Genomic DNA, 288,358 nt, shown 5'->3' with positions numbered 1-288,358 from the left:
TGGCTGGGCTTGTTGTTTTCTCTTTTGAAGCTTATTGTTTATTCAGTCTCTTAGGTAGGAGCCTATTCAGATTGTCTAATTCTTTTATTGTATCTTTCAGGAAATTGGTCCATTTCTTCTAAGTTATCAAATTTGTGGGCATAGAGTCGTTCATACTATTCTCTGATTATCTGCTGGACCTTAATGATATTCTTTGTTTCATTTCTAATTCTAGTGATTTGTGTCCTCTCTTATTCTTATTTAGCTTACCTAGAAGATTTTTAATTTTATTGATCTTTTTAAAGAGTCAGGTTTTGATTTTGTATTGGTTACCTATTTTCAGTTTCATGAATTTCTGCTCTTTTTTTCTTTTGTTAACTTTATATTTAATTTATTCTTCTTTTGAAGTTTCCTAGGATGGGAACTTATATTATTGATTTTAGATCTTCCTTTTTTCCTGGTATAGGAATTCAGCACTGTATATTTCCCTCTAAGTATTGTATCACTGTGTCTGACACATTTTGATAAGTTGTGTTTTTACTTTCATTTGGTTCAAAATATTTAAAAATTTTTCTTCATATTCCTTTTTACCCATGTATTGTTTAGAAGTGTGTTGTTTAATCTCCATGTTTTGTAGGATTTTCTAACTATCTTTCTGTTATTGATTTCTAGTTTAATTGACTTGTGATCTGAGAACAGACATTGCATGATTTCTTTTACTTTGTAAAGGTATGTTTTATGTCACAAAATGTGGTTTACCTTGGTTAGTGTTTCATGTGAGTTTGGGCAATCTACTGTTGTTTGGTGAAGTAATTGATAGATATCAGTTATATCCAGTTGATGGATAGTATTGAGTTCATGTATGTTCCTAATGATTTTTTGGTTGATGGTTCTCTCCAGTTCTGATTAGGATATCGAAGTCTCCAACCACATTAGTGGATTTATTTAATTCCCCTTGCCAGTTCTGTTAGTATTGCTTCCTATAACTTGATGTTCTGTATTTAGGTACATATATATTAAGGATTGTTATGTCTCATTGGAGAAGTGACCTATTTATCATTATGAAATATACTTTTTATCTTTGATAACTTTCTTTACTTTGAGATCTGCTCTTTCTGAAACTGATGTAGCTACTCTTTTGATTAGTGTTGGCATGGTATATTTTTCTCTATCTACTTAAAAATTTTTTTTTTTGGTGGTACCTGGGATTGAACCCAGGATGTCATGCATGTTAGGAAAGTATTCTACTATTGAGCTGCATCCTCATCCCTTTTTGGTTTGAGATTGGGCCTCCCTACCTGGCTTAGGCTGGCTTTGAACTTGTAATCTTCCTGGCTAAGCCTCCTGAGTCACTGAAATTACAGGCATGAGCCACCATCTTCATCTACTTTTAATTTATGTATTTGTATTTAAAGTGAGTTTGTTATAGACAACATTGTGATTGGGTCTTGCTTTTGTTTTTAAGTGTGCCAATCGTTTAATCCAGTTCTTGGTAGGAAATTTAAAACTCCAATTTGTGAGTATAAATTTTATTTGTTAGAGTGAAAACATATAGCCTTAGAGCCAAAGAGTAGCTTTGATTTTTGGTAAAATTTGTGAGTCTTCAGCTTTCTGATTAACCTTGCACTGCTATAAAGCTCATATTTCTCTTTCTCTGTGTTCAAAGACCTCACCTTCCTGGCATCTCAGCTTCTATAAATGCTGCTTCTTGAAGTAAGCATCGGTGAAACGTTTTGGTATTTACATGTTACTGATGTCATTTTTTGTGGAGGTGGCAATGACAAATTTCTGTTGTATTCTATGCAGAGGAATTCAATTGAGAGAGAGAGGTACAGTTACAAGTAGCAACTCACAGCTCAACTGCTCAGGAAAACCACTGTCCTGTCTCTGTGGCCCCAGCAGGATGCACCCGGTAGTGATGTGAGCTTCTAGTTTTCTCATGTGCTGACTGAAGGGGTTTTGGCTTTGGCCCAATAGCTTTGGAGGCACACCTTCAGAAGGCTAATATGAAGGCATTTTGCAAAGCTTCATCACCTAGGTATTGCCATCCTTGTCACCACCAACTGGTTTTGTGACAGAGAAATTTCTCCTTTTTCTGGATTTAAGCAGTTGAGTGCTTCCTTTTGTAGATGTCCTTTCTGGAATACTTAGCACATTGGGAATATCTGGCAATTCCTCTAAAGACAAGGTTTCAGCTGCCGTGCGGCTTCCCATTCTTGTCATTTTAGCCTGGAGGTCACCCTTTTTAACCTTGCCACTGGCATTGACCTTCTTGGCTTGAGGTTTCTTCTCTTTAGTATCCAGATTTTCAGCTTTTTCACTCTACATCTTGCAAGATGGGAAAAAATGGGTGTCGTGTTTTTGATCTATTCTGAAAAGTTCTGTGTTTTAATTGGTGCATGTAGATTACTGATGTTCAAAGTAATTATTTATGTAGTTGAATTAATATCTACTATATTTGTTACTTTCTGCTTGTCCTTGTTTTTTGTTCCTATTTTTGCCTTCCATTCTTGGTGTTTTAGATTAAGCATACTATGAGATTCTGTTTTCTCTCCCGTCTTTCAGTTATACTTCTTGTTTTTTTTTTAAACTTTCCTTATTCTAGTTTTTTTTTTTTTTTTACTTTCCTTGTCCTAGAGTTTGCCATATACATCTGCAACAAATCCAAACCCACATACAAATAACTGCCTACCACTTCATGAGTAGCTAATGAAACAAAATGACCCATTTCTTCCCTCCCACCCTTTCTCATTGCTGTAAATCATTTCAATTTTTACATATGCATACATAAGAATACCTAATCAAATACTTTGTTGCTATTATTTTGAACCAACTTTTTTCTCTTAGATCAATTAAGTATGAAAAATTTTATTTTACCTTCATCTCGTCCTTCTCAGATGCTCTACTATCTTTACATATATCTAAGTTTCTGATCTATGTCATTTTTCTTTTCTCCAAAGAACTGCTTTAACAGTTCTTGCAAGGCAGATCTATTAGCAGTTAATTCCCTCAATTTTTGTACATTTGAAAAGTCTTTATATCCTTCAGTTTTGAAGCTTAATTTCACAGAGTATAGAATTCTAGGCTGGTGGGGTCCCCCCCACTTTTCTTTAAGCTTTCTGTTCCAATCTCTTCTTGCTTATTTAGTTTCTTAGATGTCAAGTACAATTCTTATCTCTGTTACTCTATGAGTAAGGTGTTTGTTCCTTCTGACTTTTGGAATTTTTCTTTGTTTTTCTGTAGTTTCTGCCTCAGTGTAGTTTTTCTTGGCATTTATTCTGTTTCTTTTCTTTGAGCTTCCTGGATGTGTAGTTTCATATCTGTCATTAACTTGAAGACATTCTGTCATCATTATTTTTTTTTTCAGATATTCCTTCCCATCCTTTGTATATTTATTCTCTTTCTGGTATTCTCATTGTATATTATACTTTTTGCATTTGTCCCACAGTCTTTAGATCATCTTTGTTTTTCTTTTGTCTTTTTTTTGCTTTCCACTTTGGGAAGTTTCTATTGTTATATCCTTAACCTCAGGGATTCTCTCCTCATCTGTATCCAGTCTACTAATAAGTCCATCAAAGATATTCTTTATTTCTGCTACAGTGGTTTTGATCCTGGCCTTCCTCTTTAGTTCTTGCTTATATTTTCCATGTTTTGCTTACATTATCCATCTATTTTCATATGGTATCTATTTTATCCCTTATAGGCCTTAGCACATTAATCATATTTATTTTAATTCCTGTTCTAATAATTCAACATCTCTGCTTTGTCTGGTCTGATGTTTCTTCAACTTATGTCCATGTTCCTTCAAATTGTCTTTTCATATGCCTTAGAATTTTTTCCTGATAGCTAGACATGAGGTACCAGATGAAAGGAATTGCTGTAAATAAATCTTCAGTTATGTGGTGGTAAGGTGTTGGGAAGGGTTCTGTAGTCCTGTGATTAGGTCTGTCTTTTATTGAGTCTATGCCTCTGTTCTATGAACTTCAAAGTGTCTTTACTTCTTCTCCTTAAAGGGGCCAGGATAGTTGGAGTAGGGTAAGACCACCACTCCCCCAGGTCAGTTAGGCTCCAATAAAACCTCAGCACGTTTGTTACAGTGTATCTCCTGAGGATGATATTTGTTAAGAACACTAGAGTGCTCTAGTATTTTTCAGAACCCTTACTTTACTCTTTCTCTGTGAGAGGTACAAGGGGATTTTTCTAATATTTTCTGTGAGAACAAAAGTGTGTGTAGAGGGTCCTCCTATGATTGGGTCAACCAAAGAGCCGTCCCCACTGAGCCTCCAGCAATTCATGAATTACAGTTCAGACTTTCCTACCCCAGTTCTGTTTCATCCTGCAGTTTCCTTAGAGTTTTTGCTCTGGTAAACCATTCTCCCTGTATTCACTTGTCTGTTTTTCCAATTTTGCTGCAGCAGTTTGCCCCATGTTCTCACCTCCCCTTAAGGATCCAAGAAGAGTTGCTGATTTTTCAATTTGTTCACCTTTTTGCTTCTTGAATTGGGGTGACAAATTACAAACTCATTATATGTAGAACTGGAAATTGGAAGTCCCGTTTACTAACTTTTAATTTTTCTTCTTAGAGTAAACCATGAGTCTATATGATAGTCTCTAACCTGGCCCCTGATACCTCTTTGCTCTTCATCCCTTACACCCTCTCGCTTGCCTGTTTCCTGTCTGACATAGTGGTCTTTCTCATAGGTGCCTGGTTGTGGGCTGAGTTTGTATTGGTGTTCCTTCTGGTTACAACGATCTTTCCCAATATTCGCAAGACTTTCTTCCTCATCTCCCTAAAGCCCCTGCTCAAATAGTCCCCAACCACCTTTGTAAAATTATCCCCAATCAGCTTGCACTCACGATGCATTTACCATTATTTTTTGTTATTTCTGAGATGCTATACAATATATTTGTTTATTATGCCAGTTGTTTATTTCTGCTACCCAAACATAAGCTCCATGAGAGTAGGGGTGTTCGCCTTTTCATTTATTAACATGCCCCACATTCCTGCATCTGTTTGTAGCCCACTGTAGTTGATCATGAATTATAAATACTTGATGAACATACAGATGAATGTGCGTGCTCATACTTGTGTTTCTTTTTCTTTTTTTAGTTGTAGATGGACATAATACCTTTATTTTTTTTTTTAATGTGGTGCTGAGAATCAAACTCAGTGCCTCACACGTGCTAACCAAGCGCTCTGCCACTGAGTCACACTCCAGCCCTATGCTTGTGTTTCTTTATGTCTTTTTCTACTAGGAATCTCCCATTCAGTGTTTCCCTTCTTGTTTTCCTATTATGCACACCTCCTCCAAATAATTATTCTACTCTTTAAAAACCTTGTTTTAGAACGGTTACATATTCTAATAAAATCATTTTATTTGTCCTGATTCTGAGATTAGTATATATAATTGGCATCACCCTTAAAACCAAGGGAAACTGTGTGAAGCATAGCCACAGTTCAGAGGCTGTAAAAGAGTGAAATCTATAGGTTTCAGAATTCTTTTTATAGTTTCTTTAGGTAAAATAATACAACAGTTTATAGTCTCTATTTTAGGGGGAACTTCTCGACACTTTGTTGCCTAAGAATAACTTGGGGGAGCTGTTAAACATGTTGGCTACACGAAAATGGGAAGTTATACTCCATGTATGTATGATATGTCAAAATACATTCTACTGTCATATATAGCTAAAAAGAACAAAAATTTTTTAAAAAATTAAAAAAATCATTGACTAATTAAAAATGCAAATTCCTCCTTTTCAACCCCTAAAGTTCTCTGCAGTGGGACCCAGAGTCTGCATTTTCAGTAAATGCATGGGGTTTCTGGAATAGGAGATCCATGAATATATAAGAAGCATTCCTGTAGACCCTGATATGCTTAGGATTAAAAGCAGGTATATGCAAGAAGTTTTCTTGTATGTGTTCAGAATATGGTAGAAAACCAGAAAGGAATACCTATGTTTGTTCATGTGTGACAAAGACCAATTATGGACTTTCCATGTCTTTAAGGGATCCTGAATTTTCAGCTTTTTTTTTTTTTTTTTTTTTTTAAATAAAACAGCTTGGAATTTCCAATGCAGAGAGTTTGCTACATTATAGAACAGTCCACTCACTATTGTATAACTGTGACCGTTATAAAGTTCTTAATTTTATTGAGACATATTTTTGTGTAATTTTTATCTATTGGTCCTAGTTGAATTCTGTACAACCACACAGAACATATAAATGTAATTCATATTAAAATATAAAGAATTATAACCCATTAACTTGGCCAGAGATGTTTTAAAATACAAATTCATCCTAATTTGTGAAATTTTATTCACCAAGGGAGATGGACATACAGCTTTGTTCATTCAGACTGTTTTTCATTCTGCATCCAGAATCAGCTCTCCTACCCTTTTCCTGATCTGTCCCAGTTTCGTTCTTTGTTTCTGTCTCTGTGCCTTTTACTTTTCTCAGTACAGGTTTGTCCGGCTATTGACAGAAAAGTGGCAAACATGGTTCCAGGCTTGTTCTCTTATTCTGGTACATCCAGTCGTACTAGAGTGTCCTCTTTCCTCCTAATGATAGGTTTGTTTTGATATCTGGAGTTTTAATGAATATAAAATGAGGATGATATTCAGTGTCCAGTGAGACAGAGAGGTCTTCCATCCTGCATCTCAATTTTTCCTTAGAGTAAAATTGCCTCCCTATTCCTAAAGTAGAAGTTCCTTCACTGAGGGTTTAACTGGTGATAATTCTTTAGTATTATTGTCACTTTGGTTCTGTTGAGGGGGAGGATGTGATTTTGTTCCTCTTGAATCATAATTGTCATGACTGACACCCCTGAAAGGTTGAGAAGAGAAAAGCTTTACAGATTTACTTAATCAAATTTTTATGTACTATGGATCCTTCAGAAATGAAGACTCAAAGACCTAGGGAAACTGTTTTTGTGCTTAAGTTTGAGGAAGAATAGACAGTCTTGTGGAACTGTGATTGGACAAAGGGGTTTGAAGTAGTAGTGATAGACCCCGGAAACTCAGTGAGGCCTATCTCTTCAGGTTCTTCTTGGTCCCTCTGTGTAGCTTTCTTTCCTCCTGGGTATGGGGCAGGACCCTCTTGGTGTAAGGGTGGAAAAGGGACACAATGATCTATCTAGGTTTTGTAGCTTGATTTGGAGGAGGAGGAGAATGGGAGAAGATCAGAGACCTTGCTCCTGAGGCCAGTTTCCTTTAGTTCGGAACACTGAGCATGTCATGGTGCTATACACTGAGGTGTCATGTTCATGAGCCCCGAGAGTTCTCAAAAGTTCATCTGCCTGAATTTAGAGTTCTCTGTTAGTAGTTATTCTCTCTAGTTTAACATGTTCTACTTGGACTTGCATCATAGCTATTGAGCATCCAGCTCTTGCTCTTACTGATATTCCTATGTGTGAAATGTTCTTTTTTCTCTTACCATTTTAAGATCGCTTGTTTTTAGGGTTTGTTATTTCACTGTGATGTGTTTTGGTATTACATTTTAAAAAATCTGCTTTGGGTATGAAGTTTTCAATCTGAGAATTAGTGCCCTCACAACCTGTTTGCACATTGGTTCTGCATTCTCTCTCTCTCCTCTTCCTCTGGAATTCTGAATTGTAGGCTAGATACTGTTACTCTGTGATCTTGTTTCATAAGTTCTGATATTTCCCAGTTTTTAATTTCTTCATGCTGCTTTCTGTGTAGTTTTCTTGAAATCTTTCCCCATTATTATCTCTTCATCTTTATATAGTTTGCAGTGTAACTTATTTACTAAATTTATGCTTTTAATTATAGTTCTTGTTTTTAGAAGTTCCATTTGTTCATTTGAAATTGGATCATTTTGAGAATCTCGTTGCTTAGTCAAACTTTTATTACCGTCTTTTATTTATTAAAAATACCTATTTTTTTTTACTCTTTTTTTATTGTAAACAAATGGGATACATGTTGTTTCTCTGTTTGTACATGGCATAAAGTCATACCATTTGTGTAATCATAAATTTACATAGGGTAATGTTGTTTGCTTCATTGTTATTTTTTCCCTTCCCCCCACCCCTCCAACCCCTCTTTTCCCTCTATACAGTCCTTCCCTCCTCCATTCTTGCCCCGCTCCCTAACCCTAACTCTAACCCTAACACTAACCCCTCCCAACCCCCATTATGTGTCATCATCCACTTATTAGTAATATCATTCATCCTTTGGCTTTTTGAGATTGGCTTATCTCACTTAGCATGATATTCTCCAATTTCATCCATTTGCGTGCAAATGCCATAATTTTATCATTCTTTATGGCTGAGTAATATTCCATTGTATATATATACCACAGCTTCTTTATCCACTCATCAATTGAAGGGCATCTAGGTTGGTTCCACAGTCTGGCTATTGTGAATTGAGCAGCTATGAACACTGATGTGGCTGTATCTCTGTAGTATGCTGATTTTAAGTCCTTTGGGTATAGGCCAAGGAGTGGGATAGCTGGGTCAAATGGAGGGTCCATTCCAAGTTTTCTAAGGAATCTCCACAATGCTTTCCAGAGTGGCTGCACTAATTTGCATCCCCACCAGCAACATATGAGTGTACCTTTTTCCCCACATCCTCGTCAACACCTGTTGTTGCTTGTATTCTTGATAATTGCCATTCTAATTGGGGTGAGATGGAATCTTAGTGTAGTTTTGATTTGCATTTGTCTTATTACTAGAGATGTTGAACATTTTTCCATATGTTTGTTGATTGCTTGTAGATGATCTTCTGTGAAGTGTCTATTCATTTCCTTAGCCCATTTGTTGATTGGATTATTTGCATTCTTGGTGTAGAGTTTTTTGAGTTCTTTATAGATTCTGGAGTTTAGTGCTCTATCCGAAGTATGATTGGCAAAGATATTCTCCCACTCTGTAGGCTCTCTCTTCACATTGCTGATAGTTTCCTTTGCTGAGAGAAAGCTTTTTAGTTTGAATCTATCCCAGTTATTGATTCTTGCTTTTATTTCTTGTGCTATGGGAGTCCTGTTAAGGAAGTCTGGTCCTAAGCCGACATGTTGAAGATCTGGACCTACTTTTTCTTCTACAATCTGCAGGGTCTCTGGTCTGATTGTGAGGCCCTTAATCCATTTTGAGTTCAGTTTCATGCATGGTGAGAGATATGAGTTTAGTTTCATTCTGTTGCATATGGATTTCCAATTCTCCCAGCACCATTTGTTGAAGAGGCTATCTTTTCTCCATTGCATATTTTTGGCACCTTTGTCTAGTATGAGAAAATTGTATTTATTTGGGTTTGTGTCCGTGTCCTCTATTCTGTACCATTGATCTACCTTTCTATTTTGGTACCAATACCATGCCGTTTTTGTTACTATTGCTTTGTAGTACAGTTGAAGATCTGGTATTGTGATACCCCCTGCTTCACTCTTTCTGCTAAGGATTGCTTTAGCTATTCTGGGTTTCTTATTCTTCTAGATGAATTTCATAATTGCTTGCTCTATTTCTGTAAGGTACATCATTGGGATTTTAATTGGAATACTCCAACAAAATAGAAAATTTCAAAGACATCAACAGGTTTCTAGAGACATATGAATTGCCTAAACTGAACGAGGAGGACATACACAATTTAAATAGAACAATTTCAAGTAATGAAATAGAAGAAGTCATCAAAAGCCTACCAACAAAGAAAAGTCCGGGACCAGATGGGTTCTCAGCCGAGTTCTACAAAACCTTTAAAGAAGAGCTCATTCCAATACTTCTCAAAGTATTCCATAAAATAGAAGAGGAGGGAACCCTCCCAAACTCATTCTATGAAGCCAATATCACCCTGATACCTAAACTAGACAGAGACACATCGAGGAAAGAAAATTTCAGACCAATATCCTTAATGAATATCGACACAAAAATTCTCAACAAAATTTTAGCAAATCGCATACAAAAACATATTAAAAAGATAGTGCACCATGATCAAGTGGGTTTCATCCCAGGGATGCAAGGTTGGTTCAACATCAGGAAATCAATAAATGTAATTCACCCTATCAATAGACTTAAAGTCCAGAATCACATGATTATTTCAATAGATGCAGAAAAAGCATTTGATAAAATACAGCACCCCTTCATGCTCAAAACACTAGAAAAAATAGGGATAGTGGGAACATTCCTTAACATTGTAAAGGCCATTTATGCTATGCCCATGGCTAATATCATTCTAAATGGTGAAAAACTGAAAGCATTCCCCCTAAAAACTGGAACAAGGCAAGGATGCCCTCTTTCACCACTTCTATTCAATATCGTCCTTGAAACTCTATCCAGAGCAATTAGACAGACCAAAGAAATTAAAGGGATACGAATAGGAAAAGAAGAACTCAAACTATTCCTATTTGGTGATGATATGATTATATACTTAGAGGAACCAGGAAATTCTACCAGAAAACTTTTAGAACTCATAAGTGAATTCAGTAAAGTAGTGGGATATAAGATTAATGCACATAAATCTAATGCATTTTTATACATAAGTGATGAATCTTTGGAAAGAATAATTAGGAAAACTACCCCATTCACAACAGCCTCGAAAAAAATAAAATACTTGGGAATCAATCTCGCAAAAGAGGTGAAAGACCTCTATAATGAGAACTACAGAACACTAAAGAAAGAAATTAAAGAAAACCTTAGAAGATGGAAAGATCTCCCATGTTCTTGGATGGGAAGAATTAATATTGTCAAAATGGCCATACTACCAAAAGTGCTATATAGATTCAATGCAATTCCAATTAAAATCCCAATAACATACCTATTTTATATTTGATAATTCCAGTATATTCTGATCTTATTTTGTAATTTGTTTTTAACATCTATTGACTTTTCTCAAAGTGGCTTCTTTCTTGTATGTTTAAATTGTGAGTCAAAGTTTCTTAGACTTTACAAGAATTCTTTGAAACCTGTTCTTATTTTTCCTATAATGTTTTGGTTTATTTTTTAAATTTGAGGGTAGTTACTGCTGGTTGATGCGTAGAGTATAAAAATACCATGCAAGATACCTTAGTTCATCCTTCTAATAAGTCGGTTGACCTGGTCATTTCCGTTGGTAGCATCTCCACCTTCTATAAAATGGTTGGTCTTTTTCTTCGTCCCACCTCATGGAGAAGACAGTTGGAAGGGTCACAGGAAGTTGTTTGCTTTTTAGAAGCATTTTCCAACAGTATAAATCTCATGAATCGGATCCTTCATACATATGATGCCATGTTTGCCAAGAGATCGAGCGGTTGAAGTGTGGCTAACTTGTCGTACAGTCAAGGCAATAGCTTCTTATTGATTTTGCCACGACCACGCTTGTAGGTTAGTTTGTTCCTGACTTCAGGTTGTGGTATTCCCATGCCACATATGGTTCCACAATCTTCAGCATGCTAATTGAAGCTTGGTTGATCTTAACAAAGGTGCCATTGAAGATCTGGTAAAGGTGAAGAAGCTGGAACACCCATGAACATTTGGGCTCACACTATTGATACGCTGATCCTGAAGACAAATGCCAGTTTGGGTTCTTCAGGTACACAGAAGTTGCCATCTTTTCTTGACATCCTAGCCACTAGAATCTCAGTTCTGTACATCTGCCTATATTCCTTGTGGTGGTGCATAGCTTTTTCATACATACTCTTGCTTCCTCCTCAGTTTTCCAAGCATGTTGAAGAGCACGGGCACACTTCATTCTCAGGTGTTTTATCTTCAGCTCTGTGAAAATTTCTTTGCCATTTCAATAGAGTTTCTAGTATAGTAGACATCTAATTTTTCTTCTTTTCTGTACCTTCTATGGTTCTATCCAGAAAAGAGATAAAGTCTGGTTTTAAAACATTCCTCTACCTTTACAAGGTATATAAGGTTCTTACAAACCAGGATTCTTTGTAATGAAAATTTAAGCTTGGAATATGTGGATAGTGGAAATTCTGGCCCCAAATATGCAAGTTGGTAGGTTTATGATTAGGAATTCTTAGGAAAGATTCCCTTTTGTTCCTTCTCCTTCAGTATTCAAAGTCAAAGACAAGGGATACAAATATTCTCACCATTTGCTTTTTTCTCCCTCATTCATGAGAATAACGCTTATTAGGAAGTTCTGGCTTTATGCAGAATCTCAGATTGATCTTTTACTGATATCAATCAGTATTTTTCCCCCTCAGTTCTGGACAAAAATCACCAAAAGGCAAAGCACAGCTCTTTTTTATGTTAGCAGCTTATTTTGGTGTTACTAGCTCTCAGCTCTTAATGTTACTGGCTCATTCAGTAGTTTTTAAAAAATTGTCTTAATTTGTTCTTTTTAGTTATACATGATAGTAGAGTCTATTTTGACATATTTATACTAACATCAAGTGTATTTTATTCTAATTAGGATGCCAGTCTTGTGGATGTACATGATGTTGAGATTCACTATGGTGTATTCATTATATGTACATAGGAAAGTTATGTCTGATTCATTCCACTGTCAAGAGTTCTTTTGCTCAATTTGAGATAGAAATCACAAAGATGCAAGCAGTACCATCTGAACAAGGCTTTATTGGGGCTTGGTACTTGTGCTCTAGCACAAGGGGCATAGCACATGGGGTATGGTCCTGGGACTACTTGCTGAGGACTATATAAACAAAAAGAGTGGGCTCATTCAGGTGCACCGTCAGCTGTTGCACATGATCTCAGGATTTCTGTACACAAGATCTTTGCTCTCCGTGGTAACTGGGTTTGCACTTGATATGGCAAACCCTAGGGGTACTGGGCTTACAAAAGATATAGGTACTCACTACTGCCACCCTGCTGAGGTCATATATCAGTCAAGGTGAGGCTTGTGGGTGGAGTCAGCAGTTCCTGAACCTGGTCATTGATGGATTTTTTTTTTTAAGCACCTTGAAGTTTCAGTCTCTACTTTACATCAGCTCCCATTCTTCATCTCCAGCTTATTAAAACCCTCGTGATTTATGTAATGGTGTGCTTTCAAGGCCCTTCTTTCTTGGATTTACAGTTTCTCCTACTTTCTGTTCTCCAGGGATTTCTTGTTAGTTTACTCATGTACTTAAAATATTTTTAAAATAAAATTTGATTCATTATTTTTAGACATTATATACTGTAGGTCTCTATAAATGTGTGGTCTGTCGGGTTGCCAGAAATGGCATTCTTGAGTGGCTTGTTTTATTCATTCATTCATTCTCTCATGTGCAGAAGTGAAACCTTGGAAAAGAATTGGGAACTATCATCATCTTTAATAATTATGGCAAGAGTCTTCCTCTAGAGTTGTACTTGGTTTGAGGTGGCTAATCAAGTATGTTGTAGCTGAAGGAAATACTGGGTCTCGACTGGACAGAGATTTAGCTAATGTCTACAAGTGTAAAGAAATTATGAAAATAATAGCTGTTTGATTAATATCAGTACTATTAGAGATTTGTTCTTCAGTATTGCTATCCTGCAAGCAGTTATAACTTCAAATGTGTCAAATTCCTGCCTCTTTTTCTTTTTCTTTTCTTTTTTTTTTTTTTTTTTTTTTTTTGCCATGCTGGGGATTGAACCAAGCACTCTACCAACTGAATTATATCCCCAGTCCCTCAAATTACTAACTCTAACCTCACTGCTATGGTTTGGATGTGAAGTGTACCCCAACAGCTCACGTGTGAGACAATGTAAGAAAGTTCAGAGGAGAAATGATTGGGTTTTGAGAGTCTTAGCCTAATCAGTGAACTAATCCCTGATGCGATTGACTGAGTGGTAACTGGAGGCAGGTTGGGTGTGGCTGGAGGAGGTGGGAATTGGGCGTGGCTATGAGGGCTGGCAGTGCAGTCTCTCTGCTCCCTAATGATTCAGCTGCTCCCCTCTGCTGTGCTCTTCCACAATGATGTCCTGCTTCACCTGGAGCCCTGAGGAATGGAGCCAGCCTTCTATGAACTAAGACCTCTAAAACCCTGAGCCCTCAAATAAACCTTTCCTCCCTTCCAGTTGTGCTGGTCAGGTCATTTTGTCACAGCAGCCAAAAAAGCTGACTAAAACACCCCACCTTCTTCCTTATCTGATTTATTTCACTTAATACCTCATTTGTTACTTAAAACAGTAAAGCACTAACAGTAAGGTTTCTGCTGGGTGAGTTCTTGGGTAATTTCCTCTGTTTTCCCTGAGGTAAGCTACAAAATTGACTTTATCAGGCACTTTATTTAGTCAGTGTTTCATTGCCACTGCTTATTAAACCAAGTGGGCAGGACTTTAGGATCATGCTTTATCTAATTGGAGAACAGTGAGAACTGATTACTGTCAACTTTTTTTGTCTATTAATATGAGATATTGGGATGGGGAGAACAGGCAGCTGAAACAATTTATGATTCTTTTGGTAGCAATATTATAAAGGAGATTAAAATATAAAAAGCAATTAATCTCACTATTCAGAAATAATCATTATTAATATTTTTATCTACTTTCATATTTTTAAATGTTGGAATTATAGTGTATATTTAGCTTTGTTTTATAACTTGCTTTTATTACTTATTATTTGCCCAAGCTTCCCCATTTTATTGAATATTCTTTCAGAACATTCTCTTTTTGTGGTTCTAGGCAGAGGACCCAGGGCTTTGTGCATGCTGGGCAAGCAATCTACCACTGAACTACATACCCAGTTTGCCTTTAGAGCTTTTAAGTAGCTGTATAATATACTCCCCTATGACTGAATCATAATTTATCAGACAATTTCCCTATTGTCAGGCTTTTGGATTGTTTCTAACTCTCCTTTTATAAATAAAGCTATAGTTAGCATTGCTGGCATACTCCTATTTGTGAATATCTTCAATTATCTCCTTGGGATATTTTTAAAAACCAGCTATTCATGGGACATGGGTATAAATATTTCTGTGGATCTTGATATATAATGCCAAATTGTGCTTCAGGATTTTTATATGTGCTTGTTTATACTTCTATCCATTCAGCAGAATATTCGTTTTATTACATCTTTTCCAAAATGTAGTGGTACTTCTATAGTAATAATTTTAAAAGTAATCAGGTTAAATTTGCACTCCTTTGATTACTAATGAGGTTGCATTTTATGTTTACTTTCTTTTTGTATTTAATAATCTGCATGTTAAGGTGTTTCTAAAAATGCATTTCCCTCCAATAACATATTTATCTATTCCTTATTAATTTTTTATGTGTTATATTTATTGCTTATTATTTAGATTTTGCCTTTCAATCTTGGTTGTGAAATACTTTGTGTCATCAAAGTACTAAACTTTCATGTAATCATTTACCTTTTCATGGGGCTGGAGTCGTGGATCAGTGGTAGAGTGTTTGCCTAGCATGTGTGAAGCACTGGGTTGGATCCTCAGCACCCCATAAAAATCTAAAAAAATAAAATAAATAAAGGTATCGTGTCCATCTACAGCTAAAAAGTTTAAAGAAAAACCAGCTTTTCATTGTGATTTCTCTTCCTTCATCTCTTTGAAATGTTTATTAATAGTCTATGTAATTTGCCTACTCCTACTGGTTTTTTTTTTTTTTTTAACATTGGAATTTATCCATTTGGAATTTATTCTACTGAGATACAGGAATTTCACACCCCCCCCACCCAATTTAAAGAACTGTCACAGTATCGTTTATTTGATAGTCCTTTCTATTTCCACTGACTTGAGTTTATCTTGGTCAATGATTTAATCTAATTTTCATATATTACCATCATTGTGGATATACTATATATTCCAGATTTTGGTATTGTTAGAATTTACAATTTTCTATCTCATGATTTTGAAATAATATATCATTGTCTTGCTTTTTTTTTTTTTTTTTTTGGATTGGTGCTGGGGATTGAACCCAGGGCATGGCACATGCTAGGCAAGAGCTCTAACCACTGAGCCCACACCCCAGCCCTTTGTACTTCTTGAATACTAGTGAGGTTGAACATCTTTTCATGTTTATTGGCTACTCCTGTTTTCTTTGTATTACCTGTTCAGATCTTCTGTCCATTTTTGTATTAGCTTGTATTTGTATGGATTTTTATATATTCTGGGTAGCAATTTTACTTTAGTTATTATAACTATTTTTTCCTAGTTTGTGATTTCCTTTTGATCTTGTTAAATTTCAAAATAATTGCATTTGTCAGTCCTTTATAGTTTGTGTGTTTTCTAGTTTTCTGATTGCTTGTTTTTGTACTGGGGATGGGACTTCCAGGGGTGCTTTATCATATATCCCCAGTTGTTTTTTATTTTTTATTTTGAGACAGGTCTTGCTGAGTTACATGGGCAGACCTTGAACTTGCAATCCTCCTGCTTCAGTTTCTCAAGTCACTGCAGGAACAAAAGAGTGTATCACTGTACCTGGCTAGTCTTATTAATGATGAGTAATTATTGAACATCTACTGTACTCCGGGCACTGTTTGAGGAATTTGGGATATACCATAAACAAAACACAAAACTTCTAGAGTTCACATTCAAGAAGCTTTTACCCTGGAGTTTATAAAAATATTCACCTTTTTTCTCCTAAACATGTATAAGTTTTACTGTTTTACTTTTAGGTCACTAAGGTACATTGGATTTATTTTTGTATATAGTATGAAGTAAGAAATCTAGTTTTATTTTTCTATGTGAGTTTTTAGTTAACCCAGCACTATTTATTTCTCCACTATTTAGTAGTGTTACCTCTGTTGGGTATCAAGTTTCTAGATTTGTATGGGTTTGTTTTTGTGCCTGTTTTGTATGTTGGTGTATTGTATCTGTACCACATTCTTGATCACTGTAGTATTGTAGTAAGCCTTGATATCATAGGTCTCCCTATCTTATTTTTCCTCAGAATTCTTTGATCTGTTCTTAGTCTTCATTTTCCATTTGTATTTTAGAATCAGTCATACTTTGGTTATGCCTGACTTCCTTTCAGGGCTGCTCTTTGCTGAGTTGGGGGAAAATCCTGTTTCATTAATGGTGTTGTCATCTTTAATAGTGCTGACCTTTGAACTTCTGTCGCTCCTGCCTGCCTGTTGTCCTCTCTCCCTCCCTTCTTCTCCCTTTCCGTGTCTTGCCTTCTCATATTTCTGTCCTCCTTTCTTTTCCTATGGTCATTCTAAAAAGTTATTTTAAAATGTGGGCTTTTTTTTTTTTTTAACTTTAAAAAGTAGTATATGGGGCCTGGGGTTGTAGCTCAGTGGTACAGCACTTGCCTAACATGTGTGAGACACTGGGTTGGAATCTCAGCATCCCATATAAATAAAAAATAAAGGTCCATTGACAACTAAAAAATATATTTTAAAAAAGTATATGAGGTGCATGTTGAGAGAGAAAAACACTAGAGAAGTATAATAAAACAAGAAGTGAACATCTCTGATAATTGTTTGCTGGGTTTTCCAGATATTTTCTGATTATGTATAAATCTGTGTTTATTTTTAAAAAGATCATGTGCATACTTCTCTGTAGTTTGCTTTGTTTCATTTAGTATTTAAAAAGTCATTCTTCTATAGCTCTTATTCTTCTCAATGTCTGTACTACATATATAATAATTCAATAGTTTCCCAATTTATTATATATATAATATAATTTATTAATTTATTTCCCAATCTCTATACTTCAGGTATATATCATAATTTGATAATTCCCCATGGGGTCATAGATATCTGTGTACTTTTTGGTCTTGCAGCTGCTTTCAAATGCAGCTCATCTTTGTTGGCAAAGTGGGGGTTCAGCATTTATTTTTTGATTCCCTGTGCTTTCCCCCTTATTCTTCTCATGGGGTCTTAGGGCAGTTCTATCAAGATGTCTCCTATAAACTTTCCAAGACACTGGCATGTAGCTTTCTGAAAAGGAAAGAGTTGACTGCAAACCTCAGTATCATTTCTTAAAAAGATTAGATCTATATTAACCCAGGCAGACCCCAAACTCCTGGGCTAAAGTGATCTTGCCTCAGCCTCCTGAGTAGCTAGGACCACAGGTATTCACCACCTTACCCTGCACTCAGTATTATTCTTTAGTTTGAAGCTGTCTGTGTTTTACTATAAAGAAATCCTTGAAAGATTTTTTTATCATGTGGTGTCCTGGAGGAGAGCGTGTGTGGTGCAGTGTTAAATGAAGCAGGAAAATTGTAGAATTGAGAAATGAATGAGTTTGAGAAGATGGAGAACTTAAGCAGGTCTTTGCTATACACTCAAGGCTGAAAGGACAGGGGACAAAAGAGAGGCAGGTCTTGGGATTTTGCTTTTCTATTAGTATTATAACTTTTGAAGGAAGTTTAAGTTGGATCTCTGGCTTATGTGATTTGTCCTTTTCTCAATCTTCCTAGCCTCCACCAGGCAGTGTGAAAATGCCTAATGTACCCAATACACAGCCAGCAATAATGAAACCAACAGAGGAACATCCAGCTTATACACAGATTGCAAAGGTTAGTTTATGATAACTGTGTGAATTTACAGTAGAAATTATAGTATCAATAACATTTGTTTCAGAGCAAAGTAAACTTTTTGTACTGTTAACTCCTATTTTTTTATTATTTTTTTATTTTTACAGACTGTATTTTGATTCATTGTACACACATGGGGTACATCATTTCGTTTCTATGGTTGTGCACGATGTAGATTCATACCATTCATGTAATATTCATGTAATTATACATGTACATAGGGTAACGATGTCTGTCTCATTCCACCATCTTTCATACCCCTACCCCGCCCCCCTCTCATTTATTTTAATTCTTTTGAGACTGGATTAGCCATCTTGTCACTGTAAGTACTCCCTCTTCCTCAGCTTCAAGCATTTGCTTTATTCCATTACTAGGGATTATTAGCATATCATCATGGTGTACAATTTGTATAGTGAAATTTTTCTTGCCTTTGGTCTCAATTTTTAATACATTAAAATTGTTGCTGGGCTGGAGTTGTAGCTCAGTGGTGGGTGCTTGCCTAGCACGTGTGAGGCACTGGGTTCAATCCCCAGCACCACATATAAATAAATAAGGAAAATAAAGGTATTGTGTCCTCTACAACTAAAAATATAAAAAAAATTGTTGCCATTATGGTATCAATGATAGTATAATAGATATTATTGAGATGGAGAGTTATAATGGCTTAGCAGGGGCCAGCTGGAGAGGTGGAAGATAGCAAAAGTCCTAGAAATATGGAGGTGAATAAGTTGCCAGGCATCACCCACAAGCAGATGGAGGTGACAAACTTGTTAAGCATATTGTTCTTTCACCTCAGTCTTATGATATTTAAGATATTATAAAATATTTCTACATTACTAAGAACCTTATATGTCATTTAACCTAGTTTATCAGAGCCAAATCAATTGCCTTTTTTTTTCCTGTTTGTCAGATTTCTTTAGTTGTTCCCCTTTGCCTCTGTTCTCACTTTCATTTAAGCACAAAAGTCACCTTAATTTCATTTTTCAGATTACTTGAAGAGTGACTACTCTTTTTGAGAGGGTTTTTTCCTGTCCTATGGACTCAACATTCCCAAAGAGAATTTTCATAACCCAAAGAACAGAATGGGCCACAGATCCCCATAGTATTTTCTAAAACTGTAATCTTTTATTAAAGATTATGATTGTATTTTTGAAGCACATTTGAATTAGTTTTTTTTTTTCTTTTATAGTTAATCGGGGGGCACTTTATCTCTGAGATACTTTTCCAGCCTTTTTTTTTTTTTTTTGGTTGAATTAGATTTCTATGATGATAGAGAGAAGGAGCTAGCCTGTAAATGTTAGAATATTTTATACTTCTGATAATCTATTCACATATTGATAATTTTTCTTTAGGAACATGCCTTGGCTCAAGCTGAACTTCTTAAGCGCCAAGAAGAATTAGAAAGAAAAGCTGCAGAATTAGATCGTCGAGAACGAGAAATGCAAAACCTCAGTCAACATGGTAGTATGCAGAGAAGTTTGAAATAAAAATGTCTATCTCAGCTCTAGGTCATTTGGTTTGTTGATAGGATCCTGCCCTATTTTCCTATTCTAGCAAGGAGATCAGACACAGCAGATTTGCCTACTTGATACTCTGCAGCTCTCTGACCTGAGCTAATTTGCATAGTCTTTTGATAGATTAGAACAAAGTTGGCCTCATCACAGAGAAAGTGAATGCAAATCTGATACCTTTGGTTCATTCTCAGCCCAGGAGTCTTTGATTCTGCTCTTGGGCTCTCTGGGTCTATTGAACCTTGTAAGTACATTTGAGTGTGCCCCACATTTAATTCTTACCTGATATATTCAAACCAATTTCAAAATATCTGCCCCAATTCTCACAAGTACACATCTTTGTCAAAATATGTTTCTAGCGACCCCAGGAAACCCAGGGTATTTATATGATGCCAAAGAAATAAATTTGCTGTGACATCTCTTCAGGCTGTGACTACCAAAATCATTTGAAGGGAGTGTCTTAGGGAAAGCTAGCAGTCTCTGGACAAGAAGGGATAGGGAGCTGGGAAAGTCATTGTTAGGATGCCTGATGGGAATGGAATAACCAAGACTAGGACAACAGTGATGAACAGAATTATTTCTTCCTTATCTTACAATGTGTAGATCTAGGGCCTCATGAAGACACATTTATCCTGGGCCATCTTCTAACTTGCAACATCAGAGATGGCATCAATAGAAGGAGAAACGAAAGGTTTAATGGGATCAATGTTTCTAAAATATCTTTGACTAAAATCAGTCCTGTTTTCTTAGCACTGACTATAAAATTATTTCTGAGAGAGGTTTTAGTAAGGGTAGTAAGTAACAAAGAGTAAGAGGTAAAGAGATTTGCAGTATGTTAGTTCTTTTTCATCTATTAGTTCATGTTAGATCCTCAGTACAATCCTGTGAAGTAGCACGGTTGTTCTCATTTTACACAGATGAAGAAACTAAGACTTCAAGAGGTTAAGGTGCCTAAACCGGCCTAGCCAGTAAATGGTGAGGCACTTGTGGTTCCCAAGTCTCTGATCTTCACTGTCACTCTCTGCTACTTCTCAGATAGTATGAGTCTGTTATGAGAAATCTGAACTGTATGAAACTCGAATGGTATAATAACTGTAACTCAGGGAACACCTTTGGGAAAATCAGAAATAGGTCATGTTTTTTCCCACTATGAAAATGTTCCTGGTCTATGGATGTCTATATGAATTAATTTTTTGAAAAGTTATGGGATATACTATTTAAAATTGGAGAGTGGTCTTTTGTTGATTATTTTTTACCTTCTACTTTTATGTTTGACTTCCTGCTTTTTAATTTTTTCCCTGCCATTTCTCAAATCTTATTTTTAATCTAATTTCTTTATATAGACACATTTTCGCTCCTCATAGTTCAAATTTGTTTTTATCTAGGTTTTTGAAGGTGGTATAATTTTCCCACTTCTTTCTTTGATTTTTCATGTTTTCTCACTCTTTTGTGGTTTTGCTCACATATGTATTTTGGGTGGTGTTATTTTATCCAGAGTGAGATTTCCAAATTTGATTCTTTGATATTAATTTCTTACAGTTAACAGTAGATAACTTGAGATTCAGAAGCTGGTCTTTCTTCTCTACAAGGGTTAGGAATTTTAGCAGAATTATAATGAAGGATTTAAGATGCTAAGGATGAAACTGAAGTCAAAAAACTGGCTGGCCTTCCCATGCATGATAGCCAGATTTTAGGGCAGAGTCAGTGTGTATATATCTATGTTCTTTTTTGTGTCTGGTTTCTCCTGAGCATAAATGGTACATGCTAAACATGATATGATGTGACACTGAAAAATTATTTTACCATCTATTATTTTCAAAAATGATATTCTGAAGAAAATTTTAGAAATATAAAACTTGGCTTTCAAAGTTGTAGGAATGTAAAGGTAGTTTTACCTTTGAAAATATATGTTAATAGGTTTCTTTATTATGAAACAAATAAGAATGGAACATATTTGATATAAGTAACTTTCTGTTTTCAATTTACAGGCAGAAAAAATAATTGGCCACCTCTTCCTGATAATTTTCCTGTGGGACCTTGTTTCTATCAGGATTTTTCTGTAGACATTCCTGTAGAATTTCAAAAGACAGTAAAACTTATGTACTACTTGTGGATGTGTGAGTATAAAACAAATTTTTTTATTTGTTTAAAGTTAATATTTTTGTTATTAAAATCTATCATATCAGAATTGATACATTGAGAATAGGATAGTAGACTGGTCTTTTTCTATAGATAGATCTTAATAATCATAATTTTCAGAGTAAAATATCATATTTATATACTTAAAAATTGTACTGTATGTGGCAATATGAGCACTGCTGAGGATAACCTATAAACTGAGAACTGGCTTTTGAGGAAAGGTTACCTTCTCTAGCACATGGATGGGATTTTGTAATAATCCTTTTTCCTTCATGGAAAGAATCATAGACATGATTTGCTTTGAAAAAATTATGCATACTATTTTTATGCAGAGGAAGACGATTTAAATTCTTTTAAAAGTAGGCATCATAGCTACTTTTTCAAAGGGACATAAAATACTGTAATATTATAAAACATAATTTAAAAAATAGCTCTGAACAGTTTACTTTTCATTTTCAAGTAGTGTGACTGCTTTTATTCTTGAAAGTACTTAAGCAATCCAGTTCATCTTATTGAATAGAACAGTAGAGCAGACGTTTAGGGCTCCGAAGCTCACGTTGCTCGGAGTGTAATTACAACTCATGGAATACTAAAATAAAGTGTCAAGCTGTGAACAGTTTTGCTGTATGTACACAGACTTCCCACTTACTCTCTGTTTCATTTTTATTGCAAACAGTAGTCTCAACCTCACTTGATATCATTATGTCAGTAGGGAAGCTAGCAGTTGTGACTTCTCACCTGCATAACATTGGGGTGATGGGTACATTCTCAAAGGAGATTTGTATTTTTATTTCATGATTAGTGAGACTTTTTTGCCATCCTAAATAGATTAGATAATCTTCAAATTCTTTTTAGGTGCATTCTTCACATAGGTGAAGTCATTTTGGAATATGATAAGCAGTTCCTTCTGGATAATCCTTTTTTTAATTCTTAGTTTCTTGTTGAGATTTTGTTCTTTCTCTAATATCTTTTGCTGAACCACCAATATTGCTATTATGTTTTTTTAAAATTAAAGGTGTGATTTCATATACATATATACACAGCTAATCAACTCATTTTATTTAATCAATATATATCTCTATATTATAGCTGCATTTATATCTTCTGCCTGTATTTTTTTCTAATGGCCAGAAATTGGCCTAGCATTTTGTAAGCTCTTTGACTTAACAAAAAGATTTTTTTTTTTTTTTTTTTTTTGGTGAAGGTTGATAGAAGTCTGAAGAAAATTATGCAAGGTATTTAATGACTAGAGATTGAGTGGGGAAGATGGTTAATTTTAACTGAATAGTTGACTACCAGTACTGATGGTTTCAATGCTGATAGATGTGTTTTGTCTTCAAAATATAAAATGTACTGAGTCTCTCATATAAATAATGTAATTGAGTATAGTTTCCCTCAATTCTGTTCAGTTGGTAGATCTGTTGTTAACTGGTATTTGAGAGGACTCAAAAATTCCAGCTGGGAGTCTGTTTTGAAGATGCATTACTTGGAACAAAATCATGTTTAATGCCAGCTTAATACTATGCCTAAATTTTATAGAATTTAGGCTGTTTCAGGAAGTTATTTTCAAGAAGTATCTATTATTGATTTGGGGGTTGACTAATGCTTCTACTGTAATAATAATAATTATAATGAGAACTAACATTTGTGGATTTACTTTGTGCCAATTATAGTACTAATCTCTTATATACATTATCTTCTTAAACCCTAACCACATTGTAAGGCAGGCACTATGTTATTTTTTTTGTTTGTTTCCTGGTGCTGGGGATCAAACCCAGGGCCCTGTGCTTGCAAGGCAAGCACTCTACCGACCAAGCTATGCCCCCAGCCCGTTATTTGGTTTTTTAAGTAGGGAAATTAAGCTTAGAGAATTTGAGTCACTTGTCCAGCATTACACAAGTAATGCTGGAGTTGGATAGTCAGACTGGTGCCCAGAGTCTAAATTTCCGTTATATCACTTGCAAGTACTAAAATAAAGAAATAATATACATTTAAAAATAAATATCGTGGTGGCATATATTGTAATCCCAGCGGCGCAGGAGGCTGAGAAAGGACGATTGTGAGTTCAAAGCCAGCCTCAGCAAAAGTGAGTCGCCACGCAACTCAGTGAGACCCTGTCTCTTAATAAAATAAAAAATAGGGCTGGGGATGTGGCTCAGTGATTGAATGCCCCTGAGTTCAATCCTTGGTTATCCCCCAACCCCCCCAAAATGAGTATAATTAAGATAGGTCTTCAAAGGTACCTGACCTAGGCAAGTAATTTACCCTGTACATGAACTAAATCAACTAGGAATATCACTGAGCTGAGTATGGTGGTGGCTCATGCCTATAATCCCAGCTACCCCTGAGGCTGGGGAGGAGAATAGCAAGGTCAAATCCAGATTGGGCAATTTGGTGAGACCCTATCTCAAAATAAATAAAAGGAATGGGGATGTATTTCAACAGAGTGCTTGCCTAGCATGTGTGAAGCCCTGGTTTGGATCCCCAGTAGTATTTCCCACCCCCACCCCCTAAAAAAAGAAATATCACGGGCCTGGGGATATATAGCTGATATATAGCTCAGTTGGTAGAGTGATTGCCTGTCAAGCACAAGGCCCTGGGTTCAATCCCCAGCACCGCCAAAAAAAAAAAAACTCCGTGAAATTAATCTTAACCCTTAAGTGTTTTTCTTTTTTTTAATTAAACAAAGAAAAGAGAAAAACAGGCCAGCTGTATTCAAGACCATGTAGCAAAGAAGGTAATATGCTATGTTAGATGTCTATACTGTAATTCAGAATTTACCAAGAAGAATATTGTGATAGTTGCAAATTTAGGTCCACTAATACTAGATTTGACTGCCTAATAAAGCAAGTTAAATTTTAAGTAAAAGAGAGTTATTCAACTTACAAATCATATAAATAAAACAGCCTAAAGATTTCTTTAATGTTCTACCTACATTTGTGAGTCAATCAGCATAGATTTATTGCTCCCTTAAATTGGATTGAAATTAACAACATAGATCATGCCTTTCACATTACATTGCCTTTCTTATATATTTTCTGATCTCTGTAAAAGTGGACAGATCGTTCAGTAAATAGACATTTTAGTCTTTACTGGGATACAAGTAAATACGTATTGATCATGGTTGTTGGTTACTAGGAAAATGTTTAGAAAAAATTTTCTGTAAATCACACAAAAAATAAATTGATATTTTATCTATACTTGGAAGAATTTTAGTAGTCTTTAAAACATGCATATACATATATTTTCTTTAAATGGATTAGCAGATAAACTTTTAAAAATTATTCTTGTGAAGATTGAAAATTAGAATATTCTTAACATTTGAAACTTTTTTAGGTGGGTAGACATTATTTAATACTACAGAATAATAATTTAATATTTCACAGAATTTTGAATTATATTTTTAAACCCTTATAATTACCTTTATTCTGAGGAAAAGAATTTTTAATAAATTTATTGGTAAGTTAACTTTCATGAGAATTAAAAATCTAATGGGAATAGAGTATTGGTAAGAGTTTCATTTGTGTGATAGCAGAGAATGAAATTTTGAAACTGGAAGAGCTCCTGCTATTTCTTTAATTGAGAAACTAAAGCTCACAAAGGTTAACTGCTTGTCTTAATATCAAATGGGTATAACCTAGGGGTCTTCACTGTTCCTCTGGAGTTCTTTCACTTGAGGGTTTTATGTATCTAGTGATTAGATGAGAGCAAATTTAGAGCATCCTGGGATGTGTGGTTTTATCCTGTTGCATTAATTACTGATTTTTTTCATAAAGATCTTAAAATTTATTTTTAATGAATGTTGTTTTGGTATTAGATTTAGTAAGGTTTTCATTTGTTAATTTTTATTCAAGTCATAATTTGGCATATTTTTATTGATAATTTAAATTTTATAGTATTTTAGTTTTCATGAGAATTTATTTCTATAATTTGACCTGTGAATAAATTTTTAAAGAATCCTTCAATAAATGAATTTTTGGTTATGGGGATTAAACCCAGGAATTTCTTACCCCTGAGCTACATTCCCAGCCCTTTTCAAAAAAATTATTTGTTTTGAGACAGGATCTTACTAAGTTGCTAAGGGCCTTCCTAAATTACTGAAGCTGTCCTTGAAATTTCAATCCTCCTGCCTTAGTCTGCTGAGACTTTGGGATTACAGGCATGCACCACCAAACCAGGCTTACTTTTTTATTTTGAGACAAGTTCTCTATAAGTTTGCTGATGCCAGCCTAGAATTTGTGATCCCTCTGCCCCAGTCTCCTAAGTCACGAGGCAAGCGTCCCCATGCCTGGCTTAAAGAATGCTTTAAAAAATTATTAATTGTAATGGGCAAATGTGGTTCTTGGGATCATAGTGCAGTGAGATGTTATTCAGATTTTTTGTTTTTAATCTGTTAGAGAAAGTCTTTATTAACAGCATTGGAAGAGCTTGCCAAGGTCTGTGTGTATTAACCCAGGGAAAGGCCTGCCTTAGCAGCCAAAATGCATCATGTTGTGTGTGCAGATTGGGGTCCTGGGGTGGGGTAGTATTAATAACTTTAATCCTCTACTATAAAAGGTTTTTTTTAGGACTAAAAAAATGGACAACTCTCTGAAGATGAATTAATAATCCTTATACATCAATTATGATGTCCCTGGAAATTTCTACTCTGTTTTTATTTTTAGAACCCTTTTTAGTCTGTAGCTCCATTATCTAAAAATATAGTTGCGAGTACAGGATCTCTCTCCTCCTGAGTCCTGGCTTTTTCCTCAGCAGGCATCACTTTTCATTCTTGGGCCTTGGATGCAGAGGCACACCACGTGATTGCTTCAGAGGAAACCCTTATGTGGTGCTTTTTTGGTTAGAAGTGTAATTTCCTATCCTAATAGGATAGGCCAACAGAATTTTTTCAACAGTGCATATATTAGGACTCACTTCCCTGTGTGTACTCTGTTTTTAAATCAAGCGTGTATGAAACAGTGTTTTGAAAAATAGTAAATGGAAACATGGGATAGAATACATTTGCTCTTAGAAAGTTTTTTTTTTTTCATTTACAATTTTTTGTTGAATGAATTAATAAATTGAATGTAAACATTTCTTTTCTATTTTGTTTTCTGATTCCACAGTCCACGCTGTAACACTGTTTCTAAATATCTTCGGATGCTTGGCTTGGTTTTTTGTTGATTCTGCAAGAGGGGTTGATTTTGGATTGAGTATCCTGTGGTTCTTGCTTTTTACTCCTTGTTCATTTGTCTGTTGGTACAGACCACTTTACGGAGCTTTCAGGTAAAATGTTGTGCACTTTGAAATATGCTCTTTAAAACCTGTAAAGTAAATAATTTGTAGTATACCTTAAAGGGAGAATCTTATACCATTAAGGTTTTTAATTATTTTATAACCTTCTGAAAGTTCTAACATGGTATGCTTTTATATTCATTGAATCATAAAGTTAATAAAATTTCATTATTTTCTCCCCCTTGCAAAAAAAGACCAAATATGAAAATTGATGAAGGAAAAATAAACTGTTTCAGATCTTAATATATGTAAAATATTCTATTCCATATTATTTAGTTGACTTGAAGAAAATTTGTTTTTCACCCTCCTTCCCCCATGTTTCTGCAATCACAAAATTACAATTGGTGATTACAGTCTTAATTTTTAAATGAACATAGATAAGGTAATATACGTTATGTGGTGTTTTCACCCAGCAACTTGGAATTATTTTCTGTGTAAATTTGTTTTGGTTTTTCCAAAGGCAGTGACATTTTATAAACTTTAGGCTATAGGATGAAGTATAATATTTTGTATAGCGTATTTTAGCAATGGTTAGGATTAAAATTTCCTAAGTACATGTTCTGTGGGATATTAATAGGTTGGGGGGAAAGGAGTTTATTAGTTTAATAGGTTTGAGAGTAGCTGGTTAATAAATTGAACAAGTTCCTTTATTTCAGAATTTCTTGGACTACTTAAGTGCTTGGTGTGCTTTGTGACTTGACCATGAAACCATTATTTTTCTGTGGAGTAGAATTTTTGGCTTTAAGAAGTAAGCACTGGACTTGGGAGACTGCAGCAGGAAAATTGGGAGTTCAAGGCCAGTCTGAGCAACTTGGCGAGAACCTGTGTCAAAATAAAATAAATAAAAGGGCTGGAATGAAACTCAGTGGTAGAATGCTTGCCTGGCATGCACAAACCCTGGGTTTAGTCCTGAGTACTGGGAGAAAAAAATAAAATGGAACTAGGAGCAGTGGCTCACCCCTGTAGTTCCAGTTACTCAGGAGGCTAAAGTGGGCAGATTCCTTGAGCCCAGGAGTTCAAGGCCAGCCTGGGCAACATAGCCAAGACCCTATATTAAAGACAGAAAGAGGAGAGAGGGAGAAAGAGAGAAACCTAACCTAGATGTGACCTAGGTGTCTAAAGTGATGCAGGAGAGTCGGGGGCAGATAGAAAAGAAAGAAAGAAAGAAGGAGAACATTAAGAAATTTGGAGAAATAAAGGTACCAAACAACAGGAAAGTAAATTGTTGGTTAGAAATAAAGGGAAGGGAAAAGAAGAATCTTTGAACATATCCTTTGAATATATTGGAATATGGGAGACTGGTTGACAAGAAATGGGGAGAAATTCCTCCCTAGCTGAGGGTTGAAGAAGAATGATGAGAACCTATTTACTCCTTGTACCATCTGGGAAGAATGTTATTGCTACCTTTTTCCTTGTTACGTAAGTCTGCATTATAAGGCCTTTTTTTTCCCAACATCTAAGGTTGCTTACCTCCATGTTACCAGTATATTATCTATAATGATGCTGGTGGGTGGAAGGAGGAATATCTTTATGAGAATTTTCTTTAATGATCTGAGATTAGAGACTTTGGATGATAAACCTTCTATAATTATGTAGCCAAAATAAACTCTAAAAGACAACTGTCTACCTTTATTACTTGAAGTCATGTGTTACCTTTTTTCCTTTGTCAGTTAAAATTAAAATGTTTTATGGAATATTTTTAATTATGGTATTAGCAATCCCTAGGCTATATTGTTAGGGGCAGCTCAGCCTTTTAGAGTATATCATGAATATATTATCTGGGTTTCACTGCGCAGAGTAGAACTGAAAAAAATTTTTGGAGGAAGTTGAATTAAAGTACTTTATATCATTAGTGTACCTTATCAGTGTATAAATTCAGCCTTTCCTTTTACTGATATACTCAAGAACTTTGTCCTCCATAAGGTAATCCCATTGCATAAATCTGAATGAGAATTACATACAGAAGTTTCGAGTGTATTCTTTTAAAAGCTAAGTTTACTAATTATGAATTAAGCATGCCATTGTATTTTGTCACTTGTGTATTTTAAAAAATTATAGTTTTGTGGGCTGGGGTTGTAGCTCAGTGGTAGAAGCATTTGCCTTGCAAGCATGAGGTGCTGGGTTTGATCCTCAGCACCACATAAATAAATAAAATAAAGGTAGTGTGTCCATCTACAACTAAAAATTTAAAAAAATTTTCAAAAAAATTAGTTTTGTTTTTCATAAATCACTAATCATTATGCAAATACTTCAACATATTTGGTGGTTATTAATGAGAGGGTATTATTGTTGAAAAAGTATAACTTCTGGAAGCAGACTGAGAAAGATATAGGATCCTGGCTTCCCCACTTCAAAATCTGTGTTCTATGTTGTTATGGTCAAATGTGTAAAACCTTTTAGAACCTCAATTTATTAGTGTAAATGGGATAATATCTGCAGAGTTGCTAAGAGGATTAGGGATAATATAGGCAAAAGATTTTGATCAACAAAAGGTAGCTGGAATTTTCTACTTTTTATCATTTCTTTTTGACAAATGGATTGCAGTAGCTGTGCATTATATTTTGCTTCTTTTAATCCATTGTGCTCTTGTGCTCCAGTCTAAGCAAAGAGGAAGTATACTTTATAATGAGGTGTTCATTGTATCGCTAAATAAAAATGAACTTTAATAATTCTAGTGTGATAATCTAGTCTTTCAATTGAAGATTTTTTTACTATATTTAATGTAATTACATATATACTCATGGATTTAAATCTATTTGTCATATTTACTCTTTACTATAAAACTTATCTTTTATATTCAGTTTCTTTTAGATTAATAAAATTTTATTCTATTTTTATATATTCTTCATCTGTTTCTCTTATTTATTTTGTTACAGGTCTGTTAGCATTGAATTCTATCAGTTTTTGTTTGATGGAAACTTTGTCATTTCATGCTCATTTTTTAAGTTTAATGATATAAACTCTTTGTTGCAGTGAGTTCCTTATAGCACTCTAAGGATGCTATTCATTGTTTTCCACCTTTCATTGTTTCAGTTGAGAAGTCAGTTGTAAGTCTTAGACTTGCTCTTTAAAGGAAATGTCTTTCACTTTAGGATATTATAAAGATTTTATGCTTGTGGTTTTCAGTGATTTTCTTTGTATTCCTACTTCTTGGAGTTTGTGGAGATTCTTTAATTTGTGAATTAATGTTTTTTAAACTGTTTGGAAAATGATTGACATTATTTCTTTTAATATTGCTTTTGTATCTCTTGTAGGCAAAAAATTTCTTTGTATATACACTTCAGTATCTGGATCTCTCTGTGGGTCTGTCTGTACTGCCTATCTGTACTGTCTTTGTTTTCAATCATATGTTGCTGCCTCTTAGCATACTTACCAAATCTTCATTAGATCTGGAAACTGTGAGTAAAAACTCGTAGAGGCTTCTGATGATGTTCATTTGTTTCAGAGAGGATTCACCTGCTGCCTTGCTTATCTTCTAGCAGACAAAAGCTAAGTTGCAACTTAAGATTTGAGTTGCCATTTTAATCTCTAGCTCTATACTATTTTATATTCTTACTGGAAATGTCTGAAGGTTTCAATTTCTCTACACTCTCACTAACACATTTTGTCTTTTGTCTTTTTTAATTACATTCTAGTGGGGGTATGGTAGTATCCCAAATTAGAACCTTTGTGGTTCTAATTTGCATATGTCTAGTTACTTATGATGTTGAGTACCTTTGTACATGCTTATTAGCCATATGTGTATCATCTCTGGTGAAATATCTGTTTCTTGTTCATTTTTTAGTCAGGTTATTGATTTTTTACTTTTAATTTTTGTATTATATATTTTGTAACAAGAGTTATATATTTTTATATATTTTGGATACAAGCCCTTTATATGATTTACATATATTTTCTCTCAGTCTTTGGCTTCTTAGTGATGCCCTATAAAGCACTAAAATGTTTAATTTTTAATATAGTATGACTTATCTTTTTTAAACAAAATGTCTTGTTCTATTAGTGTCACAACTAAGAATAGCTTCCTTGGCTTGGGGTCTTGCTTTGTTGTTCAGGCTGGCCTCAGACTGCTGGGCTCAGGCAATCCTCCTGCCTCAGCTTTGGGGGTAGCTGAGATTACAGGTGTGTACCACTATGCCCTGCTATGATTTACTTCTGGATGTTTATTAGTTTATCTCTTATATTAGGTCTGTTATACATTTTGAATTTTTGTTTATTGCTTATATGGGTTAATTTGTGTTTACATTGTGTAAGGGTCTAAATTCATCTCTCTGTTATGGATATTCATATATCCTAACACTGTGTGTTAAAGAGATAATCTTAATAAGTTACTTTTGTACTTTTATTGAAAAAACACTTGCCCCCATATATGTATGGGTCTGTTTATGGCTTTTCCTCATTGATTCATGTGTATACCTTTGTTGAATATCTATTAATCATAATATAAGGATGTATTTTGGATACCATTTTCATCAGTTAAACAATATGCTTATATTTATACCAATAGCCCTTTCTTGATTAATGTTGCTTCATGGTAAGCCTGTCTTCCATCTTCTCTTTGTTTCTATAATTGTTTTGACCCTTCAAGTTCCTTTGCATGTTGTTTTAAATTTTAAAATAAGCCTGTTATTTCTTTAAAAAATATCCTGCTGTGATTTGATAGTGATTAAGTTAATTTGTAGGTCAGTTTGACAAGATAGATATTTAACAATGACTTTATAATCCATGAATATGGCTATCTTCATTTAATTTAGATATTTATGATTTTCTTCAGCTTCAATTGAAATTTACATATCATTTGTTAAGCTTATTCCTCAGTTCTTTATCTTTTTAATGTTATTTTGGGTGTAATTATTTTCTTAATTTCCTCTTTGTATTGTTTGTTGTTAGTAATAAGAAATAAAATTTGTCTTTGGTATATTAATCTTGTATCCTTCCATTTTGCTAAACTCAATTAATTTTAGTTGTCTTGTGCATGCACATACATGCTCAGATTCCTTAGGATTCTTTATGTATAGGTAATGTCATCTGTGTATAAAATTTTTTGTTTATTCTTTAATTTACTTTAATTAAGTTAAAGTAGATTAATCTACTTATCTTTAATTAATCTACTTTTCTTCTTTCTTCCTTTTGCTTTATAACTGGCTACAATTTTTAGAATAGTAGAAAAGAAGCAAAAAAGTGTGATATCCATATCTTTTTCCTGATATTAAGGGGGAAATTCACCATTAACTATGATATTAGATGTAGATTTTTTGGTAGATGCTCTTCTGTTTCCAGTTTGTTGAAAAATTTTATAGTGAATGATGTTGGATTTTCCAGATGCTTTCTGAGTCTGTCAAGATGATCAGGTGATGTAGGAAATTGTAGCAGTCTGTGGACTTAGGTTCGTAAGCTCTGGGAAAATTAATTGTATCATTTATTTGATTATCACTTTCTGGTTTCTTTCTACTTTTTTTTATTAAACTACTATTAATAAGATATTGGAACTCTTGAGAAATCTAATGTTCCTATTTTTCTGGTATTTTTCATTTTTTTTTTCCTATTTAATAGGAAATTTCCTGAATTTAGTTTCTAAGCATCAGAATGACATCAGCCTTTTTAATAGTAACAACTGAAAGCTGGAACACAATGGAGCAGTGCTTTCAATCCAAAAGAAATACAAATTCTAACCTAGAATTTGATGCTCAAAACTATCAAAATTAAGTGTAATGGTAAAGATATTGTAGATTTCAAAAAGTTTATCTTTTCCTGTATCATTTCTTAGGAAACTACTAGAGTAGAAGATGAGCTCATCTTCCACCAAAAAGAGGAATAACCAAGAAACAGGAAAACACAGGATCCAGAAATAGGAGTTCTAACCAAAGAGAGTGGTCCCCTTCATTCTCAGGATAATGTTGATGGAGGTCTTGAGATGGCAAGTGGGCAGCCAGTCTAGGATTCCAGCAGTTCAGATCTGAGCATGTCGGAAGATTTTAAGAGAAACAACTTCAGGAAGATGAAATTGATAAAAATCCAAATTAATTTGAATGTATTAAGAAGACATTTACACAAACTAACTTAGTGGTTAGTTACTAATAGGTATATATAAAAATATCAACAAAAGACAATTGCCAAATGTGGAGAACTTCAAATGGTTATGCAGAATAGGAAACCTGGTGATGTAGGGTCCTTCATGTCTCAGCTGTGAATAATAAGACAGAGTCATAATAAGTAAGCAGTGCTGTTAATCTAACGAAAACTATACCAATGTGACTTTTGGGAAGATGAGGAAAACAGCAAGTGTGCATGATAGAGTAGAAGTGGGGAAGAATGTAAATGAAAGCCAAGTTCTCATTTTCTGCAATAGTAAGTCACTAGTTAATGTTCAAATGAAAAATCAAGAAGTATAAGCATGCCACTCAGGGATGTGGTATCAATTAAAAATCATCAATTAAAATTTAAATGTGGTTATTTCTGGGGAATGGCAGTTGGGATGGAAGAGCTGGAAGGAGAGCTAGAAGACTTCTGTTTTTCAAAACTGCAGTGTAGAAATGACTCTTTCAAATATTACACACACAATTTTATAAAAGATCTGTTATTGAAATATTGTCTGAGATTGCATACACATACATATATACTGAGAAACAAATAGGAGGTTCTTTCCATGTAGGTAGGACCTTCAACTGGCCTTCACTAAATGGGGTAATATTATGGAACTGCTTCATCAGTATGATCCCTGTGTGACTAGGTCTTGCATGTTGGAGTGGTTTATTTTCCTCAGAAACAAATATTTCAGATTGATGTTTTCTACTCCCCCACGTGAAATTAATTTAGCTGCTTGTTTTCTTGGAGGTTAGCATCAAGGCAGAAGACTGGAATCATCTAAATATTCAGAGTATGAATGTTCATTTATTTTCTGTTTTTGATATGCTTGTTCATGGCTTGTTCTGCTGCTGTTTCAGAATCCCTTTGGTTCAATTTATCCAGAAAGCACACAACCAATCTTCTTACAAGAGGGTAGAGAGAAGGATCTGGACGTCAGACTGCTTCTTAGTCTTTCAGCTAGTCCTCCTGTCTTTACCCATGCCTGCCTTTGCCTTGCAAAATAACTTGTGTGTCTATAGTTTTTGAACTGTTCTAAGGTTTAGGGAGTTTCTAAGGCTAGGAAATTCAAGTTTAGTTCTTCATTTCCTCCATTGCTGACTTGGGTTTCAGTTTTTGTTATAAATTCAGCTCCTTTGCAGTTTACAAAATTCTGTTGTTATCATCTTCCCTTTTGTCCTTATGGTCGTTTAGTTTCTTGTTTCTTTAAAAAAAATTTTGTTTTGGTAGCCCTGGGGTGGAAGCCAGTGACTCATGTATGCTAAGGGCTGCTTTGGTTTTTTTAACTAAAAAACACGACATGTGATTCCATGTCTCTGTGCCATCTAGACTTGGCAGTTATCCCAAGACCAGAGGTGAGATGGATTTACTCCTCTACTGGCCATTTCTATCACTCGCTTGGGAGCTGGGTCTTAATCACTGAGCTGCCACAATCCTAAAATTCTTCCAGGTTTGGGCTGATAAACACTCAGCTGTCACACTGAGTCCTAAACCCCAGGGCACTTGTCCACCAGCCACTCCATCAGATATGAAGATAGACTTTCTCTTCAAGGATGCAGGAAGTACAGGGAAAGATGCACTGAGGCCTGTGCATTAGGCATTTTTGTGATACCTTTAGCAAAGAAAGGGCATCACTTTTTACTATGGTCTGAATGTTTTTTCTCTCAAAACTCTTTGCTGAAATCTGAACCCCCAAGGTGATGATATGAAGTGAGGCCCTGGAGGTTATTAGGTCATGTGTGTGGAGCCACATGAATGGAATTATTGTCCTTTGTGTAAATAATAGCCCCCAAAGAACCTCTCATCTCACCCAGTGAGGGCACAGACAGATGGTTCACTGCCTTAATTTGAGGAAGCTGCTATAACAAATTATATGAGACTGAGTGGTTTATAAGGCACAGACACTTATTTTTTACAGCGTAGAAGATCAAGACACCAAGAGATTCAGTGTCTGCTGAGGACATGCCTAATGGAAGGGAGCTTCTTGCTGTGTTCTCAAGTGGCAAAAGTGGACAGCTCCACTGTGGGGCCTTGTTCATAAAGGCACTAATTCCGCTGATGAATGCTCCAGCTTCATGAACTCATCAACTGCCCGAGGACCCACTTCTTAGTACCTCACCTTGGTAGGGAGAGGATAAACCTAAGTATTTGAGGGGACACACACCTTCAAATTAGAGCTATCTATGAAGAAGCAGCTCCTCGCAGACACTATATATGCTGGAGACTTGATCTTGGACATCCTAGCTTCCAGAAGTACACAAATGAAATTCTGCTGTTTATAAGGTACATAGTCTTTCTGGTATTTCATTGGAGCAGCCCAAAATGACTATAATGTATTTCAAATGAGAATTCTGCCCCCCACAACACCCCACCAAAAAAAAAAAAGAAGAAGAAAGAAAGAAAGAAAAACACAGTTACTTACTGTTATCATTGTGGTACTTTGAGAGGAAGAAGAGTAAACTTGTATGTTTAAACCTATTATGTTTCAGTGGAGATCCAGGTATACTTCTTAAGACAGGCTATCTCTGAGCAGCAGAAAGCATTTTTGGTTTCTTTAAAACATACTTCATACCAATGGGAATATTTGGCATTTCCAATGGAAATTAGAAGCTAAATATAAATGAACGATCATGGCATTTTATCTTGAAAAACAGTTCAAACCAAAAATCAATTTAATTTTTTCCATAAAAGTACTTAATTGATTTTGATTATAAACATAAAAAATATTCAGAGTTTTGGAATAAAAAGTTTCATTCTTCAGTATAAATTAGACAGTCTTTGGAATGAGTTTAATGAAAATTAAAATGGTATCTTATAATTTACTCTTTTCATTCCCTATATGGATGAAAAGATATATTTTCTTTTTAGATTTCAAAATGAAATCTAAAACTCTTTCTAAGGAAAAACAATGTTCTTTCTACCCCCACAAGAAGAATCTAATGCTTATATTCTCCTATGTGTGTATATGAATATATAGTATTTTAGAGTCTGTAAGTCACTATAAGTCACGTTCAGTACTTTATATTGTTTAATCTTTACAACCTTTTTTTGGTGTGCTTAGCCACTGAGCCACCCTTTTTATTTTTTATTTTGAGACACAGTCTCTCTAAGTTGCTTAGAGCCCAAGACTGGCTTTGAACTTGCAATCCTCCTGCCTTAGCCTCCAGAGTCCCTGGGATGTGCCACCCAACCCAGTTCTTTACAGTCTTTTGAGGAGATCATCCAGAGCTGGGTTTTAACCATTACTAGTTGAGAGCTATGTGTTTCTTCATACTTTATTACATTTATGGTTGCTTTTTGTTTGTTTGTTTTGCAGTGGGTCCAGGTTTTTCTTCTAAGATTTAACTTTAGAAGATTTACTAGTGATGTTTACTTCTCAAATAGTTATTTAGCCAAAGTAGTTAGTGTTCACTACAAAGTTTTGTGCCAGCACAGTGTTGACAATGTAGAGAAGAAAAATGATCTGTTAACTTTGTATGTAGGTTATTTCATAAAAGTTTTTCTAAGTTTGACCTAAGGACCGTTGGGGGTATTTCCTTTAGGGAGCTTAAGACTCCCCTTTTCTAACTATTTTTCTTTGGGAAGATGTTTTCTTTATTCTCAACCAAAACAATAATATAACAGATTGAATGCAAAAGCAGATAAAAGAAGCCATATAGATACAGCAGGGCTAGGAATTTTAAAACTCTGAAACTAAACCTGCATACACAAGAAAGAATGCATACTCTGCTGTTGGTTATGTAATGTACCTTTTTATTCCTGGTGATAATGCTTTTTTCCGGAATCTACTTTATCTGATATTGCTACAGTAATGCCAGCTTTCTTTTGATTCATCTTTGCATAGTTGAACTTGTTCTGTCCTTTTACTTTTAACCCATCAAGGTCTCTACTAGAAAGTAACTCCTTTGGATTAGCATATTTGGGTCTTGCTTTTGCCTCCAAGTTGGCAGTCTCATTTGATTACAGATAGCCCCAGACTTACAGTGGTTTGACTTGAGATTTTTTTGTTTTTGTTTTTACTTTTCGATGATGTGAAAGTGATATGCATTTAGGAGAAAGTGTACTTTGAATTTTCGATCTTTTCTGAACTAGTGAAATATGGTGCAATATTCTTTTGTGATACTGGGCAGATCAAAGGACCATAACTCCTAGTCAGCGTGTATGTGATTGTGAGGGTAAATACAGTGTATTGTGAAGTTTGGTAGGTTAGGATATTAGGTGCATTTTTACTTATCTGCAGTGTGTTTATGCCATTTTATTTAATATAATTAATAATCAGATTGGATTAAAATCTGCCCTTTAATTAACTGTTTTATATTTGAAAGAAACAGCTATTCATTCTTTGCTATCCTTTTGCCTTCCTTTGGATCAGTAAGTTGTTAATGATTCTGTGTTCTTCTGAATTTCTTCATTATATATGCCTGTTCAGATCTTTTTTTTCCTTTGATGCCCTCTTTTTTTATAATATGCATCTTTAATCATGGTCTTTATTCATATAGTAGTATTTCCTTTCATGCATACTGTCGAGTACCTCCCAACATGATGATTTTGCTTCTTCCCCAAATTCTTCATGTAATTTTGTTCTGTATTTTTGTATATTCCAAGAAACAGTACATTGCTACTGCTTTTGCTTTAATCAGTCATTGTTTCTAGAAGAATTAAAATTAAGGAAAAATGAATTTTACATTGACCTTTATTAATGCCATTTCAACAACTTTTCATTTGTGTGAGTATATAGTCTTTTTTTATTATATAATTGTTTTGCTGGAAGAATTTCCTTTAATATTTCCTATAGTACAGGCCTTCTGATAATACTGGTAATATTCTGAGGGTTTTTTTTTTTTTGTCTGAAAAAGTCTTTATTTTTCATCATTTTTGAATGATGAATACTCAAATTCTGGGTTTTCAGGGTTATTTTTTGAGTTGTTTTTCATTCTTTCAATACTTTAAACACACCATTTTGATGTGTTCTACCTGGTGAGAAGTCTGCTATAATTATCTTAGTTTTTCTGCATGTAACATGTCATATCATCTCTGGCTGCCTTCACAATCTTTTCCTTATTTCTAATGTTGGACTTTTTGAATATGATTTTCCACAGTGAATGTGGTGTGTGTCATGTGTATGTGTGTGTTTTGGTGTTCATTCTTTTAGTGTTCTCTAAGGTTCTAAGATCTTAAATTTGGAATCATTGCTTAATTTTGGAAAATTCTCAGTCGTTGTCTCTTCAGATATTATCTTTCTATAATTTTTTGCATATATGTCAGACTGTTCGATGTTACCCTACGACACTTGAATTCTCTGTCCCCCCTTTTTTATCTTTACATTTCAGTTTGTGTGATTTCTATTTTCAAATTCACTGATTCTTGCCACCTTTAGCTGTGTTGAGTGTACTGATGAGCTTCTCACAGGTGTTCTCCTTGCTATTATGGCATTTTTCATTTCTACCATTTCCTTTTGTTTATTTCTTTAGCTTATGTGTATGTTGAGATCCACCCCCATGCATGTTGTTCACTTTTTTGGTTAGCATTTTGAACCTTTTAATTATACTTATTTTAAATTCCCGCTGATAGGGCCAACTTCTGAGTTATGTGTGAGTCTGTTTTTCTTGATTGTTTTGTCTCTTGAAAATATTTTTCCCTTGTTTCTTTTTATGCCTGATGATTTCTTGTTGAAAGCTGAACATATTGAAAACAACAGACTGAGATAAATAGGAAAAGGCTGTGCCTTTTTCTGTTGGGCTGGGCTTCTAGTTAATGGGTGTGGGTGGGTGGATAGGTTTCAAGCAGTAGTACAGTCAGGAACTGATCTGCGTTTGGGTGTTTGGTTGCCCTCAGTACTCCACAGACTTCAGAGTCCTTTTGTGTTATTTATGTATAAGGTGAGGCCTGGTTCTCCAAAGACTTTTTTTTCCTTTTACTTTTTTTTTAAATGTCTGCTCCCATTAACTTGGTCTTCCCTTTGTGCCTGTGGGTCTCATTTTACATTTCCTCTCTTCCTCAAGGAGTATCTGCTGTTGCTTGTAACTTTCTAAGTTGTCAGCCTAGTTAGAAAGGGGGTTGAGAAGAGAAGGAGGTTCTTGTTCTGGTTCAGCCTCAGCTTTATTGTTGTTGTTTTTGCTGTGCTGGAGACTGAACCCAGGGCCTTGTGCTTTCGAGGCAAGCACTCTACCAACTGAGCTATATCCCCAGCCCTCAGCCTCAGTTTTAAAGGCCATGTCTCTGGAGTGTGGTGACCCAGCCCCTCTTTTTTTTTTTTTTTTGATCTTAAAGAAGTTTTAAAAGCATTTTGATTTTCTTTTCACCATTTTTAATTTTTTGATCTTATTTTTTCCCACATTTTTAATTGATGCATTATAGTTATACATAGTCATGTGATTTGTTGTTTACATATTCATTCATGCACAAAATATAACAATAAAATTTGGTCAGTATCACTCCCCAGCACTTCTCTCCTCCCTCCCTGCCCCCCACCTTTATCTATAATTTTAAAAAAAATGTTTCATGCACTATTCTTTTTAAACATAAAACCTATTTGTGAAGACATTTTACTGTACTGTCTGGGATCATTTATACTTCAGAGTAAATCAGTACTGTCAGATATTTCCCTCTTAAAGACTAGCTGAGATGCAGAAGGAGATGCTAGTAGAACTGTTACAATATTTGAGATTTTTCAGTAAGTATAAAAATAATGTTAGGTACATGAATCAGTTTTAAAAATTTTTTTGATGAGTCAATTCTAGATTTTGTGTGTTCTGCTGGCTAGTCATTTTGCACATATCTGATGTTAAAAGCAACTATGAATAAGCACTAGTATTACACTAAAACAGTGAAAGTAGTTATGAAAAAAACATATGTAGGTATAGCTAAGACTAGTTTAGGGGTAGAACAGAGGTACATGAAATACTATTTTATGTATGTAAATTCAAGTAACATTTATATTAAAATACTATATAGTTCATATTAAACCAAAATATATTAATATGCTTATGTATTTATATTGTATCATACAATAGGTATAGATGACTTTAGGATTATTTCTCTTTTGTCTACTAGCATGTCATTCAGCTAGTATCACAATGAAAGCAGGTTATGTTTAGTTTTTGAAACAGTAAACAAGAAGAAACTATATATTGCATATGGTTAGAAGAGGATACCAGGAGGGTTTTGTCCATTTATTTCTTCAGTTCAGTCTGAGATGGATGTAAAGTTGATTTAGATGAACATAACATAAATAGAGGATTATGATCCTTCTAGTCATTCAAGATGCATTGATATTGGTAATCAAGTTCAAGTTTTAGTTTATTCAATGAAAGTTACTTGTTTTGGGCAATATTCCAGGAGGTATATTGTTTTTCTCTAGGACATTTTACTTTAAGAAGCAATACGTATTTACTAATTCCACCCACAGTAAGTTTAAGATAGTTTATTTAGAATTTGAGGATACATTAACACAGAAAGACTTTAGGGATATTGCAACGCAGATGATTAAATTGGGAACTTGTAGTATAAGTGTGATAGGATGATAAAGTAAGAGAATTGATATTAAGCTGTCCTTTGTGACATAAGAAAAAGAAAGACATGTTGAATAACTTCCTGATTTAATATTCTAGATGTGTTGAAACCCAAAGTCTGTTTAGTGTTCTTTATTGAAATAGATGGCATATTGGTATAAAAATGTTTGAGTTTTCTGGTTTATAAGAGCATAGCCTGTTTAACATCCTGAAAACAGTTTAATTTGACCCAGGATCTAATCAATATTGACTTCTGTTTTCCTTTAAATTATTAGTTTTGTTGTTCAAAGGTAATTAAATATGGTTATACACTGGTTTATGCATTCTACATTGAATGATAATACAATCATGAGATTTTAGTTGTCTCAAGAAAATCTTTGACCAATCAAGTACTAGTTTTGTGAAATTTCAGTGTTTATTTTAGTTTTATTTATTTAGTGATACTGGGGATTGAACCCTAATGGGAGGGTGGGGATGGTGCTCTGATACCAAGCTACATCCCCAGCCCATTTTATTTTTATTAATTTATTTTAATAAATTAAAAAATATTTCATTTAGTTGTCGATGGACCTTTATTTCATTTATTTATTTATACGTGGTGCCGAGGATTGAGCCCAGTGCCTCACACATGCCCGGCAAGCGCTCTACCACTGAGCCACAACCCCAGCCCCAGCCCTTTTTATTTTTTAAAACAGGGTCTCACTAAGTTACTGAGGCTGGTTTCCAACTTGTGATCCTCCTGCCTCAGCCTCCAGAGTTGCTAGGACTGCAGGTGTGTGCCATCATGCCCAGTTAGTCTTTTTCCCCCCATTAGCTGCAAAATATTGTTTTGTCTATTGTGTCTTTTGTGACTTTAAAAGATAATTTTCAGTAAATGAAATCATTGCAATGAAAAGAACTTTTATCATATCCCTTTATATAAGAAACACTACATTGAGTATATGGGGTTAATTTATTTTAGTTAGTGATATTCTATTGATTGATAATTAAATTTCTTATAGAAGATGGAATTGAAATAGTATCTTAGAGATAATTTTACCACATGGTTAAAAACATTAGCTGTAGATATGCAGACAAGTCTCACTGTTTTTTGTTAACAGCTATGTTTTTGGATTATTTAATCTCTTTTTTTTTTTATTGTAAACAAATGTGATACATGTTGTTTCTCTGTTTGTACATGGCGTAAGGCATACCATTTGTGTAATCATAAATTTACATAGAGTAATGTTGTTTGATTCATTCTGTTATTTTTTTCCCTTCCCCCCACCCCTCCCACCCCTCTTTACCCTCTATACAGTACTTCCTTCCTCCATACTTGCCCCCCTCCCTAACCCTAACTCTAACCATAACACTAACCCTTCCCTCCCCCCCATTATGTGTCATCCTCCACTTATTAGCGATATCATTCATCCTTTGGCTTTTTGAGATTGGCTTATCTCACTTAGCATGATATTCTCCAATTTCATCCATTTGCCTGCAAATGCCATAATTTTATCATTCTTTATGGCTGAGTAATATTTCATTGTATATATATACCACAGTTTCTTTATCCACTCATCAATTGAAGGGCATCTAGGTTGGTTCCACAGTCTGGCTATTGTGAATTGAGCAGCTATGAACATTGATGTGGCTGTGTCTCTGTAGTATGCTGATTTTAAGTCCTTTGGGTATAGGCCAAGGAGTGGGATAGCTGGGTCAAATGGAGGGTCCATTCCAAGTTTTCTAAGGAATCTCCACACTGCTTTCCAGAGTGGCTGCACTAATTTGCAGCCCCACCAGCAATGTATGAGTGTACCTTTCTCCCCACATCCTCGCCAACACCTGTTGTTGCTCGTATTCTTGATAATCGCCATTCTAATTGGGGTGAGATGGAATCTTAGGGTGGTTTTGATTTGCATTTCTCTTATTACTAGAGATGTTGAACATTTTTCCATATGCTTGTTGATTGCTTGTAGATCTTCTTCTGTGAAGTGTCTATTCATTTACTTAGCCCATTTGTCGACTGGATTATTTGAATTCTTGGAGTAAAGTTTTTTGAGTTCTTTATAGATTCTGGAGATTAGTGCTCTATCTGAAGTATGATTGGCAAAGATATTCTCCCATTCTGTAGGCTCTTTCTTCGCATTGCTGATAGTTTCCTTTGCTGAGAGAAAGCTTTTTAGTTTGAATCTATCCCAGTGGTTGATTCTAGCTTTTATTCTTGTGCTATGGGAGTCCTGTTAAGGAAGTCTGATCCTAGACCAACAAGGTGAAGATTTGGACCTACTTTTTCTTCTATAATCTGCAGGGTCTCTGGTCTGATTCCGAGGTCCTTAATCCATTTTGAGTTTAGTTTCGTGCATGGTGAGAGATATGGGTTTAGTTTCATTCTGTTGCATATGGATTTCCAATTCTCCCAGCACCATTTGTTGAAGAGGCTATCTTTTCTCCATTGCATATTTTTGGCACCTTTGTCTAGTATGAGAAAATTGTATTTATTTGGGTTTGTATCCATATCCTCTATTCTGTACCATTGATCTACCTTTCTATTTTGGTACCAATACCATGCCATTTTTGTTACTATTGCTTTGTAGTAGAGTTGAAGATCTGGTATTGCAATACCCCCTGTTTCACTCTTCCTGCTAAGTATTGCTTTAGCTATTCTGGGTTTCTTATTCTTCCAGATGAATTTCATAATTGCTTGCTCTATTTCTGTAAGGTACATCATTGGGATTTTAATTGGAATTGCATTGAATTTGTATAGCACTTTAGGTAGTATGGCCATTTTGATAATATTAATTCTTCCTATCCAAGAACATGGAAGATCTTTCCATCTTCTAAGGTGTTCTTTAATTTCTTTCTTTAGTGTTGTATAGTTCTCATTGTAGAGGTCTTTCACCTCTTTTGTGAGATTGATTCCCAAGTATTTTATTTTTTTTGAGGCTATTGTGAATGGGGTAGTTTTCCTAATTTCTCTTTCTGAAGATTCATCACTTATGTATAAAAATGCGTTGGATTTATGGGCATTGATCTTGTAACCTGCTACTTTACTGAATTCACTTATGAGTTCTAAGAGTTTTCTGGTGGAATTTCCAGGTTCCTCTAAATATATAATCATGTCATCAGCGAACAGGGATAGTTTGAGTTCTTCTTTCCCAATTCGTATCCCTTTAATCTCTTTGGTTTGTCTAATTGCTCTGGCCAGAGTCTCAAGAACGATGTTGAATAGAAGTGGTGAAAGAGGGCATCCCTGCCTTGTTCCAGTTTTTAGGGGGAATGCTTTCAGTTTTTCACCATTTAGAATGATATTAGCCATGGGCTTAGCATAAATGGCCTTTACAATGTTAAGGAATGTTCCCACTATCCCTATTTTTTCTAGTGTTTTGAGCATGAAGGGGTGCTGTATTTTATCAAATGCTTTTTCTGCATCTGTTGAAATAATCATGTGATTCTGGACTTTAAGTCTATTGATAGGGTGAATTACATTTATTGATTTCCTGATGTTGAACCAACCTTGCATCCCTGGGATGAAACCCACTTGATCATGGTGCACTATCTTTTTAATATGTTTTTGTATGCGATTTGCTAAAATTTTGTTGAGAATTTTTGCGTCGATGTTCATTAAGGATATTGGTCTGAAATTTTCTTTCCTTGATGAGTCTCTGTCTGGTTTAGGTATCAGGGTGATATTGGCTTCATAGAATGAGTTTGGGAGGGTTCCCTCCTCTTCTACTTTATGGAATACTTTGAGAAGTATTGGAATGAGCTCTTCTTTAGAGGTTTTGTAGAACTCCGCTGAGAACCCATCTGGTCCCGGACTTTTCTTTGTTGGTAGGCTTTTGATGACCTCTTCTATTTCTTTACTTGAAATTGGTCTATTTAAATTGTGTATGTCCTCCTCGTTCAGTTTAGGCAATTCATATGTCTCTAGAAACCTGTTGATGTCTTCGAGGTTTTCTGTTTTGTTGGAGTATAGATTTTCAAAATAGCTTCTAATTATGTTTTGTATTTCAATCCTGTCTGTTGTGATATTTCCTTGTTCATTCCGAATTTTAGTGATTTTGGTTTTCTCTCGTCTTCTCTTTGTTAGTGTGGCTAAAGGTTTATCAATTTTGCTTATTTTTTCCAAGAACCAACTATTTATTTTGTCAATTTTTTGTATTGTTTCTTTTGTTTCAATTTCATTGATTTCAGCTCCGAGTTTAACTATTTCCTGTCTTCTACTACTTTTGGTGCTGGTCTGTTCTTCTTTTCTAGGGCTTTGAGCTGTAGTGTTAGGTCGTTTATTTGTTGAGTTTTACTTCTTTTATTAAATGCGCTCTATGAAATAAATTTCCCTCTAAGTACTGCTTTCATAGTGTCCCAGAGATTTTGATATGATGTTTCTTTGTTCTCATTCACCTCTAAGAATTTTTTAATTTCCTTCCTAATATCTTCTGTTATCCATTCATCATATAATAGCATATTGTTTAATCTCCAGATGTTGGAATAGTTTCTGTGTTTTACTCTTTCATTTATTTCTAACTTCAATCCCTTATGATCTGATAGAATACATGCTAGTGTCTCTATCTTCTTGTATTTGCTAACATTAGCTTTGTGGCATAATATATGGTCTATTTTAGAGAAGGATCCATGTGCTGCTGAGAAGAAAGTGTATTCGCTCTTGGTTGGATGGTATATTCTATAAATGTCCGTTAAGTCTAAATTATTGATTGTGTCATTGAGATCTATGGTTTCTTTGTTCAATTTTTGTCTGGTATATCTGTCCAGTGGTGAGAGAGGCGTATTAAAATCACCTAGTATTATTGTGTTATGGTCTATTTGGTTTCTGAAATTGAGAAGGATTTGTTTAACATACATGGATGAGCCACTGTTTGGGGCATAGATGTTTATGATTGTTATATCTTGCTGATTTATGCTTCCCTTAAGCAGTATGAAATGACCTTCTTTATCCCTTCTGACTAAGTTTGGCTTGAAGTCCACATTATCGGAAATGAGGATGGATACTCCAGCTTTTTTGCTGAGTCCATGTGCATGGTATGTTTTTCCCCATCCTTTCACCTTTAGTCTATGGATATCTTTTTCTATGAGGTGAGTCTCTTGCAGGCAACATATTGTTGGATCTTTCTTTTTAATCCAATCTGCCAGTCTATGTCTTTTGATTGATGAATTCAGGCCATTAACATTCAGGGTTATTATAGAGATATGATTTGATTTCCCGGTCATTTGGTTCATTTTTTAAATTTTATTTATTTATTTGTTTGACACAACTTGTTTCCTCCTTTATTTGACAATTCCTTTAGGATAATTCCTCCCTTTGCTGATTTGCTTCTTTGTTTTTTATCTCTTCCTCATGGAATATTTTGCTGAGAATGTTCTGTAATGCTGGCTTTCTTTTTGTAAATTCTTTTAGCTTTTGTTTATCATGGAAGGATTTTATTTCATCGTCAAATTTGAAGGTAAGTTTTGCTGGGTATAAGATTCTTGGTTGGCATCCATTTTCTTTCAGGGCTTGAAAAAATGTTGTTCCAGGCCCTTCTAGCTTTTAGGGTCTGGATTGAAAAATCTGCTGATATCCGTACTGGTTTCCCCCTGAATGTAATTTGGTTCTTTTCTCTCACAGCCTTTAAAATTCTGTCTTTATTTTGTATGTTCGGTATTTTCATTATAATGTGCCTTGGTGTGGGTCTGTTGTAATTTTGTGTATTTGGAGTCCTATAAGCCTCTTGAACTTGATTTTCCATTTCATTCTTCAGATTTGGGAAATTTTCTGATATTATTTCATTGAATAGGTTGTTCATTCCTTTGGCTTGTTTCTCTAGGCCTTCCTCAATCCCAATAATTCTTAAATTTGGCCTTTTCATGATATCCCATAGTTCTTGTAGATTCTGTTCATGATTTCTTACCATCTTCTCTGTTTGTTCAACTTTGTTTTCAAGGTTAAATATTTTGTCTTCAATGTCTGAGGTTCTGTCTTCCAGGTGTTCTATCCTATTGGATATGCTTTCTATGGAGTTCTTAATTTGGTTTATTGTTTCCTTCATGTCAAGGATTTCTGTTTGGTTTTTTTTCAATATCTCTAACTCTTTATTGAAATGATCTTTTGCTTCCTGTATTTGCTCTTTTAACTGTCGATTGGTGCGATCATTCAATGCCTGCATTTGCTCTTTCATCTCATCATTCAGTGTGTGCATTTGCTCTTTCATCTCATCGTTTGCTTCTCTGATCATTTTAATTATGTACATTCTGAACTCCTTTTCTGTCATTTCTTCTGCCATGCTGTCACTGGGTTTTATTGATGTAACATCTAGATTTGTTTGCAGCATTTTCTTTCCTTGTTTTCTCATATTGTTCAGGTATCAGAGGACTGCTGAGATATTGCAGATTTCCTCTATTGACTTACAATGTCCCTGACGATTTCTATATATATCTCCCCTTAGCCTTCAGTAGGCTGAAGTCTTGGAGGAAGTTGATAATGCGGTGCTCCACAAGGAAGCTGCCTCTCTAGGAGTGGTGGCCTTCAGGTGGGGTATAATCCCTGCTAGTGGGCAGAGGTGCCTCCACTTGTTGACCAATGGTCATCCAAAGGGGACCTAGGCTGTGGGCTGAGGCAAGGCCTGTTTGGGCCTGAGTCTCTGGTTTTACCGTCCTTGTGGGGAAACCTCACCCAGCAGGGAAGACTCACCCAGTGGGGAGGTCTCGCTGGTCAGTTCCCTCCTAGAGGTTCCTCTCAATTTACAGCTACCGCCTGGGCTGGGCTGCCTTCCTCTGCAAAGTTCCCAGGGGCCCGGCCCTACCTCCTGGGCCTGGGAGCCTCACCCTTTGCAGATGACTCTCCTTAGGCTGCCCTTCCTCAGAGAATCTGCCCGCAGGCCTGGAACCTTCGCTCCGCCCTAAGCCTGTCTCTGTGCGGCTCTTCCACCAAGAAGCCTCCTAGATCCTGGGACCCTGCTCTGCACCTAATCGCCTGGCTATGCGGCCCCTCCTCTGAGCAGCCACCTGGGGCCCCGTACAATCGCTCTGAATCCCAGAGACCCGCCACACGCCTCTTCCTCCAGACAGCCGCCCAGTATTCTGGTGGGGTCACTAGGAGTCCAAGGAACTCACTGCGTGCCTCCACCTCCACCAACCACCCGTAGCCCTGGGCAATCAATCACTCCGAGTCGAAGTGACCCTCCCCGTTCCTCCTCCTTCTCCAGATAACCCCCGGGGTGTTCAGGAGCGGTCGCTCTGAGTGGCTCTGAGTCCACGTGACCCGCAGCACGGGTCCTCTGGGCAACCGCCCGGAGCTCTGGTGCGGCCACTCAAGACCAAGCGTCCCACCACGCTTCTCCTCCAGGCAGCCCCCCTGTGTTCAGGAGCTGTCACTTTAAGTCCAAACAACTCACCACTCGCCTTCTCCTCTGAGCAGCCGCCTGGAGGGCTAATGCAGTCACTGCGAGTCCACACGACCCGCCGTGCTCCTCCTCCTCCTCCTCCTCCTCCTCCTCCGGGCAGGCCCCGGGGTTCAGAAGTGGTCTGAGTCCAAACAGCTCGCCACGCAGCCCCTTCTCTGGCAACCGCCTGTAGCTCTGGTGTAGTCACCCCGAATCCAAGCAGCCGCGCTCCTCTTCCTCCTCCTCGTCCTCAGGGCAGGCCCCGGTGTTCAGAAGCGTAGTTCTGAGTCCAAACAGCTCGCCGCGCAGCTTCTCCTCTGACAACCGCCTGTAGCTCTGCTGCAGTCACTCCAAATCCAAGTGGCCACGCTCCTCCTCCTCCTCCTCAGGGCAGGCCCCGGTGTCCTGAGTCCACACAGCTCTCCTCGCCACTCTTCCCCTGGGCAGCCGCCGGAGCCCCAGTGGTTGCTCCGAGTCCCAGCGCTGTGCCGAGTGGCCTCCTTTACGGCGCTCCCAGCTGTCTGAGTTCACTGCTCCAGCGGGGGGAGGGGCGTCTCGCCGGCAGTTCTACTTCACAAAGTTTCCTGCGTTCCGGGACCACCGTCCCATCCGGGATGCCTCCCCAGGGGGTGAGAGTCACCTGGCTGCTTTGAGTTGGTCCCAAGCGTCTCAATATCTCCTCTTTTGAATCCTGAGTCCTGGAGCAACATGAAATGCAGCCACCCTCTAGGCCGCCATCTTGAAACCCTATTTAATCTCTTTACATGGAGTAAAATGGAATTGGTACTAGTCCCTACCTCATGGGGTGTTTTAAGGACTCAAGGGATGATGCTTTGTGTTTATCATGGTCTCTGGCACATAATGATCAAAACATGTTAGCTGTTTTTTAAAATAGTCAAGTATAGAGGATATAGAGTTTGAGCCCAGGTTGTGGTCTAGGTTCAGGATTGTTCAGGTTGAAAATTTTATTAGGTCTCCCGGCTTTTGGCAGAACACAGATGGGAAGAAGACAGAGTTCAGGATCTTTTCCATCCTGTTTTTATCTGGGCTGAGGTAGTGAGTGGTTCTTACAGTTTTAAAGCCATAGACTGCACTGTAAATCTTTGAATTCTCTTCCTTGAAAAAAAATTTGCAAATTTGTTGCATGATTTGACAGGGCTCATGGTACTACCTTTTCAAGTCTGTTTTTGGAATCCCTCTTCTAGAGAAAGAACTGATTTCAACAGTTATTAGAGGGAAAGTGGGTCTGATTTAGAGAATCTTGGATTCCAAGATTCCAAGTACCTAAAACAAGTAAAGCAGCTGTACTTCCTAGGTTTCTTTTTATTCTAATGCCTTTGCATCATCAAAGATTTCATATGTTACTTGGTTCTAGTAGTAGAGATTAAGTTGTCCATGTTCCGTAAACTTTCAAGATCTTATCAGCGACCTAATCTCACATCTGGGAGCAAAACAGTTTATTTTGGTGCAGAATTTTATTAGTGTGATTAGTGGTACTAACAAGGAACAACTAGTAGTTTTTTCCTATGTGCTATGCATCTTTACATGTATCATTTTTGGGGAACAAAATGAGGTTCTACTATCATTCCATTTGTAAATGAAAACAGCTTAGGCTTAGCATTTTGCCTGAAGTTAGAGTTTTGAGTGGGTTGGATTCAAACCCAATATCACTCACTGAAACTGTATTCTCTTAACCACTGTGTTGAGCTGCCAAAGGCAAAGGTGATAGTATTTTTGTTAGCTTATGCTCCCTTAAAATAGTTAATGTATAGAGTTTCTATTAGTTCTTTTAAAATCATGAAATACTTTGTCCCTCCCTGCTCCCCCAAACCATAGTTATAATTAATCTCTCTGATATTGTTTGGCTTATGAAATTTATATGATCTTGTAAAGATCATATAAATCTATCATCTGAGATTTATTGTGATAATTTAGGGAAGAAATTTTCTGTAAGCCTGTGCTTCAACTTTGCAGAACACATTAAATCCAAACCACTGGTTTATTTAAAATTCAGTTTTCTAATAGGCTTTGATCTGAAAAAGCCAGGATGTAAGTAGTGGGAAGCCTTTATTCATTCATTCATTCATTCATTCATTCGGACCAGGAAATATATTAGTAGGTGGATTTATTAAGAATGAATATTCATGATGCCACAAATACTTCATTATAAACTGAGGCAGATTACAATTTAAAGCAACTAACTTTAATTAACTTATATTGTTGTTCTAACTATGGTTTTACTTTTTCCCCCGTGATGGTTAAGTAGCTCCGTGGTAGAGCACTTACCTGGCAAGTGCAAGGGCCTGAGTTGCATCCCCAGGGGGGGAAAAAAAAAAGGCTAAGTACAAGGTGGATTGTTTAAATAATAGCCCAGAGATTGACTTCCTAATCTCTTCCTGTCTGCAAACCCACTGCTTTTAGTGATGAAGGCCAGTTGTAGTCCTTCTACCCCCAATTATGATTTTTCTTCTGGTCCTTTTCTGGTCCTAGTTCAGTTCAGACCTCCTGGGGGTCTACAGAATTCCTCATCTTTACCTGCCTTTCCCCTAAGCATCTTGAATGAACTTAATCCTCCTGTGATGGTAGTATCGCTTTAGTTTGTTAATCTACACTTTGTACAGAGTTCGGTATATTGGGAATTATAGTTAATATGCCTCATAGCAGTGTGACTAACTCAGGTTTATAATAAATTTTCATAGGCATCAAATTTACTTTTTAAGTATTACTTTGATATAAATAATTATATTTTCAATGATTGTTGTCTAGTTAGAAAACCAAGGCAACTTTTTGAAAAAGTTGACTGATTTTTGCCTTTGCAATACTTTGGGCATATCAGGTACAGGAAGGTTTTACTCTTTCTTAAAAACGAGTCCATACAGTTAAGTGCTAGAATACAGTTTTGTATTTTTTTAGAGAACTTTGAAGTATTTAAAAATAAATATTCATATGGTCACTGTACAATGGAATGAATTTTATTGTCACATTATTAGAAACAGAAAGTTTGTTAGACAAATAAGGTAAATACACTATTGAGAAAGTTATTTATGGGTGGGGGTATAATTTGGGGAGGCCCTGGGTTTGATCTCCAGTATCACAGAGGGAAAAAGAAAAAGAAGAAACCTATATAGCTTTCTTGAACAATAAAAGTAGACAAAATGGGGTTCAAAATTTTTTGAGGTTTCCAATTTATCAGTTTTACATGCTACCTATACATTCATGTGTACTCACCGTACATACAAAAGAGAAAGGGAAGCCATTTGTATTTGGGAACAATATTTTAGAAGCAATTTTTTAGTAGTACTGCTTAACTTTTTAAAAAACATACTTGGTACCCTTCAAAAAATTTCTTAACTAAAAGTTATAATGAAATAGTTTCAACTTCTAAAATTTATCTCTGAATTTGGAAGTAAAAGATCCCTCTTGGGTAACTGAAATAATTATGAAGCCTTTAGAGATTAATCAGAGAACCATATAATATTGTTCTTCCGGTTTCTTGATACACAAATAATAAAAGTAAAATATTTAACAAGAAATAAGAAAATATTAAGTTGTATTCTTATGTTCTGCTAATGATTAGGGAAATAGGAATGTTTCAAAAGTGACTTCTTCAAAAGAGTAAAAAAAAAAATTGATTACTAAGTTAGTGATATTTTGATTACTTAGTGAGCCCAGAGAGATGAGACACACATGGAGTTTCTATTTGTGGTTTATTGTTTTCGTTGGCAATTTTCCTAATCTATATATCATTAATTAATACTAACTTTGCTGTAACATATTACTGATAGAATTATTATCAATGACCATTTGATTTAAATGACTAAAGTAGAAAACGTTATTATCAAAGCATTAAACATTATTCTTTTGTACCTTTGAATAGTGGCTCATGAACAGGGAAGACTCAAAATGAGTACAGATCATCAAATACTAAACAGATTTTAAAAGGCTTAAGCTGGAACAATTTGAACAACAGATAAATAATGATAGTATCTGATTTTAACCCAAAGAATAAAATATATATGTATGGAGTTCATGCTATGAAATAAATGATTAATAAATAGGTTGGGGAGAAGGAACAGAAGAATTTCAAATTCTAAATTTGGGCTTTATTCCCTTTAGAGAGTGAAGCCTGATTGTCCCATCCTTGGGTGTGGGTCATCTGAAAGGGCGGGTGCATGTCTGCCAGGCAGAAAAGAGAACTGTGTTGGCCATTCCAGGCAGAGTATTTAAATAAAGGTACTGAGGTAGCAAGACTTGTCCTTCTGGTAAGAGGAGCTGGAACAGAGGCTGTAGGTATGTTTTATGAAGAGGTATATATACTGTCACATTATTTGGACTTTATCCTGTGATAGATAATTCCCAAACATTAGAAGATATAAGAATCGCTTCAGGTGCTTTCCTGTCAACACAGTTGGACATAGAGGAGATGGGTACAGAAAAGCAAAACAACAACAACAAAAAAAAACCTGAGACACAGTCTAGATCAGAGAAGCGACAGAAATAGAAGTGAGTAAAATTACACAAGCCAGGGGCTAAGAGCGAGGATTTTCAGTGTTGAAAGCATAACAAAGTAGAGACTGAGAAATTTGATTTGGAAATTCATGGATATCTCATGACTTTGAAGAGTTAATAGTGGAATATGTGTAGAGAAGCCAGGTTACAGAGGATTAAAAAGCCAATTAGAGGAGAAAGTTTGAGGAAATCATTGGTATATTGTTCCTTCAAGACTTTTGTCACTGAGGGGAAGGAGGAAGTTAGAGGTGGAAGTTTTGGGGGAAGACTGAGTTAAAGGAGGGCTCTTTGAAAAAACTTTGTGTATATGCTCTGAAGGGAAGAACCCAGTGGAAGAGGCAAAGTCTCCTCAGGGCAGACAATAAGTAACTGGTGGAGTGGAGCTCTTGGGAGGCACTGAGAGGACAGGCTAAAGGTTTCTTACGCTAGTGTTAGCTTTGCGGGTACAGACACTGCCTCTTCACAGAGAAGCAGGAAGGACCTTATCTGTGAAGTAGGAAGGTGTGGGAATTTATTCCAGTGACCTCTGTTTTCCTCTTTGATGAACAGTTAATGCTGAAATTAAGTGAAACATTGAGGGCCAGGAATAATCACTGTGATGAACAGAAATAGGAAAACTTAAGGATAATTTAAAATGTTGCCAAACTGACAACCCACAGTGTATTAAAAGGATACTATGTGATGATCAAGTGGGTGAAGCTTCTTCCAAGAATTTAAAGTTGGTTTAACATTAGAAAATTAAGTAGCCACAATTCATCATATCACATGGTCTAAAAAACATATGTTTATCTTGATGCATAGGGCAAAATCCAACATCCTTTTAGGTTAAATACAACATCCTTTCTTGAGCCAACTTGGAATAAAAAGGGACTTTCTTAACCCAATAAAGGCATCTATAAAAACTACCTTGGATCAGGAATGATAAGGACATTGTTTTAGTCAGAATTGTGACCAAAAACCCTGACAAGGACAACATAGGGGAGGAAAAGTTTATTTGGCTCACAGTTTAAGAGTCTCAGTCCATAGCTCTGGGCCTGAGGAGAGGCAGAACACCACAGTGGAAGGACATGGAGGAGGAAAGCAGCTGAGGACATGGCGATAGGAAGCAGAGAACTCTGCTCACCAGGAATAAAACATAGACTCCGACAGCACACCCCCAGTGAGCTACCTCCTCCAGCCACACCCTGCCGGCCTCCTGTTACCACCCAGTTAATCCATCGAAGGACTAGGTTAAAACCCTCATAACCCACTCACTTTATGTCTGACTGTTCTTGCATTGTTTCACACATGAGCTTTTGGGGGATGTCACATATCCAAACTGTAACAGACATTCATTCAGTCAGCACTTCTATTCAATATTGTATTGCAAGTTCTGGCCAGCATAATCAGGCAAGGAAAAGAAAAAAAAGGTATCCAGGTTAGAAAGGAAGAACTATCTTTATTCATAGATGCATGGTCATTTATGTAGAAAATATAAACAGATTCCAGCAGGCTCTTTTCAGGAAATAAGGCATGGTGATTCTAAAAGGCAAATGTAAAACATGTAAGTCTTAAAATAGAACAACTGCAAAGGAACAATAAAGTCGATTAACTAAGTCCCTAATTTGAAGACTTTGAAGCTTGGAATGCTTCAGTAATCAAAATAGTATAATGTTGACATAAAGGTAGACAAAGAGAACAATGGCCCAGAATAGAGTGTCCAGAAATGAACATAGATCCACCCATAGATGAATGATTTTTGAGAAAGATAAAAAAACCAAAGCAGTACCAAGAAGTCATAGTTAAGAAATGATGCTGGCTGAGCACAGTGGTGCATGCCTATAATCCCAGAGGCTCTGGAGGCTGAGTGAGGCAGGAGGATCCAAGTTCAAAACCAGCTACAGCAATTTAGCAAGGCCCTAACCAACTTAGTGAGACCTGTCTCAAGATGAAAAATTTTATAACAAGGATTGGGGATGTGGCTTAGTGGTTAAGCACCCCTGGGTCCAATTTCTGGTACCAATAAAATTAAATTAAATTTAAAAAAGTATTTCAATTCATACCTTGTGTTATATTTTTTTAAAATTAATTCAAAACAGTATAGACTAAAATGTAAAGCTGAATAAATTCAAACTTCTAGAAGAGAACAATTATTTCCTTAGCTTTGGCACAGATTCTTTAGAATACAATAAGAAAAGCAAGATCTATAAAATAATGAATAGGTAAAGTGAAATTCAGAAAAGGCAAAACTTCTTTTCAAAAGGAGTTATTAAGATGTTCTTCTCTTTAAAAACACATATTTACATACACACATATACATAAATTGAAAAGACAAAATCATAAGCTGGGGAGAAAATATCTGCCAATCATATATTTAGTAAAGAATTTGTATATCTAGAATCTATATTAGAAAAACTCTAAAAACTCAAGGATAAGGGGAAGAATACATTTAAAACATCAGAAAAAGAGATTTTAATAAATAACTCACCAAAGAAGATCTATGGATGACATGCAAGGATACTTAACAGTGTTACTCATTAGGAAAATAAAAATTAAAACCAAATAAGGGGTCTGGGATTGTAGTTCAGTGGGAGAGCTCTTGTCTTGAATGTGTGAGGCACTGGGTTTGATTCTCAGCACCACATATAAATAAATAAAATAAAGGTCCATTGACAAATTAAAAAAAGTTTAAAAAACAAATAAGATACTACTATACACATATTGGAATAGCTAGCATTACAAAGACTGACATTACCAAGTGTTAGTAAGATGTGGAGGAGCTGGAATACTCCTACCCTGCCTGTGGGAATGTAAAATGGAACAACCCCTTTATAAAACAATTTTGCAGTTTCTTAAAAATTTAACAAACACTTCTGTGTTTCCACCTTTCCACCTGTTGGTACTTACCCAAGAGAAAGGAAACATATGTTCATATGAAGTCTTATATAGTAGTGTTCATAGTAACTTTAGTAGTTAAACAAAACTAAACAACTTAAATGTTCATCAATAGTGAATGGATAAACAGAGGCATATCTATGAAATGGAACATTATTCAGCAATGAAAAGATATGAATTTCTGATACATGCCACAGCATGGTTGAATCTTAATTCTAATAGTGCTGAGTGAAAGAATCCAGACCAGAAAGAGGGTTATACTCTACCATCCCCTGTATATAAAGCTCTGAAATAGGTAAAATATGATGACAGAAAGCTGCTGGTAAAGTAGGGAAGAGAGAAAAGGGAAGAATTATCCAGGGGTACAGAAAACAGTATATGCTCATAGTATTGAGAGGGGAAAGTCCAGGCATGTACATACTTCAACATGTATATAGTGAATACATTTCAATACTTATTAAATTGTGTATTTTAAATATTTGTAGTTTATTGTATAGTATAATTCTGTGAAGTTTATTTAAAAAAGGAAAGTTGAATAAGGGGGGCTAGGGAAAAATAGAAGTACTTTAAACAGAGGTGAGTTAAGGGAGGGGAGGGGATATGAGGGCAGGAAGGATAGTAGAATAAATTGGACATTATTCCCCTATGTGCATATGTGATTACACAACCTTAATGACTCTACATCATGTACAAGCAGAACGGGAAGTTATACTCCATTTATGTATGATGTGTCAAAATGCATTCTACTGTCATGTAGAACTAACTAGAACAAATAAAAACAAAGAAAAGCAGATTTGTCAAGATGGATTGTGGTGCAGTTAGAAATTGAAAGGACAATGAGATTGGAATAATATTGAATATTTACATGAAAGGGTCAAATAAATTATAATAATATTTCTATTTTAATTTTAAGCCTAGGGTAGTCGCCACTTTTTTGTAAGGTTTGCATGCCAGTCTGCATGTGAATGTAAAATTCATGAGAAAAATGACCTTTTCCCTCTTTTTCCTCTCCTTCTCTCTCTCTTTTTTCAAAGGAGTGACAGTTCTTTCAGATTCTTTGTATTCTTCTTCGTCTATATTTGTCAGTTTGCTGTGCATGTACTCCAGGCTGCAGGATTTCATAATTGGGGCAATTGGTAAGTTTATTTATTTTATTAGTTTTAAGTTGTTAATCTAACATTTGTTTATAATTTTTCGTATCCTAATGTGGTTTACACAGAAAAGTCAGATTAGCCAAAGCAAACAAATAAGATAAATGGCAAGGAACACAATTTTAAAATGTCCCAAGACACATAACCTTTGGACAAACCACTCTCTCTGAAAATTATGTTCCCATTTTATAAAATAGCATATTCTCTCTTGTTAATAAAATGTGCATGTAATACTTCTTTATAGCCACACTCATAGAGGTCCTGTTCCCAATCCTTCATTAACCCCTAGCAACCACTAATCTGTTTGTCATTTTGGTTAGTCTGTCATTTTATTGTTTTTTAAAGGGAATCATACAGTGTACAACTGTTGGCTTTTACACCCAGCATAATCCTCTGGAGAGTCATCCAAGTTGTTATGTGTATATTAGCTTCTTGCTTTTTATTCTTGAGTGGTATTCCATGGTATGGATGTACCACAGTTTGTTTAACCATTCACCAGTTGAGGAATATCTGGATTGTTTCCAGTTTGAAGCTATTATCAATAAAGCTGCTGTGAGCATTCATGAGCAGTTTTTTGTGTGAACGTAAATTTTCATTCCTCTGGGATGAGAGTATAATCAGTTGGGTTGTAGAGAAGTTGCATGTGCTTTTTTGTTTGTTTGTTTGTTTTTTAAAGAAAGTGACAAACTGTTTTCCAGAATGACTGTACAATTTTAAAATCCCACCAACAGTTATGAGTGATTCAGCCTCCACATCATTTGGTGTTGCCACTATCTTTTATGTTAGCCGTCCTGATAGATGTGTCATGATATCTCATTGTGGTTTGAATTTGCATTACCCTAATGACTAATGAAATTGAACATCTTTTCATTCGTTTATTTGCCATCTTTATGTCCTCTTAGTGAATTGTCTCATCATGCATTTTGCCTATTTTCTAAATAATTTTTTTCGTATTGTTGAACTTTTAAAGTTATTTTTGTATTTTCGAAGCTAATCCTGTGTTGAATATGTGGTTTGCAAATATTTCCTTCCATAATTTGGCAGAATTTAAAATGGGCATCTAAAAATGGCAATGAACTCATAAGCTTAAACAATGCCATAATGTGGTAGTAAACACTTGAGGCTCAGGGGTTTCATTTGCTTATGAGTTCAGACTATGCTATTTATTAGCACTGTGAACTTGGGCACTGAGCATCTCTGTGACCCAGTTTCTCATCTGCAAAATAGAGCGTAAAAATAGCACCTCTCTTATGAGATGATGATCTTGTCAGAATTAAATGAGCTAATACGTATAAAGAATTTGAACATTGCTTGCCTCGTAAGTGCTGAACGTAGGTTAGTTATTATATTACATTAAAGACGTCTGCATGAACTTATTTGCCTAACTACACCTTTCTCTTTGTTGTTTTGTAGTGGTTGGATTTCATCCCTTACTGGTCTCAACCAGAACATTCCTGTTGGGATCATGATGATAGTCATAGCAGCTCTCTTCACAGCATCAGCAGTCATCTCACTCGTCATGTTCAAAAAAGTAAGTGTGGCTTTCGGGCTGTCATTTTCCTAGTGAGCCTGATGGGAAGTTCTCGTTCTCCCGTTTTGCTATTCAGTGTAACCTCAAGCTGTTTTGTTGTTCTTGTGCAAGTTTGCTGCTGAGAAGTACCTTTTACAATGAAAAGTTATGCATAGAACATATTTTAGAAAATTGTGTCATGTTTGCATCTTCCAGATAAAAAAAGGATACAGATTGTACATCCCTAATCCTAAATCTAAAATGCTTCAAAATGTGAAACTTTTGACCATTTTCACAATGCCCCAAGTAGAAAATTCCACACCTGACCTCACATGACAGGTTGTTGTTGAATGCAGACACATTATAAATATTGTATAAGTTTGCCCTCAGGCTATACCCTCAGGTATAGGATATGTATGAAAAATAAATAAAGTTCATGTATAAACCTGGCTTTATCCCCAGGATACCTCATTATGTATTTGCAGGTATTTTGAAATCTGAAGCACTCTTGGTCCCAAGCATTTAGAATAAGGATACTCAACCTCTATTTTTAAGACCTGTTAGCTGAAGACTGCTTTCATGAATTGGAGAGTCAACCAAATTTTAAAACTTTTTATCTTTTACATACTCTAATTTCTGTTTTGAAGATGAAGCCTATTTGCCTTCTTAATAGGTAGAAGTAAAATTGTGTGGCATGTGTATTTTATCCATATTTAAAATTAAAGATACTAAATTATTTAAGAGTATCAAATGAGCTGGTGATAGTCTAAAAGCTGGGTTATGATATGAATTTTGTTTTAATAACTACCTAATTATCTTAACTATACTTCTTCCTATAGAATTCCCAAGTTTGTTTTTACTGCCTTAAAAAACAATCATTATAGGGTGCAAGATAAGTCAGTATTTTTCTTTGTTTATTTAGTTTCATTGGATATATATTTGATATTCCCCATGTGTTCAAGCATGATATAGAGACCCTGGAATTAACACTTTTGTTTAAAAATGATAGGGACTATTTGGTGAGTCTTACTTTAAAGAAAAAGTTCTTACTTTTTTTGGTAAATTTTTACTGTCTAGTATCTTGAGAATAAATAGTAATGCATATAAAAGCAATTCTGTCGTATATTTAACACTACTTTGCACTCTTGAAATACTTTACTTATGCATTTGACTTTTCTCCTTCTCAAACCCTTATGAAGCCTGGGCTATTCTTCCTGTAAATATTTTGAGACTTTTTTCCCCCCACTTTTACTTTTTGCATTAAACACATATACCATTGCAACTCAGCTTGCTAAGTTACTAAATCCTATAGCACCCCCCTTTCATATTTGCTTCTCCTTGACCACTACAGCTTTCTGTACCACAGGGGGCCCCTCTTCCTAGGCCTTTGTATTTGTATTCTACTGCTGCTGCTCTTTCTCCCCTGTTTCTTTATCCCACTTATAATTAAAGGTCTTAGATGCAGCCAGCTGTCTGCACTTTGTGCTGTAAACTCTTTTTCATCCTCCATCATTGCTTCTGTGTCCTTTCTACCCGGAGGATCTTGGGTTTGGAGGAGGTGATCCTTCTGCATCTCAGCTGCTCCTTTCTATCTCCGCTGACTGGTGTCATCTTCTCACAGGGATGCATCATAAATGCTTCCCTCTCTTCTCAGCACTGGCTCTCCTTCCAGATGTTCTGATTCATCTTCAAGAAATATTTATTAAGATCACATATTGTGCGATTCTCTTTAAATAAAATGCCTTAAATAGTTACGTCCACAGAGACAGAAAGTAGATCAGTGCTTGGTTGCCTGTGGGTAGGGTGTGACTTCTAATGGTTATGAAATGTCTTGGGGTGATGAAAATGTTCTAAAATTAAGTTGTGTATTATAGTCACAACTTTATGAATATACTAAAACTGTTGAGTTGTACATTTTGGGGTTGGGTACTAGGGATTGAAACCAGAGGCACTCCATCACTGAGCCACATCCCCAGCCCTTTTTAATATTTTATTTAGAGACAGGGTCTCACTGAGTTGCTTAGGGCCTCACCAAGTTGATGAGGCCGACTTTGAACTCACAATCCTCCTGCCTCTGCCTCCCTAGCCGCTGGGATTACAGGTATGCACCACCACACCCAGCCAAGTTGCACATTTTATTTTATTTTTTTAAATTTTAATTTATTTTTATTGTAAACAAATGGGATACATGTTGTTTCTGTTTGTACATGGAGTAACAGCATACCATTTGTGTAATCATACATTTACATAGGGTAATGATGTTTGATTCATTCTGTTATTTTTTCCTTCCCCCCTACCCCTCCCACCCCTCTTTTCCCTCTATAGAGTTCCTCCTTCCTCCAGTCTTACTCCCCTCCCACCCCCCTTTATGTGTCATCATCCACTTATCAGCAAGATCGTTTGTCCTTTGTTTTATTGAGATTGGCTTATCTCACTTAGCATGATATTCTCCAATTTCATCCATTTGCCTGCAAATGCCATAATATTATTATTCTTTATGGCTGAGTAATACTCCCTTGTATATATATATACCACAGTTTCTTTATCCATTCATCAATTGAAGGACATCTAGGTTGATTCCACAATCTGGATATTGTGAATTGAGCAGCTGTGAACATTGATGTGGCTGTATCTCTGTAGTATGCTGATTTTAAGTCCTTTGGGTACAGGCCAAGGAGTAGGATAGCTGGGTCAAATGATGGGTCCATTCCAAGTGTTCCTTTTTTTTTTTAATTTTATTGTAAACAAATGGGATACATGTTGTTTCTCTGTTTGTACATGGTGCAAAGGCATAACATTTGTGTAATCATAAATTTACATAGAGCAATGTGGTTTGATTCATTCTGTTATTTTTTCCCTTCCCCCCACCCCTCCCACCCCTCTTTACCCTCTATACAGTAGTTCCTTCCTCCATACTTGCCCCCCTCCCTAACCCTAACTCTAACCATAACACTAACCCTTCCCTCCCCCCCATTATGTGTCATCCTCCACTTATTAGCGATATCATTCGTCCTTTGGCTTTTTGAGATTGGCTTATCTCACTTAGCATGATATTCTCCAATTTCATCCATTTGCCTGCAAATGCCATAATTTTATCATTCTTTATGGCTGAGTAATATTCCATTGTATATATATACCACAGTTTCTTTATCCACTCATCAATTGAAGGGCATCTAGGTTGGTTCCACAGTCTGGCTATTGTAAACTGAGCAGCTATGAACATTGATGTGGCTGTATCTCTGTAGTATGCTGATTTTAAGTCCTTTGGGTATAGGCCAAGGAGTGGGATAGCTGGGTCAAATGGTAGGTCCATTCCAAGTTTTCTAAGGAATCTACACTGCTTTCCATAGTGGCTGCACTAATTTGCAGCCCCACCAGCAATGTATAAGCATACCTTTCTCCCCACATCCTCGCCAATACCTGTTGTTGCTTGTATTCTTGATAATCGCCATTCTAATTGGGGTGAGATGGAATCTTAGGGTGGGTTTGATTTGCATTTCTCTTATTACTAGAGATGTTGAACATTTTTCCATATGTTTGTTGATTGCTTGTAGATCTTCTTCTGTGAAGTGTCTATTCATTTCCTTAGCCCATTTGTTGACTGGATTATTTGAATTCTTGGAGTAGAGTTTTTTGAGTTCTTTATAGATTCTGGAGATTAGTGCTCTATCTGAAGTATGATTGGCAAAGATATTCTCCCACTCTGTAGGCTCTCTCTTCGCATTGCTGATAGTTTCCTTTGCTGAGAGAAAGCTTTTTAGTTTGAATCTATCCCAGTTATTGATTATTGCTTTTATTTCTCGTGCTATGGGAGTCCTGTTAAGGAAGTCTGATCCTAAGCCAACATGTTGAAGATCTGGACCTACTTTTTCTTCTATAATTTGCAGGGTCTCTGGTCTGATTCCGAGGTCTTTAATCCATTTTGAGTTTAGTTTCGTGCATGGTGAGAGATATGGGTTTAGTTTCATTCTGTTGCATATGGATTTGCAATTCTCCCAGCACCATTTGTTGAAGAGGCTATCTTTTCTCCATTGCATATTTTTGGCCCCTTTGTCTAGTATGAGAAAATTGTATTTATTTGGGTTTGTGTCCGTGTCCTCTATTCTGTACTATTGATCTACCTTTCTATTTTGGTGCCAATACCATGCTGTTTTTGTTACTATTGCTTTGAGTAGAGTTGAAGATCTGATATTGCAATACCCCCTGTTTCACTCTTCCTGCTAAGTATTGCTTTAGCTATTCTGGGTTTCTTATTCTTCCAGATGAATTTCATAATTGCTTGCTCTATTTCTGTAAGGTACGTCATTGGGATTTTAATTGGAATTGCATTGAATCCATATAGTACTTTAGGTAGTATGGCCATTTTGACAATATTAATTCTTCCTATCCAAGAACATGGGAGATCTTTCCATCTTCTAAGGTGTTCTTTAATTTCTTTCTTTAGTGTTCTGCAGTTCTCATTGTAGAGGTCTTTCACCTCTTTTCACCTCTTTTGTGAGATGATTCCCAAGTATTTTATTTTTTTCGAGGCTATTGTGAATGGGGTAGTTTTCCTAATTTCTCTTTCTGAGGATTCATCACTTATGTATAAAAATGCTTTGGATTTATGAGCATTGATCTTGTAACCTGCCACTTTACTGAATTCACTTATGAGTTCTAAGAGTTTTCTGGTGGAATTTCCAGGTTCCTCTAAATATATAATCATGTCATCAGTGAACAGGGATAGTTTGAGTTCTTCTTTTTCCAATTCGTATCCCTTTAATTTCTTTGGTTTGTCTAATTGCTCTGGCCAGAGTCTCCAGAACGATGTTGAATAGAAGTGGTGAAAGAGGGCATCCCTGCCTTGTTCCAGTTTTTAGGGGGAATGCTTTCAGTTTTTCACCATTTAGAATGACATTGGCCATGGGCTTAGCGTAGATGTCCTTTACAATGTTAAGGAATGTTCCCACTATCCCTATTTTTTCTAGTGTTTTGAGCATGAAGGGGTGCTGTATTTTATCAAATGCTTTTTCTGCATCTATTGAAACAATCATGTGATTCTTGACTTTAAGTCTATTGATAGGGTGAATTATGTTTATTGATTTCCTGATGTTGAAACCCACTTGATCATGGTGCACTATCTTTTTAATATGTTTTTGTATGCGATTTGCTAAAATTTTGTTGAGAATTTTTGCATCGATGTTCATTAAGGATATTGGTCTGAAATTTTCTTTCCTTGATGAGTCTCTGTCTGGTTTAGGTATCAGGGTGATATTGGCTTCATAGAATGAGTTTGGGAGGGTTCCCTCCTCTTCTATTCATGGAATACTTTGAGAAGTATTGGAATGAGCTCTTCTTTAAAGGTTTTTGTAGAACTCGGCTGAGAACCCATCTGGTCCCGGACTTTTCTTTGTTGGTAGGCTTTTGATGACTTCTTCTATTTCAGTACTTGAAATTGGTCTATTTAAATTGTGTATGTCCTCCTCGTTCAGTTTAGGCAATTATATGTCTCTAGAAACCTGTTGATGTCTTCGAGGTTTTCTGTTTTGTTGGAGTATAGATTTTCAAAATAGGTTCTAATTATGTTTTGTATTTCAATCCTGTCTGTTGTGATATTTCCTTGTTCATCCGAATTTTAGTGATTTTGGTTTTCTCTCGTCTTCTCTTTGTTAGTGTGGCTAAAGGTTTAATCAATTTTGTTTATTTTTTCCAAGAACCAACTATTTATTTTGTCAATTTTTTGTATTGTTTCTTTTGTTTCAATTCATGATTTCAGCTCCGAGTTAACTATTTCCTGTCTTCTACTACTTTTGGTGCTGGTCTGTTCTTCTTTTCTAGGGCTTTGAGCTGTAGTGTTAGGTCGTTTATTTGTTGAGTTTTACTTCTTTTATTAAATGCGCTCCGTGAAATAAATTTCCCTCTAAGTACTGCTTTCATAGTGTCCCAGAGATTTTGATATGATGTTTCTTTGTTCTCATTTACCTCTAAGAATTTTTTAATTTCCTTCCTAATATCTTCTGTTATCCATTCATCATATAATAACATATTGTTTAATCTCCAGATGTTGGAATAGTTTCTGTGTTTTACTCTTTCATTTATTTCTAACTTCAATCCCTTATGATCTGATAGAATACATGCTAGTGTCTCTATCTTCTTGTATTTGCTAACATTAGCTTTGTGGCATAATATATGGTCTATTTTAGAGAAGGATCCATGTGCTGCTGAGAAGAAAGTGTATTCGCTCTTGGTTGGATGGTATAGTCTATAAATGTCCGTTAAGTCTAAATTATTGATTGTGTTATTGAGATCTATGGTTTTTTGTTCAATTTTTGTCTGGAAGATCTGTCCAGTGGTGAGAGAGGCATGTTAAAATCACTTAGTATTATTGTGTTATGGTCTATTTGGTTTCCGAAATTGAGAAGGATTTGTTTGACATACATGGATGAGCCACTGTTTGGGGCATAGATGTTTATGATTGTTATATCTTGCTGATTTATGCTTCCCTTAAGCAGTATGAAATGACCTTCTTTATCCCTTCTGACTAACTTTGGCTTGAAGTCCACATTATCAGAAATGAGGATGGATACTCCAGCTTTTTTGCTGAGTCCATGTGCATGGTATGTTTTTCCCCATCCTTTCACCTTTAGTCTGTGGGTATCTTTTTCTATGAGGTGAGTCTCTTGTAGGCAACATATTGTTGGATCTTTCTTTTTAATCCAATCTGCCAGTCTGTGTCTTTTGATTGATGAGTTCAGGCCATTAACATTCAGGGTTATTATTGAGATATGATTTGATTTCCCGGTCATTTGTTTCATTTTTTAAATTTTATTTATTTATTTATTTGACACGACTTGTTTCCTCCTTTATTTGACAATTCCTTTAGGATAATTCCTCCCTTTGCTGATTTGCTTCTTTGTTTTTCATCTCTTCCTCATGGAATATTTTGCTGAGAATGTTCTGTAATGCTGGCTTTCTTTTTTTTTTTTTTTTTTTTTTTACTGTAAACAAATGGGATACATGTTGTTTCTCTGTTTGTACATGGCGTAAAGGCATACCATTTGTGTAATCATCAATTTACATAGAGTAATGTTGTTTGATTCACTCCGTTATTTCTTCCCTTCCCCCCACCCCTCCCACCCCTCTTTACCCTCTATACAGTAGTTCCTTCCTCCATACTTGCCCCCCTCCCTAACCCTAACTCTAATCCTAACACTAACCCTTCCCTCCCCCCCATTATGTGTCATCCTCCACTTATTAGCGATATCATTCGTCCTTTGGCTTTTTGAGATTGGCTTATCTCACTTAGCATGATATTCTCCAATTTCATCCATTTGCCTTCAAATGCCATAATTTTATCATTCTTTATGGCTGAGTGATATTCCATTGTATATATCCATTGTATATATATACCATAGTTTCTTTATCCACTCATCAATTGAAGGGCATCTAGGTTGGTTCCACAGTCTGGCTATTGTGAATTGAGCAGCTATGAACATTGATGTGGCTGTATCTCTGTAGTATGCAGATTTTAAGTCCTTTGGGTATAGGCCAAGGAGTGGAATAGCTGGGTCAAATGGAGGGTCCATTCCAAGTTTTCTAAGGAATCTCCACACTGCTTTCCAGAGAGGCTGCACTAATTTGCAGCCCCACCAGCAGTGTATGAGGGTACCTTTCTCCCCACATCCTCGCCAACACCTGTTGTTGCTCGTATTTTTGATAATCGCCATTCTAATTGGGGTGAGATGGAATCTTAGGGTGGTTTTGATTTACATTTCTCTTATTACTAGAGATGTTGAACATTTTTCCATATGTTTGTTGATTGCTTGTAGATCTTCTTCTGTGAGGTGTCTATTCATTTTTTTAGCCCATTTGTCGACTGGATTATTTGAATTCTTGGAGTAGAGTTTTTTGAGTTCTTTATAGATTCTGGAGATTAGTGCTCTATCTGAAGTATGATTGGCAAAGATATTCTCCCACTCTGTAGGCTCTTTCTTCGCATTGCTGATAGTTTCCTTTGCTGAGAGAAAGCTTTTTAGTTTGAATCTATCCCAGTGGTTGATTCTAGCTTTTATTTCTTGTGCTATGGGAGTCCTGTTAAGGAAGTCTGGTCCTAGACCAACAAGGTGAAGATTTGGACCTACTTTTTCTTCTATAATCTGCAGGGTCTCTGGTCTGATTCCGAGGTCCTTAATCCATTTTGAGTTTAGTTTCGTGCATGGTGAGAGATATGGGTTTAGTTTCATTCTGTTGCATATGGATTTGCAATTCTCCCAGCACCATTTGTTGAAGAGGCTATCTTTTCTCCATTGCATATTTTTGGCCCCTTTGTCTAGTATGAGAAAATTGTATTTATTTGGGTTTGTGTCCGTGTCCTCTATTCTGTACCATTGATCTACCGTTCTATTTTGGTACCAATACCATGCCGTTTTTGTTACTATTGCTTTGTAGTAGAGTTGAAGATCTGGTATTGCAATACCCCCTGTTTCACTCTTCCTGCTAAGGATTGCTTTAGCTATTCTGGGTTTCTTATTCTTCCAGATGAATTTCATAATTGCTTGCTCTGTTTCTGTAAGGTACACAATTGGGATTTTAATTGGAATTGCATTGAATTTGTATAGCACTTTAGGTAGTATGGCCATTTTGACAATATTAATTCTTCCTATCCAAGAACATGGAAGATCTTTCCATCTTCTAAGGTGTTCTTTAATTTCTTTCTTTAGTGTTGTATAGTTCTCGTTGTAGAGGTCTTTCACCTCTTTTGTGAGATTGATTCCCAAGTATTTTATTTTTTTCGAGGCTATTGTGAATGGGGTAATTTTCCTAATTTCTCTTTCTGAAGATTCATCACTTATGTATAAAAATGCGTTGGATTTATGGGCATTGATCTTGTAACCTGCTACTTTACTGAAATCACTTATGAGTTCTAAGAGTTTTCTGGTGGAATTTCCAGGTTCCTCTAAATATATAATCATGTCATCAGCGAACAGGGATAGTTTGAGTTCTTCTTTTCCAATTCGTATCCCTTTAATTTCTTTGGTTTGTCTAATTGCTCTGGCCAGAGTCTCCAGAACGATGTTGAATAGAAGTGGTGAAAGAGGGCATCCCTGCCTTGTTCCAGTTTTTAGGGGGAATGCTTTCAGTTTTTGACCATTTAGAATGACATTGGCCATGGGCTTAGCATAGAGGACTTTACAATGTTAAGGAATGTTCCCACTATCCCTATTTTTTCTAGTGTTTTGAGCATGAAGGGGTGCTGTATTTTATCAAATGCTTTTTCTGCATCTATTGAAATAATCATGTGATTCTTGACTTTAAGTCTATTAATATGGTGAATTATGTTTATTGATTTCCTGATGTTGAACCAACCTTGCATCCCTGGAATGAAACCCACTTGATCATGGTGCACTATCTTTTTAATATGTTTTTGTATGCGATTTGCTAAAATTTTGTTGAGAATTTTTGCGTCGATGTTCATTAAGGATATTGGTCTGAAATTTTCTTTCCTTGATGAGTCTCTGTCTGGTTTAGGTATCAGGGTGATATTGGCTTCATAGAATGAGTTTGGGAGGATTCCCTCCTCTTCTATTTTATGGAATACTTTGAGAAGTATTGGAATGAGCTCTTCTTTAAAGGGTTTGTAGAACTCGGCTGAGAACCCATCTGGTCCCGGACTTTTCTTTGTTGGTAGGCTTTTGATGACTTCTTCTATTTCAGTACTTGAAATTGGTCTATTTAAATTGTGTATGTCCTCCTCGTTCAGTTTAGGCAATTCATATGTCTCTAGAAACCTGTTGATGTCTTCGAAATTTTCTATTTTGTTGGAGTATAGATTTTCAAAATAGGTTCTAATTATGTTTTGTATTTCAATCCTGTCTGTTGTGATATTTCCTTGTTCATTCCAAATTTTAGTGATTTTGGTTTTCTCTCGTCTTCTCTTTGTTAGTGTGGCTAAAGGTTATCAATTTGTTTATTTTTTCGAAGAACCAACTATTTATTTTGTCAATTTTTTGTATTGTTTCTTTTGTTTCAATTTCATTGATTTCAGCTCTGAGTTTAACTATTTCCTGTCTTCTACTACTTTTGGTGCTGTTTTGTTCTTCTTTTTCTAGGGCTTTGAGCTGTAGTGTTAGGTTGTTTATTTGTTGAGTTTTACTTCTTTTATTAAATGCGCTCCATGAAATAAATTTCCCTCTAAGTACTGCTTTCATAGTGTCCCAGAGATTTTGATATGATGTTTCTTTGTTCTCATTTACCTCTAAGAATTTTTTAATTTCCTTCCTAATATCTTCTGTTATCCATTCGTCATATAATAGCATATTGTTTAATCTCCAGATGTTGGAATAGTTTCTGTGTTTTACTCTTTCATTTATTTCTAACTTCAATCCATTATGATCTGATAGAATACATGCTAGTGTCTCTATCTTCTTGTATTTGCTAACATTAGCTTTGTGGCATAATATATGGTCTATTTTAGAGAAGGATCCATGTGCTGCTGAGAAGAAAGTGTATTCACTCTTGGTTGGATGGTATATTCTATAAATGTCCGTTAAGTCTAAATTATTGATTGTGTTATTGAGATCTATGGTTTCTTTGTTCAATTTTTGTCTGGAAGATCTGTCCAGTGGTGAGAGAGGCGTGTTAAAATCACCTAGTATTATTGTGTTGTGGTCTATTTGGTTTCTGAAATTGAGAAGGATTTGTTTGACATACATGGATGAGCCATTGTTTGGGGCATAGATGTTTATGATTGTTATATCTTGCTGATTTATGCTTCCCTTAAGCAGTATGAAATGACCTTCTTTATCCCTTCTGACTAAGTTTGGCTTGGAGTCCACCTTATCGGAAATGAGGATGGATACTCCAGCTTTTTTGCTGAGTCCATGTGCATGGTATGTTTTTCCCCATCCTTTCACCTTTAGTCTATGGGTATCTTTTTCTATGAGGTGAGTCTCTTGCAGGCAACATATTGTTGGATCTTTCTTTTTAATCCAGTCTTCCAGTCTGTGTCTTTTGATTGATGAGTTCAGGCCATTAACATTCAGGGTTATTATAGAGAAATGATTTCGTTTCCCGGTCATTTGGTTCATTTTTAAAATTTTGTTTATTTATTTGTTTGACACAACTTGTTTCCTCCTTTATTTGACGATTCCTTTAGGATAATTCCTCCCTTTGCTGATTTGCTTCTTTGTTTTTCATCTCTTCCTCATGGAATATTTTGTTGAGAATGTTCTGTAATGCTGGCTTTCTTTTTGTAAATTCTTTTAGCTTTTGTTTATCACGGAAGGATTTTATTTCATCGTCAAATTTGAAGGTAAGTTTTGCTGGGTATAAGATTCTTGGTTGGCATCCATTTTCTTTCAGGGCTTGAAAAATGTTGTTCCAGGCCCTTCTAGCTTTTAGGGTCTGGATTGAAAAATCTGCTGATATCCGTATTGGTTTCCCCCTGAATGTAATTCAGTTCTTTTCTCTCACAGCCTTTAAAATTCTGTCTTTATTTTGTATGTTAGGTATTTTCATAATAATGTGCCTTGGTGTGGGTCTGTTGTAATTTTGTGTATTTGGAGTCCTATAAGCCTCTTGAACTTGATTTTCCATTTCATTCTTCAGATTTGGGAAATTTTCTGATATTATTTCATTGAATAGGTTGTTCATTCCTTTGGCTTGTTTCTCTAGGCCTTCCTCAATCCCAATAATTCTTAAATTTGGCCTTTTCATGATATCCCATAGTTCTTGTAGATTCTGTTCATGATTTCTTACCATCTTCTCTGTTTGTTCAACTTTGTTTTCAAGGTTAAATATTTTGTCTTCAATGTCTGAGGTTCTGTCTTCCAGGTGTTCTATCCTACTGGATATGCTTTCTATGGAGTTCTTAATTTGGTTTATTGTTTCCTTCATGTCCAGGATTTCTGTTTTTTTTTTTCCAATATCTCTAACTCTTTATTGAAATGATCTTTTGCTTCCTGTATTTGCTCTTTTAACTGTCAATTGGTGCGATCATTCAGGGCCTGCATTTGCTCTTTCATCTCATCATTGAGTGCGTGCATTTGCTCTTTCATCTCATCGTTTGCTTCCCTGATCATTTTAATTATGTACATTCTGAACTCCTTTTCTGTCATTTCTTCTGCCATGCTGTCACTGGGTTTTATTGATGTAACATCTAGATTCGTTTGCAGCATTTTTTTTCCTTGTTTTCTCATATTGTTCAGGTATCAGTGGACCGCTGGGGTATTGCAGATTTCCTCTATTGACTTACAATGTCCCTGAAGATTTCTATATATATCCCCTCTTAGCCTTCAGTAGGCTGAAGTCTTGGAGGAAGTTGATAATGCGGTGCTCCACAAGGAAGCTGCCTCTCTAGGAGTGGTGGCCTTCAGGTGGGGTATAATCCCTGCTAGTTGGCAGAGGTGCCTCCACTTGTTGACCAATGGTCATCCAAAGGGGAACTAGGCTGCGGGCTGAGGCAAGGCCTATTTGGGCCTGAGTCTCTGGTTTTACCGTCCTTGTGGGAAACCTTACCCGGCAGGGAAGACTCACCCGGTGGGGAGGTCTCGCTGGTCAGTTCCTTCCTAGAGGTTCCCCTCAATTTACAGCTACCGCCTGGGCTGGGCTGCCTTCCTCTGCAAAGTTCCCAGGGGCCAGGCCCTACCTCCTGGGCCTGGGAGTCTCACCCTTTGCAGACGAGTCTCCTTATGCTGCCCCTCCTCAGAGAATCTGCCCACAGTCCTGGAACCTTCGCTCCGCCCCTAAGCGTGTCTCTGTGGGGCTCTTCCACCAAGAAGCCTCCTAGATCCTGGGACCCTGCTCCTCGCCTAATTGCCTGGCTGTGCGGCCCCTCCTCTGAGCAGCCACCTGGGGCCCCGTACAATCGCTCTGAGTTCCAGAGACCCGCCACCTGCCTCTTCTTCCAGACAGCTGCCCAGTATTCCGGTGCGGTCACTAGTAGTCCAAGCAACTCACTGCGTGCCTCCTCCTCCCACCAACCACCCGTAGCCCGGGGCAATCAATCACTCCAAGTCGAAGTGACCCTCCCCGTTCCTCCTCCTTCTCCAGATAATCCCCCGGGTGTTCAGGAGCGGTCACTCTGAGTGGCTCTGAATCCTCTGGGCAACCGCCCGGAGCTCTGGTGCGGCCACTCGAGACCAAGTGACCCACCGTGCTCCTCCTCCAGGCAGCCCCCTGTGTTCAGGAGCGGTCGCTTTAAGTCCAAACAACTCACCACTCGCCTTCTCCTCTGAGCAGCTGCCTGGAGCTCCAATGCTGTCACTGCGAGTCCAAACGACCCGCCGCGCTCCTCCTCCTCCTCTTCCTACTCCTCTGGGCAGGCCCCGGTGTTCAGAAGTGGTCTGAGTCCAAATAGCTCGCCACGCAGCCCCTCCTTTGGCAACCGCCTGTAGCTCTGGTGCAGTCGCTCTGAATCCAAGCGGCCGCGATCCTCCTCCTCCTCCTCAGGGCAGGCCCCGGTGTTCTGAGTCCACACAGCTCTCCTCGCCGCTCCTCCCCTGGGTAGCCGCTGGAGCCCCAGTGGTTGCTCCGAGTCCCAGCGCTGTGCTGAGCGGCCTCCCTAGATGCCCTGTCAACAACAGAAGTATTGAATTGTACAAAGCTGGAAAAGTCCTTCCGCGTGAGGGCAGCCGGCAGAAAACAATCTGCGCACATTCCATTCCAAGTTTTCTAAGGAAGCTTCACACTGCTTTCCAGAGTGGCTGCACTAATTTGCATCCCCACCAGCAATGTATGAGTGTACCTTTTTCCCCACATCCTCACCAACACCTATTGTTGCTTGTGTTCTTGATAATTGCCATTCTCATTGAGGTGAGATGGAATCTTAGGGTAGATTTGATTTGCATTTCTCTTATTACTAGAGATGTTGAACATTTTTGCATGTATCTGTTGATTGTGTGTACATCTTTTATGAAGTGTCTGTTCATTTCCTTAGCCCATTTGTTGATTGGGTTATTTGTATTCTTGATGTAGAGTTTTTTGAGTTCTTTATAGATTCTGGAAATTAGTGCTCTATCTGAAGTATGAGTGGCAAAGATTTTCTCCCACTCTGTAGGCTCTCTTTTCGCATTGCTGATAGTTTCCTTTGCTGAGAGAAAGCTTTTTAGTTTGAATCTATCCCAGTTATTGATTCTTGCTTTTATTTCTTGAAGTTGTACTTTTTAAAATGGTGAATTGTATAGTACAATTTTATCTCAATGAAGTTCTTTTTTAAAAAAGAAATTATTTATTGAGTACCTACCAAAGCATTTTTTAATGATTTTGTGTAGTACTGTGACTGCTTCTGTCAATGCTTCCATTACCTTTTTTATTTCAGGTTTTTTTTTTTTTTGGTCACTTTCTTGGATACCTTCAGAACATTTTTTATAGGTCACTCACACTCTGCCCACTTCTTTCAGTCCGTTTTATTTGTAGTTATTGTATTAGCCAGCATTCTGTAGATTTTTGATGTGGACTTGGGGTTGGGAATGGGATTGTGGTGGTGGCGATGTTTCACGATCCTGGATCCACATTTTCTTCTCTAGTCAAACTGTACTGTTCACGTTCCTCAGATCCATCCCATACTCCCCTTCCTCCCCATTGCCATTCAACTTACTTCTTAACTAATACTTCATCTTCTCTGCTCTTCAAAGACCAGCTAGTGTTCTTTTGAGACTCACTCAGGTTATGCTTGCTCCACAGAATCTTACTCATTACTCCTGTCTTAGGGATAACCCAAGTCTCCATTTTCTTGGGGAAACTTTTCTGTGTATTGCTCACTCTGGGATCTGAACATCAGCCAGTTTTTAATGCCCGGTAAAGCTTGTATTCTGGGTACCCAGTTGATAAACCCCTCCAGGGAGAGCCTGTCTTTTAGCATTGGAATTAAAGGAGGAGAGCAAGAGCTTTGCTTTGGAACCACACAGCTCAGGTTGAAATTCAGATACCTTCACTTAGCAGCTGTGTGACCTGAGACCGGAGTTTACAGCCACTCAGGTTCAGTGTCCTCACTTGCACTGCACGCTGCCAGAAAACAGTGACTTGGTCTCTATGCTTTCAGCTCGTATTCCTCACACCTGAAACAGTGACAGGCAGTGATTAGCATGTGACAGGCATTCAAATATTTATTGAATGAAAGAAGAAGTGGGAATAACTACTTTTATAGGGTTCTTGTGAGAATGAAATGAAATAATGAATGTAAATTGCATAGCACAGTGTCTCCACAGTTACCATTAATTTTCCTTTTTGATCTTCTTGACTCATGCTTTACCCTTTTATATTCAGGTTCTGGTTTAGGATTTCTTTGTTTAGTAGGGCTGCTTGGTCAGTGTTCCATCCGAGAAACAGAGCAGAATGAAGGGAGTTATTGCAAGTAGTCGGCTTCCTTAATTGTGAGGGTTGGTTAGGTGAGTCCGGGAAGAGAAACAAACGAATGGCACCACCATCCAGTGATTTAATGGCCATCACATAGGTAGGAGAGGGAGCAGAGGAGCACCGAGCCAAATTTTGGAGGTCTGCTTAAGTAATTAAGTCCATTTTTTTGTTGCTGTTGTTTGAAATGAGATCTCACTGTGCTGCCCAGGCTGGCCTTGAACTCTTGGGTGCAAGCCATCCTCCTGCCTCAGCCTCCTGATTACAGGGCATGTGCCACTGCACCCAGCTCTGCAGTCTGTTTAAGTATTGTCTCAGCTGAGGTACGATGATGACTATCCATGATTGTAATTATCTAAGTAAAGGACTAAAGATAAGAGGGTAAGTAGGTACCAGACAGTGGGCATACTAGTTCATATCTAGTCACAGGATATAACATGGCAAATCAAAGGACGTAGAAGTATCTCAGAATGGATGTAAAAGGAAGTTTTACATGATGCATGGCATGAGGCAAGGAGGAATGTGGGGTGTTGGTGGAGGGTGGGGGGATGAGATTGAAGATATAAGTGCAGTTCTGTTCTGCAGAGTCTTATATACTAGGAAACCTTGTCAAGAAGTTTGCATTGTCTCCAAAAAGTAGTGGTGAACCACACACTAGGGAGGAGAGTAACTGAGTTGGTCTAATTTGAGTTTTAGAAGGATTATTCTGAAATAGATTTGGGATTTGGGGAGCAGGATTATAGTACTTGGAAAAACCAAGGCTGGGAGACGGCTAGGCAGCTAGATAGTAATGACGCTGAACTGAACTAAATATAGTCAATAGAAAGTGAGCAGGTAATGATTGTTTGTTCAAGTTGTGCGCATAAGTAGTGGACAAAGGAAGACTCAAGGATGACCCCCAGGTTTTCAGATGATGGGCCATTCAGGAAGAGAGGGTATAAGAACAGGTTTGAACATCAAGGTGGAGTGTAAAATACTAGTGTGACATTCAAGTCTAAGTATTTGGTAGGCTTTGGGACATAAAGTAAGGAGCAAAGGAAAAAAACTTTGGACTGGATTTTTGGACTGGGAAGTATCAGCTTCTCAGGTAAGTGAAGCCTAGAAAGAGTGCATGGAGCGAGAAGAGGGCCACGGGGGGATGTCGGCCAACAGGGGACTGCTCTGGGACGTGTGGAGAGAATTTCAACTAGCAGTGGTGGCAGGGGAAAGATGTCGCACAGACAATCCGCAGACTCAGCATGGAGGAAGTGTTCATGCCGCAGCTGCTGTGTCACGCCTACTGAGTGCAGTGCTCCGAACTCTATCCTGGGGTTCCCCTCTCCCCCACTTTCCAGGCACACCATTTCTCAGGATCTAAACCATGGAAGGGGTAGTTGTAGAGCTGTGCTTATATTCATATGCCAGGCATTCAAAAATATGACTTTCTCAAATAAAAGTGTTGATATGGGAATTACATTACACACTCTGATATTTTGGTGGATTTTTTTTTTAACCTCAGAGTTAAAGAAGTTACCAGCTACCTCTTTCTATATGTGCACTGTCTGTTGGTGCTGTACCAATCTTTGAGCTTCCCTGGATCTCATATTCTTTACCTGTGAAACAAGGAGTTTAGATGAGATGATTTTCTGTTTGATCTATGAAGAACAAGAAATGGGAATGATATAAGCTAAGTATCATCTGAGGCAGCTTTAGTGTTTTAATGACAGCATTTCTCTTACTATGATAGAAATTGAGATCCAAGAAAAACAATTGATTTCTTCTTTTCTCTTCCATAATTGCTCAAAATTGGTTATTTAATAACAATCAAAAATCTTATGGGGGCATATAGCATAGTTTGTAACCACTAGGGGTCATTTTCTTCATGAATAGTTAATGCCCTCGAAAAGTTACCTGTGCACACTATTTTGGTTCTAGAATTCTTGGGTTTTATAAGCCTATTTCTTTCTCCAGCCCCAACTAAATATGCTCTGTGGTATATTTTTTTTAATGGAAAGGAAAGCAATATTGAGAATTTTGTTGTTATTCTAAGTTTTGCATAATTGGAATAGGTTATCATTGTTACATAGAGGGCCTAGCATGTCTGTATTTTTTCCCCAGTGTCATCTTATAATTCAAATTTCAAGTACTGAAAGAATATAAGCCTCTTGAACATCTTCATAGATAAGGAAACAGTTCAACCCTTATTTTGCACAAATAGATTTCTTCTGTTTTTCTCTTAGATTATTTCTAAATTGTCTTTTTTTTAAAGGCCCGATTTCTATAGTAAACTATTGGAAAGAATTGGATAATAGTTTGGGGCCAAAGGAGAAGATAGTGTAAATGGGTCCTCCAACAATAAATAAATGCATCATGGGAGACTATCAGGGCAATCAAAAAAATTTCTTTTAACTAGTAAAAGAAACATGGGAGTGATTAATAGATACAAAATAATTTGTATTCTTTTGGAATATGACTTTGATTTTCTTTCCCATGAAATTTTAAAACATTTATGAATTTTCATGTCCACATTAATAAAAGTTTTTAATGATTTTTTTGCATTGCAAAGAATTTTAGGTAAATATTATTTCACTTCTCTAATAATCAGATTTGTTAAGTGCTTTTAAATTTGGTTTTTTTCATTTACTTAAATGTGTATTCAGCAGATTTTCTTTTAATATGTGTAGGAGTGTGGAATTAGGCATATGATCCAGAATAATGACAATAAAGACTCACTCATTAAAATTGGTGTTTCACATAGGTAAATGCTTTGTGGAGATATTCTGTTAGAATGACAGTCTTCTTAGATTAAAAGGGACTGTTACTTTCTTTGAAAGCATTGTGCTAGAAGCTCGTCCTCACCCAACTTCTTTTAGTTTATTCTGGACCTGTGATAGAAGCTAATAATTTTACTGTTTTTCTAGAGTCACATACAGAATGCTACTCTTCTCTCTCTCTCTCTTTCTCTCTCTCTCTCTCTCTCTCTCTCTCTCTCTCTCTCTCTCTCTCTCTCTCTCAGAATGATGCAGCATTATAGCCTTTCCTGATTAGGAATCAATTCCAGATGATTCACATTGCCCACCACTAAAATGCTAATCCAGATATTTATTTTCATCTAGAGGACACAGAGTAGGTGGAATAATACTTTTTGAATTCATAGGAAATAAAATGGCCCTCCTGAGCACTTTGTTTTTATACTATCCTCAGTTGGAGTCCTTACTATGTTTACCTTTAACTCCCCAACTTTTTATTTTGCTATGCTGGTGATAGAACCCAGAACCTCAAATATGCTAGGCAAGTGCTCTACCCCTGAGCAACACCCCAGCACATAATTTTTATTTTCTTATCTTTTTGAGTAAATTGTTGATATGGACTCTAAGTTAATATGTTACTATGCATTATCTTTACTTAGACATCTTCAAATTTGACATTTTGCTGCGTATTTATATGCTGTCACATGATACTTTCATCTACATCATCTTTAGGTATACATTTTAAACAACTCTATTGAAACATAAATCACATATCATGCAATTCACACATTTAAAGTGTGCAGTTCAGTGGTTTTGATATATTACATTTTAAAAATCATGGAAAAATATATATAACATAAAATTGCCATTTGATGTTCAATATCTCTAGCAATTAGAGAAACACAAATTAAAACTACACTGAGGTTCCATCTCACTCCAGTTAGAGTGGCAATTATCAAGAATTGCAAGTAACAATAAGTGTTGGTGAGGATGTGGGGAAAAAGGCGCACTCATACATTGCTGGTGGGACTGCAAATGGGTGCAACCACTCTGAAGAGCAGTATGGAGATTCCTCAGAAAACTTGGAATGGAACCACCATTTGAACCAGTTATACTCCTTGGTTTAAACCCAAAGGACTTAAAATCAGCATAGTACAGTGATGTAATCACATCAGTGTTTATAGCAGCTCAATTCACAATAGCCGAGTTATGGAACCAACCTAGGCACCCTTCTACAGATTAATGGATTATTAAAACACACACACACACACACACACACACACACACACACACACACACACACACAGTGGAATATTACTCAGCCATAAAGAAGAATGAAATTATGGCATTTGCCAGTAAATGGATGGAACTGGAGACTAACATGCTAAGTGAAATAAGCCAATTCCAAAACACCAAAACCCGAATGTTCGCCCTGGTATATGGATGTTAACCCCCAACAAGGGAGGGTGGGGAGAGGAAGAATAGAAATTCATTGGATTAGACAAAAGAGACTGAAGGGAAGGGATAGAGGATGGGAATGGGTGAGACAGTAGAATGAATGGGACATAGCTTTCCTTTGCTCATATATGAATACATGGCCAGTATAACTCCACAACATGTATGACCACAAGAATGGGATCCTAATTAGAATAAGTTATACTCCATGTATGTATAATATGTCAAAATACACTCTACTGTCATGTATATCTAAAAAGAAAGAAAAAAAATTGCCACTCGAATCATTTTAAGAGTACAATTCAATGGCAATTGCAGTATTGTACAACTATCACCACTGTCTATTTGCATATTTTTCATTACTCCAAATGGAAACTGCAATCATTAGCAATTATTCTGTCCTCCCTATTTTCAGCTCCTTATAACCTCTAATATATTTCCTACCTCTGTGAATTGTGTGTTCTAGATATTTCACATAAGTGGAATCATACAATTTTTTGTACTTAATGTATTTCATTTAGTAAAATGTTTTCAAGGTTAATCCATGTTGTAACCTTGAATAATTGCATACTGAATATTTTTCCATTATATGTATATACACCACATTGTTTATTCATCTGTGGGATATGTGGGATACTTTTTTTATTTGGTGGTGCTGGGGATCAAAGGGCCTTTCCAATGCTAGTCAAGTGCTCTACACTGAGCCACATCCCAGCCCAGATACTTGGGTTTTCCTACCATTGGCGTCTATGAATAATGCAACTTCCATTTGAGTCCTCGCTTTCACTTCTTTTGGATATATACCTAGAAGTGGAATTATTACATGGTGGTAACATGGTCTGTTCAGGTGTTTGAAGAACCTCCAAACTCTTTTCTGCAGTGCCTACCCATTTTGTATTCTAGTCAGCAGTTTTTCTACATCCTTGTCAACACTTGTTATTTTCTGCTTTTCCTAGTAGGAAAAAGTATGTTTACTTTTAGAACATTTAGTTTCTGAGGTAACTGCAAACTAAGCATTTTACCTTATAACACAGGTAGTCTGTTAGAGCTGTATCACCCCTGTTTGATAAATTTTATTTTTAATAGTGAGGCCAATCAGTGGCTTATGCTGCAAGTTACCATGCTGTGTCTTATAGGGGGTGTATCAGCAAATAAAAAATAACCCTTTGCCCTCAGATAACTAAAAATATGTGAGTATAAGACACGTAGTGTACCTTCCCTAAGATGCACATAGGGTTGGAAGTGCTCACAGAAGGGAGAGCACGGTAACTCAGGCACAGCGGAGGAGCAGCAGTCCTGAGATCTCAAAGGAGAAGTGGGGCTTCAACCAGGTGAAACCGAGTTATCAAAAGAATATCTGACCCGTGTCTATGGGCAGGAGAGTCCAGAGAGGGTTTCTAGAAAATGTTTAATTGAAAAAATTTACACTTAGAGATCCATGTACTTTTTAAAAACTCAAAACAAGAATGAAAAAAATATTTTAAAAGCTCACTTTATTTTCCTAACTTTTATAAAAGTTAAAATAACTTTGATATGACAGGAATCTTATATTAATAGAAATGTGATTTTTTTTTTTTTTTTTTTACTAGGGATTGAACCTGGTGCACTCAACCACTGAGCCACATCCCCAGCCCTTTTTTGTATTTTATTTACAGACAGGGTCTCTCTGAGATGCTTAGGGCCTCACTAAACTGCTGAGGCTGACTTTGAACTCATGTGCTTCCTTGAGCCACTGGGATTACAAGTGTGTACCACTGTGCCTGGCTAAATGTCATTTCTTAAAAATGACATTTAACGGAGACATATATTTGGGTTATTTCACATAAGGCCCTAGTTCTGTACTTTGTGCAGTGTACAGATTTTTGTTGCCATACACAGCCACATTGAGCACACAGGTGCATGAACAGAAACAGGATTCTCTTCTGTATGTGCATCTACATTTGGCTGTGATACTTTTGCAGATAGTTTAAAATTAATTTATGGGGCTAGAGTTGTGGCTCAGTGGTAGAGTGTTTGCCTCGCATATGTGAAGCACTGAGTTTGATTCTCAGCACCACATATAAATAAATGAATGAATAAAGGTTCATCAATGACTAAAAATATTTTTTAAAATCTATATTAGTTAACCTATTTATGTATATATTCTGATTTGATCCATAGGTAAACTCTGAGGAGCAGATAGGATAACACATATTATTGTTTTATGGGATGTAAAGGTAAAATTTCAAATGTTGACCAGTCAGCTAGAAATTAGAATTAGTAGATACCAAATCTAGTTTCCTTCCTGTGATAGTTAAATAACTAAATATTTAGGTCAATACATTTCTCATAAATAGAAAAGATTGCAAGTATTTAGGTTGTTTGTTTTATTTTTTGTTATTGAGCTTGAACCCAGGGGCACTTTACCACTGAGCTACATCCTTACTCTGTTTGTTTTTTAGTTTGAGACAGATTCTCTCTCAGTAGCTAAGACTGGACTCAAACTTGTGGTCTTTCTGCTCAGCCCCACAAGTTCTGGGATTACAGGTGTGTACCGCTGTGCCCACCTCATTTTTGAAAAATCACAGTCCTTTAGCCAGGCATGGTGGTGTATACCTGTAATCCCAGTGACTCAGGAGGCTGAGCAGAAGGGGTGTAAGTTCAAGGCCCAGCTGGAAACTTAGCAAGACCCTGCCTCAAAATAAAAACTAAAAAGTGCTGGGGGTATAGCTCAGTAGGAGAGTCCCAGGATTCAATCCTCTGTACTGAAAAATGAAATGAAATGAAATAAAAATTAAAGTCCTATAACGTTAAGGCTTTGTCCCTGATTTCCTAAGGAATGTGAATCATCCCTATATATCCATCTGAAAAATAGGAGGAAAATAAGCCTTTCCAGGTGTTGATGGTCATGACTGGCCCTGGAATAAAGAAGTCACCTTTTTACATGAATATAATGGATTTATATCTATTTGAGCATTATACACAACACATATGTGGCCTTTTCCTCTAGGTGGCTCTCTGGGTCTATGTGGATATAGACTCTTGAGAAGTATGTGGTGTTACTACCTTTCTTTTCCCTCTCTGCTCTGCCAGACTATGGGTTACATTTTAAATAATTAAAATCTGATGCCTGTGAACACATAACATCAGCTGATTGATTTAATACAAGTTTGAGAAAGGAAATAATGACAAAGCAAATTAGAAGTAACATTTATTTGTTACATGTTCACAGACTTGGGGAAAGAGGGTAAGAGGCCAGTGAACTTGTACTTATATTACACTGTGGTTGGGTTTAGTATGTCAACAAGGCTTATTAAATTTCTTTAATACATGTATTTTCTAGGATCCACTGTGATCTGTTTCTCCCACATAGGAGTAGTAATTTATCTGTATCTTTAATTTTCCATGGAAAACTTGGTTTGAAAAGGAAATGCAAGTAATTCCTTCTAAACTTAGGATAGTGCTAAAGTACTAGAGAAAAGGCATTGTAGCGTTTACCAGTGTATATGTATTTGTTGGTACTCTCTCTCTCTCCCTGACTGTTTGATCCTTCGATCCATAATAACATGGCATTCACTTTCACCACTGAATCACAAGTACTTGGTGCTGTCTGTGTTTTTGTTTTTGCTTTTATGTTTTTGTACTGGGGATTGAACCCAGAGGCACTTTATCATTGAGTCACATCCCCAGCCCTTTATATTTTTTATTTTGAGACAGGGTCTTGCTAAGTTGCTTAGCGCCTTGCTAAGTTGCTGAGTCTGGCTTTGAACTTGTGATCCTCCTGCCTGAGCCTCCTGAGTCTCTGGGATTATAGGCATGCGCCACCATGCCTGGCTATCTATGTATTTTTATCTTTTACCCAGACAGATTTACATTCTTTAACATGGTTTCTTCCCTTGGTATTAGTAAGAAGAACCTGGCTGTTATTTCCATTTCTCTTCTAGTCATTCCTCCTTATTTTGGATGTGTTTTAAATACTTTTTGGATGTTTTTTAAATCTTACTAGGTTTCTGTATTTGTCTTTCTTTTCTTTCTACTTTGTGTTCTCTAAAGATAGTTTCATGTAGGCCAGGATTTCGGCTACCATTTATATGGTTCCTTAGTTCCTTCGGGCTACTCTAACAACAACAAAAAAATTCTCACTTTTCTGGAGGCTGGGAAATATAAGATCAAGGTACAGTAGAGGAGATTCAGTGTCTGGTTGAGGCCTGCTTCCTGGTTCGTAAATCACCCTCTTCCATGTCTTTATGTGGTGGAGGGACAGAAGAACTCTCAGGGTCTTTTTTATAGAGCACTAATTCCATTCATGAGGGCTTTACCTTCATGACCTAATCATCACCCAAACACCTACTACCTTCTGCTACCATCCTATTGGGGACTGGGATTTCAGTATAAGAATTCAGAAAGAGAGAACACAGATCTTCAGTTCATAATATATGCCAGTGGTTTCCAAGTTCATATCCTTAGTCCATTCCTCTCCTGAGCTCCAAACCTAATCTTCACTCGCCTGCTGTAGTAGGCCTAAAGTAGGCATTCAGTAGACACTAGACACTTGTGGAATGAATGAATATTTAGAATTTATCATTTTCCTTCCCCCAAATCAACCTATCCTCTCTGAGCTCTAAATTCTTGAAACTACTTCCTGGTATCTATGGTTGACTTGAGCGGTCTTGGATTTATTCTACTTTTTCTTATTCTGCATCCACTTGGGTGTACTTAGCCATTCCCTAAAACCTGCTTTGACTACATTTTGGGGAGCCTTCTTATTTAGGTCCAATCACAGTGCAGTTTAATTACTGGTTCACTTATTGCTCACCCCCAGAGATTTTAGGCATGTAATGAATGCTTTTTAAAATTTACTTTATTAGTTTCTTTTTCAGATTTGTGTTAAGTGGTTCATGATATGTACTGATGGGCTTTGTAGTTTGATCATGCAGCTTAAAACATATTATGATAAGAAAGTTTTGAACCCTGCTCATGAAAATAAACTCCAAGATTTTAGTAATGGATCAGTATGGACAGACAATTCCCCAGAGTGTTTCTTCATAAATCTTTAGGACTTGACCATACACAAAATGTTCAGTGATACAGAGTGGATAGCATCAGTGTGTTTATAGTGCTTTGTTCACTAAATGATAAAATGGTATCATTAGATTATAATAGTGCTGTGTATGTGACCAAAATAGGAATAGATAAGGTATTGTTCTCTTAACATCATCTGGGGTAGTAAATTAAGGTCAGATTGTCTCTTGTTATGTTGAAACCATTCTGTTCCGATGTTGTTAATATCTTAATTAACCAGTACAAAGGAAAACATAGCTTTTGTTCTTGGTTAAGAAATTGTTCTTTAAATTATTTTTGGTTCAAATTGGCATCATCATGTCTTCTGCTTGGGGGAAAAAAATTGAAAATCCTGTATTAGGAAAAAATTTAAATATTCACGCCAGCATTGTTCCTGACCTTAGGAATCCTGACTAGAATCTAGTCCTTTATCTCTGAATAACATTGAGATTAATTTAAGGCTGCTGGAAATGTGTAGATTGCTGCTTATCTTCTCCACTTTTTTGTGCCTCCGTAGGTACATGGACTGTATCGCACAACAGGTGCTAGTTTTGAGAAGGCCCAACAAGAGTTTGCAACAGGTGTGATGTCCAACAAAACTGTCCAGACCGCAGCTGCAAACGCAGCTTCCACCGCAGCAACGAGCGCAGCTCAGAATGCCTTCAAGGGTAACCAGATTTAGAGAACCTCCCACAATACACTGTTACCTTTTGACTGTACTTTTCTCTCCAGCTACTGTATTTACAAATATTTTTATGTTGGAAACACACAATACACACAGCATGGATAGCTCCCGTTCACACGTGCATGGGCTAAAATCAGAAAAACGTCCTTGTCTTATTACTTTACCTAATAGTTTCTTAATATTTCAATGCCCCTTGCAGAAAAAAAAAATTACATGCTAAATAAATATTCTCCATATTTTTTGGGGGATGATGTTCAGCAAATTATTTCAGTGGTGACACACTGAAATTAATATGGTACTTACGATGAAAAAAGCACTTAGCACTAATTGTAGTTCTTTCAAGAATCTTTAGAGATAAGGATTACACCTCAGTATAGTAAAGCAATGTTTTGTTCTTTTTCCCCTATTTATATTGAAAGAAGCAGGCCAGCAGAGACTTACGGATTTTTAAATTGGCTTGCTCGTTACTAGTTTCAGTCACCAGTGAAGAGCCTGTGTGCTTTGTGGTAGATAATGTATTTTATCTTCCTTTTATTTTATTTTTTGAGAGTAGTTGATATTTTGATAACAGTCTCTTATCTTGCATGGGTACTATGTTTCTTAAATTAAAAGAATTAGTATTTTGGGTTCTGTACTGCTTATAGTTGTAGAAGCAAAGGTTGTTTATGGGATAATAGAAATGATTTTCTGTAATAGTTTCTTTTACATAAAAATTTATTGGGAATATGAGACTTTAAAATAATATGCAGTGCATTATCCAAAAAAGAAGGTAGTTAATGCAATAGAATGTAGTGACAATAATTCCTTTTATTTTATCTTTTAATTTTCAGTGTTCATATAGTAAAGTTTTACTGTATGGAGACTTCAGTACATTCTTGTGGCTACTCTTTTTAATTGGACTGAGATTGTGTTTGGCAGCTTATTTTTGGGGGGTGTGTGTGTGTGTGTGTGTGTATGATTTTTGACAGAGGTATTAAAAGGCTAGCCTAACCCTTGTCTAAAAAGAACATACAGTATTTAAGGGATTTTTCTTTTAGCCTCTTATTTCTAGTGGCATTAAAAATAAAAAGACCCTAGCCTTTCTAATATACTTGAATCCCTAAATCACCTAAGTCTTTCACTTTTTGAGACAGACTGAATTCATTTAAAAATTTCAGCAATAGAAAAAAAACAAAACATTGCACCAAGCAAGTAAATACAAATACAGTTAATGCATTAATTGTGAGCATAATCACATTTAAATTGTTACTATGCAGCATAGAACTTCATTCTTATGGTATTACATGGGTTCAAACTTTGAATCATTTTTAATACAGATTAAATGAATCAAAAACATTTGTAAGTGATGCTACTGTGTTTTGAAAGTCTTCAGCTAATTTTAGATTCTAGAATGACAGGTATTGATTTATTTAACTTGATTTTAAGTAAGGATGGCCTATTGGACTATGTTATTTGAAACAGAAAATTCCCCGCTTTTTTTTTAAAAAAAAGCATATATGGTTAAGTCACATTTATTCTTTTCCTAAATCTGGAATTAAAGTAATTTCCTGCTGGGGATGGGATGCCAAGTTCTTACTATTTATGAAGAAACTCTGTGTGATACTAGGTAATGCAGATACATCCAGATGGTGTTTACATTTGATTTATTTGGTACTTTATTGAGTAATAATATAGTTGGAAGATATTTCTTCTATTCTGAAGAAAATGAGATTCAGAGTATGAATTTAAAGCTGTTTTTATAAGTATTTCTGATCAATGAGAATCTTCACCTACATTTTCAGCCAACTCAGCAGTTCTATTTTTTTAGAGCCTATAATCTTAGTGAAAATGTTTCATCAGTGTGCTTTTATTGAGGGTGGATTTTACGGATGTTCAAAACACTAACCACAGAATACAAGAGCACTTAGAGCCACCATTAGCTTATATCGCAAGTCCATTTTTGTTTGTCTCTGAACTACAAATAAAAGTCGTCAGATAATTTTGGAAAATAGTTATGCTTCCCTTCTGAATTGGAATGTTTCTCTTATGTAGAAATCCCCAGGTCACATTATTAAATGACAAAGAATAATTATAACCCACAATATCGTTTTGTGAGTAAGTGGAGGAAATCCTATTTTAAAGCCACTTTTGGGGTTAATACAAGTTCAACAGAGAAAACTATGGTTTTGAAAACACTGCATTAAGATGATGGCAGTGCCTACAGTTTGATCAGGTATGAAACAGCTTTAAATTCTTATATTCAAGATTCTGTTAATAATCAGTAAACAATTCCATTTTCACTCAGCAAAAGATTGGCATTTATTAGTGTTTTATATTTAATGCTAAAAATTGCCAAGTATCCCAGTCCTAAAATTGTCTTCACATAGTAGGCACCCAGGTCATTTTTCAGTTTGCAATATTAAATCATGGCTGTTTTATTTCAAACTAAAGTTTAAACACTGGAAAAATCATTGCTCAGTGACTTGTAATTTGGAACTTGGACTCTTTGTCTAGGGACGTGAGTATATTTTGTCAGGTAGTAATACTGCGCTGCCATCATGGTGACTGTCATGGTTCTGTATAAATGCCCTTCATCTGTCCCTCTAATGTTGCATGTTTTAAGTGGTTTGGAAGTTTTGTATATTTATTGTATTAACGCAGAGTGTCATAAAATAAAATACTGTTTACTGGATGTTTGTTTGCATAATTTAAACACTATATTAGCAATTCAAAGGCAGAAATTATAGGTTTAATGTATATAGAAATTTCACTTTTGACTTTTAAAAATCTGTATATAATTTTTCATGTGCTAAACAGAATAATATAAAAGATTTAGTTAAAAATTGTTAGCATAAAATGCCATTTTTTTCCTGTTGCATTAGACCTTTGTTTTTTAGTTGTCAATGTAACTTTGTTTTATTTATTAATACATGGTGCTGAGAATTGAACCCAGTGCCTCACACATGCTAGGGAAGCACTCTACCACTGAGCCACAACCCCAGCCCTGCATTAGACCTTTATAGGTAGTAGAACATGAGCTTTACTTTAATACTAAATATTTTGACCACTGTAAGGTCAAAATATACAGACTATCTAGAAGTTAGATGCAAAATGGAAATCTAATTTGTGGCCCACATTTTTCGTTATGAGTTAAATGGGTGCCTCTGTACCAGTACTATATTGCTTTAATTGTGTTCTGTTTTCTAAAATTGCTATTTTATGTACTGATCAAAATACCTATATGTGTATTGGGTTTTTCACTTGGTTAGCTAAAGAAGATGTAAAAGTATTATCTAAACTCATGTTCATGGTGTATCTGATTTTGAGAAATACATGCTGAATTAAAATAGGAATAGTGCTTTTTATTTTCTGAGTGTTATCTAAAAATGAATTTCGATTTTCACAATTTACTAGAAAAATATCTTATTCTGTAATTCATGTTGAGATAATATAGGGTTTGAATTTTAAGGGGATTTATAGTGTTAGGTTAGTTGTTTCTGTAAATCATCTATAATAACATAATAATGCTTCTATACTCATTGCTGTATCTTTTTCTGAAAACACTGACATTAACATCTAATTCTTTATATTTTTTGTTCAAAGCTGTGTTTAGCATAACTTTATCTAAAGAACTGATTATATTTTGGGCATTTTACCCCTGCTATGTATAGCTTAGAATTACTATGGCTATCATAAGCCATTTCACCATATCTTCATTTTTTTCCTTAAGAAAATGGTCATAGTGGTACATGGCTATAATCCCAGCAGCTCAGGGGGCTGAGGCAGAAGGACTGCAAATTCCAGGCCAACCTCAGCAACTTAGTGAGGTCCTAAGTAACTTGGTGAGACTCTGACTCAAAATAAAAAATAAAAAGCACTGGGGATGTGGCTTCATGGTTAAGCACAACTAGGTTCAGTCCCCAGTTTAAAAAAAAAAAAAAAAAAAATATATATATATATTCTGAGGAATTTGTTGAGTTAATGTGATTAAGACCTTTAGAGGTGAAATAAAAATGGTTAATTGAGGGTGGTCAAAAATAGCAAAAGTCTCACTTTGATAGATTTTTTTTCAAGTACTATAGTATAAATAAATGCATTTAAAGTATAGTAGAATAAATATTTAAAACCTTAGAGTTGTTTAAAATACTTTCTTATTAAAATACAAAGCTATATCCCAGTGGTCAAGTATTATGGAAAATGAAGCATTTCCCCTAAAATTTTAGGGCACATTTTAGAAAACAGCACACTTGTTTTATTGGTGGGTGTTTTTAAACTATAAGGCTCTGTCTTAGTATATCAAGAACTAGAAAGATCTATAGACACTTTTAAGCCAGGCATTGCCCCAATCTACCCTGTATATGTAGATAAATTAGGAAAAGATTGTTCTCTAATTTTCCCACACTTTCCATGGATTTTACACTTATAATTTAACTTTGTGGTTTAGGTAAGACAGTAAAAATGTCATTAGCACTGTTCAATGGCAAAAAAACACAGGAGCCACTGTGTGGCAACGCGGTAAGTGTTAAAACTGTGTTTCTTCAAATCTTGATTTATTTTTTAGCTCAAAGCTGTCTGCCCTCAACAAGGCTGATAGTATGGTTAAAACACTCCTAACACTAAACCCAATTCATCTTTTCTCTAGTAGGGACAAAAAATAGTTAATTTCCTTCTACCTAGTGATTTTTCATACATTGCTACTATTGTATATTTCTATAAGATTACTCTGAATATTATCTTCTCTACATTCAAACAGTACTTTGTAGAATCATAGCATGCAAGTTTTATTTTTGAACTTGTCATTTATTTTCAGTACTTATTTGGATGTAATCCTGGAAAAACTCTTCAATTTTTTAACTTTTGTGGGTTGGTGACTCTCAAGATAAATGATGAGCCAAGCATGTAGTGCACACCTGTAATCTCAGTGGCTCCGGAGGCTGAGGCAGGAGGATCACAGGTTCAAAGCCAGTCTCAACAATTTAGTGAGGCTGTAAGCAACCTAGTGAGACCATGTCTTAAAATAAAAAATAAAAAGGACTGGGGATGTGGCTCAATGGTTAAGCGCCCTTGGGGGTTCAATCCCTGGTACCAAAAAAAACTGTATGTATGTATATGTGTGTATACACACACACACACACACACACACACACATACATATATATACATATATATATACACATATATACATATACAGGTATATACATACATATATATATACATATATATACATAATTAAATGTATGGGTTACTCTTGGTGATCTGTAGCAATCTTCAGGTGTTGAACTGGGGGGGGGGGTTAAACACCAAAACCCACTCCCACTGTTGTTTATCTGGTGATCACAGTGGTTCTCACATTATTCTAGTCTCTCATTACAAATCTGGCTCACTAGACATATGCATGCTTCAGATATTTTTTCTAGCATGAAGGCAAATGTTTTTTCTAGCATAAAGACAATGCATACCTGTTGTAGAACAATTGAAAAACGCACAGAGTGGTGAGAAAATAAAAATGAGTCCTTATTTCTGTCACTCAGGGACACCACTGCTAATGTTCTGTTGTATGTTCTTCCATTCTTTTTCTGTGAATATGTTTTCTTAAAATTTTGTCTTTCCCCTTGCTTAATATTATGTAATCATAATGACCTGATAGTCATAAAAGTTAACTTTTAAAATTTAATCAATTACTATTCATTTCAGTATAAATTATGGAAAATAGAAGCAAAAGAAGATAAAATTGCTTGAGTTTTACCCTCATGAATAGCTTCTATTGAAGTCTGGTTTATACTTTTCTGTTAATTTTTTTAGGAAGACAACTTTCTTTCTAAAAGTAAGAAATGTGATTGCCCTGTACTCCCAAGTAGCCGATCCTGCAGGGCTGTTCATCTGGCTTTCACCAGCGCCCTTTCTTTGGGCTCCTGAAGATGGCATTGGTACTGGATGTTGCCCAGCTGTGGAGTTCTCATACCTGCCTCATCACACTTTCATTCTGAATGCAGATGTGTCCAGTCTATACTGTTTCAGAACTGGACCATATGGGGAGCCATACTCTTTCATAAAGAAGGAACCACCCAGAAAGCTGCTCTGCAGTGAGAATGAAGAGTGACTCAGACCTGCAAGGGGACAAGGGAGAGTAGTTTCCCATTTCTGATAGGAAGTCCTACTGTTCATCTTCCTCTCATCCCATTATTGTATTATCCCATTGACCTCCTTCCTCTCTCACCTGTCTTGAGTTGTTTTCCTATTAGTTTCAGCTACAGGGTCTGAGTTAACACAATGGTTTGTTACCTTTTTTCAGCCACTATGTATAATGAATATCTTTTCATTTTTTCTGAGTAATTTCCATAACATTTAGGAACTATATAGCTATCATAAAACCTTGTTACATTACATTCTAAGTTTTAAAAAAAATTGTAAGTGAATTTTAAAGGAATATATTGTTGCTAAGTTTTAGGGCCCAGGCTTTTGTTCTTTCCTTAGGAAAACTCACTGTATCAAGGTATGTATATTTTTAAACACCTTTGACGAGCATTGCCAAATTGCTCTCTAGAAAAATTCTATCAATCTATGCCTCCATCAGCTGTGTCCAAAAGGGTCTCTTTCTCTACAACCTAGCTAATGTTGGATGTTCTTATCCAAAAAGCCTCTTTTGCCAGTAAGTTTTAAAAGTTTTTTTTTTTTTAGTCATAGATAGACACAATGCCTCTATTTTATTTAGTTATTTTTATGTGGTGCTTACAGTGGAACCCAGTGCCTCACACATGCCAGGCCAGTGCTCTACCACTGAGCCACAACCCTAGCCCTTCCAGTAAGTTTTAACCAATAATCAGGAGGTCTGTTTTCTGAACATTCTGGTTTCCCATGCTGTGATCTCACCAAATGCTACCTGTTTGCTTTGGTTCTGCTAAGTAGGAGTAACTGTATATTCTGCTTTGACAGAGACATCTTCTACTTTGTGTAAAGCTCTAAGGTAAAGATGATTAGTTGAACCCTTTAATATAACAGGATGGGAAAAGAAATGGTGGCCTCAGGTAGTCAGGCCACTGAATGTCTCCAGGTAAACAAGTTATGTTACCCTTCACAAAATGTAATTTCTTAAAGTAACTCAAAATGATATTAGTCTGGGCAGACAGGATTCTTTGAATTTTCTTCTAATAATGATGACTTACTATATATTAGAGACTACACTAAATGCTTTGCATACATTACAATCCTCTCACCAAATCTATGATGTAATTTCTATAATTGGTCATTTTCATAGAGGACCAGGAGATTATCTCAAGGTCACTCAGTGAGTGACTGTGGTGAGGGGCTAGGTAAGGGCAGCTGGAACAACCAGACCCCCTGACTCCTTCCAAGTGGGGACTGCTTCTGTTCCTCAGTGCCACTTTTCTCCAATTCTCTGTGTTCCCTCCCATCCTTCCACATTTCCAGTAATCTGTGCCCATTCTTTAGGGACAAAAGATACTAGGGAAAAAATTACAGCATGTTGTTGTTGAAGTCTCCAGACCAAAGGCTAGCCCTCTGGTCTGTAGGTGAGTCCCTGGTTCCTGCTCTTCAAGTGTTTGTATACTAAATGGTCTCTAATATTTTCATTTGGAGAAACTTTAATAGTGAACAAATCCTTAATTATTAGGTTAAATATGCTTCCTTTGTGATCATGTAGGTGCTAATCCTGGATGAGAGATTATTTATACTAAAAAAATAATAAAAACTATGAAAGCCTATCACTTCTTTTGCCAATGTCAAGTAGCTGATTACTTTTAGTGTCCATTGTCGGGATTGAGCCGAATCATCACTGATGAATTGAAAGCTATGTTGTTATCTTCAAAAGTACGAGGACATACTAGGTTATGCTCTGAGGGGAAGGAAAGAGCGGTGTTTTCCTCAGTTGTGATGTGATGGTGTGGCCTTTTTGAAGTTACATTTGAAGTCTTCATTTGCCACACGAAGGTACTGGTCTTTCCCAGGAGTGTGTAATTGGCTGCTTGTCCTGCTCATTCTGGGTAGAAGAAATGTAACTTGGCAGCTTGATGTTAAACCTGTGTTTGAACTTTGGCTTTGCTTCTTATTAGCTTTCTTACCTGGGGCAAGCGACTTAACTAATGTCAGTTAAATGACAGGCACTTATCTCTAAAATGAGGATTTTCTACCTTCTAGGGTTTGATGAATTATAGCAAGTGTTTACCATAACACCTGCAGGCAGAAAGTGCACAACAACCAAAGCACACTATCGTTTCTCCACCCGTCTTGATGAATCCCCAATCCCTGTCCCTGAGTGGGTCTTCTCTCCAGTCTATTCCCCACTCACACAAGACTTCTCCAGGGGCAGCCTGCAGGGACCCTCCCCAATGCTTCATTATCCCTGATCCTTCTGGATCCTTCCACTTAGAGTCTACATTAAACCCCTGACAGTCATCCTAGACTCTCTCCCCCCTCCCCCCTCCTCCCTGCTTCTGATTGGTCCCTAGGCTGTCCATTCTTCCGCTCTAACATCTCTAATTCATCCTTTGATTGTCACTGCCTTAATTGGCTTGCTGCCCCGTAAATAAATTATAGGTGTCTCCCCCAAACATGGGCACTGTAGGGACTGCTTACCTGTAGATGTTAGATTTTTGTGGGATGTTTGACCATACAAAGCCAAAGAGTTGATAATTAATAGCTACATGTTATTTGATTGACTTTTCTTTCCCGTATGGTTTTGGTTTTTCTACTTCCTCTATTTGTGTCTTTATCTGTATCCTGTGTACCTAAGCAAAATTAGCAGTTCACATCTTGAAGACTTATTTTGCAGAACTCCTTGGGGTAAGGAGAGGAAGCTGCAAGGAAGGAGATAGCAGGGGCAGCAATGGGAGGCCTCACCAATGACTAAGCGGCTGCAATGAGACCTGGGAAATTGTAATTATTGGGTTTTTCTGCTTTGAAGAGTAGTACTGTGTTTTTTTTCGATGCCTTTATCCTTTACTGTTTGAGTTGAAAAGGTATTGATTTATTTGAAACTGCTTAAATAAGGCCTGCATAAAAGAACTGTCCAGGTTAATACTGTTCTTAAATGTTTTTTGTTAGGCAAAGAATTTAAGGGGATCTAAGAGTAAGTTGAATGTGTGTTCCAAGAAGATCTGTCATAGAAATTTGAGTAGCAAAATTGCTGGGTAAAAACTAAGGATGGAAAGAAAGCATGTGGGAGGATTCCCCAGCCTCTGCTGAAATTTAAGCCAGGGTCATTTCTCTTGAGGATTAACTTTTGAGAAAGCTTCAGCTAATTCCCAGTTTTGCTTGCGTTATTCAGATCATGATTTTGTTTGGAAAACTTTTTCTTTATTGAGGAGGATGACTTTGCCAGCTTCTAATTATGATTTCTATTAGAAACCTGGCACTTGTCATGTATGTTTAGAAACCAAAGCATAAATGTATTTTCAGCTGTCACAGGCCGTAGGCCAGGGTAAGAAATAGCCATTTGTGTTTATTCTATCAGACAGTAAGTGCTTCATGTGGGATATGGAGAGCTGAATATGTTTATGAAAAGGGTATTTAGTATCATCATTGAATTTATAAATTAGAAATCAAAATGTTCTGGGTTTTTGGGTGAGGCCTCTTATATGCAGGATTACCTTTGGGAAATGTGGATTTAGAATAACTCTATAGGATTGGTACTTTTGGTGGAAGAGGAGAATGTGTCTTTCAGTTAACTTTTTCCCTGTCACAAATGTAAAGAAATATTTGGAAGCATTTTTCTATCTCATAGCTTTAAGATGTTGGTGTAGTACATGAGATGTTTTTTCCTATTTAAAATTATGTTGATGCTTCTCCAGGGAAGAATTATATACTTATCTTGAAGTTAAAGATAGCCTGTGGTAGGGATATTAGTAATAGAATAGTTGAAAATACCTGAATGTCTTTTTTCCTATCAGAAATATTACAATATGTTTAAAATAAAGTTTGACTAGTAGGTACTGTCTTGATCAAATTACACACATCATATTGAAGTCAATATACTTAGACTTGAAAGAATGAGTCTGCAAAATCTTGTTTTAATTTCAGATCTGAGGAGGGCAGGGGAGCACATTGTGAAAATACATATGCACAGGAACCTAATCAATGCTAGACAAACAATGTATTACTTTACAATATAGTAGGATAACCACAAATTTGAAGGCTCAAATTGAGTCCATCAGCTGTAAATACAATTTTATATTTGGCTCAAGTGGCTGTTGAATATCAAGTGGTGCCAAGTTCCTCCATAGCACCTAATGACTCCCTCAATCTTGGAAGGAGTTTCACCACAGTCTCAGAAGAAATCCCAGTCGTCCCTTTAACTCTTTTGGCCCTTGGGAGTCATTGCTACCTACACACAAATGTAGGCCAGGGATTCCCAGTGGCCACATGTTATTGCACAGAGAGGTCTGTTCTAAGCCAGACTCTTATGGCTAAGAAGGTGTGAGATTAGCCCTTAAATAGTGGTCTAGCATTAACATGGTCTATAAAAGCACATTAAGAAATAGCTCCTTAGTGATTATGTACCAGCTACTAGTTATCACACTAACAGAAAAGGCAATATGGCAGCTTCACATTTCACATGAAAGACTAGCATTAACTGGGCCTGGCTTGCTGGCTTCACTTTCATATAAATATAGTGATTATTTTAATTTAGACCCAGGAGAAAATGATTTCATACCAGTCTTTTCTTCACATAAGACTTGTGTAGCATTAAAATTGTTATGGGCTAATGACTTGGCCATGAAGGCAAACATGTGTAACTCTCCTTTGCCAAAACAGAAACGTCCCTGTTTTGACTCCTGTCCAGTTTCCAAAAAAACAAAACATACATACACTTTTGTTATTGCACATCTTTCACACAAACTTGTGTATGTATAATATATATATATATATACTTTTTAAATATGCTACACATAAAAAAAGACTATGGCACTTTACAGAATACATGTTTAACAAAGATCATTACACCACAGATGTTTGAAAACTATACAAAAACCCTTATACAATTAATGTAACATTGTTGAATTAGCACACAGGTTTAAAGAATCCACAAACTCTAAGGCAAATATTTCTGCCTTAGAGTTCACTGAGAAGCCCAGACCATGACAGAACTTTAAGCACAAATGCAGGCAAAATAAATTAAGACTTTTCTGGTAGTAGTAATGGTCCTATTTATTAGAAAAATGTGTGGGTCTACAAGTGGTTTTTTTAAAGAGCCATGCAGAAGAGTCTTGATCTAGAAAGCCTGATTTTAAATGGTCCTTTCATCCTGGAGTCAGTCTAAAGGATTAAAGGTTTAAAAGACCCACATTATCTTTTTACTGTCTCTAGTAGAAAATTCAGCCTCTGCTGTTGTAGGAAGTCAGTATTCAGGTAGTTTTTAGTGCCTTAGGGTTTTGTTTGTGTATGTGCCTTTTTATAACATTCAAATTAACCAAATAAACACTATCAAGTGACTTTATTCTGGCGGAGAGGTCACATTTTCACTTGTGAATGTTTCCAGGTTGATCTAGGGATAAACCGCTACTTTGCCAAAGAGCAGGTGATGGACATGCTCAGAGGCTCTTCTGGGCTTATGATTTGTCTGTAAGCAGGAGACTGAGATTAAAAACTTAGTGTTAGGATATGGATTCTCTATTTTATAAAGAAAAATAATCTGATAAGTTTAAGAAATTGTTTTTATCAAGATTGGCCTGATGATGGAAATTGCTTTCAATGATAAGTATTCCCATATGCTATCAGAGGGCCCTGGTGAGACACTATCAATACAGTCAGGGACAGGCACCTTCTCCAGGGCTCCCATAGACTAGTCTCATGTGGCTGGAGAGATGGTTAATGTTTCCTGAGCCTTTACCTAGGTTGCTAGGAGGATTTCTATTTACCCTTCTCTTTGGGGGGGGGGGGGGAAAGAGAGCTAGGATTTAAACCTTGCTTACTTTGAACTTTGGTTTGATAAATTCATTAAAACCTGGTTCCACACTCCTCACCTCTCTTACCCTTAAGACTTTCATCTGAGATAAGCTGGTTTCTAGTGTAGGCCAAAGAACAAACAAAACATAATAAAACTTTAGTTGCCCCATTCTGTCTATAAATAAAGCACTCATTTATTCTGTACCAAAGCATGGTTCCAGACTCATATGGCTTTAACATGATTCACCAGGGCAAGGCTGTAAAATCTAAGTCAGGGTTGTATACTTGGTGGTACTTAGCACACAATAACTTGCCAGAAGAAGGTGCCTACTGACTATTTGTTAAAATTTCAAAACAACCCTCAAGTGAGCAGATTAATAAACCCACAGAGACCAACGCTTTAATCTCTCCTCAAATCTGGCAGGTTCCCCCACTTCCTTCAGTTGCTAAGGGTGTTTCCATATCATTCTGCAATTCCTGAAGCTCACATGATGCCAGACCAGGTTGTTTCTGGCTACTTGGGTCATTTTGATTCACTCTTCCTGAATCAATTATATTGGTAATTTAAGGAAACTAAATGAAAAGCTGAATTCTTTTGAATAGTGGTGCTTGACTGTTTTTGTAAACAAATGTAGGCAGGTGCCATGAGCTTGGTTTAGCTCCTGTTCTGCATTAACTTTCTACTCTTTTCATGGGGATAAAGTCTTTGATGCAGCTCTTCAGTTGCAGCAGTTTAATGTTATTTCAGTCTGCTTTCAGGACCAACACCAGCATCTAGAAAAACGTAACTCTAGTGACTAGTCCTTTTTTTCTGCCAAGAATGCCATTCTGCTGCTGACTATAAGGTCACCAAAGAGAAAAGTCTCCCTGAAATGCTGAGGTTCCTGCTGTCCCTCCCAGTGAACATCTGAATGAGCCACAGCTGGTTTGGAGACCACTGTCCCTGAAAAGGGAAAACAGAGTAACGTTTTCCTTTGGCAGTCAAAGCACAATCCTAATCCTGGGAGAAAACTGTGATGTGTGGGGGAAGAGAAGACTGGGCCAGTCTAGGTCCTAGCCTGGCTGCTGAGAAGAGGAAAGGATCTGTCTTCAACTAGCAAGGTTTTGCAGTTTTAGTCTCATGATTGTACAGGTCCTTAATCTTTCTTTATTTAAAAGTTTCTAAAATCTTAGCATGACAGTTCAGTTAATCCACCTGACCCCGAATTTAGCCTAGAATTAAGTTCTACAGCATGATTCCACACTATCCCTGCTGACTCCTTTGGTCAGTGAGGCAAGAGACAGCGTCTTGCTGTGTCCTTTAGCACACATCCTAACCCCAGTAAGTCTGTAGACTTCCTTTTAGTCTTCAATTGAGACAACTTGAAAGAACTATGATGAAAACCAAAACGCCAACCCTGGACCTCATTCTGAGGCAGATGCTCACAGGTATGCAGCTTTGAGGCACAAATGTGCCTCAAAACGGCCTGCAGAGCTGGCCAACAGTGTCCTCTGTTATCAGAGAAATCAGATGCCTTAATGATTCAGATCATTATCCTTCATTGAGCCCTGGGGGAGGCGGAGTCTGACAGGACTCCTGGACCACAGTCAGGCTTCGTATACTATTTTCATGTTCCATCCCTTGTACTTTGCACTGCAGCCCTCATGTTCAGTAACTGCTCAACCAGACGTTGCCTCTCATTGGTCCTGCTAAGCCTGGGGAATGTGGCTTTTATAGGTAAAGGCTAGTTCTCCACTTGATTCAAAGGCTGAGGACTGTTTCACAACATTACACAAGAAAGAAAATGGCATTCATATCTCTTCCAAACTAAAGGAGGCAGATAAGGTTTTTCCCCTCTTCGATTTCTTCCTGTACTTTGTCACTGGAAGTTGCAATTTCTGCTTGTGCGGAGAAGACAGCACAGATGAAGGTGAGGACTGTGCCACCAATGGCAGTGTAAAAGGCCCAGCCCAAGGAGCAGTCTCCAGGTTTGTAGGCAGATGCATAGTGTCCACAGTAGTCTATGGCTTTCTGGCAACCCCAGCCAGCAGGGTAGAGTATCAAACCAAGGATAAGGAATAGGCCTGCAGGAGAGAAGAGAAAACAGGTGAAGTTCCCATGGCTCCACAACCTACAGATCTGCTGTAACAGTTACTTGATTTGCTTGCTTTTGGCCGTGGCATCCATTCTGGAGTAGAAAGTGATAGTGACGGTTTATGCAACTCATCTGACCTAAGCAGGAAATATCACTTATTAGCAACATTTTCAGCCACTTTTGTACATGTTGGAACATGGATTCATTACTACTTTCTTCTAGAAAAGCAAATTAACTTGTTACCATGTCTTTGCACAAGGCTACTACAGTGAGCATTTCCTTTTCTTCCAGTGCAGACACTGGCAAACTAAGCCCTGAGGCCAAATGTGCTTTATAAATAAAGTTTTATTGGTACACAGGCATGTCCATTCATTTATGGGCTGCCTATAACTGCTTTGATGCTGGAACAACACAGCTAAGTAGTTCCTATAGGCCACATGGCCTACAAAACCCCAAATATTTACAATGTGGCTTTTGTAGAAAAGAGTCTGCCAACCTTGGTCTAATGGAATTCACACAGAACCATCTGATCCCAACCTTGGTTAAACACAAGAGACAGAAGCCTTGAAGGAAACCAGATCTTAACCTGATTGTTGGTGCTTCCAACATGCCCACAAGGAGTCTGTTTGCTAGTATTTGTCAATAACCAATTGCATGCCAGGAGCAGATATTTTTAAATTTTCACATAAATTTAGAAACAAATTGTAAATCTTATAAGAATTTTCTATCTGGATGCTTTTAAGCAAACCCGGCCTTGAGTAGACACTAAAATTCTGCCTCCATTTTGTTGCCCGCCATCATCAGGTCACAGTAAACACCTATTTCTATTCCTCGCAGCTTTACTGCTCACCGAACAAGTGGAATGCAGCAATTTGAGGCTGCTCTTCCTGCCTGATCTCACCAGAGCTAGGAGGAGGAAGAGGCAACTAAGCTACAGATCTTCACTTGCAGATACCAGCAATGCACTTGTGGAAGCCAGACAGTGGATGCCTGGCTTTCCTCACCCTTGGCCTGGCACCGGCCACCACTTACTAGCAGAAGGCTCTCATAACCAGGGTCCCAAATTTTAACCAACACTTCTGGTACAAAGTGTTATTTAAAGGTCTTTGTTTGTTTGTTTGTTTGTTTGCATGATGTTATCAGAGAGGGATGTCTTTACTATGTGGGGCAGGAAAAAATTCTCTGTAAAATGACACAAGATTGCTAAATCAACCAAAAAAAATCCCGTTATTCATAGATCTTGGAACATCAATTTTATCCTTGTAAAGAAATCTTAGATTGCTGTTCTGTTTCTTTTCCTACCTTAACTGAAATGCTCTGGTCTCATAATACCGAAGCTTTTAGGTCATTTAGAAACTTCCCCACCCAGAGAACATGATTGGATTTGTGGTGGTATGAGTTTTTTTGTCATTTTTACAGTGTTGGAGACTGAACCCAGGGCCTAGACCCCCAGCCCTTTTAATTTTGAGGCAAGTTCTCACCAAGTTGCCCAGGCTGGCCTCAAACTTTCAAGTCCCCTGCCTCAGTCTTCTGAGTAGCTGGAATTATAGGTGCAATTAGAGGTCTGCAGAAAGACTTGGGTCAGTGTTTCAAGCCACAGGTCACAACTTTCATAGCTGTCCTCATCCTTGGACGAAGTCTTCTTACCCAGCTGGGCGGCTTAATACTACAGTGATTTGGGGTCTGATTGGCCAGACTTTATTTTGCTGTTCCACTTAGAGGACCTCAGGGGATTTTCTAACAGGGGTGGACCAAAGGTGCTCACTGGGTGGTTCACAAGGAAAGTCCTTCTAGTCCTGCAGCCCTTGACTGCTTTCTCCACAGGTCTGGACACTGAAGCCAGGGAGGCAGCGGCTGGAGTTAGGGAAGTGCAGGGTGCCACTAAGCTGCAGAGGAATAGCAGCAGGAGACGACAGAGAGAGGGGCTGTTGGAAATGAAAGGAAGCCAGGAAGACCTGGTTCTCTGGGTTATGGAAGTGTAGAGCCAGCAGACTTGGTGTGGGTATCTGCAGTGAAGTCAGAGGCTGGCTTGCAAGCATGCACCAGGGGAGTTCCTAGAGACTAGAGTGCGAGCCTGACAGCACGAGACAAGAACAGTGTCATGAGGTCACAGCAGAAGCTGGCTGCATCAGCGTGGGTCAGGTAGCTGTCAAGAGCTCTGACTTCGGAGTAAGATGAGGTTTGAATCTACAGGCCCTCTGCTAGGAGCAGGGTGATCTAAGAAAAGCTTCTTAACCTGATTCCTCACCTGGAAAATGGACTCATCCTTCATGCCTGAGGTGTCGGTGAACTTTAAAGCCTGTGAAGAGTACTTTCTACAATCATAACAAAGTTGGAACACAGACCAGCAGCCTGACAAGAAGTTAAAGCCTTTGACAGACCTCTCCCATCTCTGAGCACAAAGTCTACCCATCGATAATAAGCGGATTTGCTTAGTTTTGAGGGCATATTTTGAAAGGTATAATAATTTGGGAAGATAGAAGGATACCAGGCTGTAACTTAGCATCTTTGAAAGAATAAACTTTTCTCCATCTGAATAGAAGTTTATTCAGCAGGGAAATCTAAAATGATTTAACTGAGTCTTAAATATTTCTAAGAACCCCAGTTAATCCTGTCTGCATCCCACTTTGTCTCCTAGGATGCTTCACCCCAGGTACAATGAGATCTTGATAGTGTCTTCCTTCAAGGTCCCAGGTGACTGCCATGAGCACCTGGACATACCACTACTAGGTCTTCTATCAAATGTCCACCCATGCAGGACTCAAAGGCAGCCTGTGCAGACAACCTCTGTCCTAAGGGTCTAAATGCAGGCTGTGGGGAAGGGTGCTACTTTTCCCTTTAAAAGACTGAAGTGTTTACATTTTGTAGCTTCAATGAAGAATTAATTGCACAGTTCATTTGTATTGTGACTTAAATGTAAAATGAATGTATTTTAAGATATTAGGGACAGATGAGAGAAAGTATGGAGTTCACGATCACATCCCAGCCCTGCCACACTGTGCTAGGTTCTGGCTGGTTGTAGGACATATGCAATACCTTAATGTGGCCATCTTGGATTCTACTTCCTGTTAGGAAGCAGACTGGTTTAAAATAATAGAATACTTTCCCTAATCATAATGGACACACTTTAGTAGCCTGTTGAGCCCAGCCAGGACACTGACCTCCCTTAGGCATTTGTTCCCTTTTCTAGGAGCACAGATGGGGTACCTTGGGTGCGTTGGTCATCTCAGAAGCTTATGGCTGCCATATTGCCTTAATCAGTTTGTGATTGAAGACAGCAGGGAGACCTTATTACAGAAGGGTGTCATGCTTGAGTTTGTCAAAAGCCTCAGCTTGAATATAAACCCACAGGAAAGTCCACATGGATGGGTGATAAAAAAGCAGGCTATGGTGCATCGCTCTAGGGAATGTGAAGTGTGTGGCAACCACATGCCCCCGGGGCAGCCAGTCTAGATAGTCATGTGCCTCAGCAGCTTCGCCACAGTTGGTGGGAGAAAGCAGCCTGTCCACTCTGCCCTGTCTGGTGGGCCTCTGCTCCCAGCACTCATCAGAGCTGTCATCAACAAGCCAGTACCAGGAAAACGCAGGAATTCAGACTGACTGGGAGACAAAACAGTTGGCCTTTGGTAAGCAAGAAAATAAGAAAAAAAGAATTTTTTTAAAAAATCATGTTATTTCTCTGTGTATTTATATAACGCTTCCTTTACCAAGGAATTCCAGAAAGACCAGTGATTCAGGTGGCCCTCTTAGGTGACTGCACACTCAGCTTTCCCCTCAGGAAGCCCCGAACAGGGAAGCACAGCCATTCATCTCAGCCCAGCCTGGCCCTGGGTCTCCACTGTTCTCAGACTGAAAGCAGCTTCCCTGGGGCCTGGGCAGTTGTCCCGTGGTTGAGTGTGTCTGGTGTGAGGTGTTGGAGAAGGCAACAGAGAGTAGGCTGTGGGCATTTGCTTTCTTCTGACTGGCACCTCAACCCAGTGCCTGCCTGAGATACAGCAGGCCCAGCTGGGAAGGGGAAAAATGCAGGGAGGGATACTGGCTGGAAGCTCAAGGACAATAGGCTCACCACAGAAAGAACCCTAAGTGACCTGGAGAGCTGGTAACCGTGCTGTGGCTCAGCTTGACAGTACGTGTCCTAGATGCTACTGTGTTCTTAACCTGAAAGGACGTCCTCCTCCCTATTAATATCTCTTGCTAAAAGCCTCTGGGTTCACTTTACCAAGGTGGCAAGAAGATGCCAGCCTCTGCTGATCCTGGGGTCACCTAGGGCATGATTCAACCTTATTGGTGCAGTAAAACCAAACCTTGTTGGTTTGGGTTTACTTCAAGTAACTAGCCGATGGGCTCCATGTAGGCAGGAACTGTGCACTAGTGCTGCCTCCCCAGTGCTCATGACAGAAGGCGCTGACACCAAATGAAACAGAGTTCAGCTTTCTTACCAACATTCAGCACTGACTGGGGAAAGACCAGCCATAAAATCATCTTAGGTAGCTTCCTTACCACTGCCTGCAATCAAATGGCGGCTAGCAAATGCAAGCTTTAATCAAACTCCTGGAGTGGGAAGAAAACTCTTCAGAGTCCTGCCAGTCCTCAAGCTTGGGAAGACCAGACACTGTCGAATACAATGTGCAGTGTGTCACTTGGTCTGAAGATGGGCCACTCAAGCCTTAGGGGGATGGGGAGCTAAGAACAGGAGCTGGGTCTGAGCCTCAGCTCTTCTAGGAGAGAGAGGGAAAGCTGACAGCTCCCACAGCCTTTCCCTGGCTTTCTGTCACCTGCTCCTCCCCTCCAGACTAATCACACAATTGTCACACTCTCTATCTCTGGTCAAAGAACAGGACTTGAGGCTTCTTATCTTATGGATCATCTACTGTTTACACAGAAGCAGGTTATTTTCCCACCTGGAAAGTGAGCTCTGTAAGCCAGCTCCTGTTCTATGGAATAACTGTCTGAGCAAGTGTGTCTTCAAACACTGCGCCCCTCCTTCCTCCTCACACAGGCCTCCAGACTAAATATTACAACTGTCTAGACCTCAGTTTACAAAGGAAATTTTCTAAGGATGGGAACAAAAGATGGCTATCTGTCTGCTCCCAGCTACCTGTGGAGAAGCCACGGTGCAGTGCTGAGGACCCCCACTGAGTCATTCTACAGCTGTGAAGCACCCTGGTGTCTGCAGAGCAAGTGCCCGGCAGACCACTGAGCAGGCCCAAAAGAGCGCTGAGTGAATGTGGCTCTAGGAAGTAATTTTGGAGGAGCCCACTGAGTGTCCACAAGTTCCTTATCCTGTTGCACACATCCGTGAGTGGCCACAGGAAGGTTAGGGGAGCGGGACATTGTCGGGTTTCTTTCAGACTAGTGATGCTCAAGGATTAGGTCACACCACGTACGTCACCATTCCCTGAAAAAGTCCTCCTACTCATGCCGACCTGTTGGGTTCTCCTCCACCTGGAAATATCCCCCCTCATCCCAGTCCAAACGTCACTGCTATGAGAAACACTGGTCACTCTGTAATTCTGAGCCCGTCTGTAGAGTCAGCTCAGTTCACTGCAGCACAGTACCAAAGAGGACACTCTGGGTCCTTCCACCCAGGTGATCATCCTCTAAGATGAACCCAGCAAACCAGACAAGTGTGTGACTGGACTTCTGTATCCATCCCCATTCTGGGACACAGCTCAGAAACCATTTTAAGCTTGTTAAGCTTTGACACCTTAATAATGTCATCAAGTTCAATGAGTACTGATGCATTAGATAAATAGAAAACTAAGGACAGTTATTCTTGCATAGATCTCTGAACATTTGCCAGTGTTCTGGCTCTGGATGGGAAGCCATACTGGCTTTTCCTCCTTAGTATTCTTTGCTGTTCTTCCTTCCCTTGCCAGTCTCCAGACTCTGTGTGCCCAAGGCTCAGTCCTTGGCCCTCTTGCATGTCTACATTCCTTATATTGATCACATGGGATCCTGTAGCTTTAAACACTACCTCATGCTACTGTCTCCTAAATTCTCATTGCTTGGACTCCAGATTTGCATGTCTAACTGCCTACTTGACCGACCCTTAGAAGCTTAACAAGGTACTTGAAAATTATGTTCAAACCTGGACTTCCACCTTCTGCTCTTCACCCCATCGACCTCATCTCAGCCAGTGGGCATTCAATTCTCACACCAGCTCAGGTCAGAAACCTTGGTATCACCTTTGACTCCTCTCCTTCTAATAAAGCCCACATGAGCTATCAGCAGCACTGACTGGCCTTCATTATAGCTGTTCCCATTGCCTGGAATGTGCTTTCTCCTGATTATTCATATGGCCAGTTTCTTTCTCTCCTCCAAGGCTTTGATTATCTCCTGGTTAATCCTACCCCAACTACCTAACTTCAAATCCTGCACTCCCTCTCACCACTCCAGCACACCTGCCTCTGCCTGAGCCACACCTTCTTACCCATAGCCCATCACCTTTTAGCATACAGACAATTCACTTACATGGTTTAGTCTGACCCAGCATCTTGAATGTAAATTCCATGAGGACAGAGAACTTTGTGCAGTCTATTCTTTGTGTCCCAATTACCTAGAAAAATGGTCCATGTGTAGTATGTGCTTAGTAAATAACTGTTGATTGAATAAATGAATGAAAAGCTAGAGTGATTACAATTATAGTACATTTGTAAGTCAAGCCACTGTAAAAGTTCTTGCCAAGTTTTCAGAATAGTTGGAAGAAAAGTTTCAGTAGATAACATGAATCCCAGGGGTTGGTAATTTGGGCAAAGAGAACACCAGCCACACTGTTACTACTGAAACACGTGTAGGGTCCAAACCATGGGCCTGGCTTCTTAACTGCTGCTCTGAAAACCTCCTCCTGCCTTCTTTGTTGGGAGACACATAGAATAAGGTAGGAAGTAGATTAAGTGTAATAAATTTTCAGTTATCTAGGGACCAGCCTGACTTCAGTCATAAAACTGAAATTGTTTCCACATATGCCTGGCTGTGGTGAGGACAGCGGAAGAGGCGGACTGTGGCTGACTTGTAACGGGCCAGAGTGCTGCTGGCAGGGAAGCAGGGTGTGGGGACAGCTGAAGAACACAGGAGAATGGCAGGTAAGGGAAGGCAAAAGGATGCACAGGCAAGTGGGGAGTGAGCTGGACCCGGCCAGCGGCAAGAGAGGCAAGGTGGTCTTGGAAGCACCGTAAGCGTGGGGAAGAGGAAGGCCAGCGGTGGAGCACCAGCACTGAGGGCACGCAGGGCACGCAGGGCACGCAGGGCACGCAGGCTGTCCCGCAACCCAGGAAAAGGCCCATTCCTATCAGCAGCCCTGAGGAAAATTCACCAGAATGACTTGGGGCAGGGGCAGGTTTTCCTGTTTCCAGTAGAATAACCTGTTCAGTGTAACTAAATCTGGGGCCACCTGATCACACATGTGATACAGTAAACATTCCTATGCAACTAGTTGCCATTTATTTACATGCTTCCCTCTCTTTTCTATCTAAATTTTTTTTATTTGGTGAATCTTTCATGCTGACAGCTGGAAGTCATTTTGAAGTCCCTAACAGCAATCTGTGGGGCATCAACTGTTAGTAGGTGGGGACATTTTCACAATATCTGGAGGCAAAATGTCAGATACCATAAAGACAATGAGGAGGACACACCACATCCTACCACATCTGGCCCCCTATCCACTAAATTGACCATCAAGTTGTTATCGTCCCAAAGAGCATGGTGTGGCCCTGTGTGCTTCCCAGGTGCAGGGATTTGGGAGACATTCTGCAGCAATGATCCTCAGTCACCAAGACAAGGCTCAGTAGGTTCCCCATACTGTGGTAGACACAGAAGACAAGACACACATGATACAATTTAGAAAGAAATTTCACAGGTAAAAACTTTAAATAAAAATTACAAGTAAACCGGGCGCAGTGGTGCACGCCTGTAATCCCAGCAGCTCAGGAGGCTGAGGCAGGCAGATGGAGAGTTCAAAGCCAGCCTCAGCAATGGCGAGGCCCTAAGCAACTCAGTGAGACCCTGTCTCTAAATAAAATACAAAATAGGGCTGGGGAGGTGGCTGAGTGTTCAAGTGCCCCTGATTTTAATCCCCAGCACACACACCCTCCCAAAAAATAAAAATTGCAAGTAAATGGTTAGCTAACACTTGGAAGGTCAACAGTTTTTATTTTGTTAATAAGAGGACACTGAAAATAACCATTATCCCCTCTCAATGTTTCATAAGAGAATATTTTACCAAAAGGATGTGATCTGAGAATAAAAACAGTTCTTTAAATTGAATATATCTCGTTCTGTGATCTCTTACTACACTGGCCTCATTTTTGCTGTGGACCAGTAGGCATCGCAGCAGAGTAGGCCAGCACTCGTTCAAGGCTGCAACTATTGGCCGAGGTGCCCTTCTGGGGAAGAGGGTTGTCTGGGTTACGATGGGGACATCTTTCTGAGAAGCCTATTACTGTGCAAATACCAAGATAAAGGGTATGGAAGTTCTTTTGGAGTTTTCTGTCTCCTTGGAGTTTTAGCTGCAAATTCCACTCATTTTAAAAGCATGAAGAATTTATGGACAAGCTAGACCAGGGCCCAACTTGGCCATTTAGTCATCTGCTTCAAGAGCCAGATCAGGAATGAGAGGTCCGAGGGTTCAGCAGCAATGAAAAGGGTTTTCAGCTGATGAGTATCTTGTCTTTCATGTCAGCTCAGTGCATGATTAATCATAATATTAGAGATTTCTGTAAGATTTTCTGAGGGAAAGGAGAGAAAAAGGGAAGGAGCTGGTTCATACTTGTAGGTGTTAATATTAAAAAAAAAAAAAGCTTGCATTTATGCTTATGCCATCTCCCCAGAGAAATCAGTATGTTACTATAAACACTTACATGGTATAATTGGCAAGGAAAATACTCTCCGGGGTGCGGGTGGAGACAGGATGACAGAGCATAGTTATCATAAAAGGACCCATAACCCAGGTCCTTTTATGACAGAGGAAGTTTCTGTTATAATTACTCAAAATAAATGACTATCAATTAAGGATCATGTGGTGCCCTCAGGGTGTGTGGAGCACAATCTATAAGATTCAGCTGCAGCTTCTCCTTGCTGCCACCCTAGATCTTTCCCTGCAATGCTGTTTATATGCACATTACCTTGCTGGCGGTTTTCAAGCTTCACTCTAAAATTGTTGAAATGCATTCCGACAAACTAATTTAGTCAGATTATTCCTTCCCAGCAGTAGGTGATGAAGCATTATTCCACATTCAGAGTGAGAGCTCCTTGTTAAACTGATTATCTGCAACTAGGAGAACTTTATGAAATATATTCTTGATAAAATTATTCACCTGACATGCAAGATTATGATAGTTCCTGTTTGACAATTCAAAATAAGCTGCCAAAATAAACAGACTACAGTATAACACAATGAAATACACTTCTTATAAAAGCTTAGTTACCAAGCTAGAAATTTTCCAGACAATAAGTAAACTTCTTGCCTCAAGTCACTGAGTACAGACAATGTTACATATTACTCCAAGATCCAGGTGCCATTTTGCCAACAGTAGGTCCCTGCAGGGGCTTTTGTCACTGAACACATAGCCCCTCTGCATCTTGATTTGAAATTACTTCAGGTTGTGGACATGTATTTGTACTGATTCTTAAAGGGTTTCGATATTGGCTTTTCTTAATGTGTATTTTTATATTTAGTCTTAAAAAAGCCAGATTGCTAGCCATTTAATAAAGCTACAGGGAAGACCATATGTAAGTGGACTCATAAATGTGGTTGACTGTGCCACAGCACAGTTCTTTATAAGAGATGTGGATTATTTTAAAGTGGCTTTACTGCTTAGAAGACTGCCACCACTGCCTTCAGCTCCTAAACTGGAAAGCCTGAACTGCTGTGTAAATATTAAGAGCCATGCTTAAGTGATTACTTGTTAAAGTAACTTGAACATAGATCATCCATGGCTCTGTGATAATTTATGTCAACAATTTAATGGTTACCATGGCAAACCACTTTCCACATTTTATTTGCTCATCAATTGCTATATCTTATTTTTAAGAAAGGTTGCAGTTTCCTTCTAGACCTTATAACTGATTCTTTAAAAATAGACCCACGTCTCTAGACTCATGTTAATAATGCGTGCTTTGTGTATCTGCTTTTAGGAAATGGTTTTTAATCTCATGACATGATTGATCTCTTTATCCCCTTTATACATGATGACATGTTTTTTGCTCCTTTAGGGTATAGTTCATAAAATGATGACCTTCTTTCTAATAGAGCTTGAAGGCAGACATTAAAGAAATTGTAGACCCAAGTCTTCAAATCTTTGCACTTAACAGGAATCCCAAAACAGCTCCTTGAATTAAAATTTAATTCTGGCCTGCCTTACCATACCATCTCTACATTCTTTACACCAAGGGATTACTGATGAATGTGTCAATGTGTCCTATAGGTGGAATTCTTAAATTGATTCAGACATGGAACTGCTGACCTGATTTCTGGTGGCAGCATCATCTGTCTAGAGGAATCAGGAGTCCCTTTTGGTGACCAGAAGCCTCCAGTGTCTGGCTCTCCCTGAGAAGGAAAAGGAGGGCACATCCTTCCACTTTCCTCTGGCCCCTTCTCTGAGGGCATCTTAAAGTTGGGCAACCAAGGTCAAAGAGAAAGCTAGGAGAATCTTTTAGGTGTAAAATTATGGGATGGGACTCTACGTGCTTCCTGAACTTCTGGTCTCTTTTCTCTCCTCTTTAGTGACTGGCTAGTCTTTTTGGCCTGGGAGTGAATGCACAGGGAGGGGATTCAAATGTAGGCTGGGACTAGGTTGGATTGTGGTTATCACCTTGATGCTTAAGGTTATTTTTCTACTTTGTGAAAAAAGAAGAATACCAGTCCTAGATGGTTGTGATGTATTTTGCATGCCCACTCATACTCCCACACCCACTCAGATTCAGGACAAAAGCAGTTCTGCATGCAGCAATGGCAAAAACCATTAACCTGTCTTTTTGGATTCTTACTTTCTTTTTTCATACTGTCCTCCTTCACCCTCAACTATTCTGCTCACTTTCAAGAAAGGTGAGCCTGAACACAGGTCATTGGTCACCATGGCAAAGAGCAATTCCCCTGACCACACCCCTCTACCCCTGCCCTACAGAGGCCAGGTTCAGCCTACAGCAAACTAGCTGATCAGACTGGTGGGGCAGCTTGCTGAGGCAATCTTATTGGACTGAGACCCAGATGGACAGACAGATGGCAAGAGGGAGTGTAGGTGTGAGCATCAACAAGCCAAAAGGAGCAAGTAAGCATGGGAGGGAAGACAGGAAGACAGTAGGCAGCCAGGCCCTGAGGCTCACATGCTAGGCCCACCCCCACAGCAACCCCAGTGGAATAGTCCCAGCCAGCACAAGTGAGCCAAATCCTGAGCTCATTTTAATGGCTTCTGTCCCAAACCTGAGTCACTGGGGATTCCATGGACTTCTAAGAGAGCCCTGCGTGCACTTCCAAAAACAAACTGCACTATGCTGTCATGGAAAACCTGGATCCTTGCATTCTACAGTTTCACTATGGATTACATCCAGGTCACAACCTAAGGAAGACAGCTGGCAAAAAAACAACCCTGCTGGCTGATTACCCAGCTTTTGTAATGAATCCCAGAGGGATATGAACCCACGTGTGTTTCTGGCTTTGCCAAGTCCCAGCCAAGCTCTCACCCAGTGAAGACCAATCAGCCTGTGATTTATTCTGCCAGGGGAGTCTGAGAAGCCACCTGCAATCAAGACTCAACTGTAGAAGCTGCCTCCAGAAAAAAAAGGAATGGAGAAGTGTGTGTCAAGGGGAAAGGGAGTGGAGGAAAAAGTCCCTTTTCCTATTGATTCTATTGCTACCTTCTGCTCTTAAAAAGGCAAAACAAAACAAAAAAACAACTGAAGACACGCCTGAGCACACCAAGCCCTCGGACTGCTCTGTACCCTGCAGCCTTGTCATAGGCAGGGTGCTAGAGAATGAATTCACAACGTGAACAGAACAAAATCAAGTCTAGGATTATAAATGATGTCCCTCCCCATTCCTTAGAATGCAGCAATTTGGAAAACCACAAAAAATATACTGAAATTTGTCAAGAAAACAAATACTTTAATAAGTATCATCATATAGCTGCCATTAATCATTGTATGCAAGCACTGTGCTTGAGTCTTCCTCATGTTATCTAATATGCAAAGCAGACCTGAGGTATGTATGATTATAATTGAGAAAACAGGCTTAAACAAGTGAGGCAAATTGGCCAACTTTTTACAGCCACTCTAAAGCGAGGTGTGAACTCTATAATTACTGCCCAGAATGAATGCTGGACACCAGGAATTCAACATGAGGATGTGTCAGCTTCGTGTCCTCATAGACAAGGCCTCAAAGGCAAATCCTTCTAAGTTAACAGTCAATTGTTGCTTTCGTTTCATTCTTTTTAAAAGTAAACTCAGGTAGGAACTTCCACTGCTAGCTTATTCTTTCATACTCAACTGCTAATATCACAATATCAAGATTTCAGTGATTCACATTTTTTTTATAGTCAGGGCTATATAAGCCTGTGGTCTATTTACTCCATAAAATTAGGTGTGGCAAAGGAGTATGCTTCTTATGTCATTTTCCATCTATTCACATTTTATAAAAATGTCATTTTTGCCAAAATGCAAGCTGTAAGACGAAACTCAGTCACAGTGTACTTCTAAAGAATCCTTGTGTTGCTCTGGCAACGGCCTCCTTTCTCACCATTTGTCTCAATGTTGAATAGATTCATGGTTGGGGTAGGGAGGCAAGGGAGAGGAAAGACTGGTGCTCACAGCTGCAAGTCCTTGGCTGAGTCCTTGACCAGGTGCTAGTACAGTATGCTGGCAGAAGAGAAAGCAAGTCAGCTGCTCTGGACACTGGTGTGGCAACTTTCTCAGTCATCCAATTCAGGACAAGGGCTGTTGCTTGCATTGGCTTGAACAGCCTGATGAGGAACTGCATCAGGGGAGAAAGCCCACCGAGCCCCTTTGCAGATGTGCCCCTGAACACATGAAGCATGGCTTAGTCCATCTTATTATTTCCTCTCTGATGTGTGGTATTAGCTGGGCTGCAAGGGGAAAAGAAACCATTTCTTTCCTGGGTTTCAGTGCTCAGCCTTAGACCAGTGGCCCCTGGAGAGCAGAGTGACTAGACAGGAACCTCTGCCTCCTGCCAATTTAAAATTGTGAGTAATTTCAGAATTTTTGAGATGCTGTCTAAGCAGGGTGGAAAGAAAGTTAACATTTCTTTAGAAAATTCAGACTCTGGAAGAGACAGACAACTAGCAGACTGGTCCCTCGGATATGCTCTTACTTCCTTCTGCTCAACTCCTCTCCCAAGAGGCCTTATGCCGAGAAAAAAGTGAGACTCCCTCACTGCAGCATACAAATAACACCTAAGAAATATGTAGTTTACATAAATGAACACACCATTTATGTGAAGCAGCAAATGAGAACATAAAAAGATCTATTAGACTAAGTAGAGGTAGAATTCACTAAACTAACCCATTATTCAAAACTGCATGTTAGTACTCTTTAAAATTAAAGGATGTCTATGCTTTGCTTCTGAATGACTTCAAAAGACAGGTTTGGTGTTGGGGCCCAAGATGTCCCACCCCATGCTGTAAAAGGCTAATGGTTTGCTAGAAGACAGATCTGTAGTGATGAGAAGTATTCCAAGAGGAGCAAGCCAGGAGTCTAACTTACATACTAGCATACTGATAAACTCACAACAAAGGCATGAAATCATGGAGGATGTGCAAAACTCAACATAGCTAGGGAAAGTTCAACAAATCCTCCTCTGTTCAACCAGGGCTCTTCAACAAGATTAATAAATTGTGTGTGCTGGCTTCACCTTATCTACATGTTTATTTTGACTTTTCAAAAGCCTTGGTAATACTTTACAAAAGTTTTAAGATAACACCTGAGGCACTTTGTGTCTGATGGGACCTGTGACCAAAAAATAAATAAATAAATAAAAAATAAAAAAATAAAGTGAAATTTGTACTCGAAATCATTCTTACTTAACATTTCTGGGAAGTAGAGTGCTAAGTCCAAGGGGATATACTTCAGGCTTCAGAAGTGAATCAAAAGGGGATAGTAAGCTTCACAGAATCAGAAATCTAAGATTAAAAAAAAAAAAAAAAACACATCGAAGGTTAAGATTTTATTTTCCTTATTTTTCAGAAAAGCAATGCTGATGTTCAGAGAGTTGGTACATTTCATCTCAACTGAAACTGCTAGTTAGTGGCAAAGCTGAAAAATGGAATCCTGGCCTCCTGGATTCCGTGAGTGCTTAGGACTGCTTGGGTCATTCATGGTATGGCTGATCCTGGCAGATAAAGAAATAAAGGGTCCTAAGATTTTGCTTTGAGACAAAGTTTAAGGGTTCTGGTGTCTGAATGGAGTACCCCTACCCCGACCTCATGAAAGCAAATCAGCATGTGGAGCAGGTCCTCCATCATCCCTCTTGGCCTTTTATCCCCACTCCTTCCTGCAAATGCACACCACACATGGGCCCCCTAAGATTTGAGGAAAGGAAACTTTATCTTATCAGCTATTTGGGACCCTGTCATTTGATCTGTTTATTTGGAAGCCAGCCCTGCTAAGCTCAAGCACTTGGGGCAGAGGAGAGTTAATTCATTTGGGGTCTGTTTCTTTGCAGCCCTGGATACAGGGCTCAACGCTTATCTTTATGCCAAAGAGGCCCATGTTCTCCCTTGATTTTGCTGAGGAATCACCTGTACCCTTCATTTAGAGCTGTAGGTGGATTCCTGTTCTTCCTATTAAGAGTTGAGATTTGTGTATGAAAGATGGTGGAATGTGACAGACATCATTACCCTATGTACATGTACGATTACACGAGTGGTGTCAATCTACATTGTGCACAACCATAGAAATGAAAAGTTGTACCCCATTTGTGTGCAATGACTCAAAATGCAGTCTGTAAAAACAATAAAAAAAAAGTAGAGATTTGTATCTTGGTTAAAAAGTGAATACTTTCTCCCTCTAGACATTAAAGCAATAGTCTATTCCTTCTACTTCCATGGGATGCCTTCTAACAACTTCGTGTGTGTTTCTGCCACACAGAATCCCTTGAGCTGTCCTTTGAGACAGACTGCTGCTCTCTTGGTTCAGGATTCACCTTTCAACAATCTGGGGGACGCCTAGGAAAGTGCTGGGGGCAGTGGATCTTTTCCTGTAGCATATAGCCTTCCCTGGGGGAATTACCATAAAGAGTTCATACTTTTCTTTCCACCCATTTCTAGTAAGCTCATTAGTGAGAAATTGCCAGAAAGTAGAAGAGTTAGCTTGCATTTTCTGATCTGAGTGCACAGAACATTCTGTCAGGCTCCAGGAGACAGACAATTTAAATCAGGACAACATTAAACACAGAACAGTGGATACTAATTCCTTCCCAGCCTTCATCTTCCCTGTCCAAACTGAAATCATGGGGTGGCAGGAGCAGGCTGGAGGCTTCTTATTGGACACCATGTTCCTTAGCAGAACACTTGCTGCAGGTGGGACTCACTCTCACACCATTCCTCTGGGAGATGCAGTGGCATGGAAAGCATGTTTTTTAATTTAATGGAGAAAGAAAAAGGAGTAGTTATGCAAACAAAACCCAACAACTTAGACCAGAGGGTAGCCACCAGGAGGGTCATGCCACACAAAAGAACTAGCTTCCTGCTGGGGAGTAACATAGGTAAACCTCATCAGAGGGAAGGTCTTTTTTTCAAAAGCAAAGGTGAATGTGAATCAACAAGTGCCAAGCTGCACTGGTAGCTGTTTCCCTGGGGAAGGCAGCTTCCCCCTGCCCCGCACACTTACCTGCGATTCCTTGCAAGAGCCCACAGACGTTGAAAATGCTTTTCTTCATGATGCTCTGAACACACATGGTGAAGACTGACACCAAGGCCACCATGCAGAGAATGAAGATGCCCACGGCCAGGAAAATAGCAGTGGCCTGCCAGAAGCCACTGGCGATCTCCCCGAAGCTCTCGGCGTAGGGTCCGCACAGCGTGTCCCGCGGGAAGTGCTGCACGCCCGGGTTGCGGATGCAGCGGGCATAGATGCCCAAAGTTGGGTGGTAGGGTTCGGAGGGGCTCCCATTGGTGCTGGCCGGCTCAGCGTTGCTGCGGCTCTTGGCTTTCCCAATTAGCCAGTCTGCGCTCATGAAGGCAATGAGCTCTGCAAAGGCCACTACAATACTCAGGAGGGTCCAGAGCATCGAGCGGCAGGTGACAATGACATGACACATATTGATGTTCACGGCGGGGAAAGAGGCAGGAATCCACGGGGTCAACCAAAACAGTCAGCCGGTGGGGCGGGAGGCTGCTCAGGAAGGCTGGGAAGGAAGTCGCAGCAGCGGTCATTCACTCCCGCGGCCACCAGCAGCAGCGCAGTCCCGGGCGCGCGGCATTCGTGCTCTGTGACACCGGGTCCTGTGTTGGGCAGGAGCGGCCCCGCGGCGGCCTCACCTAGAGCAGAGGAGAGAGCGGAGGGCGTGAGCGGCTCTCCAGGCCCCGCCCCGCACCGCCCACACACTCGCCGGGCTGCACCCGCCCTCGGACGCCAGCCACCTTCCAGCCTCTGCTTCCAGGCGTCCCTGCCCCACCCGCACTGCCACTGTGTCAGGTCAGCAACAGAACGGTGTCTAGCACCCTCTGGTCCCCAGGTAGCATGCAGCTCAGGTCTGAGCATTTACGGGTGTCTTTGTTTCACTTCTGTCAGACCACAGGCTCAACACTGTGGTGGTTGACCTTATCTCCAGGCAGCATAGCAAGAGAGTGGTGCTAGCACCCACAGGGCACCAGGTGCACAGGGACACTGCTCAGCTGCTGCACTCTAGGGAGCAGCTGCAGCTGGCTCCTGATCCCTTATTTTATATTAGGGAAGGGGAAGAAAAAAAAAGTAAACAGTGCAGGAATCCAGATCTAGACAGTGAACTGTGTCAGTGGACTGGTTATGTTTTAATTTTTCTAAAAATATTTTTAGTCGTAGATGGACACAATTCCCTTATTTTATTTATTTTTACGTGGTACTGAGAATCAAACCCAGTGCTTCGCACGTGGTAGGCAAGCACTCTAACAGTCCTGAGCTGCAGTCTCAGCCCTAGCTATGTTTCCTAAAGTATGCTGGATTCTGGATGTTGTTCTGGTATTAGATAAGCAAAATTCTGGAAAACTTGCACCAAAAGTTTTGCTCAGCATTAGAGTAACAACTTCCAACTTTTATTGTCTGAGAATAAAATTACTAGCAGAGAAAATTATTTGCTTCCTAGGTAAATGAGGATGTAAAAGGAAAAATCCTATGAAAAAGAATAAACAAAACATTGCTACCCAAACTTATCTTTCATCTATTTCTCACAGTATTTTAGACAAAATAATTTATACTAATTAAAACTTAAGGGAAAGATAGTGGAATAAGATAAATACGACCTTATGTACATGTGTAATCACACAAATGGTGTGAATTTACAGTGTGTAAAGCCATAGAGGTGAAAAGTTGGACCCCATTGTGTACAATGAGTCAAAATGTATTCTGTAAAAATAAAAATAAAAAAAGAAGGGAAAAATCTCATAGAAGAGTTCATTACTTGGGAAAATTATTCAAAACAGAGACATTAATGACCATTAACTATCATTACAACTGAGTAGACTTGTTGACAATAGAAACTTGTCCATGAAGAATGCATCTCTTGAATTGTCCCAATTCATCACATGTGCCTGTGTCTTAGCTTCAGTTCACCCCAGGTCTGGAACTCAACATGCTCATTGTTTCTGATTTCACAGAGGACTCATTCTGTTCCCGGGGACAAATGACTTCATTACTAGAGGACTTTGCCCCAGTGGCTCAACCCTCTTTCAGAGCCTGAACCCTGAATCAGGGGCTGGCAGTGCTCATCTGTAGTCCTGTTTTCTGCCCTCTCCAAGGTCAGGCAGAATCAAGCTGCACACATCTGACATCTGGGCATATGGCCCTTCTCTGAATGACTCGATCTTATTAACTGAGGTCATGTCAACTCCAGGAGAACTACAAAGAATTCCTTGGCATATTGAGCTCAGTTGAGGCAGAGAGTTATCTAAGAGGGACGGGAGTAGGGAAATAAGGAAGCCCAGTGTCAAAGCTTAAAATGCCTGTTTCTACACCAAGCATCAGCTCTCTGCCTGCTGGTTGGGGTCCTTGTGAGTGGTGACTTCACTCTTATGAATCATGATGTTTTCAGAACTCCTCACATCACTGTTGTTACACAAGATGCTATTTTGAGGACATCATTAGTATAACATAGGGAACATATGGACCTAATTGTCAGAGTGTATATGTGTATGTGCAATGAGACTGTGCTAAGCACTGGGTGAGGGAGAGGTGGTGTGTTCCACTGAGGGAGTTTTAGAATCCCTCAGGTCTGGGTTCCAAAGCCTGCTCCACCACCACCTGGGCTTACCTACATATATGGAGACAGAAAAGGTATCTACCACACAAAATGGCTGTAAGGAAGAAACAAGAATGTATTAAAGCATCCAGCATAGTGCCCAGCAGAGTGAGAGTTCTATAAGTATCAACCCCCATTCTCTCAGTAGAAAACCAATTTGCTATATAATCAGCCCCTCTCCATCCCTGTCCCTTTGCTGTTTAATGACACATTTTCAATGTGAATATATATATTTATCCCCATGCTAAACTGCAAGACTCTTCTACAACCTCTCAGGTGACCTGTATCTAAATGGCTATGCCAGTATCCACTGTCCTGGTCAGCAAGCTCGGGGTCAGGAATACAAGTAGGTGGTAACTTCCCAAGAGAAATGCTGTGGACCTTCATCAGCAAAGAAGATGGGGTGTTTGGGTTTAGCAAAGTGGTCCATGTCAAATTTAAGGTAGGATAATTTAAAGGTCCACATGCTTAAGCTCAGGAAATATAGTCCTTCTCTATTTGTGCTAAAACAATCACCAATTCTCGTGTCTGCACTAGAATGACTGGGATGTGGCCTCCATTCTTCTCTGTTTTGAACTGGAAATAAGATGCTTGGTCTCCCCTGAATGTTTGTTAACTGCTACTATTGGAGGACAGCCACAATATGCAAGGCTAACTGATTAAATTTGTACCTTCCTGGGAATTCAAGTGAAGTCTTTAGGGTGGTGGGACAAGGTAAAATCTGGAAAGGCAGCAGCAGGCTTCTGGAATAGTCTGAGACCTATGAAGTGTCCCCGTTAGGCCATATGCACAGAAAGGCAGGCACCTGCTGAGACAACATTTCTATCAGAGGGGAAACAGATCTTTGTTATAGATCCTTGTTAGCAGAAGGGATACTGGTCACAGCACTCCTCATAGCTCCATGAAACTCACTCATAAAACCAGGTCCCAATGCCATTTCACATTAAAGTCTTCTCTCCATGGGCCACTAAATACCTTTCCCCTCTAAGGTACCTGACTTTACTACCACATCCCTAATGAGTGTGGGTAATTTGGACAGCCCTATGACTTTCAGAAAATAATGTTATGATTGTCACAAAGGTCCACAACATAAAGCCTCTTAGCAAATAACACATACACACAAAACAGAACCATGCAGAAATCTACAATAACATTAACAGAGAAAAAGAGTTTATAAATAGCTCATCTATGGCTAAGGACATTTTCCTAATAACCACAATAAAATTAACATACCCAGGAAAAGTGACAATAATCCCCTAATATCCAATGCCTCATCTATACTCCTAGTCTATTTCCATATCCTGTTCCATTTTTTTTGTCATTTTTTTCTTCAACCATGACTCAATTAAGGTTCATGCATTGTATTTGATTAGTTTCTAGATAAGAATAGTCTTTCCTCCCTGACCTATCCTACCTCCTTTTTCCAATATTAACTATTTGAAGATACTAGTCCAGTTATTTTAAAGAATATCCAACAACCTAGATTTGTGTAGTTCCTCATGAAGTCACTTAAACTTGTTCTGTTTCATCTGTTTCACAGTTAACTCCAAAGGTGAGTTCAGATTCAGCTGAAACAATTTTAGTGAGAATCCAAAAATGTGATGCCATACAATTCCTACTATATCACTGGGAGGAATATTCCTGGGTCTGCATCTCAGAACCAGAATCATTTTATGCATAGAAGTGTGTGTGTGTGTGTGTGTGTGTGTGTGTGTGTGTGTGTGTAAGAAACAGACACACACATCATGCCCAGGGTTAGTTCCAGTCTGGAAGAGTCAGCATCAGTGGGGAATGAGTGAAGGCTGGTCTGGGTAGGCCTCTGCATGTTTAAAGATCCCCCACCCCCTGGATTCTGAGAGAAGGCATCCTGGAGGCTGAAGAGAAGGTATCAAAAATGTGTGCTATATTTCTTTGAAATGTACCCATATTTTATAAATAGCTAAAAAAAAAAAATCTGTAGACCTAGGGAGGGAGATACAACCTTAAGAGATGTGGCCCCTCCCTGGAGAATTTACTTGAACCAAGAGAATGCTGGTTACAGAGAAAAGCTTTCATGTAACAAGGTTACAATTTAACAGTAGCCTGGAGACCACAGCCCTTCCCCTAACTCCAGAGTCCCCTTTTAAAAGGACAACCTGGTTTCCATGGACACTGCTCTTTGCCCACTACCTCTGCCCTTCAACCCATCCAGAGGGGCAGCAGGCACCAGGCAGTACCACACTGGGAAAAAGGCATGAAACTGTGAGTGGGGACAGCATGCATAATGCTTTCGGAGTGTCATAAATAGAGCCCAAGACCAAATCTCAGCCCTGCCACTAAATAGTTGGGTCTTTTCAGGCTGTTTACATGAAACCTCTGCAAGTCTCAGTTTCCTCACCTTCAAAATAAAGAGAGTAGCACCTTGCTCCCAAGGCCCCGATGAGCGAAGGTGAGAGTGTATGTAGAATCCCCAGCACACCTTCTAATTCACAGTGGCCAGCGTATGTCACTAATTGATCATTACCACATGCTTAGTTTATTAGCACGGCATTTGTGGTACAGTAAGTGCTAAAAAAAATATTAGCACTGGGGTGGAGTTTCGAGGCCTGTGAGCTGCGCTTGCTTTCTTCTAACATCCTTGTGAAGCTGCAGTGTCCCTGATGCTCTTCAAGCTTCATGCTGCTGCCCAAAGAGGACAAGAAGAAAGTCGCCAGAGAGTTGACTGAGAAAGACAAAGACCCAATGGACAAAGCTGTGGACAGAGCCAAAAAGAAGATGCCCAGAGTCAAAGGTCAGGACAAGCTCCCTAACCTAGTCTTATCTGACAAAACTGCTAAAGACGAACGCTGTGAGGAAGTTTCCAACCATGTGTTCGTAACTCCAGCTGTGGCCTCTGAGAGACTGAAGAGTCGTGGTTCCCTGGTCAGTGCAGCCCTCCAGAAGCTTCTCAGTAAAGGATTTATCAAACTGCTTTCAAAGCACAGAGCTTATCAAGTGGGTTTCAAAGCACAGGGCTTCAGTAATTTACACTAGAAATATCAAGGATCTCCACCCTTGATGCCCCAGCTGCTGATGAAGATCAACCAACTGTACACTTAGAAAAATAAGCCTTCATTAAATCTTTAAAGAAGCTCCAATTATTAATAAATTTACTACATTGAGCCATGAGGCCCAAATAATCCATGTGCCTCTGAGCATATTGTATTTTGCATCCAGCTCACTGGAAACTTCTTGGCCAATCTCTGTTTTTATTATTACCGTCTCCCTCAGATACATGAGTTACACAAGTGCTGTGCAATAAGGCCTCCAACCCAGGGTCTTCTGCAAGGATAAGAGGATTAGGTAAGTAGGATATCTGTGTTTCTGCTTCTGAAAGTTGGAAAGACCCTCCAATGCACTGCTTCTAGAGTGTGGTCCCAGAACCACCCCCCACCCCCTAGAAGATGACTCGGGAACACCTGTCCAAAGAGCCTAGGTTCCTGGTCCCCACCCACTGATGCAAGAGTCTTGGGGGTGGTGCTGAAACCCAGCACCCAGCAGATTCTTCCGCAGTGAGGTGGAAGCAGTCAGAAGCAGGTAGAGGAGAAGGCGTCAGGACACAGCCAGTGGTCAGCCTGCCTGTCCTCTGCACAGTGGAGAGAGCCTCCCAAGTCACAAGGATGGGTGAATCTGTAGGGGGAGCAGCCGCTCCCCAGCTAATCCTCAGATGGTATAAACAAGCCCCCCAAACATTCAGGACCTTCATTTCAGAGCACAAACTTAGCCTTCGGAACCAAACGGACAGCACTGGTACAAGATGCACAGTGCCCTGCACAACATTTTCTTTTTTCCTTTTTTAAAAAAAATCACCTACCAGAGCAAGTTGTGTGAACTCTCACTGTGGCCACTTCATACAACACACTGACTACAGAAAATAAAAACATCTTGACTCTGTTGAAGAGGAGGATTCAAATGCACTAATATTTGTTATTCTTTGAGTGACAGTCTAAACATGCCCAATTCCTCCTGCTTTTGTCAATATCCTTTCCTGAGCCTCTATGACAAGCCCTCTCCTCCATCCCATCTCTGACTGCTGGGAAGTCACTCAAAGTGTGGTTCTCAACTGGGGCAATTTTGCCCATGGAGACATGTGCCAATGTCTGGAGACATTTGGGGTTGTTACAACTTTGGGTAGGTGTGCTAAATTAAACATCCAACAATGCTCTGCCAGCCAGCATAATGAAGAATTGTGGCCCTGAAAGCCAGCAGTATGGATGCTCAGAGAGCAGTTTTTAGAGGGTTTCAAGATGGCGGCCTAGAGGGAGGCTGCATTTCATGTTGCTCCAGGACTCAGGATTCAAAAGAGGAGATACTGATACTTGGGACCAACTCAAAGCAGCCGGGTGACTCTCACCCCTTGGGAAGGTGTCCCGGATGGGACGGTGGTCCCGGAACACAGGAAACTTTGTGAAGTAGAACTGCCGGCGAGACGCCCCTCCCCCCGCTGGAGCAGTGAACTCGGACAACTGGGAGCGTCGTAAAGGAGGCCACTCGGCACAGCGCTGGGACTCGGAGCAACCACTGGGGCTCCGGCGGCTGCCCAGGGGAAGAGTGGCGAGGAGAGCTGTGTGGACTCAGGACACCGGGGCCTGCCCTGAGGAGGAGGAGGAAGAGCGTGGCCACTTGGATTCGGAGTGACTGCGCCAGAGCTACAGGCGGTTGCCAGAGGAGAAGCTGCGCGGCGAGCTGTTTGGACTCAGAATGACGCTTCTGAACACCGGGGCCTGCCCTGAGGACGAGGAGGAGGAAGAGGAGCGCGGCCGCTTGGATTCGGGGTGACTACACCAGAGCTACAGGCGATTGCCAGAGGAGGGGCTGCGTGGCGAGCTGTTTGGACTCAGACCACTTCTGAACCCCGGGGCCTGCCCGGAGGAGGAGGAGGAGGAGGAGGAGGAGGAGCGCGGCGGGTCGTGTGGACTGGCAGTGACTGCATTAGCGCTCCAGGCGGCTGCTCAGAGGAGAAGGCGAGTGGTGAGTTGTTTGGACTTAAAGTGACAGCTCCTGAACACAGGGGGGCTGCCTGGAGGAGAAGCGTGGTGGGACGCTTGGTCTTGAGTGGCCGCACCAGAGCTCCGGGCGGTTGCCCAGAGGACTCGTGCTGCGGGTCATGTGGACTCAGAGCCACTCAGAGCGACTGCTCCTGAACACCCGGGGGGGTTATCTGGAGAAGGAGGAGGAATGGGAGGGTCACTTCGACTCGGAGTGATTGATTGCCCCGGGCTACGGGTGGTTGGTGGAGGTGGAGGCACGCAGTGAGTTTCTTGGACTCCTAGTGACCGCACCGGAATACTGGGCGGCTGTCTGGAGGAAGAGGCATGTGGTGGGTCTCTGGGATTCAGAGCGATTGTACAGGGCCCCAGGTGGCTGCTCAGAGGAGGGGCCGCATAGCCAGGAGATTAGGTGCAGAGCAGGGTCCCAGGATCTAGGAGGCTTCTTGGTGGAAGAGCCGCACAGAGACAGGCTTAGGGCGGAGCGAAGGTTCCAGGCCTGCGGGCAGATTCTCTGAGGAAGGGCAGCCTAAGGAGAGTCATCTGCAAAGGGTGAGGCTCCCAGGCCCAGGAGGTAGGGCCGGGCCCCTGGGAACTTTGCAGAGGAAGGCAGCCCAGCCCAGGCGGTAGCTGTAAATTGAGGGGAACCTCTAGGAGGGAACTGACCAGCGAGACCTCCCCACCAGGTGAGTCTTCCCTGCTGGGTGAGGTTTCCCCACAAGGACGGTAAAACCAGAGACTCAGGCCCAAACAGGCCTTGCCTCAGCCCACAGCCTAGGTCCCCTTTGGATGACCATTGGTCAACAAGTGGAGGCACCTCTGCCCACTAGCAGGGATTATACCCCACCTGAAGGTCACCACTCCTAGAGAGGCAGCTTCCTTGTGGAGCACCGCTTTATCAACTTCCTCCAAGACTTCAGCCTACTGAAGGCTAAGGGGGGATATATATAGAAATCTTCAGGGACATTGTAAGTCAATAGAGGAAATCTGCAATATCTCAGCGGTCCTCTGATACCTGAACAATATGAGAAAACAAGGAAAGAAAATGCTGCAAACAAATCTAGATGTTACATCAATAAAACCCAGTGACAGCATGGCAGAAGAAATGACAGAAAAGGAGTTCAGAATGTACATAATTAAAATGATCAGAGAAGCAAATGATGAGATGAAAGAGCAAATGCACGCACTGAATGATGAGATGAAAGAGCAAATGCAAGCATTGATTGAGCGCACCAATCGACAGTTAAAAGAGCAAATACAGGAAGCAAAAGATCATTTCAATAAAGAGTTAGAGATATTGAAAAAAAAACCAAACAGAAATCCTTGACATGAAGGAAACAATAAACCAAATTAAGAACTCCATAGAAAGCATATCCAATAGGATAGAACACCTGGAAGACAGAACTTCAGACATTGAAGACAAAATATTTAACCTTGAAAACAAAGTTGAACAAACAGAGAAGATGGTAAGAAATCATGAACAGAATCTACAAGAACTATGGGATATCATGAAAAGGCCAAATTTAAGAATTATTGGGATTGAGGAAGGCCTAGAGAAACAAGCCAAAGGAATGAACAACCTATTCAATGAAATAATATCAGAAAATTTCCCAAATCTGAAGAATGAAATGGAAAATCAAGTTCAAGAGGCTTATAGGACTCCAAATACACAAAATTACAACAGACCCACACCAAGGCACATTATAATGAAAATACCGAACATACAAAATAAAGACAGAATTTTAAAGGCTGTGAGAGAAAAGAACCAAATTACATTCAGGAGGAAACCAATACGGATATCAGCAGATTTTTCAATCCAGACCCTAAAAGCTAGAAGGGCCTGGAACAACATTTTTTCAAGCCCTGAAAGAAAATGGATGCCAACCAAGAATCTTATACCCAGCAAAACTTACCTTCAAATTTGACGATGAAATAAAATTCTTCCATGATAAACAAAAGCTAAAAGAATTTACAAAAAGAAAGCCAGCATTACAGAACATTCTCAGCAAAATATTCCATGAGGAAGAGATGAAAAACAAAGAAGCAAATCAGCAAAGGGAGGAATTATCCTAAAGGAATTGTCAAATAAAGGAGGAAACAAGTCGTGTCAAATAAATAAATAAATAAAATTTAAAAAATGAACCAAATGACCGGGAAACCAAATCATATCTCTATAATAACCCTGAATGTTAATGGCCTGAGTTCATCAATCAAAAGACATAGACTGGCAGATTGGATTAAAAAGAAAGATCCAACGATATGTTGCCTACAAGAGACTCACCTCATAGAAAAAGATACCCATAGACTAAAGGTGAAAGGATGGGGAAAAACATACCATACAGAAATAGAGCAAGCAATTATGAAATTCATCTGGAAGAACAAGAAACCCAGAATAGCTAAAGCAATCCTTAGCAGGAAGAGTGAAACAGGGGGTATTGCAATACCAGATCTTCAACTCTACTACAAAGCAATAGTAACAAAAACGGCATGGTATTGGTACCAAAATAGAAAGGTAGATCAATGGTATAGAATAGAGGACACGGACACAAACCCAAATAAATACAATTTTCTCATACTAGACAAAGGGGCCAAAAATATGCAATGGAGAAAAGATAGCCTCTTCAACAAATGGTGCTGGGAGAATTGGAAATCCATATGCAACAGAATGAAACTAAACCCATATCTCTCACCATGCACGAAACTAAACTCAAAATGGATTAAAGACCTTGGAATCAGACCAGAGACCCTGCAGATTATAGAAGAAAAAGTAGGTCCAAATCTTCACCTTGTTGGTCTAGGATCAGACTTCCTTAATAGGACTCCCATAGCACAAGAAATAAAAGCTAGAATCAACCACTGGGATAGATTCAAACTAAGAAGCTTTCTCTCAGCAAAGGAAACTATCAGCAATGCGAAGAGAGAGCCTACAGAGTGGGAGAATATCTTTGCCAATCATACTTCAGATAGAGCACTAATCTCCAGAATCTATAAAGAACTCAAAAAACTTTACTCCAAGAATTCAAATAATCCAGTCGACAAATGGGCTAAGTAAATGAATAGACACTTCACAGAAGAAGATCTACAAGCAATCAACAAACATATGGAAAAATGTTCAACATCTCTAGTAATAAGAGAAATGCAAATCAAAACCACCCTAAGATTCCATCTCACCCCAATTAGAATGGCGATTATCAAGAATACGAGCAATAACAGGTGTTGGCGAGGATGTGGGGAGAAAGGTACACTCATACATTGCTGGTGGGGCTGCAAATTAGTGCAGCCACTCTGCAAAGCAGTGTGGAGATTCCTTAGAAAACTTGGAATGGACCCGCCATTTGACCCAGCTATCCCATTCCTTGGCCTATACCCAAAGGACTTAAAATCAGCATACTACAGAGACACAGCCACATCAATGTTCATAGCTGCTCAATTCACAATAGCCAGACTGTGGAACCAATCTAGATGCCCTTCAATTGATGAGTGGATAAAGAAACTGTGGTATATATATACAATGGAATATCACTCAGCCATAAAGAATGATAAAATTATGGCATTTGCAGGCAAATGGATGAAATTGGAGAATATCATGCTAAGTGAGATAAGCCAATCTCAAGAAGCCAAAGGACGAATGATATCGCTAATAAGTGGAGGATGACACATAATGGGGGGGAGGGAAGGGTTAGTGTTAGGGTTAGAGTTAGGTTTAGGGAGGGGGGCAAGTATGGAGGAAGGAAGTACTGTATAGAGGGTAAAGAGGGGTGGGAGGGGTGGGGGGAAGGGAAAAATAACAGAATGAATCAAACAACATTACTCTATGTAAATTTATGATTACACAAATGGTATGCCTTTACGCCATGTACAAACAGAGAAACAACATGTATCCCATTTGTTTACAATAAAAAAAAAATAGAGGAAAAAAAAAAGCAAGAGAGCAGTTTTTAAATGTGCAGATGTAACATAATAAATTTCTAAAATCTTAATATTTTAAAAAGGTCTATTCTAAGGAGCATGCTGTGGACAGACATTCACAATATCTACTAAGCTCAATACATTTATAGTTGTTTTTTGAAAAATAAAAATAATTTTTAAGGTTCATTCTAGTGTGAGTGTCCCAGGCAGCAATGATAGGACTGTGGAGCCCAACTTGCCAGTGACCTAGGGACAGTGCTATGGATCCTTCCTCTCCAGGGGTCCTGGGTAGTTTTTCTGGGTCACAAGTTAAAGTTAGTTTCTGTTTGCAATAATCACTATTCTGAAAATGGCAAAACTGCACTCCCCACTTATAAATACAAGGAGTTCTTGTGCTGTTACCTTGCTTTATCTGGACTTTGCCTCTGAACACTGCAAGCTTGGCCATATAACCTTTATTTCTCTCAAATTCCCCTCCCTCAGAGTTGGGTGGGTCAAGCAGTACATGCTCAGGAGGAGGCCTCCTTCCCTCCAAATGTAGGGAATTCATGAAGTAGACCTAAGAGATTCTCAGGCATTCTGACTCTTACCTGACCCAATTCAGCTCCTATACAGGATGCTTCCCTCTCCTCCCCTTGAACTGGTTGGTGGTTTCAGCTGCTGGATGGTCTCCTTCCCCAAAAGCACCTGAACAAGTCTCTCTCTTTTTTTTTCTCGGCATGGAAACACCCAGTGAGCCCTCCTGACCTCCAGCTCTGTCAAGCTTGTATTTAATTCACCAGTCCTGGTCAGCCCAGCTTTCTTTCTGGATGCCACTACTCCAGCTCCCCCTGCTTCCTGAGCACTCATTTCTAGAGGGGTCCTTTTCCCACCATCACCCTGGGGCACCTGCAGTCAGATATGGCAGGTTTACTTGTCTGGTCCCTTTTTCTAAATGACCCATTCTTTAAGACTGCTGAAGCTCTACTTACGTATTTTATATTTGCCTGCTCTTTCTACAAATGCCCTCATCTAAAAGTCTTTGGAAGTGAGTCTGTCTTCATAAGCGTGTCCTTCTGGGTCTGCCAGAGAGGAAGGTCTACACAAATGAACTTCCAAGGCAGAGGCTAAGGCCTGATTTAGCCAGAAGCACTGTGCCTGCCTATGTGGGTCAAAAGCTTTTTTAGTTTTTTTTTTTTTTTTTAAATGAAATTGATACTTGAATTTTAAGAGTTGCCTTTTAATGTCACTGCTTTACATAATTTTAAATAAAAAGCATCTTTCAAGTTTATAAGGAATTCTGTGATATCAGGCAAAGGTCTTAAAGTGAGCTGAGTCTTTTCAGGATCGATTAAAAAGTACAGGGTTTTAATGGCAAAAAGTCATAAGGGTGGAAAACAATTATTAAAAAAAAATCAGGATCTGTAACTTCCTTTTTGAACTCCCTAGTGTCATAGTGGGGGAAGCTCTAATTGCTCTCCATTCAAATGATTCAACTCTGAGAATTAACAGTCCTTAGGGAATGAGCTTCTGGTCCGTCTCCACGGACAGCTGGGCACCTCTGTGCATGCTGGAGACACTGGTAAACATTCATTTTCTCAGCAACTGCAGGTTTTTTAGACCCTTCTATACAAAGGCAGAAAGAACCACTGCTTGTTCACAACATACAATGCTATCAGCCAGAGTCCCTTCCAGCAGTTTAACAAACCCTAAACATGATCAGTGGAGAGGATTATGCCAGTTGCTATTTCTGAGTCTCTCACACAACCTCTCAGAACACCAGCAAACCCAGTGATCAACTAGAACAAGAGCCCTGCCCTGACTGGAAGTTTTGGGGAAAGCTCTGTGAAAGACAGTATTATTGTTTCAAATATTCCCTGTCCCTCCTTGGAGGAGGACTGTATTTTTCCATCCCATTGACAGCACTAACCATGGGACCTGCTTCAGCTCATCCAGATGTTGAGCAGAAGTGTGCCACTTGTGAGTAGCATCCCATGAACTCTCCTTTACCTTTACCATAACATTGGAAAAATCCCAGATGAAGTCCCGTTCATCAGACATGTCCCTGACAACAGGAAGCAGAGGCACAGCTACCCCACAATGGAGAGGCCGTGTGGGCAAAAACCCAGACTTCTGTTGTTGCAAATACTGAGATTCTAGGTCAGAACACATGCCACCTCTTCAGAGGATTGAAGCCCCTGGCTGATCCAGAATGCCTGCTCATGCTGCTTCCTCTCTTTGATGTCAGGTTAAATTTGATGTCACCATCCTCTCTCATACACATGGAAAACAATTTTTTTTTTTCACTTGGTGAGACACAATCAAGCTTGGCCTACAATCTCAGAAGCACAAACCATATAATTCAACTCAGTAAGCTGCTATAATAAAAGCTTTGTTCTTAATGTGTTTAAGGTTAACAAATGGAAGTACTAAGAAGGAAAAGATTCCCTTTTGAGTAAGTGAGGATATCAGAAGTGTTTCCCAGTGTTCAGTGTGAAGATCCTTTCCCACATTAGGCGTGTCCAGTGTCTCTTAACAAATGAGTCACAACTTGCTCAGTGACTGCTTCTCCTGCTTCCACCCAAGGCTCTCGTGACAGCTACACTTGGGGAGGCTTTGGCCACCTCCTGCCCCTGCAGTTAGGGATGCAACTAGGAAGTCTGCTTCCAGCAACCACAAGAAGAATGCTCTGGGCTTTGTCTGAAGGTGAAGCTTGCCCAAAAGGCAGCTTGGAAGACATCTCAAGGACCAGTTGGTACAGATGTTGGCAGAGTACCAAAATGCAGGTGTCCCCAGAGGACTGTCTCCAACATGCATCAGACTAGATCTTCCCAAGTCATGGAGGCAACAGGGCTAGAGTGAGAGCATCAACAAGTACAGCAGGGCAGAAAGCCATCAAGGAGAGCATCAGAGAAGACTGAGGCCCTGGACCTTGCACTGTGGAGCTAGGAGGCCCAGTAGGCCAACATTCAAAATGGCCAGGGGGAGAGAGTGGAAGCTGAGTCACCAGGCAGAACAAGTGAGTTGGGACCACACTTCGCATTTTTCCATGCCACCTCCACTGTCAAATCAGAATATTTCTTCTGGAAATACAGTCATTTCAGAGATGAAGGACAAGAATGTGGCATGAGGGTGAAAACTGGTGGTTTCCATGAGAAGTCTTTCATTAGCTCATGAGGCCCAGTGCTATAAACAGGTTTTAATTTACTGCCTCCTTCTGAATCAAGTTCTTAAAACAACTACAAAATCCTGCCCCCAGCAATATGGTATCATTTTCTAAATCCAAAATTGTAAGACAAGAATATTAATCTACATAGGTGGTTAAAAAATAGCAAAAAATTTTGTCTTTCTTTGTACCTTCACTGGTCCCAACATCTTACCCGTCAGTACTACTGACAGAAGGAAGCAGAAGTGGTTGATGTCCAAGCTGGCCTTACAGCCCAGGTCCCAGGTGGCTATTAGGTGGTGACAGGTATGGACAAAAGTACAGCAGAAACCTCCTTCTACAGTGGCTAAGGGGACAATCTAGCTGCATGACTCACAGAGTAGGGGACTCACACCTGCCAGCTGAAACACTAACCCAGCAACTTCCTGGAGGACCAAGGCAAGAGCAGCTCACAACAGCAGCAGCAGTAACCTTCATTCAGGATCCCATTAAAACAAACACTGCAAGCACATCACAAAGTCACAAGCTTTGGGCTAGGGATATAGCTCAGTTGGTAGAGTGCCTGCCTTGCAAGCATAAGGCCCTGGGTTTAATCGCCAGCACCGCAAGGAAAAAAAAAAAAAAAAAAAGCCACAAGCTTTGAGTTTACTTGCAAAAGTATCAGCAGAGTGATGTGTTTCTAATTACCCACTCAAGGACAGTATCAGTGGATTAGGTCTAATGATAAGACAACTCATAGCCTTAAACACCAACAGCCTAATTTGGGATTTACCCTGGGACCAAGACATTGCTAACTGTTACTCGCTTTTTTCTTTTTAAACCTTTGGTAGTCTCACTGAAGTCACTTCTGTTTCTAACCAGTATTGCTAAGCTGCAGTAGAATGTAACAAGTTTGGAGGATGACATAAAAGCAAAGAACTGAAGTTGAGCACAGGTGATATAGCACCCAAATGCTTACTGTTTGATTGATTCACTCACATGGCTGCTGGCTTTTCACAACCAAAGACAGCTGCAACCTAAGGTCTGAACTGTCTTTTCTTGGGGGTCCCCCTCTGAGAGCCAGGGAGCTTCAAGAAGGATCTGAAAATGGCCTAAGCTGTTACGTTTTGAACACACATGCAATAAAGAACATAATGTACAAGGTGAATGTTCACATGCAAGGCTTTGTATGATTTTATGCATTGAAAACCTTCCCTCTCAAAAGCCCCATTTCTCTCAGAGATTTAAGATCCATAAAACATTGGGTGATTAGGAATGCACACACTTGTAATGCTACTTAAAAAATTATTTTTGAAAAAAACAGCAAAATAGATCCATCAGCTGCATTCACACCCAGTTTACTAAACCAGTACATCTTGATGATTCATAGCAAGAGATCAAGCTATGCAGTGGTTTTTAATTTTCTCCTAATGAGAATGCCAAATCCAAAATTGTAGACAGGTTTAAACTTTCTTTGTTTATTAACTAGAGGAATTCCCCAGATATTTAGGATTCAAATTATGTTTTGAAAACATATGGTCTTAATGGCAGCTTTCAAAGGGATGCACACTCTTCCAGAGGGAAGCATACCAGTTCAACATATGGCTGCAACAGCTTCAGGTACTTGCAAACACAGAGCAAGTCTGTAACTCAAGCAAAACCCTTGGCCCGTAGTGCGGAGCTGGCCTAATGACTCAGGAATGCACAACGGGAGTAGGAGGCTCAGTGAGCTTTTCTCCTGGTCACCTAGATGAAGTCACTGCAGGCCAGAGTTTAAGAGGGTCAAAGAACCATCCCCCTGATTTTTTTTTTTTTTTTAATAAAGAAAACCCATTTTTGAGAACTCTGAATTTCTATACTTGTTCATAGGATCCCATAACCTCTTTCTGGGAAAAGTGACTTCTTATTACAGCTTCAACGATAGTGAGGTGTAGTAAGTAAAGAGAAAGTTCAACTGGGTGTCTCAAAAGAAGAGGGTAGGTACCAGAAGACCAGGTCATTTAAACAGAAAAGCAAAAGGGTTGGAAAGGCTTTAGGTTCACCCCTGTAGGAAGAGATACTTCCAAGCCTGTAGAACTGTAAGATCTGCCAAACAAGGCGAGCAAAGAGGAAGACTGGGCCTGTTTGAGCAAACACGATAAGTTCTATGCGATGCCATGAGGGTCCAGCAGGCTCCTGCCACCCAACTCCCCAGCACAAGTCAGGCCAAAGCAGATGACTCCCTGAGAACCCGCGTGTCCTTCAATGAGAGAACTCTGTGAAGTACGAGAGCCTCGGGAATCAATGGAGGAACAAACAGACTGCATTTAGATAGGTCATAAAAAGGAGCATATCCCTGAGTGCTGAGACAAATTTCTTCATGGTGGGTAGAACTACAAGACTTCATTATAGCAAACCATTCCCCACAGCTCTGGTTACCATGGTAGCCACATGTGGCAGCAAAATTCCTCTTCTATCACAAAGCCACGTTCTCTCATAAGTGGGTGACTGAAAATTCTGGGTCCTTGCATAATATTGGGGCCAGACAATGTCTCTGAGGAGGATCTGTCAGGCTTACAGAATGGTGCACAGGATAAAACCCTCTGTTCCACTCTTCCAGGGCAAGGGGCTGACCCAGGAAGACTGCATAACAGAGTGATTCAGTCACGAGCCAGAATGTCTGCATTTGAATCCAGCTCATACCTCTTCTAAATGGTGTCCTTGGGCATAGTTGAGCCTTTGTTACTCAGTTCCCTTGTCTGTAAAATGGGCAATGACATGTGCTTACAAATGGCGAGTCCTGCATGCACACAACTCTTCTTCCTGGAACAGAATCCAGCCTCCCAGCATTTACGGCCACTTCTGAGGTCATGTTTCAGCTATTCCTTCTACCATTTATATCTTCTTCCTGTTCTAGGATCCATCTGGCTTGTGAATAATTAAACTCACCTTTAAACACTAATTTTCCTCAGGTAAAAGGAGTCACAGAGCAGAAAGGCTGTAACAGAGAACCAGCCCTATTTCAATGCTATAAAGTAGGCTCTACTGTTTACTAGCAGTGGACTTCACCTGAGGATCATTTCCTTATCTCTAGGGAAATGGGGGTGAAGAAAGTATCTCGCTCACAATGATTATGAAAACAGTGCATGTAAAGCCAGGGGTTATTGCAAATACCAATACATGGTAGGAACCATTACCACTATCATCATATTGGTTAAGATTTATTTTCTGCCACTTATCTCCATAAGGCCACAAAAATCACCTTGTATTACCACCAACTCTCTGTAGACTGAAATTTGTCTAATGGCAAAGTATAGGTGTATGTGTGTGTTGGGGGAAACCCATTAGGCAGGAAGTCAAGGAAACGAAAGTCCTGGCCTAGGTTCCTGGCTAACTAGCATGTGGCCATGTGCAGTTTCCTTAATTACTCTGCCTTCAATATCTCAAGTACAAAGTAAAGGTGAAGTATCTCTTTCACTTTCAGCTCAAAAGTCACTCATTTCAAGCTCATGATCACCTCTTACCACCTTCTCCTAGGCTGTGGTTCCTTCTAGACCTGCTGCTCTGCAGAGGGAGGCCTTAGGCTGGAAGGGAGAAGGGAATGCTGTAGGTTATATGGAATGTCAAGTACAAGGGCTTGGGGGTGGCAGAAGTGAAAGTCATATCTAACCATAAAGTTAGGTAGACAAGGAAAGTGGATTGCTTGGCCACTGCACAAGGAGCTGTCCAAAGACCTTGGCCAAAAGATGTGGGCTACACTGGCTACCCCCTCCAGTTGCCTTTTTTTTGTTGGGGGGAACCCAACTCTAATTCCCATTCTTGGGAGTATAGCAGAGCACTCCCTGCTCCAGTCTTTGAGTTAACAGCTAAAATTGAGGCCCCTCTGCCGTTACCTTCAGAGAGGTAGGACCTACAATTAAAGGACCCTTACAAAGCTCTGAAAAATCCAAGGTCATACAAGGACCCTTTTTTCCAGACAAGTAAAATGCTAGGGATCATGAAGAATGTGTCAGTGATATGCCATAGGATAGAGTAGAATACACAGGTTTCACCCTTTTTAAAAAGTATTTATATTTTGGTTTTATATATGTCAAGAGAGGCACCCACTGGTGAATAAATGTATATCAATATGAATTCTCAAACTGAGAAGCTAGCAATATGAGAGACTTCTATTTAAGTGCTTTAGTTTCAGGTAAGAGTCAAAAGTCACATCCTTTTTATTTCAAAACAAGTTGTAAGAAACTGTCCAATAAAACTAACGTTTGCTACTGTTTAATCTCTGTTCCTGGGTTAATTATTAAAGTCAAGCAGTAAAATTCTCTCATCAATTACAAATGTCCCCAGGAGACTAATTTATACCTACTGATTGGCACATATTTCTGATATCTATTTTTATTAATGTGCCAATAAAATGTCATTTTGTTATAATCAACCAAATGATTCAAACAATTTTTAATAATGCAACACTCCACCCCAATAAGCCTAGGGATGGAGCTGTTGAGCTGATGTGAAACTGATTTTCAATTTTACTTGGCATTACCCATGAGATCATGGATAGATTTAAATTTTTTTCTTTCAAAAATTTTGGCCACAATGCTGTCAAAGGCAATACCAATCCAATTGTGATGACTGTTGCAGACAGTAAAGGCCAGGGATAAGTGGTTCTGATAAGACAAATTATTTGGCAGTCAGCCATACACATCCTCAACTGGCAGGTGGGCTGCGAGGAAAACTCAACAAACAGGACACTCACAAACACATTCTGCTCCACTCCTCCTAACTTCCTGACCTTTGCTCCAATCTGCCCGTTAGTGAAGGCCACGCCCCAAAACAAGAGCTAACCTGTATCAGACCTTTGTGATATGGGCAGGATAAAAATGCAGACCTTGGAAAGGTGGTTCATAAGAGATAGTAACCTGGTAAATGTGGGGTGTGCACATGTTGGACCCCCATTCCACCTTGAGAAACCAAGGGCCAGACTCCTAACAGAGGACAGAGGTGGTGGATTTCTGAGGTGAGTTGATGAAACTGCATCAATTCTGCCAAAACAGATCTTATGATTTTTCTCAGGACCCATAATATTTAATTTTTCCTTTCTTCTTATCTCATTAAACATCAGCCTTTGTGAAAATCAGGCTCATTAAATATCTACTAGAACTAAAACACTAAAAAAAAAAAAAACAAAAAAAAAAAAAAAACAAGGAATGAGGCTTCCCAAATTGAAGAATTCACATCAACATGCCTTTCTCAACCCCTTTTGTCATTGTGAGCATCCACAGCTGACACTGATTGGACCACACTTTGAAGTTCTCAGAGGCAGGCAAGGCCAGTGCCCGTACCAACCAGCTTGCTAACTTGTTCACACTGCAGCTGTCCAGGTTACACTGAAGGATGAGCAGGCAATGGGGTAAAGGCAAGGAGACTCCTCCTGCCCCCCACAAACTGTTGTGAAAGTTGGAATTGGGAAATCTACAAATATAATAGAGGACAAGACACTGAGAAACCCAACCAGGTCATCAAGAACTTAGTTTGCCCGGTCTGGGGAGAGGCAGTACTAAGAGGTGAGAATCCTAAGAAAACCTTGATAAGGCTTTATCAGGAACATAATACATGGGAAGTCAACAGATGATTAATTCAAATGAGAGACTTGCAGTTGGGGAAAAGATTGGAAATTTCCTGCTTCTGTTGGATAATACTGGATGGCTGCATAAACACTCCGTAAAAGAAATTGAAAGGGTTGGGCCATGCTGACACTGCTTATGTTCTAAGCAAAACAAATTATTGATGTGTGTGTGTGTGTGTGTGTGTGTGTGTGTGTGTGTGTGTGTGTAAGTAGAAATGGAGGCTGAAAAGATGAATGATATTTAATCCAGGCATATTTACTAGTTATTTAGCATGATGGATTTCAAAAGGAAGAATTAAAATTAACTGTAGGTTCTTACACCCCTTCTTAGCCATTCAAATTCACTTTTTAGTTCATAGACTTACTTGTGTATTCTTTATGACTTTCAAGGAACCAGGATGACCTTTAAATGAGTCTGGCTTTCTGATTCAAATCCTACCAAGAAATAAATCCCCAGAACGCATCAGCTTAGGTGGTTTTAAGAGACTAATATGTACCATTGGACATGGTGTCCACACAGTGTTAGGAGGCTGTGAGTGATACATGGCAGGTATGCTTTGTCCTAGTCAGCTGGTACTGCAAAGGGCAGAATCCTGTCTTGGGATGCTGGACTGAAGGTTCAGCAAACACAGCTTATAATTATTCAAAGAAGTAATATGCACTTGATAAAATAGGTACACCCTATATTTGGCTCAGAAAAAAATAAAGGGCCACACCAGGGAAAGAGTTTATGAGCATAAAATATGGTCCCTAAAAGGAGTTTGCAACCCCTTTTGCAATCTGTCCCTTCCTACTAAATTCTCTCAGCCCTTGACCACGTGGGACCTTTTCAGGAGGAAAAGGGGGCTCCAACGAATGTGAGTGAAAAAATGACAAGTTTTTCAACCTATGTAAGGCATTTAATGTAATTTCCTCATTAGAAATAAAGTTGAAGTGACCTTTTGCTCATTCTCCAGAAACCACATGACCAAGTCTGGGAGTGAAGTAGTGAGCTGATTTCATTATTGCCACCAGATAGAGAATGTATGACAGACCTTGTTCACATACCATGAACAGGAAACTTCTGAAGACTGGTCACATGCATGGTTCTGAGTCAGTGCAGAGGAGGCAAATGACAACTCTCCATCCCCCAAGAGGCCCTGGGTTAGTGGGGAAACTGATAAATCAGCAAATGGTTGCAGCCTAGAGCTGTTGGTGCCCTGTTTTGCCTGGGGTAGGATATAGCAGGCTGCACTGAGAAGTGCTGAGGTCATGTTCCACTCAAGTGAATGTCATTCCATATGTTAGGAACTGGGAGTCAAGAAAGCCTGGGAGGCAGGAGGCAAGAAAAAGAAGAACCATATTGTGAGGGGTCAGATATGTTGTTTAGGATTTTGAATAGTCTTATACATTATGATGGGGGAGAGGTTACAATATTTTCAGCATAAAAGTGACAAGAGCAGATCTGCATTTTTACAAAGTCTTCTGGAGGATGCTTGGACTAGGTTAGTCAAGTAATGGAAAAGAAAAAATCTGCCACAAGCAAGTGTGTTCGTGTGTGAATCTGTGCATGTGTGAGGGCATGAGTTCACACAGGCACTGTGGGGAGCTAGGGATCGCCAAGTCTGTTCCAAGGGAGCAGCAGAGACTAGTGGCTGTCCTGACCTTCATGTACAAAACAAACATTTGAAAATGTGATTGAAAAGCAGGAACTAAAGTCAGCCTCACACTGTGGCCTGAGATGCACTTCAAAATGTTGTGTGTTGCATTTTAGCTCAATCTTCAATTTTCAAGCCCTAAGCATTTAATTAAAAGAAAAAAAGAAAAATAAAAGTCCCAGGGAGAACTTTATCTGAGGAGCCAGCACAATAAACAGGCAGTTAGCGCAAGGTCGAAATGAGGAAGAGCGGGAACAACACAATGGTGTAGATGCTCCTGGGGGCCATGCAGGGGGCTGCAGGGAAGGAAATGAGCAGGACAATGCACAGATGTCTACATTTTTGCTGCCAGGAGTTCAGACAAACAGGAAGACCTAAAACTTCTCCAACGGGGAGTACTTGGTTTCGCCTGATGAGCAGAGGGGCTGAGCACAGGACTGGAACACAAAAACAGAAGGTTGTGATTAAGGCTGCAAGAAACATTCCACGCAAAACCTACACCCAGCCTCATTCTCAGAGCAATGCAAGCCTGGCTTGCCCTGGTTCTGCTCCTCATTATGCTCCTCAGCCTCGTGGCCTCCCTGGGCGGTTCATGGGGGTTTTCAGGCGCATGGTCCGTGGGGCCATATGAGCCGCTCCTACTCATGGGATCCAAATGTGGCCAAGACACCAAATTTCACAATTCTAAAATTTCCTGCTGACATCTAACAGATAATTTATGCTTATGCAGCCTCTCAACAGGAACCAGAGGGGGGGAAAAATGTCTGGAGTAATTATCCAAATGGCAGGCTCTGTTCCAATAATCTTATCACAACAGAGGTAGAACTGTCAGGAGTCCTTTGAATTTCTAAAGTTCAGGGTTTCATGAAATGTGTCGTTTCTGTACACAGTTACATACCTTTTCTCCCTACTGAGTAACTTTTAAATACTTTATACAACTATGCATATAAGGAATATTTCTTGAAATAAAAATTTCAGAACATCCCTTGGATGGTACCCCTTAACTATTAAACATAAATGCTCTTTGCTACATCTATTTAACAGCATTTCTCAACTCTAGCACTTTTACCATTGGAGCCAGATAATTATTTGTTGTGGGGGCTTGTCCTATAAATCGCAGGGTATTTTGCAGCATTCCTAGCTTCTTTCCACTGTATGCCAGTAGCACTCTTCCAGTTGTGACCAAAAATAAAGTCTTTAGACATTGCCAAATTCCCCTTGCTGACAATTCTGCTCTAGAAGGTACCTACTTGTGGCTAAGGCACAGATTCTGAAGTAAGATGAGGGTCAAAACCTGGTTATGCTGCACACCAACAGAATGTAGGGGAGCAAGTAACTATTCTCTACTTGACTCAATTTTCCCAGCTGAAAATGGGGATACCACTTTCAATTTCATAGGGTTGATAAGAAGATTAAAAGAGAAAACACAGGTAAATGCTCTGCACAGAGCCTGGCACATAGTCAGCATTTAGTAAATGGTTAGAACAATAATGGTTAAGAGTCATAGACCCATCTATGACCTTGGAAGGCAGAAGGTCATTCATCTGGTCATTGACAGAAAAAGTGGCCCACATGTCTCATATCTCCACAGTCCATTCAGGGGCACTCCTGGCCAGAGTGTTAGAAACACTTAGTACTAACCTTGATGGAAATCAAGTTGTTTTAATCCCTTCTGGGATCAAAGGAGGAGTAGAAATGAAGGGGAAAAGATAAAGTAGGAAAATAGCTATAAAACAGGAAGAAATACCCTGACACAAAGAGGAAACAGCCAAAATTCATACCTTGTAAAAATACTTGAAGCTATAAGTTAAAATAAACTGACTGAATCTAGGGAAAGGATACTATGGTAAAAGTTGAGTATTTCATTAGTTAATATTTAATGGCCACAGGAGGGTGATGAAAATAGACTTGTCACCAAGAAGGACAACAATACAGCCAGGCATCAGAGCAGGAGGAAGTTGGGAGCACTGTAGAGACTCTGGCCAGGAGCTGCCCTGCAGTTTCTTCCTGTCCACATGCTGAGCCTGGGGAAGACATGGGCAGAGCTAATCAGGGCCTCCTCAGGCTCTTCCTGCAAGGAGAGAAGTTAGGAGCCTCAACTCTGGGTCTCCTCCACCCGTGATCCCTAAGTCCCTAGTGGAAACTGGAAAGGCATCCTAACGCCTCCCACACCAGTCCTGGGCCACAGCAGCCCTCTACATCCCCAGAGCCACAGAACAGTGCTTCCTGGCCCCTGAACTCTCAGCTGTACATCACAAGCTATACTTGCTGGGCTTTGATGGAATCATCAGAACACGAACATTGTGTCCATCAGACATCAAATATTCTTGGGCTTGGAAATACGGTAGCCAAAGTCTGAAGTAAGCTGTTAAGAACAATCATCTAGAATTTTAACTCACACAGGATGCAACACTAAGTGGAATATCTCTCTAATCAGTCATACAAACTTACAACCGAGTACTGTGATACAATGCCTGGAAATACTTAGTAAAATACCCTTCTTTTTGTCATTTCTTTTTGATTCATGTTATATCTCAATAACATGCAGTTATCTATTATGCCATTCAAATGCACCACATTTTTCTTTCACTAGAGAAGAATAAATAATTGAGAGTGGCAGTGGGTTTGTGCCCAGTGTGTAAGGCTGCACATATCAATGTTCAACAATACGCCTACCTAACTGTAATCTTCTGAGCCCAAGTTGTGCCCATGCAAAAAATCACTGGAGGCAAGCCATTTTTTACCCTGATATGCTATTATGTTGCTGTCAGTTGAATGCATTCTAAGAATCAAATGAGGAAAACAAGACAGCTCTCCATTCTTTTCTGAAGGCAGGTCTCAAAATGCCCTCCCTGTGACCCCAACATCAAATGTGTGCACCATTCACAGTGGCAATTACTTTCCAGTGTAATTTTCATAAGATAAAAACTTCCAGCATGGCTTAGAAAAGTAAAATATTTGACATAAGTGAAGTACCCCAAAGGTAGTAGAAGTTAGAAATTTGAAAAACTGACAACAAATATTTAGTTGACTTAAAACGTCCTAAACTATTCTGAGAAACTCCAGAAGGCGGAATGTTAAGTTCATTTTGTCAGAATTCACTGGGGAAACGTTTGGCTCTGCTTGCAGCAGAAGCGCATCTCCCTGGCCAGCATTTTGTCAAGTCACCATTTCCACACTGCACTCATGGCAGCACACAGACCCACTAACCAGGAGTGCACTCCAGCCTTGGCTGGGGAGATTCGCTTGGGGCTGGGAACCTTGGAGACAGAAAAACAAATGAACTCAGTACTCTGCTTTTAACTCAGTTTTGTCTGGAAATCAGCAAGCAAAACTAAAAATCGAGCTCTGGTAAGTTCTTCATACAGATGACATTCTGCCCCCCACAAAAAGTTCACATGGGAAGTCACAGAGAACCTACCTGTAAAGAAGGCCAGGGAATGGCAGCTTGACCTTTGGATTGCCTCCTGGGTGGCACGGCACCCCATGTCCCAGCCACTTAGGACAATTTTTAATTTAAAAGGATAAAAAATTTGGACCAGCCTCAGGTCTTGTCATTTTGCCTATTTTATGTTTGCACATTTCATAACAAGTCCTCTGCCTGGAAAAGAGTCTAGAAAGCTAGTTTCACTGAACTTCTAATATAGCTAAGGAACGGATTTTAGGTTTGACTTCACAGACGTCAAAAGAAGGGGAAAAGAGACTGAACTTCTCAAATTTTAACAACAGTTTTTCAGTCCCATCAAAAGAGAGACTGAAGAAAATAATTCAATTGATAAAATCAGCCTCCCCTTCAGGTCCCCTTCCTAAGCTTCATTTAATCAGATGCATAAAATTTACTGGACTGTCTGGATGAGAAAGTGAGGTCAACATGGCTTCCAGTTCTGAATCCTGCAGAGTGAAAGCAATGGATGGGTGCTAGGATGACGAAGAGTAATATCCAAGAGTCAGTGCTCTCTGCTTCTCATTTCTCTTATTTCCCAGTCCTAATAATCCCCCATCTTTACTTTTTGAACCTGATAGCTGCCAGGAAATTTCAATCTCTGAACCAAATTTGGATCTTTCCTTAGGGTAACTATCCTCTCAGCAACAGAAAATAATACTGAAATGTTTTAACCACTCATTCCCCACGGACACGTAGTCACTGAACTGTACCTGCTATGGGCTTCCTAGTTCAAGCACCTCCCAAGGTGAATGCTACTGCCCTAACTCACCCCTGTTCACATGCTGTCTATTCGATGCTCTCAGACTGTCTAACTGTATTCATGTTAACTCATGGCCATGGTGACAGAATGTTTGCAGCAATAACTAACAGACAGCAATGGTGTCATTTTCAGGGCCTACCAAGGTGGCAGGCACTGTGGTAACTGTATACCTGCTGAATGCATTGCCATTTAACTCCCTCACTGCTTCCAAGTAGATGCTACTATTATGTTTCACAAATGGGGAAACTAAGGCACTGGCCATTTATGTATATCAATAAACACAAAACATTACCTCCAATACCTAAGATACTCTTAACTTCAACATTAAAAAGATGCTAATACTGACAACCAAGATTTTCTATTTTAACCAGTTTAATGCTAACAAACAATGACTTACTTTAAAAAAAAAATCATTTTCCAACTGGAAATAACCGACCAAGCTATTAGTTGGCAGAACCCTGCCAAAGCAAACACCTTTATACTTTAAAAGTATATCCATACCAACACCTGGAATTCTGTAGCAGGTGTCTTCATAAGAAGTGAAAAGGGTTTTTGCTGGTGACTTCATTTTACTGTCACAGCATTCCTGTGAAAGGTTGACAAGAAGTAATAAAGTACAGCACAAATAGCCTCCTGAAAATTGTGCTTTTCAGTTTTTTTTTTTTTTTTTTTTTTTTTTTGGGTACTGGGGATTGAACCCAGGGGTGCTTTATCACTGAGTTACATCTCCAGTCCTTTTTTTTTTTTATTTTGAGACAGGCTCTCCCTAAGTTGCTGAGGATCTCACAGAATTGCTGAAGCTGACCTCAAACTTGTGATCCTACTGCCTCAACCTTCCGAGTCCCTAGGATTACAAGTGTGAGCCACAGTGTCCAGAGGTGATTTATAGTCTTGCAGGCAATAGGAGCTAGTGTAGGATGGAGCCAGGTCATGAAGTGAGACTTGCAGGCTGCTGGATGAGAAAATGCTCACAGCTTTAATAACAGAAAGCACTACACAAGGAGACAGATGAAAGGATTTGTGAAACAAATCACTGAATTTTCGCAACACTAGAGTCCTGAGAAGGGAAATCATCTGACAGACTGAATCATGAATTTGTGCAATGCAAGAATATATAAAAGCATCAAGGTATGAATCATAGCCTCAAAAAAGTTTTTTTTTTTAAAGATCCTTGCAAAAACCAGGCCCAAGAATACAGCAGCTCTTTCAAAAGTACTTGTCTTTTTATATCAGGTAGTAACTTATTTAATAATTTGTGATAAAACATTTTACAAAATTTACTGAAAGATCAAACTTCTGGAAACTAGTAACAGAAGGATAGAAAACAAAACAAAACCAATACTCAGTGCAGCAGATGGTGTAAACACCATTTTATGCATAACAGGTTGTCATAAGAGCCAGTGAGCATGTTATTTTTACTTAAGGGGACTCCAATGTATAGCTAAACACTACAGAATAGTGTAGAACTTCATTTGGTAGAACTTTGTCAGAATTATAATTTTAGAAAAAATATTTAGAAAACTTTTGAAATTTAAAATATGAGGTTCTCTGAAATGCTGAGTGACTATTAAAAGTTATAAAAAAATTCTACACTGTGTCTCTAATAATCAAGTTACATCAATTTTTTGGTTTCACATTCACATATGGTCTTTGTTTATTGAAGAAGGATGTAACTACTAAGAAGGTTCACAAGAAATCAAGCTAATCCATAAATGTTAACTCCAAGAGGTATTTCCATCTGGGGAGCAAGGAGCTAGAAGAACCCTGCCCTCCACCATGAGGCATGTGCTATCTCTTCCCAATAAGATCCCATCATGTAGTGAGGTCATTTGCTCTGAGTTCTACATCAACTGATAAGGTATTCTGAGTCAGTACTTCTCATAAGTTCCACACCTCATGGATCAGACTTTATTAGTCTCTTTTATAACAGGGATGCCAAACTGTTCAAAAGACTAACCACACAAACTCATCCTTGATTACCAACACCACCTAAACCTGCCTGAGGCTTCTATACACAATTACAGTAGTTTTTCCTTATCCTTAGTTTTTATTCCTACGGTTTCAGTTACCTATTTCAACTGTGATCTGAAAATATGAAATATAAAATTCCAGAAATAAACAATTAATAAGTCTTAATTTATGTGCTATTTGAGTGGCATGATGAAATCACATGCTATCCTGCTCTACCTTCCTGGGAGGTGAATCATCCTTTTGTCAAGTTTATGACCACTGTATACACTACTCTCCTGTAAGTATATACAGCACAATATGATATTTTGAGAGACCATATTAACATGACTTATTTGGCATATTGGCACAATCACTCTATTTTATTATTGGTTATTGTTAATCTCTTGTTGAGCCTAATTTATAAATTAAGCTTTATCACAGGTCTGCATAAACAGAACAACCATAATTATTCTTAGGTTTCAATAGTCTCTGAGGTTTCAGGCATCCACTGAGGATCTTGAAATGTATCCCTCACAGATTTGGTGGGGTTACTGTATGAACACGTGCCACAAATTTATTCTTGAAGGACTGGGATTGTTTGTGATCAATCCCAGTTCTTAGGTTATAGGAATAATGCCCTATAAACCCTGGACTGCCAATGGTGTTCCGCCAATCATAAGGGTGCTCACTCCCCACCAGAAATGGATTAGAAATTGGGTAAGCAATGGGTGCCATTTCCTTATCAGAGACTGCTAAGCTCCCACCCAATCATTCTCCCCTTCTTTGCTAAGAGAACCTACAGTCAGCACTGGTAAGTGAGGCACTTGGATGGGGCACAAAACTTAAGGTATGCAAAAACTAGATTAATCATGATAAATAATATTTCAAACTGCAATGTTCTTAAAAATCAAAATCAATTTAAGAATTCACAATGAACACAATATCAAAATTCTTCCTTTTGCCTCAGGTCTCAATATGGCACTATTACATTGCCTTAAAACATCATTTATCTTTTTTTCAAAATGAAATCTCTTGAATAAATTATTGTATATCTATGCCATGAAATAAAATGCAGATGTTAAAATGATTCTATAACAATGCAAAAATATTCATAGCATATAGTTAAAGTAAATGAAGCAATAAAGATAGAAGTATATGAGTTTTCTGGTGCCCCTTGAAACTTTACAACAAAGGTGAATGACTTACTACATTATTGTAGTCCTGATCCTGATGGAATCCTACATTTGGGTGGAATTGGGACAGAGAGAACAATGGGTCTAGCCACAAAGTCTCCATTTTCTACCTCCTCTGCAGGTGGGGTGGCCCATGAGGTTTAAGTGAAAAGGAGGAGAAGGGGCTTCTGTGAAAGCTCTTAAAAGGGATTTGACTCAGCTTTGACACTTGCTTGTCACCTCCTGTAACTATAAAGGCTTCAGGGGCCATTTCATGACTGTGGGGACTCAGAAAATGAAAATCCTGTGCTAATGTTGGTGGAGGAAAAAGAAAAAGCCTGGGTACTTGATGACATCACAAAGCCAACTTCCCAATCCACCTACCTCGGTAGTTCTTGTTACCTGAAAATAATAAAACTCTTAATTTGCTTAAAGTACTGCAATTGGGTCTCAGTAACTGACAGATGCAGTACTTAACTGATAACATTATGAACACACACACACACACACACACAAGCTAAACACAATGGTAAAATCATCACCTTTATAAAATGTTTTAGAGAGAGCACCAACATCTCAACGTTCATCTTCCATCTTGTGGACCAAATTGCTAACTTTTCACCCTAACTATTCTAGTGTCAGTTTATTTCTTTGAAGTCCATTTAACTAGCTTTTTTAAAAGTAAAGAGAGAAGCAAAACCCAGGGAAGTGTGGGGATTAGAAATGTTTCCCCTAATGCTGAACAGTGATGAGTGGACACACCATGAAAACCCAGTGGCACCAAATGAGCTCTCCAGGCGCAGGACAACAGACTGCAGGGCCTTGCCTCTTCTTCCCTCCTTTGCTGAGTCCACTCACTCACAGCCTTACCTATGGTTTCCATCCACCTCCTTAGGACATTAGGATCTACTGCTCATCTGGAGCAAAAATTAACTTAGGTCTGAGATGGTGCCATTCTTTCAAAAACCAAGATTCTAGAAGACATCTTTCCCATTACTGAGACTGCTCCCATGCAAAAGTGGAACACCCCTATATTAAGATATATTGGAGAGCACTGAACATTAAGCCAGAACTGTAAGGTAGTTTTAAACAAGTGAAGCTTTTTTCCATTCAGTAGGAGAGTAATCAAAACCATATGAACATGGTGTTGCCTAATGCAATTACTTAGAAGATTTGAGAAAAATACCTATGAGAAGAAATCATAAGGAACAGTAACAAGTGTTGGTTTGTAAATATGCTGTTGACTCTGGTGAGAGTAGGGGAAGGAGGTGTGGGATGGCAGGAAAAGGGTAAAGAAAAGCAGAGTGTCTCAATCTGCTGAACAAAGGAGCTGGTGGGGGCCTCCTACGACTAGGAAGATGTCAGTGCTTGAACTACAGGCTCCTGTTCCAAGGTCAGAGCACCCATTTCAGCAGAAGAAAAGGAAAGAAAGCATCACTTACATTTCTCCTTGCCTGTATGGGTTAAGTCATAAGCCATGTGCCAAAACCCTAATCTGCAGGATCAGCTCTGAAAAGAGGAAAAGAACTCTGCCAAGCCTTTATCAACACCTGAAATTGTTTCTTTTCATTCCCAGAACTAAAGCTGCTTTATTAAATTTTTAAAATCTGAGGTCTGTCACTTTCCTCCAGTCCTGCAGACCCTGCCTCAGATTTCAAACCAGTGCTTCAAGAAAGAAAGAACAAAGATGCCAGAGAAGCTATTAGTACAGCGATGAGCAGAGGCCTCTAGCCTTCCCCCAGCCTGGTGGAGATAGAGACCCCCAATACTCTAGCTGTAAGCCTCCATAGCCTCTTGGACAGCTCAGAAGAGCAGGTCCACTGGAGCCCAGGAGGGAGAAACTGGGTAGCTGTGTCCAATGTAATCATGAGATGTGGAATGCTGGTGAGGGGAGAAGATGTGGCTGGACCAGAGACCAGGCTTCACAATACCCTGGAGTCCCTCTCAGATGAAAAGCAGAGAGCCAAAGGCTGAGAGAACAGGAGAGGCTGTCATCCCTTGCCTGGACCCAGGGGGGGCTCCCCAGATGAAGCAGGGAACAGGTGGGTTCCCCTGGAATCACCACTGTGCAGAGGAGGGAGGACCAGGGAGTCCTGGGGCCTGCTCCTCCTCTAGCTGCACATCTCTGGGCAGGCCGTTTTGCTTCTTCGGGACCTCACCTGGATCCTGCATAAATAATGAGGCCATCCATCAGAAAGGGAGCTGCTGAGGAGCTCCCACAGCTCCAAAGACCATGACTCTATGATTCCATGTCCTGGTACCTCACCCCTTCCTGATGCTGACTCACCCCACCACTTGTAACTTCTGGGTTTTCTTTTCCTGACCATCCAGCTGATTCAAGGCAAAACAGTAACAGAAAGGCAGAACTACAGATGTCAGGTCCATCTTCCCTCCTCCTCATATTACTGAGGCAGCCTCAGATCCTTGGGCACAAGCTTTGGCTTTTGGGCTATCCTCGAGGCCCAGAGCTTCCTCTGCCCAAGCAGGCTGTTTTGTTAGGAGACCCCATCAGCAGCCAGTGGGACCATGAAATAGCTTTCAGTGACCTTCCCCATCCCTCACTCTGCTCTGGCAACATTCCCCATTCCTGCCAAGTCATGTAGCAGGTGGTAGAGGCTGGGACAAGGCACAGGAAGAAGCACTGCCAAAATGCCAGAGCCACATCAATCTAAGCTTTTCTGCCCTCTACTATAAGACCATGGCAAAATCTTAAAAGCTTTAATGGCATTTTGTTATAGGTTAAACAAGTTTGCTGGAATGTAAAAGAAAAATCATCAACTTCTTAGAAGAAAGGGGAAGAAAACCCATTTTCTAGAATATCAGAACTGCTGCACCTGAACTCTGGGACATACGACAAGGCCAGCCACAAAGGAGTGACGATGGTAGAGAAGATGGCTTGCCAGGGCGTCACGGAGTCCCAAACTGGAGCACTACAAGGGAGGCAGGTGGGGCCTGGGCCTTCCACCCAGCTCAACCTGAACAATTTGCCACAGGGGAAGCAGATACAGATGACCTTCAGAAACCCCTCCGGACCTCTGGTGCGAGACATCTCCCTTCCTACCTCCCTTCCTGCTGTGCGACTTCTCCCCAGGGCTTCCCACAAGGAAGAGGGCACTGTCCACAGTGGCCAGCATGACACTGTTGTAAAAAAAAAGAATAAGGATGACCTAGGACTGCCTTCCCCACCAGAGCCCCCCACAGAAAGCAGGGACAGTAGGGGAAAGGAAAGGAGCCAGGAGAGAGAACACCTTTCTCAGGAATAGCCCCAGCCCTCACCCTCCCCAGGCCCACTCCCCCACTGATGCCTCCCAGGCCCTGGACTCCCTGTGTGATAAGTGGGGGAGGCTGTGTCCTTGCTTCCTTGCCAAGCCTGTGGCTGGGGTACCTCTGAAACTTCTAAACACGAGCCACAGACCTACGGTTGCCATTGCCACTGGACTCCACTACTGCAGCACCTTATGCCTTAGGGGCAGGCAGGCTGCAGGCTCCTCCTTGGACCTGACCACAACATTTCCACTCAACAAGAGGCACAAGATTCTGATGTGAACTGATAACAATTTGAGTATAATCAAAGTCATAAGTTGGAGCCTTCTGATCCCAGGGTTGTAAGTCAGATTATTTATATCCTGGTGGTGGGGTGGGTGGATACAGGCATTCTCCCTTAGGAATGTGGAAGTCACACAAGGATGTGGGAGACCCTTGAAAATGTAGCTCACTGGGCTTCCTCTACGAAGATCACCCAGATTTAACTAAAAGCCCTACCCAGAGAAACTCCTTCGAGGAGTTTAGTGTAGTCTAGTCCTTGCCTCTGGAATAAATCTCACGAGCTTGAGAACCAGTACAAATGCAACTTGGGAGGCAGAGGCAAGAGGCCTCAAGTCCAAGGCCGGCCTCAGAAACTTAGCAAGACTATGTCTCAAAATAAAAAATTAAAAGGACTGGGGATGTTACTGAGTGGCAGTACATCCTGGGTTCAGTCCCCTGTACCAAAAACAACAACAAAAAAGAATCAGCACAAGTTTTGGCTTTTCCTCTCTCAACCAAATTGTTCTCCAAGAAACTTCAGAACCCAGTAAGAACCCTGGCCTCTCAGAGAATGTCTTTTCCTTCCTGAAGAGCAAACTACCTACTTCCTTGTGGAAGCTTTAAGATGGTCAATATGATTTTCACCTCATAGCTTCAACGTCTGGGTTGTTCTTTTGTCCATACAGCTTTGGTAAAATCCGCTCCATTGTGTTACAAGTGTCTTTGTTATATATCAACTAGTCCAGGGCTGTGTTTGAATTAATTAGTCATTGTATCCATAATGTTCAGATGCTATCCAACCACAGGCATTTTTACCAATAAAATTCTAATACACAAATTCATACTCTTGTCATTATATGAAAATGTCACCACCATCAGCAACAAAAACATTGCCACAATGGCAAAAAATAACTCTCCGACACTTAGCTTAGGCTAAATTTAATAGAAACGGAGTGTACGAACTCCTTTGTCTGTCTTCACTCTGCCTCAAAACCTGATGATCGCCGATGCACTCCCAGGCCTTGCAACTCAGTGTACTCCCTGGACCAGCAGCACTGGCGCCCTAGGGAGCCTGTGAGAACCACAGAAACTCAGATGCCAGCCAAGAGCCCTGGATCAAGATCTGTGTTTCACATTCAAAGGGACATTCAAGTTCAAGAAGCACTGCTCCTTGACTGTACTTGTCCTACTCATTCCCTACACATATACTTTGGCCCCAGATCTGAGATAGCCTCTGCTCCCTGGAGGCCACTGAAGTTTTCTCCAAAGGGTCCAGTCACTATGGTAATCTCAGTCTGGCTGGCATTCCACTCACCTGCCCATGCCCTGGCCCCCTTGGCCTTCTCCCTTGACTTGTCAAGGCAATGTTGGCTCAGGATGGTTAAAAATGTGCAAGGCTTTTTGCTCCCCAAAAATGTTTATTCATAAGGAAAAAGATCTATTTTTAGGCATCAACTGCAGGCCCATCCTGGCTCACCCAATCCCTCCTCCCACTTGCCCAATTAGAAAGATCATATTGTTTCCTGGCATACAATTCCAAGGGCATTGAACACAGGCAGGGGACCTAGAGAAGAGCTCCAAGAACAGCTCTTAGTGAATGGAACAAGATGATTTCTGCTCAAAACAATTTCCTCAGCCCCCACCCTTTCCTCCCACCATAGACCCCATGCTGAAAAGACGCCAAGCCACGTGGAAGCAACAGAACACCAACATATGCAAGACATATTTTTCACCCTCAATACACAGCAGAAAGAAGGGAAAGCTAATCAGTTAACTCTCCCTTTATCCCACCCAAGTTGAAAGTTTAATAGTCTAATCCCAGTTTCCCAGATGATAGACAGATGAGTCCAAGTTTTTTTTTTTTTTTTTTTTTTTTAAAGTGCAGAGGGGTGTGCATAAAAAGGATGTGAAGTTCCTAAAGTTCTCATCTAGCTGTGTTTTTGAATTCTGCCTTTTCGGGGGACCCTGGAAATGACCATAAGATAGCATTTACCTCATTGCCTGGTGCAGCATAGAGATGGTAACGTGAGGTATTTCCCTTTTCTTTGCTCACAGTAGATGGCACTAACTCATCACAGTACTCTCCCTAGATGGCAGCCTAGATGCTGCCTTAGCATCCTTTTCAACAGAGGCCCTAGTTCTGCAGCATGTCAGACCCATCCTGCGACTCCTGCCTTAGAATCTGCATTTTAACAAGCTCCCAGGTGACTTCATATGAACACCAAGATTTAAGAAATGCTGGTGTGAGTTGCTATCACCTGATATGGCTCTACCAAATGAGATACACCTGCTACCCTGTATCCTGGTCTCTTGTCTTGGGGTTTCCAACCCGTCTGTCCAAAGTTCTATTCCATTTTCTCCAAAGATTCTAGGTTGAAGGCTATGTACAACAATGAGCCCATTTAAATTTTTTAAAATAGTAGCAAACATTCAAAGATTGGAGGACAATGTAAAAAAGAAGAACAAAAACAAAACAAAACAAAAAACAGATTTCTGACTGATAAGCAGTACCCTTGACAATCCTGGGCCCACATTTCCACAGATGGCTAGAGCTATGCAGTGGCTATTCATTTCAGATGGCACAGACTCTCCAGTTTATCCGAGGATACACCACTCACTACTGCCTTACCCAGCCTTTCCACTCACACTTACCGACTGCCTAAATACGTGACTATACCATTACAGAGACCAAAGTCATTCCCCAAATCAACAACAGCTGCCCACGTCACCTCCACCTTCACCTGCTTATTTCGTTCCTTTCACCAACTATGAAGGTCAGCAGACATACCTGCTCAGGCACAGTCTCCCTTCCCACAGTACCCCACAGAGGAGCATATGCAGAAGGAGCTTCCTCTTCCTTATCCAGCCCCTTCCTCTGAGATTCACAGGTTGCCTGAGATCTGCAGCCACCCACTACCTATCCTTTATATCTCCAGTGGTTTGCCACCAACCACACACCAGAAAACAGGATCCTTTAAAACATAAGCAATCCATCCTTAACCTACTTCAAATTGCTAGCTCAGTTGCTCAACTACAGTGTGATGACCTGAGGTTTGTCACTAGACCTCTGCTATGGTTTGAGTGATGGTGTCTCCTCCAAAATTCATGTTGAAACTCAGTCCCCAATATAGTATTCAGAGGTGAGGCGTCCGATAGTGATTAAGTCATGGGGTTCTGGAATTAGTACCCTTATTAAAGGGCTCCAGGTTGAAGAGAGTGTTCTCTTGCCCTTCCATCTTCTGCCAGGTGAGGACACTGCAACAAGGCACTATCCTAGCAGCAGAGAGCAGCCTCCACCAAACACCAGTGTTAGCACCTAGATCTTGAGCTCTCCAGTCTCCGAACGTAAGAAATACATTCTGGCCTTTATGAATTATCCACCCTAAGGTACTTTTTTTGTAGCAGTATACATGAACAAAGATAACCCCCTGAGCCTCTTTCCTTATCTATGAAATTAATGGTAGAACTTGATTTATTACTTCACTGAGTAATCGTAAGAAACAGAAACGAAGTGCTTAGCATATAGTATGTGTTTAATAAAGGTGGTGATTTCTATGGTTGTACAGAGTTGGTGCTTAGAAGATACTGGTTAGCCACTGGCTTTCTATCACCTTTGACTACCACCCCAACTGAAACAGAGCTGTCACATGCTCCACACCATCATCTAGAGCAGGGAATGACATCTGTGGGGGTCTCTGGCCACAATGCCCACATTAGCATCTGAAGATATGGCTGCTGGAACAAGTCCTAAAACCACACAGCTTCTACTGCCAGGCTTGGCATTCTCCTTAACTCCACACCTAACTTCTAAAAGACCAGCCAAACATTTCATTGTTGTTACTTTTTAAGTTAGAACCAAAATCAGTAAAATATACTTTTGAATTCCATTTCGGTCCACACGAATCTCTCCCTTCTCTGATCTCACACTGCATGTAGTTAAGACTAGCAGTTCAGCATTTAATGCTCTCTCAACATTTCATATAGGCCGTCACCTTCCAGAAAAACTAAGTGGCTTCCAAATGTGATTAGCATAGATGCTGCAAACACGTTTTTAAAACACACACACACACACACATAAACACAGAGGCATGCATAGCATTTTCCTTGTTTTAAGCAAAACAGACCCTCTGGTTTTCATTTATCTTATACCAGCAGAGTGTGAAGCAATGTAGCAAACATAATACATACCATGCCCACCAATATCCATTCTCTGTTTGCTGAGAGATACATTTTATGTTAACTAAACTATGAAATAGAACTCTTCAAGTTGTCTTTGGTTATGTCTAACTCACACACTTTCACAAATGAAAAGTGACTAAATTGGGTCACTGTCTTGTTTGTTTCCTGAAAATGGGACTGGTGATGATCTCTGGGCTGTAGCATTTTATCTGCCAACACTGCAAAACTGACAGAAGAAACATGATGTGTCTTTACAAAAACAATGGTCTCCACGCAAGTTCCTCCTCTCAGTTCTAAAATATCAGTCACTGGTTTCAAAGGCCACACATTCTGGTCTCAGCTGTCCTTTTCAGGAACCAGGACAGGCTCACATCAATGGCTTCTTACAGGAACGGTTTGGGAGAACCACACAGTTCCTTTTTAGTATCTCGAGGCCTGGCAGCAGCAGAAGTGTTTGGGAGATTTCCTAAGACCCGTGACTTAGGGCACTTATTCAAGCACCCACTGCTGTTGCATCTCTGCAACCAGCTTTGACTTACAAGTGGGGTATTAAAGAAGCTATAACAGTTAGGAAGAACAATTTTTAGGGTTGTGCAGCACAATAGAGTAACTACAGTTTACAATTTATTATATTTTATAAATATATAATTTATAAGGAGAGTTTAGTCTTCTAATATAAAGAAATAAATGTTTAAAGAAATAGACATGCAAATTACCCTGATTTGATCATTGCTTATTGTAACACGTATCAGAGTTATCACACTATACCCCATACACATGCACAATTAATTTTTTAAATTTAAATAAAACATAACCAGCTATAAAATTCCCAGTGTTAATTGCAGTGCTGGACAACAGCTCTTTCTCCACGGGGCAGACAAAGGCCTTCTGAAGGGGCACTCAAGGCTGGCGTGGAACGATGCACTTGTCTGAACAAAACACATATCCCTGCCGGGCAGTCCCCACCTTACTATAGAGATGTGGAGAGTTTCCATCCCACACTCTTGGTCCTTAGCAACAAGAAAACCCCAATGTTTGTGACATTCCTATTCCCTTAGTGAGTGGACAGTGCTGAGCCCTGGCATTGCCAAAGAGAATCATGGAAGTTTTGGGGCAGAGACTGAAGTGAACCATGAGGAAAAATGACACCAGTATTAGCATTAAAACCAACCAAAAAAAAGAAAGAAAAAAAACAAGGAACAGAAATCTTCCCACCTACCCCTTATAGAAAGTGCCTAATTAACTGCTTGACATAACACCCTTGAGTCTACAGCTCCACCTTTCCAAATGTCCTTACCCCATCCCCCTGCCTTGTGTGTGCCGGTGCTTAGGACAGACTGAACCAGCTCACTCAAGTGATCCCTGAGGCTTGTGGGCAGAGAGAGTGCTGGCCAACACCCAGAGGGAGGGGGCATGAGGGAAGAACATCTCTCAAAGATTTGCTGATAACAACACAAACACACCCCAAGGTCTTATGGGGGCTCCTCTGAGGTTTCTCACAGCCCTGGAACATGGGAGCCATGAGAGAGGTTACCCTCCTATTTCAAATGTAAGGCCCTTCACGAACACTCTGGTGCGGAAAACACAAAGTCAGACCCTGGTCTGACCTCTGTCTGGGTGCCCCTGGCCAGGCCAGTCACAAAGTTCTCAGGAAGAACACAGGGTCCCTTTTGGACACTCGTGCATGGGCTATATGACCAGCTGGCACCTGATAAATCATTTACTAAAACAGATTCCAGCCTTCTAGTGATGGGGGCTCCACTAACACTCAAGAAGCAGAAAAAACATTAAGACTGCTACAAATCCACACAGAAGACGACTTTCAGTTAAGGCTTGCTTGGTGGGACAGTGGTAATCAATAAGGCAGCCCTAAGCACCTGCACACCTGTGTTGAAGAGGGCAGTCATTACCTCATGCCCACCTAGACCACAGATAGCAGAGAACTGGTCACCAGGGTTCAGTTTTTTAAAAAAGCATCCCTCCTTTAAAAATATACTTCTGTAGTAGAAATAACTTTAGAATGCTTTGAGTTTGAATTATGACAACGATCTACTTTAAGAGGGAAGTCATTTGTAATTCTAGAACATTTTAGTTACAGAAATTTAACCTCTGGGTTTAGACCTCTGGGTTTGTTTTTAAAGACTATTGTCATTAAGGTTTTGTCCAACTACTTCCACATTTTTCAGAAATAGATTCTCTAGCACTGTGTTATGGCTCTAATTTGTCAGTAGGGGAATAAAAGGGCAATAATCTTGAACACGCCTCACGTTACCCTGGGGCTTGCTTCCTCCAGTAGGTCCCTTGAGAGGCTTGGCTTTCTGAATGGGAAATGCTGCTGTGGGGCACAGTCAAATCGCCCACTCTCAGAGCTGCCATGGCCACATGCCCTTGTCCTTCTGTCCATCTACCAGTACAGGGTGCTGGTGCTCTGCTTCCTAGGACTTCCAGGGATCCTCTGGTGGGCTCCTCTCAGCCATGGCTGCTCTGTTTGGGTCCTGGCACGCGCTGAACACAACTGAACCTGCCTGTTCCTCTCAGCTGCTCCAGCTGATCAGAGTTCCTGCTGGGCCCACTCCATGCTTGACTGTTGTCTTTCCCCCTTCATCTCTACAAGTCCACCTTGTGCCTGTCCTTTGAGGTCCAGCTCAAGGCCACTTCTTCCATGGAAACTTTCCCTTTAAACTATTGCCCCCTGGAAAGGGGGTCACTCTGGTCTTTAGCTGTGCCACTTCAACACCACGAGTACTTTCCGCAGCTTGGTAGACGTAAGAGCACCTCACTAGACCCACTCCTGGAAGCTGGAGTCCTCTCTGACTCCCTTCTCGTCCCCAACATGGCATCACACCCAGTAAATGCTCCCTAGGGGAACCTCCTTAGGACCAGACCCTGCCCACAGCAGGGGTGTGCATCCTCAAAGCTCCCTGAGTTCCCCAGCTGTGCATCTCCAGCATGCCCATCTTCCCTCTGCTGCCCCTCCTCAAGAAAAGATCACAGTGGGAGGGTCACGTCCTCAGCCTTGCCTGAGAGACAATCCTCAGGCTCAGGGCACAACCTCCCGTATACAGGTGCAAAACTGGTACAGCTCAAGGCAGCCACCCTCAGGATGCAGGCTCCAGAAATTTCAGGGCACAGGAAAGACCATGCAGGACTGAAGAAAGAGTCTTCTTCAGTAGGGTCACCTTCAGATACAGCTGAAGAACTAAGTGTGACAGTGAGATTTGTGCACAGTGACAGGGATAAAATTTCAGGCAAGATAATACCATTGTTGCATGTAGACTGAGGGCAGAACAGGCAGCTTGAGAAGGGGCAGGGGGGAATCTGTCTGAGCCTTTGTTTATATTCTGCAATTCCAGGCAGAGCCACAAGAGGCTCAGAATGCTGGAGGCCAATTCAGCTCCAGTGGGCTAATGGACCAAGTGGGAGAAGCAGCGGGTAAGCACTCTTGTCCCCAGTTCTTGTGAAGGGCACCAAGAAACACTGAGGACAATCACTGATCATGCCCCATCCAGGGAAACAATGAGAAGGCCTGACCTATCAGTTCAGAGTCTCCCACAAAAGCAACTCTCCAGGCATAGTCAATTTCCTTATGAGCTTCAGGTCCCTGGATGCTACAGACAGTAAACTCCATGAGTGCAGGGACCATGTGGGACTTCCACATTCAACACCGAATACTTGCACACATCTGCCACACATAGCAGGTCTGAAGTTGAGTGACACTGCAGAGGGTAAAAGAGAGCTCATTTGAATTGTCACAAGTAGCATATTTTGAACACAATGCATCTAAGCTAATCAGCTTTACCACTTTGGGATTTACACAGTATAGGATAAGGATGGGCACATAAAATCTCTAAATCAAAACTGATAGTTGCTTTCTTATATGACTATCATTTTTTTAACAACAAAAATTTAGCCAGGCAAACCTCCTTTGCAATTTTTGTTAATAGGATAAATATGTTGTGTGTTGCTTGAATCCTCAAATGACGAATCTGTGCAGATGCAGTGAAGGATCCACAGTTCTGCTGACCACAGCAGTTTTAAAGCAGCTTGTCAGCATCGTCTGACCACCTTGGTAGGAAAGTCGGGCCAAAGGCAAAAGTGTGCCAGTAAGTTCTAGGCCATTTTCACACACATCACAACAAAATACAAACTTCAGTGACCATCTCAGCAGGCCTGTAACTGCCTTTCAGTCAGCTTTCTAGTAACTGGGTCAGCAGTTAAACTTTTCTTGTCTTGGTTTTTTTTTTTTTTTTTTTTAAATAAAGAAAACATTCCCTAACCAAAATATGGAATTCATCTGCATTGTAATCCCAAGTGGAGAGCAGATTCATTTCCTCTTGATCTGTGTAGCACTTACTCCCACTCACTCTCATTTCTCATGGACAATGAATAGAAACACTCCCCTGTAGGAATTTCAGTTGCCTCTTTGAGACAGATGTTTTGGAAAGCACTGACAAGCTGCTTGTCACTGTGAGGCGGACCATACACTCTCACAGACATTTGGGTCCACCATGGCGCACAGAGCAATTCTGTATGGCTAGCTAGAACTCGATCCACTAGGGCTTATTGTTATTCAGCAACTTTTCCCTCATGACCTCAAAACCAACACACTCCCCACCAGGAGGCAACATGTAAGGTCCTGGCTTTCTAAAGTCATCATCATCTGCTACAGAATCAGGAGTAGAACTTCCTGTGTGTTGGTTCCTTTGTGAAGATCTAGTATGGTTTAACTCTTCAACAAAAATATTACTTTCAGGAAGTGAGACTGGGACTTGGGAAAGAACATGGACATTTTTAAGCCACCAGGGCACTGTTTATGAATTTCTGCTAGGTAAAAGGGGTCCTTATGGCTTGAAAGAGTATTACTCAATACTTCTCAAACACCCACATCAGTTCATGACTCCCTCCACCCCCTGCCTTGCTTGCTCCCTGAGAGAAACCCACTGCAAGCTTTTGCCTTGTTGAAAAAGACTTGGCACAATGTGAGGAGGCGAATCATTCAAGCCACCTGGATGTGCTCTGCAATAGTTTTTCCAAAAGCCCTCGCATTTCCAAATGCACCTAAAAAAACAAACCTAAATGCCTGTTAAACTCACTCCTTAGGAGACCCACTTTGCTCCAACAGAGGCAAATAACTGAGAGAAATTTCAGAAGAATCTAATGCAACTTACTTGAACCACCTGGTTCATGGCAAGAACAAGGAACTTGGAACAAGGAACAAGGAACTTGTTCATGCATATTTGGAAGGGCGTAAAGTCAGTCAAGGGAAGACCCTTAAAAACAGACCCATCCTCACTTAATCAGCCTTTGGGAAAGGCCATGATACAGAGGATGAATTGGAGATGCAAAGATAATATTTGATAAAGACACCAAGATTTAAAACCTAAAACCTGCACATAGGGTACTCTCACCTACCTTGTCACCTGCTGCTATGATGTCCAGAGTTCCAGTTTCTGCTATACCATGAAAATATCTGAAGTGGCTGTTTGAGTCATTAAGGCCACAATGCACAAATATACACTCAGAGCTGCACATACCTTCTTGGTATCAGTACACAGTGTCAAACTATATTATTGGCTCTCTCTATAGTCTTTGTTCTACCAACGAGGGCATTTTACATGCAACATTAAATTTCAATCTTATATGGAGCAATCTTTGAGTGGATTGATCAAAAAGCTATAACTACAGCAACACAATTTTTCAAACTTGCCAGCCTTAGGGACTCAACAGAACCTTTAGAGGGATGTGTGTATGTGCATGTGATAAAAATACAAAGGGATTCAGAGAGTGGTGATACAGCAGAGCATTTAAGGGCATAAATTAGTCAAAGCATTCCATCACTTAATCAGTTGTATGACCTTGGACAAATCACTCACCTCTAAATCTCAGTTTCCCCATGTGTGACATGCACTTCGTTATAATGCCCAACACAGAGAAAGCTCTCAATAAATGGTAGCTTTTATTGTATGATTCTTAATAACCTCAACTCCAGGGCTTGCTGGTGTTTAAGACAATTTGGCAGACATCTGCTCTATGACCAGAATTGAGCTCTTGTTCTCCTTGCCACTTAAAGGCCACAGTCTGCATGTCCTGCTTATATTGACTAAGAGTTTCCTGATGACACAGTAGTTACACAGAAACATCTATTTGTTTAGTCCTTCGCTTTCTGCTGCTTTCAAATGTCTGCGGATTGATCTATGTGGATCCCAGAAATGTAATCGTTAGTTGCTGGGCTGAAGAGGTTTTTCTGCTTGTTTTTACTAGAGGTCAGTTCTCCGAACCTGTGGTTTGCAAACTTTTTTCTGAACATGTAATACTATTTATCAAACAGAATCTGACAAGCAATCCCAGTTCTTTACATGAAACAGATTAAGTCAGAGCTGTAGAGGGTTAACAAGAGGTTCTCTTCCCATGGCTTCCACGTAGCTCCTAAAATGCCCCTAGGAACTGCAACCCCTTGTAGAACACGCTCAGAAAATCATTGATTTAAACCTCTCTTCTGACTTCAACCTCATGGCCTACAAATTCTGGCTGGACTGCACTAGTAGAGATCATTGGTGAGCTCACGGTAGTCAACGCCTGGCTTCATCAGTAACAACAAAGTCAGAGACCCACAAACCACGATTCCTCGTTTCCTAAACATCCCCAATGCGGCTGTGAGCTTGGTGGACACACTTAGTTTCTTTCTTTTACTGACTATGTATTGAGTTAATCAACTTCCCAATCCCCAGAATGTCCTAGGACCAGGGTTTACACAGCTATACCAACCAGTACGGTATGGATGGTATCATTATCAGCTTCTGGAGGAGCCATAGTCCACTGACAGCTCTTTGTACACACTAGGCAACAACATGTCAACCAAGGCTGAGCCAGTCTAGCAAAAAAAATCATTTAAAAAATCCAATTAATTTTCAGTAAAAATGCCATTCCCATGGTAGATATGAAGTACAACAGATATGAAGTAAAAGCACGGTTTCCAAACATGAAATGAAACAAGGATCAAAAAAAAAAATTAGAAATTCAGAGCAAGGGCTCAGAATAATGAAGCAGCTGGGGAAAGTCATTACTTCAGAAAGTGCAAGACTAGGAAGCAGGCCCTTCCTCCTGGGTTTAATTGCTGCTCAGCGGAAGCATGACATAGATTTAAGTGTGGGAATCCAAGAGGTAGAGGGGGAACTTGTTCAGGGTGGTCTGAGGGAGACCAGCCAGGAGTAATGGGGCTGGAGCCAACCAACAAAAAAAAAAATTCCAACCAATCGTGAGGAAAATATTTCCTCCTCAGAAAAGGCCGCTTTGCCTCCCCAGGGAACAACTGGAAGACTCCCAGCCTGAGTCATTCGGAAACAGATTTTACAAAGCACTGCAGGGTATCCCAGGGGAATAGTCTGGCCATGACAGAGGAAGAGGCTTCATGACCAAGTGGGTCTTTTCCAGTTCCAACTCCCATGATTCCCGGATCCTTCTGCTTCTTTCCAACTCACTGGGGCCAGTATGGTTGTAGCAAGACTGTCGTGATCCATTCTCAGTGTGCTAGTTATGTCTCAGCCTGGACATAACTGCTGAGGGGGCTCTGGCTGAGGCCTCCCAGTTGCAGCCTCATCTTCTGTGTAAACAGCTCCACCAAGAAGACAGCAGATGTCATGTCTAAGGATCTGCCAGCCCAGGCACTCACCAGTCAGGTCTCCCTCTCACATCTCTACATCTTACCTGCTGAAAACAGGCCCTTGTGCCATCTACAAATAAGATCTGCATCTAGAATCCAGGAATAATTAAAACTATTCTGTGAATAGGAACACTGGAAAGTCTTCACATCCCACAGCTGGTCATCGAGTGGAGCAAATGGATCACACCCAATGCCGTGTCTGCTCATACATAATTATTAAGCCATGAGAATGAGCCCTAAGCAACAATGGTCACCCTCATACGTAGCTGTCAGACAGTCTTCAGGAAACTGTCCCCGAGAACAGGTCAGAAACTTCTCCGTAAATTCCTCCAACCTTTCTGAGGCTGCATGAGCTTTGCCTTGTTGGGTCACTCACTCTAGGAGTAGATGTCATGTTCTGGTGCTGTTCATCACACACCCAACATATTACAATTCTTGTTAACTATTCACTTGACTCAGGTTTCTGGAAAACCCCTGTCTAGAAATTTCGTTTTAAACCAGAAGAACCTCCTTCGTGTATCAGATTAGATTTTAAAAACACATTTTTCTGTCTGGTTTCAAAGCTTTTGCCGGGTGCTAGTGTTTATGTTGGCATACCCATTAACTACTATTATGTAAAAAAGTGCCTCAGAATGGCTTCAAACAACAATGATTTATTACTTCTCATGATTCGCTGGGTTGGCTAGGCAGTTCCTCCACTGGTTTTGCCTGGGCTCAGTCATGTCCTCTGTCTAGCCAGGTCATCTGGGCTAGGAGCCCCATAACTGGCAGTGGCCTATCATCAAGGCATCCTCATCCTCCTGGAGGCTAGACCACTTCCTTACATGGAGGTCTCAGCCATTTCAAGAGGGTAAAAGTGGAAGCTGCCAGATCTCTTGGGCTGCAGTTCTGAACTTACACCATACTTCTGTCACATTCTATCTGTGAAAGCAAGTCAGAAGGCCAGTACAGACTCAACGATGGGGAAATAAGACTCCAGTTCTTGATGGTAAGAGCTAAAAAGAATTTGTGACTATTTTTAATCAACCCATGTCAGTACCCCTCAACTGTGTCAGAGTGACAAGAGTTCTGGGACATGGTCATAGTTCCTGAGTCCAAAGTGATCCTCTATCTGACTCTTGGCAAGCCTTTGCAAACATCAGTATGCTGAAGTCTCTGAGAGGTCCTGTAATAAAAATAAAACCTGTTTAACTTTGTATAATCATTAACAAGCTTGTAGAAACAGAGGAAGACTATTTTCCTATAACAACATTCTGGAAGACTGGTCATGAATCCCAGAGTTTTGAAGTTCTAGTTTAGCATATTTTGTTGTTGTCTTATGAGATGTTCCAGAAATGTCCCCTATATGTCCACATTACCTTCTAATACATGGAAGTATGATACGATATACCAAGTTCTGAGTGAAGATCGCCCCACTTATCCCTCAGGGAATTAGACACAAAGAAACCTTCACTAAAAATCATCTTGATTAACCTTGGAAAACATTTGAAAGTTGTATGCACAAAGCCTTGGCATCTTTTTCTTCAGCTATGATAGTTTTGAGCACTGACAGAAGTCTTGGTTCCTACAGAATGAAGGTTGAGATGCACTCTGATGAAACTTCCCAAGTTTAAACTTCAGTGACAAGAGCAAAACAGTAGAGTAGGAGGCCAGTGGCTTTTCTTCCACAAGGGGCAAAAGAGTCACTAAAAAACCATTTCACTTCTTACCTGTCTATTGGCCATGAACCTGTATCCTCCCATACAACTTTCTGCTCAATTGGAAAGAAACTATTCATCCATCCTAAAACCAGCTTCTCCACTGGCAGTTCTCAGTAGCTGTGATAGGAAAATTAGTAATCTAACACTCTATTCATGAGACCCCGATGGTCCCAATAGAGGGTGATGATTCGGATAGGGAGAGCGAAATCAAATCGAAGGTTTGGCTATTATGACAAGAGCACTCACAAGACCACAGCAATCAAGGGCAGTCTCCTCAAACTCAGGGACCAAGTCTGTGCATGAAGAAGAGTGCGGCACCCAGTGAAGCAGACTGTGGCACTGAAGCCAAACCCAAGAGTGAAGAGGTGCCCTATTTACTTTGGTATTCACTCTGGTATTGGTACAGTGACTGACAAGGGGTACAGAGAATTTCATCTGGCTGCTTGGAATAGTTTTCCTCAGAACTGATCATTCTTACATTCATTCACTAAAGGACAGTAATTCAGCCAAAGATACACGACAGTCAGTGGCCAGTTTGTTAAACTGGACTCAAGAGATCCTCTCATTTCTTTCTTTGATGTCAAATATTTTAAGTCTTTATCTTGTGTTGTAAAGTCATCAGGGAAACAGATCCTTCTTGAAGCCTGACTGCAATTTCAAAAGACGGAACAAAAGTGAGTCTACAGAGAAATGGGGAATTCCATGGGAAAAAATACTTCATAAATGATGAAAGAGGAAATAGAAATTCCTCAGGGACAAAGGATTGTAAGTACACTGGTTACACTAAGAAATAAACAAGGTGACTCCTTGTTCTATAGCAAAGACACATGGAAGGCCTCTCTGAGAATGGATCAAAACCAAATATATGCATTGTTTTGGGTTTTGTTTTGTTTTTGTGGTGCTGGAGATTAAACCAGGGCTTCGCATGTGCTAGGTGAAAGCTCTGAGCTAATCTCCAGGCTTTCTGTGTAGTTTTGAATCTAAACAGCTAGAGGTCAGTCAGTCCAACACTGGGTGAGACAGTCATCGACCTACCGTCCGCAGGGCTCCTACTGAAGGATCTGGGAGTCACCTTCAAGCTTCTGCTCCCAATGAAATCTGAGCAACGGCCCAGGACCTGGGTGCTATGTTAGATTTTCTACCCTCTACCAATACAGTGATTCCATCAGGAACAAAAGACAAAGACAGCCAAAGGGATTGAGATTAGCTGCATAATGTAATATGGGGGAAAACCTGATGTCACCTTATTACTTTTCTTCCCTTTCTCAGACCATGTTCTGAAGGAAACTAAAGGCAGGTGTGCCCCTCCAGCAGGGCCAATGCTGTGGGACAACTATACTGCAGAGAGGGGAAGGAATTAGGAAAAAATAAATACAATCAGTTCTGAATGCTACTGAATATAACTAGATATTTCCAGAAATACAGAACACTTGGAGCTTGTTAGAATGAAAGAAAATACATGGTTAACAGAGAAAAAAAATAGTATTTTATGTTTTTCTTTTGCTACAAGGAATTGAACCCTGGGGCACTGAACTATAAACCCAATCCTTTTCTTTTAAATTATTTTTTTTAATTTTGAGGCAGGGTCTCACTAATTTGCTGAGGGTCTTCCCAAGTTGCTGAGGTTAGCCTCAAACTTGTGATCCTCCTGTCTTGGCCTCCCAAGTCACTGGGATCACAGCCATGATACTTGGCTACTGTGTGTGTGTGTGTGTGTGTGTGTGTGTGTGTGTGTGTGTGTGTGTATGTGTGTGTCTACATATAAATTTTTTTTGAGTGGTGCTGAGAAACAAGCCCAGTGCCTTGCATGTTAGGTAAGCACTTTACCACTAAGCTACATCCCCAGTCCATATTTTTTGTATAAAATTGACCACCAATATAAATCAAGTCAATTTCCCCTTTAACAAGGTATTCGTGGGCCATACAGTATCTTTGAACCCCACACAGGTTGTCTAAGTTCCAGTCATCATTCTGTACCTAAATTGTTACTACAATGCTGGGATGTTTAGTCAGGGTTTGGATATAAGTCAACAGAAATGGTTCTGCCACAAACGGTACCCACTTTTTAATGTTTGTATGGGAGAGGCAGCAAAAGCAGGGGCAAGGGCCTCAGGAGGTTCAAGCCCAGCCTCTCCTGGCTGCCTTCTCAGCACCTTATACATCCATGTCCCATTCACGCCAAACCATTCGCTGCTTCCTGACCACACTGCACTTCATGCCTCCTCTGCCCACATTTCTGTCTGTCATCTCTTAGCAAAAGCTGGTCATCCCCAAGTCCTACTTCAAATGTCACAGTTCTAAGATACCTTTCCCAATGGCAGATTTAATTGTTTCTTTCTCATCCCTAATATAATTGGTTTACCCACTGGCAGTGACTTCTGTACTTGTCCACACATGGCTAGACTCAAAGCTCTTTAAGGACAGGGACACCTCCCTACTCTTTATTGCCCCAGCATCACACAATAGCTCCAAATGATTAGATGTCTACAGCCTGAGGATCATATCCCTCATCCCTTGTGTTATGATGACAACAAGGCTTTCACATTAGCATAACAGAAAAAAACAGAAAAATAAAGCATAGAATGCTATTTAAGGTCCACTAACAGCACTGGATTCCACCTTCTTTCCTTCCCCAGGAATTTCCCCAACTAATAAGGCTGGCTCTGTTCAAACTTGGCTGCCATAGGTTTCCAACAGATTTTTTGTTTTCTTCCAGATCTGAGCATTTGGAAAAAATATCGTAATTTCCTTGTGGGTCTACTTATACTTCGGTAGGCTGATTAGCACTGAGGAAACTTCAACCCTATGAGGAGCCCTGATAATTCCATTGTTCCACTTACTCTAATAGTTTGTCAGGAGTTGTTACTGAGGCACGTGTCATTTGGGGAACAACATTTAGACACATCTCAGATTCTCCCTACAACTTCCTTCACTTTTCAGCATCAGTGATGTCTATTTTTGAGGAACCCAACCTAAGAGAAGTACCAAACTAAAGCAAGCAACTTGACACAGGCAAGGGAAGGCAGACCGAGGGGTGCCCCTTCTTCAGGTGCAGAAAAGAAATCTTGGTATATATAACCCTGCCATGGCACATCAGGCTGAAGAACCATTCCGTGTCACCATCGTAATGGTCTGACAGCCTTAGGAAGTAAACTGAGCTGTCTTAAATCTCTGAGAATTAGTGTGTTATATGTGTTCTAAAACAGATTGGATTTCAGAGGCTGTTTCCAACTTCCATGGTATTAAATTTCCTTTTATTCTTTCCAGCACCACATTTCCAATAAGCCCTTAAGAAAAAAACTTACCCTTAGGGAAGCATACTTTGCTATCTTAATAAAGTCTTCCAATCCTTAGGAGATAAGTCACCATATTTTCATTCTCAAAAATATTAATTTTATTCCCTCAAAGAATCTTATGAAAATATTTGTATTTCTTGCGTGAGTTTCCCTGGGAGGTAAGCTGAAAAACTAACTAATAAAGGATAATTCCAATATTACAAAAGACAATACATATTGGAATATGGAAATAATTAAGACTCAAAGAAAAATATATCAAACCCTCAAAGCAAAAGTCCTCTAACTAGAAAGTACTGTCCAGAGGCTCTTGCCTGACTTATATACAATAGACATTATTCAGGGTATGTGGGATTTTAAACCAAGTAAGTAGGTAAAAAATTCAAGTTCCTATAAATGGTAAACTAATAGATGAGGATTCACTTCCAACAAAGAATTCATAAATAGATTCCATTAAAATAGCATGCTCTTCACATTACTGATAGTTTCCTTTGCTGAGAGAAAGCTTTTTAGTTTGAATCTATCCCAGTTGTTGATTCTTGCCTTTATTTCTTGTACTATGGGAGTCCTGTTAAGGAAGTCTGATCCTAAGCTGACATGTTGAAGATTTGGACCTACTCTTTCTTCTATAAAATGAAGGGTCTCTGGTCTGATTCCGAGGTCCTTGATCCATTTTGAGTTGAGTTTTGTGCAGGGAGAGAGAGCCTATAGAGTGGGAGAAAATCTTTGCCACTCATATTTCAGATAGAGCACTAATTTCCAGAATATATAAAGAACTCAAACAACTCTACACCAAGAATACAAATAATCCAATCAACAAATGGGCTAAGAAAATGAACAGACACTTCACAGAAGATCTACAAGCAATCAAGAGATACATGAAAAAATGTTCAACATCTCTAGTAATAAGAGAAATGCAAATCAAAACCACCCTAAGATTCCATCTCGCCCCAATTAGAATGGAGATTATCAAGAACACAAGCAACAATAGGTGTTGGTGAGGATGTGGGGAGAAAGATATACTCATACATTGCTGGTGGGGCTGCAAATTAGTGCAGCCACTCTGGAAAGCAGTATGGAGATTCCTCAGAAAGCTTGGAATGGACCCACCATTTGACCCAGCTATCCCACTCCTTGGCCTATACCCAAAGGACTTAAAATCAGCATACTATAGAGATGCAGCCACATCAATGTTCATAGCTGCTCAATTCACAATAGCCAGATTGTGGAACCTACCTAGATGTCCTTCAATTGATGAATGGATAAAGAAACTGTGGTATATATATACAATGGAATATCACTCAGCCATAAAGAATGATAAAATTATGGCATTTGCAGGCAAATGGATGAAATTGGAGAATATCATGCTAAGTGAGATAAGCCAATCTCAAAAAACCAAAGGACGAATGATCTCGCTGATAAAGCGGATGATGACATATAATGGGGGGTGGGAGGAGTTGGGGTTAGGGTTAGGGAGGGGGGCAAGAATGGAGGAAGGAAGGACTGTATAGAGGGAAAAGAGGGGTGGAAGGGGTGGGGGGAGGGAAAAATAACAATGAATCAAACAACATTACCCTATGTAAATTTATGACTACACAAATAGTATGCCTTTACTCCATGTACAAACAGAGAAACAACATGTATCCCATTTGTTTACAATAAAAAAAAAATAGCATGCTCTGCAAAATACCAACTTTGGTTTCTTCTCAAGAAATCTGATTTATCCATTTGGCAAGAATATATTTAATTAGGAAAACACACATTCACTAAATCAGGAAGCAAAGTCCAGATGCAGGCAGGAGGAACAGGGATGCAGATGAAAGGAGGAGGAGAAGGTTCATTTTGGGATAAACTGTATTAGAAGTGCCAGTGGACATCAGGGGAAGATGCCCAACAGACAGTTGGCTTCATGGGTTTGCAACCTGAAGGAGAGGTTTGATCTGGGGAGCACCAGCTGTGGGTGGCCGCTGAAGCCCTGGAGTACACTAGATAATTCAAGAGAATGCAAGGAGATGAGGGAGAGAAGGGGCCAAGGAGTACATGGAATCAATTATTAAGCAGAAAAACACAAGAAGTCAGTCAAGTGAACAGAGAAGACATGTCAGGAGAGGAGAAAAAGATGAGAAGTATTTCATGAAGTCCATGAACATTTTATTATGGGCTGACACGCTGTGTTTTATTCTTTTTCTGACAGCAGTAGTTGCGCCTTGCCTGTCTGCAAGGGTACCTACAGACATGGGTGAGGTGGGGCAGACGCTGGGTAGCACTGACTTTTCAGGTACTGGCAGTCACAACCAAGAAGCCACCTAAGAACTTCTAGCTGTGGTCTCTTTGACAGGTCCACACCTGAGCTCTTTTCAAGCACAGGGTAATTTTATATGCAATTAAGAGTTAATGAGTAGAGAACACATGTAGAATTTTACATTCCACAAACTTTTCTAGAAAAATGGGACAAAGTCATCATCACAACTGACAATATTGCCTGAATTTAAGAACATGAACAAACAATTCACCAAAGAGAAAATAACAAATGGTCATTCAGTTTACAAGAAACAGTCAATTTCATTAATAATAAAAAGCCAAAAGTTCCTGAAAGAGTTATTGAAAGGCGACTGCCACGAGAAGGGATATGAAGAGGAGGGAGAGGAATCAACGATGACGGCCTTCTGCCCATCCCCTTTCCATCTGTTATTTAACAGAAATCTACAAACTCTGTAACACCCCTGCTGCCTATTTGTATACATAGTTTTATTGAAAAAACACACACACACACACATACACCAGTAAAAATTAAAATGAAATGCCACTTTCAACTCATAAACTGGCAACCATTTAAGAATCTTAACTCCTTACAGCGATCAGGGTGTCATTAAGTAAGCATTCTCATATAATACCATGAGACATCAGCTTTCCTGGAATATTTTCATATCTGAATAATGCTATTTATAGAAGGATATTCAAAGTTTTATATATAGTCTTTAAAAAATAAAAAAAAAACCCTCAAATGTCAAAGATGGAAGGTTAAAGTGATTTAGGACATATACTGTAGAACAGAATATTAAACCATTCAGTCAGACATGGTGGTGCACATCTGTAGTCCCAGCTCCTCTGGAGGCTGAGGTAAAGCGGATGGCAAGTTCAAGGCCATGTTGGGCAACTCTGTGAGACCCTTTCTCAAGATAAAAAGTAAGAATAATGGTACATATACACAATGGAATATTACTCGGCCTTACAGAAGAATGAAATTATGGCATTTGTCGGTAAATGGATGGAACTGGAGAATATTATGCTAAGTGAAATAAGTCAATCCCAAAGAACCAAAGGCTGAATGTTTTCTCTGATATGCAGAAGCTAATTCCCAATAAGGGGGGCAGGGAGAATAGACATACTTTGGGTTAGACAGAGGGGAGTGAAGAGAGGGGAGGGGCTAAGAGGGTAGGAATGACAGAATGTATGGGGCTTTATTACCCTATGTGCATATATGAATACATAAGTGGTGTAACTCTACATCATGTACAACCAGAAGAATGAGAAGTTATACTTCATTCATGTATGATGTGTCAAAATACATTCTACTGGCATGTATAATTAATTAGAACAAATAAAAATTAAATTAAAAATATAAAAATTAAAAATAAGGACTTGGGATGTAGCTCAGTGGTAGAGTACCCACAAGTTAAAGTCCAGTACTGGGAAAAAAACAAAATTGAATGCTTCATTTTTTTTTTTTTTTTTTTAAATAAGGAAGAAAGGAAGGCATGGAGAAATATTTGTAACATAGTAAAAAAAAAAGGGGGGGGGAGGGGAATCACCAAATATAAAGTTGCATACAAAGTAAGAGCTCTACCATGTAAAGAAGAGAACATAAAGAAGAAGTACTCTTAGAAACTTGGCCATTATATTAATAGTGGTGGCCCCTAAAATGACAGGTTTTCTCTCACGCATGCTTATGCTTTTCTGTATGAACATGGGTTCTTTGGATAACTGGGGAGGGGCACTTACAAATATCTTTTGGCAATTCTAGGCCAGCCATAATATAAGTATGCAAGGTCTATTGCTTGGCTTTGGGAGTGTACCAGTGTTCAGGAGTACTAGGGAAGATCAAAGTGTGACCCATGGGCAGATGGTATAAATATGCAAGCAAACAACACAGAAAATCAGAGCAGCTCAAGAAAAATGTAACTCCTCGGGGTCGATCACAGTGACTTTCCCTGCAACCCCCTCTTATCAAAATGCCTGCTGGTGTCCAAATGGATAGATTTATAAGTACCTGATATAGGGTGTAAATTGCCCCAAACTGGTGACTCTGACCTTGAATAATGAAGAGTCCATGAAAGCATTTGACTACCACTTTACATTGTCTTTCCAATCCATACTCCATGAACATGAGAAGAAGACCGATTGAACTTCCCTGAGCCAGGATTGCAGTCTAAGAATGAAGCAAGGAGAGAGAACCGTGGTGGGGAAGCAAGAAGAGAGAGCCAGCTTGTTAGAAGAGTCACTTTAGATTTCTAACAAAGATAAAGAGATGACCTGAGCCAGCATCCACCTCCTAACACAACTTGGCTGTGTATACAGAATAATCTGGATCAGAGTCAGGTGAATCTCCAAGTGCATCTGAGCTTACCAAATGGCTTTGAGAGTTTTCCACAGACTGTTCTGGGATGCCCACAGTAAGGTGCAGAGACTGGAGCCAGGCCCCTCCTTACAGGTTTCCTGGCACCCTTGCCCTGTGCTGTGTGGCAAATGGCTGGTCTTCAGGTTGGGGGATGATGGTGCTGAGGCTGTATGGAAAGACAGGACAGGACCACTGTATGGCTGGTGTTCCACCCGATATGAGAGCACAAGAGAGGGAAAGATTACAAAATTGTTATTGTGGTGACTGAATTGATCCAAAAGGCAATGCAGATTAAATCAATATTTAATTCAGAAGAAGTCAGTTTCAGTTAGGAAATCAGGGGAAAGTTTCAAAGAGCAAACACGGCAGGATCTGAGAACTTCAGAGGTATATTATTACCCGCTTTAGTGGCAAGAAGGGATTGCTGTGGTTTGACATGAAAACTTATTTTTAAAAAAATGATTACTAAATAAAAATGTAGTTATTACCTATGGTAGCACGCTTCATATAAAACATTCATGCTTTTTATAGACACAGTGAGGGGACGGTCTCTACACTGTCCCAAAGTATATTCATCCAACTGAGTTCACTAATATAAAAAAGCTTCCCAGGTGAGGATCATAGTGTCTGCATGCAGGTGGAAAGACAATAGCAATAACCAACGGGAAGTGAACCCATGTCCTGGAAGATTTGCACACAGCCTTTTTCACAGACATTTCATCACAAAACTATGCTTTTACTGACAAGATCCAGAACATTCCTGTGAACGAATCCCATCAGATAGAGGACCAGAATTCCCTGTGCAACAACCCATCAGAAAGACAACAGAAATGCACAGGAAGATGGATAGACAGGTCACCTCCTCTCCCCAGAGCAGCTGACTGTCCACCTACTTCTCAAAAGAACTGGAGCCAGGACTGGGATTGTGGCTCAGTGATAGAGCACTTGCCTACCATGTGTGAGGCACTTGGTTTGATTCTCAGCACCACATGTAAAGAAATAAAATAAACGTCCATCAACAACTAAAAAAAAATATTTTCAAGAAAAAAGAATTGGAGCCACAACATGAGAATTCTATAAACCTTTATTCTCTGTACTTAAGCTTCCCTATGCAATTCCACCCTCCAAATGCTTCAGAACACATGCTTCTGTCAGAAGCTAATCCCATAGGTCCTGCCTCACTGGGACTGTGCCCATCTGTTATGCCTTCCCACCCTCCCTCACCTCCCTCTCGGCACTCAGTTTCTTCCCAGTGACATCTTCCTACCTGTTCTCCTGGCTCCTGGGCAATCTGGATTTGACACCAATTGATACTCCTGTTGCTATCCATTTACATAAAGACATGCCCATGATCCTTACCTTGAAAGCTTAAAGTTCAACTTCACACCTCTGCCTACCAGAACCTTTGTGGCCTCCTGAATTGTAAGGGGTTGTACTCCCCAAACTCCCTTATAAATGGGAAGTAGTATTTAAGGACATATGCACCCCTCCCTTTACTCAATGTTTACTAAATACATGATATTCATCAGGCACTGTGCTGAGTACTCAATTACATACTGTTATAGAGTCCCTCCAGAAAATGTTACAGGACCAGCTCCACACATTGTATGTTGAAATGATTTCATTTTGGATATTTTGAGTTAAATATATTAAAATTAATTTTTTATTAGTGTTGCTACTAAAAATTTTAAACACTATACTTGGCTCACAATGATATTTTCATTGAACAGTGCTGCTCTAGAAGGTCCCTGAAAGAATTGGATAGTTTCTTAATTTATTAAGTAAAATATTACTTTCCCCAATTTTTCATGAAGATCATGAAAGTGTTTTTTTTCTTCTTTTAATGATTGTGTTTGTAGTCTGCCAATTAACAAGTTTGAGGATTTTTTTTTTTTTTTTTTTTTTTTTTAAGTCAAAACTGAAAGGGAAAGACAAATGGCAGATGTATTTCCTGAGCCTTACGTGACACTGGTCATGGCTCAGTTCTGATGTTTTTCTGTGTGGTCCTCCTGTGAAGTGTGCTCACAGCCTTCTGCCACACGGCTGTCCCCCTGGATATGCACAGAATACTACTGTCAGCCCAACATCTTGCTTCCTTGGTGAAAGTTGACTTGGCACCTGATATAGGCACCATGCTCCCAGGTCACGCTTTGCCATGACCCAGAAGACTGGTTTGCAAACTATCATTTAGGAGAAAATAACTTAATTTCCCCCAGTAAATCAGTGCTCGCTTTGGTATAAGAAATGTAGGAATATATTCCCAAGTCTTCTGTAACCAGGATTTCTTATCAGAAGAAAGACAAGCTGTCAACCTACAGGTAATGAAAATTAAAAGATAAATAAGAACTGTACCCACTTGAAAAAGTCTTTAATGTATTTACTTTGATTTACTTTTGTTAAATCTTGAAAATTGCTCTCTGTACTTTATTATTTTCCTATCTAAAAATCATATATGTGGTCCAATCTACCTTCAGTAAAGGGAGAAAGCTGTTATATCCTCCTTTATTAAGTTCTTGCCCATTCCTATTACTGCTTCCAGTCTGACGGTGTAGTGAATCCTAGGCTGTGATACTTGAATTTAGGAACCTCCATATCATAACAATTAAACTGTGCAAAGGAAAGCCACCTTTCTTTAAAGATTTTTCATGAGACTTGAGAATGGCTCCTATTTAATGCAGAGATATTAATTCTTGGATAGGGCTTAGAACACTGGGAAGCAGACTCTCAACTTTTGCTCAATCTGGAAAAGTGTGAGAATGGCAATATACAAAAATTATTAACGAGATATTTGCACTCTCTTTTCTAATACTAATGCTTTAAAACCTGCTGTATATTTTGCACTTATAGCATATCTCAATTCAGGCAAAAAATTTTCATATGCAATAACTGATTTGGTTTTAAACTTTGTAAAGTTTATAGTTGAAAAAGCAGATCTGCATACCCAAGTTATTTCAAATACATTTGCAAGTTTTCCAATAAACGAACTATTATTATAATTTTTAAATAAAATAAAATTACAGTTCTTCAGTGGCACTGGCCACATTTCAAATGTTCAGTAGCCATGTGTGGGGAGGGGCTATCAAGTAGATATCCACTCTGTTCATTTGGTGAGTTCCAGTAAGAATTCCCCAGGTGAGGACAGACGGACCCCAGTCCACTCAGGAAGAAAACCCACCAACTCCTAAGGATTGTACTCTTCTGATGAGGGAGTACCCCTTGCAGGGTCACCCCCAGACCATCCAAATTATCTTCCTGATTCTAAACTAACCAAAAAACAAAAACCTGTTGTAAAAGAAAGTTCAACAAGCTAATGTTCAAACTCTAGGGATTTTAAAACTGTGGATACTTTTGTTGAGTCCAATTCTCTGCCTCGTTTCTTGGGTCCTGACAAATTTACAAGCACATTTATTGAGATTCACTGGGTGTTAGTTTCCTGTGCCCAACTCTCCATACATCAATGACTCTCCTAGCAACCTTGTGAAATAGGTGAAAGCCAGAGAGGGTGTCGATAACTTGTTCAAGGTCACACACCTAATTATAAAGGGTAGAGCAGGAATTCAAGCCCAGAAATTGACTAGGTTGAAAAAGAAAAAAAAAAAAAAAAAAAAGCCTGCCGATAGAAGTTCCCTTAAACTAACCACACACCCAAACTCCCATTTTTCAAAGCCTTCCCACAATTTTCATGAGCAGGCAAGCAGAACAGTGCAGGTATTGCCTTGCCATTTTGCGAAATGAGGCACAGGAGGGGAGATGTTTGCCCTAAGAAGCACGTGAGTGCCTGGAAAGACAGTTTCTCAGACTCCACATCCAGTGACCAATCCATCAGACCCTGTGTCAGGGAGCCAACCAGGGGGTTCTTGTTAACTAACATCACATACTCTCCCTCTTTACCTTGATCAATCTTCCCAACCACACAAGAAAGAAGAAATCATCCACAGGAAAAGAGATCTGGAATGCCAAGGAGTATAGAAACCTGCCTTCGGTGGCACAGCCAACTGACACCACATAGCCAGTGGGATCCCGGGCCAAGGGTGTGTCCAGTAGAGGGGGATGCCTCCCTAGGATTGCCAAATGTCAAGGCTCTCCTTAAACTGCAATCAAGAGGAACCTTCTAACATGTCAATACAATGTGTATAACAGGAAATAGGGTCATAATTGTCTAAATTCAGATGCCATTAATTCAGAATGTCTATTCTTGTGCCTGTCTGACCTGATAATTTTTTTTTTTAATTTGTATAGGATGAATTCACAACTTAAAAAACAACAATACAAGACATAAAAAAAGCTGGTTTTATGGGACTAACTCTTCAGAGAGGGGGATTTAAGGGAGAACATGACTTTGCTTCTGAAAGTACTACAAAATGGAATGGCTTTTCCTCAGAGCAAGGTCAAACAGGGCACCACCCAGGATGGACAGACTCAACCATCACCAGTATACATGGGAAACACAGGTACATGTAACTTGGGTGGTCAAGTAAGATCACAGGCAGCACGGCACTTGCTCCTGTTCCTACTCAAGTGACAGTGCCTCTGAGTGGAAACACACTCCTCACCGCACAAACCTGCCTCTGCTGAGAGTATCTTCACTCATGGGACAATTTGAGCAAACACAGGCCCCACTGTTAACTCCACATTGCCTGGCTGACAGGCATCTTGAAATTCTGGATTTGAACATACATGGTAAAGTGTCACAGCTAGCCAAATTTTAAACAGGTTCATGAATACTTGGTTCAGAAAATCATATGTAAAAAAATCCTTTTTTAACGTACAGGAAAAATATATATATTTTTTATTAATAATCTTCAGTAATGGAAAATCAGCTTCTCCCATCCCCACTAAATATGGAGCAGATATTTAAAGATTATCAGTTTAAGGTGCAAACAATTAAACTGCTCAGGACACCACTGTCTAATGTCAGCCCTCACCTTCCCATGAGAATGAATTCTGCTCCAATCATTTTATAACTCACAAGCATTTACAGTTCCCATTTAAAAAAAGACCCAATCTTCCTAACCTAAATAGTACTAGTTGTTAGAACATCATAACAACACCCAAAATGTGACACAAGAGTAAATTTTCCTTCCCCCAAATCAATTAACCAAAAGATGACCTCTCTACAAATGAGAGAAAACTCTGTGTAAATCCCCTGCACATTGCCAGCCCTCCTGGAGAGGTGGTTAGTTGTCCAGAATCCATACACATCCGGGGTCCTTTGGCTTGAGCTCATTTCTAGAGGCCCTGGTTGAACAGGCATTTGAGAAACAGAGCTGGATCAAATTCTTTAGGGACAATTATTTAACTACCCACTGTCTTAATTTGCACTAAAGTATATTACAGGATGATTACTCAACCCTCATTACTAATATTTTCCAAAAGTGACTTATAAATCAAAATCTATGCAGTTAATATAAAACACCTATTAGTTAACTTTTTCCAACTTTCATTTTGGCAATCTTATATGAACTATCATCAAGTAATAAAATTGGGTAATTTGAATTGGCCATTTCTACTTCCCCTTCCTGAGAGAAATGATAACAAATGGGGAAATGGTCCACAAAAAAGTTCAAAAGGGAAGACAACTTAAATTCTACTAAGGCCATAATTGAGAACTCTGAAACTTCTTCATAAATGGCAACAAAACAATGTCAAAATTGAAGCACAGAAATTATAGCATTAAATTCAATACCACTTATGAAACTTCACTGAGTCCTTTACAACCCTGACATATGTGTATCCAAAAAGGAGTTTCTAACCTAAAAATACTAGTGCTTAGCACACAGGGTCCAAAAGTTTGAAACTTGGCATCTTTCTCAAGTAGGAAGTTGCCACCCACCTGGAAAGTGTTTCCAAACAATCACCAACACTAAGGATGTCTGATTTCATTTACTTACCTATTTATAGTTTTGCAGAAATGCTGGGAAGTCTCAATGAACAACTTCAGAAAAATACCACCTGGAGAAAAAATTGAATGAAAGGTTAATTTAAACACACACACACACAAAGACAAACTACCATGCAATTTTATATCTTATTAAAATAAAATATATGATGCTTCTTCAAATATTGGTTTCCACACCAATAGTTCAACTTGCCCTAGAATATAACCACTGCTTTCCAGGAACAGTACGTACTAATAAGCAAGGAAAGAAAAAACAAAAACAAAAACTAAAGAATTCCAAAATATATCTTCAGCAGTGCTATGAAATTTTAAAAGTAAATGGAACAAATTTCTCATATAAAATACTACAGTTAACATTTGTTGAAAATTTATTATGCTTCCTAGACTTCATATTCCAACCTTCCCAGGTAAGCATCGTGTCCACTGACAGATAAGGACACCGAGCTTAAGTAGAGAGCCTTCCCTAATATCACACAGATCCAAGGTTTCTGAATCGTGCTCTTCCCCCCACCATGAGGTCATGCTCTTGAAAGCACTCTTTCTATTCTACCAAGTGTAGCCATTATCTCCCCAAATACCCACATGTCCATTTTCTATAATCAAAACTTTCAAATAGGGCTGACCATGAAAATAAGTAATAGCAAGCTACAAGTAACCACACTGTCACCCTGATAAATAGTTTAATATCAGTAGCGCCAGTGCTAATCCAACTGTTCCTGAGGTTGAGTAGCCAGTACGTGACTCAAAGGCTCCTCAATCTAAAGAAATCATTATGCTTTTGAAATAAGTTACAGATACTGCACAAAAGTCACTGGGTTTCACTTTACAAATAAATAAATAAATAAATAAAAAATACAGATTCTGAAAGCATAAAATCCTTTGTCACAATAGCTTAGGGAAACTCTAACTTTTTTTCTTAAATGGTTCTTTGTAAGTTAATTGCTGGCTAAATTCTAAGCAGTTTCCATAATTTCATTTTAGTTTTTTAGAAGTCATGACTAGTACTTTTTATCTGGATATGGCTTCTGTGAAATACATCACTAGGATCATTATGAATGGGTCTGTTATAAATGGAGTTCTTGATCAACATTTTATTGCTACTAGAAGCTAAATGAGTCACAGAAATTCTTGAATCTTACCACTGTTCAAAATCAAAGATAACATTTTAAAAAATTTTTAACATACATCACAAGCAAAGCTCTGAACAAAGACAGATCTCAAACCCTAGCAATAATAGAAAAGGCAGGGTGGCATACTGATTCCTACCTAAAGTTTTCCAAACTCACGTGAATGTTAAAAGCATTTCCTAGAATAAATAAATCTGACCCAAAAGCTCTGAAGAAAAAAGACATTTAGGAATAAGTTCTCAGTATCATGGTTAAGCTTTTTTGATAAGTCAAATTTTGTGACACTATCAAAAAAATCTGAAAGATTAAACCAGACAATTCTTTTACTGGGTTTGGTTGGTAAATAAAATGTTATTTTTATTCTTTAAAAAAAAATGCTATTTCCGTATGGAGATTCTTCAAAAAACTAGGGTGGAACCGTTATGTGACCCAGCTATCCCACGCCTTGGTATTTTCCCAAAGGATCTAAAATTGGTATACTATAGCCATACTGCCACCTTAATGTTTATAACAGCACAATTCACAATAGCTTGATTATGGAATCAACCCAGATACCTGTCAATAGATGAATGGATTAAGAAATTATGGAGCGTGTGTGTTGTGTGTGAATAAAAATGTATAAAATCTAATGTCATGCAGACATTACACATACATACACACACATCACTACTGTGGTCACATACACATACATACATACACATTATACACACACATATATAAACACACACACTGGAGTTCTACCGAGCCATAAAAAAGAAAGAAATTATGGCATTTGTCAGCAAATGGATGGAAATGGAGAAGAATATCATACTAAGTAAAAATAAACCAAACTCAGAAACTCAAAAGGTCAAATGTTTTCTCTCATATGTAGAAACTAGAGTAAAATAAAGGAAAAGGTGAAGGAAGGAAGGGATATAATAAGGGTAAAGGGAAGACCAGTAATGTAGAAGGAGATCAAGCAGCAGAATGGAGGGATGCATAATGGGAGGCAATGCAGAATAAATTCTTAAAAAATCTTTTTATGTGCCTATATAAAAACACCACAGAGAACTTCACCTTTTGCATAAGTAAAAAGAACCAATCAAATATAAACAAATAGATGAACATAAGAAAGTCTAGTAGAGCAGAGGAAGGAGAACGTGGGAAGAGAGGGAAAAGGGGGACCATGAACTGAAATTGAATTCCATGCATATATGAGTTTGTTGGGATAAATTCGCAACAACCCTAAGGTAAGTACTAGTATTATCCCCATCTTAAAGATAAAGAAGCAGGCACAGAGATGTTTAAAGAACTCTCCAAAAATTATAAGACTCAGAAGAAGGGGTGTTAAGATTCAATCCATACACATTATCACACTTAATCCTAATAATAATAAATGCAGGCAGGGGGAGAAATATTTTTAGTTTAATTTTAAAGTTGAGGAAAACTAATTCTGAGATGTCCAGACTTCTGCAAAGTCACACTGCAATTCAGGAACAAGGGTCAAGAAAAAAGGCCAGAGCATCCCACTTTGAGGCTAGTGCTGCTTCTACATTTGCTGATTTGGGGGTTAGATTCTATATGCAACTGGATGTAGAGTGTGTGGTGCCTTTAATCCCCGAGAAGACACTTCTGAATTCTCTTCAGAATTGCCACAGGTCGTGGAAACTACAAGAACATGAAGTATAGCTCACACCAGGTTAACATGTTGCCATGTCGCCATTTCCCATTTTTCATGCAATTACATTTTTTTCACTTAATTGTTATTAAATACGCAGGTTTATGTAAAAATTAGAAATATTTGTCTTCATTATTACTGTTTCACCTTCATTTTTATACATTATTACTCTATGTTGCCATTTAAATTATTTATAGCCCAATAAATGCAGGCATTGTTTATTCCAGCAAGCTTTCAAATAAAATTAAAACCACTGTGTTTCTGCACATTAAAGAGTTAAGAAGTTTTTACATCCCATTCATCTCCATTTGGGTTGCATGCCCTCCTGTTCCACTTCCGGAGATCAGGAGGAGAAACAATAGCTGCCTTTTGAGCCTAAGCATAGCACCCATGTGACAGGCACCAGCACTTATTTATTGAATTGAGTTGTGGAAAAACAGGAAGCAGAGTTGTAAGACCCCTTTCTCAGTGACAAATTTCTGAAGGGTTGAAATGTCCCAGTTTGAATTGTTTCATGTTACTGGGTAAAACCAGAACCAAGGAGTGAAAATTATGTTGGAAGTTATAAGGATGCATCTCAGCTTAATGCAAAAAGAACTTTGTAATACACAAAGTTGCCCCCACAGTGGTCCAGAAGTCTCAATAACTGTCCTCAAACAGGAAGAGTGCTTTCCTGAACCCAAGATGACCTCTATTATATCCATTTATGGCAAGAATGGGAGTTCTATGGAAGAGCATGAGATGTTATGTGGCACTTTGCAACTCATTTCTCATTTGAACCTACTATGAGTAGAAAGTGGATGGAGTGTTGAGGGGGAGGGAGAGACATTGTTTATTATTCCCATTTTTCAGGTTAGGAATTTGAAGCAACTTAGGCTGAATCACACAATTAGTAATTGCAAGAATTTGGGTCTCAGTCTAGGACTTCTGACTCTAAAGGCCAGTGCATTTCCAGCTGGGCAATTTACTCAACAACCAAAATATTATAACTTCAGTCATTATATTTATTCATCATGGAGAGTGGCAAGGATGGGCCCCAACAAAACAAAGCATGAGGATGAAGAGCAAAGGAGATCACTGATAGCAAAGTATCTAATTCACTAGGAAGGGTTTAACATATTTTTGGTAGGAACGTTCTCTAAGGCTCTGTTTATGTGAGTCAACTAAAGAAATAATTATCCAAAACCTACTTGACTGTGCTTTGTTGATAACAATAAACGTTTGGGGAAGTTTGTCCACATTTTAAGGACAGTCAGAGGCAATACAATAAACACAAAGAGCTGTGGCTCACTTTTGCACCCAAAGCATAAATTATGACTCAAAGTTCAGGCTGGTAGATGTTAAAGGAAAAAGGAGGTGGGGAAGGGGTCGCTTGGAATACATTCTCTGACAACTCGTCCAGGACAACCTCACACTTGAATCTGACAACAGGACCCATCTAACACAAATGGGTCAACCACTGAAGGATTGTTGAAGCTTGCAAGATTTTCAAGGAAAGACACGAAGGTATCAAATTTCATGAACCTGTCTACCAAGCACAGAGAGTGGCAGGTTGCCAAAGACTAGACTGCACTTACTCATGTGAGATGCTGGGAACTTGAACCTCCACAATGCCGGTCCTGTCACTCAACCACAATGGTGAGTGATTCAATTTCAACTTTCCAAAGACCTCAAAAACTCTAAGTCTAATGCTGCTAATCATAAAAACTTCCTTTTACTCTTAAGGATGGAAACACTCCTTGATTCAACATTATGGAATTCACATGAAGCTATCAGAGAGTACCTTTTAAATGCAGTACCTGGGTACCAGAGAAGCCAGTGAGTGTGCCAGCAAGAAGTCAGATTCACTTACGCTGCATTTTAGTGAGCCAGGTTTGTGCATGAAAATGTTACTATTGTTATTTACATGCAGCTGGCACTATGTTCATACACATAAGTGTCACCCCTTCTCCAATATCTAGTTATAAATCTAAGAAATCATAGGCTCATTGAGAACAAAAGTAATTCTAGCTTATTCCTCTATCTATCTCTTGCACATAACAGTGTAGGGCACAGGACAGAGAGGTCAGAAAAGTATACTGAATAAACAAGAGGTGACTGCATTTCTTACAGAAAGGCAGCAAAGGCAGGCTCTCTGAAAAAGAGAAATATTGGATTAATAGGAATGGAGAAGATCATTCAGCAAAGATGACAGCAGGAATGCCAGAATAAGAAGAAAGCACAGGAGGTAGACATGAATTAGCAGGTCGTGAAGATGCATGGGGGACTAGTTACCCTGCACAATGCAGGGTGAAACCTCAAGTGGGAGTGCTTCCAAAACACCAGCATCCATCCAGGCCAGCCTGTGAACTCCTTCTGTCCCAGAATAGCCTGATAACATGGGTGGCAGAGAAGGGTGACAGAGGCAAGTGTGCAGTTAAGGAGCTCTTTAGGTAATACTGACAAACTCTCCTCCAGATGACGGTGACTGAACATTGTTGCCTTTTTTCTTTTTTTTTCCTTTTTCTAACCTCAAAGACACATGTGTGATAATTTTCAAGACAGAAACTATTGTGAATATTGTCGAGCACCAGTAATGTGAGAGCCACATGGGACACTCCAACAACTCGTTCAAGAACAGGTGACTTAAGATGGACAGGCGCAGGTCATTACAACAAGGGCGAGTGCAGCACCCTTGGGGAGTGGGTCAAGGCCAACAGGTAGCCACAGTAAGTAACGTGGACTGTAAGTGCTGATGAGCCCTCTCCTTCACAGGTCTTCACCATGTGCATTCCAAGTCTAGGCATAAGCTTTATGTAATAACAGACCAACATTTCTGAAAAACAGACGACAAGATTAAAAGTAAAAATAAATAATATTTCCTCATGAAAAAAGATTTCCAAACAGTATTTATGAACACACACAGGCCAAAGTATACATTTTGCAAGTAGGGACCCTGCTCCCAGGCTAGTTAGCAATTATATGAAACTGTGCATTGCTTCCCAGAGACCCTTATATATCTCCAAAGGACCATGCCAAATGTATATGCCACCACTACATCTCCATGTGGAAGTCTGTCATCGTCACACAGGGGAAGCTCACCGAAGGGGCTTCACCATCAAGAAAAATCAATTCACCCCTTAGGAAATGCCTTCCCATAAGTCTCCTGCAACCAAAGGAAAGAAACCCAGGAGTTTCTGCATCTATGCAAGGCCAGCTCTAATGGTAAAATGAACAGTTTGTGTGTGGACTACCAACTCACCTATTTACTTTTTTTATTATTTTACATATGCATAAAAGAATTTATCTGTCCATTATTCTATTCACTCCTTATTCCACAATAATGACTGGGCACTGACTTCCTGCCAGGTACAGGGAAGACCAAAACAAAAGCATTATTTGCTCCTCCTGTGGAATGGGCATCTGGCTCAGCATCTCTATGGACCTGCTGCACCTCTCTTACGACCTGTCCTGGATTGTGACCATCATTGACACCACAAAGCACCAGAATCACTGCTTTCTCTTCCAGAAGTATCTATATAAAGTTTTAGTCTACACAATCAAAATCTTTGAGCTTTTCCAAAAATTTGACATTAGATGAGTAGGTGAGGCAGAGCTAAAAAGGGGATCTGCAATTACACTGCAAGAACCTACAAGTCCTGCATCATCTACGTGGGAGTTAACAGTAGCTGCTGAATGAATTTCAGGAGGAATAAAAATCACTTCAAATATTAATTGCATGAGAACACTGTAAATAAGCTTTTACCACTTAACATCAAGAAATGTGTAAATATCATGACAGAACAAAAGGTACGTGAAATTTTAATAAAATATTTTATAAAGTCTATGATGGTATTTTGCTCAATGTACAGTATAATTATTCAATAAAAATAAATCCTAAAAACACCCTCAGCAATGAAGTCCTATGAGGCCCACCTAGTACCAATTGCTACCCTACATGGAAAACAAAAGCAAATCCACTGCCCCTTAAGAAAGAGGAGAATGCTTCCCATCACAAATCATGGTGTTGGGCTCCCCTTCTTTTGTGACCTGCTTTTACTCCAAATCTGATGTCATGTTCTTCAAATGTTAGTTCTGAGCTCTCAAGGCTCCTGCCTCAATAACTATATTGTCAGACATAAATCTTTACTCAAGGCCCTCTTAGGGCCAGCTTCCACCAAAGCCGCCTCTGCATATCCTTTTGCCTCTGCCTCTCTCCCAGGCCTCCTGAGCTCATGCAGCTCTCTCATACTCATCTCTGTGTGATAACAATGAGTTTGTGCACACTCTGGGCACAGCCCTGTCATATCCACACTGAGCAATAATTATGTGCCCATCTGACTGCCTGTTTCAAGTCCATTCATCCATCCTGCAACCAATATTAACAAACAGTGGCTGTGGTCATTAAAAAATGAGTAACTCAGTCCCTTGACTAGTGAATACAGAGAATAAAGCAGGCCTCTCTGGATCACCGATGCTCATATGGTTTGTCCCCTCCCTTCATTCCAATGTCCTCTCCTTCCCTGACTACCCTAGCTGGAGAGCAACGCACCCCATGTGTCTCCTTCATTGCCTGCCTCCTCACCCACCAACTTCCCACGGCTCTTACTGCTGCCTGATGTCATCCATAGAGAGAGCTGGAGAGAGAGAGGGTGCTGGAGGGAGAGAGAGAAAGAGAGAGAGATCTAGATGGATAGGAATAGACATGGTATTATTTTAGAAGTTAATGGTTTTTCCATCTGCTAGAAAAGAAGCTCCATTAAGGAATGGCCATTAATGTGTTTTGGCATGTGAGATACAGATCCCTCTTATCTGAAATAGTACCTAAGGACAAGTTCTCAGTGAATATCGGCTGGTAAATACCTGTGTTTTGACCAATTGGAAACCCAGAAAAATAAGATCAGATGGAAAGGGAGGAAAATTTGCTCAGCAGAAGTTTGATGCACTCAGCTGGGCCACTGGGCGGAAGGGATTCCAGCAGGCAATTGGTTTGAAACTTAGGAAAGAGAGTAGGCAATTTAGTTTGGAAAATTATCAACATAATGGGAGTTGACTGAAGCCTGGGGTAAGGGTGACTATAAAGTGGCCACTGTACAGTAGAAAATAAAAAATAACAGCATATACCTTACAGGGATGTGTGTATTAAAGGAGTTAGTGCATATGACATATTTGATCTATCTCTTCAAGGCTTATTAGCCAAATAACATAGCGAGTGCTTGATAAATGCTTATGGAACATGTGAACACCTTTTGATACTGGCAAAGACTACCTTTAGGGCCAAATGATGAGCATTTGGGCACATCCATTACACAAGTTTTTGTTTTTCTTTTGCAGGACTTGGAGTTACTCTAGTCTGTTCACAGTTTAAAGAGATGCCCCAGCATATTGACAGTGTAAAATAAGGCTTCATTACTTTTTACTACCTTGTGGGAAAAGAAAATACAGAACTCAATTTCCCAGAACGGGATATAAAAGGAAAAGAAGCATTCCTACAAGATCCATGAACATGAATGTCTATCTACCATGACAGGCACAAATACTATCATTATGGATTTAAATTCAAGTCCATGAGGAGAAAAACTTCTTGGCACAGACTAAAAAGTAGTGACAAATGTGACACTGGAGCTAAACTCAGACAATGTGTTAAATGTAAAGGTCCAATTTCAAGGAAAAAAAAAACACTGGTTGGCTTAGGTGGTCAGCTTTTAAGTTTGCAACTAACCATAGCTTAACTAAAAATAAGCACTCAATGTCGATGATGGGGAAATAAACGTCATGATGGACACCTCACTTAGAAGAGTTAGTTAAGGAGGCCAAGGCCCACCACCAACATATCCATGACTGCAGCAGGGTTGGGGGCCTATGGCCGGTGCCTCTGCAGAGAGGGCCTTCCAATGGAGGGATCGTGAAGTCTTGCTGAGTGGGGCCATATTAGAAGTAAGCAGAGCTCTTCACCAGCTACAGGCAGTGTGTCTCTGCTTTTATTCCTGCCCTCCCCATGCCCCCCGCCATTAAAATTCTACTTAAATTTCTGAAGAAAAGATTCACCATTAAAAAACAATAATACTTTGGAAGCCACTGCTCTGGGGCAAATTAATTCTAGAAGAACAAAAATTCTAATTTTTGTGTCCATCTTTACAGTTGGCTCAAGAATGTCTTGAAAGCCAGGAGTGTAGGCCTCTAATCCCAGTGACTTGGGAGGCTGAAGCAGGAGGATCATAAGCTCAAGGCCAGCCTCAACAACTTAGCAAACTTGTCTTAAATAAAAAATTAAAAAGGGCTGGGGATGTGGCTTAGTGGTAGAGCATGTCTGGATTCAACTCCCAGTACCAAGCGGTGGGGGGGGGGGGGGGGGGGCAGGAAAAACAATATATCTTGAAGATGTTCTGGAGGGGGCAGGTTAGTGTAGAGACAGATGTGTGAGCTTTAGCATTCTGCAATGTTTGAGTTTTGTAAAAGAGAAACAAATGCTTTTCTCATCAAAAAAGTGCAGGAGATATGTTATTTCCAACTACTTATCTTTATTGTTTTTCACAGGAAAAAAAAATGAAATCCAATTGCTTCCCTGGCAAAATTGAAATCCTGCCAGGCCTCATACATTAATTACTGTATTTATGCTAAGAACCAAGAGAAACTGTTTTGTGTCTAGTAGTCAAGATCTATTCACACAGAACCATTCTCTAAGGGAATTATGTGTACTAGAATCATATTTTTTTCCAAACAACTTTCATAAAATTGCTATGTGCTATCTTTTACAGATGAAAATCAAGTGTTCCAATTTTAAATTATAAAATGGTATTTAACTGAATGAAAAAACCAAAACAAGGACAAGAGAACCATGAAATTAAAGCAGAAACAAATTTCTCTCTTAATACCAGTCCTCCTCCTAGTTCCCAAAGCCTGAGGGGGAGAGTACATTCATGTTAAGAATTATGGATCATTATTTCAATAGGTTCTGTTTTAACTCAGGGTTGGAAGTTTTGCCTTCTGACTAGGGAGAACCACTAACAGTGGAAGACCCTGGGTCCTGAAATTATTTCAGATTTTCCTTTTGGTTGTTAAAAATGTAGGCACGGTAACCCCCATAAACCAAGGTGAGATGGGCCAGCTCTCTTTTTTCAGGACAAAGGCTCTGCAAGGTCCCCGGAGGAAAGACTGGGTTCAGCTATTATGTTCATGCCCTTTCTAACCCCTCCCTGCGGCCCATGGCACATACATGAGAAGCGACAGGTCAGGGTTAAAAGCACAGTCTAGCCACAAAGCCCAACCCAGTTAAATGGCCCACATGGTGGCTGAACCCTGACCTTGGCCTTACTGTCTCCGTTCTCTGACCAAATGTGTTAACTGGCTACAGATTCTCCAATTAGGTCTCAAATGCATGCTTCCCAACTAACAACAGTAAGGAACAAAAAAAGTGATAGGACGTCATTTTCTCTAGTAAGGAAAAATTGCTACAGTTATTAATAGCTAACCACCTACTACCAAATTCAACAACAATCAACAGTAAACGACAGATTTAAATGCCTTTATCCACAAGATTCTTCTGTATTGGGGGTTACAGATGCCCACTGAAAACAAAACACTTTCCTCGGAGATAACTCCACTAATGCATGGGCTTGGGTTCCTGAGCTTCCGTTTGCGTGGACTGAAGGCCATTCATCCCAGAACCTGATGGCTCTTCCTTTAGCAGCCTTCTGCTCTCACTGTGTATGTTCCTTGTCACCACACACTGTACTGCCTAAGTGCTCTCTATATAAGTCAGACTTGCTGATTGTCAGGGTAGGAAGGCCCTCAGAGAGAATCTGGTCCAGTATCCTTTCTTTAAAAGAGCAAACTTGAATCCAGAGAAATGAAGTGACTATAAAAGTCTTTGTGGCAGTCCTAGGGACAGTAAACCAGGCACTCCCTCGTAATCCTGTGTTCTTGGCAGGGATTATAAACCAGGTTCCTCTACTCTGGGCACTCAGATGTGCCTCAGGAGTCTGGGGGTGGGGCAGCAAGAGGAGGCTGAGGGGAGACCCCCAGGGCAGAGGCAGGTTATTATTTCATATATTAGGGTTAAACACAAGACTTCATTTGAAAGAAAGAGCTCCACAGTAAATAAACAAACATCTTGAAAACCACCACATGGCAGAACTAACTTCAAATAAAAGGAAAGTTGAAAGAGAGAAAGGACTAAAAACATAGGGTCTTATTTTAATGAATGGGTCCTTTTGAAAATGGAACAAGGAAAGAAAATAGCACTAAATCCAAATGTTATAGCTTAGCATTTTGCCTTTATTTTTGCCTGCCCAGGAAAATAAAACAAAAAGACAAAGAGAAGAAATACAAAGGAAAGATAAAACATTTGACAAGTTCACAAATTTGATGGAAAAGACTTCCATCTATATTACACTGACTGACAATTTCTAGAATAAAGTCAGAGTGGACCCTTAATCTCCCAATTTAAATTCCTAAATCTTTACTCAACAAAGAATGGAAGAAATTAGAGTTCTCACAAATTACCTACAAAAACAAACAAATAAAAAGTTAAGGTTCCTAGTTTTGCCTTTTGATCTGCTGTCTTTTGAGCACCTTTAACAGCTTTCGATTTTTTCCCATTCCTAAAAGAAATCAAGACCTTTGTACAGGTGCTCACAAGCCCTTGAACCGTATCTCTTTAGGGTCAGTAGGTGGGAGGCAAACTGGCTGGCTACCATGTGTTAGGCATTGGAACTGAGCATCATTTGCAGGAGATAATTCTCAGGACATTAGGAATTCAGCAAGTCAACAAGAACTATGTTCACCGTGGTTTGGCAGCCCACAAAGAACTTTTTAACTTTTCAATTTTTATCATTCCAGGCTCAAACTGGAGCCAGATGATTTTAAAATCTTTAAAATCTTGCTCCAGATAATCTTTTTAAAAAGTCACTATCTCCCAATGACACTGAACTAAAAGTTCTTGCATTTTAAAGTCATAAAACCTGATCATTGATAAGTACTCACAAGCTGAAGTACAGTTCTTTACAGTTTGTTTAATATGTTCAATCGAGTCATCTCTGAGCCAATGTCCTCTCAGTGCCATACTTTGAAAAGATCAGAGGTCATTTTTAAAATGACAACCCCTCTTACTTCCTCCTCTGCACTCACCCATTTCCACAGCACACTGTACACTGCAAATAAGAAGTACAACCATTTCCAGATATGGAGAATTCAAAATATTTTAAGAATCAAAGGACAGTTTAACAAAGGACTGATTTTACTTATGCTCTAATGATATATGAATATTAACATGAATTGTTTTATAAACTTGGAACACTGCAAAAGGCCATTTTGGTCAGCCTCCAAGCAGACTTACTTAAGTGAACTAATTTTTATGTCCTACTTTTGAAGATCTCCAGGACAGAAATTCTGCAGTTTCCATTGCTAGCTTGACTTGTGGTTTAATTTCCTTCAGCATCAAAGGAGACTGTGCTCTCTCCCTTTTTTTTTTTTTTTTAAGTTAAATAAGAACTAAACTCTTTAAAAAAAAAAGTGGCGGGGGGGGCACCTAGATTTCCAGATGGAGTACAGTGACATGGTGTCAGAAGTGCTGTACCTAAATGATTCCTGGAAGACATTTCCCAGAGAAATAGGCATTCATCTTACCCCTTGATCTCTCCGTAGAGGGAAAAAGAGTTTCCTGAAATTAGAACAACACAAAAGTGAACAATCAAGCATTAAACACTAAGCCACAGGTTCCTGAAAAATGTACCTGGCTTCCTAAGGACAGGCATGCTGCTCTCCCCAAGCCAAGTCCATGGTGTCTGCATACACACTCAAGTTCACAAGCTTAAGGAAAGTAATTTATGTGCAATGAAGAAATATTCCCTAGTCATTGAGAAAAATCTTTGCCAGGTCTTCTACACTTTCCAAATGAAGAAATTCTTGGTTTTTGATATCCTTTTCCTGTTCTTTTTTGTTTTTTTAAAGAGTTCCCTAAGCAATATCATACTCAGTTTTCTTACATTTTTTTAATGGTGAACTTTCTATCACATTATACTCCTTAAAACAAGTCTTCCGGAGATTTTGGCCTCTTGGAATTTTTCAATGAAACTAGAAAGAGATGTTTACCTGACCCCAAATATTATCCTAATGAAAACTCTGCTTTCAATTCTTTGAACTCTTCTTTCTCCTTCCTTGTCATGCCCTCTGGGAAAGAAAGCAAGTACAGATGTTGGCTGGACCTCAACTGGCAAACACCAAGATAACTGAGTTCTAATAGTTCCTCAAGGACTTGGGCAACATCACAAAGGTATGGAATATGCTCTCTTTTCTGGCATGGCCATTTGCACTTCACCTGCTTACAGGATCAATGTCAAGACAGGACTTTCCAGCACATTATCATTCTGCCAAAAGCAAGATGTTAATCACAGGAAAAATAAAAAGCATATCATGGGTTTTTTCCAATACAGAGAAAGCAGAAAAATATGACCTCAGGGGCAGAGAAAATGAAAGGCGAGAATCAGTTTCTGCCAACTAAGGGTCAAAGTGAGGTTGGGTCCATGTTTTCCCTAGTAGGGGGCACGTGAGGAGGCTTGGAATTGGATGCCCACAATCAAGGTTGAGTTGAAGATTTCCTTTTCTTGAAAGAGGGAAGATTCTGGTATGGAGGTTTTGGCAATTTCATTTCCAACAATCATGTTTACCCATGTTTAGGAAGAGCTTAGGCAAATATACACAGGCACAGGCACACACACACACACACACACACACACACACACAAAACGGAGTCCAGTCATATGTATTCCCAAGGCTTCTTGTTCAAGAGGGACATCTGCTAAGGACAAGTGTTTTCCTCTCAAGAGATCAAGAGGAAAGAAGAATATGTATTTTACTGGGAAATGTATGCCAGGAATCATTTAAGTACAAGGTTTCTGACACCATGCCATTCTAGTGCACATGGAAGTCTGGGTCCATGGGAGCAAGCTTGTTCCTAGCTATCTGTCCTGTAACAAAGCAAAACAACTATGTAATTCCTCAACAACAAAGCTAAGCACTGTAGGGGCTCATACGCTCAACCTACTTCCTGCTCCTAGAAGTTACAATTCAATAGCAAAGGAAGCACCTATTCACTGAGAGCTATGGTTTGAGCAGGTCCTTCTGGGAAGATACACTCAGTTAAAAACAGTAAATATTAACCTGAACCCAGTACAAAAAGGGAGATTATTTCCTCTATCTTTTGGAGTCTGAATCTGTAAAATAAAGAAATGAAAACTGTCCTCAAAGTATTTAAAAGGCCCTTTTGTGACCTCAAAAATGACCCAAGTTCAGTGATTTCACTATTTGTTACAATCTGGTCATCTCCCTACACTGTAGGTCAAGACAGCAAAACCAACTGGGGCCATGATTGCAATCTTCTCAGATTCAGGAACCAGTCAAGTAGAAAGATGCATCTATTGCAATGCCCATCACAAGTGCTTAATTTGCACCTGTTGACAGACTGGAATGATTGGTTGGTAAGAGGCCAGAAAAATTGCTGTTTGGAATTTCACCTAATAAGAATACTTTTCATTTATATTCCAACTTCGTATAGCAAATCAAAGATTTTAATGGGATTTTTTTTGTGTGTGAAAGAAAAGCAAACAAGTCACTAGAGTTTCCCCATCTATATGATTCAGAAACAAAATGCTGGAGAATGGTTAGAGCAGAATTCAAAGAAATGGCAGTAAGAGGGAAATAAGTAAATAAATAAATAATTTCAAGTTCTTTGTTCATCTTCAGCCAGATTAATTTAGACTAACTACTGCTTGGTCTCTGGACTACTCTGTGTAAATAGGAGCCCTAGAATTAAAACAAGGGAACTATTTTGTTTCCATTCCATTCAAAGTTTCATTGGCTCAAGTTTAATGTCAAAGGCTTAATTAGATTTTTCAAGAAGTAGTGATCTGAAAAGGGGTTTTACTTCTAGATGCTAAATAAGGTATCTCTAAACTTAGTTTAGGTCGCAACCATCTGGCCTCAATGCTAACTCGGCTCTCAGCAAGCGGCTGTTTGGGAGACATAAATGGAGACGGCATTCTAAGTTCAAGACTTCATTTGGGGAGGGAAAGAGCTGGTCAGAGTAGAATTTTCATAAAATTTTAATTAAAATAAAAACTTAAAACAGAAGCCTATGATTTTTCCAGTTTCCCTGCAGGATGTACACATGGAAGAGAAGCCAACCAGGACAGACAACTTCTCAGGGGAAGCAAAGAGAAACAGAGCAACAGCAAGCACTACGGGAACATTGCCATGAAAATGAGGGAAGCATGTGACCACAGCATTTGGGAGTTCCTGCAGGTCTGTCTCTGCCTGTTCATCGGAAATGTGATAAGGTGCTACCTAGTTCAGTGATACCGAGAGACATAAAGCACCTGGTTCTGCTGGGGATAAAAAGGTTCATAAACCTTTTAAAGGATTAGCTCTGGACAGAGATGCAGTATCACTGACCTTCCGAAGGTATGAGGGTCAGCATCAGCCACAGCTCTAGCTGTCTCGTTTGATGGGGTAGAAGAATCTTGAAAGTATGAACCTGGGTATGTGGGATAAATAGGAAACAGATGATGAGAGAGGTTCAAAAGGCTACTGCTGTTCTTGGAAACTATACCATGAGTGTGTAGAGAGGGTCAAAAGTGGTTGTTCAGCCAGGAAGCCACCTAGCCACACCTGAGTCCGGGCAGACAGAACCTTTTGCAACTAAAAGCTAAAAGCACTGAAAACCTTGGCAGTAACAATCATCATCATCATCATCACTGTCACCATCTTCCTCCTCCTCACCATGTACTAAGTGAACCCTTCCTTGCTAGGTGCCAGGTACTGTGCTAAGCACTTAATAACATTTATCTCCACAGAACACTCACAACAATTTTATCAGACAGGCCATGAATTCCATTTTACAGATGGGGAAACTGGGGGTTGGGTGGATGGATAAACTAGATTGACCAAGTTAAAAGAGCTAACAAGTAGCAAGGGCCCTTCTTGTAATACTTCTCAAGGGTCCAAGAGGTCAAGGAACCTCAGAGCTTAATGTGAAAGCAGTGACAAGATCATTTTTTCATACCCTATGCTTTACTTCTCTAAAGGACTTGTGGATAAGGAATAGCACCAACTCTGGAATTCAGATTTTTGGGTTTAAGTACCATAAACCACTTGTTTATGGACTAATGGACACTTGTTTATAGCTATAAGGGACTAATCGTGAGACACTGCCTAGCACTGAGCCCAGCTCCCACAGGAGGTAAGCAACAGTCCGTTTCACTCTCTCGTCGCTTGGGCAAGTTACTCAAACCTCTAACCTGGGAATCATCATCTCGCCTCCTCACTGAGCAGCTGTGAGGATTAAGTAAGATGAGTTTTAATGGGAAGGCCATCCACCCGTGGCTTATGGTGGTTGTTATTTCATGTTATCCCATTTGATTTCCATGTTTTCTCACTTTCAGGAGTGCTAGCCATCTGGTTTTCCAGAAGCACTCTGTGGACCCACGAATGGTAGTGTCTTCATTTCATAAACACAGTGGTGGACGCCTAGGCATACTGAGTCATAATGCAGCTGGTGGAGGACCACAGCCTTCCCTGCTCTTCCTCAGCCCTTTGCCGCAGTCACTACAAAACCTCTATACTCTCCCGCAACTACGTCTACTTGGAGATTACATGAGAGGTTCGAATACACTGGGCTCCACTCACCCCTACGCAGGAGGATACCTGAACAAGACAACAGCAGAACTTTCTTATTTTCTAGGGAAAACAAAGCCAATCCTTAAATTCTCTCTCACTGTTCAACATAGGGTTGTTCTGGTTCTTCATTTAGTCACATGGTATAAGTTCTGCTTTCTAGCACTTCTAAAAAAGGACATCTCAATATAAGAGCTGGAATATTCTTATGTATGCCAAGGCTTGGAAGATTCTTTTAAATCTTTTTGCTGTCTAATGAGTACTTAATAGATTTTTTAACTCAATAAGCTTCCTTTTTTATTTGCAGTGGGGAGAAACCTAGCAGCTGTTGCTTCAATAACAAGTAACTGCTGGATTATTACAACTACTCCTTTTAATTTGGTTCTTTATTATTAGCAGTTTCTTATACTCCTCTAAAGCCCTTGCCATGTGATTTTTGAAAAGCAGCTATCAAACTAGGTAAGCCCAAATACTTTGAACTTTGCTAGTGATACCAAATTAAATTGTCTACTGCAGTCAATTAAAGTTGGTCACAGAGACTCATTTTTTCCATAGTCTATCTGCTGGCATGGTGATGCTTGTTGGCAAAGAAGCCAATTAGATCCCTCTTACTCCACAGGACAAACAACAGCTATGGCAGACACTGCAAGCAAACCATTATGGAATAATTTCACCACTTAAAAGGACTATGGCCCAGGAAGATCTGCAAAAAACGTTGACATCTCTAATCTCTGCTCTTGGGTCCGCACCCCACACCTCCTGGACAACAGGAAGGCGTGAAGCCTGAATCCTCAATGTTCCCTGCCCACATGTAAGACATTATAGGTAACAGTGCCTGAAATTAAGTCCACATCTGCTCTTCTGCAGCCTTTGGAAATCTTAATAGTTTCTCTGACAATTGCTTGCAAAGGCCATAATCACAGACATCTGTAACTGAATCCCCAGTTACAGAGCAAAACACCACAAACTCCCAAAAGGCTGTCGGTCAGATCTTACTAGGTTTCCCATCTCTCTTGCTCTCCTGAAATTGCACTGAGTCTTCAATTTTCAGACAGCAGATTAGCACTGGAGGAAGGCAGCCCAGGCCCTCTGTCATCCCCATCCCAGAGGTAGGCAAACTTAATCATCTTTCTTCCAGGTGTGTTCTTTTTGGCCCACCTTTGGAAATGAGATTCATGGGCAAGTGAGGGTCCTTAGGCTAGTTTGTTTTCAGAATCCCAGAAGAAACCATGAGGATATACCCCAGCTCTAAAAGGCCCCCAAAAGAGACACATCAATACTTTTCCAACTCTCCGAGTCACTCAGAAGATGTGTGGCTCATGGGCTGGATTTGCCATTTGTGATCACAATTGGTCACTAGCATAACTTGTGACCTTCACCAATACAACTAACTTCCTTGCATCTGTTTCATATTTTAAAATTTTAATAACCATTCCTTTAAAAGATTCCTATCTTTCATTCTATAAACAAATGAGCAAAGTGGGAAAAGTTCTTCAACCAACTTAGTCACATTCTTAGTAATGCTGAACAAGTAACTTGCCCTCTGGATACCTGTTTTCTACTCCAGTTTCTAATCATCTCCTATTTCTCATGAGGAACAAATGTAACAATGAACACAGAAGTGTTCTTCAAAGGATGAAGCTCTGTAGAAATCTAAGGTATTATTATTGGTATTATTATTACTGTCATCATCATTATTATATGTCACGTTATTATTTTTTCATTAGCCTCTTCAATAGTGCCATGCTGATGGTAAAGAGCTCTAGAGTTGACACCAGAAAACTTATAGAACTCATAATGAATTCAGCAAAGTAGCAGGATATAAAATTAACACCGATAAATCAACTGCATTCCTATACATCAGTGATGAATCAACTGAAAGAGAAATTAGGAAAACTATTCCACTCGCAATAGCCTCAAAGAAAATACAATGTTTGGGAATCAATATAACAAGAGATGAAAGATCTCTACACTGAAAAACTACAGAACACTAAAGAAAGAAATTGAAGAAGACCTTAGAAGATGGAAAGATCTCCCATGTTCTTGGATAGGAAGAATTAATATTGTCAAAATGGCTCTACTTCCAAAAGCACTATACAGATATAATGCAATTCCTATTAAGTTTCTGATGATGTTCTTTATACAAACAGAAAAAGCAGTTATGAAATTCATTTGGAATAATAAGAGGCCCAAAATAGTAGCCAAAGCAATCCTCAGAGAAAAAAGTGAAGCAGGAGGCACTGCAATACCAGACTTTAAATTATACTACAGAGCTACAGTAACAAAAATGGCATGGTATTGGCACCAAAACAGATATGAAGACTGATAGTACAGAATAGAAGACACAGAAACAAACCCACATAAATATGGTTATCTCATACTAGACAAAGGCGCCATAAACATATATTGGAGAAAAGATAACCTCTTCAACAAATGGGGCTGGGAAAACTGGAAATTCATATATAATAAAATGAAATTAGACCACTATCTCTCACTATGCACAAAATTCAACTCAACATGGATCATGGAAATAGGTATTAGACCAGAAAGCCTGCACCTTCTAGAAGAAAAAGTAAACCTAAATCTCCATCATATTGGCTTAGGAACTGACTTCCTTAACAAGACTCCTAAAGTTCAAAAAGTAAAATCAAGAATCAATAAATAGGATTTTAGCAAACTAAAAAGCTTGTTCACAGCAAAGGAAATAATCAAGAAGAGAATGAAGAGAGAGCCTACAAACTGGGAGAAAATGAAAAATCTCAGAGCATTAATCTCCAAGATATATAAAGAACTCAAAAAACACCAGAAAAACAAATAACCCAATCAGTAGATGGGCAAAGGAACTGAGCAGACGCTTCACAGAAGAAATACGAATGGTCAACAAATATATGAAAAAATACTGAACATCTCTAGCAGTTAAGAGAAATTGTAAATTAAAACTACAACTGAGATTTCATCTCACTCTAGTCAGAATGGCAATGATCAAGAACATAAGTAACAATAAATGTTGGCAAGGATGTGGGGAAAAAGGTACACTCATACATTGCTGGTAGGACTGCAAATTGTTACAACCACTCTGGAAAGCAGTATGGAGATTCCTCAGAAAATTTGGAATGGAATCATCATATGACCCAGTTATTCCACTTCTCAGCATATAACCAAAGAACTTAAAATCAGCATACTTTAGTGAAACGGCCACATCAATGTTTATAGCAGCTCAATTCACAATAGCTAAACTATGGAACCAACCTAGGTGTCCTTCAACAGATGAATAAAGAACTGTGGTATTTATACACAATGGAATCTTACTCAGCCATAAAGAAGAATGAAATTATGGAATTTGCAGGTAAATGGATGGACTGGAGGCTATCATGATAAGTGAAATAAGCCAAAAAACTGAAGGCTGAATGTTAGTTCTCTCTGATATGCAGACAATAGGCAAGGGGTGGAGGGTGAGGGTTCACTGGATTAGACAGAGGGGAAATGGGGGGGAGGGGGGATGGGAATAGGAAAGGCAGAATGAATCAGACGTAACTTTCCTATGTTTGTATATAAATACATGACCAGTGTAACTCCACATCACATATAATCATGAGAATGGTAAGTTATATTCCGTGTGTGTATATGTCAAAATACATTCTACTGTCACGTATACAAAAAATTCTGGAACCAGACAAGGCGGCTAATGAAAATGATTTAGCTACTATAGACTCAAAGTTCTCATTTGTAAAGTGAGGGTAAAATAAAGTACCAAGCACAGCTGGTGTGAGGACTGAGTGAGCAAATGGAAAGTACTTAAAATAGTGCCCAGCACAATAAATGGTGCCTATCATTATTCTCATTATTCATAATTAACTTTGCTTGCTTTCTTCGTCAGGCACTTTTCAAAATAAGCTGCCTTGATTTTCAAGTCACTCACCTTTAGTGTACTAAGGAAAAACAAGGGACCAATAAGTACTGGTACTTAACCTAGTTCATTTACCCCTCCCAACAAACATATATGTAGATTCTATTATCCCTTTTTGATATTACGTTCAGAAGGGTCAAGAGGCTATCAGGTGGCAGCCAGGATTCAAAGTCATGCCAGAGTAACCCAGACCCTGCTTTCTGTTGTACCCAGTTTCCTGCTCAATATAAAGAGAGGAAATAATAAAGTTTCCCTTAGAAAATTAGAAAGTCATTTAACTTATATAGGCAATATGGTTCCAACACTGATCTGAACTTAATCAGTTCAGTGCAAATGGTGCCTACTTTTGCCCTTCTTCTCCTACCCCTTTGCAGATAGGTAAGCAAACTCCACAGCATGCCCAGTCTGTGAACATTCTGAGCAGCGCTTGCCCTCTTGCAGCATAAGTGCTGGCTCCTATCTGTCCTCCAACAGACTATATCCTGGTTCCTTGAGGTCTCACACTATTCCTGACTCACCCTGCACTTCCCAAGCAGGGCACAATACAGTCAGTGGAATGCATGAGTGACTGGCCATCAGACAGCTCCCCACACTGCGGACTAGGCTATTAGGCAATTACTAGAAGTTAAAGGAGCCCAGAATTAAACTTGTCCCCTGCAGGGTGTCACTTCAGAATATGATCTGGGTCAGAGGTAAGATCACATTTTACAAAGAGCATTTCATTAGTCTATGTCATTAGAAAGATATTTAGCTCAAACATATTTATATCATTAAGAAACTCAGTTTGTCCTGTTTGCTGCGATGTACTCTTATATCATTATACAAATGCTCACACTCACACACACGGCTATATTAGAGGTAGTAACTCATCATCGCTCTCCCAGCCAGTAACAACAAAGAATGGGCAATCATTTAAAGGTGTGTTGCAATGAAAGGTTACCTTTGGATCGTTGTATTTCCTACTTGACAAAAACCTGGCAAGAGAACAGATACAATCTTAGATAAAGGCATTGACTGATTACACAAGACAAAATCCAAATTCTTAATACAGTACTTAAGAGTCACTTTACCATGCCTCTTGATTTTTTTTTAACAACAATGAAATCACTTTTTAAAAAATTTTCTGTATTTTTACAACTAGTGAATACTAAAAGTAAAATTTCTAATAAACATAGTTTGGAGGGATGTTATTCAATTTTTCTTCCAGTTTACAACTGGGTCTTCCTCCTGGAGAGATCGAGAATCACTAAAGGACACCACTGCCTCTTGAAATTTAAGTACAAAATTGCAGGACAACTGTTTTTCAAAACATCTACATTATTCCTGGATTTAATAAAAGTCATTTTGCTTCTGTTGCAAAGGGCATTTTACACAAAATAAATTTATATTTCACTAAACATCAAATAAAACCAAGCAATAGTTACATCATCCATACTAGAATATTTAGCCTTACCAAAATTATGTAAAACAAAATAAAGCCATAATACTTCTAGAAGACTTCCATATAAATGAGCAACAGATTAGGCCTAGGCTCATGAGCCTTTGATTCTACTTAGCAAACTGACTCTTAATACCTGGTGGTTTGTGTCTTGTTTGAGAAAATTAAACTGTTTACCAGTAAAAATTAACCAAGCACTTCACAGTTCCAAACTAGTGACACATTTTATGCACTAGTTTCATGTGGACGAGGAGAATCTGATGTACTATTTTCACAAAATCTCCCCATACATGGTTCCGGCCTATTCAAAAGAAACTCAGGGAAGTAAAACATGCATGACATGGTTATGTGTGCATGAGTTTACAGAAAAGAACGAAGATGCGGACCTAACCCTAAATGACCAATTTGTCTGTTCCCATGACCAAAAACAAATGAAATTCAAAGAGCAGGGGAAGTAGTTGACCTCAAGTGCCCCAACATTTTTCCCTCTGCAGCTTTTGAAACAGTTTACGATTTCTTTATCTTTATTAGGACATTTTCCTCATCAAATTAATGAGTCACTAAACAAAAGGCTTACTAAAATGTTTACATCTGGGAATAAACTGTCTGTTAAGGCTCTAGTAGAAAACACAAGTCATAATTTGCCATTGCTTTTCAATGAAATCATCTGGGAAAGGCAAGGCAGAACGGTCAGGGTAGAAACAGGATGGCAAAGGAAAATGCAGAGTCAATCCTGAGGCCCAAGAGAATGCTTGCAGTCCATTTTGTCCTGTGATCCTTGACATCACTATCTGCACCCTCCTGCTTTCATGGAGTATGTACTTTCCAGCAATTAAATAAGACATCCTTTAAAAACAATTAGCTTAGTTAGAGTCAAGCACTGTTGTGCAAGGTGAGTGAGGAGAGAAGCTAGTGGAAACACTGAGGGAATAAAAGGGATGTTTGTTAGCCAAGGCAGCAAAAGCAAAACCAAGGCACATTTAGAACATGGTGGGAGAAAAGATAAAGGTCAGCATGCATATCCATCAAATTTTCTTACAGTTCTACGGTCCCTTCTGGGCACACACAACTGGCATGTAACATGTGGCCAATGGGCCAGAGAGCTAATTCCTAAGGCCAAGACTGACAGCCAGCACAGAACAACTATGAAGGGTGCAGCAAACACTCTATCTGGAACGTTTCTGAAAAGACATGGTCTCCTTCAGACCATTTTCATTTGGTGGTCTTTTCACAGTGGTCAAGAACGCATACTTTCGAATTAGCAAATAGTACAATATTCTTTTTAACTAGCAACAATGACCTACAGTTAGAGGCCAACAGGAAATTAGATGCATGGCAGTAGAATCTGCATCAAGATTCTGGAAGAATATCCAGGTATCCTGAGGTGGTAGGGCATTCTGTCGCAGGGCTCAGGAAAAGACCGAGAACACCTCCCTCCAAGGAATGGAAGGAGGAACTCTCTGCAAACCCACAGCACCTGCTGTTGAGGGACTTCCTACGTCTGAAACAAACTCTGAGTACCAAAAAGTCACAGCAAACCCGGGTCTCCTGTGTGGTTTCTACTTCTGAGTAAACTGAATAAATTCTTGACTCTGGGGGAGGACAAGAGTTCTTTTTCCCTTTCCATCAAAGTTTCACAATTATGTACCAAACACACCCTTCAAAAAACATCTTTGCTTTCTTCACTTTTACTTTTATTAAGCTTTGTCTGATCACCCCTCTACTAAGTAAAAATCCTAGAATGTACAAACACAAGCTCAGCTAAACCTCTCTGGGCAATTCAGGTTGTTCTTCCTGAATTTCAGGAGATTGGGAATAGGGAATTGCTGTTTCTTGGGTACTAAGTTTCAGTTTTTCAAGATCAAGGTGTTTCAGAGATGGATGGCGGTGATGGTTGCACAACTGGGTAGAAGTGCTTATGAGTGGGGAACCGCACACTTACAACGTTAAGACGGTACATTTCATACTACGTGTGTTTTATCACAATTAAAAACAGAACCAAAAACCTAGGTGCAGTTTTCACATGTGGTTTTGGCAATTTGCATGTAATCTCTGTCACTAAAGATTTCCTGTTGGGAACAGTCCGTTCAGACAGTGCTGGGTCACCACCAGGTTCTGACACTCAAACGGGCACTGAAGAGAACGCCTGTTACTCCTCCCAGAGTCATTTTCTGGGAAGCAGTTTCGGCACCAGGGATGCCTGACTCACTGCTCTTCCGAGTGTGACTGAGAACACTCCACTGCTCTGAAGTGGGACGAGTTGTCAGACTTCCCAGTCCCAGAATTAAGGAGAGGGAGAGCAAAAGGCAAGAAACCAAAGCCCTGGGAACCCTGGGGGCATTTTATGAAGACTGGATCTGAGGCCTTGGGGGCATCACTGCCTCCCTGAGCCACCTTTTGCCTCCCTGCTCCTTAATCTCATCTTCATGATACAAGCTCTTTTTAAAAAGTGCTCTACAAGATCCTCAGACCTGGCCCAGCCCCCAGAAGTCACAGTTTATAATATACCATTGCCACCACACTAGCTGAAACATATGGACAACAGGCTAGGACCCTAAATCAATGCTTGAAGGAGCAATGACATATTAATAGCACATGAGGTCAAGATTGAGGACACACACACTTTAGGGAGAAAAGGCAACCTATAGAAGTTGACTAGACATACAGGTGTGTATGGAAGAAAATGGGAGCCCCATACAGAGCCTGGGGGGTGATTCTGTACGGGGGGTCTAAGAGGACCTTCCTCTCCAGTAGTTTTGGTGACTGTGCTCCAGAACTTCCCAGCTCTGAAGCCTTTTCATCTGCAGACCCCGGGCATTTTGCCCAATGATGTAAGAAGGCAAGGAGCTGGAGTGGGTAACCATTCTTGTTCATCTTCCAGGCAATACACAAAAACAGCAAACAAACAAAAACAGCAAACACCTGAACAGAACATATGAATCACTCTAACACTGCAGACACAAGAACTCAGTTAAGCCTCACAACTAAGGGTTCTATTTTATCCACTGATGGAGAGTCAAACATAATAGGGTTCAGGAACTTGTCCCATGTTTCAGAGCTAAGAAATGTGAGGGCCAGGCTCCTGACCATTATGCAACCTGCTTCTCTATGTATATATCACTAGACAAGTTCAGAGATCTAAAGACATTCGGCACTATGAAACTAACTCTGTTCCCCTTGCTTTTAGGGTGAGATAGGAAGCATAACTTTATAGAGACATCCTTCAAGTCAAGTATGGGCAAGATGTCAAGCTCTTCCTCGCTAGCTGTGTGGCCCTGGGCAGATTCATCAGCCTGAAATCAGCTATTCATTTTATCTATTATCTGTATTATCTAGTATATCTGTGAAGAATAAATAAAGCTGCTGACACATACACATCAGAAGCTATTATTCCTTCAAATCAATTATCTGACATGGTCATCATCTACCAATCAAAATTCTATAATAAAGTAATAACAGCTATAGGTTTAAACTACAATGCTATAGTCGTTCACAACCAGATCCCTAAAAATTCTGAACAGTTTCTTAACCACACAGTTTGGGTAGGAATTCCATAGGTTTTCCTAAGTGTTCCCCTAGGATAATTAATAGTCAAGACATAAGAAAGAAAAGAGTATTTACAAGTTAGTAGAATGTTTTACTTAAAAACATAGAGAAAGAGTTAAAGATAATAAAAAATTGAAATTTTAAAATTGTCTTTGACTGCAGAAAGCCAAACATTTCATCATCAGTAAATCACATATAGAGTGGACAACTTCCAAAGAAGGAATATAAATTGCATGCCGCATCTCAACTTCAGAGAGCAACCAGTTGACAAGGTAAGCCTTCTGCGTGGGTGCCAGCCCTGTGTCCTTTCCTCTCTTTTGGAATAGACCGTGATGACAGCCCCTATCCTCAGGGTAGACTGCTGTCTCTCAGGGATAAAACAGCAAACTTCCTACCCAGTATGTTTTGAACTCACCCTTGAAAATGTAAAAACAGTCAGTAATGCCATCTAAACATGTACCGTTGAACACTTTGCAGAGCTGCTTCAAATCAGGATATAAGATAAAACAGGTTAGACGAACCTTGAGCAGGCATCCCGCCTCTGGTCAGGACACAGGATTCTCCTTCCTGGAGACAGATTATATTTTTACAACAGGCTTTTCTATTTTTCTTACAGAATGCTTCAACTATAACAGCACAAACCAAACATCTGAAATAATGAGTCACCTACTGGCTTGAGTCCAAAGCTCCAGGTCAAACGCAGTTTATGCCACGTCAGTGCTTAAAGGCAACCCTAGTGCTATGAATGGACGGATTTCTGCCACCAGGAATCTGTGAGCCTTTTCCATCACAGTGGACAATATCTTGGTGACAGAAGACATGACAAACACTCCCAGCCCTTCAGGATGGCTCCAGGAGAATCTAAGATGTTTCTTCTTTCTCATACTGCCTCTCTTTAGAGGGGATTCCTGACAAGGAAAAGCCAGAAAAGGAACTCAAACTCGTAGCATTTTTTCTTTATAAGCACTTCTGGTAAAGGGGATCCTGAGAGGCAGGGAACTGAAATGAATAATAATGGTATTAAGTGATATTACTTTAATTTGTGAATTTAAGATAAATTTATGCTTGATTATATTAGAAAAGTCAAAACATTTCTTCAGTTAAAAAAAAATAGTCCTCTCTCCAGCTGTTCTGAAGAAATAAACTTCAAAAGTTGTATTATTAAGTAACCTTCATATTATACATTTCTTTTCCTCCTTCCCAATATCATTATGTCTACAATAAAAGCCAAATGGTATTTAAAATTGAACTGAAAAGATGTGTAGCTGTAAGTCTATTTCCCAAGAAAGATGGGAGGAGAAAGGTTCTCATTTCAAAAGACTGAACCTCTAGGAAATATAAGTCTCAGGCAGTTGAGAAGCTGCTAGAGAACCCTCAGAGAGCTGTGGCTTTCTGTTGAATAAGTAAGTAAAGCATGAACGAACGAACAAACAAACATTTGAATAAAACAATCTCAGATCACAAAGCTCTCCAAGTATCTTAATAAGTCTCACATTGCCAGTTTTCCTTTAACATAAATGTCTTACTTCAGAAATATATCTGAATCGTGATAAAAAGAAAAACGGTAAAAATTATTCACCTCCCTTGGGCAATCCTTATGACTCTTTCTACTCATTCCAACTCTGTTTATGTGTAAAGATGGCAGGCACATGCCTATCTAAATTGATCCAAAGGTCAAGTTATAGTCAAAGAACTCAGTTTGGAACCCAAGTTAAGTATCTAAGGAACTTAATGCTGTCCAAAGCCCAACACACCACATTCTTATGCTGGTGTAGGGCACCATTTACAAATAAAAGACAAAATCCTAATTCTTCCTTTTATGATAATGTTGATAGTTTCTTCTGCTCCCTACGTTTTGCCTTCTTCCCATTAAGCCACAAAAAAATAAGTGACACCAAAATGCCTGTACTCCACAGCATATAAATTCACATGAAACTAAAACTTGAAAATTTAAGAGAATTCAATATGTAATCATTGGCTAATAAACCACAAAATAGTACTTAATACACAAGTGACAATTTTGTGAGCAAAGCCAATTGTCAAACTGGGGTCTCAGTCTTTGTTCCCATATCACAACTGCCGTGGGACTTGAAAAAACTACAGGTGATCCAGCACCACTGCAGAGATCAAGCTAGGGTGGGTGTGTGGCATGGAAAGGCAAAAGCCAGGGAGCAAGGCATACTAATCCCAGCATGGTCTTGCATTGCCTGAGCCGTTTCACATAGTCATGTCCCTTCCCTGTTTTTTCTCACAGGGAACCTTAAAATGGGGGTGCTATACTAATCCAAGTCACTTTCAGTTTTTCCCACTTAGGAAATTTAACATCTCATTGTGTAGGACAGAAGCAAGAAAAAGTGGAGAAAATGCACCCATATATATATAGTTGAGCAGACTGATTTCACAGGATGTAAGGGTTTGTGCAGAAGGTTGGGGAAGTAGCAGGGTAGACCAGCAAAGGCTGAAGACAGGAGGCCAAAACTTCTGAGACCCTTCTTGCTTTTCTTTTGAAGGTATAGAACAAACAGAGTTGGGAAGGAGACAGAAGTGAAGTAAGAAACAAATAGTAAGTTCAACAGCATTCAACGAACATCATCAAATGTGCTGTACAGTATATTATAGGAATAGGAAAGGATGTAAGTGAAGAACAGCATGGTCCCTGAACTCAAGGGACCAGTGGTGGAATTCAGTGTCTCAAGCTTCAAACAGCATTAGTATTACCAGACACCTGAGTTCCACCCCCTCATCCCTAATATAATGAGTCAATATCCAGGATGCAGAGCCTAGAAACGTTTTGTTACTCACCAAAACTTGACAACCACAAAACTAAACAACAGGAGAAGCCAACTTCTGAGTAACACAGTAAAATACATAGGCCCCTTAATATAACCCTGACTGAATTATAGAGAACAAACACAGGTTAAGACTGGGTTCCCTCACCATGTGCCAAGGCACCCTGTTGAGTGACAGTGAACTCACTGGAGCTCAGAGAGAGATTTTAATTTCTCAAGGAAAACACGGTCAAGTGTTGGACATGATACAAACTTCTAGTTCAAGTTAATTCACAAATTGAATTATATTTCTTTTGAAGACATCTCTTTGTAAAACTGGGGTGTTTTGCAATTGCTATGATAAAAACAAGTACCATTTGAAAAATCAATGTGAAGTAAGAAATGAGGGTGGGAGTATCCAATGTAATTCCACGATTCGAGAAACTATAGTGTCCAGGTAGACACATCTCACTAGTAAATGACAGTGGTTAGTCAAGCATGAAATAAGTTTTTAAATTTTACAAAGTGAAATTTAGATCTTATTTTTCAGTTTTTATGTTTATAAATGTGTTATTTTTCAATTGGCAACCAAGTTGTTAGAGCACATCTACTTATAAGTTTGTTTGTATGTAACTACTTACTAAACAAAATAGATTGTACTTTCAAAAAATTTATCTAGACATTTAGAGCACCATTAAAAAAAAAAAAAAAGTATTGGGAATCTTTTGGGTCAAGGCGACCTTACAAGAAGATTCTTTTTATAGCATGACAACTGAATTCACTTGCTCAAAACAGATCTAAGATTGCTTCTGGTAGAGAAAGCATTCTAGAGGAGTTTCAGGGAAAGGTATTCCCCGATGAGATCCATGGAAAATGGTGCATGTCTACCTACTGATTAGTCTATAACTTGATAAGTTATTCTCTTCCGTATTATATTTCAAATAATATTCCAGAGTAAAACATATAGACATAGTCAACATTACTACATGTGTGCAAAGCTTTCAAACGTGAAAATCCTATTTATTTGATAAAATTTGAATATATAGTTATCCTTGGGTATTCTCAGGCTCCAGAACACCCCATAGATACCAAAATCCACAGATGATTGAATCCCTTATGTAAAATGATATAGTATTTGCATGAAACCTATACACATGCTCCCATATACTTTAAATAACCTCTAGATTACTTATAATACATATTGCAACATAAATGCTAAAGTCTTTATACATTTTTTAGGGAATAATGACCAAAGAAGTCTATACACACTTAGAACAGACTCAACTTTTCAATATATTTTGGATCTGTAGTTGGTTGAATCTGAGGGTACAGAACCTGCGGTTAAGGAGAGCTCCACTGCACAGTAACGCTGGTAACAGACCTGTTAGATAACCCAAGTCCAGGTAGCCCTCGTTTTCAAATATCAGTCCCACGAAATTCTGAGCTCACTGCACCTGCTGGTGGGCCTAACTCCATCCCATCATATTCAGCTCCAGTCTTTTCTTGGCACCACAGTACTGATAGGTTACATGGCATCACTCCCCTGTTCTCCCAAGTGTTATGGACACAGTTTTGTTTTCAATTGATCTAAATTAGATTTTGTTTGAGACTTTCATGATCTCTAGAGATAAAACTTAAGCAAGATTAAAAAGCCAAGCAACAGCTGGAGTTGTGGCTTGCCTGGCATGTGTAAGGCCTGGGTTCAATACTCAGCACCAATATGAATAAAATAAAATAAAATAAAATAAAATAAAATAAAATAAAAAGATCTATTGACAACTAAATACATATATATATATTTTTTTGTTTGTTTGTTTGTTTGTTTTTGTTTTTAAGTCAAGCACAGTGGCCAGCACCCATAGTGAGGCAGCAATAGTGAGGTGGCAGATCACCTGAGCCCAAGATTTGAGGGCAAGCTGGGCAACATAGTGAGACCCTCTTAAAAAGAAAAACAAGTTTAGGGAAAGCCTTACCTCTACCAAGAAGAACTCCACTAATGGAGAAAACATGTCAACACACAGGGCCTCCTTGCTAGTTTAATGACTAAATGAATAACAAGCATCAAGTCTTCCTGCCTAGCCTTGGGATCTTGCCTCGCTGTGACCTGGCACAAGCAATGGCTTGAAGATAAGAACAATGGAAGACATCCTTCTGCATGTATAACTGTGTCAGCCATTCCAAAGTCTTGTTTCCCTTAAAATCTGATTTCTCCAACTTATCAAATTATTGGTGGCTTCTAGAGTTCTCTTTTAAAAATGCCTTGAATAGACAAAATTTTGAAGTGATTGTCCATAGTAAAATATCAGATTAAAAGAAAATGTTAAGTAATCAAACTAATCTTAATGCAATTTTTGGCAATTAACCTCTCACTTAGGTTAATAATGAGTAAGCAATACACTCTTCAGAAAGAGTTACTTCCCAGGGAAGCAGAAGGCAGCAAATAAAAGGGGCTGTTCATATGAGAAAATTACTTTGAAAACAAGTGGGTAGCATTGTACCTATTAAATTCCTAAGCAGTTTTTAAATTTTTCAAAGTAAAATTTTTCTTTGAGTCTTTCAATTAAAAAAAAAAATCACAGATCTATTCTATCAATTGAGCAAACTACATAACCTATCAATTCTAACAAAAGCTCTGTTGTTTCATGTTCTTTCAATACATGACCACCTGCAGCAAAGTTTCAGAGCAAAGGAACAAAAGAGAAACATCGTAAGCTCATCAGTGGGGGTGATGAGAAGGGAAGTGAAGGTTACAACCCAGGTCACAAGATAATTTCTGATCTCTCTACTTTCTGAGTTTCAAAACTCAAATCATAAAACTCTCAAAGATAAGTGACTAATGAATGCAAGCAGACAACATACTTACTCCCTCAGACAGACACTACTAACAAAATCCTGTGAAGAAAGTTGGTAACTAAAGAACATGTTCTGGCTGAGAAAATACTTTCCACAATGGAACATAAATAGCAGATGACCAGGCCAACATTTTATTTTGGCCTGCGTCTGAACTCAAATCAGCCATTAAAATAAAAGAAAAAAAAGTTAACTGAAATGCCAAAAATACTAGAAAGTAAAAGGAAATCACATTCAAATCTGCCCAACACTTGACCATCAAGATTACCATTTGCCCTGACCCTGCCTCTGAGTAACCCTGCAGGCCGGAGGGCACTCAAGTTTGAAAGATCAAGTAACAACAGGCAGGGAAGCCCCAGAGGACACACTGAGTACAATTAAGTAGAACAACTCCTGCCATTTGGTCTGGTGATGAAAGGAGAAACGAGGTGTCACAAGGGTGATAAATATTTGGACCCTTGACTCCTCTGTGAGGGTAAGGTAACAGAACAAACATCTTGTCTTAGAGGGGTAATTTGCTTTGCCTTCAGATTTACTAAGCTGTAATGATTCCACCACATTTGCAAAACCACTGTTGAGAATGCAGGTCTCCGGGTCACAAATTTAGAGTCATGGGTCTTTCACTGAAATCCTCTGTTCAGGGTAAGTTCTAACAATGTGAATTATCCTCAGGTTTGTATGTAATTAATATTAATGGTGAAGGGCACTTGTGAGTTAGGCATACCCCTTCAAAGGAAGATGTAGAGTTCTTTAAAATAATCTAATCACGACTAAATCTAATAAAACTACCAACCATGTCTATTTAGCAAACTTACACCGCCAATGAATTCCACAGCACTATGGGGGGAAAATCCAACTCCTTACATGTATTCCTAAGGGCTGGGCTGACCCAAGATGAAACCCACTGTGTTGGCTACATTATCGTCAGGCTAACTTGCCAGAGAACTGGGGGATGAAGGCTTGAGGGAACACCCACTCTCCAACTCCTCATGGGAAAACCATTTCCCTCAGAGTGTAAGTTTATGCAGCAGTGGAAACACAGCTGTAGTCACCACATTCCTCATTAAACATTGCCCAACAATCATAAATGTCATGGCTGGACTTCAGCATGCAGGAGTCAATGGGTGTGGGGTAGTCATCCTTAAAACCAAAATTTAGTAACTATTTTTTTAAATGTTAATGTGGAAAAAATACACACACACACAAAACTTTTGACTTTTCTCCCCAAAACACTCATGAAATATGGTACCACATTTAAAAGTGGTTCCAATGAAATTTCCAGAAAAGAAAGGCAATATCTGATGCATACTTTGGAGAATGAAAAACCACTGGTCTAAAAGTGCACACATAGCTAAAGGTGGAGATAATGGTAATGGAGGAAAACAGAAGGAGGAAAAAACAAAAAAAAAAGGACCAAATGATAGTATTTCTTTGACTTTTCAGAATTAGCCAGTCACAAGGTAGAAATAGCTCTGTTAATGTCATAGGAAAATGAAGAGTGCAACATTTACAAAACCCCACCATTCAAAATTATTGTCCACCAGCTTTTCTAAAGGCATTTTATTCAAGTTAAGAAAATACAGGATTGGAAAAAACACATCCTCCTCATTCTTTCCCCACCACCAAACAAAAAAGTATGATACCAGAAAAGCGTACTTGGTAGGCTTGATTGATTGGTTGATACTTTTTTTTTTTTTAAAGTAATGGAGATAGACATACATACATTTTATTTTTGGTTGATACTCTTATTAGAGTCTTTTGTTTGTTTTAAAGAACACATATCTCCCTGCAGGGGCATCTGCCTGTCTCACAGGGACCCTTCACCATCAATACTAACCCATATACAAATCTAAGAACTTGTCCTGGAAAGAGAAATTCTGACCCAAATTCAGTACAATACATCAAGAGGACCCCTAGAAGCCATGCAAGGTCTTTGGGGAACTGACCTGCCAATGAAACCAAACTCAGTGATCTACTGCCTTTGGTTCCACCCAGGACAAATCACAGCAACTCTCCTTTATGAGCACCAATTATGAGCTGGGTCCTGTGCCAATTAATTGGACTTTAGAGCACATCATTTCATTGAAACCTCACCACCACACACCAAGAGGTAGGTAGTATCAGATGCATTTTATACCGATGGAGACTGAGGCTCAAGGGGCTAAGTAACTGATTTGAACTCCACAGGCTGTGCTCAAATTCACTGATTAGTACACAGCAAGCAAAATCTTGATTTGGGTATCTGAAAGGCATTGTTTTCTTACCAGCAAAAAGACAATTTCTTTTCCTCACAGTTGTTTTTTCTTTCTCATTGTATCTCCTCAGAGGGCTTTTGAAGCAAATAGGAAGTAGCGACATGGAACAAGAATCAGGAAAGAATCTGTATCCTTCACCAGAGATTCCTCTTTGGACAAATATATCCCCAAGAAGGGAGCCCAAGAGAAGAAAAGTAACTGGCTTAAAGATGTTTATAACAGCATTATTTATGCCAGCCTCAAACTGGAAAGAGTTCGGATGTCCTAATATGGAGCTAGTTAAGCACACTATGACACACAGAATGATGAAATACCAAATGGGCTACCAAAACCAGCAGAAGGTGGCTAATGCAGATATATGGAATGCACAATTATAAGAATTCTAAGTGCTGTAAACACATAATATGCACCTGCCACTTAAAACCATAAAGCAACCCATGAGAAAACCAACAACAACAATAACAACAAAAAAGGAAGTTCAATCTCTGCTACAACCCACTGTTGCTATAGTTGTAAAGCTCCTGGAGAAACACAAACCGTGAAAAACCAGAACAGAGATGGCTATCAAGAGACTAAGCCAGGAGGATTGCAAGTTCAAGGCTAGTCTCTACAACTTAGGGAGATGCTGTCTCAAAATATAAAAAAACCAAAAGGGGTAGGGATGTAGCTCAGTGGTAAGGTGCTCCTGGGTTGCATCTCCAGTATCAGAAAACACACAAATGAAAAAGCAGAGAAGAATAGATTGCTACGTGATCAAAGAAACTTGTACTCAAGACATCACATGCACTCTGATTATTGAAATTAATTTCTCATTTTGTCTTATATTTGTCTGCTCTGTAACTTCATGAAGTCTGTCTTTAAAAAAAAAAAAAAAGTCAGCAGTATCTCTGGGGAGAGTAACAAGATACACAGTTCCATATCAGTACTGCTCAGGAAACACTCTTTAATCCTTTTTGTTTATTCTATTCCCTGCATTTATGAACTCCCTAAATCCTTTATACATAAAGCATAGCACTAAGCCAGTAGGATTAAGTGCATGGTGAATTTTCTAATAGAATGTACTTAATTTTATGTCTGAGCAATGTGTTTACAGTCTTGCACTCTGCTAATTTGAATTAACCTATACCTGAAAATTCAGCTTTCACAATATGTTTTATCAGAAAATATGATTGGAGATTTCCATTGCTTCTCACAATAAAAGGTTGTCCAGCCTCACTGTAGACTTTGCTGTTACTGGGTTCTAAAACTAGCTGCAGAAGCCATGGCAAGTCTAGGGTATAATTATATTTCTAGCATTACTAAGAAGAGCAGTTTAATGAAAAATGTTATAATTAGTTGCTTTACTCTCTAAATGCCCCAATGTCCACAGGACATTCAGGTAATTAATGCAATTTCAAAAACTGGTAGGCATTAGGATCAAGAGAAGCACTGCTCAGCCTTAGAGCAGAAAGATTTGTGTATGGGAAATAAATGGTGCAACAAGAACATCAGTCATCCCATGGATCTGTCTCATGGGCCACAGGCTGTCAATCATTCTTTCCACCATCCTTCAAAATACACATCAGGATTTTTAGGATATTTATGACATAATTATCATCCCATGACTATGTTATACCTGAACTGGATGGAATCTGGACAGATCATCTTGCAAAATGTCTGATTTCTAAGATGGGTGAAATCACAGAAAAGGCAGTCTTAAAAGTATCAATTTTAATTAAATCATTCTTATTGATTCACTTTCTCTTTGATCAGTCACAAAATTTAACAGAGGAATCAAGATACAACAACCTGCTGATTATCTTCAAATTAATCATCTCTGCATCTTGACACTCTTCAGAATTTAATATAATCCCAAAACGAATCATCTCTCCATAGTATTGGCAGTGAGAAAATTAATCACCTTACATTTACAATCTGGTCCAAGGTTCTTCTAAAGCTTTCAAATATGCTACTTAACCCTCACAATTCCCACCTAAAGTGGTATCTCTGCAGTCAGCCACATTCAATATATTTTATAAAATTAACGTGTCCAGTTTGAGGTCTGATGAAATAACAAAATTAAGCAGGTGTCACCAGCCAAAAAATTCTGTATTAAAATGTACAGATTGATTCAACTCAATTGATATTTATCAAGTGCTCACTATGCCTTAGGCAATGTGCTCCTGACTAGGGTTTCTTGAGGGGAATAAAACTTAACAAAATCAAAGAGTTAATAACCCTATGTCAGTCTCTAAACAATTTTTTTTAAACTGGCCCAAGAAATTCAAAAGTCTAGGGCTCCCTAATTTGAAAGCTTTTATTGTACCTTTACTTCTCAATGCCTAAGTGACCATATGGTTCCACATGAGCATCTCCAGAAGAAGCATTAACTTATTTATGCCACTGGGGACTAGGGAGTGAATTATTGCTCAGTGCTATTTAATGTACAAGACAGAAATTTATTAAATGGCAATGAAGTAGTAATTACTAAATGGTTCCCCAGTGACTCAAAAAGTCAGTAATTAAATACCACTTACTGCACTAGGATTTGAGTTATTAAACAGCACTAATGGAACAGTTCATTAAATAGCACCTCAGTGTCCAAAGAGGGGCATTTCCATACAACTCACCATGAGCAAACAGTCACTGGGGAAATCTAGCTGTTTGCTTATGGGGTTGGGGGAACATAAGTTTTGACCCAGAAGCCAACTCCAGGTAGCAACCCTGGCATTTGGCTGGATAGCCGAGCCACTTGCTTCATCAAGTGGCTCAGCAGTCCCTGGGCAGTCCCCGGCATTCTGATTCACTGTGCAGCGTGAGTACTGGCATAACGAGACAGCAGCCCCATCACAGTCCTCTCTTACTTACCAATCACACCCAAAATTCTGGTTTATCTTCACCCATAGGTTTTCATTTGCCATTTTAATACACAGGCAAAGGATATTTAAAAACAACTCACAACTTAATTACAAATCAAATTTGCCATATTTACTCTGGCAACCTCTCCGAAAATGTCTTTGTTTGGTATCTTACTTCCTCTCATCCAGTTGTTTCTACCTCGAGCTCCCTTTTTATCCAAGAGTGGCCTCTTCGCTAGTCATCCCATTCTTTCCTTCCAGTTAGTGGCCAGTCTTTTCAAAGTTCAATATGGAAACTCTATCTCCTCCAGAAGGCTTTACCAAATAAGGAGGCAACACATGGAAAAATTCTCCCATAAAACATGGTTTTATATGATCACCAGTCTAAGGCTGTGAATGCATACATACGTATGAAGGTCATCAAAATATTACTAGAAGGTGGAATTTTCTTTCTCTTTGGAAGGGCATGGTGTGCACTTCATTTGTCCTTTTATGTATTGACTGAACTTTCTCCAATAAGCATCCCTTCAAATTCCAAGTAAGTTTATAATGAACCTAAGTTGGTGGGTTTTCCCCCTTAAGTTATGGGTACCTATAGCTTGCTTGTTATTGCAATAATTTTAACAGGAAAACTCTGTCTGAGGTCAATCTGTATAATGTCCACTGGTAGAACATAATGAATGTTAAATATGACATCACTCTGGGCAGTCAAAGAACACACACTAAAAAAGCTTTTAAAGAAGATACATGATATCCTTATCACTAGATGAACTCAAGAAAGTGTAAAAGAAAGATAAGCAATGAACCAGTGAACTGGTGAAAAGTGTCAGGTGACACCAGGGGATGGACAAATAAGATCAAGGAGATAAAGTTCAAAGAGGTGGGACAACAGGTCATTAATCACATGGATCTGGGCAGAGTCTCACAGACTGAAATGCATGGAGAAAACATTTTAGAAGAAACCAGAGATGGTCACAGAAAACAGCTCTTCCTTAGTAGAAATGCTACAATACACACCTGAAGATCAACTTCAAATGAGAATTCAGCTTGATTTTTCAAAATCCCCATTAAATTACAAAATAGTATTTGCTACTTTCATTGCCAAAGCTGTTTTAGGAGTAACCTGAAAATACAGAACATGACAGATTGTCCAAAACAGGGTCTGATGCAAAGCACCATTTTAATCACAACCTCTATGTGACAATTACTTAAAATCAGTCAGGAAAAGACACAATAGCATACCAGGACAACCAGATGCATACTGAATATACAGTTTTGGTTCCTGAAGCTACAATAATAATTAAACATCTTCCTAATTAGTTATTTAAATTCTATTTGAAAAAAAAGAAAAAAAAGTAGTACCTAAAAAGTTTGGAATACTAAATCATTTAAAACATATTAGAAAACGTTAAGGAAAGTCAGCAGAAGGTTTTTCTTCATTATGGGGGGAAAATGGTATGACCTTTCTGCAAGTAGTACGTCAACCTGTGTGAATATCCAAAATGGCCTTACTCTGCCTTAGTATTTTTAGTCCATTTATTCTACAAGATAATTAGACAAATGTAGTACAAAGATATTTAATGGAGCATTTTCATAACTGGGAAAAATTCCATCTATAAGAGATTGCTTAACAAATTACAGCACATCCATACAATGTAATAGTCTTCAGATATTAAAAATGAGGTGTCTCCAAATTTATGACATAAGAATGCTTCAATTTATCCTGAATAAAAATGTTTTATGATATCCATCTCAAATCTAAGCTGTGAGTATATGTGCATGAAGAGCATCCAAAATGTGGGCAACGGTTATTGCTAGGAGGTGCAATCATCTCTATAGAGGCATGGTGGGCACTCTACTTGTCCTTTTATGTATTGTTTGAACTGACTACAATAAGCATTAAGAAAAGAAATCAGAAATCAAAAAGAAATCCTTTCAGTTGGAAGAAAAAAATCATCAACATACCTTTTAAAAAGAAAACAGGGCTGGGGTTGTAGCTCAGTGCTACGTAGAGTGCTTGCCTAGCATGGGTGAGGCACTGGGTTCGATTCTCAGCACCATACGAAAATAAAAAAATAAAGGTATTGTGTCCATCTACAACTAAATATATATATATATATATATTTTGTGTGTGTGTGTGTGTGTGTGTGTGTGTGTGTGTGTGTGTGTTGCTGGGGATCGAACTCAGGGCCTTGTGCTTGCAAGGCAAGCACTCTACCAGCTGAGCTATCTCCCCAGCCCTAAATATATTTCTTAAAAAATAAAAAGAAAACAAAAACTTTTTATGGGGAGAACAGTCATCCTTTATTCACAGGATGAAAATGCACTGTCTTACAAAAGATTCTCCCAAATGGAAGTACCTTGATCCTTATGCTGTGAAGCCCCTGCCCTGAGAAGCAGTTCTACCAGGACTGCCATGGAATGGAGCAGGGCACAGCTACCCAGTCAGACCCTGCCTAAGCCAGAGGACCACTGTTAGCACACGCCCATTTTCCTGCCTCACAGTAAGAAGAGCTCCCACGTGGGCTCTGGGACTCCACCAAGAGCAGAGTAGGACAGCAGGTCCTACTTCAAAAGATGACAGTTGGACCTCCGTACTCAACACATGGCCCCATCTGGGCAGGGAATGGTTGATGAAGGAAACTTCACAGAAGGGGAATAGGAGAAGAGAAACACCAGGATGCCTTGGGCCTGTTCCACTTTTCCATAGATGCAGCCAGCAGGCCACTAGGAAAGACTCAGTCTGGAGATCAGCAAGCACACCCATCAAGTACCAGCAAGACTGCTCTTGATAGCAAAGGATTCACTGGGGATCCAGAACTCTGGTTTTCACTGGAGGATGAGTGGGGAAGAGGAGGAGGAAGAAGGCCTCTTTCACATGCTTCATATATTCCAAACAATAGGGGCATCACCAAAGAATCAGCAAAAAGGCCGTTAATCTAAACACAAACACACTCCAAGGAAAGCACCCCACCCCTAGTCCTGATGTAAACTATCCTCAAAATCCAGTCTAACGATTCAAGCACCAAAGAGCTGTTATTTTCTTCCTTCTCTAGCTCTCTCCCTCTGCTCCCTCCCCAACTCTACACCTCCTTCACCTACACAATCCCGACTATTTCTTAATCCATGTTGAAAATGTGATTTGTCCACATGCAGGGACTGCATCAATATTCTGACATGTATCATGTGGCAAAGAGAAAACGGGATTAGCCCCCAAGCGAAGAAAGGCACACTGTGGGACATTAACAGGACAGGTAAGTTTCTCCTCAAAAAGCCAGAAACAGAGAGGTGGTGCAACTTCAATGTGGTCAGGGCTTCATGCTTTGTCACTGAGGGAAAAAAAAGTTCATAAATTCATTAAAGTTCATTAATTGCTACAAGCAAGTGAGCAAACAAATGGAGGAGGTATAAATTCTCCCAAGACATTAGTCTAAAATCAAACAAAGCATATGCCAGTGCTCATTAAGCAAGGCATAACAGTGCCTGCCCTGCCATCAGAAAGCGGACAGCAAATGGCCCAGAGCAGCATGCACAGGCACGCACAGGGAGCTATGCACTGTGTGGCCTGCCCACAAGGACAGGACGTAGCAGGCAATACCCACATGGTGGAACTCCATGTGGCCCTCAAACTCTGTCCATTGTCAGCAGCTGTGTTCTGGCAGGGGTACAAGTCACCATCTGACACAGGCCCATGAGATTTCTGGGCTCCCTTCTCAATAACCAATGTACTAACAAGATGATATTGAGGCCCTCCACCCCCTGACAAAGACCACAAGAGCATTCCAGGCAGGGAAACAGCCACAATGTGCAGGCCCTGTGGCAGCTGAGGACCAGCAAGAAAGGCTTTGAGGCTGGTGAAGGAGGAGCACAGGAAGAGTTACAAATGGGATCAGGGAAGCCAGGAGGTCCAGATCACACTGAGTCTGGGTAAGAAATTTGTCTTCTATCCTACATGTGACAGGAAGCAATTGGATGATTTTAAGCAAGGGAGTGAATGCAATTTAATTTCCAGTCTAATTTACATTTTTAACAATCCAGACAGCTGGTGTGTGTATAATGAATCATGTGGGAACTCAAACTGTGTTACTGAAAATCTATTGTTAAAATTCAGAATATACTAAAGCCACAAAGGGAAGTCTTTGTAATTCCATTTTCCCACACATGGCACAGACTAGCTCTCAGATGCACACAAACATGGGATGTGCTTCACTCACTAAAATCCCACAGTCCTTGGTAAGGTGACCCGTTCTAGGGAATGAATTTCTCAAATGACAGAACAACTACTTTTAGTTTTTGTTTCCTCCAAAAGAGAATAGACAAAAAGTATTACTTTATAATAAAGGACTATAATATTTTGTGACCAAAAAATACAAAGTCAGCTGTTCACTGACAATGGAGCATTTCCTACTGTCCACTACTTACTATTCAAATTCCAATACTGTGAAAATATTTCTTTTCAGATTAAAGGAGATTTTCTTTTGACTAGTTGAATAATTTTACGTAAATACCAAAATCACCTCAGTCTTTTGCCCTAATTTCCCTTTAGAAATTAAAAATACAAAAATAGCCACTAGTACAACTCACTAATAGCAGAATATGAGTTGTATCTTTCAGAACTGGAATGCCACACTGTGTAATGAGTTCTCCAAAACCCTGAAAATATGACTGCTATTTATCCAGAACCTTCCTGTAAGCAGTTAAAGCACTTTACAAATATCATCCTCATAATAACCCCATAAAGAGAGGAGAGTTTGCTATAAAAGTTCATTGGGCATGAAAATTTGGCTCAGTTATTCAATAGCTTGATCCAAAAACAATTATTAAAATTAATTTTTAACAGCAACAAAAATAATTTGGCTGAAAGAGTAAACTAATAAGCACTCAACTACCTACCCATGGCACATTTCCTCTACACAAAGGCTGCCTCTTCTTGCCCTGATACCTAAAATCACTTCTTACAAAACTGGCTCCTGTAAAGAGTGATGGCCCAGGGGCCTGGTGCCAGCAGCTGTCATGAAAGCACTGGGCTTCACTTTACAGCAGCACTTGGTCCTACAGTTAAAGAGCCCTCAAGACTGACACCAAATGAACTGAAGAGATTATAATCTCCTAAAGCTGAGCCAAGAGCATTCTTCATAATAGACATGGGGGATTGTCCACGGACAACTGGAGGACAGAGACTCACTGGCCTCTCTCCCCAAGAAACTCCACCAAGAGCACACCTGACAGACAAAGCATGAAAGGACGAGGTAGCTCCACAGAATGGGCAGTTGTGCACAGAAGCTGACTCACTGGACAGTACAGAATGCCAATTCCTATAAATCTTTTTCCTCATTCCCCAGAGGGGCAGAGGTCATGCCTCCTTTACCAGTCTTCTATCTCTATTTTTGGCTTGTTTCTCTCTTTAGGACATGGGTAAATTTCTGGGATAAGAAATGAATGCATAACAAATCCCACTATCATGTATAATTATAATGCACCAACAAGAAATTTTAAAAAGGAAAAAACAAAAGTAATGAATGCAGCTGGTTCTATAAGACCATGACAGACTTGGAACATATACTCATTTTTCCTGGTTCATAAGTTTAGGATTACCCACCATGTGCCCTAGAGGTAACTAGAAAAGAACAGGCAAGGAAAGTCTCCCAGCCATTTCACAGCATGGCATGGTGAGCAAAGGATTCACACCCCCACTTTGTCACCTGCTAGTTGCATTATTTATACATGTTATTTATGCTCACTGAGCCTCTATCACCTCATCTGTAAAAATGGGTCTAATCCCCACTCGTGAAAATGGAAGATCAAATATGTGCCTGCTATAAAATAGATACCAATTATTACTCTCTTCTGTTTGTATAAAATCAACCTTCTCGCGATCATCCTTCTTTGTTTGTTATTCTCAGGGTCAAAATTTTAAATCCATTCAAACTGGACCACCCATGCTTATTTCATATTAAGAGAAGGCTAGCCAGGATAACGATTTAAAACAGACTTTGAATCAAGCAAAATTGTGATCCAAAATCTAGTTCTACTATTCATTGGTCGTATGGTCTTGGGAAAATGTCCATTTTGTGACTCAGATTCATCAGGTACAAATGCGGATGGGAAGGGCAATATCTCCAAAGGACTGATTACTGGGAGGATAATGGAAGGAGTAAACTACTATAAGAGGGCCCTGGCAACAACCTCTCTGCAGCCTGGAACACCCTAAGGAAATGCCACTTCATAACACTTTCTTTCCTTAGTCACCAGAAAATACCACACAATAGTTGAAGGACAGGCCTTATAAATAATGCTGAAGTTGATTTTGGAGTCATGCTGTTGGAAATACTAGTGGATGATGGAGTTTGCCTCTGAGTTTAAAAAAGCTCTGTGGGTGAAATACACCTGAATAATCTTGGCCTTGAATCTGGTCTATCACCCTCAATGTTTGGGGCAGTGTGACCAGTTTGCCTGGGTATTTGCAAAAGAGTCAAGGCTACTTCCAATTGTCCCTTAGGAAACAAGGCTCATAAGACAAATCTGTTAGAGCAACTCTGCCCATCTCCACTGGCCAGGAAACTTCTCTTACCTCCCCTGGGCCTCAGGAGGATGGGAGATGGCAGTAAAGCTCACTCCTCACCCATACATGAGCACCTGAGCTTCTGTGTAAAGTTCACTGGTTTAAAGCAAAAGAATTTACTTCTCAACTCCACCTCTGAGATTAGAAAAGCAGCTTTAAATCAGACTAACAGATGTGCTTCTCACAATGTCAGACACACAAACCATTACCATATGCAAGACTCTATCCACTTCATGAAAAATTTTTAAGAAATATTATAGGGGCGATCCAAGATGGCAGACTAGAGGGTGACTGCATCCCCAGTCGCTCCAGAACCCAGGATCCAAGAAGGGGAGGCATTGAGAGACTCGGACTAAAACAGAGCCACTGGGTGAGTCTCTCCCACCCGGTGAAGCTCGGCCGGCCCAGGCAGCAGACCCAATTACGGGCGGCTTATTAGAGTAGGGCAGGGCAGCTAGAGTCTCCCCCAGGCAGCCCGTAGGCTCCTACCACAGGGCCAGATTCTCCAGCTTCTTGGAGCAGGCTCCCCAGTGACAGCCTTTCTGCTCCAAGTCCCTGAGCCAGCGCGGTGAGCTGCGGCCCCCAGGTTGCTTCAGGGACCAGGACGGGGCAGCCAGGGACTTCCCCAAGAAGCCCGGCTTCCTCCGGTGGGAAGTGCCTTTCTAGGCTAGCTTCTCGGAGCAGACCGCCCAATGAGAGCCATTCTACACAGAGCCAGCCACAAGTCCCCAAGCCAGCGAAGACCTCCGACTCGCAAGCAGCCTCTGGGACCAGGGCAGGGCAGCCAGAGACCTCTCCAGGCGGACCTGCAACCCTCTGGCAGCAGGCTTTTTCCACAGGGTGATCCAAGATGGCAGACTAGAGGGAGACTGCATCTCCAGTCGCTCCAGAACCCAGGATTCAAGAAGGGGAGGCATTGAGAGCCTCAGACTAAAATAGAGCCACAGGGTGAGTCTCCCCCACCCGGTGAAGCTCGGCCCAGGGCGGCAGGCCCGGATTCAGGCAGCTTATTAGAGTAGGGCAAGGGAGCTAGAGTCTTCCCCAGGCAGCCCTGTGCACTCCCGCAGTGGGCTCCTCCCACACGGCCAGCTTCTCAGAGCAGGCCCCCCAGTGAGAGCCTTTCCACACAGAGCCAGCTCCAAGCCTTGGAACCAGTAGCGGGATAGGGGCAGCTTTCTTCGAAGCACTGCATTATCAAGTTACTCCAAGACTTCAGGCTACTGAAGGCCAAGAGGTGATATACTGGAAATCTACAAGGACACTATAAGACAATAGAGGAAATCTGAATATTACAGAGTCCCACTGACATCTGACCAATATGAGAAAACAAGGGGAAAAAAAATGTCCCAAACAAACCTAGATACTATATCAATAAAACCCAATGACAGCACAGCAGAAGAAATGTCAGACAGGGAGTTCAGAATGTACATAATTAAAACAATCAGGGAAGCAAATGAGGAGATGAAAGCACAAATGCAGGCATTGAAGGAGGAGATGAAAGAGCAAATGCACGCATTAAATGATCGCACTAATCAACAGTTAAAAGAGCAAATACGGGAAGCAAGAGATCATTTCAATAAAGATTTAGAGATACTGAAAAAACCAAACAGAAATCCTTCACATGAAGGAAACAATAAACCAAATTAAGAACTCCATAGAAAGCATATTCAATAGGATAGAACACCTGGAAGACAGAACATCAGACATTGAAGACAAAATATTTAACCTTGAAAACAAAGTTGAACAAACAGAGAAGATGGTAAGAAATCATGAACAGAATCTACAAGAACTATGGGATATCATGAAAAGGCCAAATTTAAGAATTATTGGGATTGAGGAAGGCTTAGAGAAACAAACCAAAAGAATGAACAATCTATTCAATGAAATAATATCAGAAAATTTCCCAAATCTGAAGAATGAAATGGAAAATTAAGTTCAAGAGGCTTATAGGACTCCAAATACACAAAATTACAACAGACCCACATCAAGGCACATTATTATGAAAATACCTAACATACAACATAAAGACAGAATTTTAAAGGCTGTGAGAGAAAAGAACCAAATTACATTCAGGGGGAAACCAATACAGATATCAGCAGATTTTTCATTCCAGACCCTAAAAGCTAGAAGGGCCTGGAACAACATTTTTCAAGCCCAGAAAGAAAATGGATGCCAACCAAGAATCTTATACCCAGCAAAACTTACCTTCAAATTTGATGATGAAATAAAATCATTTCATGATAAACAAAAGCTGAAAGAACTTACAAAAAGAAAGCCAGCATTACAGAACATTCTCAGCAAAATATTCCATGAGGAAGAAATGAAAAACAAAGAACCAAATCAGCAAAGGGAGGAATTATCCTAAAGGAATTGTCAAATAAAGGAGGAAGCAAGTCATGTCAAATAAATACATGAATAAATAAAATTTTAAAAATGAACCAAATGACTGGGAATACAAATCATATCTCAATAATAACCCTGAATGTTAATGGCCTGAATTCATCAATCAAAAGACATAGACTGGCAGATTGGATTAAAAAGAAAGATCCAACAATATGTTGCCTGCAAGAGACTCACCTCATAGAAAAAGATACCCATAGACTAAAGGTGAAAGGATGGGGAAAAACATACCGTGCACATGGACCGAGCAAAAAAGCTGGAGTATCCATCCTCATTTCAGATAATGTGGACTTCAAGCCAAAACTAGTCAGAAGGGATAAAGAAGGACATTTCATACTGCTTAAGGGAAGCATAAATCAGCAAGATATAACAATCATAAACATCTATGCCCCAAACAGTGGCTCATCCATGTATGTCGAACAAATCCTTCTCAATTTCAGAAACCAAACAGACCACAACACAATAATACTAGGTGATTTTAACATGCCTCTCTCACCACTGGACAGATCTTCCAAACAAAAATTGAACAAAGAAACCACAGATCTCAATAACACAATCAATAATTTAGACTTAACAGACATTTAGAGAGTATACCATCCAACCAAGAGCGAATACACTTTCTTCTCAGCAGCACATGGATCCTACTCTAAAATAGACCATATATTATGCCACAAAGCTACTGTTAGCAAATACAAGAAGATAGAGACACTACCTTGAATTCTATCAGATCATAATGGATTGAAGTTAGAAATAAATGAAAGAGTAAAACACAGAAACTATTCCAACACCTGGAGATTAAACAATATGCTATTATATGATGAATGGATAACAGAAGATATTAGGAAGGAAATTAAAAAATTCTTAGAGATAAATGAGAACAAAGAAACATCATATCAAAATCTCTGGGACACTATGAAAGCAGTACTTAGAGAAAAAATTATTTCATGGAGCGCATTTAATAAAAGAGGTAAAACTCAACAAATAAACGACCTAACACTACAGCTCAAAGCCCTAGAAAAAGAAGAACAGACAAACACCAAAAGTAGTAGAAGACAGGAAACAGTTAAACTCAGAGCTGAAATCAACAAAATTGAAACAAAAGAAACAATACAAAAAATTGACAAAATAAATAATTGGTTCTTGGAAAAAATAAACAAAATTGATAAACCTTTAGCCACACTAACAAAGACAAGACGAGAGAAAACCCAAATCACTAAAATTCGAAAAGAAAAAGGAAATATCACAACAGACACGATTGAAATACAAATAATAATTAGAAGTTATTTTGAAAATCTATACTCCAACAAAATAGAAAATTTTGAAGACATCAACAGGTTTCTAGAGACATACGAATTGCCTAAACTGAACGAGGAGGACATACACAATTTAAATAGACCAATTTCAAGTAAAGAAATAGAAGAGGTCATCAAAAGCCTACCAACAAAGAAAAGTCCGGGACCAGATGGGTTCTCAGCGGAGTTCTACAAAACCTCTAAAGAAGAGCTCATTCCAATACTTCTCAAAGTATTCCATAAAGTAGAAGAGGAGGGAACCCTCCCAAACTCATTCTATGAAGCCAATATCACCCTGATACCTAAACCAGACAGAGACTCATCAAGGAAAGAAAATTTCAGACCAATATCCTTAATGAACATCGACGCAAAAATTCTCAACAAAATTTTAGCAAATCGCATACAAAAACATATTAAAAAGATAGTGTACCATGATCAAGTGGGTTTCATCCCAGGGATGCAAGGCTGGTTCAACATCAGGAAATCAATAAATGTAATTCACCCTATCAATAGACTTAAAGTCCAGAATCACATGATTATTTCAACAGATGCAGAAAAAGCATTTGATAAAATACAGCGCCCCTTCATGCTCAAAACACTAGAAAAAATAGGGATAGTGGGAACATTCCTTAACATTGTAAAGGCCATTTATGCTAAGCCCATGGCTAATATCATTCTAAATGGTGAAAAACTGAAAGCATTCCCCCTAAAAACTGGAACAAGGCAGGGATGCCCTCTTTCACCACTTCTATTCAGTATCGTCCTTGAGACTCTAGCCAGAGCAATTAGACAAACCAAAGAAATTAAAGGGATATGAATTGGAAAAGAAGAACTCAAACTATCCCTGTTCGCTGATGACATGATTATATATTTAGAGGAACCTGGAAATTCCACCAGAAAACTCTTAGAATTCATAAGTGAATTCAGTAAAGTAGCAGGTTACAAGATCAATGCTCATAAATCCAACGCATTTTTGTACATAAGTGATGAATCTTCAGAAAGAGAAATTAGGAAAACTACCCCATTCACAATAGCATCGAAAAAAATAAGATACTTGGGAATCAATCTCACAAAAGAGGTGAAAGACCTCTACAATGAGAACTACAGAACACTAAAGAAAGAAATTAAAGAAAACCTTAGAAGATGGAAAGATTTCCCATGTTCTTGGACAGGAAGAATTAATATTATCAAAATGGCCATACTACCTAAAGTGCTATACAATTTCAATGCAATTCCAATTAAAATCCCAATGACGTACCTTACAGAAATAGAGCAAGCAATTATGAAATTCATCTGGAAGAATAAGAAACCCAGAATAGCTAAAGCAATCCTTAGCAGGAAGAGTGAAACAGGGGGTATTGCAATACCAGATCTTCAACTCTACTACAAAGCAATAGTAACAAAAACGGCATGGTATTGGTACCAAAATAGAAAGGTAGATCAATGGTACAGAATAGAGGACACGGACACAAACCCAAATAAATACAATTTTCTCATACTAGACAAAGGGGCCAAAGATATGCAATGGAGAAAAGATAGCCTCTTCAACAAATGGTGCTGGGAGGATTGCAAATCCATATGCAACAGAATGAAACTAAACCCATATCTCTCACCATGCACGAAACTAAACTCAAAATGGATTAAGGACCTCAGAATCAGATCAGAGACCCTGCAGATTATAGAAGAAAAAGTAGGTCCAGATCTTCAACATGTTGGCTTAGGACCAGACTTCCTCAACAGGACTCCCATAGCACAAGAAATAAAAGCAAGAATCAATAACTGGGATAGATTCAAACTAAAAAGCTTTCTCTCAGCACAGGAAACTATCAGCAATGCGAAGAAAGAGCCTACAGAGTGGGAGAAAATCTTTGCCAACCATACTTTAGATAGAGCACTAATCTCCAGAATCTATAAAGAACTCAAAAAACTCTACATCAAGAATACAAATAATCCAATCGACAAATGGGCTCAGGAAATGAATAGACACTTCACAGAAGAAGATCTACAAGCAATCAACAAACATATGGAAAAATGTTCAACATCTCTAGTAATAAGAGAAATGCAAATCAAAACCACCCTAAGATTCCATCTCACCCCAATTAGAATGGCAATTATCAAGAATACAAGCAACAACAGGTGTTGGCGAGGATGTGGGGAGAAAGGTACACTCATACATTGCTGATGGGGCTGCAAATTAGTGCAGCCACTCTGGAAAGCAGTGTGGAGATTCCTTAGAAAACTTGGAATGGAACCACCATTTGACCCGGCTATCCCACTCCTTGGCCTATACCCAAAGGACTTAAAATCAGCATACTACAGAGATACAGCCACATCAATGTTCATAGCTGCTCAATTCACAATAGCCAGACTGTGGAACCAACCTAGATGTCCTTCAATTGATGAATGGATAAAGAAACTGTGGTATATATATACAATGGAATATTACTCAGCCATAAAGAATGATAAAATTATGGCATTTGCAGGTAAATGGATGAAACTGGAGAATATCATGCTAAGTGAGATAAGCCAATCTAAAAAATCCAAAAGACGAATGATCTCACTGATAAGCGGATGATGACACGTAATGGGGGGTGGGAGGGGGGCAAGAATGGAGGAAGGAGGGACTATATAGAGGGAAAAGAGAGGTGGGAGGGGTGGGGGGAAGGAAAAAACGGAATGAATCAAACATCATTACTCTATGTAAATGTATCAATATGCAAATGGTATGCTGTTACTCCATGTACAAACAGAAAAAACATGTATCCCATTTGTTTACAATAAAAAACAAATAAATAAATAAAACAAAAAAAAAGAGAATGCAAATCAAAACCACCCTAAGATTCCATCTCACCCCAATTAGAATGGCGATTATCAAGAATACAAGCAACAACAGGTGTTGGAGAGGATGTGGGGAAAAGGTACATTCATACATTGCTGGTGGGGTTGCAAATTAGTGCAGCCACTCTGGAGAGCAGTATGGAGATTCCTCAGAAAGCTTGGAATGGAACCACCATTTGACCCAGCTATCCCACTCCTTGGCCTATACCCAAAGGACTTAAAATCAGCATACTACAGAGATACAGCCACATCAATGTTCATAGCTGCTCAATTCACCATAGCCAGATTGTGGAACCAACCTAGATGCCCTTCAGTTGATGAATGGATAAAGAACTGTGGCATATATATATATATATATATATATATATATATATATACATATATATATATATACACACACATATATACACACACAATGGAATATTACTCAGCCATGAAGAATGATAAAATTATGGCATTTGCAGGCAAATGGATGAAATTGGAGAATATCATGCTAAGTGAGATAAGCCAATCTCAAAAAACTAAAGGACGAATGATCTCGCTGATAAGCAGATGAGGACATATAATGAGGAGTAGGAGGGGTTAGCGTTAGGGTTAGGGTTAGGGTTAGGTTTAGGGATAAGGAGAGTGGTAAGATTGGAGGAAGGAAGGACTGTATAAAGGGAAAAGAGTGGTGGGAGGGGTGGGGGGAGGGAAAAAAATAACAATGAATCAAACAACATTGCCCTATGTAAATTTATGATTTTTAATTAAAAATAAATAAATATTATAGCATCACTTTGCCATTTTGATCTTAATGGCTCCGCAAATATAAAACTATGAGCATCAATATAGCTCATGCATTGAGAAAGAAAAAAAAAAAACAGATTTAGGAGTAGGGACAGGAAACAGCATTGGCATCCTTTAGAATATTTATAAAAAGAAACACTTAAAACAAGCCAGGTGGTGTTCTAACCCTTTTAATCTTCACAAGAACCTAAGAGATATGATTAGACCCAATTTACCAATGAGGGAACTGATACAAAATGACTTTAAGTAACTTTCCAAAGATCACCCAGCTGGTAAATGTTAGAGCTGGTTTCAAATCAACAGTGTGTTCCAAAGCCAGAGCTTCTAACCATGTGACTCTACCAGCTTGATTTATCTTAGTTAGTCACAGTTTATAAATCAAAGTTCAAGACTCTCCACTGTATGTTGAAGAAGAGTCTTTGACTTCCCTCTACTATGGGGGCGGTGGTAACATTTCAGAAGTGCTACTTCTCCTCCTCCTCCTCTCCATCCTCTATTCTCCTCCTCATTCCCAGAGTGCAATGGGCAAATCCAAATCTCTTTTCCCAGGTTTTCCCCTTTGTAACTACCCTAACAATCGACCGCCTCTGAGGGCATTTTACACAAAACCCAAAGTCATAAAGTGGATTTTAGTAAGAATTCCAAGGCAGTCACATCCAAATTTCAGAAAACCTTGCAAATGAGATAGATGCTCATCTCTCCTAAACCCTGTTTACTGACTCAGAGAAGAAAGAAAAAGATACATAAAGCACTCAGGACATGGGAGATCCTCAGAGTAACCCTAAGGACGTGTTTCCACTGGTAGTCCTTCGTAGCCTTTGTTAGGAACATCTACCATCATTCCTGATGTTGGTCTGACTCATACCATTGACGTGAGCATTCAGAGTCACACCTCTAACAAACTGGACTTCTTTGTATTTTGGCACCAACCTGCTAAAAGACAGCTTATCAGCCCACCTGCCCCAATTAAGGAGAACCTTGCATGTGGGCTATTAATCCTGACTTTCCCTATTAGTCCCTATTTCCAGAAGCGCTCATTACATAGCCTCAAGATCTGAAGTGTCACAGTCCCTCCCTATAATGACTACTGTGCCATTGCTAGGGTTTCTTAAAAGTTCCAGTAACTTCATATTTATATGGAAGCTCTTAGTACCCTTGTAAGAAAAAGACACATTTAAATAATGATTCTCCTTCCAGTGGCTCAGCCCAAGGGGACAGATCATTCTGCTAGTAGGCACGTGGGCATGCCTCTCTGCATGCACAGGTGCCAATTTTATCATCTTTTAGACACATCATTTACAGTGCATACAAACCCCAGACCTGAATTTAGGAAAAACTGATCTCTCCTTGTAAGAATAATCTCAAAATTCAAACTGTGAACTTCAGGGAGGATCCAGAGTTGTCTTGGACATGAGAGCAATAAAATGGGATAAGACAGAGCTCTGACTCTCATATCCAGATGAAACCAGAGCAACATCGTTTTCATTATTGTTGTTCAACAGTTGCTGTTAGGCATATTTATTGTAATTAAAACATTTGGCAATATTTGTATAGACTATACCAAAAAAGCATCAAAGTCAACAAAGTGGGCAGAACTTATGTATGATCATGATCACTCTTTTAAAAATCTCCAGAATAACAAACTACATCTCAAGAAGCTTCTAGGATACATTTTTCAGGTAGAATACAGATGAAGAGACTGATTTTTTTCCCCTAGGGAAACAATTTTTAATAGTGACTTACACTTATGAGTCAGGAATTTGAGTTCCCTGTGGCAATGGCAGAGGCCACGGCTGGTATTAAGCTGGTGGATGTTTAGTCTCCAGGATCCAAGATGGCTCCATTCACACGTAGAGATGTCTGAAAGACTGGTTTCAGCTGAGACTACCCACTGGCATAGGGACTCTCCTGCCACAACAGCCTTCTTAAAGAGCAGCTCCAGGCTAGAAGAGCAGTATCCCAGCGAACAGAGCAGAAACTGTGTGTCCTTCCATAAGCCAGCCCCAGAAGTGACGTGGCACACTTTAGTTACACTCAAGCGTGTTGACAAGCCCACCCAGAATCAAAGACAGATATTTTATTTTAAAATCCAGAATCCCTTCTATCATACTACATTACAAAAAAAATTCAAACAGTCTGATAAATGTAATCTACACTGGGCCTGGTAGTGAATAGATTCAGAATGGCCTGAAAAGGAGCCAGAATGACTGGACCGCTGGCCCCAGAAGACTGATCAAAAGCAGCAGGGATGCAGCACAGTGGTATTAAACTGACTCGCAGTTTAGATATCAGTCATAAGCCCATTAATACCGAGAAATTCTGAACTGACAGGGTCAAGATTTGTGTCAATGGACCAAACACTTTTCTTTATATGACTGTAGACTTTACAAACTTCTAGGAGAGATTCACTGAGATTGTACTCCTTGAGGAATAAATCTCTAATGCTCTGAATTGGCTTACAGCTGTCATTTAGAGTCTACAAAGAAAACCTCAAACGAAGATCATCAAAGGGAGTAACAGACTGAAAAGCATCTCATATCCCTGCAGCACCAGGGCAGAGGTTCTCAACCCGGACAGTTATGCCCCCTCCCCTACCCAGGGCATGCTTACATGGCAATGTCTGGAGACACCCTTCAGTGTCCCAACTGAAGGAGAAAGATTCTATTGGCATCCACTTAGGATGCTGCTAAACATCCTATAATACACTGGACAACACCCACAACAAAGAATTATCCACTGAAAAATGTCAATAGTGCCAAGGTAGAGAAATCCTGCTCTAAGGCACACTCTCATTGAGCTGACTGCTAAGCAGTTCCACCTTATTTTGTTATTTCTCTTACTGCTTTTGAACTATGCACATATAGTTTGGTTGCTATGAGTTACATATACATATGCTGCAGCTCCACAGAAATACCTCATGCCTATAATTCCAGCAACTCAGGAGGCTGAAGCAGGAGGATCAAAAGTTTGAGGCTATCCTCAGCAATTTAATGAGATCCTGTCTCAAATAAAAAAATAAAAGGGCTGAGAAGATACAGCTCTGTGGTAGAGTCAAATGGGTTAAATTCCACTACCACCAAGAAAAAAAAAAAGTTCTCCAACAAAAAATCTGGAACTATAATTCTCATCATGAAACCATTTTTTAACCCAATCTTTAAGAATCACTTTAAGTTGGCTCAGACTCATCAGTAATACTAAAAACAAACACACAAGAACCAACTTTAAGAATTCAGTACTTACTGGCTCCCACATGCTGGGGTCTTTTATTTCTTAAAATAATGAGCTGAAATGTTTATGCATGGGTGCAAGCAAACCAAGAGTTACAGATTAATAGCTGCTCTTTCAGTGCAGGCTCTTCCATCTGTCATCTCCCAGCAGGAGAACAATAGCAACAATGACACAGACATGGCCTCCTCTGGCCAAACACACCCCCGACCTCTGCCACCTGTCCCTGAGATGACACAGATGCCTGCCTCTGTGTATCCATGCAGTTACTTTCTTCCTTGCAGTAATACCCTCACATACCCAGCTGTTTGGGCAGTCATGGTTTGGTTAATACTTACAAATCAAAAGTTGCCAAGTTACTGGACAGAAAACACCATTTATAAACTCTTACATACACCTTCAGGGAACTCCTGATAGTCATTTTTATTGGGTCTCTTCCACCACAAATTTGTAAAGCTATTTCCTATTTCCAAACATTAATTGCTATTTTGCTCTTAAAACAAGGTTTCAATGACACTGATACAAGGCACATAAAACCACATTTCCCTGAGGGAAATAAATTACATTGCTAGGTTGCTGCACACTGTAACACAGGACTGTTGGCAGGCCAGGCCTTGTTAATGGTGTGTGAGATGTTGCTATTCTCCCAGGACAAACAACATAAACACTTTTTACACAACATGGGGGCTTTGCCTCACCCTTCCCAATTAAGATATTAGCTCAGAAAGTAGGGTCTTAACTATTCCACAAAGCAGATCACCACCAAGACTGGCCCTCACCAGGAAGGTATTCCACCAAAAAAACACATACTGTCTAACAAATCCGACCAGAGTGTTAACTTAATTTGTTAAATGACTATTAATTTTAACTCACATCAAAATACACATTCTAGAAGTCCCTTGATCCCCAAGGCAGAGGAAGTACCAGTAAACGTCAGTTTCCTCTAGAGTAAGGGTAAACACAAGGCACAGGGTACCAAGAAACTCACCAGCAAGCTCCATCATGGACAGAGTGACACTTTTTAAAAGCAATACATGCCACATGCCTGAAAACAACTTCAGCTACAAAACTCTGAGCACCTCAGACAGCCGCGGAGAAACTATTAGGGAGAAGCTTGAAGGAGATACCAGACTACTCAAAGCAGATTTGCTTACCACCATCTAAATTCCAGGTAGAAATAGGCCTTATAAAGGTTACCCCATTTAGTCCTCCTAGCTAAATAAATAGAATAGACATGATTATCCCCGTTTTACAGATGAGGAGATCAAGTCCTCTTGCCTATGTCATAAGCCTATGAGTGGGGAGCAGAGTTCAGAGCCCAGGCCTGCCCAACTCTCAAGACTGGATCCCCCCTCCACATATCCAGCCCAGAGTTCATTTCATCTTCACTGAGCAAAATGGAGCAGGGAAAAGCTATTTCCCAAGCATTCTCTCTCTCTCCAAAGAGTCTGAGATGGGCTCGCCATTGTTTCTCAGTTGGTAAAAATTGTTAAGAGGCTGCATAATCACCAAACAAAATCTAATCCTGTGTATGTCATCATTAATATTTTCAGGATGCATAAAATGCATGGTCTTTAGATTCAGGCTGAGCTGAGCTGCCTGTGAGCTATAGCTAGGCTCCAGAAAGGACTAGAGGATACAGACTAAGGCTCTTTGAGGGTGGTGTGGCTGGGGGAAGAATTTGGTCCCTTCATTAAGACCCCAAGAGTCTAGTCTTACAAGAGGGGTGATGAAATGGGGGTGGTGATCAAGGATTTTATCCTAATTGTAGGAAAAGAGTATACATAGTAAGGGAGGAAATCTAGAGAAAATATAGAATATCCAAGTGGAAGAAAAGATCAAAGACTTCTCAGATTTCTGTTGTAAAACCAGGAGCTAATTCTTGCAAAATAGCCACAAACTTTGATTCTTTCACTCCTACTCTACAGAAAACAGTACTTAAGTGATTTATATCTTATTTTGGGTGTAATTAAGGAGTACACGCATACTACTTCACTTGCAAAAAGAAAACCATGGATATAAGCCAATCATCTAACAACATTAGTTCTTAGTGAATTGAAATTCTACGAATTCAGAATTCCAAGACATTTCAGCATTTTAATTTGTAAACATAAGCACTATCACTCTCCATTAACTTTTTCCTGTCACTATGGTTATAGTGCTTTAGAGAGAGAGAGAAAGAGAGAACACAGCTGTATTAAAACTATGTCACAATAAAATAAGCAAATAAATAAGAAAAAGGTGTGCTTTCATCTGCAGGCAATACCAAAAGAGTTTTCCACTACAGGGTTCTAACATACCTTCCATAAAAGCTCAAGGTTCACATCTAGGGTAACTGGGTACTTCCGCCTCTATTTTGTTTGTACTTTGAAGGATCCTGAAGAGAAGAATCCCCACACATAAATGAATGAATGAGACTACATATTCCAAGTAAGTTATGTTAATCAGCATATATGTATTCTTAATTTCTTTCTAATTTATAGGGTTTTTCACATAGGATATTAAGGGATCAAGTACATATTTACTATTCACTTCCCAAGCATTCTGCTAGCACCACACAACGGGACCAACTCACACATAACTATCTCCGAGTCAATAACAGCCACTGTGAGAACTCCAGACTACAAGAACACTGCCACAAAATCACTTCTCAAAGCCTCTCAACAAAAAAACAAAGTACTTGCCACTGAGCAAATTTAAGTTTGCTCTTTTTGTTCAAGTTCTAATAACCCAGACAACAGTAATAACTCTTTTTGCTGCTATGGAGACCTGCTCAGATTGACCTCTGGCCTGCAGAAAGCCTGCCAGCTTTACATCAATAAGCCTTGTGATCTTTAATACAGAGCAAAAGCAGAACCCAACTGGTTCTTTCTATAGCCTTCAATCAGTGTTTGACTATAGCTGGTCTTCTACCCCACCAGGAGATGGGCTGTCTGCTATACATTTCCTAGGGAGAAAGAAGAGCTTATATAAAGATAATAGTAGAAGTCAGGCAAATAATGAAAGGCGTTTCCAGAAGAAACCATGTTCCCTCACCCCTCCAGAGGTGGCACAGAAATCCCCCATGAAAATGGTTACTTGTGTTAGTTTGCTTTTTGTACTGTAACAAATAACTGAGTGAAAGCAGCTTAAAGAGAGGAAAGGTTATCTTGTTTTGTTTGCAGCTCTAGAGATTTAACCCAGGGCTTTGTACAAGCACCCCACCACTGAACTACTCCCCTGGACCCCTAAAGGTTTATTTTGGTTCACGGTTTTAGAGGCTTTGGTTCATGGTTGGTTGATTCTGTTGCTTTTAGCAAAGCAGTACATCATGGCAGGAGCATGTGACAAAGAAAATCACTAACCTCACAGGCAAGACCAGAAATAGAAATAGAAAGGGACTAGCCCCTTTGAGGACACCCCCACAAAGAGCCCCACCTCTCAAGGGTTCTACCACCTTCCAATAATGCCATGGGCTGGGGACCATGCCTTTAATACATAGGCCTTTGGGGGACATTCCAGATGCAAACTATAGCAGTGCCAACAGGAACTACTGTCTCCCCAAAACATCACAGACAAGTGGTGAAGCCTGAAGGTCCATTTAAAGAGACACATTCTCAGCCAGAAGTCTGGTCTGGAGGGCAGACCAGAGTAGGTGGACAAAACCTACTAAATAGCAAACAACGACGTCTCCTCAGGTCAGCATTTTGTGAATTTAAAAAAACTTTGATTACGAATTCCCTTTGGCAACCTTTAATCCTGAATTTAATCTCCTATAATTATTCTAAATTTTAAAACTTCCTTAAACTGTCATCATAAATCTCTTTTTTGTTTGTGAATTAACCAGGAAGTTAAATAAGGGAGGTAAACAAACAGCAAGGCTTTAAGCGACCAGCCTAAAAGCAGCGGTGTGGCCTCTGACCACAACAGGTTTCCCACTGTGGGTTTCTAAGCACAGACTATTGCAAGACCTGGCTTCCTTGGTTATGACCCACAACAGCAGGACTGGACTGCAATTCTCAAAATGGGATTGGAGAGCAGTGGCTACCCTGTTTCTACCCTGTTTTCTAACGTAGCCCTCCTCCTGTTGCCAGTCTCAAACACCCGGACCTCGCAGTCACACCTACAGTGTTCTCTGTACACACATCTATACAGACAGTGAGACAGATGAGCACCAAGAGGCACATCCATCTAAAAAGGAGCCCACTGGCCACAGAGAAAGGTGCGCTTCGGGAGAGGGCTAGCTTCAGCCCACGTGTTCCACAGTTGTCCTGATTCCTCCAGGGAGTCAGAGGCACCCACATCCCCAGGGCACTGCCCACATGGAACCCAATGTGAAAGGGGTCCCCAGTGCAGAGCAATGTGGCCACCCACCCCCATAAGCCTGAGTAGGTCTGCCTTTCCCTCAAACTCACCACCAACCTGAACAAACCAGTTTGATCTTGTACAGTTCCATTTTCTAAACTATATATAATCTCAAGAAAATCTCGACTACATAAAAAACCACTTCTTACTGACTCTGCAGTCTATATATGTCTCAGAGCACTGGCTTGGGAGCCAGAAGTGGTATTTTCCTTTGCAGCATTCATTCACTTAACAAACACATGTTAAGCACCTAACACATGCCAGGGACCAGAGATATAAAGGAGAGTAACTAAGACAGACCAGGGCCCCTAACCTCACAGGGCTTCTTGCAAGACATTCAGTATTTCAGACTGAAATAAAGAGCTTAGACAAGAAGCTCTACAAAGTCTCTTCCAGCTCTCCTCTTCTCCACTCTGCACTGATGCCCAGAGAGGACTAAACCATGGTGAAATGTTCTGCTCCCCTGAACAGATGCTATTTTAACTGCACATTCATACAGCTCTGGCTGTAGCCATGTGACTTATCTCCATTCTGCCAATCATAAACTACATGTTTTCATCCCAGAGTTGATTAGGCTAAGTGGTGCCCTAATCTGGAAGACCAACTGGCATGTACATCTCAGGCCTCTTGGCACAGGAACCTTCCACATGGAGGAAATCTGGTTCCTTCAGATCAAAACTACAGAAAAACAGCAGCAGGGCTGCCAAGCCTTCCTCACGTGTTGCCTGGGTTTGTTTATTTCTTCTTCATCAACTCACATCATTTCTGACACTGCACTTCAACTTCCTGAACACAGCCAGAGAGAAAAGCTTTTAAGAGGCACTGAAGTACAGCCAACTTCTGATTAGCCACAGCCCTGAAGGAAAGGAACCACACAGGGCCAAAGCAAGAGGACTCTTGCCTCCAGGGACCACAGGGCAAAGAGTCTTCCTCAGGACATGGGGAAGCATTAGTGAAACAAGTGAAGATCTGCCCTCTCCACCCCTTGCCCTCACAACATTTCAGGAAAACAATTGGCCAATTTCTCGCCTTCTGGAAGTTCCCAAGAGCACCATGCCCACCAGAAAGGGAGGTGTCTACAGCCTCCACTGTCAACTGAGAGGGAGGAAATATCTCCTGAATCAATGGGAGGAATAGATTTTTATACAAACTATATGAGCCTAAGCTGTGATTGAGAACACTTAACATTTTAATCCTTAATAAAGTTTTTATTGTCACATCTCAACAGAAGTTCTCTTTTTTTCAGAGCAAAGTCCACAAATATTAAGCAGAAATTTACAGAGTAGAGGAGGACATGCTAAAGACAAGAAAGCAATCAGACGGTGAGAATGTGAATGGAGGGAGGTGGCAGTGGGTGCCTCCCTCCCTCCTGATCACAGGCACTCAAGAAATTGGTCATCACTCTGCTTAGGACTGTCAGTCATGCTGACAGCTCCCCTCTCCCCTTGCCAATCCCCTCCGTCCCCTCTCTCCTTACCCTGGTCACTCCGCCCCTCTTCATAAAGAAATCAAGCTGCCTTGGGGAATGGTGCCAGCTGGTGGCTGGTACACAGAACTGTCCACTCACCACCACCTTCCCATCTCGGAAAAAATTTAGCATCCTCCTCCTCTTCTTCCTCCCTTGCCTCCTCCTGCTCCTGTTTTTTTCTAATGATGACACAGAAAGCTTCAATAAATGTCATGAGTCCAGGGACAGAATTCAGATCCCACTTCCCTACAGGGAGATTTCGGGCAAATCACATGAGCTCTCTTTGCCTCACTACCTTCTCTATAAACACGGATCGGAATACCTGCTTACAAGCAGGGCTTTTAAAAAGCAATAGGTACAATCCTACACTGTGAACAGCACTGAACTCAGCAAACAGAAGGCACCGCTCTCCCTCCTCTGCTAATTCTCCACCACGTGGCTGAAGGATTTGAAAAACACTCGGCTCTAGGGAACATGCAGGATGACTGTCACACCTCAAACAAATCAAGTCAGCAACAGAGGACAGATGAGCTTTCCTCAGAGGCAAAACATCCCAGCTCTAGACTCGATCACCTGTCTGATGGATTCATGTTCAGTTTGAGCATCTTGTGCCTGAGGAGCTGGCAGTCACACATGGGGACTTGCAGCTTCCAGCCTTCTACTTACGACAGGAGCGTAAGGTCCACAGGACCTTAAAGGGTACTGTGGCTCCCCACCCTTCCCTGGCTCTATGGAAACCTAACTCTAGGTTTGCCAGGAAGAAAACAGTCACCTTCCAAAATGCCATATCACTGTAATAAAGATCTCACGGGGGCTAATGAAATTATCGCCTTTTATTCCTCTGTAACAACCACAAAATTAGATAAAATGACCCCTGCTCCTTTCATTTAAGGCCTTCTTTATTGCCTTCAACCCCAATTCTCTCTCCTTTAAACAGATAAGAGACCCTGAAGACCCACAGACCAATGGGATTAGTAACCAAGGGCTTCTTCCTCCTGGCCTGCTCTCCAGAGGGAGATTCTCCTTCCCCTGGTGGGGTCACAATCAGTTCAATCTTCATGCTTCAGAGACACTTTGAACAAGATCAAATGTTTCCCCACCCTGGCCTGGTGCTCTGCTCAAAGGAGCAGCAGCCCCTTCTCAGAGCATTAGCGTCAACTCAGCCAGAAAGGCCAAAGCAAAGGAGGAGGTCAGCATGGTTAATTGTCCACCAGGCTGAAAACATAGGCCCACTCAAGCCAGCACCTTGGGAGGGCTGATCGCCCCCATAAAATGTTGCATGCACTTTGAACCCAGGAATAAGGAGAATGAGAACTATTTTCCCCAGCCTGCTGGGCCACGATGGGAGCTTCAGCTGTTTGTTTTCTTTTCAGATTGCAGCCATAAAGGGAAGAGGGTCTCTCACTTGATACAGAGATACAGGAGAGGTGGACACCACAGTTGCCCAACAGCAAATCAAGTGGGGGAAACGTTAAGCATGAGCAAGGCTTAAAGGAAGCAGACCAAGAATTCACTGGATCTGAAGAAGGAACCTGAGAAAATAGAATTCCAGAAATGGTTCAATGTAAGAATGAGCTACAGGGAAAGAACCATAAAATGGAGGTAATTTATCATTAAAAAAGATGGAAGAAGAAAATTTTTTCACCTGTCTTTGTCTACTAGGAAAAGTAACTAGCTTTCTAAAGAACCTCCTTTAAACTCAGGACCATAACCCTTAGAGGACCCTAAGGAACAGGGAAGTCATTTCCTAACTGAAAGAGACCATGAAAGTGATTAAAACAACACCTCTAGTCCTGTAAAGCAAAAGTCCAAGATATTTCACTGAAAAATCAACTTTTCCTAGAAAAAAAGAGCCTGTAAATATTTCAAATCAACAACAGAACTCCTACAGTGGATAAGATAAACCAGTCAACAAATCATAGCTGACAAGTTACCTGATTCAAGTAAAAAATGGTTCCTTAATTATGCATCATTTGAGATATGGAAATGGAACACAGCAAAGTTTTCCCAGAGATGTCAATAAATAAGTCAGCTTTGCACTGAAACTTGAAAGGCTATTTTAGAAATTTTGCTTCCTCTTTAAGAAACTATAGCTGATGATTAAGGTTTCACCCAGAAACAACAATGACAACAACAAAAAAAACCAAAAACCTGATCCTGATTGGGGCCTGTTTATTTATTTAAGCACTGATACCTGTTCCCAGCATTTCAGCAATAAAAGAAACCGTCAGTCACAACCCAGGATGATAATAACACTGTGTCCACGGCCAGTGGACCAGTTGCTGCATCCACTAGTTGTCACTGCTCCACTTGTTCCCAAAGCCTATTCGCAATATGAAGGGTCCAGGCTAGACAGTGTCTCTGGATCAAGGCCAACATACTAGAACAGCTATATTAAAAACACTCTGATTTACAAATTTGACTGAAGTACACACAGGCCCATCTTTAGCAAGTGTAAACATTTTACTGAAAGAAAGAATAACACCATAATACACATCCAAAAAGCATATTCCAAGTTCAGAAGCTCTAGGCAACTGAGGAATTATATTCCTTCTAGGTGTTCTAATTAGGATGTTGTGGAGTAGCCAAAATTAAGCTAGACACCTCTGTGAAGTATGCCTGAATACAGACCTGTGGGATGGGGACCAGCCCAATAACCTAAGGTCTTGACTTACCTCATTGTTTGTGCTTTTTTCAAATCTGGTAGGAGCTATATTATAAAACACAAGGTACTCTAGAGTCAGACATCTCCTAGAGGCTCATTATGAATTGGTAAGCACTCCCCATATGCTGGGCAAGGTGAAGAACGGACACGAGTGCTCTGCACACAGCCACCTCAGGCATAGTGCAACACAAATATTCAGGAATATCCCAAATTCCAAAGATGGCTAAAGTCCACTCATATATTTTAACATCTGAGCCTTTTAATTTCATTTTTTGTTAGCTTACTTTCCAAGTATGATAGACCAACTGATTCCATGAAGACCAGAAACTCCTGGGCAAATCTCATATCCTTATTCTACTCAAACTCTAGAAAATTTTAAGACCATGAAGACAGCTGGGAGTCAAATTTCTGTTACTGCCTTGTCTTTCACAAAATTCTCTTTCAGGTGGCTGTGCAGCTAGGACTCAGCACCAGAGAGAGAACCATGGATCTATAACGGCTTTAACATGCATTTGTTGGCCAGGTACCTCTATCAGGTTGTGGAAAGCACACACAGAAATGAGAAGACAACTTCTTTCTCTTTGTTTCAGTGCAGCACATGCCCAAAAAGCAACTGGAAAGGCTGAACAATGAGTCAGGCTACTATACAAGCAGAATGAAAAGACAGGAGGCAGGAGCAAAACCTCAAGGCCATGCTCTCCTTTGAAAAGCAGTCTTTGGTTAGATTTAAGTAGCAGCCCGGGTTTCAATGAATTCAATCATCCACCAACTTCTGAAACAACCCAGGTCCTGTTCTGGCTTCAACATTCAGGTGAAACACCGCAGTGGGAGTTTCTACTCCCAACTCACAGGATAAGGCTCTGTCCCCTCAAGCCAGTCAGTGTCTCCCTCCTACTAAGTACAGAGAAAATGAAATGTACCTATCTAAAGCTTTTCATTAAAATTTTTTAAATCCAGACTATGTTTCAAGCAAGTGCACAAGTCACTGAGAAACATTTTTATTTCCTTTAGGTTTCCAAATTGGGAGAGTCAGTTGTTTCCTTTCTAACTACCTATGCATTTAGATACATGCACAATCCTATAGTGGTCGCATGCCAATGGCTGGGATGCTGGGACTCCCAGGGTCTGGTTAACAAGGTTGTCTCTCTGAGAGCAGCCAAGAGGGTTGGTTGCATAGGGCCACAGACTGTCATTTATTCATCACTGTTTCCCCTAGCATCACTTACACTATTCAGGAGGAACATAATGAAATAAAAAATTCTGACTTTTCATACTTTTCAATAGGGATAAAAATCTAAATTCCTATTAATTTAACTATATTATGGTAAATTTTCAATATATATGTGTGGTAATGTAAGCAAACAGGTAATTAATCCAGAATGCACTCTATAAATCACTTAATTGGTTTAGAATCACATTATGATATTCTCTGTGGGGGGAGGGGGCTACACCTTAGTTCAGTTGACTAGGGCAGTTTTTTTCTCAGGTGAACATTCATTTATTGAAAATTTGTTCCAAGTCAGGAATCTCAATAGGTGGGCGATGGTAGCAAGAGAACTCACAGACTAAAGGCAAAAGGTATGCACAAATAAGTAAGCAAAGTTCACCATGATAGGAGCATTGTATTGTGTGGGCATAGAGAAACAAAACAGCAATTTGTTCAGCAAACAGCTGGAAAAAGACTAAACTCCAAAGAGTTTCTCATTCAAATGATCTGATAAATAATAGGTAAACTTTTGTCTGTTTTTGTTTTTTTGCTTGTTTGTTTGTTTTTTTGGTACTATGGATTGAACCCAGGGGCACTTAACCACTCAGTTACATCCCCAGCCCTTTCTTATATTTTATTTAGAGACAGGGTCTCACTGAGTTGCTGAGGGCCTTGCTAAGTTACTGAGGTTAGTCTTGAATTCGTTATCCTCCTGCCCCAGGCTCCCAAGCCACTGGGATTGCAGGTGTGTGCCACACCCAGCTCAAGAAATTCTGAAGCACTAGTCCAGGTAGAGAGAAGAAAAAATGAGTGCTGGGTGATGCGAAGGTCTCCAGCACCTGGGAGGACGGCCAGTTAAGCATCTCCAGTAACCCATAACAGGGGCAGAAGACCATTCTCCTTCCATAGAGGAAATGATACTTACATTCAAGGACTTCTTCTCATGAATGAGAGCTTTGGGTGATCATCAGAGTGCATTTTCATACCCTTCTGGGACAAGTCACCAAGGTATAAGTGAACCCTGGAAACAACCCCTTACCTGTTTGAGGAGCTTCTTAAAGAAATGCAGAAGGTACAGGCCAGCTGTGAACTCAAGGGTCAGCTTGCCAGTTGACCTGAAAAACAACAGGAAAAGGCCACATCTGTTAATTTGGAGAAGCCTATCTTCTAATGCAGACCATAGTTAGGGCTCTTCAGCCTCAGAGCAGAAAATTTAGCCAGTGACACCTGGCCAAGGGGTTGGAGCAAACAGACTTAGGTGAGAATCCTGGGTTTGACTCAGTGACAGGACAACCATAAGCCAGGTACACAACCTACCATGCCTCCATTTCCTATGCTGCAGTACCTACTTCACAGAAGGATTAAGAAGGTCTTCTATATGCCAGGCATCTTCTATATGCCTGGAGGCTCACAAATTAACGTGTTGGGTTCCCTGCCCTCAGGAAGCTTACAGTCCACAAAGAAAAGTAAACAGGCAGCAACCCTGATCTTGATGCAGATGACAGGAGCGAAGGCCAGGGAAATACAAGGTGAAATGTGAACCTCTGCAGAGGTAACAGCTAATTCTAGGGTGGGGAATAAAAGAAACTCTCCAGAGCATGTGAGGGCTAAGCTGAGCTCTGAACGACAAGCTGGAGTTGACCATACTGGAGAAGCAAAGAGCATGCAAGCAGGAGAAACAGCAAAATGAGATGCCCTGAAGCAAGAGCAGAGTGAGTCACAAGAAAGGGTTGATGTCCACTGGAGTGTTTTAGATGACAAAAGTCCCTACAGTTATTTCAGGAGAGTTGGGACATTATCTTGAGGCCAATGAAAGAGGCACAGGAGAAAGGCATGATTCCGAGGCTTTCAGCAACAGAAGAAAGTGGAATGGGATGGAAGGAGGCAATGATAGCCCTTTTCAGCTACCCAAAGTGCCACATCCCTGGTTGCCTGTGAGAGAACCAAAGGGAAGGCCCTTGGGATCAGGGGTGGAGCTAGGACTCCCTCCAGCATCTCCAGAGAACCACTGCTTCCAAACTGCAGGTTCCTCCAGTGAGAGGTGATCGCCACCAACCGATAACACTCATAGCCCCCACCTCAGGAATAGGATCTGCCTGACTCAACACACCCTCAGAGGTCAATGAGTGCCTTGGGTCACAATGGTTCTCAAAGTGTGGTCCCCAGATCAGCAGCATCAGCATCACCTATGAATCTGTTAAAAACACAAATTCCCCACCATGCCAGACCTGGAGACTCAGGGCCCCTGAGATGGAGCCCAGCAATCTGTTTTACCAACTCTTTCATGTGATTCTAATGCTTGCTAAAGGACAGCTCTGAGGGGCAGGGGATGGAGCTGGCCCAGTTTATTATCCAATGCCAACGCTATGCTCAAGGCCTCACACTCTATGGGGCCTTTGAAACCCATTTCTGTTTAAAAGAAAATACACAACAGCTGGTTTTGTGGAAGCTTGGATCATTTCCTAGCCCTGAAGACCAACCAGTTAGAACACAGGGAAATGGCACTGCAGGGAGATGTCATTCCCCCAAGCAATGTAACCTTCCTTGGTTTTGAGAAATTTCAAACAAAAAGTGGACACACGCCTCTCTTTCTTGATGTTTTTCCTCCTACCTAGATACAGAATCTGACCATTCCAGGAATGAAACAGTGAGGCCATTCCGGAAGGCTCCTGCGGTTTTATCAGAGGGTCAAGTTTCTTCCTGGGGTGTGGAACAAAAACCCTGTGGTTACAAAGACACCAGTGCCTCCTGGGAGCATAAAGTACTTCAGGATTGAGAAAAGCCCAGTGTAGCTGCATCTCTCCTTGAACTTCTATCATTTCCCTCCCCTGAAAAAGCATATTTCTGTGAAGTGCAAGTGGAAATCTCACACCCTCGTTTGTTTCACATCTCTTGCTTTCCTTCACAAGAAGGAAAAAATGGTCCAAAAAACAGTCTTTAGATCAGCACCAATCACTGAGTGGATGGACACACACCCAGCTTCCAGGGTGTGCCCCTCCTGCCACGGCCACATGAGTTGCTGCATTGCAGGACTTCACAACAGGCCACAGAACCCCAGAGGTACAGGGGCAGTGAAGACTCCAATGCACATCAAGTAATGCTGCTGAAATTCAACTTCCTGTCTGTGGATGACACCCGACATGTGCACACTGCAGCTCTTGGGCTTCCCCACCTGCCTCTGTGTCTGTGGTGCCCAGGCTTCCTGCTATACCCATTGACCATTTCTCACTTTGTGTGTTTCATAAGCTGACTTTGTCTCTAGGGTGCAGCTGAGAGGGATCCTGCACCTGTAGAAGTAGACGTTAATGCTGATATAATGATGTGGGAAGCTGATACCTTCATCTCCCAACTCACTTAGATCAGAATTGAGCTGATCCAGGAAGGGTGGGACCCATCTGCATCCAATTTTGGTTACCCATTAGTTCAGAAGGAGATGCTCATTAGCTCCAGGGTCTGAGTCAAAGCAGGGAAACAGGTGAGACAAGTCAGTGTCAGATATTCTAATGACATTTCTCCCCAGAGACCCAATGCTCAAAGCCCAGTATCTCTGAGAATGCCCAAAGCACTTAGTAATCGGTGTCTGTAAAACTTTCCTAAAAATAAAGGCTTTCAGGAAACTGACTTCCTACACTGCTGACAAAGGACTCTCTCATTTGGTTCTATCAAGGATAAGAGCCTGTCTGTAATGACAAAAACAGGTCAAGATAAGAATGGAGTTGTCCAATGGGACAGAGACAGCCCTTCACAACCAAATACTCCAGAGATGAGTGTGCCTCAGCCAGGGCCAACATCACAGGCTCAGACAGACAGGTTTCTACAGTGATGTTTCTCTAAACTGGTATTTCTGGAACCTGTCTGAGCATAAGAACCTCCTAGAAGCTTTGTTTAAAAAATAGGGATTCCCAGGACCCACTTTAGAAATCTAAGTCAGAACCCCAAGGAAGCAGCTTGGAAGTACACGTGTCTAGCAGCACCCAGCAATTGTCAGGCAAGTTTCAGAATAATGCTCCAAGTGAAACAATAGGCAACTTTCTAAAACTTTGTAATCACATAACTTCAAAGTTGTACAGTGTGGGAAAATGCAGATTTAATTGAAGGAAGTTAGAGCCTTCTTTATCCAACTAAAACTTGTGGAATATAACATACAATGAGAAAATCAATTTAACTAAAACTTAACCAACCCCCCCCCATAACAGGAAGCCCCCCCCCCCCCCAAATCTCTCTGCCTTAAGGACTTATGGGAATCCCTGCATAGCTGCTCCTGGCAGTCCTTAGAGACCCAAGAGGAAGGGCCAGAGCTGAGACCCTCAGTCACGTCCCAGCAGAGGCAGGCCCTGAGTAGCAGAATACAGCCCTCCTGGCAGGCAAGGTTTGGCCTTTACAGGTCTCAACCTCCCTCTGGCTAATCTGTAGTCTCTCTCCTGCACCAGCCTCATGTGAGGACTTGTTCCTCAAAGTCTGCTCCTCAGAATGAGCAGCATCACCAGGACAGTTCTTTAGAAATACAGACTCCCAGGCCCCACCAGACTTGCTAAGTCAGAGGTTGAATTTTAACAAGATTTTGGGCGATGCTAGCACACACTCATATTGGAGAAGTACTGCTTGAAGGGATGTGGAGTACCAACGTGAGAGTTTTACCCCTGCCCGCAGAACATGAGTCCACCCACTCACCCCCAACTGTAAGAGGCTTTCTTCCCTCACACTCTTTACTCACGCTTGTCAGTCCTCGTTTGTCTTGGGCCAAATCAACACCAGCAGGACCCAATAACTAGCTGACAATCCAAAGCCCAATTGTTAGGGAGTTGAAAAGAAGCAGGAAGTACCGATTGTCTCTCACATTCTCATCTGGCTCTTATATCTGCCTCCCTTAGAAGGCAGGAATATGGACCCCGTGACCATAAATCAGTAGAGACAATCCAAAGTCAAACAATGCTGCGGAATGCTGGCTCTTTTGGTTCCAACACAATGTTAATGAGGTCGGGGTCACGGGCATGATTAGCTTCCTCTGTATCTTGGCACAGACTCCAGCCCTCTGCCCTCCAGTTGCCTGCAAAGGCTGATGCACCCTTGGTTACTAACAGGACTTGGTGGGAATGACAAGGGGAGGCTGAGCAGAGCAGCACCAGTAAACCCCAAGGCCCTGAAAATCCAATGAGCAGAATACATGGAGGAACAACATATAGTCCCTATGGAAGGCTGACATGACAGACGACCAGGTCAGAATTCAGAATTCTCTGGACAGATTGGATGTGCCAGAACTGAGAAAGCTGAAATTTTACAAGAAGAATTGGGAAATTCCATGGTCACGATTTTAAAGATCAATATATAGGAAGAGAAAATCTAACTTGATGGCAGTTCTTAGTTTAAAAAAAAACAAACATTTTTTTGACCTTTTAAAACATGAAAGTTTTGTTGAGGTGTTTGTGAAGAAAGTTTGCATACTCTTAGAGTCCACAAGTCTACTTTTCAGATCATGAGAAGCAGGAGCCCCACCCTCACTCCAGCATAGTTGATCAGACCATCCTAGATGGCCCACTTGGCTACACAGGCCACCTGGCTACACAGGTATATATACAACCTGTCACCCCTTTCTACCACTACCACCACATGGTTTCTTATTAACCGTTATGGCTGGCCTCTTCACCCATACTGTCCCCAGTTACAGTTCTTTTGGGCTTTATAATAAAGTCTAACTATTCTATACATCAGTTTCACTTCTTTTGATGCTACCCTATTTTTTACTAATAGAGAAAAGAATTATTGACCTAAGCACAAGTCAGGAAAAAAAAAAAAAAAAAATGAGCAGACAAGAAAACCCAAGCACACCACTTACTAAAAGGACTGGGATCAAAAGTGACATACAGTGCCCTGTTCAAGTCAGCACACCATGCTCCCTATTACAGACTGAGTCCATGCAGAGTCAGTAATTAGGTTGGTAAATTTGGAACCCTAGAAGGACTACTATAATAATGAGCAAACGAAAGAGTAAGTATCTATTAGACATACCTCATGATTCTATGTAGAATCATCTTCTAGAAATGGACTGTGGGTCATTTAAATAAAAAGGATGTGATCTTAGATTCTTTTTAAAGTTGTGAGCCATTTTTTTCTTAATTGTATGCTTAATGTATAGATGGTAGTCATTTATAAATACAAAACCCTCCTTACTGGTAAGCTGTAATTCCCCAACTATTCAATCGGTTATTTTGCATTTCAGAAAATTTGATCTCTATAAGCAAGAGAAGTTAAGAAATTGGGGCTGGGATTGTGGCTCAGTAGTAGAGCGCTTGCCTTGCATATGTGAGGCACTGGGTTTGATTCTCAGCACCACATAAAAAAACAAAGATATCGTGTCCATCTACAATTGAAAATATTTTTAAAGAAGAAGTTATTTTGTCCTTAAAAAGTTGGTGCTATGCACCACTTACCTAAAGATTAAATGAGGCTACTGTCAGTGAAGTAGAATCTTGCTTAAACAACTGGCCAAATGCCTCAAAACTGGAAAACAAAATGTGAAACGCAGCCCAATTGCAGCCTGCCAGAGGGGGAAAGGAAGTTTGAACTCCAGGTGCCCCTGACAACACAGCTCAGAGTGCAAAGAAAGAAAATGCTGAACAATAGAATCAGTAGAGGAAAAAGAGTCCTTCTTAATTTTCTGGGCATGTGAGGAAGCTTTTGCTAAAGAGATATTTAGGATCTCACTGCTGGTTCAGGTTCTACTGAACACTAAAACAATTAAAGAGAATTAAATAATTTAAAAAATTTATGGGGCAGTATTTATTTAATTCAGTACATCTTATCAATTAAACAGAAACATCTCTCAAATCACACTTCAGCTGTTTATGAAAACATGCCCACTATAATTATGGAGCGGGGTCTTCCCAACTGCTTGGAGGAAGCTGTTCCATTCTGGCTTTGGGTCACAGCACCCAATTCTAGCTGCACTCCTGTAGCCTTCCAGCATTTGTAACTAAATTTATAATAAGAATTTTGACTGTTTAATGACAGAGACTACCTTATAACGCACGCACCACAGGTGTAAGATGAACGACATTGTGACCAAAATAATTGGTGGTTTTGTGAAAAAAAAAAAAAACTCTAAGACAACCCACCAACTCTTCTTTTCTAATTTTAAAAAGCAATGCTACTTACAGAAAACGTAAGAAATAGAAAAATCACACACACACACACACACACACACACACGAAAAAAAAAATTTATTCACCATAACTACGCCAATCCAAGATAACCAGTTAAAACATTTTAGGCGACAGCCTTCCAACCCAGTTAAGTGGACAAGGGTAAGATGAGGTGTCTGCTGGTTACACAGACTGACAATGATTAATCCTTCCCATTGTGTCCTCACATGCCAGGAAGAGACCAAGCTCTGATTTCTCTTCCTTGTCTCATAAGGAAACTAATCTCATCATGTGCAGTCTCACCCTGAGGACCTCATCTAAACATAACCACCTCCCAAAAGCCCAGTCTACAAATATTATTAAATAGTGGGTTAGGGTTTTGACATATAAATTTGGAAGGACACAAAGGGACTATATGTGTATGAGCCTATGGAATCTATTGATCAGTTATACATCTAAGCTATCCAACATACTCAGAACCATTCTATGTACATCCTTCTTAATGATCTCGTTTCAAAATAACAGAAGGAAATTCCACCAAGTCAGCAGAATAACATCAGTATGAGCCTGGTCATTTGGGGCTAAGGTCAGGGGCTTGATTATCCTCTTACACCTGTTGAAAATTAAAGAGAAAATTTCAGCCATGAAGACATAAGTTACTCTCACCTATGGCATTATTCAGTAAACCTCAACAGACCAGGCAAGAGAGGGAGGCCTCCCTGCAACCACCTGTCATCGCTGCAAAAAGAACTCCGTTTTTCTAGTTCCAACCTCTCTTCCTGCCTCTGTATCCCATGCTGGGCTGGACACCTCTCCAAGAATCCTCAGAGTTCATTCCAACTGAACCCATTAATCCTCGCCATCTTCCCCCTCCAAAATGGGGTTCCCACAACTGCTTACTTCTGGGAAAGTGCCATGACCCACTCCTGTCCCTGTGAATTCCCTCTCAGGAGAGCCCACCTCAGGCAATAAACAGGTAGTATGGTCAGCCTCTTCTCTTTTCTTCACCCAGTCCTGCCAGGATTCCTGCACTGGCCACTCAGCTCAACTTGTGCCCCAGTCTCCTGGTCACCCTGCCCACCTTGTGATCATGGAGTTTTTCTAAAGCACACTGGCCTTGGCATTCATGTGCTACAAATCTACCCTTCAAACAGTTTTCAAAATGAAGTTCAGATTGCTCGGCTCAGCACCCAAGACCCCACCCCCTCAAGTACTTCCCCAGCTATAGGACCTTAAGCTTGACTGTAGTCCAAGCAACTACTGTCACAGCCCTGCTTGCTTTACCTTTTCAAGCCTTCTAGATTCCAAACATAATACAAATTGTTGCATTATATATCACTGTAATTTTGTAAGTTGTGGGGGGGGGGACTACAACCATGAAGATGCATGAAGAACCATGTATCCACTCTCATTTCTTACACCTTCTATAATAAGACAGTCAAGTATTTCAAAGCCAGGTGAGATTATTCCCTGGTTTTGTAAAATGATGATCAGATCCTACCCTTGACTCCTTGGTCTTTCGAAGGCTGAGAAGTCTCACTTCTAAACTACTATTTGTTTTTATTGCACCTAAAACTATTTGTTTCATTGGCTGCTAGTTCTACTTAGCCATGACTCAATGTAGTGATGCATACTTTCAGAAAGTCAAGAAAGACATCTCCCTTATTCTAATAATCCACTGGCTGTGACCACTCCCCACCACAGCCAGATCATCTCTATCTGATCAGGCTGATTAGTGGAAGTGAATTAGACCCAGCACACTGGTCTCCCTGTGCAGACTCCTCCAAACCAAAAGGCATCCAGGGCTTACAGAGGTCCTTGGTATGTAGAGTTTGTCTCTCCTGAGAGAATGTGTGTTCTGTGAGAGAAGAGGCCTGCTCTTGGTTCTTCCTGAATTACCAGAGCCCAGAACAGAGCCTGGATGATGGGAGAAGTTTCAAAGGTATTTGCTGAATGACAGGATGAATGAATGGATGAATGAACAAATAGGCATGCTCTCCGAATTAGAAGGAGCAATACACAGCATAGTTACTTCACTTATTATAGAAATGCTGTTTTGCTAAGAATGTCTTTTGTTCACTTTGCTATTAGGCATCACTAACCCCAACACATACTTTAAAGGTGCTTTTTGAAGTAAATCCTGGAGATTAGATATTTACTTACTTGTATGTATCTTTCTAAGAGTACTAAGCATTGAATAAACATTGCTTTTAGGATTCCCCTGAGAAGCACTTAACCATGTCCGCCACTATGGCTTTTTTTTTTTTTTTTTTTCTTCTTTCTCAAATGAAACTTGGATGTTTACTTTACAGGGACCTGAGAATCTGCCACTGCAAAGAGCTGGAATTACAGGTCATGTCTGTGCTGCTGCTCAGACCTACACAGAGCCTGTACTATACACTCTGGAAATGGAGATCCAGAAAAGGCTGACCAGGAAGGGCCAAAAGTAGTAGCTGCAAGTTCTAGAAAGATCAGGTGTTTCTGGAGGTGGACAGTCATGAACATGGGTACAGTCTCCATTCAGTTGCTCATCCTAAAATCAAATATCTTTACATTTCCCTTTTTCCTGAGGATTTGGAGTATTGAATCATGAGCATTTTCTGAAACTTAGTGTAAGGAACTATGCTAAGTCCTATAGGAAAGTTAGCAGTTAATTCTCAAGGTGTTTGGGTGGGGAGGCAGAGTGGTAACCAGGGATTGAACCCAGGTGTCCTCCATCACTGAGCTACATCCCCAGTCCTTTTAATTTTTATTTTGAGATAGGGTCTCACTAAGTTGCCCAGGCTAGCCTTGAACTTGTGATCCTCCTGCCTCAGCCTCCTGAGTATAGAAGAGACTACAAGAATGCCTCAAGGTGATTCTTAAAAACTATTTATCACTTCCACGATACAAACATAGAAATTGAGACAAAGGGTAATCAAATAACAAGGTTCAGATAATAATTGACTGTGTGATGGTTCAGATACTGTGTGTCCCCCAAAAGTTCATGATTGAGAAAATGCAAGAAAGTTTAGAGATGAAATGATCAGGTTATAAAATGTCTAACCTAATCAGTGCACCAATCTCCTGATAGGATTAACTGGGTGGGGACTGTAGGCAGCAGGGTGTGGCTGGAGGAGGTGGGTCCATGGGGTCTATATTTTGTCCTTGTTAAGTACAGCTCACTCTCTCTCCTTCCTGGTGTGAAGTCTTGAGCTGCTTCCCTCCACCACACTCTTCTGCCATGATATTCTACCTGGTCTCAGGCCCTAAGGAATGGAGCCAGCTGTTGATGGACCTCTGAAACCCTGGGCCCCAAATAAACTTCTCCTCTAAAATTGTCCTTGTCAGGTCTTTTGGTCATGGCAGTGAAAAAGTTGACTAAAACAGTGACACATCTGGGAACTTAAGACTGAAACGGTCTCCTAAATTTTGGTCTCCTACTTTGTCAATTTTTTGCAATAAAGAATTTGAGAAGCTGCATACAATGCTTACTAAAATACATATATATGATGTGATATTGGCCAAACTATTATATTGTGTATATGTATGAATATATAACAACAAATCCCATCATTGTGTACAGCTATGATGCACTAATTTTAAAAAATGTGGGGAAAAAAAGCAATTAGACCATTAATTAGACTGGTGGAATAAAAAAAATACATACGTGTGTGTGTGTGTGTGTGTGTGTGTGTGTGTGTGTGTGTATCTTTCAACATACTATTTTACTATCATCACCTACTATGGATCTTTCCTCCCTACTCCACCCAAACCCTATGTAGAGCAAACCTCTTTAATTCAAGTTCACACATCTCTGCTATCAACAGGTGCCATCAATTAAATTGTGTACATTTACTTTTTCCAAAAGGCATCACTTTGTTCCCTTCTACAAACTCTTCTATAGACAAATTACCAGTTTACATATCATGACTCAAATTATACTCACAAATGTTCATTTGCAGTAATTATTCTTCCTAATCAGAATGTTCTGAAGACAAATGAGTTCCTTCCTTTCCTACAACTCACAATGTCTTTTTTCCTAGTATAAAATGTTTGCTGCACCCGCTGCAAACCATAACAAATATGCTGTTTGCTCTCTGTATGACCACATAGGGAATAATACTATCTTAAGATAGTATTTTATCTGATATTACTTCAAACCCTTTCAATGTTTCATCAGAATTAGATTTCGAATATGGACTATTAACAAGACTATCATTCCAACAGCAAAACAAAATTTCAATTTTATTTCTTATTTCTAAAGCATTTAATCCTCCCATTAACATACATATGGTTTAGATATGAGATGTCCCCTAAAAAGATTATGATACAATACTAGAACATTCAGAAGTGAAATGATTGGGTTATGGGCCCATTAACCTAGTCTGTTAATCCACTGATAGGGATTAACTGAGTGGTAACTATAGGCAGGTAGGGTGTGGCTGGACATGGCAGGTCACTGGGGATATGCCTTTGGAGTATATATTTTGTTCCTGGTGCTAGCAGTCTCTCTCTCTCTCTCTGCTTCCTGATTGCAGGTCCTGAGTCCCTTTTCTCCTCCATACTCTGCTGCCTTGCTGTTCTGCCTCACCTTGAGGCCAGAGCAATGGAGTCCCCATGTATGGACTGAGACCTCTAAGGAAGTGAGTCCCAAATACAATTTCCTCCTCTAAAATTGTTCTTGTTAGGTCTTTTGGTCACAGCAATGAAAAAGCTGATTTAAACACCATGTGTTCTCTATATCTTAAATGTAAAGAGGATAACTTTTAACAGAATCACAAAGGAAAGAATCAGGAATACCAAGAAAAGTCACCAAAGGGATGGGCCTCTGAACCTCTCTTCAACCTGGCAGGGTAGAGCTCTCCGGCCAGTGGGTAAAGCAAAAGCAACAAGTGCAGATTATAAACATCACATCAAGTAACGTCGGTCACTCTTTGGCTCCCTGACACCTCTCCACCCGGACTCCAACGCGCACTTGTCTACAGTGGTTCTGCTTCTCTAGGTGGATCACTGCTGGTGACCTACATACACAGGCACAATCACAGCAGAGAAAACTGAACTACAGGAAATGGCCCGGCAGGAGTGAGGACCAGGATAGAGGATAAATTCGTGCTTACTCTTGACTTTCATAGAACTCATGACCCTCCTCGAAATAATGAAAAGTTGTACCGGGTTGAAGAAAACCCTTCTGTTTTTCTCAGTTCAAAGAACGCAGGATCTCTAAATGGAAGAGAAGATAAAGAAAGACAGACAGACACGAACACACAAAAACTGCCTGGAAACACGTAAAGAATCTCCCGCAACCCTTCACCCATCCCCGGGGCCCAACCCACCCATCCCAGATGTGGTCTTCCCCACTCCCCGCCCACCTCCTCCAGCCCGCACCCCCAATCACTGCGCTGCCCACAAAAATGCAGCCTAGATCAGAGAAGCAGCTGACGTCTGTGGCCGGCGTGACCCACACACCACAGACCAGGCCCGGCGGGGACGACCACGGGACGGCCCTAGGGCGCGGTGCCAGGCGGCCCCAGTTCGGCGCCGAGCTGCTCCCAGGACCCGCGCGCCATCGGCCCCGCAGTCGCCGCTGGTCGGAGCCCGCCAGCGGCGGCGGTAGAGCTGGGCTCGCGCCGGCTTCCCGAAAAGACGCCGTTCCAGAAACAACTTTTTTCCACTTCTGCGGCCGGCAGCTGAGGCATGGACAGAAGCAGCGGCTCCCTTCCCATTTTGGCATCCGACACCCGTCCCGCTGCACCTCCTGCGGGTCGGGAGACGAACCCCTTCCCGCCCGGCGGGCTCCCGGGACGCAAAGCGAAGTTCCCGCGCCAGCAGCGGTGCACGAGCCGGGGCTCTGCCGGCCGCGACGGCTCGGTGTGCGCCGCCCTGAGCCCACCTGGCCGGGCTGCGGGCTCTCCCCTCTCGCGGCGCGCGCTGGGCCCGGCGTCTCCAACTCACCCGGCCTCAGCTCGGCGTCTCAGGCTCGGAGCCCGCAGCCTTCCCCAAGCAGGGGCTTTCCGTTACGCCTCCTCGCTGCCACCTCTCTCGTGCCCCGGCTGGCCGCTCGGGAAAGGAGGCGGAGGGAGCAGAGCGGGAGGAGGCGGGAGAGGAGGGGGCGAAGGCGGGGAGGCAGAGGGTCCGTGGCGTGGGGGAGGAGGCGGCGAGGCGAGAGCGCCGAGCTGGGCCGCCGCCGCCGGGGCTAGCACGACAGGGGGCGGAGGAGGGGCGGGGGCAGCGAGAGAAAGAGGTAGCTGAGCCTCCCAGCCCAGGGCCCGGCCCCGCGCCGCTGCCCAGTCACCATCGCCGCCTCAGTCCCGCTCGCGGCCGGGCGTCGGGGGGAGGGGTCGGGGCCCGGGGCTCTCCCGGCGTGGGCGCGGGGCGGGGCGGGGGCGGCCGACGGGCGGGCGAGTAGCCGAGGCCCGGCCTCCGGAGGGGAGTGTCCTGCGGGGCCCGGGAGTGTGTTGGCGACAGGGGATCCCCAGGAGGAGGGGCTGGGGCGCGGGGGCCTGGGAGCGGTCACTGCGTCAGCCCGGCGGCGGCGGCGCCTCTGGGGTCCAGTGAGAGTACCCTGAACCGGGCCGGGAACCTCCGGGGGCAGTTTTGAGAAACTGTCCCACCAGCCCCGAGAGTGCGCACCACCCGGCTCCAGAGGCGGGGAGCAGCGCTCTCGCAGCTCTGGGTGAGAGGCCCGCTCCCGGTTCCGAAAGTCAGCCCTTGGGCGCCGGGAGCAATTCCCCGCCAGACCGCAAAAGTGTCAGTCCAGTAGCACCGGGAATCCGAAGCGGGAAAGTGGGCTGGGGTCCTTTCTCTTCTGCATAGGAAGATCCACTGACAAGTTCCCGTGTCCTGAGGCTCTAGGTGAGGAAAGTTAGTGCCAGTAGTCACAGAGCATTCCTAAGAAAGATGCTTGGGATCCTGAAACTTCCTCCTCTGAACTCAAACGCTGCGGGATCAATGTCCAGGACGCTTTAGCAGCAGTCTAAAAAGGCACCTTGTCCAGAGAGGGGACTCACTAACTCCCCACCACCGCCCCCAGGGGTGGAGGCAGAAAACAGAGTCAAACGGCCACTAGTTAAAGTACCAGTATTCACTGTGGTTGAAACGTTGGGACGTAGCACTTAACCGAGCAAACATTGCTTTGTCTCTCCCCGCCCCCCGTCAGACTTGCTCCTTTTCCCCAACTTCTCAGCCCCTTGTCCAGAATATTTCTATCCAGCAGTCGCACAGGCCCAGATCAGCAATCAATTTTGGGACCTTCTCCTCCCCAGTGGGTACTCTCATTGGTTCTCTGTTAATGTCTTTCCAGTTACCACGCCCTTTCCAAGCCCACTGCCGCCTTCTGGCTTCAGGACCCTTCCCTGCCCCGCTCTGCACTTGCATCCGTCTACACATACCTACAGGTTAATGTCTCTAGAACACCACAGGGGCAGTCCACCTCCTGCTCCAGAAGTTCTTTCAGGCACTTTGCCAGAGAAAATTCTGAATTCCATAAAAACTCCACTTTTTGAAACCATCCAATAACTGGTCCACCCCACCTTACAGGTTCCTCAGAGCCTCAGATCCTGGCACTCTGTCAGAGAATCCTCCCCTGCCCCTAGAAGGGCCCATGCCTGTATTCATATGGGAGTTGCTGATGCTCTTTCCAGAACATGTCCCATGGCCAAATCCCACTTGTCTTCATTGAAAATGAAGTTTGCAGCACTGCATTTCTACCCTAAAAGGATGTATGTGTTCTTCCCATTTGCAAAAATCACACTCTCAAATTAACAGGGCTTATGGGGCAAATAGGGTTAGGAATAAATTACTCAAAATCTATGTAATATTGCAACCAGAGCATTAACAAAAACAGCAACCATTCCAAAAAACATACTAGCAGAGTTTATGAGCCATGTTAAATTCCTAATAAATATTACAGTAAATATAAGTATAGGACCTTACCTTTATGAAAAGATGAAGGTAACTGTTGAAGAGATTGTAAGGAGAGTAGTTTGAGGTTGCTGAGTGGGGAAGATAAACACAAAATCAATAAAAGGAGAACCCTTTGCCTGCACCCTCTTCCCATAAACTCTCTCAAGTTGGAACTCATGACCAAACCAATTCAAAAGAGAACACAGAGCAAATGGGCATCAGACCCAGTACCATGTGTTCTCCACATCTCAATGCATGCTGCTCTGTTTTGCAGCTGCTGTTACTTGGTGGTGCAATATATTATAGTACTGGGAACACTTGCATATGAACTAACGCAACTACCCCCATTTCACTAGTATCCTTTCCCTATATATTATAAGTCATGGATGAGTTCATCTGTGTTATGAATGCTCTCATTACAGAAACACACTTGTAAGAGTAGACCATACTTAATTCTAAATTTACAGAGTAAACTGTACTGCATTCCACACATTTATTGAACACTTAACTACAGTATATACCAGGGACCATTGTAGGTACTGAAGAGGCATCAGTGAACAAAATGAAATGAGTGTGGGTTCTTGAACAGCATCACTGGATGTTTGTATCATTTGGTGGTATTATATGTTTCTGTGTTTTCAACTATTTGAGTACCATCAAAGCAAGGTAGGATCATTTGAATCTGAATTATATCTGAACAATAGATAAATTGCACTTAACAGGAAGCAATAAATTAGAGTTGGGAAAGAAAGAAAGACCAGACAAAGAAAGAGATGCTTAAAGGTCTAGTTCAAAAAGAAAGTACTTGCCTAGTTCTGTGGAAAGGTAGCACTGGAGGAAGAAGGAACTTTGGAATATTGTAAGTGCTACTTTTACCCTGTGCTTCAGTCTAATTTTCAAAAAACACTATGAGGCGTAAGTGAGGAGGAAATTAAAGGGTGTCTGCAAAATTTGGTCAAATAACAAGGAGGCCTTGGAAGAAAATGAGTATGAGCCGCTTGGATAGGTCATAAGGTAAAATTACAGTGGTGCCTGGCTAAAATGTATGATTCTGAACTGACTTGCTGGTGCAGATCACTCTCTTCTCTCAACATCTGGACATTATACCCCACCCCCATGAGCAAGGCTAGATATTTTTCATGTGTGAACTCTTTGTTTCCTATTCTTTCTGAGTGTGAATCAGCTTGGTATTTAAATAAAATATGCATGCATAGCAGAAAAGCAGTTTATATATTTTCATGATTGTCAGCATACCAAATATCGATTAGCTTAAATTTGGCTATTCATCTTCATAAAAATCTGTTTCTCAAACCTACCCCCCCAACTCTGAGAGATTGATATTTCCTAAAACTGTGCATGATTATAGAATTTCAGTACCAGGGATCGCAGTTGTAGATCAATGGTAGAGTGCTTGCCTAGCTTGTGAGGCACTCGATTTGAGACTCAGCACCACATACAAATAAATAAGTAAAATAAAGGTATTATATCCATCTACAACTAAAATTGTTTAGAAACACAGTACTAAACAAATTTGGAAATCAAGACTTTTTGAATATTACATTAAAAACTAGATGATTTAAGCTAAAAATCTCTTCAAGGAAACTTAGCAGGATTTTCAGTTCACCAATAGGGGCTGTGAAAAGTCACTGACTTAAAAATGATTTTTCTTCTGCTTTTTTGGTCCCTGAATGTAACTATACAAATAAACCATCAGAAATTCTAAGAATCTATCATTTTTCTTCTACAAATAAATGTTGAGGAAAAGGCAATTTTGAGCACAAAGACTTGAAGGACTGAACTGAATAAAATCAGTTCTCTGAAATCTGCGAGATAGAAGACAACTTTTTGGCCACAGAAATGACCTGGTCAAAGTCACCAATTGACTTGGAAATATCATATCTTCATTTCTGTTCCCCAGGGGCAATTTTAAAGTTAAGGATAAAAAGTGATATTGTTAAATACAAAAGAAGGTCCCCTATTTTTATTGCAATCCCATTACCAAGGTGCTTGATTGTTGAATGAGGCCCACAAGATGTCTCCCACCAAGAAGGAGTATTGCAAGTGTAATAGGCAGTGGGTTATTCCAGCACCACATCACAGGAAGGGAGCAAGTCAGACACCAAAGCAACTCAATGATCTGTAGAAAAGTTCTTTTTCCCTCACAGATAGGTTAAGGACACTGTCCACATTCCAGCCCAGCCAATGAAAAACATGGTGCTCAAAATACTCACCACAGCTAAATCATAAAAGAAATAAATGAATAGAACTTTGGGCATTTGCACTCTTCCTGTAAAAGTGGAAAACTGTTAGTTGCTTTCATCTTCCAACCACAGTCTCTACCTCCTGGCCTTCTCTTCTATACACAAAACAGTAGTTTTAATTTGTCCACCAACTCTTCCTAAATAAAAATAGTCTGTGTGTGTACTCCTAATTCCAGAACTAGACTCTATGTGACTCTAGCAAAACTCAACCTAAAAAGGTGCTTCCATGCATTGCTCCTATTATGTCACCACTACTATAGCAGATCCATGGGCCTTCATCTAATTGAGCTTAGCCTTGAAGTGAGGTAGAAATTTTCATTCAATGAGAATATTTTACTGCAATATTGTTTTATAAGTAACATATAAATTCTACAACATTCTTAACTGTCCTATAACATCTAACAGGCAAAATCAGCTAACCAAATTCTTATTCATGACTCACCTGCAGACATTTTTCTTGTATTACAAACTTTTTTTTCTCAGAAGAGGTACAAAATATAAAGATGTTTGGAAAATTTGCTGTTTTACAGTATTCATGACAGGCATAAAACCATGTAGAGAAAGCATCTGTTGGTTCTTATAACAACAGTGCTGTATATCTGATCTGTGACTTATACGCTCAAAAGCATTATCTTTGCTAATATGAATTATGTTTTGCTTTCAGAACCTCTAAGAGAGGTTTTACTCTTACCCTCATTAGCAACAAACAATAAAATTTGTAAAATACTCATTATGATTCAATAGCAATACTAAAATAAAAACTTACAGAAACTACTACAGTTTGTTTTGCACTGTGAAGACAATACTTGTCCTTAATATGGCCCACAATTTAAAAAAAAAAATCTAACCTCCAATCTGAAAACCTTGCCTGCAAAATAATTTTTTTCTTTTACATTCTTTTCCACTCCTTTTTCTGGAAACAAGAAGCACAAAAACGTACCCTTGCTGCTATGGTTTGGATGTGGTTTAAATGTATCCCCCAAAGCTTCATATGGGGGAGCTTGGTCCCCAGTTGGTGATGTAGGACCTTGTGAGAACTAATAAGGTCATTAAAGGGGCTGACCTCAGAAAGAATTAATGGAATTCTCATGGAACTCTGATCAGTTATTAAAAGAAGAGTTGCCATAAAGGAACAAGACACAAAAATGTCTTTTTCCCCAGCCCTCTCTGGTTTCCTGTCTCACTCTATGGTTTCTTCTTCTCACATACACTCCCACCATGATACCATCATATGATTCAGCCAAGAGAACCCTTACCAGAACTAAGCAGAAGCTGGATCATGCTCCCGAACCTCCAAAACAGTGAGCAAAATAATCTTCTTTATGAAGTGTACAGCCTCAGTTATTTTGTTAAAGCAACAGAAAATAGACTGATACACCCAAAAAACTGGGAGTTGCTAGTTTGGGCATCTTATTTTCATTTAGTGCTAGAGTTAGAAGATATATTATTTACTATTGGTTAAAAAATTATTACAAACATATTCCCTATGTGCAAATAGATATGGGCGACTTTCTTTCTTATTTGAAATAACAGAAGGTAAGAGATCCTCTTGCCAGGGTCCTGGTTTACCACAGTCAAGCATTGCATTTAGCTTTGGGCTTCCCAGAGCCAAGACAAGAATATCATACAATTAATGATATAGTTCTCATGGTCTGGAAAAAGAATCATAGTTGTTCAAGTCAGGAAAACTTTTTCCTGGCAGTTACTTTTAAGAGGAATTGAATCATGGGAATCCTTGCATAAGAAACATTGGATGATCTAAACATCTGGTGTGGAATCTTCATTCAAGGAAAGCAACAGACTCTTGCTCCACAGAAGCAGTGAGAGAAGGAATTAAGAAGGGTTGGCAAGAATGGTCTATACTGTGTTTCTGTCATGGCTGAAACTACATTGTAGAAACTTAACTTCTACCCAGACTCTGGGACCCAGAAGCTATTCTCTGTGCCCTCAAGATGATGATGATGATGATAATGATGATGATAATAATAACAACGATAATAAAAGAGCCCTGTATGACACAAATTATGCAAAAATAATGTTGTTGCTTCACTGACTTCACAAATTTTTCTCAATTTTAAATCTTGCACTATTTCATGTAGAACTCATTCAACAACTATGACCTACGTTCATTTCAAAACAACCTTAAGTAACTTTTCATTGAAAACAAGAATTAAGGATAAAGCCAATCCATACAACTGAGATTAGTTTTAGCTTTTCTTCTAGCAGAAATGGATATATCATGTTAATTATGCAAAATAATGTTCAGTCACTTTTGAGGTCATATAAATGAGAACAATATAAGCTGTGAAATTGAGATGAAAAAAGGGATAGCATCAAGAAGGCAAACCAGTTTTTGGTCAAAGTATTTACTTTAAATATCCTATGAAATTTTGTTGCTAGAAAACTGCCTCAAAATAGTTATAGTGCCTTTTTAATTTTCTAGGTTGTCATGAGAAAAAAATGTTTGATGTTCTTGAATGCAGATATGTTTCCTAGATGTATGGAAAAAATATTTTCAACAGGGAAATGTCACGGGCTCTGGAGTCCTAGGGTCTGTGTATGAATTTGACTTACTCCACCAGTTATTAAATGGTTTTAGGGAAGTTGCTTAACCCCTCCAAACTCAAGTTTCCTCACCTTCAAATGAGGACAATATTGCCTCCTACTTGGGATTATCCTATTGCATCAGTATCAATCCAATGTATGTGCAAGCATCTCTTAAAACGTCTAAAATGTGCTGAATGGACATGTTTGCTCCCTCCCCTTGACACCATACTCTGGTAAAAAGAATTTCACCCAATTCAAAGAGATCAACCTTCCCAACTTGCCAGCAGTATAGCTTTCCTATACTGTTTTTATTTTATTTTTCTTTTTTATTTTTACAGACTGCATTTTGATTCATTGTACACAAATGGAGTAAACTTTTCATTTCTATGGTTGTACACAATGTAGATTCACACCATTCATGTAATCATACATATACATAGGGCAATACTGTCTATTTCATTCTACTATCTTTCCTTCCCCGCCCCTCCTGCCCCATTTTCCTCTACACCATCCAAACTTCCTTCATCCTTCTCTTCCCCCACCCTGCCACCCACCCTTGTTATGTATCATCATCCACTTATCAGAGAAAACATTCAGTCTTTGGTTTTGGGGGGTTGGCCTATTTGACTTAGCATGATATTTTCTAAACTTCATTCATTTTCCAGCAAATGCCATAATTTTATTCTTCTTTATGGCTGAATAATATTCCTTTGTGTATATATACCACAGTCTCTTTATCCATTCACCAATTGAAGGGCATCTTGGTTGGTTCCACAATCTAGCTATTGTGAATTGAGCAACTATGAACATTGATGTGGCTGCATCACTGTAGTATGCTGATTTTAAGACCTTTGGGTATAAACTGAGGAGTGGGATAGCTGAGTCAAACGGTGGGTCCATTCCAAGTTTTCTGAGGAATCTCCATACTGCTTTTCAGAGTGGCTGCACCAATTTGCAATCCCACCAGCAATGTATGAGTGTGCGTTCTTCCCCGCATCCATGTGTGTTCTTGGATAGGTAGAATTAATATTAACAAACTGGCCATACTTCCAAAGGCATTGTATAGAACTAATGCAATTTCAATTAAAATCTCAATGGCATTTCTCATAGAAATAGAGAAAGAAATCATGAAATTTATCTGGAAACACACAAGACCCAGAATAGCCAAAGCAATCCTGGGCAGGAAGAGTGATGCAAGAGGTATCACAATACCAGACCTTAAACTCTACTTTAGAGCAATAGTAACAAAAATGGCATGGTATTGGCACCTAAATAGACAGGTAGACCAATGGTACAGGATAGAAGACACAGAGACATAATCACATAAATACAGTTATCTCATACTAGACAAAGTTGCCAAAAACTTACAATGAAGAAGAGATAGCCTCTTCAACAACTGGTACTGGCAAAACTGGAAATCCATATGCAGTAAAATGAAATTAAACTTCTATCTCTCACCCTGTACAAACTCAACTCAAAATGGATCAAGGATCCAGGAATTAGACCTGAGACCCTTCACCAGAAGGAAAAGTAGGCCTGAATCTCCATCACATTGGCTTAGGACCAGACTTCCTTAACAAGACCCCCATAGCACAAGAAATAAAATCAAGAATCAATAAATGAGATAGAATCAAACTAAAAAGTTTTTTCTCAGCAAAGGAAATAATCAATAATGTGAAAAGAGAGCCTACAGAGTGGGAGAAAATCTTTCCACACACACTTCAGACAGAGCACTCATCTCCAAAGTTTATAAAGAACTTAAAAATCTTTACACCCAAAATACAAAGAATCCAACCAATAAATGGGCTAAGGAACTGGGCAGACACTTCACAGAAGAAGATATACAGGTGATCAACAAATATATGAAAAAGTGCTCATCATCCCTGGTAATTAGAGAAATGCAAATTAAAACCACCCTAAGAGTTCATCTAACTCCAATTAGAATGGCTATTATCCTATACTGTTTTTAAAAAATGAAATGATACTTAAAACAGAAGAAATAAGATAGACATACAGATTAATGGAATAGAACTGAGAGTCCAGAAATAAACACTCACATTTATGATCAAAAACTTTCAACAAGGGTGCCAAGATATTTCAGTGGAGAAAGAAGGGTCTGTTCAATAATTGAAATTGACACAACTGTATATACACATTCAAAAGAATGAATTTGAACCCCTACCTCATACCATCCAAAAACAACTTATCTCAAAGTGGATCAAAACCTATATGTAAGGACTAAGACTATAAAACTCCCAGAAGAACACATAAGAGTAAATCTTCGTGGCTTTGGGCATTGCAATAATTTCTTAGATGTGATACCAGAAAACAAATGATCAAAGAAAAATATATAAATAGAACTTCAACAAAACTGAAAATCTCTGTGTGACAAAGGGGCACTATTGAGAAAGTGAAAAGACAACCCACAGATTGGAAGAAAATATTTGCAAGGCATTTATCTGTCATGAGACTTGTATCTAGAATATGTTAAAAAAAAAAAAAACTCTTACAAATCAACAATTAAAAGACAACCCAATTTAAAAATGGGCAAAAGTTTGAACAATATTTCTGCAAGATGATATATAAACAGCCAGTCAGTAAGCACATGGCAAGATGCTCAGCATCATTAGTCATCCAGAAAATGTGAACCAAAACCACAATGAGATAACATTAGATTCACTAAAATGAAGAAAACAGATAGTAACAAGTGTTGGAGATACAGAGAAATTGAAATCCTCATCCTTCATTGGTGGGACTGCAAATAATGCAGTCACTTTGAGAAACATTCTTACAATTACCTGAAAGGTAAAACATAAACCCACTATCTGACCCATAAATCTCTCTCCTACGTATCCATGAGAAATAAGAACATGTGCATAAAAGATCTATACAAAGTCCAGGCACAGTAGTGCATGCCTGTAATCCCAGAGACTTGAGAAACGGAGGCTGGAGGAGTGAAAGTTCAGATCAGTCTCAGCAACTTTGCAAGGCCCTAAGCAGACTTAGTGAGACCCTGTCTCAAAATAAAAAATAGAAAAGTACTAAGGGATATGGTTCTGTGTTACGCCCCTAGTTCAATCTCCAATATAAAAAAAAAAAAAAAAAACCACAAACAAAACTACACAATTGTCATAGAAGCTCTATTTGCATTATCCCAAAGTTAAAAAAACCCAAATGTTCATCTACTGATAAATGGACAAGTAAAATATGGTATATGCACATAATAGAATATTATTCAGCTGTTTAAAAACATGCTGCAACATAGATGAACTTTGAAAACATTATGCCAAGTAAAAAAAGCCAGACATAAAAGTCTATGTCAGGTAAGATTCCATTTATGAAATGTCCAGAATAGGCTCATCTACAGAGACAGAAAATACATTAATGGTTGCCTAGAGCTGGGGTGGGGTTGAGGGCCAAGGGGAAATGGGTACAGATTTCTTTTGGGGTGATAGAAATGTCTAAATGTTGGGAAGTCTGACCTCTTTGAACTGATCTTTCTTTCTTTCTTTTCTTCTTTTTTCTTCTTTTGGTTCTTTTTAGTTATACATGACAATAGGATTCCTTTTTACATAATTATAAAAGCATAGAATATAATTTGTTCTAGTTCAGTCCCCAGTACTTCTCCTTCTCCTCTCCTCTTCCCTCTCCCTGTTCCCTTCTCTCTAATCTACTGGTCTTTCTGCTATCTACTTACGCTTTTTTAAAATTAGTGTCTCATGGGTGGACACGATGGTGAGATTCACTGTGGTATATTCAGGTATGTACACAGGAAACTTAGGTCAGATTCATTCCACTGTCTTTCCCCCATCCCATTTCTCCTCCCTTCCTGTCATTCCCCTTTGTCTACTCCAGTCATCTTTCTTCTATTCTATTCTTTTTTTTTAATCTACCACCCCTTATTTTGGATTAACTTCTTCATATCAGGGAAAACCTTTGACTTTTGGGAACTGGCTTATTTCACTTAGCATGATAGTCTCCAGTTCCATCCATTTACCAGCAAATGCCATAAAGTCATTCTTCCATGGCTGAGTAATCCTCCATTGTGCATATATATATATATATATTTATATATATATACATATGTATATATATACAAATATATGAATTTTGCATTATATGAAATATATCTCAATTTTTTTTAAAAAAGAAAAAAGTGGTGGGATAAATGATTGTGTACTCAACAACCAGAAATAACTTCAGTAAACATTGTCTAACCATTTACTGTGTATAAGGGTGTATAAAGGTGTCAAGCATGACTTCCATCATCAAAGAGCTTAAAATCCAGAGAATGGTAGCAGTTCAGTGAAGGTCAGTGGATACTTTGATTGCCAGTGGGATCAGACTTAAATAGCTATGATACACAGTTTCCGGTAGTACACAGTGTTAAGCACTGTGCTACACATGAGGTATAGAGTTTACAGTTCTCCATAGGCACTCGGGTTTTTGGAGTGAGGGAGAAGAATCTAGGCAAAAGCTCTCTGCTGAAAGTAGGTGAAGGTAGCAGGGGAGTCCACCAATACAAAACAGGTGGTGGGAGAGGAATGAGGTTAAAGAAGGTTTTTTGGGGGTTTGAGACATTGTGGGGGAAAGAGTTAATTAACAAAGTGAATCAGTCTCGGACAAAGGAGACTTCATGCATAGAGACCCTGAGCATCAGAGAACACATGACTGAAGAACACAGGAGGGGAAAAGGGCTGGTGTGAGAAGAGATTAGCGTGGGTAGTCAGAGGTGGATATTAGGCAGAGCCACGAAAGGGGTCTATAAATTACATGAAGAAGTTTAAGCTGAGGCTCTGGGGAGCCAAAGAGAGTATTAATCCTAGGAATGATTTGATCTTGTTCAGAAAGATTGATCTGGCTGCTGTGTAAGGAGGCAGATTAAATGTGAACAAGATCATGAATGGAAAGATCTCTTCCAGAGTGGAATGAGTATCAAGCCTGATGGTGGCAATGAGCTTGCAGCACTGATCGGGTGGTCAGTGAGGGGAAAAGATGTTAAGGGTGATGTCCAGGTTTTCAGGCTGGGTGATGCATGGCAGATTGCGCCAGCCACAGGGGCAGCAAACACAGGCAATATAGCCTGATTCCCATGGGGCCATGTTGAATGTGACATAACCCTCACTTGAGCATAAAGGGCCATGGGTCATTGGTTATGCAAAACGGGAACTTCCCTCCTGGTCGTTTAGGTGTCAAATCTTTCCCTTTGCCACCAGATTGTGGAGTTGCACCCATCTATAAATTTTTGGTACCCAAGCCAAGAACAGGCCTTCAGGCACTGGAAGATACCCAAAACTCAGACTGCAAAAACGTTAGGTGGTACAGATAAACCTCATTGAATGCTTTTGAGTCAAATGGAACATGTCAGTTAACACAGACCAGGGGAAAAATTACCCCAGGGGACATCATGGTCAAGGTTCTGATAGAATGCAGTAGATTCTCTTCAGAAGTTTCTCCAGGTTGTGTTGAATATCATTGTCTTGTACCTTGCAGACAGATGAAGCACATCAATCATCTAAATGGTCGTTCCTGATGGGCATCACCTCATTAGTTTGTCAACAACTAAATAACAACCAAAAGAATTTTTCACTTCATTTGAGTTATTCTTTTGCAGTTATACAAACTACTACTTTAGGGAAGCTTTGTAACTTTGTAAGCTGGAAAAGTCCTTCGAACCCTAATGGAATTATTGATTCTCAAGTCAAGATAAAGCTTTTGGGCAACTCTTAACGCATTTATTGATTGCTGATGGGATCAAAATTAATATAAAAAATAATCAATACAAATGCCCTAAAAATAAAATCACATCACCAACCATCTCTGTCTTCTGATGTGGAATTTTGTTGGTGGCAAAGTCCTCTTAGAAACTTGAACTTTCTTTGACCTGATAGAAAGCAGCCACTTCAGCATAGAATAAAAAACAATGTGATATGCCTGTTCAAAAAACAAACAATTGTTGAAAGTGCATTTTTAGCCTCAGAGACCTCGCAAGGACAAGCACTACCGTGTTTTACTGATAACAGAAAGGAATTCAGGAGAGACATTTCAAACTTCGAAAACAAATTATTAAATCTTTCTTATTCTTTGTTTGAACCTGGTCAAGGGCCAAAAGCACAGCTTCCCTCTCTCCAGAACACTTCCCAAAGCTCCCAGGCTCATAATGATATTGTAAGTGGAGGAAATTTGCCAGTGGTAAAAATGCCAGTCTCCTTCTAACATTTTAATGTAAGAGATGGTGTATGCATTTAATGTAAGAGATGATTTGTTCTTCAAGAAATAGGCTTGTGAATGACTTTGAGAAAAACATATTCACTTCCCTCATTTCTCTGTGGTGCAAAACAATATCATTTAATAATGTCTGTGAATTTTAATAAATTCCAATTTTTATGCCTATTATTTTTATGCACATTAATTTTAACGAATTAGCAGTTTTATTACCTCGTCTTAATCCCAAATATCACAAATCTTCACTAAAATTATTAGTGATTATTTTACAACATTTTACAAAGTACAAACTTTGGCTCTGGTAGTTCACTGATCATCTTAGGTCATTTCAGGTTCTGACAGAGCGGGAGAACCACCAGGTGTGTTACCTCACTATTGCCTAAGCCCCAGGCAGGACTTTGACTTAGATATAAGCCATTCTTCTAATAAATTTAACCAAACATTCTGTATGCCAATTGATGGTAATGAAATGCTATTAAAAAGTCTGTTTCTTGCTTTAATTTTATTTGCATTGAGAAAACATGATGAAATAGATTTACTGAGTGAAAAGTTCCAGCAGAAACCAAGTGTCTATTGACCCAAGTCTTGCTTTTCAGTCAATATCACATGATCAGTTTATGGGAAAGTCTCAAGTGGAAGAGTAAGTTAGACCTCTACCTCACACCATAGAAAACAATGAACTCAAAATAGAACAAAGGCCTAAATGTAAAAACTGAAATTAGAAGACAGAGTAAAACATGGAAGTAAATCTTCATGACCTTGGATTTAGTTATGGATTCTTAGATATTATACCAAAACCACAAGAAACAAAAGACAGATAAAATCAAATTTAAAACTTTTTTGCATGAAAAACACTATCATAAAGTAAAAAGATAACCTACACGTTGGGAGAAAATATTTGCAAATAATATATTTGATAAAGGTATAGTATACAAAATATACAAAGTGCTGATAGCTCAATAACAAAAAGAAATCACTTTGATTTTAAAAAAAGGGGAAAGGAGCTGAATAGAGATGTCTTCAAAGAAGATATACAAATGACCAATAAGCAAATGAAAAGATGTTCAATAACATTGGTTATGAGGAAAATGTAAATCAAAACTTCGATGAGATATCACTTTGTACCCACTAGGATGGCTACAATTGAAGAAATAGAAAATAACAAGCATGAATGAGGATACAGAGAATTGGAACTCTCATTCATTGCTGATAGAAATGTAAAATGATGTCTTGGCTTTGGAAGCAGTTTGGCAATTTCACAAAAACTTAAACACAGAGTTAAAATACAACCTGATGATTCCACTCATAGGTACACACCGAAGAGAACTGAAAACAGGTGTTCAAGCAAAAACTTATACACTAATGAATGCTCATGGCAACTTTATTCATTAGTCAAAAAGTGGAAACAAACCCAATGTCAAAGCCAAATGTGGTATACACATATGATGGAATATTATTATTATTATTTTGTTACTAGAAAAATTTGTCATAAGCGTATTATTCTCATCTTTGGCACTTGCCTACCAATGGTTCTTGAACTCATCTATATATAGAATCAGCTGGGGAGTTTTTTAAAACATATTTTTGTTTTTAACTGACACTTAATAATTATACATATTTATGGGATACAGTGTGATATTTCAATATATTATACAATGTGCAATGAACAGATTAGGATAATTGGTACATACATCACCTCAAACATATCATTTCTTTGTTTGGAAACATTAAAAAATGCTTGCTACCAGCTATTTTGAAATATTCAATTAATTGTTGTCAACTGAAGTTATGCTGTTGTGCAATAGAACATTAGAAGTTACTCCTCCTAGAGTTCTTAGAAAACTTGGAATGGAATCACCATTTGAGCTATTTATCCCACTTCTCGGCATATACCCAAAGGACTTAAAATCAGCATATTATCATGAGCTGCTGTTCATTGCAGGTCAATTCACAAAAGTTAAGCTATAGAATCAGTCTAGGTGCTGTTCAACAGATGAATGGATAAAGAAAATGTTGAAATCAGACACACTGAACTACTACTCAGTCACAAAGAAGAATGGAATTATGGCATTTGCTGGCAAATGGATGGAACTGGAGCCTATAATGCTAAGTGAAATCTGTCAATGCCCCAAACCAAAGGCCAAATATTCTCTCTGGTATGGGAATGCTAACAGACAATGGGTGGGGTTGGGGGAAGAACAGGAGTTCATTGGATTACACAAAGGGGAATGAAGAGAAGGGAGAGGGGATGGGAATAGAACAGATAGTAGAATGAATTGGACCAATCTTTCTTATGCTCATATATGAATACACTACCCTTATAATTCCACATCATGTACAACCACAAGAATGGGAAGTTATACTCCATGTATGCATAATATGTCAAAATATACTCCAGTCATGTATATCTGAAAAGAACAAATAAAAATTTAAAAATTAAGAAGTTATTCTTCCTATACAACAGAATATTACTAAGCCATAAAAGGGAATGAAGTAGTGACACATGCTTTAATAGAGACAGACATTGGAAATACACTAAGTGAAAGAAGATAGCTAGAAAAAAACCACAAATTGTACAAGTCCATTTTATATGGGATGTCCAGAATAAGCAAATCTATAGAGATAGAAAGCTGATTAGTGGCTACCAGGGGCTGGGGGAAGAGGGAAATGGGAAGGGACTACTTAATGAGTATGGAGTTTCCATTTGGCATATTGACAATATTCACAAATTAGATAGTGGTGACAGTTATAAAAACTCATGAATGTACTGGAAGCTACAGAAATATCAACTTTAAAATATGGCTAAAATTGTGGGTTTTATGTTGTGTGAGTTTTATCTGGATTGTGTAAGAAAAATCTGAAACAAAAGAAAATCAATGAGAAGAGTGGCTTTGTTTTATATTTTTTGAAAATCTCCTTTATGTATGCTTCAAAAGAGAATTGGACACTCATCTTTTCTTCTGCATCCAAGCTGTTGCAGTGTTATTTGGCTGAAAAAATCCAGCTTTACACAGATGTGTAGTTGGGGAAAAAAAAACAGACTTTAATAGATATTCAGATAGTCATGGATGTTCTTTGATAAAATACTAAACTCAACAAGTGGTAGTTTTTAGAGGCTAGTTGCTATGTGAAATCTGAAGTCAGATCAATTAGCTTTTTATGACATTAAAATCTATTGTTAATCTTGCAAAAGTAGAAAAGTGGAAGGGGGAGACTGAAAGGCAGTGAAGCTTTCCTGTGGGTGTGCGCATGTAATACTGCTATAAAGAAAACATCAAAAGGGACAAATATCAAGTTCAAGGTTATTAGTTAATGATTAGTAACAGAGCTGTTCACCTTTAAGAAACATTTTGTTGTTGTTGTTGAGTGAAAGGGATAGATGTATTTTTAGTCCATAAATACTAAACTTCCTTCTCTATGACAAGAATTTAGCTGAGTGATAGGAGTTAAAGGAGAAGATAGGGGAGTGTACACTGTAAACCTATGCCGCCTGCCAAAGGTTGTAACAGGGCAGGGCTAAGGCCTCTTTCCAGCTGGGCCAGTGGTGGAGAGAAGGCTTCATAGCCCAGCTGGCCTGTACCACCAGGATGCAGACTTTCCAGGGAATGCTGGGATGCCTGTGTCACTGAGTTGCCAATATAGGCGGGACTTACAAAAATCTATTTTGAACAATCTCACTTAAGAAAAAACCTATAGAAAAAACCTATAGAAAGCATAAAGATTTTTCTTTACTGTTACTTGACTTAAAATTTAAAATCCTTTTTAAAAATTGTAGTTTAGTTTCTCATATCATATTCACGCATTCTTTTTTTTTTATCATGGAGATCATACTGTAGATTGGCACAGAGCTTTCTCTTCTGGCTTAACAACATGCCCTAAACATTTCCTTGTGTTAGTAAAAATTGTTTGGTCCAATTTAGATCCCCTCAAGGCCTATTTCTGCACCTGTTAGTGACCAACCCAGAGTGCATATTCATGAGAGAACCCTCATGACTTTCATACATCTCTTTTGAGACCCCTAAATTTCAATAATCATTTGAGAAACACCTCAATTTTCTATCATAGCACTTGTTCTACATTGCCACTTAATTGTAACTTGTGCCACCGCCTGGGAAGGCCAAGGCAGGCCACGCAGGATTTTCCATGGTGAGGCATCTAGATCACTTGCCCAGCTTCTACTCCAGCTATGCCATATAACACTGACCTCACACAGGTGTTTAATCTCTCTGTGCCTCTGTTTCCTCATCAGTAAAAGAAGGAAAGTAATGATCCAGGATTACCATGGGTGGGGACATGTAGAGTGCTTATAAAAGTCCTTGGCCCACAATAAACACTCAACACATTAGCTATTATTAATTAAATCAGACAGCCCTGGGGTAGAAACTCCTGTTTTCCCCTTAAGCCTGAATATCAGTGAACAATTTTAACCTTGGTTTCCTTCCTTCTAACTAATGTTATAATAAATGTTTCACAAGGTTCTTGTAAGGATTGGCATTTGAATGAGCTCTATGTAAAGCAGCGACAGGGCTCCCTCACAGTGGGGCACACAGCAAATAGTTGTTATGTCTCAAACTCCTTTTACAAGCCTTGCAGCTTGACCTCATAGAGCAGGTGTTCAGTGAATTAAAGGGAGAAGGTTGGGAGTGGATGCTTTTCAGGGCAGGAAAGGAGATGAGGTGTTGGCATTTGGATGGGGTTCACTGAGTGGAGGGGCCTCCAGGAGGCCTCACTACCACTCCCCAAGACCCATCAAGAAGAGAAAGAGACTACATGGACCAGCAGACTGTTTGGGTAGTCTTAATTTGTTTCTAATCAAAGGTTCTGGCTGGAGGACATTTCCTGCTGCGGTAGGGTGGGAATATTTCAATGAATGTTTTATCAGAAGGATTTGGTTCCTCTATTTAGAAAATATCTATCACTGGTGGAATCACAGAAATGTATGAGTTGGTGATGAAATAGGCACCCCAGGCAGTTTCCAAACAGAAGGCTCCTTTGTAGAGTTTTCTTGGGCAACTTTTGTCAAATTGGCCCACCCCAAGGCCAGTCCTCAGAGTGTGGGACAGCTTGGAGGACAGACAGGGCTCCTTGTCATCAGACTGCTTCCCTGCAGCACATCATGCAGCTTGGCCATTATAAAGCATCTAAATACCTTGGGAAATAGGTATAAAGGGAATCAACTCATGAATGATTAAAACATGACTCAAGAAATTTCTCTGTCTCTCTGAGGCGGGCCTGCCTCCTGCCTACTCCAAGCTCCTGATTTCACATCTGACTCCATCTTGGAATAGCTCCTCTCCCAAATTTCACTTCTTTTGCTTCTGGCACACTGTCCAAGTCTGGGGACTCTCCTTTAATACCCAGACCCTTGGAGACAAGACTTAATCTGTCTGGACCAGAAACAGTCTTCTTGCTTCAAATGAAGCAATGTCTTCAAAACCCCTGGAATGCAGCTCATGGACCCTCTGTATCTTCATGGACTTTATCTTTGCCTCTCCCCGCTTCTGAACACCCAGGTCTCTGCTCACCTAGGCTGAACTGACCTTCTTTCAAATTCTGTCCTGCACTCACACAGCTTGCCTTTGCTTATGGATGCTACTGTATTAGAGAATTCAAAGTTGCCCCCACATCCTTGCCTTCAATCCCCAGCACTGGCTTTACTCCATCCATCACATGCCCCGCCTCCTACTTTGTTCACACTGACATGAAAACCGTTCTACAGCAGATTCTTGTTCTACCTACAGTTAGCTCTCTCACACTAGGAGGAGGTAATTGCTTTCCTGTGTTCAAAAGTGTTAGTCTTGGTCACTTTTGTAAATTGCGTGTGAAACTCAAAGTAGATATTACTGCTGAATCTTGCCCCAGAATGCCTGGCAGTGATTATACCCTCTGTTTTGTTTCTATATCCTCCAAAAGACCATCACAAAAATTAGCGGGATGTTACATTTCTCAAAGTTTTGATGACCTGATCACATCTATGGGGAAGTAGTTCATTTTCACGGAATTGTAGGTAAAGTTGTGGGAATTCAAAGAAAGAAGGGATCAATGTATGAGATACAGCTGGAAAAATTATAGGATTTATTGTCCATGTGGACTAGGAAGCAGGCAGTCAGGATAGAAAATAAGGACTCTTGAGTTTGGGTTTGCAAATAGGGTGTTTTTATTTGCAAAACAGATACCTTCAAAGACAGTCCCAAGGTAGAAGCACTAGTCTTTTGTGTGTCAGTAAGCTTCCTCAAGAAGTAATGGGAGCCAGCGCAGTGGCCCACACCCGTAATCCCAGTGACTCAGGAGGCTGAAGCAGGAGGATCACAAGTTGAAGGCCAGCCTGTGCAGCTCAGCCAGTCCCTCAGCAATTTAGCAAGACGTTGTCTCAAAAATACATATATACATAAATAGATAAATAAGGACTGTACATACAACTCAGTGGTAAAACACCCCTAGATCCCCAAGATCAATAAAAAATAAAAATAAAAAGAAGTAATGGGCTGGATACTCAACCAGATCATGGAGGCCAAGTTATAACATTGGCAGATTCCAGATCCTAGAAAGTACTGAAGTTGAAGGTAGAGTCACCCTTCAACAACAGGCCTTTTGTAATAGAACTATAGCAACATCACTGCTTAAATAATGACACTTTTTGTTTGCATAAGGTCAGGAATCAACCTTCTTTTTTACGCTGCACAAAACTTAGCCCAATTTGGGCTCTCAAAGTTGCTGATGAAAAATGCCTTACTAGCTGGTTGTGGTGGTAGATATCTGTAATCCCAGCTATTTGGGAAGCTGCAGTAGGAAGATTGCAAGTTTGAGGTCAGTCTCAGCAACTTATGGAGACTGTCTCAAAATAAAACAAAAAAAGGACCAGGGGTGTAGTTCAGGGGTAGAGCAGCCCAGGTTCAATTCCCAGTGTGTGCGCATGTACATGTACATATACATGCACACACACACACCACAGTAATTCTTACCTTTTTTTATCCTAGTGATCCTAATAAGCAAATGTATTTTCCAAAACAAAGATACATGTTATACTCCCAGAACACAATTTTTCCCATCTCTGAAAATTAAAAATCTCTTTTAAAGTCTCTTCCATTTTATTCAGGATATATCCTAGCACTCTAGTCTCTCTAGAATCAAGGAAGCCCCCAAGAGACAAGTTAGATGCTCAGGGAAGTTCAAGGGCTCTGCAATAACTCTTGAAGAGGAAGACATTCGAGAGGTAAGTGGTATAATGGAAAAATAGGAAAGACCAGCTTGAGAGCTGCCTACTCAAAGGCATGTAAAGTTTTCATTCCGAGAAGGCTGACCAAAAGGGCTTCCTTATAGCTGAGAGTAAAAGGACACAGTCTTACATTTAACAACAACAGCAAGAATGAGACGTAATAAAACAGTTTCTATGTAAAGCTCCGAATAATGTAAACCTCTTCTTGGAGGTGGTGTTGAGCTGAACCACTAAGGACTCCCGCTTACCCTATAACTACCTGTTTGTGAGACATCTGCTAGACCGTGAGCTCCTGCAGAGCAGCTGTCCTGTTTCTGTGAATGTCATCACTGCCTCCCTCGGATCAAGCACCCTGCTGGATTCATTGCAGGCACAGAACATACAATTAAAGGAAGGATAGATGGATTTGATTACCTACTGTAGAGTGTTGCATGGCTTATTTTTTGTTTATGAATGTAAAGAAGTAGCCAAAAAAGAAAACCACCAGCACCACCAAACTCCCCACATAATACACAACTTGGCAGATAAAGAACCTTGAATCACAGTGAAGAGCTATGGGGAGGTGATCACTGGAAATTATGTAGACTTGGAAGTGGACCAGCAATGTTCAGGCAGATCTTGAGTTCAGTCTATACAAGATTAGAGTAATAAATCAAGTTTACTTATCGTTTAAATGAACCACAAATGGGAATCTGAGATAAGCTGACATTCAAACTTACTTAAACTTTGTACTTACAGAATGAGCACTCTGCAAATGGCCTCAGGGTTACAGTTCTTTTAAACTTTAAATATTATTGCTCTAAGATGCAGTGGGCCTGATATATTGCAATGGCATGAAGATCGTGTCAAAAAGCAAGCAAGGCAGATACCCGGGGGAGGAGGTTACCATTTTTTCTCCCTGGTGTCAAATTTTGGAGGCTAGGCTATTTCAAAAGGGGGAAAAAAAATCTTAAAAAAAAAAAAAAATTAAAGCAAAAAGGAGGTTGGTAGGGAAGAAAAGCAGAAGTAAAAAAATCATATAATACTTGGAAAAATGAAATTTAAAAAAGATTAAGGATTAAGGGCAAGCAGAGGAAAGGAAGACATGAATAAGCATCCAGAAACTTTTAAGTAAAGAGGAGGCATTTTGAAGTCCTAACTGAAAAAATAAAGATGTAGTCTCAGAGTGGAGGTTTTTAGAAGTCTTGAGATGGAAAGACCTGTCATATCCAAGTCTTATAAGGACAGCATGGTATTTTGTGTTTCAGAATGACAGGGATCTGCTTCCCTATGAGTCCCTCCTTCTCTGGAGGACAACTATCTCCAAATAGGCACAACCCACTGAAGTCTTAGCTGTGCGCTGGTTGGTCACAGTCAACTCTGTCACCCTCACCCCATAAAACCTTTTTCCCACCAGCTTCAGACAGTAGCCCCATAGGTTGTCATTCCCTCCATCTCAGGCTTGCATGAGTCCTTTTTTACCTCCATTTCCCACCATTCATAGGACATTGAATTTTATCTCAGGCACCTATTTTTTCCCATGAACTTACCAATTAATAAGACACCACCATCATTAGTCTAAAGAACTTGAACCAGTCCAGAAAGTACCTCTAGTATTAGCACAAAAATTACTATATGCTCTGGCATTCACCGTAAGTAAGCATGGTGACTTTTTCTATTTAATTTTTCAGTCTTAAATACAAGTGTGTTACTTTATAGCCCTCTCCATTCCCAGCATATTTTATCTACACTTTAAATGAAATGCCCTTTCTGAGTGTTGACCTTGACAGACAGGTCTGGTGAAATAGTAGCCTCGTCTCTGTGTCTTTTGAAGGACTGGCTTTCTTTGCTTTGGTGTGCACAGGTTCTTCCAGCCTGGCTCAGCACAGGCTCCCAGCTTATGTTTCCAAGCAGACTCATTGTCAGTGTCTCTGTCCAAACTCCTGCTCAGTCATGGCTTTACTTCTTCAAGGTGAGAAGGCCTGAACCACAGCTTTACGTGTGTGTCCAAAAAGGTCTCGGGTGTAGCTCAGTAGTAGAGCACTTGCCTAGCATGCACAGGGCCCTGGGTTAGATACCCAAAACTATGTAAGAAATATGTATGCCACCTCTGTCCAAGCAGCCACGGTCAGCCTGGGAGAGGAGGCACTTCTGGCATCTGTTCTAATAATTCCCCACAACTTCCCACTCTGGTGTATACAGGGACTGAGCAAATTCTTGCTTATTACCTCATTCTCTCAACTTTAATAATTAATGCAATTATCCACCGAACTACTTATTAGACAGATTCTGTGAGAATTAGTGTCTGACTTTCCAACCTCTGGTTATTCATTCTATAAAATGAATAAGCTCCAAGATCACCCCTGGTTAAGTTCTTTCAGGTTTACACAGTGCAAAGGATCTTGATATAAAGAGAGCAAAGTTCTTTCCTGTGTGGTTCTGTAGTGCAGTCATAAGTGGAGGCAGTTAAAACTGACCCCAGGAGAACATTCAAAGTGGGTAAGGTCTGTGTGTCCCTTTTTGGGGACCTCTTTCATGCCTCCTGACTTCCATTTGTACCAGGGGCTTTACATTTTACCAACAATTTGACATGAATTATCTCATCTCCTACTCACAAATACACCAAGAAATACATTATTACCTTGTCACTTTATAGTCAAAGATACTAGGGGTCATTCAACAAATATTTCTCTATTCAAGACTAGGTGTTAGGCCCAGTGTAGTCACAGTAAAGAATGAATGAGACAGAATTATCACCATGAGGGAGCCAGCAGAGAATACTATCCACAAATAGGAAGTGACCACACCACACTTGGTTATAAGGACTCACAGACAGACCAATAGCCAAGAATGGAGTAGCTCTGTGCAAGAGGCATTACCTGATTATTACAGAACCAGTTTAGCAAGATAACAAACGGAAGCTATAGGAAGAACATTCTAGGCCCCCAACTTATTCTTATTTGATCCCTCACAGAGGACTTCTACCAATTCATATAAATTGCCAACTGTGGAATTTCAGATCTTATCACAAAACCAAAAGAGGTATGGGGAGCTGCCCACATATAGAGTCTTTGGGGCCCAGAAGTATCATCCTGTAGCTCCCAGATTGGTCGTGCCTCCCTGCAGGGGACATAGATCATCCTCCAGAACACTTTAAAAAATTATTATAGTTACTAGTGCAAAACAATTAATATATGTTTACAGAATGAAAGGCATCTGGCTTCCCTGTTTGGTTCTTCTGTACGACATTTTCAAACATGCATATGATAGACTTTGATCACATTTACCCTCCCTGTTACTTTCCCTTTCCCTCCCTTCTCCACTCCCTTCCTCTTTCCCAAGAGTCTCCCTTCTACTTTAATGTCATCTCCCCTGCCACTAGATTCCACATATGAGAGAAAACATGTGATACTTGTCTTTCTGAGTCTGGCTTATTTCACTTAATATGATAATCTCCAGTTCCATCCATTTTTCCTGCAAATGATTTGACTTTGTTCTTCCTTGTGACTAGCCATCATTATGTGTGTGTGTGTGTGTGTGTGTGTGTGTGTGTATTTGGAGATAAATATATGTCTCACAATTTATTCATTCATCTGTTGATGACTATCTAGGCTGATTCCATAACGTGTGACTAGTGCTATAATAAACATGGGTATGCAAGTCTCTCTACAGAATGCTGACTTTGATTCTTTCAGGCATATACCCAGGAGTGGTATATAGCTGGGTCATATTTTTAGTTTTTTGAGGAATCTCTATACTGATTTCCATCATGACTATATTAACTAAAATCCCCACCAATAGTGTACAGGTGCTCCTTTTTACCCCCATCCTTGCTAGCACTTGTTAATTTTTGTTCCCTTATAATAGCCATTTTGACCCAGGTGAGATGAAATCTTAATGTAGTTTTGATTACCTTTTCCCAGTGGCTAAAGATGTTGCACATTTTTTCATGTGAGTTAACTATTGGCATTGTGTTTCTTCTTTTGAGGGGTGAAGGGTGTCTCTTCAGCTCATTTGCCCAATTATTAACTGAATTACTTGTTCTTTTGGTCTTTTTTTCCCTTTTCTTTATGCATTTTGGGTATTAATTCTCTGTCAGATGAATGACAGATCTCTCCCCTTCTATAGGCTGTCCAGGACTCCTTATGAGTAAGTCTGAAAGTTGAAGCCTCCTCTCCTGAAACAGAGCACAGAGTAACACTCTTCCCTCAATAGAGATCTTACATGTCACATAGAGGAAATGACAACTAGGAAATAGTGTCAACGCTTTTCAACCACAAGGATATTGTCTAATATAAATAAATGCAAAGAAGTATCAGTGTCAGTTGTTTGGGGTCAGAGGTGAAGGGTCAATTCAGAGCTATCTTTCCCACTTCTTCCACCAATCTGGAATAAAACAGGTAGAGCTTGAGTTACCGCTCCCATCCAAACAAAGGTGCAAAGGTGGTTAATCCCCCCAGGGCAGCAAATAGAGTCAGAGTTTTCCTCCAGCCTAGTCCAACATCTTCAGGGATTGTCAGGCATTTTCACCATCACACCTTCGATTTTGCTCTCAGTTGGGCAGAATGGAAAAATGGTAATTATTTTGAGGGGAAAAGAACCACATCACTTTCACCCATGCTAACTGCTTTTTGAAAACATCTGGGATAGCAAAATGGGTGAGATAAGTGTAAAATAATTTTAAAAGACGCCATTCCTAGAAATAGAACAGAACAGCTTTCTCATGTGGCCTCTGTGGTGGCCAGGGGTCTGCAAGCTGCCCTGGATCCAGGCCTAGGAAGTGACTCAGAGGTGGCAAAGAAACCATGTTGTTGAAGAGCACCCTGAGGCTGGATTTGGGAATGGCACATATTGGATGATATAAATTCTGGTCTTGTGCACATATTGTTTTGCAAAATTCAGGCATGAGATCATTTGGCCTGAATGTTTTCTCTGAGGGTTTCTCACAGACAAATGCAGTTATCTGAATTGAGTTAGACCAGGGGAAAGGCATTTTAGGGGTTATCTGATTGTGCATGGGACAGTTATGCATTTCTCAGGTCAAAAAACAAGGGTTTTCTATGTGTTCTATAGAGGCAAAGCTCACAGATCTCCAATTCTATCATCTTTTTCTACTGACTTACGGAGAAGAACTTACAATACCTTCTAATGCCTTTCCTTCAGGCAGTCTTTACATGACTAGATGAGTAGATGCTCAGTAGGGTTGGTTTTGTTTCTTGTTTTAGACTATCCTGAAGGTTAAGAGCCCCTGAAATCAATCATACTCCAAGTAGGGTTTTCATGAAAAACAAGAGATTTTGATCAGCTAAGCTGCCTCTTTCCAGGGGAGATGGGTTTTATCACATCACATTCTTGAAGTGTTTCTGACCACTTGCATCAGAATGTCCCCAGGGAAACCAGTTAATTGTAGATATCTGGAGTCTGCCCCTCATTCCATGGATCTGGGGTTAAACCCAGGAATCTACAGGTTTTTCTGATGCCCACTGCATGTGCAATCCATAGCACTTTGGACTGTCAAATAAAGTGGTCATTTTCTCATTCTGCCATATTCTTTGCTTGATTCTGCTCAAAATTTTCTTCCTAATGTAATGGATTTCTAAGATGAAAATATTACTCAACAGAAAGGGAGAAGACATTGTAGCCTAGTAACAGTGTGAACCACTGAAGAGCAGGAAAGAATCAGTGAATTGTCAGTTTTTGGAGTGGGCAGAGAAAGGAGCAGGTGTGTGGAGGTGGACCTGCAGGTCAGGGGAGAGAGAACACCCAATAGTAAGAGGCCTTCGGAAGAGCCCAGGTAGGGCAAGCGCTAGCTTTTCTTTTATCTGCAGAATTCTCAGAGTCAACTTCTGCAGTCAAGAGGTTTTTGACAAGGGCACATTCAGACAGACTCAGAAATTGAATATTCTCAATTAAGGAGGATCATATGAACAAAGTTTGTGAAATTCTGAGAGCATGGTAAGAGAGAATGTGTACCCCATATTCAGAAAACACCAAAGTTGAAAGATGTTTTAGGTGGCTAGATAAGCAATTAGTGAATAATACACTGGTCATAGACTTAAATAGTACTTATCCCATGAGATATTCTGGGTTGGATCTAGAAATAAATTCAAGATATACTCAGATATTTAAGGATTACAGATTTATGTCAGGTTATTAAGGAAATTAGTGATATATGAGAAGGATGTTCCACTTTTGAGGTTGACGTCCTCAGAGAATAATTGATATACCCCAGCAATTTTCCTGGGGCTCACAGATCAAAATATGTTATTCATAGAGTTTTCATGTCTTTAGCTCTTAGAATATACATCTGTTGCTTGGCAGAACTTGAATTTCCATTCCATTTCTCCTGCTTCCTAGGTGTGAAAAGTGTTTGGAAAGTTATTTTACTGTTCTGGGCCTCAGTTTCCTTATCTGGATAAAAATAAATACATACACATATTATATTGTATATTATCCACTAGATATATTTACCATATATGTGTGTATTATTTACCATACATATGTGTATATATGTATATGGTCCGTGTGTGGGTGTATGTGTGTGTATATGTATATATATATATATATATAATTATTTATTTAACCATTTTATATATTTACTGTATATATGTCATATATACTTAAAATTTTAAAATAAGTATGTGTTTATGTATTTATTATTACCTGGAGAATGACAAAGTTAATCACTAAATTATTGCAGTAAATTCAGCTCATTGACTTACTGTCAAGTGAAAACTGCTATGTGGTTTTGTGTGTATGTGTGGGGAGAGGTGGCTGGGGCTTAAATCCAGGGCCTTGTGTGTGCTAGGCAAGCATTCTACCACTGAGCTACTTTACATTGCAAGTAGGCTTAGTGTTGGTTTGGAATCTATGAGGTAGCTTGCTTTTCTCAGTATCAATTTCTTACATCTGTTATTTTAAACACATTTTACATATGTAAAAATGTATGATGATGTAAATACGTATTTCACAGAATTGTGATGAGAGTGAAATGTGGTCATGTTTGTGAAAGTGACTGTCAGGAGGTGATACTCAGTGAATGCTTCTGAATCATGACATTTTAGGCTGTGTTCTGGGTGAAATGTGTTTTCTATGTACGTGTTCATACATGCTAATTTCAAACCACAGTAAATATCAGAATGTCGACACTAAATGCATGGAAAAAATAGATGAATACATTTATCCATTAGCAAATTTAAAACACAATTTCATTGCTTCTGAGTTTTAAAAACAACTTATGCCAAATGCTCGACTTTACTTAGTAGAAAAGTAATTTATTAAGTAAGAAATGCTTAGTGTCTACTCTTGGGAATCCATATCAATGGGATGAGTCTGAGGGGCGACTGTGTCAAAGGTCCCCTTCTCTCCCCTCCCCTTTCTGTTGGGTAAGATTAAACTTCCTCCACAAAACAGTTGGGACCAAACCCTCAGTTGCTAGGTCCCAAGGAAGAGAATACGATCTAGAAGCTTAGGCTAACGGCCTGGCACTTCTCATAAATTATGGAAGGCACAATTAATTCTTTTCCATTCTGAATACATATAACCTTTCTGATCCCAAACACAATTTTGTACTTTATATTTTGTTCTCCCACATGGCTCCAGCAGAATTAAATAATTTATATTTCTATTAAAACTTTCCTGATACTGTCAAAAATTCCATTGTGTAAATAACTTCTTCTTCTCCTTCTCCCCCCCGCTCCTTCTTCTTCTCTTCCTCCTCCTCCTCTTCTTCCTTCTTCTTCTTTTAATACAACAATTAGGGTCTCAAAAAGAATTTCAAGGGGCTGCCCTTGTAACTCAGTGGTAGAGTGCTGCTTTCACACATGTGAGGCACTGGGTTCTAGCCTCAGCACCACATAAAAATAAATAAATTAAATAAATAAAGGTTAAAAAAAGAATTCCAAGTGGTATCATTCAAATTCATGTGTCATCTAAGTACACAACCACAAGCAGATGTTTGGATGCATACACTGACAAACCATTTTTCTGTAGCTACTAAATTATTTCTGTGAATTCAGCTTGTTGACTTTCAGTAGCATGTGAAACGTGCTGTGTATGTTCTTTTTATATTGGAAGCTGATTGGTGCTAGTTTGGGATGTACGTGTAGCTTCTCCTTCTTGGTATTTCTCTTAGTCTGTTTTCTGTTGCTAAACACAATATCATAGACTGGGTAAATTATAAAGGAAAAGAGCATGTTGCTTTGTTTTGGTTTTGTTTTGCCTAATGGTCCTAGTCCAAGGCTGAGTGTTACATGATGGCCTTCTTGCTGGCAGAGTCCTGAGCTGGACGTGATTAGACAGGAAGTACATAAAGAAGTTGGTTTTTATGGCAGACCTACACTGAAGGTAGCTCGTTAATTCATTAATCACATGAATGGATTAGTCCATCCATGAAGGCAGAGCCCTAATCACCTCTTTCAAGTTCCACTTGGTCTCACCTCTTAATATCACATTGGGAATTAAATTTCAACATAATCTTCAGAAGGGACAAACCATATTCAAGCAGTATCCATTTCTTACATCTTTTATTTTAATCAAAAGAGTCTCTTTGTAACCTTCCCCAGCTATCAGTTTATTTTTTTCCAGTCAACAGTAGAAGCAGGAAGTTTATAAAAGGATACCTTTAAGATTCTAACTAAATCATAGCTTATAAAAGTTTTCCTCTAAAACTTTCATTGGTGGCAAATATTGATAAAACACTTTACAGTTTAAAATGTTCAGTTTTTTCTTTGGTCTCACATCAACTGTATGAGAGACATGGGAGAAGAATTATTGCTGTTTTACAAATTAGAAAACTGAGGTCAGAATGTTTAGAGGAGATATAAAATGATTTGCCAGTTGTTCATTCCAAATGACTACAAATACCTTGCTTCAGTGAAAAACATTATTTTGTTTATTGTGGCGTTCCTGAGTTCTAAAAGAAACCCTAAAGAAGTCAAGTCCATGGTTCATATTCTCATATGGTTAAACCGTACTGCAAAAAATACTACTCCAAAGAAGGTAATAAAAATAATAAGAGTAACTTTTATTAATCATAAATTATGTATCAGGTATTGCATTAAGAGCTTTATGTATTTTATCTCACTTAATCCTCATAACATCACTAAGCAGAAAGGATCTATTATTATCTCCAATTTATGGATGAAAGAAATAGGCTTGGAGAGAACTAGTAACATACCCAAAGTTACATAAGCAATTTTGTTGAAATCAGTAATGGATCCAGTTCAATCTAACTCCAGGCCCAGCATTCTTAATTACTGCTTTTCAACAAAACTAATTCTATGTCCATGTTGATGTCACAAAACAAAGGTGTTCGTAGATCTGTCTACAGTGAAATTTTTTTTCCAAAAAATTAAGTACTATATTGTTGGTTCACATATAAAATGGTCCAACCACTTTGAAAAACAACAAGGCAATATCTTACAAAAGTAAGTGTCAGATTAGAACATGAGGCAGTAATCCCACTCCTGGGTGTTTACCCGAGAGAAATGCAGGTGTCTCTGCAAAAATACTGAATAGGACTGTTCATAGCAACTTTATTCATAATATTCCCAAACTGGAAACAATTCAAATGTCTATTAACTTGTGAACAGATAAACTGATACATGCACACCATGGGATACTACTTGGCAACATAAAGAACAATCTATTGATCTACAAAGTGTTAGATGAGCCTATTCCTTGAAACATTCAGTGTGATTCCATTTAATGGGATTGTGGAAATTTTAAAACTATATGGTTCTGAAAGAAAACAAATCAGTGATTGCCAGAAGTTGGAAATGGTAAAGGAAACAGAATAAAAGGAATTCAGGGGAACTTCAGAGTGATAAAACATTCTGCATCTTAATTATCATAGTGGTTATACAAATTTATACATTTACCAAAACTCATGCAATATTCTACTTTAAAAGAGAGTTTTATCATGTGTAAATTATTTCTCAATATGACTTAAAAACAAATCTTGTGTTAAAAATAGGGCTGGGGATGCAGCTCAGTGGTAGAGATGTGCTTAGTACGCACAAGGCCTATGGTTCAAACTTGAGGACTAATAAAACAAAACCCAACTCAGTCTTTGCCCCCTTTTCATAGTGAGGTTAAAGCAAGGTTGTCACAATCTTTTAGTTGACTCATAAAGCAAGGTTTACTTTTTTTTGATGGTACTGTGGATCAAACCCAGGGATGCTCTTTCGCTGAGCTACATCCCCAGCCCTTTTTATTTTATTTGGAGACAGGGCCTTGTTATATTCCAGGCTGATCCCTCCTGCCTCAGTTTCCTGAGTAGCTGAGATTGCAGGCATGCACCACCAGGCCCAGCAGCAATTACCTTTAACTTCTGTCAGTCAGACCCCTTCAGCATACTACAAATTATCCCTTTCTTTTTAAATGTTCTATCCACTCCCCTTTGTGATGCAACAGTGTTTCAAAATGTTTCTAAAATATCAGTCCATCACCTAAAAGAGATTAGTAGCTCTTATTTCATTCATCACCTTTTAAAAAAAGTTCAATTTTAATATCAATCAGGATCAGGATGCGCCAAAGAAACAGAACCCAGAGAGAGAGAGAAAGAGAGAGAGAGAGAGAGAGAGAGAGAGAGAGAGAGAGAGAGAGAGAGAGAGAGACTGATTTCAAGGAAATGGCTCACACAAAATCTGCAGGGTGGGTAGTCAGGCTAGAGGCTGAAGAGAAAGCTGATTGTAGTTCAAGTTCAAAGTTACATGCTGCAGGATTCACTCTTGCTGGGGGGCGGTGGAAGGGGATCAATCATTTTTTTCTATTCAGGGCTTCAACTGATAGGATCAGGCCCACCCATGCTATAGAGGGCATCTGTTTTACACAAAATCCACCAATTTAAATGTTAATCTCATCTAAAATACCCTTGCAGAGAGATCCAAAATAATGTTTGACCACATATCTGGGCACTGTGGCTCAGTGAAGATGAAACATAAAATTAACCATTACAATCTTTTTTTTTTTAATAGTTATATTCATGGTATTATAATTTTCTCATTTTTTAAATTGTAAACAAATGGGATACATGTTGTTTCTCTGTTTGTACATGGCATAAAGGCATACCATTTGTGTAATCATAAATTTACATAGGGTAATGTTGTTTGATTCATTCTGTTATTTTTTCCCTTCCCCCCACCCCTCCCACCCCTCTTTTTCCTCTATACAGTCCTTCCTTCCTCCATTCTTGCCCCCCTCAACCATTACAATCTTGATTGAGTTCTGTTTCTCTTCCAATTTAAATTTTAAAAATTTTAATATTAACTAATTAATTTTGTGCAGTACTAGGAATTGAACCCAGGACCTTGCACATGCCTTGCACAGCTAGGTAAGCATTCTACCACTGAGGCACCTCTCCAGGCCCCCAGTTTTTAAATATATACAAGGAATAGAATTTCAGACCATGAATTCTGCAGAACAATGCTTTCTTTCAAAACTCATAAGAATCCCTTGGAGAGATTCATTAAACCTGCAGGTCCCTCCCTGAAGATTCTGACTTAAGAGGTAGGAACTCTGCAGGGTCCAAGACTTCAGTTCACATCAGCTCTCCTAGGAATTATTATTATCACAGTCGTAGTAGAAGTACCAAGGATTGAACCCAATGGCACTTAACCACTGAGCCACATCCCCAGTCATTTTTAAAAAATAGTTTTTGAGACATAGTCTGGCTAAGTTACTTAGGGTCTCACTAAGTTGCTGAGGTTGGCTTTGAACTTGAGATCCTCCTGCCTCAGCTTCCTGAGTCCCTGGGATTACAGATGTGCACCAACACATTGACTGTCTTAGGAATTATTATCAGGCAGATTTGGGCAAAACAAAACAAAACAAAAAACAGTAAAACAAACCTACTTGGAAGTAAGGAATTGTGCAATCTAGGTGGTTTTATATATACAGTTAAGCAATGTGAAATCTATAATTTGAAGCTACTTTAATGATGCACAACAAAGTCAATAAGACCCCTTTTATTAAGCAATTACTACTGACCTGGGACTTGGCTGAATCTCTTCCTGAAAGAAGTCCATTAAAAGTGGGGTGCCTTTAGTGACTGACATGCTGGCTATGCCCAGAGGTCAAGGATGATCTGGGCTCATACAGGCCCATTTTGGTCTTTGCAAAGATTGATGTAGGGCAGAGTCACTGGCTGATCCCTGGGCAGCAACTTCCATCCACACACTGAGAAGATCCAGTGCCCATCCTGTTATGAAGTTTGAACCGCAGCCTCAAGTAGGAAAGTAGCTTAGAAACTGAAGGAGGAGTACACTTAATACTTTTAAAACAGATATTGATCTTCTTTTCTCATTTTTCCCCTCCAAGAAAACTTTAGCCTGGAGTAGAACGGACATCAGATAAACATCTTGAAATAACTAGAGTGCTCATGTAGAAGAGAGGTTTGGCTTTTGTCCTATGATTCCAAAGGATAAAAATGTCTTCTATATGGGTAGAAACTGTAGGGAGGGGTTATCATAGGCTGGACAAAAGAAAAAAGAAATAGAGCAAGGACTCACTCATATCCAGACCCACTGCTGTTCACCTGCTGGAGCTGTACTCACTGGCTGTGGCTCTTGGACAAGCAGTGGAGTTCTGGATTTTCTCCATTGCAAAATGAGAGTAACAACACTTCTAGGGCTGTGGTGAGGATTAAATGACATGTTTGCAAAACCCTTAGCAGAGAGCTGGGCACAGAATCAGTGGTAGATGATAAAAATAAGAAGAGTCAAGACGAAAAAGGTGAAGGCGTCACTTAGAGGGAGAGTAAGTTTCCATCCCAAAGGTGTGCAAGCACAGTCCCCACCCCATAGGGGCTGAGTGGGGAGGGGGCTCTGAACACCATGTGAGTGGCTCCATTGGACATCTGAAGTCCTTTCTATTCTGACCAATTTTATGGCTCTTAGAAGAGGTGGGAAACACATTTTTGTACTTGTGAAAAGATTGTTCTTTTGCTTTGAGTGAAAACATTTACTCTCTCTAGGCAGCCAACCCTTAATCTTGGAGTTTAAAAATCTGAGGGCTTACCACTTGAATTTCAATGGAGAAGTTAGGAATTATACAGCAATCATGCCTATTCCATCCTTAATACCAAATCTTGGGATATGAATCACAAAATAAAGTTATAGCAAATCACATGTCAAGAGAGCAAGGAAAATAACCAAATAGATTTTGACTAACATATCCACTGCAGAAAGAACACCGTGTTACATCTAAGACAATTAAGGAATCAGCATTGCCAGGGAGACATGGGTTGCTGGAACTGTGATTTTCCCTAAATGTGTCATAGGGATGCTTGAATGTTCATAAGAATTGGAATAAAGGCAAAAGGAAATGACTAGCATCTTCCTGTAAGATTAGTGGAAATTCATGTTAGGATTTTCAGTTAAACATGGTGCATTAAATACATGCATTCATATCTCTTCTGTCTGAAAGACCACCAGTACAAATATGAGAAACATACACCACCACCACCATCACCACAATCCCCTGCCCCAACAAAAGGAGACAAGAGCCACTTAGAAACAGAAAAGTCTTGGAAGATGTGGATGTAGGAGTTGTGACTGCTAGAGTAAGTGCTGAGGAAGCTAAACTCCAAGTGCTGACAGGGGGAGGCCCAGTGAGAAGCGAGCCAATTCACACCACAGAAACCTGGAAGTTCTCAGGAATCTGAGTGTTAGGTACTTCAGAAGACATAGGTTAATTATGGAAATGAAAACAGGGGACTGGTGGAGAATTATAGAAAGAAATTTTGTAATACTATGTCTTTTCCCCTCTCACCAATCCCACCTCTCCCCTTGCTTCTTCTGAACAAGACATTTATTCATGAGGGAGAGAGAGAGAGAGAGAGAGAAAGAGAGAGAGAGAGTGTGTGTGTATAGTGCTGGGGACGGAACCCAAGGCCTCATACTTGGGGGGCAAGCACTTTTACCCCTGACCTACATACCCAGTATTTTTAATTTAATTTAATTTAAAAAATTATATATATATATACATTTTTTTTAGTTGTTGATGAACCTTTATTTTATTTATTTTTTATGTGGTGCTGAGAATCAAACCTAGTGTCTCACACGTACTAGGCAAGCACTCTACCACTGAGTCACAGCCTCAGCCCCTTAATTTTATTTTAAGATGTCCAGGCTGGCCTCAAAGTTGTGATTCTCCTGCCTCAGCCCCTCTAGTAGCTGGAATTAACAGGTGCGTGCCACCACACAGGCTATTCTCTGAAAATTTTGAACATAAGAGGCTCCCCATTCCAGAATATCAGCACATGCTAGATCTTAGGAGAGGATGGGAGGGAGATGCTCTGTTCAAAACAGGGAGACAGTAAAAATCAGTCTAGAAGTGGAGAGTGCCTCAGCCCCTCCCTTCCCGGCACTCAGAGCAATGGCAGCCAGGGTTGTGGCACTCACACAGAAGACTGGGTGGGGTCTTTGTCTATGGAAGAAACTTTAAGATTCCGAAGAAAAGATCTGTAGATCCTGACATTTTCAGAGCCCCATTTAAAAGGAAAGTGCTGGTTTGGATATGGTTTGTGTCCATATCCATATTCATGTGCCAGAAGCTCAGTTCCCATTGTAACATTACCGAGAGGTGGTGGGATCATTAAGAGGTGGCGCCTACTGGAAAGTGCTTACATCATGGGGTGCCACCCTCAGAAGGGTTTAATAACCATCTCACAAAAGTGGGTCAGGTCTCCCAAGAACCAGTTGTCATAAGTGAGTTTGCCTTCCTCCGCTTGCTCTCTTACTTCCTCACTCCATGACTCTGCTCTTTTCTGTGTCTCTCGTATGTATTCCTGCCACACAATGCCATCTGCCATGAGGTCCTCGCCAGAAGCTGATATGAGTGCATTTGGATCTCCAAAACTGTGAGCTAAATAAATTTCATTTATTTGTAAAGTACCCACTCTCAGGTATTTTATTATGGCAATACAAAATGGACTCGGACAGACAACTTACTACCTGATCTCTCTAGAGCAGAGTCTACTATTTAACAAGCCCCACCTCTATACCTTTCAATGGGTTCTATAGTATTTCAATCTTAAATTTGATCAGACAACTAAAAATCACCAGGCATTTAAGGAAGACTTTCAAGATGAAAAGAAAAAAACATACATATTAAAAGAACTTGGAGGAAGTAGAGATAACACATAGAGAATTAAAAAAAAAACAAAAAAACTTCTAATGTCCTCAAAGATATGGGAAGAGATAATATGTCTATGAAACAAGAACAGGATATTGTGAATGGATAATAGGAGAACAGAGAAAGTGCCTATTATGGTTTGGATATGAGGTATCCCCCCAAATCTCCTGTGTTAATGCAGGAAGCCTCAGAGATGAAACAATTGGACTCGAAGAGCTGTAATCTAATCAGTCCATCCTAGTTTGAATGGACTAGCTGGGTGGTGACTGTAAACAGGTAGAGCGTGGCTGGAGGAGGAGGGTGACTTGAGGGTATGTCCTGGAAGGGTTCATCTTCCCTGTGGCCCTCTCTTCTTCCTGGCCTCCATGAGGTTAGTAGTGTTTCTCGGCTCACCCTTCCACCATGATGGTTTGCCTCACTTTGGGTCCAGAGCAGTGGACTTGGCTGACCATGAACTGAACCTCTGAAACTGTGAGCCAAAATAAACTTTTGCTCTTCTAAGTTGTTCTTATCAGGTATTTTGATCACAGTTATGAAAAACTGACGAACACAGTGCCCTTGAAAATTTAAACCATGATAGTCAAAATTAAAGATCCAATAAAGATGGAAGATGAAATCTCTCTCAGAGAGTTGATGAAGAAGACAAAAGATAGGCAATTGGAAAGAAAAGATCAAAAGGGTTAATCCAGAAAGTTTCTACATCTGAATAACAGAAGTTTAAGAAAGACTGGAAAAAATTTAAGTGGGGAAGAAAATTTTAAATAGATAATGTAGGATATTTCTCAACACATTATTCACTAGACTGAACATGTGTTCAAGCTAATGAATAAAAAGGACTCTAAGTCACATTTTAATTTACAATGGTGATTACCCTAGGAATAAAGAGAAGAGTGTTGAAGTTTCCAGAGAGAGAAAAAAGGATGGGTAAAAAGTGAGACTCCAAGGAGTGCAAAGCAGAACAGCACCACCTTTATCAACAGGGACATCAGAATCTAGAGGACAACAGAGCATGCCAATAAATTATGTCAAAAGGATGTAGAGTTCTATATGCAAACTGTCAAGCGTGAGGTTAGAATAATAGTATTTTTAGACATTCGAGGTCTCAAACACTTCACGTTCTAAGAGTTTTATCTGAGAAACTACAAAGAATATACTCTACCAAAATGAGGGTATAAAGCTAAAAGAAGACATGGAATTCAGAAACTGGGATCTGTGCCAACCTGGAAATTCACTGTTCAGACTCCCTTGAGAAAATGACTTGCCACCCAACTGAAAGTTGTGTATCAGCTGACAGTCTCTAGTTGGTCACTCCTTTGGGACCTGCCTCAATTTTTGAGCCAAGGTCACATTCTTCTTGGGGTGGGCCTTAGTAAACAACTGGGCAAGGTGTTGACAAAAGGACCTACCCATTTCTACCCATTGTGGAATCTCTCTCTTTAGAGACACTGCTTGCACTGGTTCTCCTCACTGTGCTGGTGAATTCTTTGTCAGGTTTGCAACATAGGTGAACAGCTCCCCTGCCAATCCTTTTCTCCCCTTTTCCTTTCATAGGTAGTATTCCTCAATCAGTCTTTCACACTCTTAACTCTTAGTGTCTCCTCAAAGAACCCAAAGTGGTGCAGAACATAAAATGGGAAAAAAGAAAAGAAAAACCCTAGAATGAGGGTTTTGTAGCAGGCCTTAAGAGTAACAAGCCTGATTATTAGAAAGACTTTAGGGTACCAGAAGTAACCCCCAGGTTTAAAAACTGATGAGATAATCTGATAAGTTTTACTCTGTGGAAAATTGTTTTAAGAGGCATTTTATATTCTGTGGGTGAGTTCTGAAAGACACAGGGACAAGTACAAGGCTAATAAAAAGAAAAGGCAAATAATAACAGGTAAGACAAAAGGTTATAAAAAAAGAAGAACTACAATGATACTACACTATTTGACATACCTAGGAACATTAAAATGTAAAAACTATCAATTTAACTGAAAGATCTGTGCTGTTGTATTGGGGATAGGGCAAATATTGTACTAGAAGAGGTAGCAAGAGTGCTGAGTTCTCATCTTATTAATTAGAAATTCAAGAGACAATGTCTAAAATTGTTATGTCAGTAATAGAAGTTTAAGTATGGCAAATGTCAGGAGAAATGGAAGAAGATCAAGGTTGCTGTCTCTGGGGCATGGAATGAAGTACAAGGTGGAGGAATGCTGTCCTCCTTCACAAGTATGGTGTAGTTTGACTTTAACTTTGAGCATACAGATAAAAAGTTTTAAAAATATCACTTTTCAGGGCTGGGGTTGTAGCTCAGTGGTAGAGCACTTGCTTAGTATGCGGGAGGCACTGGGTTTGATCCTCAGCATCACATACAAATAAATAAAAAATATTGTATCCATATTAAAAAAAATCACTTTACAAAGAGAAGGAAAACTCATAGGCAGGAAGTAGAAACCTCATCAACAGGCACTGGTGTCCAGTAGGAGTCTCTAGAAATACTGAGAGAAGAACTGGGCAGCATGATGGTAGCCTGAGATTGCCCTCGCCCCAGGCACCATCCCTTGTGAGGAGTGTGGCGGGTGCAGGAGCCCTCCAGTCAGACAAGGTGTCTGAAGGTCTAAGGCAAGAGTCCCTCATCAGTAAGTCCTTCCCTCATTCACTCTACCCACCATTTTGTCAAAGTTGGAATTCCCTGGCCTGATCAGGGAATATTATTGATCCTAGAATTTACTTATTGGAAGAGAAGAGAAACAGAGTTATTTTCAGCCATCTGACTAGGGAAAGTCCACATACAATAATGAAAGAATGAAAAAGAATATACCAAATTCAGTGGGCTGCTTTGGTCAGAAAATATTTTAAGATTGCTGCCCAGAGGTTAGAGTTGGTGATAATGAGAAACCAGGCAGGTTTGAACAGGAATTTAAAAACAGGCTGCAGAGGAGGAAAGTTCCAGTAGGTCACAATACAGAAGAAATGCTGTGTTTGCTTCCTGTACTGATGAACAGATTGTGATAGGAAGATTAGGGAGTGCTTGCTCCAAAGGTGTGGTGAGGGGAGCCAGACAGAAGTCCCATAAACAAGCAGACAGAGGGAGATGGGGACAAAGGTATCTCCGGTGGAGACTTTCAGGAGAAACAAACAGTTCACGTCAGCTCACATGGTGATGTCTGGCAAAATGATCCTGGAGGAAACCAGAGACGTCGGCCCCGAAGTTAGGTTTTGTGTGTGAGGGTGGTAAAAAAGCAATAACAGGTTTTCACTTTTTTTCTTTTGAAATTTTGAAATTTCTACCTTTTTTCAGTTTTGGTGAATTTCATTATAGATTCCTGGAAGTTGCAAAGAGAGTACAGAGAAGTCCCTTGTACCCTTCACCCAGTTTCCCCTATGTAACTGTAGGTCCCTTGTGCCCTTCACCCAGTTTCCCCTATGTAACTGTAGGTCCCTTGTGCCCTTCACCCAGTTTCCCTATGTAACTGTAGGTCCCTTGTGCCCTTCACCCAGTTTCCCCTATGTAACTGTAGGTCCCTTGTGCCCTTCACCCAGTTTCCCCTATGTAACTGTAGGTCCCTTGTACCCTTCACCCAGTTTCCCCTATGTAACTATAGTACAACCTCAGAAACATGAAAATGATATTGGTATAACGTGTGTATATGGTTCTGTTCCATTCCATCAGGTGCAGATTCCTGAAATTACAACCAGATCAAGATATAGAATATTCTATCACCAAAAGATCTCCCTTAAGCCACCCTTTTAGAGCTACAAATACTACCCCTTTTCCCTGCCATCAATAATCCCTTGCAATCACT

General features: G+C 39.7%; 3 protein-coding genes across 11 annotated transcripts in view; 2 read left to right on the top strand and 1 right to left on the bottom strand.

Moving 5' to 3' along the window:
• SCAMP1 (secretory carrier membrane protein 1) overlaps window positions 1–86,151 on the top strand; it is a 136,020-nt gene extending 49,869 nt beyond the window's left edge. For both annotated transcript variants that reach the window (XM_079143589.1, XM_079143588.1), the window contains 7 exons: window positions 18,210–18,308; window positions 19,679–19,787; window positions 21,826–21,954; window positions 27,082–27,241; window positions 56,615–56,716; window positions 58,145–58,262; window positions 83,313–86,151. In XM_079143589.1, coding sequence (XP_078999715.1) covers window positions 18,210–18,308; window positions 19,679–19,787; window positions 21,826–21,954; window positions 27,082–27,241; window positions 56,615–56,716; window positions 58,145–58,262; window positions 83,313–83,477 — 882 coding nt within the window. In that variant the 3' untranslated portion in view covers window positions 83,478–86,151. The remainder of the gene's footprint in view (window positions 1–18,209; window positions 18,309–19,678; window positions 19,788–21,825; window positions 21,955–27,081; window positions 27,242–56,614; window positions 56,717–58,144; window positions 58,263–83,312) is intronic.
• Window positions 86,152–93,457: 7,306 nt separating this feature from the next.
• LHFPL2 (LHFPL tetraspan subfamily member 2) lies at window positions 93,458–251,254 on the bottom strand. 8 transcript variants are annotated; one of them, XM_079143591.1, is made up of 6 exons: window positions 249,255–249,635; window positions 237,221–237,296; window positions 173,349–173,409; window positions 118,255–118,608; window positions 113,273–113,922; window positions 93,458–97,424 (listed from the first exon to the last, which is right to left on the bottom strand). In XM_079143591.1, exons 5-6 carry the CDS (start codon window positions 113,700–113,702, stop codon window positions 97,168–97,170), a joined length of 687 nt encoding a protein of 228 aa, XP_078999717.1. In that variant the 5' UTR covers window positions 113,703–113,922; window positions 118,255–118,608; window positions 173,349–173,409; window positions 237,221–237,296; window positions 249,255–249,635; the 3' UTR covers window positions 93,458–97,167. The 8 variants fall into 8 exon arrangements, with proteins under 8 accessions (XP_078999717.1, XP_078999720.1, XP_078999719.1 ...); XM_079143594.1 differs by lacking the exons at window positions 118,255–118,608; window positions 249,255–249,635 and adding an exon at window positions 251,235–251,254; XM_079143593.1 differs by lacking the exon at window positions 118,255–118,608 and having other exon boundaries at window positions 249,193–249,635.
• On the top strand, window positions 118,533–118,889 carry LOC306664342 (small ribosomal subunit protein eS25-like; the record flags this gene model as incomplete). Its single annotated transcript, XM_079145167.1, has 1 exon — window positions 118,533–118,889. The coding sequence occupies one exon, from the start codon at window positions 118,533–118,535 to the stop codon at window positions 118,887–118,889; it is 357 nt and encodes a 118-aa protein (XP_079001293.1).
• Window positions 251,255–288,358: the final 37,104 nt, after the last annotated feature.

This window comes from Sciurus vulgaris (genome assembly GCF_902686455.1).
Source record: "Sciurus vulgaris genome assembly, chromosome: 6".
Lineage (NCBI taxonomy): Eukaryota > Metazoa > Chordata > Mammalia > Rodentia > Sciuridae > Sciurus > Sciurus vulgaris.
The sequence above is the reverse complement of the archived record's forward strand: the minus strand, read 5'-3'. Positions and strand labels throughout refer to the sequence as shown.

Excerpts from the sequence above, each read along its gene's own strand:
- LHFPL2 (XM_079143594.1), bottom strand. The coding sequence starts at position 113,702 with ATGTGTCATGTCATTGTCACCTGCCGCTCGATGCTCTGGACCCTCCTG. Across the intron at positions 97,425-113,272 it reads GCTCTTGCAAGGAATCGCAG|GCCTATTCCTTATCCTTGGT; the intron begins GTAAGTGTGCGG and ends TCTCTCCTGCAG.